We start from the raw sequence: 288,358 nt of genomic DNA on the forward strand, positions 1-288,358 counted from the left end.
AGTTTTGCCTTTGCAAAAGTATTCCCAGGGCAGCCCCACACTTTGGGCTGGCCGTCTTCAGGGGTGTTTTCTCAAGCTACCCCTCTCTCTGCTCTGCCAATTATGTGCCACTCTGCCTTGGTGCTCTGATTGCTTTCTTCTGAGAGGGAAATTCCTCTTTCATCAGTATGGATGCACTGTTTTCACACACTGCAAGTGCTGTGTTGCTGTGTCAGTCACCCTATTAGGGCCGGTTTCAGACGAGCAGGGCTGACGAACTGGCTGGGGATTGGCTGCCCAGGGCTGGGAGGGATTTGTCGGAAGGGAGGGCTGCAGCTTACGGCAACAGAGTTTAGACTGTCTTTGCTTCATCATCTGAAGGCAAAATTTTCCAGCCAAGGCAGGCGGCTCGCGCAGAGTACAATAAGCAGGGAACGAGAACTATTTACATGGAAATTTCTTCCTCACGATGCAGGGGAGAAGCCTGGGCCGCTTGATTCTGCCAGATGTTCCTGGGATTACTGTAAAAGGCAAGGAAAGGCAGAGCTAAACAAGGTAGGAGAATCACCCCCCCACACCCACCCTTCTTCTCCTTCTCCTCCTTCTTTTTTGGATGTTTAAAGAGTTTGCTGCAGTGCGCTGCATTCCATGTGTGTTGCTTGGGGAAGCCAGGGGAACTGGATGCCACTAATTCAGATGGAACACTTGCCGGGGATCCTGGACTTTTACGTAACATTTGGATTTGAGCAAAAGAAATGGCAAAGCTTGAATCTGTGCCGCCTGTTTGGGAGTGTGGCATCCAACGAGTTTTTATTCTGAGACTAGATCCATTTATGCTTTGACGAAAACAAATCGCGTTCTTGGGAGCATGCTTATTAGTTTGTTGTCGAGATAGGAAATGTTCATGCTGCCATAGTGAGCTCCTGAATAAATAAAGTTTACATGGATCCTATTATGTGAAAACAGACTTGTAATTAAGAAAAGCAAAACTTCGTGGTAAATAATCATCGATTGAATGTTTATGCCCAAATGTATTTTGGCATTAGGAATTAAGGACCTACCTAGCCTTATCATGCCGTGGCTTTCATGCAGGTTCAAAGGCACGTTTTTAACAAGCCAGCAAGAGGTAGCTTTCTGACAAGTTTTCGATACTGTAGTTCAATGTTTACATTTCTTTTTCCTGGCGTCTCTGAGCCTTTGTTTCCGGCTTGAAAGTGGAACCATTATATTCAAAAGTAAGGCTGGGTTAATAATGCTTACTGCAATTATCTGGTCTTTATGCATTTTTAATGAGAACACACAGCCAGCAGAATAATTTAATGAGGGCAGGCTAGCTTTTAAAGCTGTGTTTTCTCTATGCTGAGCCATATCAACTTTCTGGCCGAGAAGCTGTCCCGAGCAATGATGGAGAAGATTGATTTATAATGCACACTGGCCCGAGAGGAGGGAAGGATATATTTGTTAAAGAATCCTCTCTGCCCTTTCTCCGTTTAAAATCTCTGCCAGGCATGAGGAGACTGTGCTTTTTTGTTAGGCCTCGGAAGCATGTGTTTACAATAAATGTGTAACATTTTTAGAATAGTTAGCAAGCATTGAAGCGAAGAAAAAAAAATCTGACGAGCCTACCCACCACGGCCGTGAGTGTTCTTCAAGAAACACGACTATCCTTTTAAAAGACAAAGGTTAACTGGAAAGATATCTCAACTGAGTAGTATATGCATTTGGGGAGATAATAAAATAACAAAGAAAAGGAGGACATTCTTATAATCTTTCAATAAGATGAAGTTTCTTCGGTTATCCTTCCTGTTTTGGGAGAGAGAGTAGAAACACTCGTTCGAATGAGAGCAATGCCACGTAGATTCTTCTAGACCCACTGTTTTTACTTTCAAGGAGAAGTGCAGGACACTAGCCCAGAACTTCTGACGTCATCTCCCAACTATTTCTGCTGTGTGTTCTTTTATTCCGGCTCATGGAGAGTGTTTCTCTATGTCCTGGCCAGGAACGTTCTAATGCTCACTTGGCTTGAGTTATGTTTTCATATTTTAGCCCCTGCTTTCTAAACCTTCAGCCCGATCTCCCACAGAAATAGGACATCTCCCCCTACCTGCCTGGTCTCGGGCAGGTCAGAGCAGGTTCTCTGCAGGGTTCCGGCTGCGTGGGCCAAAGGCAGTGGGGAGGGTAGCACAGCCCAGCTCCCCCTCAGTGCAGCCCAGCACTGCCACCTGGATGGACAGTCCCCGTGGCCCCAATCCCACTCCCCACCGGGGCCACGATGGAGGAGCCAGGTTCTACCAGCAAGCTCAAGGCTGGTTGCGATGGTGGGAACAGCCGCTTTTATATAAAGACCACCACGTCCTAGGGCAGAAGGGGCCAAAGGAAGGGCAGTCTACTACCACAGGCCATTAATCCCGGGTCACAGGTGTCCGGCTGGGCCAGAGACCTCAGGGGAAGGCTCGTTTGTGATGAGGAGCCCTTTGAGGAAGCGTTTCCATTGGAACAGACCGGAGTTCTTGGGAGTTGCGGTTCTAGTTTGCCTGCTCTCCGGCACTGCTCTTCCAGCCCTGACCAAGCGCCCCTCTATTTTTCTGTCTCTTAATAGCATTAAACAGTACTTGCTGAACTTGGCCTCATAATTCTAGCATTCTGAGAGGCCTTGACTTTGTACCCCCCCTCCAAAAAAAGTTGTTTTTCTCTTGGCACAATGAGCTATTTAAAGTACAAAAGGATAAAACCTCGTATTAATGAAGCTGTTGGCAAATGTCTCAGGGCATCAAAACACATAGTCATGTGTACAAAACCCTTCCCTCTACTTTGTGTTCATGTGAATTTTCTAGGGATATTTATCCTTAGATCAACAGATAAAATTTCCAAGGAAATCAGAGCTTTGCTGTTTGCATTTTCTCCATCCATCTAACGTAATACCCCAGAAGCTCTGCAAACCAGACGGTTGCCGACACAGGCCTTGGAGCGACCCAGAGCATTTTGTGCTATTTTTCAGCTTTGACTTTTGCATTAAATTTGTGAAAATAGAGTGAGGAAGAGAGAAAATAAGAGGAAAGGAGAAAAATGCGCTTGCAAAATATACCGGTTGTGCAGCTTTCCTGGTTAACAGCCTGCCTTCTCTCTGCTAGTTGTTGTAATTTGCTGTTGCTATGGTGAAAACAAATCAATATCACATGGCTCCCAGCCAGTCCCACGCTCGGGGAGCGCCACAGAAATTCAAGATCAGGCACTCCAGACTCCAAGGAAGAATTGGGAGAAGAGGATTTGGATACTGAGCTTAGGAAAATCCCTTCTGATGGAATGACGAGGCTCAATTTCACATGCCTTTCCTCTTCTTCCTGCCCTTTCCTGCCGATAACAAGAGGAGATGGGAAGGAAGGCATACTGATTTGTTTACATTTTCCAAAACGACAAAACATATCATGAACGCAGAAGTGAGTTTGTAACATTGCGAGGGGAAAAGGATTCTGATTAATGAAAAGGTCAGTACAACCACTGGGTACGTGAGTTGTTGAAAACCTAGTGTGAGGCCCTTTGAGACCTCCAGGTACACAAGTACACCTGGCAGCGGTCAGGGTCAGAAACAGTTACTACTGTCTGGTCAGACGGAGAAACCTGGCAACTCTAAAATGCAGGCAGGTGGTGGAGGCAGAGGGCATTATGGGAAGTAGGCAGGTATAAGCCACCAGCCACAGCAAGTAGCAAAGTCAAGGGAAAGCTGTAGGTCCGGAGGCAGGCCAAGTGTGAACGTGGAATACCAGGGGTAGAGTGGGACAGAATAAAAGGTCACCTAGCTCATTTCCCAAAATTTACATGGCGTCCAACCTGAAGGCCCAGCAAGGAAAGTGAAGAAGTGGCTGCAAAGAGAAGGAAAAGTATTCTTTCCGGAATGGTCCCCTGAACCTGGTGGGCATAGCTGTTTGCTGCTGGGGGGGGGGGGCAAAAAACTTGGTGTCTCACGCTTTGTTTTCTCTGCGAAGGATGAGGCGGGAAGACTTAGGTGGGCCCTGTGGACTGGTCACCACACTGTTTTCCTGCTTTTTACTCCGCCCAGTTGTTTTTCATTGTGTGTTTGCTTTTGAATGTGTACAAACCGTTCACTGCAGCTGTGGGGGTCTCCACAGTAAGGGGTCCGTGGGTGGCATCAAGGCGGTGGCAGGGCTGGTCTGCACCTGGCGGGTGCCACCTACTGCTCAGCACTGTTTGGCTGAGGCCAGTCCCACCTCTGCAGCCAAGAGGCGGAGAGGGAAAATAGGTGCGAAGGGCGAAGGTCCTAAGGTTTCTCTTGTGAACCTGAGTCCTAGAGCTCATGGACGAGTTTCCAGCTGTCCTGCTTTCCTCAACATGGCAGAAGCTCTTGGTAAGAAAGGTGGACCCACTGATTCACCTTGGTGCTCTGACAAAGGGTGCATTGTCTGGGAAATCCTCGGTCGGTCGGAGTGTTCCATCCATCAGTCAACAAGTGTTTATTAAACACCTCTTGGGTTTTCTGGCTTCTGCTGTTTGGTTAGAACAAGTCAATCATCCACTACCTGACTGTGTGTGTGCGTGTGTGTGCGCAAAATAAAGGGCAGAAAGCAATGATGAAAAACTGTAAATTTCAAAGACTTTAATAATAACTTTACTGACTAATGTTAATTTAATGTTGATAAGGATCAGGCAGTAATTGTAGGCTTGAGACAGTTTTGGTGTTTGGGGGAGAACAGAAGGAATCTTGAGTTTTAAATGCCTACACGTACTTTCTTCACCTCCATTATATTTCTCAGCATAAATGCTGTTTAAATATCACATAAAGATGCAAGACGAGCAATAAACACGTGAGATTGATGTCCCCTCCCCAAAATCCAAAACATGAGGCTGCTGAGAGCAGTGCCCTTGTCTCAACAAGCTGTGAAATTCAGCCCCAAAGTAGTCAGTTGGGAAGGTGGACACATCATCTAAAAAGCCTTAACCCCCCAGACAACAAAGGAGGTCCCAGACCCTCTCCCGCACTTTGGGGGTGCCTCTGAAGGCCCTGATACAAATGAGCTCACCTTCCCCTCCCAGGGAGAACACCTGACTCCCGAGTCTGGAGGATTAAACGCCCCCCTCCCCCCAGCCTCTTTAATTTCTTAAAAGCAGAGCTACTTGTAAACATCTATGCCCCCCTTTCAACCCAAATTTTTGCCTTGTTTTGTTTATTCTAACATCAAAATGGGTGTGAAGTTTCTGGGTGTAGGCAAGTTGCAAGGGGAGGGACCTGGTTTGGGGAGAGCTGGGGGGTTGGTGCAGGGGTTGAAGGGTGTGACTGAAGGGATTCTTTTCGGCTCTGGCTCTGGGCAGACAGACGGGCTGCTTCTAAGGTTTTTGAGCATTTTGGACGAGCTGGTTGCTGTAGAAGAAGAGTTTCGGGGGTGGACAAAGGGAGAAGGCAGGAAACAAGGAAAATGGCCCAGGTCCCTGGTCCTAAGTGGTTCGCAATCCACAATCGCTGGGGAACAAGATACTTACAAACAAGATAAGAATAGGTCACCACACAAGTGTCCTCAGAAGAATAATTAACATATGTATAGTTCCTTCCTCTTCACAAAGGGCTTTCACAGACATTATCTCAATTAACAGTTCAAACAGAGGCTAAAAAACAAAACAAACAAAAACAAACAAACAGGGGCCTGGAATCAGAGCACTCTGGCCTTCGAGGAGAGGAATTATAAATTGGCTTTTAAAACTTTCATCTTTTTTTTCCCCCACTAATGAATTGACTTTAAACTTGAAGAACGTGAAAAATTTACAAACGTCCCTGGTATATGTCCGCATGACACTATCTCCTGTCCCCAAATGCTTTCTATTTCTTTAATCCTTACCTGAGGATATGTTTTATTGATCTGAGAAGAGAGGGAGGGAGACATCCGTATGAGAGAGAAACATCGATCGGTTGCCTGCCGTACCTGCCCTGATGGGGGACTGACTTGGCAACCTACCCAGCTGCTCTCTGGGACAACAAGTCCATTTCTGACTAGTATCGTAGGCAGCCTCGAGGCTGAGGCAGAGCAAGAAGAGAGGTCGGTTGGTTTCACTTTCTCAGCTCTGAGTGCTGAGAAGACATCAGGGGCCAAAACCTGTACAGGCTTCACACCTCAACCCAGCCACACAATAGTAGCAAGGTGAGCTTAGCTATGGATGGCAGGGAGGTGCTTCTAGAATATAAAACTCCTTAATGGTTGTAAATGGCCTGCAGGTTTGGAAAAAATCAAAGGCAACAATGGAACTAAAATGCAAAGTATTCTATTTGTCCATCGGAGCGTCTCTCTAAATTCTCCTAAGCCTGCTGAAGGGGGTGAGGTTACCGGGGAAAAGGAACATTTGAGTGGCATGTGTTGTAAACCAAGCGCCCTACACACATAGCTCATGTAATATGAACCTTCGAAGAACCCCATGGACTTCAGGTTATCCCCACACAGTTAATGTCAGCCAATGGGAGAAGAGAATTCCAAAAGGTTCTATAGCCCGCCCTGATCTCCCAGCTGATACTGGGCAGAACCAGGAAGTAAACGCAGGCCCAGTTATGCATCTGAGTTCAACAGAGATGACACTCTGTCATCAGCTGAGCCAGTGAAATGGGGAAAACAAAAAATAATTCACTTGCAGGGAGAAATAAATGCTGCAGAGGGGGTAGGAGGTCGACTGCTTTGGACATCTCAGAAGCACTTCATGCACTTCATGCACAACAATACAGAAATACCGGGCATGATAAGACCGGATTGTCTTACATCATGTATCATTTTCCTTTTTATGTTTGTCTTCTTTTTTCGTGGTCACAAGACCCTCTTCTTTTTGCCCCCGTTTTATAAATTAAATGAAAACGGAATTTCAGCGAGGTTAAACAATGTGTTAAAAATATCACTAGCCAAAAAGTGGAAAAGCTGGTCCTCCAAACTGCTTTTAAGTCAGATTACTCTGCAGTTTGACTTGGAATTTTCTTGCAGTGAATGTTGCAGTGTGGACTGGAGCCCAACCCAAGCAATTTTGGGGAAGACAGCAATGTTTTAATTAAGATATTGGATTATCTTTAAAATCTATAAATTTCTGGCATCTTAGATACAAGCTCCAATTAATCAACTAAAGAATATTGGTGAAGCATATATTGTATCCGTGGCTTGCTACTTGTAATTTTAAATGCTCTGGGGGTTCAAGAAAGTAGAGCTCTGGGTTAGATGCAGTATCAGATAAGGCCCCACGGAGGAAGAGGTACTTCCTGTACTTCTGAATGGGTCTATTTTGTGTAGAGGTCAGTGCTTCTGAAATGGGCTGTCTATACCCCAAGCCGAAGGCAAGATCATCTATATAAGGAAAAGAAATAGTTGAACTTACATCTTATATATTATTTAGCTCATCCTTTTTAAATGTCAATTTTCTTGTATGTTTGATGACATATGTAACATATTAGTATTGTTATGCAAGAATAACATTTATAAATAAGTAAATAGCCTGATAATGGCTATGCCTGCTCAGAAGTAATTTTTCTGATAGGGGCATATGATCAAAAAACTGTGTCAAGCACAGCAGTCAACATGCGAGACATGAAGTTCATCTCAAGGAGGAGCAGTGGCGCGATGTGGTATAGGGGCCAGTGTGGAACTTGACTTTGGAGAATAGGGATCATGTGCCGGGGAGCAGCAGGAAATAACGTTGGACAGATTGGGGGGGCTCAGACTGTGGAAGACGGGGGGAGCCGTGCGGAGGAGTTGGAATCCACCACCTGAACATGACATCTAAAGCCTCCTGAGGAATGAGATAAGACTTGTAAGATAAGGTTAGAGGTTAGAAAGTTTTTAATGAGAGAGGCCACTGGCCGTTACACTTTGGAAACATTACAGGCATAGGACGGGAAGGAGTCGGATTAGAACGGCAACATGAGGATGGGGAAGAAGGGCCAATACGTCTCGAAGGGAAAATAATAGAAGCTGGTGAGAGCTCAGGAGGGTCAAACGACACTGGAGTTTCCAGCAGGAGAAACAAAAATGGGACCCTAACAAAAATGCAGGGAGGTGATAGAAAAGGAGACCAGTCAGTGGGAACGGGGCCAGGGAAAGGAGGGAGAAGATGAGTCTTGAGGTTTGGTCAGGATGTTCTTAGCTAACGATGGGCTCATCCAAGCGGGGTGTCCCATAGACATTGAACAGTGTGGGGACAGAGAACAGCTTGGACACCAGGCTGCACGTGGGGACTGAGACACACCTGTGTCGAAGCCATGGATGCTCACTACTTCCCATTGGGGGGGAGCACAGATGGAGACAAGCAGATGACTAAGGGTGAGCCTCGGGGAAGACAGCTGGGACCCAGAAGAGAATAGGAGCTAGTGAAGACTCAGGACAGCAAATATCCGCGCAGGAGCAAAACACTCAGCTTCAAAGTGAGCAACCGAGGCTGTTAAGCACCATCTATTGGTTAGAGACACAGAATGTTGGATGGATAAGAACTTTGAAGCTGTATCTTTCTTATTTATAGTTGACTTATTTTATTTACTTATTTATTTATCTATCTACCCATTTATCTATCCTCACCCAAGCACATGTGTATCGATTTTAGAGGGGAAGGGAAGGGAGGTAGAGAGAAGCAGAAAAAAACGTCTGTGTGAGAGAAGCATTGATCAGTTGCCTCTCGAGCAAACCCTGATTGAAGGCCCAACCCGCAACCCGGGCACGTGCCCTGACCAGTGAGTGAACCTGCGACCTCTCAGTGTGTGGGACGATGCTCCAACTGACCGCGCCACACTGCCCAGGGCTGTATAGTTGACTTGTTAAACAATAAATCTTCACTAATAACCAAAAGAGAGCATTTGAAAACAGTGGTTAGGCCCTGGCCAGGTGGCTCAGTTATTTAGAGCATTGGTTGTGGGTTCAATCCCTTGGCTTATTTATAAATAAGCCAAGGTCGTGGGTTCAATCCCTGGTCAGGGCACATACATGTATGAACCAATAAACGCATAAATAAGTGGAACAACAAATCAATGCGCTCTCTCTCTCTTTCTCTCTAAAATCAATAAATTTTTAAAACGAAAGGTATAGAAACCATGGTTATCAAGATTTCTGCAGTTATATTTTAAAATATAGATTTTTGAGTGTTATTGGTTAGGGCAGTGATCCCAGAGGGACTGAGGACATGACTGGACACTGGCCGTCCTGTTCTCGCAGACCTGAGCGCTCATTTATTCCTGGATCTAGCAAGTCTCGATTGAACACAGCCTTAAGGGCTATTCCGAAAAAAACGAGAAGGTACACGAAGTGTGCACATGGTCGATGCCCTCCTGCCAGACACCTACAGCGAGCGTACCGAGCAGCACTTCTCACCCTCGTGCGCCTAGCAAATCAGGCGGGGGATCTGATTAAAAAATGTGGATTCCGATTCAGTAGGTCTGGAGGAGGGCAGAGATTTGGAACATGCTCCCAGCTAAGGAAGGTGTGGCTAGCCCACGGGGCTGCAGAACATGTGAACGCAGAGGGCAGCAGTACGCGTGTGTAACTGCAACAGACGGCTGCAGCCCTCCAGGTTTGAGATGGTGGTAAAGGGGTGTTCGTCAGGGCTGAAGGCCAGGACCGACCTTCTCAACGCTGTAGCTGCTTAGGCCCGGAGTGGAGCTAAGCCTGAGTTCACTTATCCCAGGAGCCTGGCACCAAGGCTGCTGTGGTCCAGGGTGCAAAGGGAGGGAGGGACTCCAGCAGTTTCCGGCAGCCTGTGGCGGCAAACAGCCAGTCTGTGGGTGTGTCCCTGTGCCTGCCATGGCTGTCTCGTCTGTGGACGCAGATTCTCACCAATTCCTCGGGAGACTGGCTTCCTGCTTCCAGAGGTAGCTAGTATGTCTGTTTACGTGTCTGTTTCATGGATATTTTTTTAAAGAAAGAAATGCATGTGTTCAAAATCAGCCCTCAATTTTTTTTTCTGGAGTCAGTGATCAGAACTGGAGCCTGGAAGTCTGACGTGCCTGTTGCAGTCGACACCCTCAATGCCTTAGTTCAGGGAACTCGGCCAAACTCATGTTTCCCTTAAGATGAGGATAACGCCATCCTCCCCTCCTTCCCTCCAAAGAGCATGAAGAGTGTGGAGGAAATGTTGTATGCAATTAAAATTACACTTGCATAAAAACACTACTTTTAGCGTCGTGCTGCGTGAAAGAAGCCATTATGGTATCTTCCATCTTGTTTTGTGTCCATCTGTCTTCCTGCCCTCGAAGGCTTCCCTTTTTCTCTAGGCCCCAGATGAGGGCCTGAGAGCCAGCAGTCTTACTAAACTGATGGAGAGGAAGTCTTCTCCGCCCAGATGCCCGCAGAGTCCACCCACAGAGGGCTGGTATTTTTATGCATTTTTAATTTACCAGTAGCCTTTCAGGAATGAAAGGGAACAAGTGTTTATTGGGTTTATTGAGTGTCTACTAGATGCCAAGCCCTCTGCTGAGAGCTTTATATACATCGACTGAGTTAAACCTTTTTACGAAGAAAATAAAGTCTGGGGAGGCTGAGTGACTTGCCAAGATCACACAGGTACAGGCCCTCAGAGCAAGGGGCGAAACCCCAGTCGGGGGTCTCTAAACTTGCAGACCTTTTCCAATCTTGCTTGCTTGGGGGCTGCAGCGAAAAAGGGATTTGCCTTAGGAAACCCTCTCCTGCCTTCCCGTGCGCCGTTGGCAGAATTCGCCGAACAGTTAAATAGAACCCAAACGAGCAACGCCTGGCATACAGTGCGGGCACGAGTTCAGTTTTAGCTGGGAGTTCCTCCTCACAAAGGGCCTTGGTAAAGCGCCAGCGACGGCTGGAGCATCGTGGCCTCCAGGGCTGCGTGGCCGTTCCTGACCCTCGGATCCCCTTCGAGTGCTCTGGAAGGAGCCTAAAGACCTCGCTGTTGAAAGTACCTTCGGAGACCTGAAACAGATGACATCCGCAGAAGCTCATTGTCAGCGGGGAGTCCTGTACGAAAGGGAGATGTCTGTGGTGTTGGGGCTTTGCCGCCCTCTGTGAAAATTCTTAGAAATCCCTTGTCTTCATTAGCAATCCCTCTGCAGGTGCGGTGCTGGGTGCTGGTCTCCCCACCCCACAGGTCACAAGTCACCTAATGCGTACCAAGTGCATGGACCAAGGGCACGGGCTCGCTCTCTGACCTGCATCTGCTGTGCGCTCTCCCTGCAGCCTCCCTTTCTCTCTTGCCCTGTGGCTCCTGAACTAAGCCAGGGTCTCTGTTCCCGGGTTCTGTCCTCTCTGCCAAGGCTGCACCTGGCATCCCTGCTGAAGGGCACACAGAGATAGCTGGCCTTCCTGGGGTTCCATCCATACCTGCCTGTTAGCCCATGGAAAGGATTATAGCTGCCCCCCAAGGAAGCCCACCATTTGAACCTGAAGCACCAGGCTTCCCTGCAGCCACCCGGAGAGCATCCCCTCAGGAAACAAAACAAACCCTATCCCTAGAGTTTTTCTGTTTCTTTCCTTTAAAGTTCCCCGGTGCAACGAGGCTGCAATTAAGAGGCAGGATCAAAGGGACTAACTGCCTCTGGGGCTGCTGGGACCTGCGAGAGCTTAGGTCTGTTTAACTCTTTCCTTCCCCGCGACCTGCCACTCCGATCCCTTCTCTGTTGCTCTGGGTGCTCAGGTGTCCGCAGGGTGCTGAGCTGTCAGGAGACACAGCAGAGCCAGCCAAGGAACACCTCCCGGGACACAGAGTCTGACCGCCCCTCCTTTGTGACACCCGCCAACCAACAACAACCACAAACATCCGAGGAAAATCAGAAGGGAATCCCAAGTTGGAAGGCGTCCGAGGGCTCGGCTAGCACAAGCCACAGTCGCCTTCCACTGTAGCCTCGGCAAGCAGTCCTAACCACCACCTGACCACCTCCGCTAGCCGGACAGTCGTGACCCGGAACACTTCGAACCATCACCTTTCATTGTAAAATCCTTGTGTGGAGATGAAACGTGACTCCCATGACCGGCCCTCCTTCAGGCCTGTGGAGTGACTCTCAGCAAGTCAAATGCCTCCCCAGCCGGTGAACCCCTCACCCGTCTGAAGGTAGCAATCACGCCTCCTCTGGTGGGGCGGTTGGCACCTTCCTCATTCAGGATGTAACGCTTCTATTATGCAACCCGACATGCTGAGGTTTTCTGGCCGTTTTGTCACCTTGCTGACCCATATTGCTATTATACCTGAACCTTGAACTAGCTGTGTTGGAGAAAAGGGTGAGTCTCCTCCTTTTCCCTCAGCTTTGTTTAGTTAGACCTGAGTGCAGTGGAAGGGCAGGGGGAGGCTGATTGGGGGAGGCGAGGTGGGGAGACAGAGCCCTTCCCCAACTGTGCGAGATGCTTTAAAATGGCCTTCACTCCCAACAAGAGGCTCTGGGCACCTCTGGGTGTTTTTGGCATGATTTTGGGCATTGACTTGGAAAACTACCCATGGGATGGTCAATAGGTACATACAAACACACATGCACACACGTAGAAAGCTATAGCTATAAGTTAATGTATACAGACATAGCTAGTCACTGATTTAGATTTAGGTATGGATGATTATAGATACAGATTCATCCTCATCTATACAAATAAAGGTGGAAATTTAGATTTGTATATACACACAGGTAGATAGCTATAAATATAGATTAGCTTCTATACAGATATAGATAGACACAGGTAGATAGACAGGTAGATAAATCATAGATAAATAAATGATCTTCACACAACTCGAAGGCCACACCAAGACAGTGTTTAGAAGTAAATTACACATTTTCGGTTTGTTTTGGTTTGGTTTGGGTTTGGGGCTCAACAAAACGGTGCTATCTGAGGGGTTGCCCTGCGTCCTGCGAAGTGTCTCTGTGGCTTCCAGCACAGTCCTCAGCAGCTTAGAGACACACTCCACCGTCTGTGTCTGCCAAGGTCACCGAAGGAACGCATTAATCCCAGCTCCCGTCCACAGCAGGCTGCGCTAACCTGTGCTCCTTCCTCTGAGAGGGAGAAGCTGGGAGGACTTGCTCCCTCAGCCCCTCCTGGGCCCACTCAGGGACACCCTGAGCAAACAAAGGAAGGGCGAGGAAGGGCCAGGGAACCATTTCCCGGCTAGCTGGCCAGAGCTTACTCTTGAGAAAGCCAGAGAAATCCTGTCCAAAGGCTGGCACACTTGACCCGAGACCAGCCCTCCAGGTTTTCTTAGGAAAATTCCCCGGTTGATATTTAACCTAAAGATGCCCAGGCCCTGACACTATTACAAACTCTGCCTCTCCCTCTCTTCACTACTAGTTTTACTAATGCCCTACACACCCTAGCCAACATTCCTCGACATTCTGAAAATTTGCCTTTCTAATTAAAACTACAAATTTTCTAGCTGGCTGCTAGGAAGTGTGATTTTTGTTTTTAATGCTCAGGGTAAACTTTGATGCTGTCGACGACCCTGGACCACACTCAATGATTGATCAAAGAGAGGAATGGGGAGGGGTGATTATTTGGGGGAGCGCTGGTGGTCGATAACCTGAGATGGGAAGTTGGAGGGCATTGCCGTCTGAAGCATCTGAGGTACTGGAGTTCCCGATAGTCCCCTCATCCTGATACAGGTTGTGTGCGGAGTTCATTGTTCCGCATCTGTGAGTTTGGATTGCATGTTCCGATCTCTTCCTTCCACCTTCATGATTTAGCGCAGGAAGTCACAGGAAAGCGCCGGGAAGGCCCTGGGGGCTTTGTCAGGCCAGCGGTGGGGTGGAGTCCCTCCCTCAGAGCTGTCAGCTCGGTTGCATTTTAGTCTGTGCCCCTCTGCAGCCCCCCGGGGGCCCCCGAAGCTGCTGGGGCGGGAGGGGCCGAGGCATGGGAGTTAGTTTCCAGTTACAATCTGGCAGAGCCCAGCAAACCCTGGAGTTAGCTCGTGACACTCTCCGTCTTGCTCGCCGCTTAAAAACAGAAAACGAAAAAATCAAAACCATATGTTCAATACAATATCAGGCTTCTAGTGCACACAGTACTAGGAAATAATAACCATCGCCCGATCCACATGTTTGGGGGCTCTGGACACAGGAGGCGGCCGGCTGTGGCTGAGCCGAGGCAGGTAGAGAAGGCAACTCTGTTCCCTTCTCAAAATGGCACGTCACTGGACCCCAGCCAGCTCCTAATGGGGGAAGCAGATCCAGACTGGGCTTACTGACTTATTTCCCTCCTTCACATCTTCCTTCTTCCCTGCACACTTTCAGGATTGGAAATTAGAAACACTTTTCTCCTACACACAAAATGACTCCCTCACACCCACTTCCCCCACCCCCCGACTTTGAAATGGCGATTGCTGCCAGAAGAGGCTTCTAGAAGAACACACACTTTCCCCGGCCAGAACAATCCAAGAGTGGGTTTCCAATGTAGCCAGCTAGTTAATGGTGGCAGCTAGTTAGGGGGAGGGGTCGCCCTTTGGAGAAAGGAGGGTTAGGACAGAAACAGAGTCCCCCCAGCCCTGTGGAAGTCTCCAGGGCCCTGGTACTAGGTTATTTCTCAGTCTGGGTGTGGGCTACACAGGTGAATTCACACCGCAAAGCTCCAGGGAGGTGGACACTTAGGATACGTTTGCTTTTCTGTCCTGAACGGAGTTTGTCAAGTATAGCTGGCTCCCCAGCACTGTCTACTGTCAGATAGAGGGAGACCCGGTTGGAAGTTCTTCCCGTATCCTTCCTCTGTTCTCATTTGCGCCTTCCCCACCCTGTCTGTTTCTCTCCTAACTCCTGGGCTCCAGTCCCGCAGGAGAGAACAGTGACACACCCTGACATCCTAATCGTGGGCCAATGGGAAGCTGATGCTTCCAATTCAAACTTGAGAAGAAAGGAAATCACTGCTGTTAACTTAAATAATGATAACGATGCTGATGATAATAGTGATCGATGCTACTTGGTGACGGTGTACGAAGCATCGCCTTTACTCTCCGTGTTTTCATGTTTCATAACCACACGAAAGTTCTGATTAAAGGGTTTAGGTTTGTTTTGTTTCGTGTTTTTCTCATCCTGTTTGGCAATCAAGACTCGTGGAAGGAAGGGACAACCTGGGGGCCACGGATGGTGGTGCCTTTTGCCCCTTCTTGCTCTGTAACCTGAGGTTCGTGGTAAAGTGTAGGTCAAGGGGGTGCAGGTCTCAAAAACCAAATAAGGGCGGTTAAGGATGACAAGAATCCAAAGCTTGCAGGTCATCAACATGGATCTGAATCCTGGGCTCCCCTAGCTAGGAAGAACTGAAGTTACCGAATCACCCGGGACTTTGAACTTCTGGCCGATACGAGTCTAGACGGTATGTCTGAGGACTTTTGTGATGATCTGGTGAAACATGTACCAGAAGTGCCCCCCACACAGGGAAAGCCCCCATGTCGTTGGAAGGGATTAATTGATGTTCACCTTTCCCTGCTCTGACAAAGCAAGTATGTTCTACTTAGTGACGTTTTCTTGGTGACAGAAAATGTTGCAGAAAAAAAAGGAATACCTTGTGAAAGGTCATTCCTTAGTACGTCTTAACTTTTCCTCATTTTCTTTCCTCTCGTGGAATGTATGCTTTAGTGTAACAAATAGATATTTAGTGTAAACAAATCACCATGCTGAGGATAATCCAGGCCACAAGAGAGTTATAAGGTACCCTGACAGTAGATTTCTGCTGTCTAGGTGAGGCAAGGAAGGCTTCCTGGAGGAGGCAGCCTCTGAGACGGCCCCTGGAGGAAGAGTAAGATGGCAATGCACCCTTGCCGTTTTCTCTGGTGCATGGGCTAGAGCCCAGGGAATACTTGTGGGGGCACAGCTAAACCGCTTGGCATAGACTCAGTGGTAGAGGACCCTGGATGCCAAACTATAGATTTACAACTTGATTCCAGAGCAGCAGAGTGCCAGCAAATGAGAATGAACGGACAATTGGTGGGGTGAGACGCTGCTTTAGGGAGATGAGAAATGCAGGCACCTGGGAAATCATGGGCACGTGGAGCTGGTCTAGTGACAATGAGGACCCAGCAGAAGTTGATGTGACGACACAGGAGCAACTTCCTAAGAGTGTGGACAGTGCTGTTGAAGCCAAGGGAAATGGAGGGAATTGAAGACAGCCTGGGGGCCATGAACTTGGGGAACAGAAACATGCAGGAAGATGGGAGAAGGTAATGCAATTGGCCGTGGCCATGACGAGTTCGAATGTCTGGAATGTCTCCACAGAACTGTAGGTCCAGACTTCTGTCGAGTGCACAGCGAGATGTGTATTTGGGTTCATCCACAGTGGACCAGTGTGTGAGATCATAAAGGAGCTGAGATAGTGCAGGAAGTCAGTGATCTGGAAGACGGTTGATGGCACCGCCTTGGGGCATCCTGCCGGGAGCGGGTTCCCCACGCCCACTTGTTCTGACACAGCAAACCAAAGGGGAAAAGCCCATCACAGTGGCCAGGTGTTCCTGGGCACAGGTGTGCGGGCCCCGCTCATCTCCCGATACCTTTGGATCTGTGAGAAGGGATCATGCTGTTCACTAGTTCCTAGAAATAGTACCGATCGGTGATAGCATCTGGACATGGATTAGATGCAGGGAGTTGGCATCTCCGGGCTACGCTGGAAGAAGAGTTGTCTTGGGCCACACATTAGATACATTGCAACACATAATTATAAAAAAAATCTCATAGTGTTTTAAGTAAATTCACGGTTTTGTGCTGGGCCACATTCACAGCCACCCTGAGCTGCACGTGGCCCGAGGGCTGCAGGTTGGACGCCTCTGTCAGGGTTTCCAAAAGCCAGGTGAGAAAGGGAAGTGAAGCCCGAGAGCTCAGTAAAGGCGAGGGCCGGGCCTGGTGCCACGACACGCGGAGGTTCCGACGGCAGCCCTGACCTCTGGGAGGCACTTTTGGAGAACGGTGACCGGGGAGTGCAATGGCAAAGCACCAGGAGAGTGGGAATGGAAAGCATTTAGGGAGTGTGGAATATTCAGAGCCATCCAAGGAGAGATGGAGGTGAGCGGAGAGGAAGTGGGTTCAGATAAGGCAGTGGAGCTTTGAAGGCAGGCGGGCTGGGCTGGCCACACTGAGGAGGCTGCAGGGGTCGAATGGCCTGAGGTGACCAGGGCGAAATGGTTTCTGAAAATGCGCAGAAAAATAACGCTGGTGTTGCTGTAATAGGGAGGGTGAGAAACATTAGCTAAACCTGAAGAAGGTGTAAGTTGATATTTAAATGCTCCTTCGGGACTTTGTCTTGAATCGGACCCTGTTTTATTCAAAATAACTGCAGGAGGAGGAGGCCAGCGCACTCCTGACTGAAAATGAGCATCGTGTCATTTCATGCTTTACTGAAATACAAGGACTGCTGCTTCCTTCTAAGGTGCCCCACTGGTGTTACTTGTTGTTCTCTAGTTACTTTCTCATTTCCCCTAGTTTTTTCCTCACCCTCACTGGGTTCAGCAAAAACGTACTTCACGTGCCTCGTAGCTTCTCCTAAGTAACAGTTTCTGCCAGTAGAGATAGCACAGGTGGAATACTGTTCATCTCCTCACTGTCATGATCCCCATGCGCTTTAGACTTGAGCCAATGTCTGGTGAGTAGTAGGTGCTCAATAATTGTGAAATGCAGTCAGATGATTGAAATGTCTTGTTCAGACACGCATTTCTATAGATGATCATTAGCTATGAGGCATACTTACAAAAATCCGTAGTCCATCATCCACCCAAATACACCCAGAAGTTTCTATTACAGATGAAGAGAGAATGCCCCCCCCAGAGACTGTACACAGGTCCACAATGTTGTCCTTCCAAACTGAGGAGAGGCCAGTTTCGCCCCAACGCCTTCAGCCACGGCTCCTTTTTGCACGTAACCTGCAGAGAAGAAGCTTGGCTGATAAAGGCGAGGGGCGGAGAGAGGCGAAGGGCAAGACGCCTAAGCCGGGGAGTAATCTGGAATGTTCTGACTTTTAAAGGAGCTCGAGTTACTTAATTGCTGTAGGACGGACACTACCGGCTGTGTTTGGCTGCACAAAATGTACAGCACATCTCACAGAATGGATTGACCTATTTATTTGCCTTTGAGGGCCACTTGAAAACTAAGTAAAAAAAAAAACCCACCAAGCCTGCCCACAGTCAAGGCCAGAAGGAGCTTTTATAGCCACTGGGACAATGTCGTATTTCTGTACTACATTCGGTCCCCCACTCAACTTCCAACCCCAGGAGAAGAAAGAAGTGGTGTGTGTGTTTTTTTCCCCCAGACCCATGTCAAAAGCCCTTACTCGTTCCTCCTAACGCTGGTTTTGTCAGCTGCGCAGACTCTTAGGAAAGTTGTGACAAAGGCAAATGACAGCTTCTCAGGCCTCAGCCCCTGAGATTCTGACTTGGGGTGTCTGGGTCAGGGACCCCGGAATCTACGTTTATTGCTGAAGCTCAGCGTGAATGGGGCACAAATGAGGGACAGGCCTCCTGGCGGAGGGATTCGGGCAGTTCAGACCCTGCGTTCAGATCCCAGCTCTGCCGAGAGCAGGTGCACAGCTTCAGGCAAGTCTTCAACTGTGTGTGAATATCAGTTTTCTCATCTCTAAAATGAGGGTATTGGTACATGCTTCTCTGGGTGATGATTAGGATTAAATGAGACCACCTCTGTAAAGAGAGTTCTACACTGCACAAAATAAACACTCAGTATATAATATTTGGATATATTTGTCTGGCTGAACACAGGTTTACTGAGGAATGATCCCAAACTAATGCTACAAACCCTCTAAACAATTCTAGAAAGAGTATGGACTTCCACATGACTATTTCTGCAATCTCTGAGAGTTTTGTTATTGCTCATACACACACAAAAATTACTGTTTTTGCAACAAAACAAAAAGATTTTATATTCTACGAAATAATTCCATGTCAGACTCTTGGGAATAGTTACCGTTGGTGGGGATTATGGGAAACACTGACACATGTTCCCCCAGACTAAAGGAAGACAGTTGCTGTTGAAAACGGGAGGTCCAGGCCACATCTGGGGAGTCTCGCACAGTGCACGTGTGAAAATGGCGCACTTGACCCAGCTCCACTGTGGCTTGAGCTGTTTTGGCACAGGTGGAATTGACTCTGGCCTCACTCGCGCCGTTTTTAGGTCATTCAAACATATGGTAACTGGCTCACATGGGGCCCAAACTTCTGAGCTTAAACTTCTAGGAACAAGTGAATGAACGGATACGTGAATGGGTGGATGCATTTCCTCTGGGGCCAAAAACACTCTGACATCTGCCAGTCCATCCTGGCCCTCCGCTCCCTGAAGAAAGCTTGGCCCTTTGTGGCTCAGGGAACAAACAAGCAAGCATTGCTCCAAGGTGTTTCCTGTGACCATGTGCTCCTTCCTTCCTGGCTTTAGTGACCCAGTTGTCTGTGTTGCAAGTCTCGGTGTCCTGTGTCCTTTTGTTCTTTTTTCCCCACTGAGAGACTGTCAACAGCTGAGGTATTTTCACAAGTTAGGCGCTTGTCGGTGGCCCAGGTCACGAGATTTGGGTCACATACACATCAGAGGAAAGGAGTGTGGTACGGAGCCCGTTTGATCAGCACACGGGGAGAAGGGAAGACAGAAACGTGGAGGGAAAAATCAAAAATAGAGGGAGCACAAAGAGAATTTTAGGATACCCTGGGACAGAGAAGTCTTAGGGTCAACTCGTAGTCAAGACAGATTTCCAAATGTTTCCAAATCACAGTGTATTTGTAAATCTTCAAATCCATAGTGAACCACTTTCCAAAGCTTCGTTCCCTGCGTTCAGAGAGTACTGATTAAAATCCAACTGTGTGCCCAGTACAATGATGCTATTTAAAGGCAGCAAAAACAGTTGTCTGGTAACCAGCAATTGCACTGAGGTGCATAAGATACACAGGTTCATACATACCTCTCTCTCTCTCTCTCTCTCTCTCTCTCACACACACACACACACACACACACACACACACACACACACACACAGATACAGGTACACCCTGCCAAAGCCAGTGAAGAACCCTGACACTAACCCTTTGTGGTTGAGGGACCCCAGACACTTAGTGCTTAATTTAAGGCAGGAGGGGATGGTGGGCCAGTTGGGCCTGACTCCAGTAGGGCGAATTCTGAGTGGAGGAGGATGCCTGGATTAGATAGTTGCAAATGAGAGCGGAAGGCAGCCCCTATCAAAGGAAGCCAGTCAAACAAAAGCCAATAGGAGGAAATGAGCCTTTATTGTGTGCACACATGGGGTTCCAGAGGAAGGAAGCTGCCTGATTCGGGACCGACCCTTCCAGTGCCTCCTGAAGCTACAAGGAAAGGCTGGGTCTGTGTGCCCATAACCCAGAGGACGTGTCTTCCTCAACCCCAGGTTGGCTGCAGGGCAACCGGGAGGATTTTAGTGAAACCACCCACTTTCCTAGACTTCCAGAAACTTGGGCTACAACACGTGCCCTTGGGAATGAAAAGGCAATTCCTTATGTTCTTCCTTGTGCGTTGAAGTGTTTGGATCTAAGGAAAACTGGGGAGTGGGCACTTGGTTCAGATACTTTGGTCTTTGTATGGGCAAAGCTCATTCATTTTCCAGGGCCCATCGGGCAGCCTTTGTGCGGCACGGCCCCCTTTCTGCAGGGTCTTTGCCAGCTCCTCAGGGTGCTTCTTGGCATAAGGACCCTGATCCACTAGACAGCAGTAGCATACAGCACTGTCGGCAGTCTTGCTACCTGCCATCATCTCTCCACAATGCAATCCCAAACACAAGCTTTTGATCTTGCTAGGTACAGCCCTGTGCTTGTCCTGGGCCCCCCGGGGAAACGAGGAATCGTGCATGGTGTTCCCAGTCCCCAGCGATTTTAGAGGGTCTGGAAGAGAAACATTCATTCCAGCAGACACAAGAAACAGGAATTTCCCTGGCCCCTGGAGCCCCCGGGGAGGCACGGTGGGGGCACCTGAGAGATGTTCAAGAAGCAGGGAATGAGCAGAACTTGCTATTCCTTTTCTCCTTTGTGTTACTTGATTGACAGTTTGAGTGCAGTTAAGCTTGATCTGTGGGGATGCTACTTACTGTAAGTGGTGTGTATTATGGAGTCATTTTTCCACTGACGTCACCCTCTGAAAGTGGTGCTGGTGGAGGAAACATGAAAGAAGATGAAGAAGGGCTGCATGCTCACAGCCCAGGCCGGGCCCCCACGCCCCCTCACCCAGCCCCACCCCCCGCTGGGGGATGTGCTCTTATCTTCCTCAGCCTGGACCCCAGAGGTTTGGCACAAGGTCAGAGGATTACAGCCCCAGGGTCCCCTCCTCCACCGTCCCCCAGCATCCGCCAGTGGCGGGCACGGACAGGAGACAGGAAAGAAAGCTGATCACGAGACAACGCTCCTTGATCACATCAACTTCTGCTACAGCTTGGGTAGATGCATTTTCAATTTATTGTGGAGGATGAGAAATTAAGTTTTAAGTTTTCTTAAGGACCCTAGGTGAGCACCCAGGTGCTGCGCTGGGTGCTGGTCTAGAAAGGTGGGTCATCCCTGCACCTGGGCTCAGCCGGCTCATGTTCTTAGCCATACACAACAGCAACGAGGTCATTTCAAGGACAAAGGACTGAAGTGCAGGAGAACATGGGGGTCAGGGAGGGGGACAGTGACTCTCTGAGGCAGTGTGAGTAGGGGACAGGATTGGCAATGGCTTTCTAAGAAGGGACATTTGAACTGGGCCTTGGAGGAAGCACCAAATGACAGCAAGGAAAGAAAGAAGCAAAGGGTGTCGCACTTCCCTCTAATTAGCCCACTCGTTCTAATTAGTGGCTTGTTGAGGCTTATCATCTCATCTATAAACTAAAACTAATAGGCAGCTAGATAGATTTTTTCTTCTTTCTCCCCTCCCCTTCAAGGGAGAAAACACATGAATTAAGAGTTAGTTAATCTGCAAACAAATAGCATAATGTGGATGCAAAGAAACGTGACTATTTTACTCAGCGTGGCCACGACTGGCTATTTAGGGAGATTTTTACCCTCCATCATCAGGTCTTGTTCTGTTGCAAGTCACCTGAAGCGCAGGCGAGAGGGTGGCGTGAGCCTTCTCTGCAGACTCCTGCTTGTTCTCCCTACACCTCCATTTCCTATGGCATCAAAAAAAAAAAAAAAACAAGAGAAAGAACTGCACCTTTCTTCTCCGGCCACAGGGTGAACACTTTGGCCCTCCCCGCTGGCTGAAAATGACGAAATGCAAAAACAATTCATCTCACATGACACTGGATAATGGTGGTTTCAAAATTCCTCTCAGTTTAAAGGCTAATTTCCAGTATTAGGTCATCGCAGTTGCTTGTAAAACTCCAGTGTGATCCTTCGGTCGTGTTTAGATTATTTCGAATATTACCACTGGCCCCAAGGAAAACCCCTCTCAGGAAAAAGGGAAGATATTTGCAGTGAATTTAAGTCACTTACGTTTCAAACGTTGGGACTTTTTTTTTTCAGCTGTCCTGAATAAACACATTCTGTAATTTTTAAAGCAGCCAATTGAGAAAGGCCAGTGCCAATAATACTGCTAAATACATCATGATTCCAGATAGCTATCGGGGGGGCAAGTTGTCTGGTAAGAAAAATAAGGAAACGCTTAGAGGCAAGTCAACTTATATTCAGGACGATGCCACAGCTCCTGAAGTTCACTGTGGACCACGCAACGTTGGCTCTTTCATGTATTAACAGCGCTTTTGTGCTCTTGTTTTCCAATGTAGACCAGCTGATAGTGTGCCTTGTTCGTCATTGACTTTGCAATCATTCTTCGCCACACATACAATGGCCTGTTTGTTTTTCCGCTGATGCGCCCCGGCCAAAGAATCGGACATTTGTTCCGCAGTGCTTGTGAAGAAATCAGTTCTGGGCACGTCTTTATACCACCCACAAAAACAGAGGCTTCTCTGGGTGGAAGACACCTCGGGTTTGTGCTGGGCAGACTCACACGTATCCACTACCATAGGAAGCGAACTTGGAACACACTGAGACTTCATTTCAGTCTAATCATCCAAGATCCTGATTCATAGACTATTCATAAAGATGTACACTTTTATTAATTATAACATCATGCAGCAATTTAAACGGGCCAAGAGTATTTTATCTCATAATGGCTCTTAAGAAGTTCTTATTAATGAAGAGATAAGAATGATTTATGAGGAGTATTACAGGTATTTATGTCTAAATGAATTGGAATGATATGCCTGAGAAGTTTGGTCTCCTAAGTAGGGTAAATATTCCCTGTAGAAATAGGTTAAGACGGTTAATTTATGCAGCAAGCATGTCCCCTCGGCCCCCTTTTCTCATAAGCGTTTAGTTCAAAGGTAACCTTTAGCCTGGGGGCAGAGGACGGGTTCAGTTCAGCAGGGACTCAGATCCGTGGTGGTGGCTGCCCGCCCGCACACTTGTTTGGAGAAATTTTTGAAAGCCGAGTCCACATACACAGGGACAGAGCACTGTGGCCTGATAGCCATGCCTGCCCCAGACAGGCAAGGTGAGCAGAGGGGACCTTGGTGACATCCATTTGCTGTCCTTGGCACAGGACTTTCCGAAGCGTTGCAAGCTTGAGACCCTTCTCAGCCATCTCTGGCATGGCCTGGAAAGGGATAGCCATGCCTGTGATGCTGGACACACAGTTCGAGGTGTCTCCAAAATTCAGCCACTGAAGGGTCTGTCTGTCCGTTCAGAAGTCATTGAACTCTCGCAAGGCACTTAATACCCCTAAGGAAGAAAGTCGAGTTTACTAAATGTAGCTGTGGAAAATGCATTTTTGTTTTCCTCAGATCAAGGTGCAAAATGACCCTCCCACTCTCTTTTCTCCTGAATGTGAGGTGAGGGGTCAGCATGGGAGGCTGGACCACGCCAAGAGGCCCTTGGAAATGGAATTGTGATCTTTTGTTTTAATGGGATGTGCAGTCCTTCTTATTGCAGTTTTCGAAAGAACGTGAACAAATACTTATTTCTCTCCACTAAACAAAAAATAATAATAATCTGAAATTCCGGGCAAGACCCACAGAGCAGCACAGTTTTCTTTCCTTTCTACATTAAAAAGCAGATCATAGTGAGGACAGAGGGAAGGTGCTATTATTTAAAGTGCCCGCTCTCTTCTAGGCACCCTGACAAGTACTTTCAAAATGCTAATTTCTCTTCCAATTTAATGCTCCCAGCTGCTCTGAAATATATAGAATATGGTCCCATTTTATAGATGAGGAAAGTGAGGTTTCGAAAGGCTAGTTCGGAATGGAGCCCCTCAGGCTGGCTGAAATTTCTGTTTGGCATTCTGCTCACTATAACTGTTGAACGGGACTTTTGCAGTGATGCTCTGTGTGTTGACTAATAAGAATTCCAGAACTTTAACATTTTCAGAGCCCTCGGTAAATGTTGGCTACTATTATTTCTCTCCCCCCTCCCCTCCTGTCTTTCTCAGTCTTTCTCCCTTCATATATCTGGATATTTATTGAACTTCAAATATTTATAGCAAACCACGTTGCCTTTTTATTTCAAAAAGAAACATGAATGCCTACTCTTTATGTTAGGACATTGTCTGAACCTAGAAAGGGGACGTTTTTTATAGGATAAAGACCGTAACGTACACAATAAAGTCAGCAGTGTGTGTAAGAAACCAGAATATTGTCTTGACATTTTATATAGTGTGTAAATTGCGGTTCTAATCCCAAGGAAGTCTGCTTTTAGTTGAGCACTCTGAATAAAGTGCTGTTTCTAAAATTCCCCATCTCTATCTTTTGGTGGGTGGGGGGCACGTAGGGTTGGCAGTAGAGAGAGGCTTTTTTTCCTCCCTCTGAGAAGGCTTTTTATTAATTTCTCTTGCTGAATTTTTGACCCTGCACAGGAAAAGAGACTGGACCCCCAGACTGGATGTGTGTGTCTTTCCCGCTGAAGGACACAGAGAGCCACTTCATGTACTGGTTACAGCAGCATCATCGCAAAGCCAGTAGATATTCTTAATATACGTCTTGCGCTCTGTAGACAGCAGGGGGGAGATCGTGAATCGGAATCACTTATGGGGTCAGAAGGAGGCTCATACTGGTAGTCTTGGAAAGAAGAGGCTGACTAGCCTAAATAATGGGGTTGGGCGTTGGACGCCTTCCTCACTGTGCCTGCTGACAGTGTCCCGAGCAGCCTTTGCGTACCTGTTGTCTACCTCCGAAATTTAAGGACACAGTACATCCTGGGATCACTTCAGTCACTGTATACTGCATTCTTTGTAAATGCAACTGATAATAGTAATGGTAATCATTGTATTAAAATTGTTTAACGAAGGCGTAAAGAGGGTGCTAAGATTATCTGCCGTGTTTCTTTTCAAAAATGATTCATTGCCCTGACCAGCATGGCTCAGTTGGTTGAAGCATCGTTCTGTACACCAAAAGGCTGGGGGTTTGGTTCCTGGTCAGGGCACATATCCAGGGTGAGGGTTCAATCCCAAGTCGGTACCTGTATCAGAGGCAACCAATCAACGTTTCTCTCTGCCATCTGTGTTTCTCTCCCTCTCTCTCTCCCTCCAAGATCGCTAAACTGCACTATTGCTTCATTGGTTTCTTTATGTGCGAGACTATTTGCCAGAAAAGGCACCTGGATCCTGGATCTATGTTAGTGATATAAAAATCTTCAGAAAACAAGCTGAGATTTTTTAAGATGGAGTGCCACTTTGATTTGTAAAATTCTGAATGTCTTTTGATTCTTTTTGAAGGAGTGGGAGTAGAAATGTATTCTAAGGTCTGGTATGGGAAACCACTAGCTTTTACTTCTAGAACATTCCTCTGGTTCTTCCAGAGCTCTCAGGGAAGGCGCCATCGCTCTCCCCTCCTGCCCGATGGATGACGTTAATGACACAATCTGGGACACGGCTCTGTGGATTCAGATGCAAAGTGTCATTGTTATTGAGGCAGGTGTTGCTTCTGTGAAAAGTGTTTAGGGCCCAGGATGTTTTCTTTCGTTTGCTCTTTGGTCAGAGCTGAAAAAAAAAAAAAAAACACAGAAACAAAACAACAAGCAGAATGGTTGGTTGATTAACTGTGGTACTGGCTCTGTGTTTTAATCATGTTTTGTTTCAGTGGCACCGTTTTTATTTTAAACAGTTCCTATTATAAGCAGCTCATATGATAAACAGTACATATTCGAACCGGCAGACCAAATATTCTACCTGTGGTTTTTACCCCCAAACTCAGGTGGACCCAAACCTGGACAACACCTAGTGCGGATCGAAACGTAGGTGGCGATCCTTCCCGAAGTTTCTGAGCTAAAAATAACCGATCCTCAGACAGTCTCTCCTTTCGTGTTTCTGTGTTGTGCTAGAAGTGATGTTCCCTGGCAAATATTCCGTCCCGTGTTTATTGCTCCTGGATTTCACATGCAATTATTTATTCTTTGCAGAACAGTGTACTTTTCATAGCTTATTGTCATGGTCGAGGCTCTGTCTTGCAGGTGGTTAACCAGCTGAGCCGATGAAGTGGAAGACAGTGATCATGGGTCTCTGATACCCCCGGTTCGAGCTTCCTCCCAGACCTTGGCCCTTAGCTGCCTGTTCTAAAGACACAGGCTGTGAGTCCCCAAAGGGACCGCCACCCCACAGCACAGTGTCTTAACCCATTTAAAATACAAAAGGAAATTCTATGTTCAGTATTGCTGTTAAGAATTAGAAGATTTTTGGTAACTTTCTTCTCTTAGACTCCCCCCTTATTCTAAAGTCCTGTGAAGTCAAAGGAGGTGAGGAGAAGGTAGAGTCGTACCCTAACATGTAACGTTAAAACAGGCTCACTTGGGGCTTCGGTGATTAATTTTATATTACTCATGTTTTATTATTAGAAATAATAATAAGCAGTTATAATTTAACATTTTATGCTGTTCTATAAAAAGCATTGTGCAAATTGTACTATTATTAGAAAGCTATTGTACAGCTTGCAAGCCATCATCACGCTGCTCATTATTTTATTTCATCTCGTTTTTAAAACATTGTCCAGCCCCTTTACCACCACCCACTCACTGTGAGTCTAAATGGGAATAATCCATGTGGTACCTGGTAACTTATTTTCAGCGACATTGTTTACCATTGTAATTTCCTGCTGAGCAACGTGTACAACAGGCTTCGATACACAACATACTTACAGCATTATCTCACTGAGCAAAGTCTACAGTAATAAAAGTGTGTCCAGACTGAGCACAACAATGTGACTTTCCCATCTGGCTACCTTCTCGTACTTTAGGGTGCTCAGTCTGGAAAGTGTATCTGCATTTTGTAAATGATTGTCCCTAGCTCTTCATAACATTTGACCTATTGTTCAATTTCATAGGAGGCAAAACATGGTTTATGTGCGTAAAAGCCCAGGGGGCATTTTTAGAATTTTTGCCTCAGAATGTTTTTGTTTTATTTTAATTCCTGATGGTAAAATATTTGCTTCCTGAAGAAACAAAAATAAAAGATTTGATACCACGTGGTAAGCATTTGGAGCCGACATATGACATCATTAGAAAACATGGTTTTATAGAGCTGCTTAATTTTCAGCACTGTGCAAATACTAGCATTTATTTCAGTATTTTCTGTTACATTGATTCTAATTGTTTATCCTCATAAATTATGCTGTGATTAATATCCTGATACATGGACATTTAATCCCAAGTCTGCTCTTTTCCTTCAGTATGTATTCCTCAAAGTAAGATTCTGGGAACTGCTACATTTTTAGATCTCTTGCATATTTGAGAATATTTTTCATTTTCATGTAGGAAGTATATTATGATTGAGTACATTATTTGGAGTAATAAGGTTTTGCCTCAAAATCCTATAGCCATTTGTCTATTGTCAGTGTTTTCTAGTTCAAAAGAAAAATCAGAAGCCAATCAATTCACTTGCGGTTAACTCTTTTGGGGGCAGAGAAGCTAAATACTGTATTTTGTCATGTATAATGCGTACTTTTTTGCCCAAATTTTTGAGGGAGAAATAAGAATGTGCATTATACATGGGTAGTACTAATTCTGTGTCTATAGAAATGTTTTTAATTCTTTTATTTATGCTTATGTGTTAAAAGTATAACTCTAGAAAGCAATAATGATATCAGGGCCTATCAAAAACAATACCCTGAAATACGATAATCAGTTTTGTTTCTAAATATAAATAAATAAATAATTGAATTTAAAAATTACGACGAAATGTTTTTTCCCTGAAAATTCTGGCCAAAAACATGGGCACATATTATACACAGCAAAATGCAAATTTCAGAACTCTCCCTCTGTCTTGGCTATCGCTAGGCTGTTGGTGGTTCTCAGAGTTTTCCGCTGGTTTTCCCCAGGGTGTCCAAGGGCACTAGTAACCCTCAGATTGCCGGGTCTTTTTCTGACCTCCATGTCTGTCAATAGCTCTCTGACCATTCCAGCCTCTTTTCCTTTTTTCTCTATGATATAGAGAAAAATGTCATTTCAACTCCGTAACAGTTAAGGAGTAGTTCCATTTGTTCAGTCCTAAAATGACATTCGGCCCTTTGGAGGCAACCACAAGGCTGATGTGGCCCCCGGTGAGAATGAGCGTAACACCCCGCTGTATATTGTGTAAATATGTCTCGAGTGTATTCCCCGCCTCACTGATTCCGTCTGATGCACTAAGAGTACTTTACTGCGTAAAATTCAGATTTTAATTTTGTTGCGGTGTTGGTTTCTTCACATTCCTTTCTGTGACTGCATCTTTTATTTGCAATTGTCCCCAGTCCCTTTTCTGTTCAGTCTATAGCCTCTTCTTCTCATCTTTTCTGTTTCACAGGTTCACAGAGAAAGGATGAACTTACTGAAAACACAAAGCGAGATGCGGTCTCAACATTTCTTCATCTTTTAAATGACTAACCTGTAGCTCTCCATCTTGACCCTCTTGTTAATTTGCAGAATCTTTTCTGTGCGTCTCATACTGGATCTTTGTAGCTCACCATTTGTTGTTAGGTTTCATTCATTCATTCATTCGTTGTAGGTGCAAAGACGTCTGTCCGGGTATGGTTCTTTTTCATACCAGACAGGGCAGAGAAATCTTTGTATAGCTCCTCACTTGATGCCTGTCAGTAGAACTCTCTTCAAATATTAAGCAGAAGATTCTTTGGTGTGAAATCGACCAAGCCCAAGGGTGCAGCAGCGTCGGCATGGTGCAGAGTGGGTTCAGGCCATGGGGCGTGCAGCAGGCATGTGCCATGGTCTCTGCTCAGTTTCTTGTCATAGAGATTATCCCCCTTTACTCAGCATTTCCTTTACCTGGCCTGGATGCCAAGGTTGCCACTCAGCGAAGCCACCTTGCTGTTGCTATTTGCTGTACACAAGGGAGATGAACCACTAACTGTTGGCTTTCAGTTTAATCTGGCTACTGGACAAAATTGGCTCTTTTTAGTATAACTTGTAGTAGCCCTGAGACTTCAAAACTGGTACATTTTCCTTGTTTCTAACACTGCTTAAAACTTTCTTTTTCCATATTTTTTAAATCAATCTTTAGTTGTATCACTGAGGCTTTGAGGCAGGGGTGGGGGCAGTTAGATACCTAATTGCTCTCATGTTGGCTTTTTCCAAGAAGTCAGAGTTTGAAGGTAACACATACTGAAGCCATTAAAAATACTTGACTTTTTTGTTCTTCATTTGAATTTTTAAAATTCTTAGTAAGATTTGCATGCCTGTTATCAATGAAAGGCTCATCATCGTGTATATTTTTTTGCCCTTTCTGAATTATCTTTTTAATCAAACCAGTAAGGAATTTACCTGAGGGAATAGTGAAAGTTGGGTTTGTAAATTAATTTCTTCTCTATTTTTCTAATTATTCTAAATAATACATATTGCGTAAGGCATCCTTTCTCTATTGTAATGCTTAACATCTGGGAGCCTAACTTATTAGGTGTTCTGGTATCTCTTTCAAAATATTTTTGGTCAGTTCCATTGATTTATCTGTCTCTTCCTTCAGCAGAAACAAACCATTTTAATTGTTTTAAATTCATGGTATATGTATTTATCTACTGAGACCAGTTCCATATATTGCAATTCTTTTCCAGAAATGTATGTTCTGGCCTCATCTATTTCTTCACAAATAAATTTCAAAATCATTTTTAAGTTCTTTCCCATACTCATAACAACCTCCTCCAAACAACAAAAACAATCATTTGGGCCTTTATTAAAATTATGTTGAATCTATGAATTAATTTAGTAAGAATTCATATAATAAGAAATAATATTTTTTAATGATAAGAATGCTAATGTAGAAATACCTCTCCATTTCATTCAAATATTACTTTCTGTCTCCAGGTAAAGTCTGTTAATTGCTAGGTCTGTCTGAATACATTTTCACTCAGCAGTATTCCCAGTTGTTTTATGTTTTATGTAGCTATTATGAATGATACATTTTTCTATTATATCTCTCCCTGATTCTTGCTAGAGAACAAGAAAGCTATGGGTTCCATTTAACTTGAATTAGTTATCTTATTTCTGGCAGCTTAACAGAACTCACTTTTTTCTTGTGAGAAATAAATTTAATTCTCTTGAATTTTCTGGGAACATAATTATATCATCTGATGATAATGATAACATTTTTCTCCTCTTTTCCAATAGTTATGCCATAGATTTCTGTTACATATTAATGTATTGGCGGCACCATTTCTTGACTTTTTGAAAATTTTGAACAGCTGATCATCTGAAAATTTTCAGAAATAAATGATTAGTGAAAGTGGTTTCTCTATATTTTATATCCTGCTATGAATGTGTTTCACCAGGGAATTTTAAAGTATTTATAGCAACCAGCGGTGGTTTCTTCGTCTTATTGGGAAATCTAAGACACTTGAGCATCTCATAAATATGAGTTTTTTGATATTAAAAACAAAATTTAAGCTGATTTTACATAAGTTTCCTGCTTCATAGAAAGTATGACTTTGATATATAAACTTAAAATAAAAAGAACCATCTATTTTTTTGTTTTTACTCAGCCCTACCCATCTGTCCATCCATTTATCGATTCAACAAATATTATTGAACCCTGTGCTTAAGGCGAAGAAATGTGAAGTCTAGTTCCAACCCTATAGCATCTCAGCCCAGACTTATTAAGGATGCATAGTTCTGTTCATGTACCCAAATACACTCATAGCTTGATTAAGTGATATCAAATGAAAAGTTATATACTCATTAGGTCCTTATTCCTTTCTATTTTATGCTAATGAGTTAAAACTTGATCTTCTGAAATAGACACATCTGGGACGCATGCGTGAAAACAAATGCCCCCTGTGGCTCCCACTCGTTCATTACCAAAGGCCTTCCCTGCCCACTTCTTCAGTTTCTTGTATTCTGATGGCGGTTGGTTTCTCCATTAAGGAAAGTTGGCAGCTATACAGATGAATGCAGGGAAATTGAATGTGTTTCAAGTTTATTAGTTTTTGCATCATTAAAAAAATCATCATTTCATCCTCTCAATAAAATAGTGATACACAAAAATTTTCTTTTTATACTAACACTACATATATTATAATACTAATTATCAAAATTATCATATAGCAGTGTTCTTTGGAAATTTACAACGTAGAAAAATGTGCTAGATTTTTCTTAGGCGGTTTCCCATTAACAATTTTCAAGCATCTAAAATTTTACCTGACAGATGTTGCTGAGTAAGAATCATTTCGATGTTAAGATTAGAATATAACACTAAATTACTTTAAATTTGTTAACATTTATTATTTCTCCTTGAAATATGAACTATAATTCATACCTAAAAATCTAAAAATATATATTAATTTCAGTCTTTGAAACACAATGGAGGATTTTGTTACATTATCATGAAAAGGATGGCATGTCTTCCAGGAGGAGCTCATGAAAAGTTTTGTTGTCAAAGTTTAAATTAAAACAAAAACCAATGGTATCGACTCGCTCAGACACTCTATCTTACCTCTAAAATGCCCTAGAAAGGGCATTTGCCTCTTTTAAAAATATTTTTTTCAATCTAAATATTTGAGTTTAATTTGCACTTTGACTTCTCTGGATCTTAAACCCAGTTTTCCCTTCTTCTACGTTTGAATCTTATGGTTGTGGGGATATAAGGTGACCTCCCATCCAAACCTGTATTTGCATTACCACATTATCCTCAGTCATAGTGTACATTCCTAAGAAAAGCAGTTGATTTGATGGGTTCCATAAAGCTGGTTGGACTCTCATCAAGTTTGAGCATAGCCAACCAAACACGGATGGATGCCGCTTCTCAGTGGCCATGAGAACTTGTCAGATGTTCTTGGCTGTCCCAGGTACCATGGTAAATAAATCGGTCTATGAGATTTCCCAGTCCCAGAGGTGACCCTGAATGCAGAGCGTACCCCCGTGATCATTTCAGGCATCTGAGTGGTCTGCAGAAGCACCATGGTCTTCTCTGAGGAAGGTGAGTGATTCTGATGAAATCTCGAGCTTCAGTCAACATCGTCTTTCTGCTGCGAGGTAACAGAGCAAACCCTGATGGACCACAGGTGTTTCCCTAAAGATCCCTCTCACACTAGGCAAGAAACACGACTCTTGGCATGTCCAACGGCCCTGGGGACCCTGCCGTTCAGTATTTCTCAAGTTTTTCTTTCCACCGAGGCATCCTGAGAGCAGAGGAGAGAGGATGGTCTCCCGAGGCTCAGAAGAACTGACAGTGGTCTCTTTGTTTATCTGAAGTCTTCTAAATCCTGCCCTCTACTTCGTTATGTATGCTTACTTTAAAATAAAAAATAAAATAAAATTACCTGCCCTTGCAGTGATTTGTCTTGCTCTTTCATCCCAACAATTTTTAAAGTAAAATCGATGCTTCCTGAAGCTGCACTGTGTTTACTTTGGGCATGTAGTCCCTCACAGCTGTGTCTGACAGCCAGAGCTTGGCCCAGCATGTTGGGTAAACTGAGGCCTGGAGAGGGATTGTGTCTCTCCCGGAACCTCCCGACTAGCCTGTGACCAGGCAAACACTAGCACTCAGCTCTTCAACTCCCAGCCCGACCCATTTCCTGACAAGTCAGCAATTCAGCTGCTTCCAACGGGCAGTCAGGGGCATTTCAGATGGCCTTTACTTTTTATGCCTTTACACTTTGGAAAAGAGGTGCTAGTTGCCCTTTCCTTCCAGAAACTGCCTGGGACGTAACGAGTTAAGTGTGTTTTTATGGAGGATGAGAAGAGCTGAGCCAATTACCTACTAAGTGCCCACAAGGTACCCGTGGATGTACACGTGCAAGCCGCCCATCCTCTCTCTCACCCTGGAAGACGACTGCTTCTCTTCCTGGAGGGGACCTCTGGGGAACCTAAAGCATCACCAAAGACAGATGAGCGGGAGCCCATAAAACACTGTCTTGGGGTCATGCATCTGTATTATCAGTGTTCTTAGAAAATATTGTAACTACCATTGGAGAAGCTGGATGAAACCTCACAGTGCCTGCCAGCAGAGTTGGCTGGGAACTGGTTGTAGCGACTAGAACAGTGGAAAACTCACAGCCAGGCTTAATGAATATTTGCTGCTGCTGAGTCATGCTGATTGGAAAAAGTGATGCAGACAGGATCATCTCCGCCAGGTGCAGCGGAGGTTATCAGAGTGGCCTTGAGCAAGATGTCCACCATCGGTGTTGCAGACTTCAGCAGAGACGCGGTAAGGCCCTCAGGAATGGAATGCTTTGCATTAGTGTTCTTCCAGAAGTCTTCCCAAGTCCTTCACGGACAGTATATCAGCGACAGCCCGGTGTAGGTGAAACTACAGGAGTTTCCAGTCATGTGGTTCAATGAAGATCATGGGCTTCTAGAAGTCACGCTCTCGACTTAGTGGTGTGGGATCGAGTAAGCCATCCATTCCTCATCCGAAGGCACGCCTTTGCTAAAACCGTAAGAAAGCCATTTTGGTCACCCCCAAGAAGATACATTCCAGTAAGTGAAACACCATTTACATCTATCTGGACATAGGGTGGTGTTGTAATCATAACAATGACTTGGCATTCCATCCCTCGTTAAAAAGAGACTGCATTCGCAGAATAATATTGTAGGTGTAAAAGTGTTCCCATGTGATCACGTTGCTTTTTCATACCTAGTGTCAAGGACAAAAGAACGTTTTTGGTTGCTGGACTCAGCAAAGAGGGCAAGCTGGGAGCCGTGTAGCAATTCGAATTCCAGAAAAGGTGTTCTTCAGACTACCTTGTTTCCTCTCTCATTGTATCTTGTCAGATTTCGTTTGGTTCAAAGCCATTGGTTCTCTCAGAGAAGGAGGTCAGAACAGTCTGAGGGATAAGCTGCATTAGAAGAGCAATTGAAGTATGCACACGGGAACGCAGGTGATCAAATCGTTATGGAAAATAATGAACAAGTAACTTGAGAGCGTGTTGTGAGGGTGGGATCACAGGTCATGCCAGGTTATTAATTTTCCGACTCAGCAGTGTGCCTCTTAAAAAACACTTAGAGGAAAATGGATATGTGTCTAGAAGAAATGCAATTGGTAGGGAAGAAATAAGGAATGGAGTGAAGTTCCCAGGAAAGCAAAACTACTTACATTTAAGTAAGAATTCTGTAGTTGAGAGGACATGCAAAGCAGGCAGCCCAGAGAGCGGTGGGTAGTGTGTTCAGCAGCTGCCTGGAGATTTCTCGGTTCCTGTGCATAATGCCAAAGCCCCCCACCCTCTCTGTTGTTCATTCGTTTGTCTTGCATTGGCCGCTGGTTGAAATGGTTCAGTCAACTTCTCGTCAACAAGGGGGCACAGCCCCCTGGGTAGGGTGCGATTGTCACCTCCCTTCCCTGGTCTGTTCCTCAGTTTCCCCTTCCACAAAATGGGAAGAAGTGCATCTGCCACCTCAGAAACTGCTCGTGACCAGGAGCAGCTCAGCCCCTGGCTGTTCCTTTTCCTCCCCCCAGTTTCCCTGTTGCACTCCTCCCACTGGTGACCCGCCGTTGCCATGGCGACACCGCACAGGGTAATGTTGCTCGGAAATAATGACAACTGGTGGCAGCGGGGAGGCAGAGCCGGCGTGGCGATTGGCCCCAGAGGAAAGCCCTGTCTGGGCAGCGAGGCAACAAAAGCCGTTCTGGGCACGAGGGCAGGAGCGTGGGGCCAGCCTGACTTATTTACGACATCGGGCAGGGAGGCTACCTGCGCCCAGCAATTAGCAGTCCTGTTACCTAATAACCCAGGGATCAGCGCCTTACATTTTTGTGGAATGTACGTTCTGTTGCCAGGTTTATCCTTTTTTATCACTCAGAGCTCTGGGTTCCAAGTCCAGTGAACACTTGTCGTCCGTTCCAGCCCCAGCAGTTAGCTCCGCTCCCTGAGAGATAAGAGGGACCCTGGGCTCCGGCTGGCTTCTGGAGCCTGCTTTGTGCTCGGGCCTGGGCTCGTTCCTTGTCCACGGCGATTTGAAAAGTATGGCAGGAAATTGATTTTTTTTAACTTCTAGGGTGACTGAGATGACAACAAAGTAAAAGCCTTGTGGGGATGCGCTGTCATGTCCCTGACCCTGCATTCCTAGGTCCTACCTTTCTGCTGGAACCCGAGGGTGGTCTGCAGGGGATTCTTTATCTTGTTAAGGATGAAGGAAGTGCCATCACCTCTACCTAACCGCATGTCTGCCCCCGTGGGTGTCCCTCTGGCAGTATTCAAACAAACAAGTGGACTTCTGCAACCTCCGGGGTCTTCCGAACCTTTGGAACATCCACTCTCTGTGCTTGTACCTGGCTCCCTGCTCAAATAATTGTGTTCTGCCAACTTAGGGGGTGCGGGTCTTCCCAGCAGAACCTCTCTGGGAGAGAGCCAACAGCTGATCACAAACCGTAAGAAGGAAGGGACCTAGCCACAGCCACTGCCTAGGGGACCATGGCAGCAGAAGACCTGCTCTTTCCAGACATAGGTCACATCCGCGCAGTAAGCGGTGGTGAAGGTGTGCGTGTCCATCCCTGGCTAGAGCACACCAGGGCCAGGGACGGGGCCTCTCTAGCTCAGGCTCACTGAGGAAGACACTCACACCCGCTTTTGGCCCACCGCTCTGCGGACTCCTTCGGTATTCAGAAAGTTCCAGGCCCAGGGACCACAGCCGCTCCCCCACCACACCATGAAGACGGGCTTCGGCGGGGCAGGGGGTGTCGCTGGTGAGCTCTGGGAGAACAGCAGCTTCTAGGCACCGTTCTAGTACAAAGGAAAGTGTAAAGAAAAAGGATTAACCCCCCGGGCTTCCAAGACCCCAGATCCGGTCCTCGTCCCAGCCTGGGACTTCAGTGGTCACCACCTTCCCCAGATGCTGCGTGCAGAACGCTGCCACCTCGCCCCCCCCCACCTGGATGCCCCTTCGGTTCTAGACTCGGGAGCAGGAACACAGGGGGCCCCCCAGCTGCCCCTCCACCCCCCGTACAGACGTGCTTCTGTCGGATCCCACTGCGCACACGACCTGCCGCAAATCTAGGCCAAACCCAGCCGAGCTGATAAGATTTCCAGAAGGGTTCCTAAAAATACACTTCTCCTCAGACCAGCCTTTCCGATCACCACAGTCACAGAAATGTAAGAGCAGAAGTGGCCTTAGACACTGTTGCGCCCCCTCTATTCTAAAGCTAAGAGATCAAAGACCCTGAGCACCGAGATAGTAGCAAGAACAGCAATGGCTGAGAGATAGCTCACAGCACATCATGAGAATGAAACAAAGCAAACCATGAACGCAGGCGAAACTCCGAGCTGTGTAGCACATTTATTCGTTTGTTTGCTCGTTCATTCATTTACTTGTTAAGCACATATTTCTTGAGTGCTTGCCATGTCCTAAGTTTGGGTGTCGTGCTGGGTGTCAGGTACGGACCCTGCCATCACAGGTATTACACTGTGGTTGGAGGAGAAAATGATAAGGAAATAAGTTTGTGGGTGTCGAGTAATGATAAAGACTTCGTAGGGAAATAAAGCAGGGTGGGCCAGAGTGAGGAGGCAGGACTGATGCAATATTCCATCGGGAAAGGCCCCCCCACAGGCTGTCCTCTGAGCCTGAGACTGTCGGGGAAAAGCGTATTCTAAGGAGAGGGGAAGTAAGGTCAGAGCCCTGCGGCCGGTGCACGTTCAGCTGCTGCAGAACCAGCCAAAGGCAAGGGTGGCTAACGGGGAATGAACAAGGAAAAGGAGGTCAGGAAGGGTGGGGTCCCGTCATGGAGTCAGTATGGTTTACGGTAGGACTCTCAGCCTTCCCACACAGGAGCTGGGAGACGTTGGAAGTACCTGGGCAGAGAAGAGACGAGATCGGATTACATTTCCAGAGGTTCTCAGTGTAACATGTTGGGACGGACTGCAGGGAGCAAGGGCAGATGCAGGAGAGACGGGCCCGGGGCTATGGCCCTGCCCTCGATGAGATCGTGGTGGTTGAGTGCAGATGGCAGCATCATAGGCAGTGAGAAGAGGCTGGATTCTGGATCTATCAGAAATGTAGAGCCAACGGAATTCCTAAAGGGTTAGTTAGATGTAGGCGACCAAAGAGAGGGAAGGAGGGATGAGGGAGGGGCAGGTGACCGAGACAGAGAAAGGATTGCGACTTGGGCAGAATCACTGTCTAGTGGGTTTGAAGCCGTGGAATGGGAGGCAAGGGTGGGGTGCCAGCAGCCCGGTGGACTCTCGTGTCCTGGCCCTCTCCTCCTGCTCCACAGTCCCCGTCCACAGGCAGGCTGGCCACCGGGCACAAACTCTGATCGCTCTCATCTTTATCGCCTTTCACCTCAAAACATGATGTCACTGGTTCTCAATCAGTGTTTGCTCTAAGCTGGAACCCGGCACTCATCTTGCCGTGAATGATGCTAAACCCAGGTTAGTCCTGTCATCCTGGGAACCTGTTCAACGGCTCTACACTCCTGGGACTGGGAATCAAACTGGCGACCTTTCACTTTGCAGGAGGATGCCCAGCCCACTGAGGCACACTGGCCAGGGCCTCCTTGTTACTTTAAATTCTCCTGTCTTTAAGACCTTGACCTTTGAGATTGGCAGCAGATTTCCCTGCCCCTGTCCTCAGCCTGTGAAGGGTACATGGGGACAGCAAGGACCCGTGGCTGCTCATTCCAGAATAACATCGTGAGACTCCCTGAGGTGGTGCCTCCTGGACCACTGGACATTCCCTAGTTTTCTCTTCTTCAGCTGCTACAAAAGACCATCCTCAGTGTGGGGAGTCCTCTGTCAGTCCCCACCCCATCACTGTCTGCCTTAGCAGGTGGAACATCTTATCCGGCTGAGCTAGCAGGAGCACAGGTCAAGAGCTGCCCCATTTCATATTCCTGCTCTCCTGAAAAGCAGGCTGTCTCCCTCACATCCCACCTTCTTTCGGCCCCACGTCTGAGGAATGAGCATTTTATTTCTCACCAAGGCCCAGTGAATAAGAAGAAAGGTCAGTGGTCTTGCCCCTCTTTCCCTTTCCTTCGGTCAGTTCCAGCTCACCGGGGCACCCGCCACCCTGCCATCCTCCCAAGCTCCCCCTGTGTTTCTCTCCCTTCATCAGAAAAGAGAGACGGGAAGTGTGATGGAGAAGCAAGTGCTCTCCTCTCTCCTAGATGCTTTGCTTACTACATCCATCCAATTCTGTGAGCAAACCTCACATCCGAAAGGGTGCCTTCTCCAGAATGCACGGGTAATCCACGCCCGTCGGACTGCAAGGTGCAACGAGTCACAACTCTCCTTGCTGTTCGATGCTGCCCTAGGAGCACCCAGCACCCCAGGAGCTCCAGACCCCCCTCCCTCCCCCCCACCCCACTGTGGGCCACAGAAACTGCCACCTGGAAAGTCAGCAGTGCCGTCCTGATTATGACGTCCAGCCCCCACTCACTGTCCACATGCCATTGGTCTCCTTGGGGCCATGGGCGTCTGCCCACTCCCTCCACCGTGGAACTCTGAGCTCTCCCAACGCCCTTGATGCTGCGACAGTCAGAGGATCTGTGGTCTGCCATTTTTCCTTGTGTTTCACTTGCTCCTCTTTCTATCTGTCACCTCTACATAGCCGAATGTAGTGTCCTTGACCCTGTTGAGTCTTTCTCTTTTTTTCTCCTAGATATATACACACAGATGTAGATATAGATATAAAATCTTAACACGTGTCTCTTTCTCTGCCACTCACTTTATCGTTCTGAGGTTTTAGCGGTGTGTCCATGACCACATCTCTGTGCCACAGCTCCACCGGCCTCTACTTCCTGACGCCCTTCCTCCTGAGCAGAGCAGCAGTGTCCTCCGGCCCCCCCAGGATCCGGACTTTGAAGTCTCTTCCCTGCTCTCCATATTCCCAGTCCCCAGAGATCATTTATTTTTAATCAGTTTATTTATTAACTAGAGATCTGGGGTTGCCTTTTTCCCACCACTGCAATATAATCTTCAGCCCAGATTATTCCTCTTCGCCTAGACCATTGCTATAATTTCTAACCAATTTCACCACCTGGGAGCTCTTCTGATTCTAGTGTGTCCTTGAGGATGCTACCAAAGAGAGCTTTCGCCAGTGGGGGTCTTGTCTAAACCTCTGTGGCGCTCCCCAACATCTCCTGCACTAGTGATCCCTATGTTTTATACCATCGACTTAGGCTACTTCTGTAGCCTAAGACCCTAAAGCAGCATTACCAATGCGAAAATATCATCCCTTAAAGAGAACTTTGGAAATTTAAGGGAGCATTTCCCCCCATTTCTCAAATGACTAGAAAGCATCTCTGGAATTCGACAACAGGCAGGAGTAAAGGATTTTGCTCTTGTGCAATGAATGTGGCCCCCTCCATGTTAAGAAGAGCTGGCTGGTGTTCCATGACCTTGGAGTGCCCTGCTGGGTGTTCTCATGGATAAAAACAGACAAGCGCACAAACAAACCTGTTCATCATGACGTGGGTCGAGACCTCACCTCTGTTTTACACGTTTGCACAAAGTGATTTTTTACATTTATTTTGTACTTTTTGGACAGTCTTAATAGAACTCAAGTTTGCACAAATACCACAACCATGTAAATGGAGGCAAAGCATTCTTTAACGTGTCAGGACCCTTACCAGAAACGGTTTGGCATTTCGAAAAGCTGCGCCCCTTGTCACACGTGTTGTCTGCGCTTGTGTCTGTCATATTCAAAATAAGCTGCACATGCCCGGGTGTGACTATTCAACCCTTCCATTCTGTCTTCTAACACACGTGTGCCTGCATGTTGACATTTTAAAATACATGAGTTATTAACTTCTTTTATAAGAAGTTACTTCCTTTGATATCTTAGTTATATTTCAGGTATGGCAATAGATTGAATTTTTTAATGAAATGTGTGCATGTTGTCTAGATTGATTGTCATGAAAGTTATGCTGTAAAAGTCTTGTCCAGAGAAGGGGTATCAGCATTAGCAGGTGTCCAGGCAGATGAAGTGTTTGGCTGGTGGCAGTGGAAGGGAGGGACAAGGAAAAAGCTCAGTGGCGAAGCAGCCTGTGCACCAGAGCCTGCGGCCGGGGGAGGAAATGCACGTTCTGACAAAGACTTCTCTGGGCTGCGGGGCCAGCCTGCAGCTCGGTGACCGCTCTCTGTGACTGCAGCCGTGAGGTCCTGGACGTCCGGGGACCCAGCAACTGCTGTCAGTCTTAAAGGGCATCTAATACGATTGCTTTTGTTCTAATAAGAACGGCTCCTAACAGAATTATAAAGGTTTAGATAGAAAACACAGATGCAGGGAAAAAAAACATAATATGAATACAAATATGTGTTTGAATCTATTGTAGCTGGCTGCCATTTCGGGAGTACGTTTAGAAATTTTTCTTCTTCTCATTGAAGATGGGGTTTCTTTCTCCGCTCATTCCTGGAAACAGTGAAGCAAATGGACTGGAGAATTCCATGGGTTAACAAGAACCCTGACTTTAGGAATTTGCTACTTGTACTTTAAGAGATAAGATACGAGGAAAAGAATTAGTTGAGAGTTCTTCCTTTTATTACTGTTATCGTGAGTTTATCTCGCGCTGTGACCTGGGGCATCCACATGTATTTTCTTCTCCGTGGGGAAATGTATTTGAAAATACGGCCACAAAAGCAAAGGGCCATGCAAAAGGAAGGCATTGTCATTAGCCATGCTTCTAACCTGGCTTAGAATGAACGTGGGTTTTGGGATCAAGTCTCAAAGGTTTCTCTAACTAATGCTTGAGGAAAAGTCTTCATGGTGTGTCCTTCACAGAAAGGACCCTTCTGCTTTCTTCTACTGACGCTTGCTTTACTTTACAGAAATTTGGAACTTTCAGACTTGCTGTGAGTAGAAGTTATTCCCACCTGTCTTGTGTGTGGGTGGACATGCACAGAGATGATAGATGTAAGAATGCCTCATTGAAGGTCAGCGAGGGTTAGAGAGCGTGCAGGGAGTGCTTGTAACACAGTCCTAAATATATTTTGGCTGCAGTGTATATATTAATGGTTTAGGAACTTTTAACCCCGTCTGTTCCACACAAAGAAACTGAAGCTCAGAGAGCTTATGTGACATTGCACAGCTATTCAGGGAAAGGAGCAACTAGAATCAGGGTAGAAAACTTGGTTCCTACCCGTACACCCTGCGGATGTTTCAAAACAGTATTTCATTTACATGTTCAATAAAGTTTAAAAAGGAACCCATTTAAAGGTGTTTAGGGGGGAAATCTCTTTAAGGACTATCCCTTTTGCTGCTCCCTTCATGCCTTTTTCTATCAAAAAGTCAATGAGGTTCTTGATTTCTTTCGCAGTGGGACCTGTCTTGTTTCTGTATTTTTATTAGTCCGTCAGGCCTCCCCAAGGGGTAAGACCCCTGAGAGACTTCTTCTCAGTGGCTGTGATTACAGGGCAGGATTGCACCCACTCTTGGAGGTCACGTGGCTCCAGCCGCAGCCCCTGCGGGTCCCTGTCCAGCCCAGGCATCTGCATCTGATAGGCTCAGGATGTGGCCGCGTCGTTCATTGATCCAGAGAAAGAGCACGTTGAGAGCTATTTTCATATAAGCTCCAGAAATAGAGGTGAGAGGCTCAAACACGAAACCACTCACAGGAAGGAAAGATCAGTTTTGAAGAACTATATTTTAAGAATTTTAAAAACCAAAGCTAGGAAACGCAACAATTCTCAGAATGAGAAAGAGGAAACTCGGGGAGACGTAGCTTCTTTGTTATCATTAGATTTATGCAAAATAAAATTAAAGGCATCCCATAAATTACTTAATGGATAATGAGCCCTTGACTGTCTGACTCAGAAATCAGTTTGTTTTGCAAGGATCCTTTAATCAGCTCCCTAGGAGGCCAAGGCCTGGCAGACAGCTAAAATTCCGTAGATGACCGAAAGTAAACTGGAGGTGGCTGTGTGCGGCAGAACTATTTTTCCTTAAGGCAGTCTTAAATTTTGAACAATCTCGGTCTCAAGATCGGGCATGATTGATGCTTTTCCCTTCAAAACGGTACAAACTCACTACAAAGCACTGGCAAGGCGAGGACACCTGGGGTCCACAGCCCAGGCTTGTCTGAGGCGTGTAGGAGGCAGGGAGCTGGCCTTTTCGGTTGTGAATGACAGGCCATGAACTCCCTGTGCCATATCACAGGGCGGCTGTAAAAGACCGTGGGCAGCAGATTCTTTTATGCCATCAAAGTCAGAGATTCCTGAAAAATCTAACACCGAGGCGAGTTCTGAATGTATTTGGAAAAATGAAATGTCATGTTAGTCAAGACCCTAAAAATAGCTTGGGATTAATTATTTTGTAAAGTAGAATGGTGGGTCCTTTGATATTTCGGGAAATACGAGAACCTTGTTTCTGCATCCTTGAACTTCAGGCTTGCCTTTCCTTTGAAGATGAGTTGCACAGTGAGTCCTGACATTGGTTAAAGCTGGAGCTGTCTGCAGAGGAGGGGTGCTACAAAACAGCCCCTCTGTAAAGACCTCCAGCAGAAAGGGACTGAGGACCACCAGGCCTCTAAGACAGTCCTCCCTTGGACAAAGGTCCTGTAAACAAAGTCCCATCCACCCCCACCCAAGGCCTGAATACCGTCTACAGATTATGAGTTAGCCTATTTTTTAATTCTATAGAAGGAGGTCTTTTCTGGGACAGATGTCTCAGGTGTTTTCTGTTTAGTCTAGTTTTGTTTTGTTTTGTTTGTTTTTGTTGATCAGACACATAGCCACTGGGGGAAGCCCCCAGCTAGCCTTCCTATAATTGTTTCTGTGAGAATCCGTGAACCCGAGACTGTGTCTTCAAATCAGGACAGACATCTTTGTTCCTTCATTGACCAGCAGGGTGCCTGGCATGCAGAAAGGTGGCAAGCAATGCTTACTGCAGCGGTTCTCAAACTTGAGCTAGCTTCAGAGTCTGCCCTGGAGAGCTTGTTAAAACAGATCACTGGGCCCCACCCCCAGGGTTTCTGATTCAGTCCCTTGAGCTGAGACCTGAGAATGTGCACTTCTAACAAGCTCCCTGGGCTACTACTGCTGCTGCTGCTGGCTGACCCAGAGACCACACCTCGAGAATTGCTGGGCTAAGGATTCTGGGTCTTGAAGTTCCCATTATTTTACCCCGGGAAAGCTCCTTATCCCTACCCCCAACCTACTTGGGAGCAACAGGGGGAGCCAGTCACACCTGCTGGAATTTTCCTACAGGACACTAGTGGAAGCCCCAATCTGAAGCCTGGTTCCTTTAGATTGGAATTTGGTCCCTATTGAAACGCACGTGCTCGTTGGAGGAGGGTCGGGAGCTCCTGTGACAATCATTTATTGGGCATATTCTATGAACCAGCCACTAAACCAAACTCTGGAGATTTGAAAATCAGTACTTAGAGCTCTTGCGAATTAGGGAAGGCTGGTATTTACTTAAAAGTAATTCCCAGACGGAAAGATGGACCATAGCATGGCCATCAAAGGGAGGTCAGGCAAGAACACCACTTCGGGGTGAAGTGGGGACCCAGCTGACCATTCAAGGCAAAGAGAAAGACCCTCCGTGTGAGGGGCTGAGCAAAGCAGCAGGGGGAGACCACAGGAGGCTGCTGAATGCTTGAAGAGGACGAGGAGAGTCGGTGCCGACGGAGAAGCCAGGACGGAGAAACGGCTGGGAACAGCCGCTTCGACATGCCGCCCAGGTTCTTCACTGCAAGGAGCTCTTTGGAGTGGGATTACTGGGATGTTGGCACTAAAACTGAAGCATGAGTCAAAAAAAAAAGTGAGAAAATGAAAACCAAGCATTGGGAGAAGCCTAGAAAAAAATAGAAAATACTGTGAGTAAGAGAGCCTGTTTCTCAGTACAGCCCAGAGACTTCTGGGCCAGGTAGATGGTGCCTTGCGTGGAATCAAGGCCAGTGCTGACATACAAGGAGCCTTCTTGGAAATTAGAAAAAGCTGCCCCCTCCATAGAGAGAGATTTTAATGGAGACTCCTGTGGGCAGATGCACTAGAAAACGCTACCCACGCTTCCCCACTCACCCAGAGTGTTTCCGTTGAAACACTCAACCCGAGAAGGCTCTCCGTCAATGCCACCAGCATATTCAGGCGACACATCACACCTGGGGTGACGGCCTGGGCCCTAAAAGGACTTCATTCATTTCTGGGTTAGTAGACACTTGGAGAAATAGAGCGGGTTCAGGCCTTTGTAGTAACACTGTTGGTTTTGTACTTGGAGAAAGTTCTCTGTGGGTTCCCTTCGGCCACAAACTACGACAGTCTGAGGAGTGAAGGATGCTCCAGATAAGTGAGCTCTTGTTGCTCCAAGGCACTGCCCCAGTTTCAGAATCGATGGCTGGAGCAGATCCACCCCAGGCACAACCCTGGTCACTGACATAGAACTACTGCAGAGAGAGAGAAGGCCTTAAGGTGGATTTTTTCAATAAATATGTGTATAGCAATCCCTCCCTTCATCCCCTTGCATTTGGATACCGCTGTACTGTTTACCAAGTACTTTTTGTGTTTCCTCTACAATCTGTCCTTCACGGCAGCCACCTTGTAAAGTAGGTAGGAATTGTTACCAACCCTTTACAAATGAAGAAACTGGATCCCAAAGAAATGGACTTACCCAAGGTCATGTGAAGGATGCCAGGCAAAATGAGGGCTAGACATGCTGGATCTTAGGTCTGGGTAATGTCCACCATTCCAGAGAATTCTATGTTGGCCAGTAGAAGAAATGCAAAAGCCACTAAAACAGTGCCATCAACAGAAATATGACAGGAGCTACACAGATAATTCTGAATTTTGAGGCGCTAAAAGGAAGAAAGTTTTACTTTAATAATAATAATAATATTTGTTCCAATGTGTTAAAAAAGACTTATCAATTCACCATGTAGTAATTATAAAATAATATTAATGAGATGTTTTCGTGGTATTCCTTTTATGCTAAGTCTTTGAAATTACTGTGTATTTCACACTTCTAAGTGTGAAATGCACATTGATTTTTATACGCCTCTCAACTTGGATTAGAAATACTTGATTTTTATTTGGATTTCATAAAATTTACAACTGAAAAGTAGATTCGTCTGCTCGAGTCGGTCCAAGAACACTCAAAAGTTTTCCAATAACTCAGGATCCGTTTCAAATTAAACTTACATTCCTTAAGAATAGATACTATTTTTAAATTCAGTTCCTCTGTGTCACTGGCTACATTTCAGGAGCTCAATGTCCACATGTGGCAAGTGGCTTCTGTTTTGGAGAGTAAAACCTGAGCATGTAATGCCCCACCCTGTGACCTCACAGTCTGGTAGAGTCAGCATGTCTTTTGGTTTATGTGTTTGCATGGTTTGATCTCGCCCTTTGATGACTGTGTTAAAAGTTGTTCCTCTCCATCCTCACCCATCATGGCCCATTTCTACTGGTGGCGTCTTTGATAACAGAAGCTGTGTCACTTTTAGGAAACAGACAACCATCTGGGAGAAAGAGTGGGTTTCTGGGAGGTGAAGGGAGCAATTGACTGAGGTGCAGTGTGTGAGGTCCCTCCCTGTCCTTCCGGAACCTCTTTGACACTCACGGGATGTTTCTCTGGCTCCGAGAAAGCTTGGCTCTTCTGCCTGTAAAAGCAAGTTCGTCTCGATAGAGTTTGGTCATCTAAATTCTGGTTGGATTTCCATAGGGACCAGAAGTGGTACTCTGTTTTCCCCCAAGAGAAAAACTGTCCTGCTATCTAAAAGCATGAGGAAAAGTGTACCACATTCACGGGGCTGGGCTGAGGGCATCGCTCCTGTTGCAGGAGCCCTGGAGTGTTCATGTGCGGTCCATGTATCAACACGTTGGCCTGTTTCTGCTCCTACACTCGAAGCCTCTGCAAAGACGATGTTGCAGGCTTCGAGAATGAGCATCTCCTGCATCCTTCTTGTCCTGTAGTTCCCCTGGGCCTCAGTCCATGGGATTCAGGGGCTCTATACGTATTTTTCAAATATAAATTTAATGTGTCCAAGCCAGCTTTTTAAACCTCCTAATTCGTAGTGCCTCACCCCCACGGAACACACAGGCAGAGATATTTCCTTGTCCCTGGCCTCCCTCATCCTTTGTCTTCCACTGGGGGTGGCAGTGGGGGTTGAGGTAATGCAGGTCCAGGCTGGTCTGTGAAACCTGACCCAGAGTACATTTGGTTATTAAACTCGTTGTCTTAAACGCCCTGAGTTAAGCTGGTTGATGTTAGCTGCTGGGAACACAGCGCTGCCTACCAGGCAAGCAGGAGCCTGCCTGTCCCCTCAAATATTTTACAATTGAAGTTAGGTATGTGTCATAGCTTTCAAGGTTTCCAGTGTCCTTAAATGCACAGCCAATTAAAACTCATTCAAACACATCTACTAAGAAGTCCAAAAAGTATGGGGATGAAGTAGCACTTCCTACTTGGTCCCAAGAAGTGTCCTGCTAGATAAATGTTTCATAACCACATAAGCTTAAGAGACCCATTGCTTCTCTTCCCCTATTAGAAACTCAGTCAAGGCCAGGGGATGGGGGAAGCCATGTTGCACGGAAGCCTATTCAGGTTGATTTACCTGGAGCTAACTAAACTTAATTGAGTGTGGGACCTACTTTTTCAGGGAGCACTTGCAAACCTCTTAAGACTTAGTGTTTTCTGAATTTATTTGGAATATCCTGATCTTAAATAATCTACTTCCAGTCTCCATTAAGTTCCTAGTTATAATTTTTTTAAAAAGGTAGCAAGACTAAGCATGTATTTAAGATTGCATGTGGCACATCTAGTTTATGAAAATGATCAGCTTCTGCTGGTTAGTCCTTTATTCATGCTTGACCCAATAATGTTAAATGGTTAAGGTTTTAATAATTTCACAACCCCTGAAAATAATAAAAGAAATGAAATAGGCTGGTTTTAGACATCTGAACTTACTAATTATATTTTTGTTGTAGATAGTTAATTCCAGCATTCCGCCAAATAGAGCATTTTTAGATGGTAACTCCATTAAAGTCTAAACTGAACCTAAAACTAACTAACTTGCTTTCATTTAGTCAGGGAGTCAATCATCAATCAGGTCTGTCAATAAATATTTTTTGAGGACTGAGTAGCTATAACCTAAGGCCTAAAGAATACAGAATTGAAAATCACAAACTGTCCTCATTCCCTGAGTGCTTACGGCATGGAGGGGGGACACGAACATTAAGGAAGTAATAATAGTAGACAGAAAAGTGTAGGAGATATGAGACCAAATATCAAGAAATCTCTACCTATTCATCTCTAAGTTCAAATCTCTGTAAACTAAAAAAGATATAAAAAATAAGGAGCCTACGCTTCATCTAGGAGGACAATATCCTTATTATATAGAAAAAACACATCCCAAATAATTGTTTATAGCATTTTCAACAATGAAATCAATGGCCCAAATGTGAAATTAATTGGAAGCTACAGTTCTGTTACACTATTTTGGCAATGGAGCACATTAGATTGAATAGATTCAGAACGCCTAATTATTGTGTCTGCCACACTCATCTTTTTGAGCCACTCCTAACTTTTGGACGGCTGCCTGGCTCATTTCTGCAATCCGGTTGCAGTTGCGTACTTTTTCTCTTCTCTCCCCCCACTTTTTTTTTAATGTATAACTTTCCTCACTATACTCAAAGCTCAAAGGTCTCAAATGCATTTTTGCAAATTCTTGATAAGGGCTGAAGAATTTGTTAAAGTGTTGATTTCATTGAGTTTGGGTGTAAGTTGATATTTTATCGATGTTTTGCAGGTTCATGATTTAAAAGTGCCTGTGTGAAGTCACTTTTGCTGGAAACTGCAGCCCAGGACCTCTTGTTGTGTTTTCAAAGTCTTGTTTTTGTGTCAAATTACCCTGACCTTAGGAGTGGATGAAGATACCTCAATTGTCTGATTTCGGAGCTTAACAAGGTGGAAGGAAAAGAGAAATCCTGCCAAGATCTGAACATCGAAGTGGCTTATTTTCCACCCTTGTCAGTAGCTGTAGTAAGCTTCAGAACTACACACATTCTCCCACGGAATGCCATGATATTGAAGCCACTTTGTTAAAAACAGTGGTGTCTGCAAAACAGTCAGGAGACTCAGACATTCACAGCCAGAGATGACACTGAGCATGCTCTTATTTCGGCCCACGGTCTTCAAGTGGGGCATACGGATGGATGAGTGACTGCCTGCCAATAAATCCTCTTCTTTCGCTATTTCTCGGATTGGACTTCATTGTGCAATTTATCACGTACCTTCAGACTTACATGTGGGGTTTTTTGCCACAATAGTTCTGGGTCCTTGGAACTTGCCTTGATTTCATCATTTAACAGGAACTAACAGGATCCAAAGTACTTTATCATCATGGCTTTGAATGTCGCCCCAGTCAGAGATACCAAATGGCTGACGTTAGAGGTCTGCAGACAGTTCCAAAGAGGAACCTGCTCGCGCTCTGATGAGGAATGCAAATTTGCTCACCCCCCAAAAAGCTGCCAGGTTGAAAATGGAAGAGTCATTGCCTGCTTTGATTCACTAAAGGTAAGAGAATGCGTTTTACATGTCACGTCTGTGCCACATTGGAATGAAATGTTTTTCCTTGTACTTTTACAGAAGTTTAACAACTGGTTCTGGATTCTGTTTTCTTCTTTGTGGTGACCACCAAGAAATTTTCACTTAATTTTGTTCATATCAGGCATATATAAATATTTTACAAATCCCTGTTGAAATTAAAAATACATGAGGCTGTCATATCGGGTCTAGCTTGAGACTCACATACTCAAGAGTTTTAAATCAAAGTCTGGCTTGTGAAAACTAAAGGTGAATATTTTATTAACATTTGATCTTCTCGAGGGTTTATAAAGGTGAAGGAATTGAATGTGTCATTTTTGTGTGCCAATTATCTGATTCAACTCTCGAAGCATTTTCTACTCTTGTGGTTTTCTTTTCTGGCCAAGGGCTTCCTAAAAAAATACATCTGAATGGGTTTTTCATTCTCTCGACAATGTGGCATGGCTAACAATGGTTAAGTACACCTCAGTACTCCTTGAGAACCTACTGTGCGAAAGTTAACACATAACACATCACAGATAGAATGGGATGCAAGATGGCATCCTTGATGAGCTCCCTGCCTGGGAGGGAAAATACAGCAGGTACAGAAGCAAAGCATTCAGGACAGAAAGGGGCACATGCTCCAAGCAGGGACCGGAGAGATGACTTCTCTGGGAGTTCATAGAACAAAGAGTGGGCTTCCAGATGACTGTTTCCAAAAAAATGGTTTCAGAGGCTGTGGCACCTCAGTTGTGTACCGAGTAGGTTGGAGTTTGGACTTGAAGAAATGGGAGAATCATAGTGAAAAATGTAATTGAAGGAAATGGGGAGACTTAGCACATAATTCTTTGTGGTTTATTTTTCCCTAAAATTATGATGCTATGAATCCCAGATTGTCTAGGACTGTGCTAACATTGTCATGATATTGTTTCCCATGGAGATAAGTAAGATAGATAGCTTAACAAGAGTTTAATATTTATATCTGCAAAAGTTTATTAAAATAAGCTTACTAAACAATAACAAAAAATGTTGATTCATACCTTTGATACATGATTTGGAAAATTCCTGCACTATGAGTTTACAAAAGAGTGACCGTAGCTTTTTTGGGGGTATTGAAGGGACTGGGTAAGTTCTGGAGGAAAAAATTTTATCTTAAAGTAAAAAATTATGTCTTGTAAGATGTGTGTGTCAAAACTGAAATATAAGACATTCGATCATATGTTTAAGTAAACCTTACAGGGGAAAATTTGTCTACACACTAACAACAGAAGAATACATTGATATTCCAACTTAAAGTTTGAAATTTTTAAGAACAGATATACTAGTTCCTTCACTTACTACCCTATTTTATTCCCTTTTTCTCATTAAAAAATATTAGTTAGACTTTAAAATTATGAATCAGTTTGTCTACACAGAAATGAATAGAGCAATAAATTATAATTCACATAAACTATAACAGTATAAACTATTTTTATATTACTTTTCATTTTACTTTTATAGTCAAAAAAGCAAAGTAACTATGTATTTGCTTCTGTGATTATTACCAATAGAAGCATTCACTATAAAAAGCAGTGTAGATTAAAAGTTAGATCTTAAAAAAATAAAATAAAAGTTAGATTTTTAAGAACATCCAAATACCAAAACAAGTCAAAGATGAGAAACTCATTTTTCAGAGCATCCCCAATTCCTACATTTTATTAATCCAAGCCTTCTCTGGTTGGATATGAAGTATTAAATAAACATTATTTATAAATAATGTTTATAATAAATAAACAAATAGCTTAATAAATAAACATTAAGCTAGTCTCTTAAAACTTTTAACTTTTTAAAACTAGTTAGAGCAGGAGACCTGACTTATAAAGTTGCGTGTTTCTTGGATGTCAACAGGACACAGATCCTTAGAACTCACGACCTCACTGTGGCTTCTCCGGGACCACAGTTGTTGGCGGAGTCCAACCCCCGAGACAGAGAGTAAGACCAATTATGTTTCCTGTAAAACCAGAAGCCAAGCCATGGGAATGTGAGCACTATTCCAATGGATAAGAGCTTTAGAACTTTATTTTTAGAAGTGTGTATCAGAACCACTTTTAAGTGTCGAAGCATACTTTTATATTTCCTCAAGTCATCAGCTCCATTTTTAAATTGGACGTTTTCAGCTTATTTAATTTGAGTGTGTGCTCTGTATTTTTTATGTTATCAAACTGTAAAGAATGTAAAAAGAGCCCACAGGCACACACTAAGACAGGCCGGAATCTAAATACCTGTTCGAGCACTTCCCAGCCTTGGGTGGGTCATGTATCACTCTTTATCGCTGCTGTCTCACCGGTAAAATGAGGATATCACCTGTGAAGTTGACTCACGTATGCACCGTGTCCAGCATGGTGCTGGCACAGTCACCCTGCAAGGTGGTTGCAAGGATTACAAGTTTTTCAACAGGGGCTGATAAATAAAAAACTCCCTCAAAAATTGCAGCTAGAAGAAGGGGATGGCAATGATGATAATTAAGCTATTTAATTTTACTTCCTTTACTATATTAAAAGAAGACAGTGTTGCCCAGCGGAACACGCCTGCAGTAAGGAGAAGGGCGGGAGCTTTGAAGTTAGACGTGCCAAGGCTTGCACGCACCTTGGCTGCGACTCAGCATTCTTCCACCTCCTTGACTTCGGTTTCCTCTGCTTTAAAATGGATATAATAACTCCTACTTCGTAAGATCACCTCGCAGGCGAACTGGCCTGAGATATGGCAGTTGCTCAGCACGGGGCTGGATGTGGTAGGGACTGGCCATGTTAGTTTCTTCCATTTCACAGGAAGGTATCGCGGTAGAGCCCTTGATTTGGGTGACTGGCTTCACAGGCAGAGGTATCCAACTGGTAATCGTAATGTGTCCAGACTCAGCCATCAACTGCGTGAGTGATCACACCTCAGGGACACAGATTACTCACCCCGTTCAAAGCAGTTCTGGTGGAGGAAGACCTCATTTTTGTAGTTATTTATACCAGATGTTATCTGCAAACATTGTGAGGTATTTTTATTCATAAAAATAGGTAAAAGGAATCTATGCTGGTCTATCAATATAGACGTAAGTCCTTTATGAGGCTGAGTTATTCCTTTCTTTGCTTTTTTTGTTATGGATTATTTGTATACAGGAGTCATCTTCCATAAATACATACTAAACAAATTTGTGGGTGCTTGAAAGAGAGATTTGCTGGGGTCTTTGAAAAGGGAGTTATACATCTATAAGAACTTTTATAAAAGATGTTTCAGAAAATATAGCAGAGTTCTTGCAGTGATATTTTTAACTTATTCGCAACTCTCTTACCTTGTTGCATTTTATGTGAAATTACCGAGCATGCAAAAAAAATGTGATTTTTTTTTAAGTTCCACTATTATTATAAAGAATGGAATTGTGTACATCTTTTCTGGATGGCCGGAACATTCTGGAACATTACCTTCCACAGTTAGGTGAACTTCACAAAATAGAACTTGCTTCATGATCAACCAACATCTCTAGCAAAGACCTTGACCTCCCACCTCCATGTGTTTATGTCCATAAAACAATTGCCCTCACACTTTGAGACTTTTTTTTTCAGGTTCTTCCTTCTGTAACTGATAGAAATGAATGTGGGTTTGTTTGTTGTTGTTGTTGTTTTGCAAGTTAAAACAGCCAGAGAGGAATAAATGAATTAATTTTAACACTTATGAGACTAAAAGTTTTGGCATTTATCACTTTAACCAAGTATTTAATATATTTGCCTCAACATCTGAATTTGAATTTGGCTTAAAAAAGAAAACACTGGCTAAAAAAAAGAAAAAAATTTTTCAGCTAAAACACTGGCTAAAAAACCAGTTTTTAAAAGTATGTTGCTAATTTTTGCCCAAAAAAAGAAATATCTAGAGTACTTGGGGACATTGGATCTTACATAACCCTTCCCAGTAAAAACTCATCCAAAGAGTGTGATCCTTTTCCTGCCTACATCAGAAGATGCCCATTCTGCAGTCAGGTTCCCATCTCACCCAGAGTAATCCTTCCAACAAACAGCTCTCCACAGCCTGGGAGACGGACTTCCCACCCTTGGCCACCTGACTTCAGACCTACCCCTGCACCCTCAGCCAATCCGCTCCGGCCATCCCTCCTCTTTGCTGTTCCCTGGATGTACCCACGAGGATGCTTTTCAAAGAATGACAACCAGGAGAAACGAAGATGAAAAGCCCCGGCCCCAGAATCTATATCCGACCCCTGGCTTTCCTGCATGTTAAATGTTAGATCATTCCATCTTGACGGGCTCCGTTCCTTTGTTTGGTTGTTCCTTTATTCCCTCATTCCCTCTCTAACAAACAGGAGGTACAAACCCAAGATCTGCAGGAATCAGCAAGTAATATGAATGAGTGACTCAGCACTTAGCTGTCGGCACGACTCAGGGCTCACTGGAGGCTGCAAACACTGAACAGAAGAGCACATAACCTGCAAAGAGTGGCAGCTGCCACCTGGGCCACGGGCAGCTGTTTCCTGCCTCCTGAGAATACTGGGGATCTTTTCAAAAGAAGCAGGGAGACAGATTTCGGTGTGAAGTTTCTCAATGTCTTTTTATTTTTCACTTAATCTTCATTAAGTTGGTTACTCACTTTAGTGAGATCACATTGGTCAGTAGCCTTACATGAGTTTCAGGTGTACAACATTATCGTTCAGTATCTGTGTGCGCTACGGCGTGCTCACCACCAACCCCCCAGCTGCCATCGCCACCATACCTGGGTCCTCCTTTACCCGTTCCTCTCTCCCCTGTCTGCCTCCCCTCCCCCTCTGACAATCCCCAGTTCATGACTGTATGGATGAGTTCGTTTTTGTTTGGTCTTATTTGTTTGTTTCTTTTTTGTTTTCCATTCTTTCCACGTATGAGTGACAGCATACGGTGGTTGTCTTTTTCTGTCTTACTTCACTGAGCATAATCCCCACAAAGTCCATCCACGCTGCTGAAAATGGCAATATTTCTTCTTTTTATGGCCAAGTAGTATTCCGTCATATATATGCACCAGATTTTCTTCATCTGTTCATCTGCTGATGGACACTTAGGTTGTTCTCATATCTTGGCTATTGTATATAACATTGCAATAAAATAAGAGTGCAGCTAGCATGTCTAATTAGTGCCTTTTCATATTCTTCAGATAAATACCCAGAAGTAGAATAGCTGGATTGTTTGATGATTCTTTTCTGGATTTTTTGAGAAGCCTCCGTACCGTTTCTCCTGCTGGCTGTACCTGTGTCCGGTCCTCCCAGCAGAAGGGCCCCCTTCCCTCCACGTCATTTCCAGCACATTCGTTCTCCTCTTCTTGACAATAGCTGTTCTAACGGGTGTGAGGTGATATCTCGTTGTGGTTTGGAAGTTTCCCAATTTCTAAATCTTGGCAACAAATTAAAATATTTTCAAACCCTGAAGTTCAAACAAAACGCATCTCTGGGATGGATTCAGCCTGTAGACTGCCGCGTTTAACCTGAAATAAACAAATATCGATCATGTGACAGGACTTCACTGGGAATAGAACAGCATACACAGCATCTTCCATCAGGAGAGATGATTGAGAGCAGAGGGAATTTACTCTGCTCTTAATCATCCTTGAGAGCCTTTATTTACATCGCTTTAGGGGTTCGCTCTCTGGTTTTCCCTCATTGGCAGCTGCTTCCCTCTCTCCCTTCCCGAATCTCCCTCCTCCTCTTGGCCTCTACATGCTGATGTCTCTCTGGGCTTGTCCTTGAACTTCTCTACATTTCCTTACCTCCACGGTGGACACCTTACTCTTCTTATAGTTCATCAAGCATGTTCTTGCCCCAAAGCCTTTGTACTTTCTGGACTATCTGCGAGAAAACTGGACTTCCTAATCGGATGACCTCATCGAATCTAATGGCCGTAAACATTTTGTATATGCTGAATATTTCGTAATGTCTGTGTCTATTCCTGACTTCTCCCCTGAACTCTAGACTCATGTATTCAATGGCCTGCCTCACACCTCTGCTTGGATATTCAAGTGACATCTCAACTTTAACATGTCCACTAGCAAGTCCTTGAGTCCTCCTCCAAGCTATTGTTCCCATTGTGTATATTCTCAAGAGATGGTGTGATGCATTCAGTTGATCAAATAAAACATTTTGGAACCCACCTTACATCTCTTATGGTTATAACCATATTCAATCCATCAGCAAGTCCCATTCTCTCCATCTTCAAAAGATATTGTAGATCCAAGCACTTTTCAACACTGCTTCCATGACCACCTTGCCCCAAACCACCATCATGTCTCAGACGGACCATTAGAATAGCCTAGAGTAGCTCTCACTTTTGCCACCCCCCACCCCGGAAGACAGAGTGACTCATAAATGTCATGTCATTCTCTTGCTCAAAATTTTCCAGTAGATGCTCATATCACTGAAGTCCCCGTATGACCTGTGGCATTTCTGGTGCCATAGGTAGATCGTGCTTCCCCTCCCACAGTCTCCCATCACGTGGGCCTTCTTGCTCCTCCGGGCCTTTGCAAGGACTGTTCTCTGTGTCTGGAATGCTCTTCCCCCAGATAACTGGAGAAAACTCAATTCTTTACTCAGGTCTTTGCTTAAATGTTACATATCTATCCAGAAGCACCTTCAGAACTTATCCCTAAGGGACGTCTTCTGTCTACTCTTGTCTTCCTTGCCTGTGTCCACTGCTAGAAGGTAAGAATATAAGGTAGGAAAGGAATCTCACTGTTCTGTCCATGTACCTGGCAGCCGCTGGGAGCTCAGTCATATTTGTAAGTGCATAAAAATAGCCTCAAATCCTACACTTTTACATATCACTGCTCCAATAAAATTCAAATCACTTTTCTGGTTATGTCTTGTTCAATCTTTAAAATTAATGTATAGGCAGAAAACAACCAGAGTTAAAGGTTTTGTACAAATAAGCTCTTTGGTTTCTATCCCCAAAGGTGGTCCTGGGTCATTTCATGATTTTGGCTGCCGTGACAGGCAGGTCACCTGGAGACTTGCCCACAGGTGTCGAAGAACTATTGAAACGCATGGAGTGGCTTGTTGGGCCCCTGTGGGCAACTCAGCAGCCCCAGGGCCAGACAGCAGACTGACGCTTGTGCTGGACGCCATTTTCACTAATCTGTTGTAGAATAAGGACACCGAAATACCTTTATACTTTGTCTTATTTTTTTTACTATTGTGGTAAGAGCACTTTACAGGACAGCTGCCCTCTTAACAATTTTCTAAGTGCACAATACACCATTGTTAATAAGAAGCCCTGTGTTGGAGAAGATTTCTAGAACTTACTCATCTTGCATAACTGAAATTGCATGAAGCACTTCTTTTTATGAAGGCAAATTCTTCAAATTTAAAGGTTGTTCTTTGTTCCAAGATTGTTTCTTCTTATTTTTTTAAATTATCATAATATTCCTTTCTTTTCTAAAATGATTGCCTTAATAGGTGAGTCTTTTTTGTTCTTTTTTTCCTTCATGTTCTTACTCAGTGAAAGAAAACGTGGGAACCGTATGGCAGTTTTCCATTGCTCTCAGAAATATTATTGCTCCATAAAATTCAAAGATAGGGCCCTACGTCTCCATACTATTTGGCCTGAAATCCCCACCATCAGACTTACTGCCTTGAGTCGCACACACAAGAAAGAATTTGTCATTAGAAAGTCTCTGTTGAGTCCACATGTTACCTGAGAGGACCCTAGAAGTCCCTCAATCCCTTTCTCTTTAGCAAATGACAACAGCTTGATCCATTGATTAAGCCAGTGATCTTTAACCAGTGTGGCACAAGAATTTGTAAAACATGAAATACCTGACTATTTAGTCAGGGGCATTGGCCTTTTTTCTCTTAGATTGTCAAATTTTAAAAAGTGACAACAGCCAACACAACAATAGCTGTCCGGCGTGAATGAATCAAAATTATACCTACTTTTTGTCAGATCAAAAAAGGTAATATATGTTTTGGTGTATGGCAGAATTTTAGTAAGGTTGAAAATCTCTGGACTAAGCTCATTTTAAGTTTTGGTGGGTGGGGGAGGAAGAGACCGACCAAGGACTTTGAGACTTAGGACATGGTCATTCCAGTGACAGGAGCAAGTCCCCAAGCCACAGCAGGGGACTCATTCACCCCTGACCGGGAAAACCAGGGCTGTTCTGGGGTAGCTCAACCATCGACAAACCTCACCCGCTTTACAATTTCCCATGGACTGACCTGCTAATACTAAATAGCATATTCTTTCCACTTGGTTTGGTTCAATTTCCTCTGGCTCGAAGATTACAGTCTAGTGTGTATTACTTTCTCAGCACAGTCAGGGCCAAGAAGAATAAAACTGATAGTTGGACAATAAATCCCCCCACCTCCACCGCCCAACACCCACCTTTGGATTTCAGGGAGTGAAATGGATGTTGACAACATTTATTTGTGATCAACCTTACCTCTCCATTTTGTCTAGCCAATCAGCATTTTGGAAATGATACTGATGAGGCTATTTTCTTATGACTGAGGTCTTACCCTTAATAAATCCTAAGCCCTGTAGAAGATGAGACATTGCCAGGAGAAAGAGAAAAGGAAAAAGCCTCAGGTGCTGTAACCTAGTTAAAACCAAACAAAATGACCAGATCCACCTTCGGGCATGTTTGTATTTCATTTATATTTCATCTCACTGGAGCCTTTCATATTCTTAAAAATTTATTGCTCAGAAATTTTTGACTGAATAAGTGATATGGATACAAGGTCCACTCGTAATCAGGATTAACATGGAAACTTGTTGAAAAGCAGAATACAGTATGTGTAAGTTTTTTCCAAATGCCCATCTGGTCCACATCTCCAGTCTCGCTCAGAAGAGTATTTCAAGTGCTCCCAGCCCTTAGTAAAATCATTAACAACGACACTAAAGATATCATTTCCACACCTGTCATGAAACTGAGCACTGACCCAGATGCTCACGATCTGAAATTAATCAGCAGCAGCCTCATTTGAGAAATTCAGTTCGCATCGCTTCTCTGGCATTCCCGTTGGGCACTCAGTTGTTAACGAGAGTGGTTGTATCTGGAGAATATTGGGGTAGCAGAATTCTTAATGAAGAATTCCTAGTAGGTCCAGATGTTCCGAGTGGTGATACAGCTGAGGAGAAAGAAATGTCATGTCCTAGGGAAGCTCGATCTCTTTATTCATTTTATTTATCCTACACATAGTCATTGGACCACCACTAAATGCCTAAACAAGACACCGGAACTTGATTTCCCTGGAAGTCAGAAGGAAGGAAACAACAAGAAAACAAACTAATCCAATAATCACACCTTATCAGGGCCGCTATTCATTCACAGGGTACTGAACACCCGCGAAGCAGCAGGCATTGGGCTGGGCCCTGGCCGTAGAACATGCCATAAAAGCAGATAGTTTTTCTGGACCTCCTGGGATTTGCATTCTAATGGGAGTGACAGAAAACAAATGGGTAGAAACAGAGCCCCCACCCTAAAAAAATTACTTATTTTCAAGCTGTAAGAAGTGCTAAGAGGTAAATTTAAAAGGTCCTTTCAAGGAAAACAACGCAGCAGGGAAGGATTTCAGCAGAAGGGTGGCGGGATGCCTGCTCCAAGGAGTTGCTTTCTGAGGAAAGAGCTGAGGGACTGGAAGAGACGGCCTGAGTGGGAGCTGCAGGAGGAGGCCGGGTCAGGAGCCGAGTTCAGGAGCTTTTCGTGGTCCATGTTACTGCCTGGTCCATATTCCTGGGGTGGCGGAGACAGAAAGAAAAAGGAGTGTGGGGACTTATTAAATTATATTTTGGAGGCAGAATTATTAGGAAAGGTGCATCATGACAGGTTGGTAAAAGAACCAGTTAATGTGCAACCTGGCCCTGTTTGTTCCTTACCCTTATGGTACCTAGAACTGATGTTTTGAAGGGGGGACTTAGCCTTGCCTCGTAAGACTGTTCCTCCTGGCCCTGCGTGCCCTGCTGGTTATTTGCTTCTTAACTTTTGTTCTTAGTGCTCTCTAAGATTAGCGTCTCTGTGGTTGCTCAGGAACCGGGTGCACAGCAGGGCTCCAGGGAGAACCTGGTTTATTGTCTGAGCAGACAGATAGATGTTCAGCTACCTAACATCAGACTGCTACTATAGAAAACGCTTCCAAATGTGTCTTGTGTAATTGATGCTCCTATCACTTTTTCATTTTTCTTAGTCAAGTCTTGAGAGTGGCTTGAATCTCACGAACTTTTTCTTAGATACCTTATTTTATTTTATTTTTTTACTTTCTTACTGCATTCATTGGGGGTGACATTGGTTAATAAAATGACACAGGTCTCAGGGGTACAATTCTCTATAACACAACCTCTGTAGATTGTATTTTGTGTTCACCACACCAAGTCAAATCTCCTTCATTCAGACATTTTATACAGAAAGTGCTATTGGCTAATTGGTTTCTCAGAGGTATTTTTTTACTTCTAGTCTCAATCATAAATTTAAAAACCTAAATTATTCTTACCTACTTCTTTAATTACACTGTAGAAAATCTCATCAAGAACCAATGGTGACCAAATCCACCTCTCAGAGAGCTGCACATCCCCCAAATTTCAAAAATCTGTAATTGAAGTAAAAATAACTTCTTGATAAGTGAGTGGTACAATTTCTTTTTTATCTGTTTATAGGTTTTCTTCTCATGAAGTTCTTCTGGATTTACATTTTTCTCAGTTAATTACTTATTTCACCAAAGTTTTCAATTTAATCGCTCAAAATAACTCATTTTAGTCTGTTATATGCCTCAATCTTCTAATTTTTAATAAATGTGCTTACATATTTATTTTAAAACTTTATAATTTTTCTATTTCTTCTCATTTTTCTTTCATTAGATTTACCAGATTTGCCAGAGATTTGTGTGTTTCGTTTGAAGAACATTTGCTTGTAGAACTGATTTGCTTAGCTATCAATTCTATAAAAGATTTCTTTTATCTCATTATCTTTTTTATTTTTTTATTTCTATCTTTAGTGTTTTCTTTCTCTCTAGCTTCCCTTAATTTCTTTTGTCTTTTTTTTATGAATTCCTATGTATGCTGTGTAGTTCTCTTTCTGCAATTCTTTTCTGTAGGCACTTAGGGCTGTGATTCTACTACATAAAACAGCTTTGGCTGCATCAGACTTGCTGCTCAATAATATTCTCACATGTGTTACCTTCCAGTTTGCTTAACTCAGCTGTTATTTATGTGACTATATCTAAATGTCCAAGTAGTTTGGGATTTTTGAACGTCTAGATATTAATTCTAGTAATATTTTATTATTAAAATAATGAAACTGCAATTTTTACTTTAGAAATACAATGAAATGTTTTAGGGCCCATGTTTATAAGTGGTACATGTGCTTGAGAAGATGCATCTCCTGTTCTTAAGGACAAAGTAATATCAATGCAGAGATATTTATTCAAACATTGAATAATTCATGTACTTTATGCCCTTAATTATTTATTTTTGTCTCCTTGACCTACCAGTTACAGTAATGCATGAAACTTTAATACGACTCATGTCTTTCCTTGAATTTCTAACAACTTCGGTTTTTTGTAGGCTGACACTGTTATTTCGTGCTAGTGCTTCATGACTTTCAGGGCTATTTTATGCTTTTACTCTGTATCAATATTCGATTAGCCTGTGGTCCAAGTTCATTATTTTTAATGTAAGTAAGTACATCACCCCAGCTGTTTTTCTTGATGCTTTCCAAACATATCTTTTATTTTCAATTGATTTGAAAGGCAGAGAGAGAGAGAGGCATCACTTTGTCATTCCACTGATTTATGCATTCGTTGGTTGATTCTTGTATGTGCCACAACCTTGGCATTTTGGGACCATGATCTGCCTAACTGAGCTAGCCAGCCAAGGCCATTCTTTTTTATTTGAACTGTATTATTTACTTTTATCTCATCTAGGGATCATTTTTTGAATTTGATTTTTAATTCAAATTAACTTTGAAACAGTCTGTGTCTTTGACAGTCAAAAAATTCTGTCTAACCCTTCATTCCTACTTTGGGACTTTTATCAGGGCCCTACAGGATCCACCCTCAAGATGTCATCAGATCATAGAATTGCACCAAAAGAGATAGAATTCATTGAACTCTTGTGCTCCAAAAGGGCTAGAAAGGCAGGAACTAATAACCTACTGGCCGCATTTATAAAGATCGAGTTTGACGGGGTAGGAGAAAGCAAGCATTCGCCGTGAACTCTATCACTTACACTGGTGGCTGGCCACAAACACAGTGCAGAAACTTCTTTCCAAAGCAAGGCTTCTTTAATCTCCCCAATCTTAAACTTTCCCAGCTGGACTCCCAGGTCTGTCTCCTGGTTGGCTCTAACTTCTTCTTCCAAAACCTGTCACTAATCATTTAACGGCTCTGTTCAATATTGTGCCATATTCCATGGACAGACATAGAAATGTGAGATTCAGTCTTGCTCTGAGGCATTTTATAAAATAAGTAAAAGACAAAAAGCCATGCAAAATGAACAATTAAGTACTAAAATATTCGATACTGATTATCAGTGGAAGAGGCTGGTTTAAAAAACAGAGAGAATTTTGGCTACAATGTGAGGGAGCTTTATAGGCTGGGTGGAACTCAGCGCAAGGGAATGAAGGATCTTCTGTTGTGTGCCCTGGCTTCGTGGCTTCCAAGTGCTCTTCCCTCGGGGACTTCTAAAGACACGTGTTCCATAAGTCTGGGTGTGGATCCCAGGAATCTGTATATTTAGAAAATATTACTTTAGATGATCCCATCACGCACTCTGAAAATGCTTGCTCTTATGCAGCATAAAATCTATTAAGCAGGCATCCCTGAAAAATCTTACTTAAAGTTTCTATTTGTCTTCCAGCTTTCCAGTAAGGCACAAAAACTGTTATTTCTAAGTCAGGACAGTTTTTCTAAGTCAGTAAAAAAAATGATCAGGCACGTGTCCCACACCATTTGACTCCTTCCTTCTGTGCCAGTTTTCATTGCAATATCCAGCAATACAACCACCCGGAAGTCACTGGCTTTATCTGTAAACTGTAAAACAACACAAATCAATCCCAGTTATTGTCCCCTTAAAATACATGGGGAAATCATGGGAATGAGTAAGTGAATGAATGAGTTGGCTATGTTCGCTCTAGAGGAAGAAAGATTTAGAGAAGACGTGATTGCCATCTCCAAATACTCAGAATTAGCATGCTGAAGAGGAAGTGAACTTGCTCTGTGTAATGAAGGCAGCCAGTGCATGAGGTCTATAAACAGATATTTGTTCAATATAAGAAGAAATATATAAACATGCCTGGAGGGTAAAAGTCCCCATCTCAGGAACTGCTCAAATAATGCAAACCTGGAATTTGCATTGTGTCCTTCAAAAGGTGCTTTTTATCCCAAATATACTAAGAGACAATTCCATCCAAAACTAATTACTGAAATGGCCAATCTTAGCTTAGCAAGAGAAATTTTCCCTGGTGTTAGTGTTGGAACATTGTGTCGCCTAGCAACCAGTAAACATCCATGACGCAATGGAAAATCACTAGTTTGTTGTCTGAGCTGATTGTACAAACACCACACTTGGTTCATTTCATTGATGATAAGTATTCCCATTATAGTTTGTTACAAAGCAAGAGGGTGTTGAGCTACAACTTGTGCAGTGCTAATCTTGATCAAACACTAGCCAGCTGCACAACTTAGCCACAGTGCACACCACAGAAACAGATGTTAGGTCCATGCAGGAGGGGTGGGAGGAGAGGGTGAAAACAGAATAGTTTGGAGACCTGTTACAGCTATGAGATGAAGTTAAATCTAGTCGAGTTCTTAGATGGAAGATACAAGTTTAGTCACACACTCTTCAACTTTGGAATTCTGTGGATTTTTAGTAAGTGACTAATAAGAGCATGTAAGGTATAGACAAAGTTTAAAGATGTAACACATTGTCATCGTAACTTTCTGTTCACAGTCTCCTATGAAACAGACAAAATATATCTGGATAGTCTAAAAGTTTGATTTCATTTACAAAGAGCTGCTTTACATTGTAAGAAGCAAAGAGCTGTTATTTGTCAAACTTCCCCATTAAACATCCGCCAAGATATCTTATTGTGTTTTCCTAGTAATAATGACTCAGCACATAAAACAAGCCACAGAGCCCGTCAGATTCTACACACACTAAATAATGGGATACTCATTTCCCCTCCTTGGTCTGATCTTTCAAACCCAAGTCATGATTTTCTAAAGTGATTGACTTTGATTAATTTTTCTCTTTCTCTGAAAGATTTAGAACTGCTCTAGGTAACTTTTTATTAGCCAGTCCAAGACATTTGTACAGCCATATAATTAATAGCATTTTTAATGAAAATGATGGCATATTAATTGGTAATTTTTGGACAAGTGTTCTTCCTAATTACTTATTAACCTTTAAATCAGATATACACAAGGGAATGGAACAAGATTCATATCTTTGAGTATCTGAAAGCTTTTCAAGCTGCTTTTTTATAAAAAGAATCTGGAGGCACTGTCTCCCCCCCCCGGAGGAAACTCAAAATTACATCAGGAGCTAACTATGGTGGGATGCTTAGCACATTAATATGCGCAAGAAGTTCTTAGTGCATCTATTCTTGGCACTTCAGTGAATCATCATTAATAGAAGTATGGTTTAATAGGATAGTAAAGATAATGCCATCAATTTTTCTTTATTATTTAAATGCGTAGTTAGTTGCAAAAGTTACTGAAAAGAAAAAAAAGCTATTATTAGTTGAGATGACTGTTATACATTCAAAATTCTACTTGAATATTTCAATATATATACTGGAAAATGAGGAAGGCTAGGCTCACAGAAGATTGCTAGATCTTTGGCCCCAAACCGCAAGTCTGACCTCATGGAGCTAAAAAGGCTTTACAGGGCAGCACGGTGAACCTGACTCATTGCCACTTAACCAGTGGGTCCATTTTCATGGTTAAAGATAAGCTAGATAGATAAGTGGCTCGCAGAGAGGCAGAGTCCAGTCTCATTTCCTCTGATGGGAAAGGGCATCCCACTGTAGGGTCTCCTCTGTGGCCCTGACTTTCTCTGAGTTTCCATCTGGCATTCTTGTCTGTCTAACATTGTCAAAGGGGAGTTACTTCTTGAAGGTCAAAGTTATTTTACATTCCTTCTAGCAATTCATTTTGTACCTGCCCCTGACCCTTAGGCTTCCACCCCTTTACCTTTTTTACTTTCTTCCTCCGTCTCTGCCGTAAATTCATTAATAAATGTGTTTGTTGAGATCCAATATACTCCCAGACCTCCGTTGGGCATAGAGGGTCCAGCATGAAGACAGCACACCTGCCTTCAAGTTGCTGAAAGTGTGGTGAGGGAGGGCCGTCGGAGATCAGAATAAGGCCACTGTCTCACAGTGTGAGAAGTACCGGAAGAGCATCTGTCGGCCCTAGGGCATGGGACTCCGGTATGCACTGGGGAAGCACATTTTGGGGTCGCCAACACAGACTGGGAACAGTCTCTCCCCACCAATGCAGGCTGGGAGCACCACCGAAAGCGGGTGGTGGATGAGAAGGCAGAACATGCTGTCCCTGGACCTTCCTTCTCTAATTCCATGAGGCCGCCGATTTTCTCAGTCACCCCATCTCTGTCCTTCTGCCCAGTTTCCTGAGTCTCTCCGTCTTCTATGTCTCCCTATTGGATCGATATCTGCTTAGAGTGGGCCCTGTGAGGCCCATCCATCAAACCATTACACAGCAATAAAATGTAAGAAAATAAGACACTGTTTCAAGGGCCTGCTGCAGACTGGAGAAGGCTGCAGGTTGAAAAAGGAGTCTGAATAGTCACCATCCTCCCCAGGGTGACAATTCCAAGAAGTCTGCACACAATTGCAGGCAGAGTTATAGCCGCGGCTGTGCTCGCCATTTGGAAGAGAAGAGAACTACCCACCATGGCAAGGTGCGAAGGGAAAACACAAAACTGTAGAAAGAGCAGCAACAAATGTATACGTGCATTTAGACATGCATCATTAAATGAATAAACAAAATGTTTCCCAAAAGAAGGAGACGAGATAAATGAAAGGAAATAGTAACAATCCCAGCGGCCATTTACTGAGCACGACCTTTACATCATTGGCTGTTCCAGCCATTCGCATGATATGATATGTGATTCTTAAAACAATCCTTGAAGCCAGATTCCTTTTTTTAAGTTACACAACGTTTTTATTTGTTTTTTTTATTTTAATTGTTGTTCAAGTACAGTTTTCTGCCCTTGACCCCCATCCCAGCCCATTCTCCCAACATCCCTACCTCCCTCTTATCTCCACCCCCATTGTTATTGTCCATATGTCCTTTATACTAGTTCTGAAGCAGACTTTTAAAACAAGTCCTGGAACATTCTCTGTCACCAAGTATGAGCTCAGTAGCTTCTTGTGGAGTAAATGAATCAATCAATATCTCTGTTTGCTTGATGTCTGTTCCTCTTCCCCCAACCCCTGGGACATAAGTGCCTGGAGAGCAGAAACGTCATTCTGCCTTTTCCTATAGACCAAGCACCTAGACTGAAGGTTGGCACATTGTAAGCACTCAATAAAATGCCTTTTTTAAAAGACAAGGAAACTGAGACTTAGTACAATTCAGTTTTCTACGCAAAATCACACCCAAACTGAGAGGATTTGGGACTTGATTCCAAGTCAAACTATGCTTTTCTTCCCTCCACACCACCCCAGTCTGGCCTTTCCTTCTCCATAATCATTCTCTAATTATCCCAAGCTTGTTCATATTCCAGTGATACTTTTCTGTCTGTAGTTCACCAATGTAGTTTTACTTAAAGGCTCAGCTCATTAGCATATATTGGTGCCTGAACATCGCAGAGGTTACAGGTCCCAACGCCCAGCACAGTGAAAGACCACGTATAACTTTTGATTCCCCCCAAATTTAATTAACAGCCTACTATCAACTGGAAGCCTTACGGATAACTTAAGGAGTTGATAAACTCTACCATATTTTGTATGGCATATGTATTATATACTGTATTCTCACAATAAAGTAAGGTAGGGAAAAGAAAATGTTCTTAAGAAAATAAGAAGGAAAATACATTTACAGTATTTATTGAAAAAAATCCATGTGTAAGTGGGCCTGTGCAGTTCACACTCATGTTGTTTAAGGGTCAACTATATTTAGCACGTACCTATTATAGCAGTAACTCTCAGATTTCCTAAAACAGAACTGGTGGGATGGGGGGAGGAGGTGGGCAGCGGGGAGAGATGGGAAATTTCATACTTCCAGCACCTGCTGCAGAGGCACTACGGGAACACGCAGGCAGAGTGGGTTGCCTGTCCGCCTCAGCCGCAGTGGGGCTTCCGCTGCTGGGATGAGGTATCCGAGTCTCCTCATCAGAATTTATTTACAGTACTAAAAGGTAAAGACAAATGCACACTCCGTGGTGCATTATGGCTCTTCCTCATAATTGGGAACGGTCATTAGGATAGCCTAGCACAAGGGGCAGACTGCAGTCTCGTAGTATAAGGACGCAGTGAGGCAGCCACCTCGTAGTGACCCTGGCTGAGCCGGGAGAGGCAGAAGGAAAGCGATGAAGGGTTAGGAATGACAGGATGGAGAGTGACAGCTGTTACCACCTTCAGAATAGTCGAAGTGGCTCAGAATGTCCCAAAGTATAATTATTGATGCTTTTGGCAGCTTGCCGTACTAGATTCCACTTACTTTCATCTTTCAGGTTCTAGATTTTTCTGAGTCTTTCTGTAATGATCTTTTCTCTTTTTTTTTTTTCCACTTGCAGGAAAAAAATTAAAGGTTGCTAATATTGACAGTGAGATAGGAAGTTAGGCGCTCTCGTGGGCTGTAGAACTACAGATTGGCTCAGACTTTCTGGAGGATGATTTGGACTTGTAAATTATATCTTTAAGTGTTCACAGTAGTCAACTCAGCAATTCCACTCTTAGGTATTCATACTAGAGAAATACTGAATGGGAACACAACAGCATGTAGTATATCAATAATAGTTCAAAATAAAGACAATTACAACACTAATCAGTAGGGTAATCTGGTAATAAGGTAAGGTGGCGGATTAGTTAACTATGGATCATTGATACTATGAAATTCATGTGACATTTCAAAAATGAGTTAGAATTACTACTCTGTCTATTTTTATATGGTCCATTTTAAGTGCAATTACATCTGACTAGGAAAAAACTCTAAGACATGGTATTATTTAGTACCATGAATAAAAAAGTTAGTTGCCATACTTTACACATTATTATCTATTTGTATTTAAAATACATTTCAAGAGATATATTACTACAGGTATATATATATAACATACCTATTATGCATGTATTATATATTATATTATATCATATTATATCATATTATACTATAATACCACACATTATAATACATCATGTCATAATGTTTATATAATATATCATAATATATATTATATGTACGTATATTTGTATATTTATACACACACATATATAAAATATAGCAAAAAGATTCTGAGTTTCCCTCCATATTATGCCTCTGCAATTCTTTAAGCCTTAGAGTCTTAGAATCTACGTGGTCAAGGTTGGCTCACTGCCATATCCAAGTTCGAACTGGCCTTAAGGGAAAGGGAATAATATGGGACATGCTCCCTCAACTATCTCAAGGGTCCCAACTTGGACATAGCACACAGCACTTCTACTGACAATCCGACGGTGAAAACTTGGCTACACGTCTACCAGGGAGGCTTGAAAATGCAGCCCTTGGCTAGATGACCACACCCCAGATTAGAATGGTGGAGGTAAAAGGGAAGACATCTTGGTGGACGGCTAGCTGACTCCTCCACTGTGTAAAAAACGTAAACACAAATAGAAAACAGAGAGGAACATGGAGTGTTGCTCTAAGGTGAGGATGGGGCAGCATATCAAAGGAAATCTTTACTTTATCGGTGTTTTTCAAGCTTTTTAATGTGAGTAGGGGAGGTTATGCCACCTCTGAGCTGGTAATGAGGTCGGTCGTTCCATCTCTGCTTTGATGCTCAGTGGGTGATCGATGCCCACAGCCCATCTGACCACCCCCTTTAACTGGCCTGTTGCAATACTTTTCTTTTCATGTTCCTCTCTACCTTCAGTATCTGTACCTCACTCTCCTTCCATGCTAACCCCCATAGAAATGCTTCAAAAATCCGCATGTGCAACACCTGTGGATTGCAGTTTTATTAAAAAGGCAGGTAGCCTGCCACCCGCCTTTTTCCTGGCCCTGAGATTGCCGCGTGCCCTCTGTAACTCACAACTCCGTGGGGCATTTCTAACCACACTACATACAGGAGGAAGTCGGGGAGACAAGACAGACTTTTCCCTGATGCCACCTTTTCTGCAGAAAGTCCCATCTCACTGGCCAAACAAGACATCAGTGTCTGAGTAAATGAGTGACAGTGGCAGTTGATGTGCCCAAGTCAGTGGCAAAGCCATAAAAATAAGAACAACTTCAGAATGGTAAATGATCACTGGGAAAGGGGGTCTAAGTGAAGATTCCTCAATGAAATGAGACAGGAAGTGGGCCCCTGGGCATGTGTGACATCTGTGTAGATGTGTTGAGAGCTTAGAGTGAACACTTATTTATTGTTTGATATATTTGCATTTATTCCTCCATTTGCCCTTACAACACATCATGATTTTACAGATAAGGAAACTGAGGCAAAGAGAGCCTATGTGAATGATTCCCGGAGCTGGTAGGTGGCAGCAGTAGGATCCATGTCCCTCCCCGTTTGTTTCCTGGGTAGATCTAGACCTGTCTGGTTTCGTTACTCGCTGTGCCTCTGAGCATTTCAGGAAGGAGAGAAAGCGGGGGCCACGAGACAGAATGAACATGTGTCTGGTGTGTTGAGGTGCCCAGAGGAGAGCAGGTTGAGCGGCAGGATGTCACTGCATTTGCACTGGGGTTGAGGTCACCCTGGCATCCAAGCTTGCTCCGATACAAGAGAATTGAGTTCCTTGTAGGAAGTGCTGTGTCATGCTTCACTTGGCATTGAGCTCTCCCCCAGCCGTGGGGGTAGGAAAGCTCTGTGAGTCACTCGAGCTCCACTGGCCTAGTTTACCAATTTAACCAGTTTAGAAAAGGGGGTTCTTAGCAGAAAACAACCCCAGCCTATATTAGCTCATCAAGAGCACACGGTGATGGGTCGTGTCTGGTTCCAGGTCATTCAGAGTCACTAGAAACAAGAGCAGGTGTGTCTCCCTGTTGACCCTCGTAGGGTCAGTCCCTATAAAGGTTTGAGAGCAGTCACCGCTACCTACTCCCGAGATTCCTTCTGCTGGGACCCCGCCTCAGGTCCTCAGGAGGCGACTCTGTTGCGGTGTTCCCTTAGAGACTGTGCCCTCAAACCTCTCCAGACACATCCTCAGCCTTGGAGACGGCTCAGCTCTTTGTCCCTGGGACTACAGCCATCTTCACTTCTCCTTCCTTGGGAAGTCCCTCTCACCTTGGAAGACTATGCAGTTCTCTTCCTTGGCTGTTTCCCCTTCTTTCCTTCTCTGACCCCAGCCAGAGACAATTTCCAAATGCTCTTTAAGGTGCTCTCCTCTCGAAGCACTTCACTCTGATCTGTCAAATGGGAGGAAAGAATCCCAGTCCATTGAAAAGCTAGGGCAGGAGCGTTGGTGCTCTAGACGGCCTACTGCCAAGTGGGGGGGTTCGTACGCCTCCTGAGGCAATGTGATCAGGTGGGGGAAAACCTGGAGTTCCTCAAGCCAGGTGTCATCTGGTAATAGCATGAAGACTAACTGCAAGTAAAATAGACTGCCTTACTACTATTACAGCACATTAATATATGCGCCGTGCAGTGCCCCGAAAGCATTCTTTCACTTAATCCTCACAACCAGCCCTATGAGGTTGGGCCCATTTTGTGGATGTGGCCACTGAAGCCTAGAGAGTTTTGTTCTTCCTGTGGCTAGTGCGTGACAGAGCTCAGTGTGATGCTGGTCATTTCGATCCCAACACCACAAGAGCAGACATGTCCCTGGAGCGAAGACAGAGCAACTTCCAGAGGCTGGTGTGGAGCCTGGACGTGGCTAGGGACCGGCCTCAGTTGGCTCCAGGAACAGAACCGGAAGGAAGCAGGACGGCTTCTATAGGAAAGGCTGGTGGATTGAGAGTAAAATGGAAAATGGGGAAGAGAGGGGAGGGGACGCCGGGTGAGCGCCCCGCCCATTTGTCAGTGGGTACGTCGTCCAGCTCCACAATAACTCTGGGAAAGATCTTCTGCCCATCTCGTGGTTGCAGAAACAGAGTCAGAGGTTTGAGCTCGATCCGCAGCTCCCACATGGCAGGCAGAGCTGGTGGAAGCCGGGCCCCGCGTGACTTCCAGTTTGGTGTCTCCTGCCCTCCATTACACTGCTTCAGAGATGGCTTCGGCTTGGGCCGAGGCCAGGGGAGGGACCACAGCATCATTCCCAGAAATAGGGATGTTTTCAGGGAGAAACACACGTGAGCAGGCATGGCGACAGCCAGTGTCTCGGGGGTGAGGTGTCAGAAGTCTACTCTGGCAGGAATTTCTTGAGTCTCTGGAGACTGGAGTTGGCAGCCCCAGTTTGGGCAGCTGACATCATGAGGCTGCAGCAGCTCAAGGGGAAACAAGAAGAGGCGGGCGAAGGGGGTTGGCCAGAGGGGTTGCCCATAGTGGGGCCCAGAGAAACCATGGAGGCCAGAGAAAGTCATGGAACAGCACCCAGGGAAGAACAAGAGGGCAGGATGGTCAGAGACTCTCCACCCAGAGCACGTGGGGAGAAAGTGTGGAGTCCAAGTGCATCTCAGCCAGCCAGCTGCCAGTTTTCCCCAACATGCCGGGGCTGCTACCGTGCTATTTTGAATCATGTCAAATTCATTACCACTCTATTATGTTCCATTACATTCTGTAGCCACGGAGGACAATGAAGAATTCACTCTCTCAGGAATCGCTGCTGTGGGTGGCAGAAGGCCCTGTTTTCTCTCTAACTGGTTATCGTTTTCCATGAAGCACTGGCTGAACATTAGCCTTACGTAAACAAACAGAAAAAGAATGGTGTATACTCCCTTAGAACATTATAGGGAAGTGTAGGCTTCCATTTAATGAGGTTTGGAAACAACAGAGCCATTCCGATGTCCTGTCAAGCTTGTTAAATTGCGATTCTACCAGAATTTTACGTTCTGCTGGAACCAGCACGTCCCAGGGTATAAGTTAGGCATAATTGGATATGCACCGGTTCTTTCAGGTCACTGGCATATAATTTAATGCTATAATTAAATAAATGAAACTGCCGCGGCCTGAAAAGTTCTCTCCCAAAACTTGTAACCTACTCTCGGGAAGTAACTGGGGAGGTCTTGTCCACTGTGTGATTGACGAGTGTTTTGCAAACCCAACGCCACGTCTGAAGAATGGCTCCCATCAGGCCTGAGGGTTTCTATTCTCAACTGAGGGGTCAGGGACGTACGTTCATAAAAAGTTCTCTGACTAGTGCTGATGGGAAGTCACATTCGGAAAACACTGTTTATGTTGTTTGGGGAGAATAGCTTTGTTACATATTTCATCCACCTAAACTTTGTCAAGATCGACCTAGTAGGATTAAGTAGGAAGGGGCTTATTTGATTGTTGACTATACCAACTATGAGTTAAAAATTAATGTTAAAAAATTATGTACCACTTTACATAGGTCAAAAATGTTAATAATAGACTTTTTTTACTTTTTGTTTTTTGACTTAATGATGTTTGTTATTATCCTTTGGTATGCTATGCAAATTCTCTAATACACCTGGCCTGGGCCAGGAATGTAATGATGTGAGAAGTGAAGGATTTTATAGTAGATCAAAATCCAAGATCTCTGAAAACCTACCTTTGGGTCCTATTGATCAGCTAACTGACCTTAAGCAAGTTATTTGTGAAGTAGCAATAATAATGCCAATATCTAGTCTGCCTAGCTCATAGAATTTTCATAAACATCCAATCATATGAGGAAAGTAACAGTGCTTTGCAAACTATTAAATGCTTATCAATAGCCTTGGTTGGTGTGGCTCAGTGGGTTGAGTATCAGCCTGTAGACCAAAGGGTTGCCAGTTCGATTCCCAGTCAGGGCACATGCCTGGGTTGCAAGCCCAGTCCCCTTAGGGAGAGCGCGAGAGGCAACCACTCACGGATGGTTTCCTCCCTCTCTTTGGTTCTCCCTTCCCCTCTCTAAAAAATAATAAAATCTTTAGAAAATATTAAACACTTACAAGTGAATGCACTACTATACAGAATGAAAGTTGTAAGCTCTGTGTTGTCACCTCCAGGATGGTCCCCAAGGAGAGAACAGAGGGAGGGATCCCGGCGCTGCTTAGAGAAACTGATTGGACTTTCCTGCTTTATATTTTTCTAAATATTGGTTTTCTACATCAGGTTGCATTGGAAGCCTGCTACTTTTTTTTTAAAAGGCTGAAAACCACTCTTCTATATTCTCTTGGGCTGTCTTCCCAAATTCTTTCTCCTTTACTTGCCAGCCCGCCCCCCTCCCTTAAGCAAGTAACTGCTCATTATTACCTTGCAGGCATTTTTAAGAGGTAAGATTCCACTTTGCTCCCTTCCTTGACTTCCTATCAGGAGTTCTGGTTAAATTCTTCCATTGAGTTGAAAACTAATGGTTAAAGTGTGCTTTTAGATGAATTACTATTATTCTCAAATTATAGTTTTACTACCCTTATGCAAATTAAGAAATTACTACAACAGAATTTCTTCTTAACTAATTCCAGTCTACTACTGGGAAATACCAGCGAAATCCTGGACTTATACATGTACCGGGCAAATCAGAAAACTGATCGGTCCCTCATGATCAGCTAATATTAAGTTGATGTAATTTTAGTAAATGGCTTAAAAGCCTAAATCATTCCTGCAAAATCTCAAATCATATATGTGCAGGCTTGTTATATTCTTTGTTCAGATTTTTAAGGTAGGTTTCTCGTGAAGAGTTCAAGACATTTTGACAGCAAGTTACCCAGCCCATCGTGAACATTTCTAAGAGCGACTGAATGGGAGAGGAGGTGGAGGAAGGCACGGGAAATAGGAAGGAATGGAACAAATGCATTCACACACACACACACACACACACACACACACACACACACACACGCTGTGCCTAAGAGCAAACAAAACAAAACAGAATCCCAGGGGGGCTGTCTGTACTCCAAGCACGGAGGAGTGGAGGAGTGGAGTGCTGACGTTGTTAGTGACCGGGCTGGGCAGCTTCCACAGCTGGTCTGTACGCGCCCCTCCATCTCCTACCCAGAGCTTAGCAGAGAAACAGAGAAATTGTCTGCAACCACTTCCCAGCCCTTGTTCACTGCACTCACTGCGGTGTGATTGTTGCTCCCGGCAATTCACCAAAACTGTCCTGCATGAGATCGCCCAGAGCTACTTAACTGCCTTATTCAGTGATCAGTTTTGCAGTTCTTCCTTTTGCTCAACCTCTCGGCAGTATTTGGTGATGCTGAGCGCTCTCGTGTTCTCACCAGGTCATTCCACTTTCTCCAAGTCTTACACATTTTACACATTTTAAGGAAAGAAGACCTGAATGTATTTTCCCCAGACTACACCAAAACCACATAGTTCTTCCAGAAATGTACGAATGGACGACAAATTGGCTACTCTGGAAGCTGACATGCCATTATATTAGATTTCAGAGAAGCCGAGTAATCCCATATCTCACAGGACTCCAGGTGAAAGAAAAAATATTTAGTCAGCAACAGGGAAGGGGAAAATAAATCCAAAAGCTCTGTTGTGCAGGTTTGTGTTATGAAATACGAACAACATGGCAAATGACATTAGTCAGGGCATATGAATCACTCTTTAGACGAAAGAATATTCATGACATTTTTGCTGTTTAGAGATAAAACAGTTCTCTTTCTTGAGCATGGAATCATACAATCTTGGATCTGAAAAGACTTGAGAGAATCCAATTATTTTCCACCCAATGCCAAGACAGAGACTCCCTGGGGGCAAGGATCGTGTTTCCTGCTACGTCTCCGAGAAGTCCACAGTGCTGGGTCAAGGGCTGCACACTCATGAGAGTCCCTTAACTAACAGTCGATGATGTGGGGGGTGTCCATCTGCAGCTGTAGGGATTGACAAGGCAAATCTCAACTTCCCTTTCCAGAACTGTCTTTCTCTTTGTCCGCCATCCATGTTGAGCCACAGAACTACAATGAAAATAGGGATTACATCTTTGGGATTTTTCCCTCTGTCACTCATTGAAATGTCACGCAAAGAGCTACACTGGTGCTTTTGTTGCCTGACAAGCATTGGCCGGTTGCCATAAGGCCCACAGGCCGCAGTTTATACAGAATCTGCACATGACCTTCTCATTCAAGTATCATGTCCAGGGCTTTACCTTTTACCACCACAGTCCAACCACTAACAATGACTCCAGATCAATATTCCTCTCCGAGTTTTCTCCGTCCTACCAGCTGTCACTTAAGGGTAATTAACACATCTTTCTCCATTATGCACGCTGGTGGAAGAATTTCAAACATTTGGCTGGATAGCAAATTCATCCCCTCTGTTAGAGAAAGGTCATTCCTCTGGCCATCTGGATATTTACTTTTCTTTAGAAATGAACTTCATGGAATTTTCTGTGGGGAGGGGAAAATGGTGAGGACAAAGGGAATTTCCTAGTAAAAGTAATTAGCTCCCATTCAACACATGCCCGCACACCAACAATCGTACGTGTTACAGCCAACCCTTATTTTATTTCAATGTTACAGCCAACTCTTATTTTACTTATTCCATGATTAATATACATCATGCTTAGTCCCTGTGACGTTATGACGAGCTATCTTAGATGACCCTGATGTGTTGTTATGGATCTTTCAGCAGAATATCTCTTTTAGCTTCTGTGTATTCATAAAAGGTGCCAGCAATCACTTAGCGGGGAGCTGGAAAAGAAATGGCTCTGAGAGATGTGCACGGGTGGGTAGTCCCGACTCTTGATGCAGGAGATCAGGAAGGAACGTGGAGTGCTTGTGATACAGCGCTCATAATCCTTAACTGCCTGCAAGGTACCAAAACAAAGCCCTGTGCAGCAGACACATCTGAGTGAAAGTAGGAAGCAGCGGAGAAGACCTCGGAGATGGGCCGCTGGTTCGGAGGAAGAAGGTAGTCTAGGCAGAAAGAGCTGCATGAGCCTGTGCTTGGAGGCAGGAAAGCGTGGGCTGTTTGGAATCCGAGAGTAATGCAGCTGGACTGCAGTGTGGAGAGATGGGGGCATGGAGGGCGAGGAAAGAACAAGGATCCATTACAACGGGGTTGTGGGAGAGCTTCAACACCACAGGGAGGAATTTGGACTCAATTTGGTAACTCAAGACAATGAAAGATTTTGAACAGGGAGATGAAAACTTGGAGAAATGACCTTGGTCACTGTTAGACATTGAATTGCCTCCCCTCCAAATTCATATGTTGAATTCCAAAGCATGCCTTTATTTGGAGATGGGGTCCTCACAGAGGTGATCAAGTCAAAGCAAGGTCTGTACATTAGGCCCTAATCCATGTGACCAGTATTCTTATTAAAAGGGGACACCTGGATGCAGAAATACACGGAGCAGGAAGATGGTGCAAAGAGACGGAGAGAGAAGATGGCCAAGAAGAAAGGCCTGGAGTAGATTCTCCCCCAGAGCCTTCCAAGGGGGTGTGGCCCTTCTGGTACCTCGATTTTGGATTTTTAGCCTCCAGAGCTGTGAGGCAATCAATACGTTTCTGTCAGTTTGGTCTGCCAGCCTGTGGTACTTTGTGAAGGCCGCCCTAGCAGACCAACAGAGCACTAGGGTTTGAGAAGGGGCAGAGTGGACAGAATCTGTGCTCTAGGAGTGAACCGCACATGCCTCGCCGAGGATGGTGGTGATGGGGGAGACAGATGCTGCATCACTGAGTCCCCAGCAGAAATACCACGGTGTCAGGCGAAGCAAATCATCGGCTCCTCATGCTGTGTTCAGGGTCTGGATTGGGCGAACAAAGGCCTGGGCGTTACTTGGTCTTGGTTCTGACGCCAAATCCTTCTGTGATTTCAGACAAGGCCCATTTCTCTCTCTAGTCTGGAGTCTCTATTGTAGAAGGAGGGGATAGCGCTAGGTCATTTTCTAGCTTCCAGATCCAAGAATTTGGATTTTATGATGCTACTTAGATGAAGTTTTGTGTTAGAGGCAATAAATAATACATCGGTATATGTGCTTGTGTGTGCACAGGAGTGAGCTTTAGTTTGTAATCCACCTGTTTTTACAAGAAATCTAGGGGAAACTGTCAAACCTCAGCATCTGGTCTTCAAAAAAGAACAACAAAGTGGAAAATCGATGGGAAGGAAACTAGAAACATACCACAGGTCACCTGAGATGAACTTATTACTGGATTTGAACTTTAGCTCTAAGTTTCCTGGCAGTTAAGGCAGAAAGAAATACTCGTGCTCATTGTCTGATAAAAATCAAGGTAATGTGATTAGTTCTGGAGAAAAACATCTCGATAGGCTGAGTGCTCGGGTAAGATTACACTTAAGAATATGCTGATTCAAGGTACCTTAAAAGCCACGCAAAAATCCATGCTCCTTAATCTAATAATTCCACTTATACTGAGGAAATAAAAATGGGAGGGGGGAGGCCAGGTTGTGAAAATGCTTGTCACAAAATCATTTGTGAAAGTGCAAAAGTGTGAAGCCCTAGAGGGGGAGCAATAGTTAACCTCCGCGTGGTCATCCATTCAGGGGGGTGGAACGCAAACACTCAAAACCAGACTCCGCAGCTGCTGAGGGGACCAGGTGATGATAAGCTCAATGAAAATAATTGGGAGATAAAATTATTTGTTGTCCAAGACTTTAACTGTATAAACTATGGAAAGTATCAAGGGGAGTCCTCAAACATAGTAATAATTGCAATAGGGTGGTACTCTTAAGAATGACCCCCCAAATATTTCCAAATTGGTAAATGGTTTACAATTAAATTTAAAAGAACAGGTCAACTCACATACTCCAGTTTTACTTTCCAGCTATGATTTATAGGATTGTGTTTTTTAGCTACAAGAGAAGAAAGTGACTTCAGAAAGGCTCTAACGGCAAACTGACATTGTGTAACATGGGGGGAAGCTTGAAATAATTTTTGTTTGTTAGAAAAATTTTTTAACATGTGGCTATTGGTGGCCATGCAGAAGCTCTAGTTGTTGGCTTCTGGGTAATTTAATGCTGAAGCCTGCAGATTTAAAAGTGCGATGACATGCTCTTCAGAGGTCAGTGACGGATTAGGGCCCAGATGCCCTCTGCCACAGTGCCTTCCCGGGCCTGCACACCTTGGTTAAATCTCTCCTAGTCAGCTCCCAGGCACCAATATTCCTCCTGGTGGGTATCCTGCACCATTGTGCATTCCAGACAGTTCCTCCCTGCGCCGTTCTTGTTATTTCTTAGTCTTGTTATTTTTTTGAAGGGAAAGAGCTTCTAACCCTGGTATGAATTCAAATGAAACTCGTGACTGGGAACTAACTCCCAGTGTTGAGTGGCAACATCGAAAAATTTTTAATTTTTAAATCCCCATGCTACATGAGACCAATCTAGAAATGAGCCAGACTAGGCAATAACGTCAAAAAGTTGGTTCAGAGGAGAAAGACATGGGTGCACCTGTCACAAGGCGGTCCAGCCTCTGACCAGTCACTTCCACACACGCAGGAAGCGGTCAGTGTAATTTATCACACTGATAGAACGGAGCGGGGGGAGCGGCATCGTTTCAAGGAGCTCAGGAAAAGCATCGGATCAAACTCAGCCACCTCTGCTGACAAGTAGAAGTCAGTTCGTCTTCTGCTCGCGACCCTTTTTCCTCTCTAGCTTTCTATTCTAGTTTTTTTCCTGGTTTTCCCTTTTTTTTCATGTCTGCTCTTTTCTTTCACCTGAGCAAAGTGTTAAATTACTTCAGAAAGAGTAGGAAAGATCCCCAAGAAAGGGCTCTATAATGTGGGGCTCAGACACCAGGACCCCCCCCCCAGAATGCTCCCCTCCCCAGCAGCCTCACTGACCAGTAGTCCTGCTGGAACAACAGCCATGGAGTTTGAAATTGAAATGTGAGTAGCCCGGGACGTAAACATGCGCATATCATTTCTCATTTACTACATATAGGTTTTTGAAAAAGGAAAATCCTTTTTTAACATTGAAAATTTTCCTTCGAGACCCTACACCACTCATTATGTTTCTATTACCTGTTGATTGAAAACACACCCTACCCAGGTGACTGTGAATTCAATGAACTGTCGTGAGCTTGCATCTGAGTTTTATCTGACAGCAGTGCTGGTAACTCTGGAGACTATAGTACCCGTATTTGCAAGACAGCCTGTGTTCAGTCTACCAGCAGCATTTCAGGAGCACGCACCCCCGTGTGCCCCTGGCAAAAAAACTCCCTCCTGAAGCAGCAGTGCTCTCTGGAGGTTGACACGCTGATCAGTTCAGAGTCAAATAAGTTCCAGAAAATTCTTAGAAGGAATTTCATGTATATATGCCAAAAAGAACTAAATGCCCCAGTGCCTTAGGGTCACAAACTTGAAAACGGAGGTACAGTTTCCGAGTACCAGTGGTACACCCTAAGTTCTAAAGTTCAATGGATCTTAGCATCCTCCCATTTGCCAGGCTAAACGTAAGTCCAGTGTGTTCACTTTAAATCCTGAAACTAGAAACTGGGGCTTCAGTTTGGTTATTCCGAGGCAAATTTCCAGGGCTTTTTCCTGCTTTCTCCTTCATTTCCACACATCCAGCTGCACACCAGCGCCCCCCCCCACCACACACACACATTAAGTCCTGCCCCTTCATGGAGGGCAAAGCAGGAGACTGGCAATCCCATTGGTCAGTGTTCTCATGGTGGGATGCTCTTCATATTAAAAAAAGTCTCATTGAACAGAGGGGTGAAACTAGGGGAAATGAGACTTGAGGATTACTTGGTAGTGTAAGGTGTAAATTGGGTGGCAGGCGGCAGACCAGGAGTTTTCTGTCATAAAGATCTTTCCTTCTCCTATCGCTGGTCTTTGAGCAGCATCTGCAGCCCTTGTTTAAACAGCCTTGGGTAGATGGCTTTCTCCCCGCAGCGCAGCTCCAGGAGGTGGTCCGAGAGGCAGCCTGGTCCTTTCCCAACTGTTTGAGTTTCAGGGCTGAGCTAGGGGCTGTGGGGGGAGCCATCCATCTTCTTTCCAGAAGGGAGCAGGGGGAAAGGTCTAGGGGCTGGCGTGCTAGAGATATGGTACCCCCCAACCCCCCTGCATCTGGGCCTATTGAATTTAAGCCGTTCTTGCTCTCTCCCAGCCTCTGGCCTGCCCCTGCTCACAAGGGCAGTGCTAAATGGAGATGTGTATGAGATCAGCAATATTTTGTGATCGGGAGTCTGACATAATGCACTTTCTCATAATTTATTAAAGTTGCTAATACATTTCAAAAATACATGAAGAACACAGAAACCTCTGGGTAAAACCATTCTGTGCATTAACCCTCCATTGATTTTGCCTCTCAATCAAAGTAAAAGCCTAAGTCCTCCTGATGACCCGGAAGATTCTCCATCCTCTGGCCACCTTGCTCTCCTCACGTCTTCCATCTTAGTTACAGCTCTCGCCCTGGCTCATGCCGCTCTAGCTGCACTGCCCTGGTTGCTATTCTAGAATACTCCCCACACACTCCTGCCTCAGGACCTTGGCACATCCTGTCTCCTCTAACCAGGCGGTTTTCCTGCCCCCTTCTCGGCAAGACCTCCTTTAGTGCCCTTAACAAAAATTACAAAGTCCTCACCCACACACTTCCTATCATCATTAGGTAGATTTTTCTCCCTGGCACTTAACATATTCGTGCCCACTATGTATTTTACTTACGGATCTTGTTGCAGGTCTGTCTTCCCCACTTAAAATGTGAGCCCCCTGAGGGAAGGGACTGTTGCCCATTTTGTTCGGAGGTCTGTCTTAGTGCTGACGGCACCAGCTGCTGCAGAGGAAGAGCTCATTAATAACATGCGCTGAGTGAATAATGACTGCAAACGGAAGTGGATTCTGTTCAAGGACAGGACTACTGGAAGCGCTTGGTCACTAATCTTTCCTCTGCTGAGACAGTCAGCAGCTAGGGCACTGAGATCAACCTCTAATAGAGAGTGTAGAGGGCTTCCAGGTGGAGGGAGGGACAGAGGCCAGGGGACGGGGCAAGGAATAGTGCCCTTGGCTTTCCAGAGAGCCAAGTTAGAATCCTGACTCGCCCAGCCACTGGCTCTGTGACCATCGTGGGTGAGTTACTTCTCTCAGTGCGCTCTGTGTGTAAAAGAAAGACAAGAATGCAAAATCCCAGGGTAGTCGTAAGAATCAGGGTCAATGCGGGTAAGACGTCTGGTGTAGAGCAAGCCCTCAGAAACATAAAAACTCTTTTCATACATGTAAATCATTCATGTTAATTTGTGGTTGTTTGCATTACTCGTAAAAGTAGGAATTCACACACTTGTTGGAATATTCATCTTAGGGAATGCATTGAGACTAGTTTAAATTTTTTAAATCTTTTTATTGATTTGAGAGAGAGAGAAAGAGAGACATCTGTTTGTTGTTCTGCTTACTAATGCATTCATTGGTTGTTTCTTGTACGTGTCCTGACCGGGGATCAAACCCGCAACCTTGGTGTAGCGGGACGATGCTCCAGACAACTGAGCTACCCAGCCAGGACCCCACTGAGACTATTTAAAAATTCCTTGCAATTTTCTTGTCTTTTTGTACTTATAGAAATTTCCTTGTGGGTTGTTGTTTTGTGTTTTTTTGTCCTCATAGAATATTTTCCAAAGCCTACTTCACACACTTTTATTAGATTCCACTATGTATTTGTACTATTTAGGGATCATTTAATGGGAAGAAATAGGCTCTCAAGCAGTGAAAACCGCCTTCAAGGTGTATTTGTTCACTGCCCAGATCTCCTCCTGCAAGGTTCACAGGGTCTTGCCTTGCAAACTCCGTGTCCTCCGAAGATTCGTGTGTTAGGCGAACATTGACAGCACATACGCTCTCTACCAGGCGCGGCGCTCTACGTTATTGGCCGTTTGGAGGTGAATGAGAGAGCAGCTAGTCAGGAGCGATTCACAGTGAAGCGGAGACCGAGTCCCGACAGCCCCTGTGATAAGAGCAGGCGTTAGGTTTCATGCGTCACCGAGAGGTACAGATTGCCGGAGAAGGCCCGATGGCAAACATGCTCTTTTAGGGGTGGACCGGGAGCGGTTGGAGAATGATTCACGTGGAGGAAGGTCTGTCACACTGGGCCTTGGCAGGGAAGGGGCATTTGGACAGTTTGAATTGGGGAAGAAGATGGCGGCATGAGTGGAACCAGCTGGAACGACGTCCTGGAGAAGGACGATGGAAGGCATCAGGCCTCAGGTTGTCCACTCCAGCTGCAGGGGAATCCAGGCCGAGGAGAGAATAGTGGGGTGAGACTAGAAAGGAAGGAAGCTCACTGTCTGATACCACGGGCGGCCCGGCTCATGGGTAAGAACGTCTGGACATGATCCAGGAAGGGAGGGAGCTTCTGGGAGGGAGAGGGGTGCACCCAGGGCCATAGTTGGACCAGTTTCTTCATGGCTGCCAATGCCTTTCACATGAGTGGGCCTTCCAAACATACAGCTCCAGGCCACACCTCTTTCTTGAACTTGAGATCCCCATCCCCAGTGACCTACTTGGCATCTACCCTGACATGTTATAGGCACCTCACACTCGTGTTCACAACCCTCCTCCTGCCATTTCCCCCAGACCCACGTGAACCGGGCCTTCTGCCCCCGCATGGATGTCGGTTGTGCCTTCCCAAAGCTCCACCGTCCGCCTTGACTGACCTCTCTCACCCCCCGTATCCAGTGCGTCAGGGCTCCTGTGGCGTCTACCCTCAAAACATCACCAGAACCTACTTCCTCCCACCATCCCCACTGCCACCAGCCCGTTCTGAGCCGCCATAGCCCCCCCCCCCCACTACTGCCCCAGCATAACTGGTCTCCCCACGCCCACTCTGGCCCCTGTTCTCTGTTCTCAATGGAGCAGCCAGGGCAAGTCTCCTAAAATGTCACTTGTGTGTTCAGAATCCCCATTTCCTTTCAAATTAAAAAGCCGTCCTTACAATGGCCTACATGGCCCTGTGTGCTCAAGCCTGTTACTTCTCTGACCTCCTTTTCCACTCTGCCCTGGCTCAAGGTGCCCAGGTCCGCTGGCCTGCGATATGCTGGGCATGCCTCCTCCTTGGGGTGTTGGTGCTGAGTGTTCTGTCCTCCTGGAACGTGCTTCCTCCAGATGCAGGCCATGCCTACCTCTCTCTACCTACCTACCACCATGCCTACCTCTCTACCTACCTACCACCATGCCCACCTCTCACCTACCTACCACCATGCCCACCTCTCTACCTACCTACCACCATGCCTACCTCTCACCTACCTACCACCATGCCTACCTCTCCAGCTGTGTCACACCTCTGCCCCAAAGTGACCTTGTCAGTAAGGGGGACTCCGCCTACAGTGCTCCCCAGTCCACTTATCTCACTCCTTCTTCCCCAGGGAGCTTGGCACATTCTGCCCTTGAACTGACTCATATACTTACTGCCCGTCTGCTCTAACCAGAAGCTAGGTTCCGTGACGACAGGGTACTTGTGAATTGTGTTACTGATATAACCCAGGTCTCTAGAACATTTCCTGGCACATAACAGATGTGCAACAAATGTCTGTTGAGTGAATGAAGGGCAGCGTGCTGCGGGCAGGGAGTCCAGTGAGGGGTCTATTGTCCGCCTCAGGCCGCACCCGTGGCTTGCACTGTCCTGACGGGGGCAGCAGGAATGAAAAGTGAGGGAAGGGGCCTCACGTGGAGTGGCTGTGTATCCAGGATGACTGCACACGGGAGACGTGGGGCTGTGTGAGAGGAAGCCCCAGGCCTAAGACCCGGTGCTCCGGAGACAGGGACTGCTTGCTTCACCTGGCCCCATCGTCCTTACGCGTCCCAGAAGCGACCGGCTAAAACTGAGTAGATAAGAATGAACAAAACACAGTTCTGCCAAGACGGCTCATCCCTGCGTGCCCTCCCAGTGAGTCCGACTGCGTGGCAGACACCAACACGCCCAGGACAGGCAGGTGTTCACGCTGGGGTTGTCTAAGGGAGGAAGAGGGTTGCCCACCCCCTCCCTGCTCTTCCCTAGGAAACTGAGGCTTTAGGGCTCTTCAGTGGGCAGAGCACAGATACACACCCCGCACGCACATCTGCATCGTTCGGAAGCTCTAGTTTGATAGATGTGTACCCCATTATGCCCCTGAAACCCTGGGGCCTCATGTACAGATTTGAAGGCTTACAGAGGAGTTTTGAGGGCTGTTTACAGTGCCTGCTTCTGCTCTGATACCTGGAGAGGAGCTGGGAGTGGCCTACTTTGGTTGTTCCCATCAATTATTAGTTTGATGTATCAACATTCCACCATATGTATAAGATGGACTCAATCACTTTAATTGGATTCATAAAACTGTATGATTAATGAAACTTTACATGGATCCTCTGGCTAATATTACACTTGACTTAAATATTACTTACTACTACGGTTTCTTTTCTTTCTTCCAGCCATCAGCATATACATTGCAGATCTATGTATCTGGGTTTCTCAAAGCTAGAAATGATTTATTTTTCATTGTTGTGTCCATTTGGGCCTAGCGTAGTACCAGACATATGGTAGCAATCAATAATTTATGTTCTCCGAGCGTGACAGTTTTGGCTAGGCCAGGCTGAGTAAATGAAATCTTGGATCTTCCCCTGCCAAGTTGTGTGACCTTGGGCAAGTTACTTAACCCATCTAAGCCTTGGTTTCCACATTGGGAAAATGGGGATAAAAATAAGACCTACCCTAGACGCTTATAACGAACACCAACATGATCATTCTCATAAAGCACATAGCATCATGTTTGGCAAGTCACAGCATTTAATAAATGACATTTTTACAGTTATAGGATCACGTGAAAAAAGCACAGCGATTAAAAGCAGTGGCTTAGGGGTCACATTGCCTGGGTTGAAATCCTGGTTCTACCTCTGTCTACTTACATGACCTGGGACGAGGTTGTTAATCTCCCCAGGTATCAGTTCTCCCATGTAGCCAGTGGAGGTATTCGTGGTGAGATGATGCCTGCAAAACACTTAGCACCATAGCTAGCACAAATATACTAATAAGGAGTCAATAATAATAATATCAATATTTATGGTACCCAATATATATTGCTAAGTATTATTATTATATATGTAATTCTCTCTTTTAAAAAATAGCAGAGTATATAGTCATGGATCGATTCAATTTACAAATAAATTTGACTAGCAGTTTCTGAGCTGTCAGGAGCTTGAATATCCAACCAGTGGAGATGAATGGAGAATATTCGGTGGTTGCCGAGGGAAAATACTTCTTCCACAGTTCATGGGGAGGTCCTAAGAGGCAGATGGAGTAATGTCATATCTCAGTGTTTAGCTGGATCTGACTAGAAGGGACCCCAGAGTCCTGAGTTAGTTCTGAAAACTGGACCCATGAGATGCCAAGCCTAAGAGGGCTATCTCCGTCTGTCCCTCCAAGGTTCATGTTGGAGAAATGTTCAACCACAGGAAGCCTAAGCAAGATCAGTGGGGTGTCTACTGAGAGTGGGTGACAGTGAGGGCAAATCCAGGAAGATGGTCCCTGGTGAGGCTGTGGGTGGGCAGCAGCTGTCCCGGGGCAGCGGGGTCCAGTGGGCAAGCTCTTCCGGATGAAGAAACCGAGCAGAGCTGTGATCTGGGAAGGAATCTGGAGGGTGGCAGAACCTCAGGCCTTGAACTTGGAGGTGAAACAACAAGCCCTGTGGTGCCCTAAAACATAAGAACTGAGACACCCAGTGGGTGAACAAGGTCAAGACAAAGGCTGAAGTTTGGAGCTTGGGTCAGAGCGGCCACCTGCATCAAACCCGGATGTACTGAGTCTGGATCAGCAGGTTCAGGGCTTGTCCAGGGAAAGAATGACTAGGTGAGGTAGTGGGAAGGGTGGAGTTATGGGCAGCCTGGCCGCAGGCCTCTTCTCTGTCCCCTCCTCTCCGCCCTTGTCCTTGATGCGTCACTGCCCATGAAGGTGGCTTCATGAGTGAGGCCACAGAAAGGCCGATCGACCTTCGTAAAAGCAACTTCAAACTGTGGGCCAAATTTACACATTTCCTTCGACTTCCTTCCCTCGTGTTTGACTAAATGGTTCCTGCCCTGGCACCGTGCAGTTTTAATACCAAGAACGATTTTTATCAAGTTTTTCTCTATAATCAGGATATAAAAATTATCCCAACATTTCTCTTTGAAAATAGATCTTCAGAGACTCAGTAGGCCTTTCTGCATTACTAATGAGTTCTTTAGCGAACCATTTTGTCTCTTGCTAAAATAAATCTCCCCCATTAAATCTTCCCTGTGAAAAATCGGATAGAATTTAAGCTGACTTGTCTCATTTGTAAAAAAATCTTTGTACTTGTTAAGGATTTAGGAGTCGTTATAGTTTGGTTTGGATCAGACAGAGGGAGCTTGTTAGCTGAGTTCATGAAAAAATTAGAACGTGCGTTCACAGAACCAAGTCTTTGTGTGAGAGACAGCCTGTGCTCTCATAGCCTCCAATTTCATGGGGGGGGGGGGGTGATTCGGGAGGAAAACACATTACCTAGCATTTTTGTGGGTGACTGTATTAGTTTCCGAGGGCTGCTATAACAAGTACTACAAGTTTTTCTAGTGACTTGGAACCATGGAAGTCTACCCTCACGCAGTCTGGGGGGCTGGAAGTCTGAAATCAAGGCGTCAGCAGGCTCAGTTCCCTTGGAGGGTCTTCGGTAGGATCTGTCCCGGGCTCTGGCTGAGGCAGGTGTTCCTTGGCTTAGACATGACCATCTTTTCTCTGTGTCTCTTCACACCATCATCCCTCTGTGCATGTCTGTCCGTGTGTCTGAATTTCTTCTTTTTACAAGGATGCCGGTCACACTGGAGTAGCATCTGCCCCAATGACCTCATCTTCAATTACTGACCTCTGTAAACATTCTATTTCCAAGTAAGGCCACATTCAAAGGAACTGGGGCTGAAGACATCAACACATCTTTCCAGAAAGACACAATTCAACCCCTAACACTGGCCATCCAGTGTCACCTCCCTCCCTAACATTCGCTGTCACATAAGGCTACCCATCTTTCACATGCCAGGATGAAAAGTCTGTTCCCCACAGCTTCTCCCACTGACCACTAGGGGCAGCATTGAGAGCACACTTTTCAGTGATGGAGAAGCATCCTTTAGCCTGGGTTGACTTTGACATCACGGCCTTGGGAAGTACCTTCAAATCCCTCAGAGCTTCATTTCCCTTACCTTTAAGTTGGGATAACATGTCATAAGAATGTTGTCAAGCTATAATAGGATACTGTATGTAAAGAATGTTTTTCAAGGTGTGATGCCAGCGTTCCACTGGATTTCAAGCTTCTCGATGACAACTCTGCTGAGGGCCGGGGCACAGGCTCTGCCTGCATTGGATGCCCAGCCCCGCCACTCACTGCCTGTGCGACTCTGGGAAGCTGCTTTCCCTCTCTGTGTCTCTCTTTTTCTCCCATTAAATGAGAATATTCACACTACCTCTGGTAAGATCTCGTACTGCAGGTTAGACTATGAGCTACGAAACGCACTTAGGAACTGCCTAGTACAGGACAGGTGCCCTATTCTAGGTCTTAGTTATTTTTATGGAAGGTAGGACCACGTCTCAGTGCCCCGTGTGCAATTCCATCCCAGCGTCTGGCCCAGAGCAGATGCTCTAAAAATGTGTGTTGACTGCAGGAAGGCAGGCTTGCAGCTCCTGCCCTCAGGAGAGACTCGTGGTTAAACCCCACACCTCCCCCACGTGATGCTGCTCAGCTAACCCTCCCCCAAGCAGCGCACAAATCCCCAGGCCCTGGGGCGAGGTGCCATGCCCAACACCTGCTCTCCCCGCACCCCCACCCCCGCTCCGGGCTGTTTTTTCCTGAACAAAGTGCAGCTTCCTCCTGCTGCAGCTCAGTTTGCAGGTCAGTCCCAAGCCACCAAGTGGTCAAACCAGCCTGAAAGGATTGTTCTTTTCTTAGGTTACTAAAAATGAATGCACTTTTTAAAAGATACTCTAGCTTTCCTTCTTCTTCCAGTTGCTTCTTCATCCAGTAGTCCTTGTTTTCCAGGTATTTTTCCCAATCTCCCTCCCCTTCTTGTTCACCTCTTCCCCATGCTCCAGTCCTACATCACCAACCCCTTCGCCCACCTCCTCCTGGAAGCCTTCCCAACTTGACACCAACAACCAGGGTACTCTGGGTTTGTCATAATCGTATTTGTAATCAGATGTAATATGCAAAACATTTTCATATAAATACCTCTCAGGTGGGCAGTAACCCATGGAATGCACCAGAGCTGGTGTGGTGGGGTGGTGCAGTGATCCCCTGCTATGCCAGATTTAACCCTTTGATTCCTGAGATCCAGGAGGGCAAAGTGGTCAGATCTGAAGGAAAGGGTTACAGTGACTAGAGAAGTAGGGAAAACACTGAGGCTTGACAGAGTTGGGACACTGGCTGTTTTAAAATGGGGACAGAAGTATTCCCATTATTTTGACAAATAGCACAGCTGTCTGGGAGCACAGCCACTAAATGTCAGACTTCAAGATGGATTGTCTGCTCCTGTCCGAATTCCGGGAAGCCCTGCGAGAGGGTAGGTGGTTGGCCACCTGGGTTTCAGACCAGACCGAAGAAGATTCTGCAATAACTGAAGATGCAGAGTGAGCTTTTGTTACTTTGGACAAACCTCACTTACTTAGAAAAAGAACAGCTTCTGGAATTACTAACAACTGACTGTCACAAAAAAAGAGGCCAACATTTCTCAGCATTTATTCCCAGCGTGCTTCCTGGCACTGCATCCGAAGGCCTAGAGGGTGTCAGGAATTTAACCTCCACGGGGTGGTTGTGAATGAGCCTGGCCGGGCTTCATTTTCCAAAGTGCTAACTCACTCCCTACCCACCGCCCTTTGCATGCACCCAACTAGATAATCTAATGAAAGTTTCTGTGTAAACGTGAACTGTCCCTTCCTCTGGAGTCACCCCTCACCCCTGCAATGTGTCCGTACAGCAGCCTGATTCCCCATCATCACATTGATTACTCTCTGTTTTAATTGTCTATTTAATATCACAGGGCTCGGTCCATGGAGGGGCTCAATGAGATTTGCTGGAGGATAGAAAGGGGAGCAAACATTTTCCAACTGCATTTAAGTGAGCACCACGAAAGGGTCCCTCTCCCGTGGGCTTTGAAAAGCATTGTAAGATGTAGGCTAGAAAGGCCCGCCTTCCCCCAGGAAAATTCCTGCTGCTGTGACATTCATATTTCACAGAGCTTCTGTTCCTCCCCTGGCCCTGGCGATGCTCACATTCATGAGTGTGATCTTGGGAAATCCAGACACTCTGGAGTCAAGTGGCCACTGGGCTGGTTTTGGGTTGTGTTGATGCATCATCAGGATGCACACCAACCGATGCACCCCTGTGTCCCAGAAGACACTTACTTCTAGTTAAAACAATTTTCAAAGGCACCCTCCAGCGTCCCCAAATTAGTTTCCTTAAATCTCTAGAGAATGGAAGGATTACTTCTGGTCTCACTGATTTCTCTTAAAGGACACATTTTTAGTAAACATATAAGGCTAACAGGATGGATAATCCTTCCCAGCGTAGACAGGGCTTAGCCCCTTAAGTTGACAAACAGCTCTTCCCAAACATAAGACACAAGTGGTACGAGAAACAAACTGCCCAAGCAACCGAAATCCATTAAAAAAAACAAAGATTTAAACATGCTTTGAAATGGCAAACTACAAACAACGGACCCTCTTAGCTTTTCCGCCCCATTTATTAATTTTATGTCTCACCTGTTTAAAGTGGTCACAAAATTAGGTCTGAACAGCAGAGGCCGGCCATGCTGCAAGCACCGGGGCAGTGGCACTGGGGCAGTGATGAATGAGTCCCGAAGCTATTCGCCCAGCGCTGTGGCTGGCCCCGAGGTTTTCCCGCCTCTCCTCTCCTGTGACAACTGGCCGCCCTACATGCAGACCTGGAGAGGGGAGGGCTCAGAAGCACATGCAGCTCCCTCTACAGAAGTCAAAAGCACCAGCACTTGGGGGGACAGCCCGGGGTGTCCCCACCCCAACCACATGTGGCAATGAATGGTAAATCGTGCCCATTCCTATGGTTTTCTGGGGAAGAAATGGAAACTCTACTCCAGTTTCTGTTCTGTTTTAGGCCATCTGTCTGCACGACTTGACCCCCATGTTGTCTCATCCTCCCCTAAACTCCTGCTTGTGCAAAGATGGGCGGTGGGTAAAGCTGGAGGGACTGTAACTGCCCGCCAGCCTGTGTGATTTTTCCTGCTGTTCCCATCCATCAGCTTCTCCAGTCTTCCTCCTATTTCCCTACGTGTTTCCTCTGACCCACAGAAATGACGGGGCAAAAGGAACATGCCCCAGAATGGAGATTGTAAATATTCCCTTTTTACATCTTCAATAGGCACGTTTTATGCTTTCAACAAAAGAGAATTGCACACAGGATGAAATGTTATATAGATTGAACTAAATTACTGATAAACAGAAAGGACTTATTATAAATTCGTAGATAATATTGATCAAATGGACAATTGTTCCATTTTGTGGAGGTTCTGGTTATCATTTATTTGCTGGTAGTGATTCTCTGAATCTACGGTTTCCTCTAATTCTCATGCCCTTATGGGGTTGAATTTTGTTTGCTATCTTATGTAGTTGAAACTAATAACACAAAGAGCTTACCTGGTTCAATTATTTCATTAAAATTCAAAAGAAGCCTAAAATCTAAACCCGCCACTTGCCTTAGAGTACAGCTATTTCAGTTCCTTAGTTAATGTTACAAATGAAGCCCTAATGCAAATAACCATTCCCTTTGCCTGCACTTTGCCTTGCCCATGTCCTTCTGCTGGAGAAGGAAGAGAAGGTTCAGGCCAAATTTTAAACTTGGCCTTTGACACCTGACTTAAACCCATGAAAATGACGAACCAAAATAAATCTGCTCACCTACTCAAATCAGGGCCTCCATTGCTTTTTCCTGCTTTCAAACGCCTTGAGAGAGTTCAGAACTGCAGAGCCACTGACACCATGAGTGTCTGAATCACCCAGAGTCACCCCACTAGTTCGGCCACTTAGAAAAGTCCACTCGGCAATGCACACACCCCCAGGACCCCACAAGTGGTCTGCGTGATTGAATTTCTCACGTTCGAGCTGTGTACACTGTATGCACTTAATACATCCTTGTAGACTTCATCAATTTTGACTTAACTGGCCACTTCTGCTCATGCACCTCCTCAGGCAGCCTTCCCACAATTCTCCCAGCCTGTCGGGACTGTTGCCAACATGGAACCGTGGAGGCACCTCTTACTGTAGCTGTCGGTTTACGTACACCTGGGATCAGGGGCGTCCACCCCGGGGCCAGTGGGCTGCTGTGGCCCAGGATGGCTGTGAATGCGACTCAACACAAAATCATAAATTCACTTAAAACAGTGTGAGATTTTGTGTGTGTGTTATTACATATTGCAATGCATTTATGTGTGGCCCAAGACAACTCTTCTTCTCCCAGTGTGGAGCAGAGATGCCAAATGGTTGCACAGCTTTGCTAGACCAGGTAGAGCAAATTGTTAGGTTTTTGTTTTTTGTTTGTTTGTTTGTTTTGTTTTGTTTTGCTTCAGAGCAACTTCCACTGTCTCTTGGGCTCTCACAACCATCAAAAGGAGTGGAGAAGTGGGAATATAATGACCCCCTTTGACAGATGAGACAATTGAGGCACTGCCTCTTATAAATTATTTGTAGAAGTTCACACGACCCTTTCGAAACAAAGCCGCCACCAGGATTCCAGGGTTTCCCCACTATAATCTATAGCTGCTTTAAAGTCTAGACAAGTCAGGCCATGTTCATCAGCCCTGGCGAGTGTCAGCAGGAAAGATATCAAAGAAAAACAGATCTGAGGCTCTTCTGAGGAGGGAAACGCGGTGCTGGCGCTGACGGGGAGAGCGAGTGAGGGACACAGACCTCAGCAAAGAGGCCAAAGGGCAGCACGGTGCTTGAATAACCAGCCTGGCTTTAGGGGGTTGTTTTTAATACCACGTCTTTTTCTCCACCATGCAGAGGAGGTGTGAACAATAATAGTACTAATGAGGAGGAGGAGGGCCGGGGACTGTTCCAGCACTTTCTGTGGGTTAACCCTCAGTCCTTACCGAAAGTCTATGAAGTAGGGATTATTGTTATCTTCCCCTTACAAATGGGGCAGCTGGAGGCCCCAGTCCCCCCCATCAGAGCCAGATTTGGGGCCAGGCAGCCCCGGGCCAGAGCTTGGGCCCTTTTCCCACGAGGTTAAACAGCTTCCCTAGGAGAGGATCCAAGGCAGCCGGGTTTCTGGATGGAACTCCAGGACCAGGGCATCTGCCATGACATCAGTGTGCCACCCAGTTGGCTTCATACCTGTGGAATGTTAGGGAACCGGAAAGGTTCTTCATGGCTTTTCCATGTCCCACTCAGGGTACAGAATGGCCCCTGGACTCAGTGTTCCTGCAGGCTATTTCCGAAACACGGACCACCTGCCCTGGACCGTCAGAGGCAGCGAGCGCACTGGAAACCACCATCATGTGCGGAGACCAGGAGGCAGCCGAGACCCAACCTGAAGAGTCAGAGTTCAGCGGGCCAGGCCGTGACCCTGGCCCTCAGCCAGAACTCTCACCTCCCCCAAGGGCCTTCTCAGAGTCTGCTGATCGATGGTGCGGCCCACACCAAGACCCTGGTCAAACTATTTCCAAGCACTCCATACAGCAGAGGCCCATTGACCATTCCAATTGTAGATCAGATGCAATCCGCTGCTTCTTCCCACAGAAAACGAATGGGACACGTTTGTCTATCGGCTGTTCCTATGAGCAAAAACTCCTGTTGTTAACCCCTTTAACAATCTCCTAATTAATGTTTTCTCTTTTCCTCCCATATTTTAATGGACTTTTTCAATTAGGAGTGTACTAGGAAAAGATTCTAAAAATTACTTGTTTTAAAAGAAGCAATTTAGAAAATCTCATGTTCCAATTACGCTTCCTGTGTCTGACACACCGACCCGATCCCGAAATCTTTTCTCAGCCGAAGCTGCATTTATTCTATCCCACGCTGCATAATGGCCGTGTAATTCTGAGAGCTCTGATCTGTTGTTCTGCCAAGTACATATTACAGCGATTTAGCATCTTTCTTCATCATGTTGAGAATCAACATGGGTACTCTGTATTAGAATTTTCCACGGTTGCTTATTTTAATAAACTTAATTCAGCTTTAAATTTTTCACTTGTTTCTAACCATCCTTTCTAATCTAAATATTCCTGGAATGAAGATTATCTTTGGAGGTAGAATAAATAGCACCGATACTATGTAAACTCCGAATTATATGATTTTTTAAATAAGAAAAAAAATGTAAACTATAGTAAAATTAGAGGTATAAAATCGAATAATCAGGGTAAAATTTTACCTGTGGCATAAAACATAAACCTGATCTTGATAGTCTCCTGCTTAGAAATGTACAAGGGCAATAAAACCCATAACTTTTTACTTCACTCTCAAAGTTACCCGGCATCCAGCTGGAGTCTATGCCTCTCTGTTGCATCCCGTATCATTCCCTCCACACCAACCCACACCTTCTCTGTCCGCCATCCTTGAGAAACACTGAGAAAGTCCCCAGATGGTACATTCTCTTTATCTTGTTCTCACTCTGTATTCTCCCCCTACACACACACACACACACACACACACACACACAGACACCTGCTGCCACTTACTACTTTGCCGAATTCATTCTCAGCCGTCAGGTCGCCGTTTAAACATCACCTCTTCAGAGCCTTTCCTTGACTCACCAAATCTCAGTTCGGACCCTCTCCCACCGTTCCCTCCCAGCATTCTCCTCCAGAGTCCATTTGTAAGTGTGCATGTCTCTGTCATTGTTCGGCTAACATCTGTCTGCACCGCTAGACTGCAGGACCGGAGGCACCGCCTCTTCTGTTTGCTCACCTTTGGTTAACTAGCACTAAACACAATGCCTGGCACATAGTAGGACTTCCACAACTATTGGGTGATGGAGTGCATAAATAAGACCCTTGCCTGGAGGTACTGTACATTGAGAACAGTGGCGAGTGTGATCAAAACCACTTGCTCTCTCCACACCCGGTGTGTCCCACCTGGCGTGAGCTAAGAGTTGGAGCTGGCCTAGGTGACTCTGGAGCTGCAGTCTGCACATTAGTCCCCAGGGGTGAGCCCACCTCCCTGGGCTTCCCCACCCTCCCCGCACCTCCCCGCTCTTACCTCCCAGTTCCGTCAGACTCTGCACAGGAGGCTGGAGCGGCCCGCCCCTCCCTCCCACAGAAGTTGTGTGGGTCCCCTTCTCTAAGGACTGGAGCCCACACCTCTCTTATCTCTCTGGAAACAGTGTTCAACCAAGAGCTACAAGGGAGGGAGTGTTCAAATAAAACAGAAAACAACCCTAGCAGCCACAGGAAGATGTTTCCAAGACATTTTTATCTTTCTGTCTCGGACCGAAATTGGGAGGCACTATTCTTGACACTTCTGTTTTGTCTCACCGTGATGTACAAAGATGCTTTACATTTCTGTGCTCTGCCCTCTCCCATTCAGTTATGACAACCTGCTTTGATAATCAACAGTTTCTGTGTGATGATGTGCATTCTGGCAAATCTCACACCTTCGCAGAAACTCCCTTACAAATTGTTTACTGTGTTAGATAGCTTGTTATATCCTGACAGAAGCTTCTCCTTCAGCAGCTTAGAATCCTATCAGATCCCTCACTGAAATTCCACTGCCTTGAGTTTCCCAGCGCTGGGATTAACATGCTCAGACACCGTGGTGCAGCGCACTTCAAAATATTACTGCTACATTGAACTAGGGTTCGGGGCTGTCTCTTTAAATATGGGCACTTGCAGAAATGCCCTGTAGAGATGAAAATTATATTAAATATGAGATACTTGTATAAGTATAATTAAGTAGTTTTTATTATGTTTCAAAGTAAAAGTTTATTTTATAAAGGAATCGAAAAGCCAATCAAAATACAGCTGAACTTGTTGTCTTGCCCTTACTGCAAACAAAATGTCTCGTACACATATTCTTCTTTCTCTGGTAATATTAACAACACTTACTTCGTGCCTACTATTTGCCAAGCGTTTTGTCCAAACCTTGCACATGTATTAACTCATGCAATCCCACAGCAGACCTCAGCGAGAAAACAATGATGATTTGCATTGTGCAGATGAAAAAAAACCGAGGCACAAGAAATTCACGGAATTGGCTCAGATTTAGAAATGGGCAGAGCCAAAGTGACGCGCCCAGACATCTGCCTCTGAGCCTGTGGATTTAACCACTCCTCTATCTTCCTATCAATGAATAGACCCAAGCAGGTGATCTTTTTTCATTCCCAAATCCTCGTATAGACTTTTTTATATTTTAGATTGTGTCGTGCCTTCTACTGTATTATGGAGAATCACGCTAGATTTCTATCCCCCTGGGATTGTAACTGTTGTTGCTAATAAACAACGTGGTACCACAATGGGAGTGAAGTAGACCTGGATTCAGAAGCCAGTTCCATCATTTACCATTTATATGATCTCAGGAAAGTTTCTTCGTCTTTCTGAACCCATTTTGCAAAATAAGGATCATTACAGCTACTTTCAGGAGAAAATGAGCTAGCCGCGTGTAAGTGGTATGTGGGCGATCGATAATATATACCTAACCCCAGGTATGTAAGTAAGAACACTAGGAAATTATATTAATTCTCATGGAAAAAAAACAAATCCACTAACAAATGACTAATTTGATATCGTAAATTATGTTCTATTGGCTGAAAACGGTTTGTACAGTTCCTTAAGAGTCCCAGTTGTTTCCAGAGATAACAGCATTTACAAGAAAAACATATTTTGCCTGGCCTAAATCTTCACACACAGCTACAAAGCCTTCATGCTAGAAGACAAGTGGTCAAACAGACAGTTCTCTGAGCAAAGCCGAATAGCCACACTGGTAGGGGTTTGGATGTTTCATGCACTCCGTCTCTGTTCTGCAAGGCTCTGCTTTCCCGGGTCCTCCCTTCAGGCCCCCTGTACCTTTGTGCACATTGGCCTCGGAGCAGACCTTGACCTCTCTGGGGTCAGCTTCCAAGGGAAGGGGTTGTGACTAAGGAGAGTTTGAAGAATCCTGGGGTGGCTTAGCCTCTGCAGGAGGAATGTCATTGTGTCTAATGCTCCCTGGCCCTGCCTCGTATGTCATGGCCATCTCCCATCACACGTATGTATTCGCGCACTGGACGCAAACGCAGCCAGTCCAAAAACGGGTCACACGCCTGTGTTGGAGGGGCAGGTACTGAATACTTTCTTGCAGGTCTGACTTTAGCAAACTGAGAGACGAAAGCATGTATAAGGCAAGGCAGAAAGGGAGATGAAAGGAGAGGTGTCCGAAGCAAGCTGGTAGGGTTACAGGGACCCTGGGGTGTCACCAAACAGGGAGCAAAGTACAGTTAGGATAAAAACTTTACCCCAGACCTTGCAGAGCAAAGTAGATGGAAAGAGAAAGATTCCTCGACTGCTCTGATGTAGACTCTTTAATTATGGTTCCACTTGACCTGTGTCTTGACAACAGACCTTTCAACTCTGGACCACAGAAGGCCGAATGAAACATCACAACTTACCCTTGAGACTAAGGAGACACGCTGGCTTTGCCCGTTGTTACAGAACTGCATTAGCAGGAACAGAGCCGGTTCCTTCTGATGGGCCCAGGACCCGCTTCTGTGTCCTCACTGCAGAGGGGGACACAGTCTCTAATGCCTGACAGCGGAACCCCAGGGCAAGGTCCACTGATGAGCACAGACCACCCGGACTGAGCCTGGGAGGCGTCCGTCCTCCTTCAGGGGGATTCTCACTTCAGAGGGAGCCCACGCTGCTGAAAGTGCCGCTCAGATTAGCGGGAAGTAGAGTGAGAACTCCAGATGTTTAGAATTAGGATGGCTATAAACAAATTTGTATCCCCAGATCCACCCAGCTTGCTTTTTAAAATTATTTTTGTATCTGGTAAACAAACCCATATTCTCTCTTTCTTGGTTGCAAACAGACTAATTCTTTAGGGAATGGTAATACTCATACTGGTAAACACAGTTAGCGATTCTTTCCCCAGAAATTGCAGAATTCACACATCAACATGATTCTCTCATCTGGTAGTTTTGAAAACTTGAGACTTCAGTATAAACACTACAGTTTGCAAAACTCTCCAAGACTGGTTTTATGCACGGGTGCCACCTAATTTTTTTTTTTTGCTTTGCCAACTTTAATGTCCAAATGTTACTTTTGCCATAAACATTCTTCACTATGTCGCATCATGACATTAAACTTGATACAACTGTCGTGGGGACGGGGCAAGGATGTGGGGTAGCGCCTTTTGCGCACCAAACCAATCTGTTGTGAGTGATTATCCAAGTTTATGTCTGGAAACTCCCCTGATGCATTCTGAGTAAGAAGAGTGACTCCCACGTTATCATCACCTCTTCCTCAGTAATTTGAACTAGGGGTGCGGTCAGCCAATCTGAAACACACATTTCAAGAGGTTCTTATTGTCGTTCCTGCTTCCTTGTCACCCTAGCATGCACAGACCAAGGCAGAGCGGGTCCAAGGCCTCCTGTTAAGAAGTCACGATAAACAGGCCCCTCCGATGGCCCTCCACGCTGCCTAGGAGGGAGGTCTGTCTGTACTCTAAGTAGTCACGCGTCTTCACAGTCCCCTGTCTGAGACACACTCCGTCAAAAGCAGCAACAACCAGTCTCAGGAAACTCCTCTCACTCAGCAGGTTTGGGCAAAGCTGGTAGTCAGTTCACGCCTGGTTCACTCCTTGTAGGTTTCAGTTCTGTTCTACATTCCAACACATGTGTGCACACACACAGGCACACACATGGGGTCCCCGCCTTTGTGTGTATAAAGTGATTGTGACGATAAAGTTGAAGGCTACTGATAACACCCCTAAACCACCATGTTCATTTTACAGGGCCGTTGTTCCAGAGAGAACTGCAAGTATCTTCACCCTCCTACCCACTTAAAAACGCAACTAGAAATTAATGGGAGGAACAATTTGATCCAGCAAAAAACTGCAGCGGCAATGCTCGCCCAGCAGATGCAGTTCATGTTTCCAGGAACCCCGCTCCATCCAGTGGTGAGTACGTCGCATCTAAGGACGGGCTCGGTGATGCAAGTGTCGGTACAGGCGACGCCATACTGACCCAAGGGGGCCTCCCTCGACTTTGTCTCTGGCTACAACTAAAGCAAATGGCTTTGAAGCTAAAGAGATGCTGAAAATAAGGGTTTTAAGATTAGTCACATGGAAAAATGTGTGTGGAGACAGTAGACAAAAACAATTTCTAATCAATATCTGGGAAATGGGTGTCACTCCTGCTCTTCCTCACCAGGAAGCGCTACATTTGCACGACCTTGAAATGGTAACTGTTCTACACGTTCATTTAGAGGACACAGTGATGGTCTTTGTTAATGAGAGGGTTTGATGCCTAGAGCTTTTTTTTAAAAAGCAAGGCAGGTGACAGATCATTTAGTTCAATGGCATCATTTTAAGAATGAGGAGAGTGAGAAATCAGAGAAGTGGAATGATTTGGCCAGTGGCGTGCAGCGAGTGAATGCTGGAGCTGGGACTGGGACTTGAACTTCCAGACCAGTGTGCTCGCCTGGAGCCTGACCCCAGCCCCAGAGCAGATTGCCTTATAGTCACCGACGCCTCCTGGCTCTCACAGGTCTGCTTGGGCTGAGGCTGCTGGGGCAGGGACAACGAGATTAAATGTGTTAAATTGTGTGATAGTTTCTCCCTGATTTCACAGTATTTCAAAGTCCTTCCTTAAAGGTCTGGAGACTGTTTTAGCCATGAGACCCTGGAGACAAGCGGTGCATTTGGCTTTAGCGGATTTCATTTATATTTGTGAATTATTTGTCCAAAACAAGCTAATTTTTTAAAAAAACAAAGCCAGTGAAGTGAGTGAAATTTGCTTTTTGGAAAAGAGCACATACACAAAAGACTATTGTTTAAAAATCAGCCTTGATTGTATGAAAATTCTACACTGTTGAAAGCTGCTAAATTACGGGGATAGCTACCCAGGAGTTCGGTTTCCTCACCGTGCATCTGTGAGAGGCCGTGCAGAGGGCAGGCGCAGCAGCAGCAGAACGGGGGGCACACGTGGGGAAGCGGTGAGGACACGTGCAGTGCACACCCAGTTGTGGCCCAAACTTTCGGGAAAAACAATCTTTTGTTTTTATTTTTAATTCCATTTCTCTTTATTCATATTATACTTGTTGTTTGTATTATAAAGGAATTTTAACATTTATTTTTTGAAACATTATGGTGCAAGACGTTTTCTGTAACACATAATTACAAAACAAGAACAGGTGCCAGGTAGTTCAGGCCCTGCCCATGTATGATGTGCACCCTTATTGCTCCCACAGAAATCGGGGCAAAAAAGTGAGCATTCTACGCAGCCAGATACGGGTAAAGCTGCTTCATCTCAAGGTCAAGAACGGTGGCACAAAGCAGCCAGAAGCCAGCTCTGCCCAGATTTTTAAGAAGTGCCCGGTGCAGGTTGGCTCCAAGGGAAACCGGATATGACAGTCTTTAGGGAACAGACAGATTCACAGAAAGGGCAAAATAAGATGCAAGCCCAGGGTGTTATGATTTTGGATGAGGCCCCGAATAAGTGAGGAGGATGAGTGGCAGGCAACCTAAATTTAAGGACAACACAAGTAGAGTTCTAAACACATCTAACACCAAAAATAGGCATTTGAGCAGATCTACTTAAAACCATACACGTGTAAGTTATGGTTCTCTTTACTGATGCATGGATAAATTATTTTATTAAATTACCTAGATGCTAAAGTAATTGAGTTCTATGGCATTAAATAACGTCTATGGGAATAAACTTAAAACCATCAGAGTCAGCACAGCAGTGCTCCACAGGGCGCTGCAGAGGGAAGGCCCTGTAATTGTGGTCGGTAGGGTAATAATATGGGTGTCATAACGTATAGTTTTAATGTTAATATTTTACCTGAAATTCCACGTGATGTGCTTGAGTGTGATATCATTATGTTACAGAATGACGTGCTTATCATTTTGTAGTAAAAGATTTTGTGCTTAAAAATGAGGGCATTATTTGTGCCGGACTCTGTGTATCTCACTCATCTTAATCAGTCAGTCACTTCGTATTTATTTAGAATATGTAAGGATTAACCCTGGTATCAATGCTGGCGATGTGAATGAAGAAAATTCCATCCCTGTTGTTAACCATGAGTTGAACTTTCTTTGCAAGTTCTGTCTCTGTATTATCTAAAATATTCATTAGAAGTTAATCATCATGATTATGAAAAAGGCACATTACATTTAAATATTTTAGTAGAGACTTATATATGACAAGAAGTATTAGAATAAAAAGCATGGTGAACTTAATTATCAACTCCACAAACAAGTAATTTCAGAGTCTCGGAGATAACTTGTGACTTAGCCCAGTGTGATAGGCCAAATAGTGGCCCTGAAGTGGTCCTGGCACCTGTAAATGTCACCTTAAAAGGAAACAGCCTCTTTGCAGGTGTGATTAAGTTAGGCATCTAGAGACGGGGAAATCCTCCTAAATGAAATGCAATCAGCCCCCTCTGTGTCTGTATCCCTCCCAGACCTAGCTCTTCCCCCAGGGAATCAGCAGCCCCCGGAGCAGCAGAACACAGTAGCCTGGACCTGACTAAAGGTCACAGGATCCGGGCTAAAGATAACATCTTGACTAAAGTGATATCTCATTTCCTGAGCCCTAAGGTGGAACCACCCCCTGGCTGCTTCCCCATGAAATAGAGCAGAGGTGACACGGAACAGATCTCAGGGCTGTCCTTAAGACCTGAAGAAACCGTTCATTACTCTAACCTCACCTCCAACCAATCCACTCCCCAGCAGAGCCCCCAAACCCTAACCCATGATGACTTATGACTTTGCCCTATAGAATAGGTTACCTACAAGCCATTGGAGAAAGAGTCCAGGCTTTTGAGGCTTAGATTCCCATTATCCTGCTTGGTACCATTCATAATAAAAAGCCAATATTTCCCTGATGCAAAAGTAAATAAATCAGTCAAAGTAAAAATGAACGCAATCACAACCTTAGGAGAGAGGAACAAAGAGTTGACACATTTGGAAGATGAGAAAGGCCGTGAGTCCCTAGAGGCCGTAACGGGAGCGATGTGGCCGCAAACCAAAGAGAGCCAGCCGCCACCAGCAGGTGGAAGACACCGGAAAGCATTCTCCTCCGCAGCCTCCAGAGCGCGTGTGTGCTTGCCAACACCTTGATTTTCACCCTGTTAAACTGATTTCGGATTTATGGCCTTCGAAACTAGACAAGGATAGAGACGTGTCGTCTGAAGCCCGCAAGTTTTATGGTAATTTGTTAGATCAGCCACAAGAAAACTAATACTCGTCGAAATTCCTCAAAACAAATAACTTGGTTAACATACGAGGAGCAAGTACCATTCCATTTTTAGGATTTCTTCTAAGTTAAATGTCTCTATAATTCTCCTCTCCCTCTTTCTCCCATCCACCCTGAAATCTCTCACCAGTGACCTTCCTATTTCTAAACTGATGGTTGCTTTCACCTTCATTGTATTCGTTTGACCCCTTAGCAATATTCAGCATGGGTAATCAATCGCTCCTTTATGGAGCACGCCTTCCTGTTTGATTACTCCTTCCTCTCCTGTCTCTATTATGTTTCTCTGCTATATGTTGAGTCTGCTATACGTCGAGGTCCCCAGCCGTGGACATCTCTCTCACACACCTTCTTCTTCCTGGTCTCGTCCATTCCCATGGCTGCCCACCATCTAGAGGCTAAGAACAATCCCAAATGTATGTTTCCAGCCTAAACTTCTCTGAGCCTTGGGCTCTTATATCCAACTTCCTACTGGACTCCCCCTTATTTAAATTTCTCACAGGAGCTCGACTTGTTAAAAAGCCAAGTTATTTATTCCACTACATTCCCATCTCAGTAAGTTTCAGCAGTTTCGGACCAAAACCAAGCAGACTCCGTCATGAGCACTTCCTCACATCCAGCTCATCGGTGAGTCCTGACCTATCTGCCTTCAAGACCATCTACTGCTCTCCCTCCCAGCACCCTTGTCTGAGCTACTATCAGTCTGTTTATCCAATTACTTTATGAGGATTTCCTTTCTAATCTCTCAGTTTTCACTCTTGCTTTATTCCAACATATTCTGCATATAGCAATCATATCATTCCCTTAGGTAAAATCTTTCAACACTTTCCCAGTTCACTAGAGACAAAGCCCAAACACGTAACCTTGACTATGATCTATAACATTGTCTGTGATCTGGTCCTCCCCCAGCTCCCCAGCTCATCACGACCCACTGTTCCTATACCCTCAGACCAAACCAAACCTTCGGTTCTGTGAACAGACAAAGTTCTTGCTCACTGCATGGAAGTTGCTCTTGCTGGAAGTTATCCTTTTACCCTTCAGATGTTAACTTCATCTCATCCTTATGGACTCCAGATCTATTCCCGTGATTCACCCCCAATGGCCATCACTGTCAGTGAAGCCTCCTCATTTCTACTTAGCCTCCAAAATGAATTGTAATTTTGTTTTTCTTACCCGTTAGAGCTGAAGTTCCATAAATGTACACACAGTGTTTAGGCACCATGCCCATATCAATAATAAAATGCAAATCATTCTTTCCTGTCATAACTGCTCTCTCTCAAATTCACTAGATTTGAAAATTCCCGTTCACTTTGTTCCTCCTAGCTCTTTTTCTCTCCCTCTCTGGTAGGCTATAACGGTAATTCTTTGTTTCTTTTCCTTCCCAGCACACTGCTCCCCGCCCCCACCACACACACACAACCTTCGTATTCTCACTCAATATAAAGAAGCAGATGGGTGGCCGTTCATAGGATAGTGGTTTAAGAGCCTATATTATATGGTCCTTGGAACAAGGTCTTGCATTGAGTACTCTGCCCTCCTGGGATGCTCCTGGGAGTAAAGGGAGGAGGCGTAAGGGATAACACGCTCCAAGCCCTTCAGTTTGAGTGCCAAATACCTACCCTTTGAAGTGAGAGCTTTCTAAACACATGAACTCTCACACTCTACTTTTAAAAAGTTAATTGATGAAACTTTAGAGCCATTAATATCCCAAGCCACTTAGTTATGACTGCTCAGTACTGCCCCTTCCTTGCCACTCACTACAAAATTCAAAGAACACATGGGTGTGTATGGGTGTGTGTGTGTGTGTGTTAAATCTTTGAACTGGGATCTACTGATGTAATGCACTGAGAAAAAAGAGTGGACAGTTCTGAGCAGAGAAACACAGAAACCTGGAGGGAAGTACGGAGGGAAGAAAACAGCGAGACCAGCACATCAGAAGCTATTTTCTTCTAGAACTTTCTGTGGCTCTTGTCCTCTGGCCTCCCCAGCTGCAGTTAGTGCTTCGAGATGACAAGGACCAAATGGATCACCTCTCAGACGGCCCGGCAACGGCCCTTCTGCAGAAACCACGGGCCAATTCTCCCAGGCTCTCGCGGGTGTGCTTTGCGGAGCAGAATCGTTTGGGGGCGCTGCCCTCTCTCTCTTTTCTCAGCTGCCAGCTAAGAACCGAATTCAGACACCAGGGTAGGCTGTCAGCCCAGAGTCTCCCTCCAGAAGGGTCATTTGAATCGGGGGTCAGAGAACCCCTTTCTGGAGGCAAAAGCCCAACCTCTCTCGCCGGTAGGAAGCCCTGGATGGTGGTGGGACACAGCTCCCCACCAACACAACCCCTCTTCTCTCCAAAAACATAAAGATAGCTGGTGGTTTTTTTCCCTTTCTTCTGTTTTAAGAAATTACTAACAAAATCGAGTGAGTGCAGAAGAATGGAAATAGCCGCAGACTGGGAGCCAGGAGTCCTGGGTACCTTGCCCTGACGCTGCTCCGCAGTAATGACCTTGGGTAATCCTGTTAGTCTCTGCACTAAATTGCTTTCGCCTGTGAGACTGCGCAGTTCTCGTTGCCATACTCGCTTCCTGCGGATATTGACAGGATTGAAGAAGACACTGTGTGAGAGAATGCCTTAGAACAGCCAAAACTTTCACAGATGTAAGATATTACTGTCACCGATCATAACAATTAGTAGTAATACTATAGTGCCCACCTCTGAAAATTACCATAATAGCTTTTTTTACTAATCAACTCCAACCAAAAATACTCTATATAAAAAATAAAGAAAATATCGAATGGAATCTGCCTTTATACGGCCTATGAACTTTTAAGTTTCAGTTCCACGTGAAAGAAAAAATATAATTCCCCAGCCCATATTTCAAAAAAGAGAAGCTATTTGCAATATTTAATAATATTTTAGGCCTCTATTATTGTTTTCGCTATGCCAATTACATTCCTGTTATAGAGTCCGTGGATCATTTTAGGGGAAAACTTTATTAATACTAATCTTTACACTGCTGTTGATAGCTTCTTTTTACTGAGTTTTGACCTTGGAAAGTGGGAGAGAACTAACACCCTGTTCAGCCTGACTCTAAGCTAAGTGGTTTTGCTTCCCTCCTGCAGATGGGGAAACTAAAGCTCAGAGCAGTTCATTTCCTACCCAGGATAAAAAGTACTAACGGGCAGGGTTTTGGATTTGAATTAGGGTCTCTCTTGGTCCAAAACCTGTGTTTTTACTGTTCAGTCTTACGCCCGATGCACCGTGTTCCAACTATCACCAGTAAACAAACTGAGACATCCATGTTACATCATTAAATTAGATGAGTGGGTAACATATTTTGGAAAGCAAGATTTGGCTCATTACAGTAGATTTGCTGGTGGTGTCCACAGAGGTTTCAGGAAATGGGTGTGGAGATTCTGCTCTCCTGTCGACAGTCAGGGCGCCCCCTGTACCTGGGCCGCCAAACTGACCCCGGCTTCTGTGATGCCCAGGAGACAGAGCTGGAAATCAGCTTCTACAGAAAGTCAGAAATGGAGGGGTCCGGGTGGGGGGCTCTTCCCTCTCAATGTTCGCTTTGATCAATCGTCTTTGGGTTAAATCACACATTTAGTAAAAGTCTTTTTTAATACGTCTTTTCCCTCTTTATCTATGACAATGGCCCCCAAACTGGGCCACACATCAGGTCATGTAGTAAATGTTTTTAATGCAAATGTCAACCTCTTGAGTCAGAACTTGTGATATGTCTGTTAGTGAAATTGCCCCCCAAGGTATTTCTGATGTAGCTGGTTCTTTGAATCACTGATCTGTTGTGATTTATGACCTTTCAGAACTGATTTTTTTAAAATCCTAACATTATATAGCAGTCCTTATACCATCTAAATCACTTGGCTTTGTTTCAATGGCACTAAATTATAAAAGCCATAGTTCCTGAAAACCACAGCTTTCTATAATTACGACTCAAATGGGTTGAAAATGGAAAACATACACATATAAAATTTTGTAGAAAGTCAAGGAAAAAAAACCCCTGCCAGCTATTTCTCATGTTACAACTTTCTTCCAAGGTGATTTTTATGTCTGATCCATAAAAACCCGAGAGCCGCCTGTCGGGGGTGCCGGGCCCAGGCAGCCTCTGCCACCGTTAGAATCCCCTCGTTCAGCCCCCAGCCACTTCAGGCGAGGCTTCCAGCCTCTCTCCAAGAACTCCCTGCACAAACTCTCAATACTTCACTGTTTTCTAACACGATCACGTGTAAGAGATATTTTTCGGTTATTGCCGTCAACGAACAAGTTTGTTTAATAAACAAGGATTGTTATTTTTCCCCATATGCTCAACACCTCATACAGAGCCTTGAAAACAGACAGACAGAACATTACCCACAAACGTGTAAATCGAGAAGAGGCATGGCAGGCTGACAGTCCAGTTCTACGGTAGAAAATTGCATTAACTTATCATCGCACACACTGAAAAATAACAAGGTTAAAAGTCACCCAATAATGAAAAAAATAAACAAACCAACCAAGAAAAACTATTCAGGTCTAATTCTGTGTGAAATTTAGTCTAAGGAACATCTTGATCTAGCATCTTAAATTTTCAACATTGGTTTTTTAAAAAGTGAAACAAAGTTTGTTGTTCTCGTCAATGGACATCATTTCCTTTCTGAAAGGCGTGTCTTTCGGTGGAGCCTGAAAAAATAATCATCCCATCAAACCCCTAGTGTATTTCTGCTTGTCCCTGGATAACAAGGATGGCGGTAGAGAAGGAGCTTAATAGCTACTCTAGGCCTTTATCGCGGCTGCTCTGGTCCTGCGGCCCAGGAAACCAAACCAAAACTTGAACAGCCAGTTCAAAATTCAAGCTTTTCCATCCAGTCTTTCAAGAAGGGAAGGTTAGTTCAAGACACACCTACTTGAGCTAGAGGAAGATACAGAATGTTGGTATTAAAACTGCAGATGAATTTTGGAAATAATCATGCTAGTGAATATGGAAACATACCGGTGAGTCTGAGAAAAATACATTTCCAAAGTAATACGCACTTTTTGACCACGTATAAACTTGGTCAAGCAATAACCAAGGTGTTTTTTTAAATTCCTCTCCCTTTTAGAAACATGTAGGAGGAAACAAAGATTATGAATCAGTATTTCATAGGCTTTACTACATGAGTGTTCTACATTTACTAGATCGGAATCATGAGCAATTAGAGAGAATATTATGAGCTCAAGGACACTTTCACAGAAATAAAAGTTTAACCTGTTCTCTGTAATTAGGTTTCTATGGTGATCTCTCATATTTTTGTATGGCTTGCGAAAGAGAGGATCTGTATGGATTTAATTTTCATCAAGCAAAAACAATCAGGGAAGTTTAATGAACTTTCATATTTCAGAATTGATTTGCGCAACTAACATAGTCTTGTATATGATCAATTAATTTTGCTCAAATGATATTTGTCAGTGACTTTTTAAAGTTTTATTCTAAAGATATCTTAATCCTGTGTTGTCTTTCTCTAACAGCCCACTTTTCCTGTAGGTCCCGCAATAGGGACAAACACGGCGATTAGCTTTGCTCCTTACCTAGCACCTGTCACCCCTGGAGTCGGGTTAGTCCCCACGGAAATTCTACCCACCACACCTGTCATTGTTCCTGGAAGCCCACCCGTCACTGTCCCGGGCTCAACCACGACTCAAAAACTTCTCAGGACTGACAAGCTGGAGGTACTTCGATTTTACTTGTGGTTTGAAATGCATTGGTAGTAGAAGTGCACGTCTTGGAAGAGGAGGCCTGTCAGATATTACACACACATTCACCTAAAAGCCATGCAATCAGGATTCTTTGGTTTGAATTTAAGGCCAAGTGTAAAGGAAATTAGTCTGTGGGAAAAGAATATGTTTCATAAAAAAAATCAGCTGTTTGGGGGGCAAAAGACTAACAATCAATGGATCATTGAATCAATAACTATACAAGCCACAACTGTGTCTCTTGAAGGCGTTTGGCTGTGCTAGGCATTATTAACCTTGGCTGGACTCTGGATAGGTCATAGAAAGGGCAAGTCAGAAGCCCAGAAGCCATGGCAATGATGGCACTCAGGAATGAGGGCGGGAGTAAGTATGATATGACTATTGACCATTGGTGTGATGGTATTTCAATATTTTAAGAACTGTTACATCTGCACTGCCATGTTCAGACTATCAGCCCTGGTTGTTTGGTAACAAAGGGGAATTGGACGTTGGGAAAATTTGCCATTTGAGATAGTTTCTTTAACTTAAATTTAAGTGGGCTATAAAAGTCAAGAAAACAAGCACATATATTTAGAAAATATAATTCTTAGATCATGAGTCAAGCCAACCTGTCTATACTTTACTCGGTAGAATTTCTCTTTCATCAGAAAAGAGAATTCATCTATTTATCTTAACTACTATGTCCCATGGTATTTAATAGAGCATTTTACATGGGTGTGTGCAGATTTTAATAGGTCTTTCAAAGAGCTCCTTTAACTCCACTGCCAAGTAAAGTTGTTAGATGATACATGTATGGTTAGGATGTGTACTGAGGTTTATGTTGAATCCTCTGAGAATGTTCTTTCAAATGTGCCTTTGTTTAAATAGTGACCCGGTAAATCTTGAGGACCATACAATGTTGCTGTCCAATATCAGCTTCTATCCACAGTACATGGATCTCAAAATGAAAAGACTATAAATTCTAATCGCTGCTGTTTTGATGTAGCATCTCCCTGTGAATGTCGAACAGACCTTGCAAGGGACTAGAAAAGTGTGTTGAGCTCCACCTGCTGGTCCCATGGAGACTTAGGGTTCAGTGACTGTGCGGTTTCGAAAACAAATTAAATCAGCTGAGCAGGGAACAAGCTGTCCTTCCCAACAGGACTGGTGGACAAAGATATATGAAAAAAAATGATTCACGATGACTTCAGCAGAGCATCTCTCAGTTTGTGTCAAACCCAGAATGAGGTCGGCCACACGCAGAGACCCCCGGCAAATGCTTGATGGCGGGTCTGCACCTCTGAGGCCGTCTCAGGCTGAAGTCCTTCTGTTTCCAGAAGGAGGCTGACTCAGAGTCTGTGGGAACATCTTAGTCATCTTTATCTTGTCCATTTCATGAGCTAAAGATGGAGGGTTGGCTAATATTCAAAGCAGGAAGAAGCAATTGACAATTCTGTGATCTATCTGTTTACTCTTCAAACCTGCTCGGCCGCTGGGCAGTGAAATAATCTCCCAAGTATGTTCGACTTTCACAGGATTGAATGTCATGCCCGTGAACCTTCATATAACATCACCAATGATCCAGATGGGAACCACAGCTGAAATACCCTTATATCCGCTTTGTGGTGGGAACCTAAAAAGAAAATAACGTAAAATGTCACTAGTAATTCTTCCCTGCTAACGATATTTGCAAATATAAGTTTTATGCATTTGTGTTAGTCATGTTATTTCTTCTTACCAATATCCAGGGCAAAAATTAAGAATATTCTCCAAATTCTAATGCAGACTTTCTTTGTACAATAAACCCTTGATTCACCAGAATTTTCAGAGCATGAAGCATTCCAGTTACTTGAGAATTCGGGATTAAGGAATTTAAAAACATAATAACAACAACACACCCACACTTCAAACTGTATTCTACTTCCCTTCATGTATTTCTTTTCCTTTATCTTTTCCCGTACTTCTCTTTTTATCTTTCTTAAATATGTTTTTTTCCTGTGCTATCAAAGCTTCAGTGAAAAGTTTTGGTGTCTTAGATATTGTAGTTCTTCTGATTTATGATTATAAGTGTGAGGTATGTTTGCAGAGCAGGGGAGACCTAGGGGAAAACAGGAGTGTTCAGACCAACCCCAATCTCTTTCCCAACCTCAGGGAGGAGGGACAAGCTTGTCACTCCCCCTGGTTCTTTTTCGAGTTGTACCACTATGACCTGGTAGCCTAAGCTATGGTGAAATTACCCCTCCTTGCAAAAGCCCTATGGCACCCTGGAACTGTCGGAGTAGGAGAATATTTGCATATATATATATGCAAATGTCCGGATTATTTATTTATGTACATGGGCTTATATTATATATAAAACGTGTATCTATCCCACAGACAATGGAGGCCCTCCCTGTCAATTTTTCTTTGTTGTTTTAGCTAAACTGCAGATTCTGCCTTATTTTTCTCAATATCAAATCTCAACCCAGAAAAGAGGGTGATGCAAAACTCAGAAGAGTGTTTATTAGGAATTCTGGCGACTTGAGTTCTGGATAATCAAGTGTTTATTGTACATGGCACCCAAGCCACCATCAAAAGAAAGAAAAAGAATTAATTGAAATTAAAACGACAACGGAAACACCACCTTGCTGAGGCGGTGCTTAGGCGGCCACCAGGCCTTCTTCTGCATTGTCTGCTCTTGTCCCCCGTGTGTCCCAGGTCTGCAGGGAGTTCCAGCGAGGAAACTGTGCCCGCGGAGAGACCGACTGCCGCTTTGCACACCCCGCGGACAGCACGATGATCGACACGAACGACAACACCGTAACCGTTTGTATGGATTACATAAAGGGGCGTTGCATGAGGGAGAAATGCAAATATTTTCACCCTCCTGCACACTTGCAGGCCAAAATCAAAGCTGCGCAGCACCAAGCCAACCAAGCCGCAGTGGCCGCCCAGGCAGCCGCGGCGGCGGCCACGGTCATGGTAAGTGGGGCGCTCCCGCCCTCCCCTTCCTTCTGCGCGAGCCCGGGAGGCGCGCACCGCGGACTTAGGCGCTCTCGGAAACGGTTGGGAAATAGGGAAGGCTGCTCTTCCTGCTGCTCCGCTGCCTAAGTTCTGTGGTTGTTTTCCCCGTTTTGTTTCGTTTCCTTTTGTTTTCCCCTCCTTCCCCTCTTCAGCACAATAAGTAAATTCCTGGGGCGCAGGGAAGCAAAGGCGAGGGGCCAGCGCCCTCCCCACGTCCAGGGGGACCAAGAGGCGCTTGGGCTCTTCCCCAGCGCGGGGCTCAGGGGCCTAGTCCCGAACGGGAAGGTGGGCTCCAGTTTAAGGGAGTGGAAAATGGAGCTGGAGCGCTGCGGCTGAGCAAAGGACCGCAGTCCTTCCCAGGGCAACACCTGAGACGCTAGTAGGACCTGTCGCTGTCAGCGAGGAACTTTTCCCAAGCCCTGGTTTTCTCCTCTTCCTTCACTCACTGCAAGGACGATGCCCCAAACTTTCTCTCCTTGTAAGAAATTGCATGCAGAATATCAAGTCATGAGACAGATGAAGATGGAGCTGGACTGAGTGATGCTTAAAAAAAAAAAAGCAAGCCCTGTAACGCAGTCTGGAGAACTTGGGCCCCTGTACTGCCTCTAGAGACCAGCCGCAGGCTCCTCATGGCAGCGTGAGGGCCAGTTGTAGTAGCTTCAGCCCCCCAGGCCCTACCGCAGACCTTTGGGATCAGAATTCAAGTTTTAAATTAACCCCAGGTGTTTTGTACCACTTCACCTTTGAACAGCACTTGCCCAGAGAGAACACTGATCCTCAAACTCAGCTGTATTTTGAAATTATCCGAAGGCGTCTTGGAAGGTTCAGACACGAGTCCCTTCTGCCAGAGTTGTTTACTTAACTGGTTTGGATGTGGCCTGGGCTGTGGCCTTGTTTTGGAAGCTGCTTCCAACATGTGGCCAAGTTGGAGAACCCCTGTGCTAGGTTTTAGAAGTTTCTAATAATTCGTTATAATACGAGACCTCTGGCTTATCAGCAGTCTATGTGAATATACGTGAGGCACTGTGCATTCACCATTTGATGAGACCTGCCGCGTTGCTGGGCAGAATAAATCAGTTAGGCAGACAGGACGGAAATGCGTAACGGGGTCCACTGGGGTGTGGACTACTCAGTGACCAGTCCTTCCTTGGGAAAGACGGAGAACCCTTTCAGGATGAAAGGTAGAGTTTACAGCACACCGTTCTAACTAGCAACTGCCACCTCGGACATCATTAACTGACCAAAATGCAAGAGTAGTCGTTATACAAATAAGTCCATTCTATTCAACATTCTTTCCGCTGATGTTTATGAGGGACTGGCTCCATGATGAGCAACAGGGGTGCGGGGATGAAGGCACAGAGCTGCCCTGTGTGACCGCCACTCAGCGTGGCATGTGTGGTCACAGAGGCCTTTCCCATCCGAGGCTCATTTCCAAGGATCTTGAGGACCAGGTCCTTCATCGCTCATTATTTCTTCTCAGAATCCCTGTCCACTCGGTGCTGTCTCCTCCTGTCCTTTTCCTCCTGATGTCACGGGACACAACGGTGATTTTTCAGAATGCGTGACTTCTCCATATCTTCGGATGTATGCATCCAATATAAGAGAGTCAGCACAATACAGAGAAACTCTCCCCGCATCTTTTTGTTGTTGTTGTTCTAGTAAAAGAGTGGTTTTCAAAACCAGTTCTAGTTAGGACTGGAGATGCTGAGAAGTGACAGTAATTTGGTTACTTAATGCTGGGAAAACGAAATTCCTGTAGAGAGCCAGTGAGGTCTTTTATTCACTCCACCAGTGCGGACTCCATCTTTCCATCCACTGGGTGAAGATCTCCTCCTGTGAGAAGCTAATCTTTTCATCATAACCATTCTCCGAGCCAGCGCCCATGTGTGCTAACTGGGCTGTTGATTGCTGGCACAAAGAACACATTTTTCCGTTGAGTTGGCATTATAAATTATCTCTAGGTGTCAAAGATATCCCCATCTTGAGGATGCCAGCTGCCAGGGACAAAAACCCAACTTCAGTTGCTTAAATGAGGAGCTGAACTGTGCTAGACCCTGTAGTGTCCTCCGAAGAGCAAGGCGATGACATAGGGCTCAGGGGTGCCTCGCCCCAAAGACTGGAAAACCAGTAGATACCCCGTGTTCCCTTTCCTGTTTCTCTCGGCATAGCAGCTCCGTTCTCTAAGATCAGTGTGTCCATGCCGAGCTGACTATGGCTTTGCACACCTTATGTCTTTGAAGGAACAGTGAGCCCACTCTGTGTAAAGAGTGGACAGTCTGGGTTGAAGCGGGAAAGAGAAGAAATGCCATTTACCCAAGCAGGCCGTTCTCCAGTCTGTGATCTTTAAATCAAGACCATACTCTCCCAGGCGGCTTTCTGCTTGTTCTCACATCACACTCAACAAGCTGCCCGCAGGTTACTGCAGTGGGTGTCCGTATATCTAGTTACCATAGTTTCCCGGATTGCTACACCGTGCCCAAATTTGGGCTTCCAACATTGCGGGGAATCTGGCAGCATCATCAAAGATGCCCCAAAGGAACGCAGGTTAGAACAAAAGCCAGCTTCTTCCTGACGGTGACATGCCAATTACTGAGCCTGTCTTGTCTTTGCGGTGACGTGAGAGTCTCGTTGGAAACCAGCCTAGGTGCATTGGGTAAAGTCGAAGTGTTCTTACTCCAGAAGCCAGATTACTCAGCACACTGAAAAAAAAAACCCTATTATTTTATTTCCTTATTTAAAAGAGCAAATGGAGGAATGGTTGCAGTCAGGAGATATCAATATTCCATTCACCCGAGTTCCATATCAGGACACACAGAATTTCTGCAGTGCAATTTTTATTACTGTAAACCCCATCTTTTCATTAATTGGACCCTGAAGATGAATTTAAAGCTTTGATTCCAGGAAAAGAGACATTTATTTCCATTAGAGCTTTTTTTTTTTACAATGCCTCTTAAACACATGAGCATCAACTTCGCCAGAATTTTTAAAATGTGAAAATAAGGCAGACAGAGCTTCTCTTCGGTGACTGTCCCCCACGGGGTGTCCGATCTTCGAGCAAGCCGTCTTTCTTCCCACACCCAACAGTGGGGCTCCTCAAGGAGACCCTGTTCTGTAGCACACGAACGAGAGTTCTGAATTCCGTCCTGCCTGCCCGCATCCTTTCATTCGGTGTTACAGAGGCGGCTCTGATGATTGCTGCCAGGGTGTCCTGAGTCCTCAGCTTTGGTCTTTGCCTGTCATGCCTGGCTCGGGTCCTTCGTCCATTGCCTCAGCCCACAGCTGGGCGGTTCCTTGGCCCAGAAAAAAGAATTTGGCTGCTTGTACACAAGCTGGAGGAGGCCCAGAGGGGGCAGAGGATAAAATATACACGTATATATTGGTAAAGCCAGCAAGAATGAATGCACATAATAGAAGCTCAACTAAAGACAACCTCTTTCTAGGCACAGATGCCTAAGGAAGCTCCCAGGAGGCACTGGATTTGGTGATCTCTCTAGTGTGTTCTAAGCCTGAAGATCCGGCAATATAACTAAATAACACCAGTCACATAGCACCCTCTCAATCAGAGCATCTGTACTACAGCACCGCATGGTGACACAATTACTCATCCATGCAGATTTCTTAACACTGTCTACTCATGTGCCTCAGAGTACGAGGTATGTCAGGTAGTGATAGGTATGCTTGCTCCTCCCAGATCCCAGGGTTTCTTTCAAAAGACAAGATATTGGCGTGTAGGAAAGGTAACTGTGGAGGGTAGGGAAGGAGGCGCTTCATTGTGCAACCCTGGTCAGAGCGCCGAGTGTCTTTACATTCCCAGGTTATTATGACGTCTACGAAAACTAAGTTTCAGAAAACGAAGATCAGAAGAAAAAGAAAACGTTAACCTTCCAGGTGATTATCCGAAGGAGAACTATTTCCTGTTTCCTTCTCTACATGGAGACGTCATCAAATGCTCCCTTTGTTAAGTCAGAATTTTGTTTATAAACGTCAGCCTTTGGAGACATAGTGGCTCTTCTAGTCAGCACATCAGAAAAGATCACGCCAGGAGCGGATGTGTTCTGCGGCTGGCGAGGACTGAACACGAGAAGGGGAGCATCGAGGCGGACACAACTTGGGCTCTCACCATCCGGTTCATGTTCTCAGTGTCTTCACTGAGAGCAGGCTATGTTCCCTCACACCATTGGCACCCGCTAACTCAAGCCAAAGAAAAGGCATTACTTAGCAATACAAATCTACACAGGAATGAAAGATGTCAAAAAAAAAAGGGGGCATCATGGGAGTTACATGATGGAGCCCTAATATCTGGGGAAAGAATATTTAGTATAAAGAAGCTCTCTTGCCGTGGAGTTTGTCGGTTTATAACAATGTTCACAGTTCTACTTCTGAAACCATGGTTTCGTAATATTTGATGGTCTTCACTGGCCACTCTACCCTTCTCAACGTACAGTCCTTTCCACTTTCTTTCAAGCCCCCACGCCCTGCCAACCATTGCTCTTCTATGAAATGATTTCCATCATTTTTATACTTCTGATCCTGAATCATCAAATGAGGATTGACAACCCATTATTTTCCAAGGAAAATATCATTGACTGTTTCCCATTTTGAGGGTTTAGTACTATTCCATTTTATCTCAAATGCCATAGTTCTAATTAAGAGTTTTAGAATATAACATTTGTATTTACTATACAAACCTTAGGGATTTACTTATTGTGCTAAATGTAAAAAAGGGGTATTTCATTTTTTTATTTGCATTGGAGCTATTCTTTCAAATTTCTTTATTTTCACAGAATTTTCATCACAGAATTTTTAGGTTTCTTACAATTATCCAGGAATAGGAAAATTTTTCAGTGTGGTCTCAATCAATCAATATTTGTCATTATTTCAGCTGTCTAAATGAAACTATTTGCCCAAAAGTATGGTTATAAATTAAAGATATTATTTTATTTCTATTATTTCAAGCAGTACTTTGCCATTTTTCAGCTGTTTTTATTTTTAGTTACTGTACTTGTTCTAGACAAGAGTTCCACATCTCATTTACTGGGTTGGTCACTGATTGTAGCTAAAAGTACAAATAGGATTATTAAATATAAAATATTTTGATATCTGAGGACACTAAATACCTTTTTAAAGGGTATTTTATTAGCATGATCCGGTAAGTTGTTTGAAGTAAATTGAATTCTAATTTCAAATGTAGTGGAAAACCTAGAATGGATGATAAGTTAGTCATTAGTAACAATATAACGGAATAAAAGTAGACAATTTGAGAACCTTCTGTTCCAATTCAAACCTGGCTAAGTTTGGAGCCTTACTCCACATTGCCAAATCCAAGCTAGCAGAGTGAAGAGAAGAACTGAGACAATTATCCACATGATTCAGACAAAAAATGAAGATCCAAACCCAAACAGTTTTGCCTAAATAATCTTGTGTTTGAATATTTTTTGCCTGAATTTTTTTGTCTCAGTTTGCCACTTCATTTTGTTAGGCTATAGATCTTCATTAAAAATTAATAAAATTTAAGATATTCTCTTTTTTCCAACTTGGATCTTATGTACTCAGCACACTGACTATTTTATATTTGAAAACTAACTTATCAGAAGTTCTCCAATTCTATGGCCCTTAAGAGTTTTGCATTTTTTCTGAAGCAATATAAAAAATGCTTATGGTGTGTATGCAAGCTGCTGTTTTGATTAACTTTCCTGAATTTCAAACATCTATATTTTACTCTTTTATATGCTTTTAACTAAGGTATAGTAGATGCATTTTTGCTTCAATACTAATTTAAGGTGTAATATTCATTTCTTTAGAGAACATTTTTGTTGTTGTGCATGCCTAGTGTTTTGTACGTTGTATATTGCATTCAGAATATTTTTTTCCTTCTCACCTATCCACAATGCAATGCCGTTCCCATGATGCACCTCTGCTTGCTGTTTACCTGTATGTTAATTCGCTTGAATCCCATTGGCCCACTGCCATCATGTGCTCGCTGCCTGTTATTAAAAGACTCAGTCGACTGCCAAAGCAATGAAGCGACCTCTCGAAGCATCTGTAGACCTGGTACTTTGACCTTTCACCTTTCGCTTTGCATGTAGCTTTTCAGAGACCCATCAGAGATTTGTATTACTTGTAAAATACTGGTTGGAAAATATCATTATTAAGTAATGAAAAAATCCAATAAGGTGTTTAGCCATCTCATTTTCATATGTAATATGTAAAATAAATTAATCCTAACAAATTTTAATACCTTTTCCAAAAGAGTGAAGCAAATTTAAATTACTTGGCTCAGAAAATGCTCATTATAAATTTTATTAACATTTAAATTTGAGACATTATCGTTTCGTTAAAGAAAAGGATAGGTATTAATAATAACACAAATGCTTCTTTCCCTCCTTAGACTAGTGTAACTCATTTTAAAAGCTGAAGCCATTTTTTTGTTGTTGTTGTTGCTTGATAGTTTTTCTTTTCCTTAGTTGAGATGCTACTGTCTGGGTGACAGAAATCATGCTTTCGCTCTCAATAACAAATTCGCCCTCACTCAACATTGCCGCTGTTTAAGTTCAGGTGCATGGCAGGGGCGTCTCCTTAGCTGTTGTTTTTAAAAAGAATGTTGCAATTGATGATCTCTTGGACACTGAAGATGGATCTACATGGAGTTATACACACCTTATCCACTTCTTCACCTGCAGGCCTTTCCTCCCGGTGCTCTCCACCCTTTACCAAAGAGACAAGCACTTGACAAAAGCAGCGGTGCCAGCGCGGTCTTCAGCCCCAGCGTCTTGCACTACCAGCAGGCTCTGACCAGCGCGCAGCTACAGCAGCACACGGGCTTCATCCCCACAGGTACGGCCCTGGCCCTTCCGAGTCCTGTGTCCATGTGCCCTTCCGGTCATGTGCTTTCTTCTCATTCCTCTAAGCTGTTTGGTGGCCTCTAGTTTGCTTTGAAAGGTACAATAAATAAAACCTGAAACTCATCATTGTCCTAGCTAGCTAGATGTATTTACCTTGGCTCGGAATGATAGCTAAAGACTGGTAGGAGATTCTAAAGCCAAATATTTTATCCGGTGAAGTGACAGAATAAACCCAGGAGAAGCACTTTAGGCCTTTTAGTTTCTCGTGTTTACAGACACCGTGTACAATTGTTTATGTAAATAAGACCTTTTATGTATGACAATCGAAATTTGTCATTAACCCTGAATGACCTAAAGAACGCAATTCCTGTAAATACTAACCTTTTCTTTTCTATTCCTATTCAGAGCACTAAAACAAAATGAGGCTATTCAAATTAAAGCAACCCTCTCCTCCTATTTTTACATCCATTCTATGTCTCACCGTTCTTCTCAACTTCCACTGAGTTTACAAGTACAGAGAGCACTTTTCCTTGGCTCCTAAGCCAATGCCTGATAATATAGATGCTAAGATGCATTAACTCTATCATTCCACTAAAAAATGAATTCTATGAATCACAGAATCTTGACGTTTAATGAATCTCAAAGATTCTTCGTGATCTCCTCATCCAGTTGATTGTTTTACAGATGAGAAAACTGAGGCCCCCCCAAATGTGAAGTGACTCCCCAGGTTGGCACAGCTAATGAGAAAATACTTGGAACCTAGTTTTCCTCTGACCAGTCCAATACGAAGGGCACGACCCCCTGGTCCTCCCTCTGTCTGTGGGGCCCACAGAGTCTTCCTTTAAAGCTTTTCATAAAACATAAGATCAAAGGGAAGAAACAAAAGTACGAGGCGTGTCTGCCCTCCTCCGCTCCTTTCCCAGCTCCCGGACCTCAGACTTATATCCACCACATACAAGCACAAGAGGTCACCAGAAATTGACCGTGGTTTTCACCTTTTAATGAAGCAGGGATAATAGTCTCATAATATTTTCCGGAGTGTCAAGAAATAAGAAAGAAAGGAAGAACCAGAGAGTGACATAGACCTTAGTGAGAAGACTATCTATTGGGCCCTGGGTTTCAAAGTCAAAACTTTCCCCTGATAGTAACTTAAAGGTAAATACAGATGAATAACATTTTGATCAAAAAGGACCTGTTGATCCTCAGCTACAGGGTTGGGTTTTTCGGGTTTATTATCCATGTTTTAAAAATTTCATAGCCTATCAAGGGTTAACATAGGAGGGAATTGAATAAATATCTTTATGGTATTCTTTGAATAAAATCTATACTTTGAAATGCATTATTAACCTGTTAGCAATATATATTATAGTGAAAACTATAAATTACAAGTAAAATGGTTCTTAGTACTTAGTTTTCTTATGTTAGTTCTGCCCTACTCTTCAAAACACTCATACACCTGTAGTAGCCTCTAACTCAGTACTTAGCAGGGCTTCACTTTTGTCCTGTGCAACCTTAATTAGTGACAGTCAGTGCAGTTATAGCACAGAGGCATATCAAATGGACTACCTTCCATCTGATAAACTAGAAGGTAAGCTTTACCTCGAGGTCCTGTGTGATTTCTCCAAGTGCCTTCTTTTCTAGACCTCGTCACTAGATAATTTAGAGGAAAAAAATCAGGGAAGGTTGTACTGAGGAGAAAAACATAAAGGGACAAGCCTGTTTTGGAATCCTGGGTGACGATGTCACTGCCATTCCTGGGGTTGTCTGTGAAATCCTAGCGCTAAGCCATGCAAGAGACCAAAGGCCTTGAACTCATGTCGGACCCTTCAATCCAATAGTGATGGAGCTGTTAAACCACTGAAAGAATCCTCATTTTCAAATAGTTCACTAGGAAACCACTTCAAGGCTTCCAAAGCAAGGACGAACATTCTTTGCTCAGCGACTTGATTATTGTTGACCAAAGGCATTGATTGTGCTGAGGGCCAGTTGGCTGAGCTCGCTGCCGATGGTTGTGCACTTCTGCCCTCTGCTGGATTACATAAGAACTGTTCAAGTGTGTCCAGCAACGCACAACTGAGTGGGCTTTGAGAGCCACGAAAGTGGGTGGTAGCTCACTTAATTATGCGAACCACAAGTGTTTCCTGCTATAACATGCTATAAATACTACAGTGAACAAACATGTGGATCTCGTGTGCTGAAATGGTATATCAGAGTTTTCACATGTTTCTCCTGAAGGAGGGAACAAAGACGACAATTTCATTAAAAGGAATTGCCACACTCTTCCCCCCACTTAAACCTACAGCATAAATTTCAGTGTTTATCTCGGCTCCAGTGGTTGTTTCAGGCTTTCTTTCTCACCAATCACATTTTCAGCCTCATATAAAATGATAACGACGATAATCATTCATCGTTAGTCCTTATTGTTTTAAACCTCGGCAAATTAAGTGATGGTGTTCAAAACTATTTTTTTTGGAACTTAGTAGATGGTGGACCCATTATTTTTAAACTGACAGATTTTGACTTTTCTATAAATACTTTAACAATTGCCATAAATATGAAACAAAGAGCATTTCATATTCCTCCAGAGGTTACCCTTTATGGACAGGTCTTTCAGAGTGAAGTTTTTGATGTGCTACAAAAAGTCTCCCATTGACACAACATGAATTTGGATTTTGGAAATTCTGCCTTCAGGCTGCAGAGATATTAACATTAAATATTATGCAGACAATGGGATTGTTGTCCCAAACCATGCTAAAATAATTATCATCTTGGTTGTGCCCTAGCACATTGGCAGTGGGTGGGAGTTTTCTTTATTTTTTCCTTTTTTGATAGAGATTATTTTAACCTAGTAGTTATACTTTTTCTTTGCTATGTTAGCAAAGCAGCAAAAGCCACACACACTTACAAAAGTAGCAGCACAGTAGGTCTTGGCATTTCTCTGACAGGTTGATTCCGAGTTACTGTAACTGTTCTTATAGCCATTCTCACATTATTCTTCAAAACAGTTCTGCCAGTGGCAGGCACAATTATTTGCATTTTGCAGATGGAAAAACTGAGGCTATGTTTATGTTGCCAAGAGGGATATATAATTAAGGGAATTGTCCAGATAATGCTGATCCACTGACTCTGGAGTTGAAATAATTTGTGCAGCTGAAGCGGAAAACATTTGAGAAGGCTTTGTCGATAAGAATTAGTGCCTTAGTGAGCTGCTTCAGCCAGTAAGAACAAAGATGGCCCACTGACTCCCTCCTCGATTTATGTTATTACATTGGAAATGTGGAATGAGTTAGGACAGGGGGAAGTGCTAGAACAAATATTGCCTAGTGATCAGAAACTATAATGTTACCTAAGGTGATCATACATCTTCATGAAAGATGCATCAGTATTTAGCGGAAACTATGTTTATATAAAACCATAACAAGATTTATGTATTCCGTTCGATCTGACGTACAGTTCTCGAACCTGTAGTATGTTCTGGGTTCCAGAGCCAGTAAAGGGAATACAGAGAAGTTCAGACTTAGGCGAAAACCAAATATAAGGCATAGCATGAAGGGCTACACTAAGGAGGAGCGGAGCTATTTGAGAGGGGAGGAGAAAGAGGCAGTATATTCAGCCATCAGCATGTGCAGTGACTGGTCAACATGGAGAAAGAAAGACTCCCCATAGAAGGAGAACTTCGCTTAGCACTTTGTAAGGAAGATTTTACCAGTGAGGGGAAAGCATCCCTGGTAGGGGAACCGCACGGGCTGGGAAGAGTGTATGGAGGAAGAGCAAGTTGTCCATGGGAGCTATAAAGTACTTACAGGCCTGGGGGGTGGAGGTGGGGAGATCGGAGTGGGATGAAAAGTCAGAGATGAGGCTTGAAAGCAAGATCAGACCCAGAATCTGCCATTAAGTCAGACAACTATGCATAACAAAAGCTATGTGTTTGCACGATTTATATCATTTTTAGGCCACGTACAGACCAGGGCTCATCAAATTAATATAGTGGAGCATTTCAGCCACATCCTGAACGGAAGCCAGTGTGACGGGTCCAATCCTAGTCCAGAATGGCTGCAGGAGCTGCTGTCCATGCTTTGCAACCCAGCGACATTCACATTCACGACACAGGAAAGCCCTCCAAGGAAGTCCCTCTATACGGGGATGCAAAAGAATGGCATGTAATTTTTAGAGGGATAACTTTGAATCCAGCTGTGGTTGACTTTAAAGTGAAGTCATTCACAGACTGGGTACTTCAGTCACTTTCAGGAACAAATGGCTTTCAAGACACTTTCACTAATGGCTGAGAACATTCATTCAACCAATTGGTCATCTACTCTGTGTCCCAGGACACACATAAATAAACCCTGCTCTCCCAAAGGACACAGCAGAGAAGGCACACGTGCATTCAATAAACACCCGCTCAGCATCCCCCAAGGCGGAGCAACATTCTGTGGGAAAGACCAATGTTCGAACATGTAACATTCGGGACCCTGGTCGGGCGTCCAGGTGGAAAGGCCTGATGAACAGGTAGATGGAAAGACCTGGCGCTTCAAGGAAAGAACTGGGCAGGCTGCATAATTCTGGTGGCCTGGAGCTCATAGATAGTTTGTAGATCCTGAACGGACTGATGAATGATCCAGCAGGGAAAGGTACAGAGTGAAAGGTGGAAAAGAACCAGAACGGAGTCCTAAGAAAAGAACTGTGCATGTTATGAGAAAATGTGAGGAAAGACTGGTTTCCTAGGGAGGGTGTGGCCAAGTGCTAAGTGTTACTGAGACTGGGGAACTGAGGTGCAGGTGCAAGGGCTCCCACTATTCTTTGGTGACGTGAGAGTGGAGAGGTAACAATGAAAGCCAAATTGGAGAGGATGGAAGAATACGGGGGGGCCAGGAAATGAAAATGTATGTGTAGGTAGCTTCCAGGAAGTAGGATTGTGAAGAAGATTTGAAGGGGTAGGGCTGGAGAAAATTAGAGCGTCAGGAACAGGATTTGGAGGTGTTGCTGTGTATGTTCTATGTTGGATGCATTAGCTTGTTTGCTAAACAATCCAGCAGTAGCCCCGTGAAAGAGCCCCTTTTTCTGACTGGTTAATGTTCGCCTGATTTAAATGTAGATCAGGCAACAAGTCTCCCTCGGGCGCGACCCATTCAGCAGAGAGACTGGAGAGTGCCAGACTCCAGATTCTTCATCTGGTATCTCAGACCGCAGTTCTGAAGCCTAAGTGGGTGCCCCTACGTGATGCCCGATCTTTAGTTATCTAAACCTTTACATTACTTTTTCATCCTCAGGAACTGAACCAAAAAGTAGAGAGCATTTTTAATACAGTTTTTTTTCCAGCCCTCCATAATACAGATTAGTATTTACAGTCAGAATTTTTTGATTTGAGGACAGTAATACGACCACCCACAGGCAAGGTGGCCATTCCCAAGGAAGAGCTAAAGTCCTCCCTCCCCTCCTCCCACTTACCTGCTTAGATATCAGCTTCAGATTTCCTGGGGATTTTGCCGAAGGTCCCCCTCTGGGATCCCCTCATAGCAAGCTGCGACAACACCCAACCCTGGTCCTCCCCCAGCACCAGTTCTGGCCTGTTTTCCTTCCACAGTGTCTAGATTTTACTGCTGGGGGCCACTCCTTCCTCGTGATGTGTCTGGGAGCAGAAAGTAGATCACAGATGCATCCAGGTCATTCTGTCCCTGGAACCTCCGTCTTTCTGCATTGCAGGGCTTTCCAGCAGTATTCTAGAATCCACCTGCTTTGGAGGATCCAGAGTCTTAATTACTGTTTTCGTTATCGTATTGCTATCAACACAAAACCTTTTATCACCAAACAAGCAAACTGCAATGCAATAAGGTCCGTGTAATTCGGCGAACACAAAACCTGACCTGGATTTAGGAATAGAACTCTATTTCTAGCCTTACCCTTGACGCACAGCACACATGACCTTGGAGTAGTTACTACGCCTCAGATTTTTCATCTGTAAAATACCCACTTCCTACCTTGGAGGATTAACTTGATAATATCTGGAAAATACTTTGAGGTCTTTGAGGAAGGACCCTGCTGCATGATCACACATCATGCTTACTAGGATCATGTCCCTGTATCTGAATAGAAACTTGAAGAGCAGTCCAAGGAGTGAGTTTTGAATGATATTGGCTTGAAATAAGTCAGACCTATTCGTGCCAGGACTGAACCTGTGAATGACCCTCAAAGACTGTGTTAACTAACCCTCCTTATTTCTGGTTGTGCTTCAATCTCACCTTGAATGTTAACTCTAAACCGCTAACCTGTTTCTTTCCCTTTGTTCACTTTTTTCCCACCTGCCATTGCATGACACGCAGGGTCAGTTTTGTGCATGACACCCGCTACCAGTATTGGTAGGTTTCAACCTTTTTTTTATTTGTCTTATATATTATGTATGGTACCTTCACTTGCTTGAAATTTATTTCAGAGATGGTAGAAATGTTCCAGGAAATGGTAGATCAGAAGGCTTATTTGGCTTTAGAGTTAACATAGAGGTTTGTTACATGTACATGTTATTTAAGAAAATGACCGTTTTAGCGTGGCTAGGATTACCACGGTGCTAGAACAACAGCTACAAAACATAAAACCACAAGCATGAGACTGCTTTTTTAAATTATCTGGTTTTGGTTTCTCATTAGAGTTGATAATGTTTTAGCAGAAGAAAAAGAGCTTACTTGATCAGAGAGGCAGGCTAATTTCATCAATCAATGTTTTTAAAGTTTCATAGTGGTGTGCCTTTATCTCCTCTTTGCTGTGTGTTAGAATTATCAGAGTTTCCCAGAAGTATTTATTTTTTAAAAAATATAAATGGATGTATTTTGAAAACAAATATCTGACCTGCCTTGCTTATTATTCTTTTTAATTTTGCATTGATTTATTTGCAATGATTATTTGTTCCATAGCGTTCCCGTAGATACTAACCTCGAACAGCGTATGGTCAGCCCCCCCAGGTCCGTATGTGTTGGTACAAAATCCTGTCTTTAGGACATACGAATTAGCTCCATTCAGAGTAAAGAAAAGCAAGCATTGGCAAAATTTACCTGGCTATTTCACCATAACTCTGCTAGAATTTACATCAAGGCTATGATTTTCACTCCACAATTATGAATGCAAATAAACCACAACCCCCAGTAATGTCAGTTCAAAAAAGCACCCCCAAATTGACAAAAAAAAAACTCAACCACAATAAATTCAAAAGAGAAAAATCCTATCCTAAATTATGGCCACGTATTGAACCTCTGAAATGTTAGAAGTATGACTAACAGTGAATCTGATGTACTCTTACTTAACTGGATATTGCACTTCACGTTTTTAGAAGCAAAGGTTACTCCAGGGACTGTAGACTGTGAATTGGGAATGATCTATTGCTAGAAGTAAAATGTTTGTAAATACATCAACCAAAGTCATCTGCTTTGGCCTTTCTGGGAATCACTGATTATGTTTTAAAACTTCCTTTAATTGTACTTGTAATAAGCTATTTTCCCTTTTTTATTTCTCTCCCATGCTTCCTTGCTTTGCATTGTGATTGCATGCCATCTGCTGGTTTAACCCATGATGGCTTGCCGCTCTGATATTCACCATGCCAAAATACCACTTCTATTACCATAATGCTACACCCTCCTGTTCATTGCTCCCATGGTTCCCCTCCTGAAAGTACCCATGATGCACAGCGCTACGTCAGCCACTGTCTCTGCAGCAACAACTCCTGCAACAAGTGTCCCCTTCGCAGCAACAGCCACAGCCAATCAGGTTTGCTCCTTTTAAAGCTTTCTTTCACAAATCCCAAACTCTAAATGAGTGCTGATATTTAAAAAAAAAAATTCTCGGTGAGAATTTTTTTTTCATGTTTATCCATCAAATTTTATTTTTTTTAATTAGTTTATAGCAAGCATTTGTGGACAGGTTGCACTTATTTAGAGTTAACATTTACTGCAAATAATGATGTAGCTATGTTTTGTGTTGCACTGTTTGTTTTTGTACCTAATATTGTGTAATTAACCTGACAGGCTTACATTCCTTTTAGCGCAGCCGTTGTGTCTCCAGTGGTTTGTGAATTGCCACAGAGAAACACAAAAGCTCTCCTGCAGGTGCTTCAAAAATGGCTCATTTCGTTTAAGTTCATTCGGACCCTATCCGTCTGTTGTGGAGGAAAAAAAACATATTCTCCTCATAGCAAAGTCTCCCCTTTTTCCTTAGCACCAAATTTGAGGTCTGAATGAGTCATGTTAACATTTCACCTTGGTCGGGCCTGCTCCCAAACCCACGTGGATCCCACTTTACCATCTGTTCCGATTCTGGCGGGAGAGCCAGATCGTGCCGGAAGAAGAATACCTAGGCACTGAGTTCACAAAGGCTGGATGTAACTGTTTAGGGATGTTTAACTCTGTTGGTTTAATGCATGTGCCAATGAGACTGTGGATGTACTGTTCCTCCGTGAAGGACAGTGGGCTATTTGCCACTCTGTGGTCACAGGTGGCCCCTAATCCTAACCCCGGCTGACCAATTTGCAAACGTGTGCTTTCCGGTTTGGAGATGAGGATGAGTCAGCAGTAATTCTCCCCTGGCCTAGAAAAACACGGCACCGTGCATGCCCGCCCTGCAGAGAAGAGCAATTCTGGTTTTGTTTTTAGCTTAGCTTTGGGACCTTTTTTGTTTGTGTGTGTGCTTGTTTGCTTGTTTGTTTTAGATAAAATCAAGGTCCTGACAAAAGAGGAAAAGAGATCTAGGAGTAGGCTGGAGGGGAGGTCCCAGCTAATGAGAACAACTGCAAACACCTGTGTCAGGGCACGCCTGTCGGATGTGAAACTGCCTGCCTGCTCTAGGTGGGGCGGGGGGTGGGGGCTCATTCGCACGCTTTTCCCTGTTCAAGTGAGTAGCCATTCCAGTGCTACGAGTTGTGTCACTAAGAAGATAGGTGTGAAGGCACTTGAGTGAGGGAATAAAAATGAAATCCCACAACACCCCTCCCTGAGTCCTCTGAATGGTGATGTGCAGGAGAGACTGAGGGGCGGAGCTGAGGCCACCTGGGCTCCCAGGCTGATACAGACGGTTCACAGCTCTTCCTGTCCCTGCTTCCCTCCTCACAAACGCCAACTTACCTCTGAACGAGCTCAGCTTCCAAACAGACCTCACAAAGAGCAGCAGATAAGTTTCTTAGGGGCAATTTTTGTTGAATGGTGGGATGGGAGAAGGGAGGGACAGAGTGCACCCTTCCATTATTCGGTTCAAAGCACCCCTTTTCACTCACTCGTTCTTAATCGGAAAGCTGGGTATCTGTTTCTTGTACACGTTAGTCCTGCCTTCCTGAACCATGTTTTTGCCAGAATTTCTGTTACAAAGTCCCTTCATAAGAAAACAAGTTGGAGTATAATGGAGTAGTACTGGTTACAGTGGAATTTTGCCCATACTATATGGCAGGCTAAGCACTTCTAATACAGACAGATCTTTTCTAGGAATGGAAAGGAAGTCAAGATAAAGAAATAATTTGGAGTTTCAGGGAAAATTAGTTTATTATGATAAGTGCTTGATCGTGTATCATAAATATGTTTCCAGCCAAGTGATTTTTTTTTTTTTTGCTCCTTTGGTAGACAGAACTTTGAGAGATTATATACCTACATGTAGGTTTATATATGTGTGTAGTGAGGCAGGAGTAGAAAATATGAACTACTCAAAAGCTAAAATATATCATCTTATGGCAGAGTGTAATTGGTAAAGAAACTAACAAGTTTAACTTCAGTGAAATCCAAAGCAATATAAGTAAAAGAGCACCTGACGGTAGATTCGAGAATCTGAGAGTCTGGGTTTTGCAGTGTTGACTGGGACAGTTGCTGGATTGCACTTTGATGGGAAAACCTTTAGCAGCTCTTGATGAAGATTTGCTCACACAGGAAAACCACAGAAAAAAGAATTAGCAGTTCACATAAACGTTCAGACGTGGCATCCTTTATGTACTTTCAACCAGTTCCAAAGTGCCGAGCAGCTACCAAAGACCTTGGAAAGTCTTCTCAGTGCCAGTGAGTCCAGAATTCGGAGACTGTGGATGAATGTAAAATGGCAAGCTCGTCAGTTTAAGATTTCACCCCTTAAGCCCTAATTGAATTGTATTCATGTGAACTATGTCATTTGAATGTAATAAATCTCAGTTTCCTCCTCCGGGAGAGGAAGACTGGAATAGACTCCTTGAACCCCCTCCCAGCTCTAAGACTCCAGAAACCCAATTTCCTTAGCTGTTGTTATGCTGGACTGGAGTAGGAGATCGTCAAGGTAAACCAGCGAGTTCAGAGGTCAGTCAATGACGGCATCCTGCCTGCTTTTCCTCCACTGGGAGAGCTGTCTTGACACAGTGTGTGGTAGGATTTTGACAGTTTCTCAGTTCATTTGATCCATTTAGGCTGTCAGTTCCGATCGTTCAAATCTCATAGGTATCTGTAATTAGATACAAGCCATTCACAGAAGAAAGACAATAGACAAAGCATCCCAGGACAGATTGTCCAACTCAGCCTTTCTTTATGTGTTAACCCCCCGCTGAGCCGAGTCAAAAGGCAACAGATCCATCAACTCGATCCTCGGGGCTTAATCAGAATGTCAGCTATGAAAGTTTTAACTGAACGTGGGCTGGTAGTTTGAAATTACATGAAAACAAAACCCAAACACTTGTGGGAGATATAAAATACTTTTTTGGTTATTTAGCTCTGGAAGTGGATGTGTAAACAAAAAGACAATAAACACATTTCCAAACAACTGTTTTCTGTTTCAGTTAAGGTCTTTGGGCCTTCATATAAAAATTATATCTACTGTGATTATTATTTACAAACTACTTATGCACCAGATGCTCTTCTAAATGTTTTCTCTCCCATATATTATATACTAAATGTCATATCATATATTTTCTGTTATATGATAGAGCATACATGCCTCGTATGCATAGATACACACAGTTCTTACAACAGTCTTTTAAGTATGTCTATCATCCCCATTGTATGCACAGTAAAGCTGAAACAGTTTTACCACCTTAGGCAAAGAGAAACAGCCAACAAATGGTCTTGCTGGAATTTAATCCCTGGCGGTTTGAGTCCAGAGGCCTTGCCCTTAACTGCTACACTGCCTTTCTCTATAATTACAAATGCACAAAAGTCACTTCTTCTACAGACGTAACTCTCTTTTGAATGAGACCCGAAAGCAGCAAACTCTGTTGCTAATGCAGCTCCAACAGCGATGAATCCTAAGCAGGGAGATGAACTGAATGTGTGCACAGCTTCGAGCTGCTTCTGGAACAGCCATGTCCTGCTTACAAACCCTATAGCAGATACATGTTAGTTATCATATGTAACCACATGATCATAGCCTCTGTATCACTATAGCCAGTGAGTAGACTGAAAATTGTGAGTAATTTCTATGCAAGTAAGATAAGTAAAAAGTATGACATATACAAAGTAAAAAAGAAATTAGTCACTTATCTCCGTGAAACCAAGTTCATGGGCATATTTTGTGAATCGCTGTCCTAGACTTCTAGCTTCTGCCAGTCATCGCACAAATAGCTTGGTCACGAGCAAAGACAGACTCGAAAATGAGAATGCCATCTCAGGCGGCCAGTGTAAGCCTCCTCACGGATGGTCAGAATGGCCATGTCTATAGATGCCGATGTGGAGACAAATTCCGTGACAGAGGTTGTGGGAAACAGCTTAGTGTCTGGATCACCTAGTAGTTTTCCATACTAAGAGAAATTTTATTGAATAAGATGAGAGTGCAGATTCGAATTCCTACAACGTGAATTATTACGGTATTGCTGTCATCGCTTTAGTATTTTTTATTTCAAAGCTGCATTCTATTTCTAAAGGGGAAAAATAATTTCTAAATAAGTATATTTTAAGTCCTAGTCTTTTTTCATTTATGCACAGAGATTATTCAGTTTACCTAATCACATCCTCGAAGGCCCAGTTAAAATACAGTTTATACTCTGGGTCTTTCCCTAACCCCCCACAGAATGACATACTTTTCTCTCTCCTCTGAATTTGTCAAGGACTTTATCTGCACATTCCTTACAGCATCCTCACCAGAGAGAAAGAACGACAAGCACGAATATACAAAGGTGGGGAGGTATGAAGTTTAGCAGAGAAGAACTAGCAGTAGGTCGGTCCGAGCTTCTGTTGGCAGGAGTGGCCACAACCAAGGCTTGATTCAGGTTGTGCAGGGTCTTGAATGCCACGTGAAGGGCTGCAGCCCTTGTTTGGCCTCTGGAGAGTTTTCAAACTAGACAGAAGTCTGGGAAGAGTGAGCAGCTGCATTCCAGGCGGGCGAGTCTGCTGAGGCCACCGGCGAGACGTTTGACCAACAGCCTAAACTGCAACAGTGGCAGCTGGCAAGCAGCCTGCTTTTCTTTGCCTTTTCCCATGACATAAGGAGCGTTACTTTTAGCCAAAGAGAAACATGACGACTATTTGATACTAGGGCAAAACATGCTCAAACAATGCCTCGTGGCAGAAAAAGAAATTTGGGTGGACGTGAAAGGTTAACCGCAGGAAGTCACCTCTGTAGGATCTGAACTGAATGCCTTTGAGAACAGCGGTTGGGTGGCCAGCGGAGTCACATGTCTCCAGGGTCTTGCTCCGAGGGTGCAGCTTCCCACTTCCTCCCCAAACACACCTGCAGAGCCACAGGTCAAAGACCTCCAGGCCTTTGCTCCAGAGAGAGACAGTCCCTTCAGATTTGGTGTAAATACACATCACCCGCGTCTCCACGGTGAGAGCTGTGTGGGCGGTGGGGGCAACTGTTTGTCTCGTTCATTCTGGGTCAAGAGTCCCTGCGACGAAGAAAAATTCTTACTTGTTGGAAGTTGGGATTTTACATTTTTTATGCAGCATTCCCTCAGTACCATCACTACCTTTAAAACTGGTGAGATCAAACTATATTTCCAGCCCATACATTAAGCAACCGTCACATTTTCAAAAAGGGGTAATTCATCTTTAAAATCGTGACCTCGAAGTCACATCTTCTGAACCCTCTCCCAAAGATTAAATCCATTCAGGAGAAAGTTGGCCTTAGGAAGAGCTTATTAAAAAATTGTTGGGCCTTTTTTAATCACTAGAGGACATGTTTATTGGTTTTGAGGGAGAGGGAGGGAGGGAGAGAAAGAGAGAGAGGAAAAAATCGATGTGAGAGAAACAGCACCTGTACGTGCCCCGACTGGGGATTGAACCCACAACCTTTTGGTGCACAGGACAAAACTCCAACCAACTGACCCACCTGGCTAGGGCTGAAAATTTGTTATTAATGTATCATATACACACAACCCTTTATTTACTGGAATATTGATAAGTGAGAAAATCCCACTTCCCAGACATGCCATCTGATATAAGTTTACTATAGATAATCAGTTTCAACAATATCTTATCAGCAATGTGAAATAATTTCATGTAACCAGATGTATAGATTGTGTTTTGTCCGGCCTGCTACAAATTACTAGAGAGGAAAGAGAAAAGCAAATCATGAGATTCTACCTATCCTCACGTATCAGTGTGAATACAACTTCGAAGCCATTTGTAGACGGAGTCTTAGATTTATAAGTTAGCCTGTACCAACCAAGAAATCTAGAAAGGCAAGGTCACGTTTTACTCAAACGCTTGTCTCAAAGAGTTGTGTGAAACATCCATTATTCAAAGCCATCTGCCAGGACTATATTCAGGAGAGTGTAGGCGGCATTTAACGTTCCCGCCACTTGACCGTTTGGAGCCTGTGCCTGCGCAAGAAAACTCTCGGCTCTGAGAGTCCTGTCACGTACCTCTCCTGCAATACACAGGAAAGCGCTGGCTTCCAGGGCTGGTCCCACTGTGAAGAGACTCCTTTCCTGTGGTTTGCTGGTTCCAGGGGGCAGATTATAGTCAGCAGCTGGGCCCCAGGGGTGTTATGCTCGAGAAGGGGGAGGTGACAAGTGTCAGAATCGAACCCTTAAGAACCGGACTCAGGCTGTCACCCATCTCCACGTTGCACCGAGACAGTTGTCCAGCCCCCTGTAGCTGTCTGCAGACAGTCTCCCTGTGGGAGGGGTCGCCCTTCAGTGACGGACCTTGTTGCTTCAGTGAGGCAGCATTGTCCACATTTTGTGGGCAGAGGTCACAGCGAGTGAGTGTGTGCGTGCAGAAGGAGGGGTTAGGGAGAGAGAGGGAGGAGACTGGAGCCTGCTGTATCTATCCAAGTTAAAAAAAACTATAAAAGTTACAGTATCTTCATTCAGTTTATGCTATTAGTTAAAGCTTCTGGCAATTTTAGTCTAAATTCCATGGCACAAGGCCGCTAGGCCATTGGAATGCAGGCTTGCTAGTGTGGTCAGACTGGTTTTAGAAGGGAGGTGGGTGGGCTCCTCTGTCTTAAGGGGACTCGATTCTGCAAGAGCCACATAGAGGCACATTATTTTTTCTCTTCAAGAAAGCAGCAAATAAGAAGAAAATAGACCTTTTCCTTTCCTGCCTCAGAAGTTGCTGCCTTGCCTTGCAGGACTACCATGAGGTTTAATGAATAATTGTATTTGCAGACTTTCTGTAAGAAAGGCTGAGTTATATAAGTGTCATAATCCAGTACATTTTCATTTTCCATGAATAATTTACACCTCGTGGTGAGAAACTTGGGTGGAATTCTTTTGTGTATAACACCTGAAGACCTGATATCAGTTCCAGTTCTGTGCAGTGGAAGACAAAACGTCAAGGTTCCTGGGTAGAACTTGACCTCCTGGTGGATTGTCCTACTTAGTAGACGTCAAATTCCATCCTCTTTCCCATTCTGATGGAATTTGGGGGAATTTTTTTTAGATTGAAAAGTCACGTTCCCCACAGTATTTTGACTTTTGTTACCATAATAAAATCATGCTCCATTTTTCTAATATGAAGGCTCCTCTTTTGAGCAGAAGGAATACATGGTTCATTCTATATGTATGTTTATTTCCAGCTCTCAATTTGTAAGGAAAGACTAGCTGCAATGCAGGAATTCAGATCCATTGCCAAGAGCTGCAAGGTGAAAGGGGTCTCATTTCAATAAAAGTTGCCCAAACAGAGGGAAATTTTGATTCAATAGGCATTTATCTTCCCCAGTGTATCCACAACCGCCTGCTTTCTCACATTTGCACCTGCATGTTTGGGGGGTTGCCAGTCTTCCTGAGTGAGTGTTGGAGAGGAGAGGGCTGTGCTGATTCCCCATAAGCTAACCCGGCTGTCACTCCCACTGCACCCGATAGGACAGCCGCCACGTGTCAAAGGCAAAGTGGCATTAGGTCCGGCCTCTCGGCCCCTCCTGGCATTCCCTCTGAGCAGTGGCTTCCGAGGGATGAGTCTGCTGATCATTCCAGAAGCTACCAGTGTGGGGAGGTGCTAAAGATACCTAGGAGTTCACTGTCTAGTCCAAGAGAGTGAAGAAATTAGATAATGTCGCACAATGCAATAATCATGTGCTCAAACATTACTACCTGGGAAGCAGGGCCCACAGGAGGGCCTTGTGCCTAACGTGGGGAGGTAAGTCTTGAGGGGTGTAAAGGAATTAGACAGGTAATGAACAGGTGAGATCGTTCCTGAATAGTGTTTGAAAGTTAAGGGGTGAACATGAGGTTAGGGGAAGGGAAAAGGGGCACTGAGGTTATAAACGCACAGCATTATGCTTTACAGGTGCTCACCTGTAACCCCATCAGGTGGGTCCTGTTCTTTATCTTGTGCACGTGACAAAGTCAAGGCTCAGATTTGGCCACAGCTCAAATCCATAGTCAAGCCTGCACTTGACCTCAAACCTATCTGACCCTGAACTCAGTGCTTCCCCCTTAGCCCACACTGTTCCCCAATAGCCTGTGAGATTCAGACAGGAGCAGCAGGATCAGTCTTGGATGTTCCCATAACAGAGACCGATGGGGCAGCGATTAATACATCAGCTCTAAAGAAGGGGCACTCTAGCTCACGTGGCCAATGTGGCATGTTCCAGGCCACACTGCAGTGAGTGGGAAAGTCACGGGGCGGATGCGTGTGGGCAGTGCTAGAAAGTCCAGTTGAGGAGACGAGGAGAGGTGAGGCTATGCGGGGCCTTGAATGGCAGGACGAGAGCAGGACAGAAATGTTAAATGAGAGACTCAGAAACACTGATCTGCAAGAAGCAAGTGGGGAGCTAGAAACTGGGGTGCACCGACTCCGTACACCAGAGCAACTGGCGAGGAAGCCACTTCATTGATGAGTGTTGAAACTGGGGGAGAAAAGAGAAAACAAGGGAAGGATGAACGATCAAGAATCAGGGAAATTCAGGGAGGCATTTGGATCCTTAGCTCTCCCACTGGGTTTTCTCCAAGCTCTGTGCGTCTGTGGATTTCACCGGCTCCTCCCCCTGCCACATCAACCGACTGCAAGGCAGGTCTCCCGGAGACCTACAGAAAAAGAGCGGTTCTTATCGACACATCTTCACTTTTATCTGCTCTGGGAAGGACAATTGGTTGTCCTTCACACAAGGACAAGATACAAGAAGACACAAGACTGGTATCTTCTGACATTGGTTTATGAAAAAAGCTAGATTTTTTAGCATTTAGAATCCATCATCCTTCAGCCTTAGGTATAATAGGCTAGAGTTTTGGTCTGTTTTACTTTAGGTGATCAAATTACCTCATCCTTGTGATCACTTTACTTACTCTGAAGTTTTCAAAGATCTCAAGAGTTTTTGTTGGTGAGCTTCCCATAATCAAACACAGGCCCTCTTCACTGTGTACCACAAACGCATTTCTGGAAGGAGCATCATTAACCTAGTCATTGTCAAACGTCACCCATTTCCCCCTAGCCACAGTTACATCAGGCCTTGTCGGTGTGACCCAAGACCTGTGTCAACTACACAGTTATGAAGCGCATAAGTCAAAGGGCAAATTTACCACACTCATACTGTATTTCTACAGTAACACAGACACACCCACACAAAGGAAAATGATGATGCAGGTTACGTTCTAAATTGGAACAGGAGCCCGGATCAGCAAGGTTGCTCACGCAAATCGCATAGACAGTAAGAGAACCAAGACTAGCCCCCAGTGGTCTGTGTGCTGCCTAGAGTAGTGCTTTCCCCTTAGACCACACTGCCTTCCCGAGTGAGGGCTTTAACGGGTCATCCACGGGGCCCAGAGTGCTCTAGGGATGTAGAGGTAGCTCAAGAGCTCTCCTGTATAAGCACTTACCAAGGACATTGTGCTAAGCCTATTATATGAGTTATCTTGCTAAAATGCAAAACAGCTCTGTAAGAGACTACTCTTATCCCCAATATATATGTGTAGATGAGAAAACTGCAATTTCAAGGAGCTGAGGAACTTGCCCAGGATCATTTATTAGGTGGCAAAACCACATTGAGAACTTTCTCCCAAGCTCCTAACCTTTCCTTTTACAATGAGTAGAAGGGCCTGGGATGGTTAAATGATTCTCTCAAGGTGACATTAAGAGTTAATAAGAGGTAAAGACTCGTCTCCTAATGGCACACTTAGTCCTCCTTCCACCGTCAAACCACAATCCAGCATGAATATGCAACTATCCACTTTTTTGAACAATTGATAGCTTGTTTCCTCCTCAGAATTTAGAAAGATTTTCGAAGAATCAGAAAAAGACCCCGGGATGCTAAACTCGATTTCTTCTTGTTCTCCAAGTACTTTTTCCAGTAATGATTTTATGGGTCTTCATCAGTCATTCCTTCAATATTTGTCATTGTTATACTGAAATATTCGAAAGGGCCAGAGAACCACTTTGGTTATGAGGATTTAGGAGAAAAGGAATTGCTTAAATCAATTCCAGTTATTCGTCTTCTTTTCTTTGCTCTTCCCTGACTCCTGCAACATATAGGGGTGACTTTGAGCAAGGAAAGCAGTTAAAATAGGGAAATCTAAGGAGTGTATAAAGGATGAGAAGAAAACTTCCTTGTGTTCCTTTACCTTGGAAAAAGGTGTTTAAGAGTTGCTTTTAAAAAAAAAATATCAACTCATAAGTTCCCTCATTCTTTCTGCTATGTGAAAAGAGGCGAAGGTTTAAAAATTGAAGTATGGTTGTCTATTAGACAAGACTGGGTGTGCAGAGTGTCCAGAAATAGTGGTTTGCTCGAAGCACAGCGACCTAAGGGTTATTACTAATTGCTGCACCTTGTCAGAACATTCATGTTTGGTGGCTCAGCCTAGGCAATTGAAATAGGTGAAACGAAATATTTCCATATGATAACAGTAGCATCATGTGCTTGCTCCCACCAGGCTTTCGTTAACTACATTATCCGATCACAGCAACTCATGAGTTAGGGACAGTGTGTAATTCCTGTGATGCAGATGAGGAACACCAAGAATCATTTACCTACAGTAACACATCCGTTAGGCCCAGAAGCTGGCTTTGCATTGGGTCCAGCTTTAAAGAACTGGGGATCCCGCCTCTCGGGAGATGTTATCTGTCTATTCCTTGACATTGATCATCATATGCTACTGGCTGGTAATGTTTTTATAGAAAAGATCTTAGTTTGAAATGACTAATATGAATGGCAGTTGGGACTTTCATAAATAAATAGAGAAATTCAGCCTATATTAAGCTGTTGGTGACAGATCAGGATGTACATATACAGAAACTGAAGTCAATGTACTTGACATTTTAAAAAATCTTTGTCTCATCAAAAATCAGGTTTATTGCCAACAGAGATGGAGTTCCATCCAGATCATATAATATTTAAATGTACACTATCATTATTTGAATGCCCATTTAAATAGAAGTTGAAACCAAATTTTATTTAAGGTTACGAATCTTAAATAGACTAAGGAAAGGAAACCAACACTCATCAAAAACTGCTATTACACATCAGAGACTTTACATACATTCTTCCATTCAGTGCTCAGCAAAACACTATGAAGTGTCTTACCCATTTTCCAGAGGAGAGGAAATCTGAAAACATAATTTACTTAAGATCAAAGAAGTGGGAAGTGTCTGTACAGTGTGAGAAGTAAGATTTGTCTGGCTCCAAATCCTATTCTCTTATGCGTCCACCATACTTGAATCAGAGATTATCATGTCTAAGGCAGGATTGGGACTAATCTCTTTATATGGTTTCCTTAAAAACTTCTGACTACTGAGTTGTGACTACTAATTGTAGAAGTTTTAACAATTGAAGAAGAAAGTTCTGATAGAACTGTTAACATCTGAATGTAATAGCAGAAACAGTCTGAAAACATTGTTGGTTGATGAGACCAACAGCGAAATTAAAGTTTCAGTCCAGGAAACAAGAGCTGGAGAGGGCAGGGGACAAGGGCACCATCTGTGGGTGGTGAACTGTCAAGTGACTTCAGGCAGAAAAGAGTCCACCGAGAGGAGTCCTCTCATCCAAAACATTCATTTCTCAGACAACAACAACTTAAAAATTGAGAGACTATTTTTCCCACTCTTCCACAGAGCCTTACCTATCAGTCAAGCTCAGGTTAATTAAACATTGCTAGTTGAGAATGAATGTGTTGCGCAGCCTGGACTAGGCACCTGTGCAAGGAGCAACTAGAAAGCTCATTTAGTTGTGAGTGAAGCCTCAGAGCTAAATTAGAGAGCATGCCAAGGAATTCAACCACAATTCAGGTGAGCACACAGGGAGGAAGAGCCAGGGATCCCATTTTGAAGCCAAAACACGGGAAGGATGCAAAGAAAGACAGAAGAAGGGAGGAAGAAGGAATTAGATATTGGCAAGAAAGGGGAATGGACACTGACTGTTTAGTGGTTACAGAGTTACAGGTTGGAACGATGGGAAATTCTGCAAATGGAGAGAGGCAGTGGTTCTGCAACTGTGTGAGTGAACTGTTCACTTAAAAATGGTTAAAATGGCAAATTGTATGCTATGCCTATTTTGCCTCCAAGAAGAGAGGATTGAGATTGCAAAGAAGGATGTCTCACTGTACTTGTTTTATCAGCTCCACAGTATAAAATTATTCTTTTCCCATTAAAATTTCTTAATCACTGCCATGTTCTCCTGTGACCGTTCTGTGTTCACAAAGCAGGTCACTGACTGCAGACACAGGCTCTTCCTCAGCGAACCATGTCTGTTAGAGGCAGGGGTGAGGTTGAGGTGCCATACCACACCAATGTCCACTGTCTCCTCAGTGGTGACACATCGTCACACCTCTTTTTTTTCAGAGGGTTGGCAGAGCCAGCTGCTTTTTTGGAGGAGGGGAGAAAAAAACACTTGATTTGGCCTTTAGTCAGGGGCACAGGTAAGAAAGAGGCGGTGCCCCAGGCAGTAAGTGCCCGCCCCCAAGGTGAGCTGAGTCCTGGGGCTGTGCCTTTCTGGGTGGATGTTTACTAAGAATCCAGTGTCCTGTGACATTCACAATTCTGGGAGTACAGTACTGAACAGAACAGTCCCTGGTCTCATAGGTTTTACACAGTCAGGGGGACAGCAACAAACCTACGTGCAAATAAGTACTGTCAAATTATTGGGTCGGCCAAAAACTTCATTTGTGTTTTTTTTTTCCATATAATGGCTCTAGTGCTTAGTTGTCTTTAACTTCATTCGAAACAATTTTGTTAGATTGTATTATGACAGCTATCATATCAGCGTGTGTTACAAAAAACTTATCGTGAATTTTTGTGTAGCCATTTTAATATCGAAGATGGAAGAAGACACACAACATTTTTGGTGTATTGTGCTATATTATTTCAAGGGGAAAATGTAACAAAAAAAAAAAGATTCGTGCGGTGTATGGAGAAGGTGCTGTGACTAACTGATCAAATGTGTCAAGAGTGGTTTGCGAAGTTTCTTGGTCCTACTGGCATTTTGGCCAAATGATTCTCTGCTGTGGGGCTGTCTGATGCATTGGAAGGTGTTTAGCAGCAGCCCTGACCTGTATCCACTAGAAGCCAATAGTGTTGAGATAGCCAATATATACACAAAATACCCAAATCCATAAAGTTATTGGTGAAAATGAAAACTGTCTTTTATTTTATGGGAAAAAATAAACTGACTTTTTGGCCAACCCAATAATCATCATATAATACAGACCCTCTCAAAAAGTGGAGATGCTGGAAAAAAGGGCCTGAGCCCTGAGCCCCAAGCCCCAGGAAGAGCCATTAGTAATAAAGACGTAAAAGGAAATGTGGAAGCTCTCATCCTTTATGTGTTTTCTTCCTTTGGCTTCCATTTCACTATCTATTATACCCGGATATTTTGGCACTTTCTGGGGAGTTGTTAAGGGGGACAGATGGCAACCTGGTTTAATTACCCACCACACTGCAGAGTGAAAAACTAAGGCTCCAAAGGGTCACAAAGCAGGTCGGTGGCACAGAGAAGCCTCTAAAAATTTTACTCCGGAATCCCTTTTGACTTCTCCCTTGCACACAAGTGAGTGATTTTGTTAATCTCTCTCTCTCTCTCTCTCTGATACACATACAAAAAGAACTGAAAACAAAACATGCAAGATGATTAGCAGACATACTTCATGTCCTGTACACAATATTAATCTTACTGTTCTTTTTACTGCATCTTCGCACTTTGCTTTCCTGCCTTTAGTATCTTAAAAGCCAGTTCTTTGCAGGCTGAATTATACATTCTGCCCCGCTGTTAAAATGAACACTGGAGCCAAAATGTGCCCGGGATTCTAAGTCTAACATAATGGCAGTGGCCACAAAGGCAGGGCATTGAGCTGCCCCAGGGGCTTTATGTTGAATCCAACGGGATCTTCTTTCTGGGATTTTTCTTGACCTGAATCTTCAGTTTATTATTAGGGGCAAAACCACATATTGAAAAGAGCAGGTAAAAATGAATGCTTTAGAAAGTTCTTTTCAATTGCTACATAAACCACTTTTTTTAAGCATAAGAAAGAGTTTTTCTTAGATTGTACCTCCGTATCTAAAGGTCTCCTTCCACGAAAGGGCCTCAGACGTGGGCAGCCTGTTGAATCCCAGATAGCGTTGCTCACTGTAAATCTTTCTATAAATCACCCCGCTGCACATATTCTAAAGAGAATATTTTTAGTGAAATATTTTGTATCTACTATTATGTTTTAGAGTATTTTTAAATAGTGAGGCCCCAGTATTACATATTGTTTTTTGATTTAGTAAAAGAATATAGTCTTTCATACACAGTCTCTAATTTAAAACATGTTTGTTCAAAATTCCCTTTGTCGCTTGGTGTTAATTTCCCCTTAGAGACTGATGGACTTTGATGGTTGGGTGTCTAGACCGTCTGCAATTGTGTAACTCACGGCACTGCTCAGAGATAATGCCGTGACGACAGTATGGAACTGGCCAAAGGCCATGTTCACAGGTGTTTCAGTGTCCTTGAGATTCAAGCTACCAAAAGCACGTGGGTACCTCAAGCTCCAGGCAGCCGTGTGACAAGAAAGACCTTCCCCCTCGCCCCCTGCACGCAGTCTAGTCCATTACAACGTGGTGAATTCCATGATTGAAATGTTCACTGGGGAGGGTTTGTGGAGTGCCAGTGAGAGCGTGAAGTCAGAAATGTCAGGGGATGAACAAGGAGGTAAAAGCTGGGACCCGCTTGTGGACGGCCACCCGCAGCATTCATTCCGCCCTCCTCCTCCTTTCCCTTGGATGCCATGGTTCGACCTGCCGCTTCTTTCTTCCTGGCTGTCATGTGGCCCTTCCAGTCTCGGGCTTGGTTTTGTCTTGACCTCTGGCCACTGCGGCCCAAACATAGTCTCCACGGCTCCTCTCTTTCTGAACAACATCACAACTCTCCTGAATATGTTTTTGTTTTAAACGCCTTGTAGCATCAGGAAAAAGTCACCCCTCACACACCTTTGTCTTCTTCCTCATTTATGTCCTATCAGTGAAAACATCACCTGTGAATAATGCACAGGTGTTTAGAGGGTCTGGGGACTAGATCCCCGTGTCACCAGGAAAGCAACAGCAGCCGTCCTCAGAATCCTCACAGGGGACTGAGAGGAGCAGGGACTGCGGTAGAGGACTAGGGTCATGATCAAAGCCTCACTGAAATACTCAGAGTCTAGCTCTGTCCACACATGGAATGGGCTCATGGGAGGAGCGAGATGCCATTCAAATCCAGGATTCCTAGATAAGTACTCTGTCCAGGTGACGTCAGTGTGGGCCCTGGTCGGTAATCTTCAGTGAGGCCACTATATTGCCCTCCACGCACAAAATCAGTGATTAATATTGTAAATGATCATTTGTATGTGTTAGAAAGTCTTTCTGAAGTGTTCATTGTGTTTAGAGATCACAAAATGGAAAATATTAGATAGAAATGAGTCACCAACAGATCAATATGGCATTTAAAACAGGAACTAGAGCTTTGACTGGACACCTTCTAGTAATGGCAGAAGCTGAAACAGTAACCCTGACCAAATGCTCTTTAGGGTTTGCTGCAGGTGCAGGGAATTCCAAACAACCTGAGGATGCTCTTCTCAAGGGCAAAACTGATTGTCATATTTAATTATTTTATGCCCTTTCTATATAAGTGAAAATCCCTTTATGAAAACAAGTCAAATGTGGCATGAAACACTACCATCCCTCAAACAATATCCCCCCAAATAATAAATATGAGCATTTTTCAAAGTGTCTTTTTATATACTACTAATGATCTTTGAATTTTTTAATTATATAATTAAAGTTTATGAATAGTCTTGAAATTGGCCAAAGTTCTTGAAATTGTCCACTCATTAACACGTATCAGTGGAATTGCTCTGATAATTGTGTATCAAGAGACCAAAGACATTGGCATTTGACTTTAGTAACCAGTACTATGACTAAGTACAGATTTATTTTGCAGCCCAAAATGTACAAACATCCCTCTGCCCTTGTACAGTTTGCTGCAATCAAAATACTTCACAGGGTTTGCCTATTGGACAAAATCGGGAAATTTCAGACAGTCGTGGTCGCCATGGCGAAGCCGCGTATGGTACTGGGGGAAGGATGGAGAGAACAGGAAACAAGGAGACTGAGGAGGGAGGAGTACCAGTGGGGGGCAGTGAAGAGGCACCGGCCACAGAACAAGGGAACTGGAGGAATGAAAAGATACTGGGACGGTGCACCACAGGCAAACTTCCTTAGCTGGGCCATATTTTTAGGCATTCCATTGTTTTCTATTTTTAAATCAGTAATACATTTTGTTGATAAAGACACTGAAACATCCTTTCTTTAATTGCTTCCTGAGGGAACAGGACCTTGTCACCGTGGAAAAAGATTTCTAAGAAATCAACCAAGTCTAGAAGTTTCCTTCAGGTGGCCTTTTTTATTTATCTGCCGCGTTCCCATCCTCTGTGCGCGATTCTGCCCCCCTGCCCAGAGTACTTTTCCTTTTATCTGTACATAACGGGTGGAGGAATGGGGAGGAGGGTGTTTCTATGGATGTTGTCGGAAGGGCTCTTTTCCTGCCTCCATTGCTACACCTCTCGTGAGTCCATTGGTTTTCTGTTCATGCCGACACTGTGGCGTTGCAGCCTCGGAAACTCCTTATTTATTCAGTCATTTGTGCAACCAGCAGTCGCTAAGTGCCTCCCACGTGCCCGGCCCTGCCCTGGACACTAGAGATTTAAAGGTCAGTGGGCCACTGCCCTGTGCTTACAAACCGCAGTCTGGATGTAGACCTAATGACTGCTGCAGCCCTGCGTGGAATTGCCTGGTTGAGTGCCCACACTAGTGATCCCTTTAGACTTCAGCAGGGCCATGCAAGCATTTTATAAGGTATATCTTATTTACTTCTTCAAGCTCAACATTACAGAGACATCATTGGATAGCTTTTCCCAAGAGGATTGAACTAAAACATCCATGATCCCCTTTCCTAACCATGTTGTGGTTGGCATCCGTAGGGACAGTTGGTCTTTTCACCGAAATGTTTGCTCCTATCAGTGAAGCCAAGCAGTAAGGGTTCTTACTGAATTTGATACCGAGCTAACATTTTAAAAGGTAACCCATTCCATGTCCCTGCATCTTGGCAATGAGCAAGCTTACAGGTGTCACTGTATTTCTAGATGTCACCTAGAAGTTCCCAACCTCCAAAATTATTCATACATTCAGTTCTTGGAGATCAACCACAGGCCGAAAACTCAGACAGTATGCGTGTCGGTGCCTCTGAAGCACCGAGGAAAGACTGTGTTGATCTGTCCCCTTTTGCACCTGAGAGCCAGTTAGTTCACCTGTTGAGTGTCTACTGCTGGTGTGCTCTGTCCAGGTCAGCGTTCCAGCCTCTGCACACAATCGTGCTTCCAACCAAGAGCATTTCCCACGCTGGTCAGTTTTTTTTTCCAAGTGTCTACCAAGGGCAAAGGCACATGATGGCTCAGCCTAGATTCACCATCAGCTTGGAAGAGACAGGTGACAGGCCTGTTTCATTCCTGGTGAACCAGTCAAGGGGAGAACAGAATTTCCTTCTTAGTTACAGAGTATCTCTCAGTCCAGTGCCCTACCTACCCCTTTGGGTAAAAGCCAAATGCCTGAAAATGGCAGAATGAACTTCCTATCACTCGGCTCTCCTGATCCTGCCCGCAGGGGTGACTGCCGCCTCCCTGTAGGTCACCTGCAGCCTTGGCCGATGCCTGGCTCCGGAAGCTAGTGACCCAGGCTGAGAGCATATTCCCTCCAAGAAAGTGAGGCTCAAAAAGGCCACAGACCCACCGCACATAGCTGCATTCAACTCAAAACAGAGTTATTTTCTATAATATGAATTCATTGCCGAATTTCCAGTTTGTTTGTTTGTTTGTTTTTTAATGAAAAGGTCAAGCCATGGAGAGCCCAGGTATCTGCAGGTAGCAAGGGGCTGGAGCTGAGATGCTGCTGCTCCGCTCTTCCTGGACACAGGCCCTTCCCCCTGCCACACTCTGTGCCTGACCCACTCATTTACGTGCCTTTCCTGCCCAGTCCCAGAGGCTTACTATCTAGGCACCACCTCGCCCAGTCTTCGTTTAACAAGCTTGACCGCCGTTGCACTGGGAGTCGATGGCAGGCACCTCACTGAGGGTACAGGGATCGCTGAGTGGCTGCCCACAACACAGTTGAGGGGGAACAACCCATTCGATGCTCTCTGGGGCCATTCATGCTTCGTCTTCAGTAAATAGATATGAGACTAAGTGTGCATTGGGCCATAGGGGAGTCATGTAAGCCTGTGCATTAAACGGAATGAATCATCAGAGCCTTAACTCCAACCACCTGGAGGAGATGCTCATTGATGAGTGGACTCCATCACAGCCAACTGACATTTTGGCATCACAGACACTCCCGTTACAGCCATCCAGCGGGTCCACTAACGGTGTGTGCAGGCACTTACGATTGGGGTCCGGGGAGGCTCTGGTTTAGAAACAGAATCGCCGGGTTTGTGGGCACCAGCTCTCCCAGTTCCCTGCGCTCTCCTTTCCACAGAAAGGGAATCGAAAACAAGGCTTTTGAGTCAAGGCTTTGATTTACCTCATTAGATTGGCTCATCCTCTTCAGTACTCTAATTCCCTTCTTTGTCACGATTCTGTTTTACAAAATAACAGCTTTTGAGGGGCTAGTCTCTCTGGGAGGTAGACGGGCAGAAATCAACACAAGCAGCAGGCCCACAGGAGGAGGCCTGGAGTACGACGTGCTCGGCCACCCAGGCGAGGACGCCCTGGGCAGGGGCCTAGCAGCCCGACAGGTCACCCAGCTTGCTCCTCCGGACAGTTAGCCCCACCCTGCGCTCCTTTGCTCTAAGCCTCACACCATTGCCTACCATTTTCTTGATCCCCAAGCTCCCAGGGGAGGTGTGAGCACCCTGAGAGGCAAGGACATGTTCTTTGGAGTCACTGATTCCACTGGTCCCATCGCATACTTGTCACTCTGCCCTGGAGGGGACTCCCGTGCAGGTGTGCAGTGTGAGCTAACCTCGCTAAGCTCGTGCTGGCTTGTGCGGGCACTTGCAGACCACAGAAGCTGAGTAAAGCTGTCTGTACTCTCATTTCCTAGTCTGGGAATTATGGCTGCAACTTTGGCCTAGCTCTTGAGGCTCTGGAAACAATCTCTCAGCCTCCTGGAGAATCAGTCTGTTGCAGTTAGAAGTGACATTAATGATGCTTAAGAGAGGGGACTCAGTGCGCCCTGGGGGGTGGCTATTGCTCTGACGTGTACATAGTCTGGCACACCCCAAACGAGTTTTTTAATCGCCCCTCCCTAGAAAACATGGGCTGGGGCACCTGCAGGTGGAGGAAAGGACTTTGAATATCGTCGCCAACTTCGACGAGTACAGGGCAGGGGCGAGGGGGTGCTGGGGCAGCTGGACTAACAAGGTCACTCTGGTGAGCTGTGGTTTAATTAACCTTTTTTTTTATGGACAAGCTCAGGATTAGAGGTCAATGACAGACTCGGAGCCCATGTTCCTGAGCCATTTATAAACCTGTTCTTTTAGGAATCAATTATCTTTTGTATCTATATTGAAATATTCAGGCACCTTCTGACACTGTTGCTTCCCCTGACCATTAAAATTGCAGTGGAGACTAAAGAAGTTTTTCTATATGAAGAATATATTTTTGTGTCCGTAGAAACCTAGGATTGGAAGAAAATCTCTGAGGAGGAGCAACAGGAAACACGCAAAATGTACCTGCTCAGCTTACTTCACATGATGTTTCTTCGGTGTGATTTTAAAAGATACCCTGACTAAATAAAAGCCATATTAAAAACTAGGCAGATGACCTCTCTTTCCCTCAGAATGGCTTCTGCGCACCCTCCCCCTCAACAGGCACACTGGGCTCTTCCTTCCAGAGCTGCGCTTCCGGCTGGGGACAGTCCCCTCCTCCCGTGGGCCTCGGTGCCTACCGCGCCCTATGTCTGCTCGTACCAGAAGCAGCCACCAAATGGGCAGTAGGTGGATCAGAGTCACTCAGCTGGTAACGGTTCCGCATCGGGACTCCTGTCTGTGTTTTCAGAATACGCTTCACCCCAAATACCCCGTTCAGACTGTACCAGCAAGCTGCATTTCTCAGGAAAAAATTAATAATCAAATTATATTTTCAAGAAAAGTGCTGCCACCAAAAATAATTAAATACTCAAACTTTTCCTACCTTCTAAAATCAAACCTCTTGAACTTCTTGAAGCTCACGGCTGCTAGGAGCTTGCTTCGTTTTTTATATGCCACACACACAGCTCACAAGATAGTGAAAGACATAGGCCAGGGTATGGTTAGTGTTTTCTGGCCAAGAGGAGAGGTGGTAGTAACAGCTGAGAGTTCAGTAGTACCAACAGTGACGTTTATTTACATCTTTGCCCACATAATAAATGGATCCTGTGTAGGCTGGGGCTGAGGTGGAGAGCATTCTGGGTGATCCATTAATGCTTTTAGCTAACTTCAAAGCTGATTCACAGTTCAGTTCAACTGGGGTGACCATACATGTCTATTAGTGTATAGGTACACTAATATATACATACTAGGCACAATTATATATATATATGCACTATTAGTGTATAGGTACAGTAATATTTATAAAATAAATTTGCTCATTGCTGGGCTCTCTATAGAATAGTCATTTTTCCCAGATGGTTAGAAATTTCATTCTCTATGGAATTTTAGTTTCAATTAATAAGCAAAAATGTGAATATAGTCTATATTATGAAATACCTATTTAAGGGACTACAGACTTTTTTCCCTACATATTTTAGAGAGACTCTTGCTAGAGTAAAAAGAAAGATGACATGATTTGCTACCTTGAAGCACATTCTTATTTGGAAACCTTACAGGCTTCGTTGAACCTAGGAGATGAAATAGGATGATTCTTATTTAATAAACAAATATCTAAGTCTAATAATGACATTGTAATGTAACCATCTAAAGAACTTGAATATTAGCTATTTGTAATGTCCATTCAAAAATACTGTGATACTTACATGTAGTATCACTCATATCACTATTTTTATTTGTCTTTCACTATATAAGACACGAAATGCTACTTTTCTCCATTAATTTTAAATTCCTAGAATTTTTTAAAAACAAAGAATTTAGTATGAATATTTATACTAATTCCATTTAGTCTAAATACGAATTCCATTTCATATAAATATTTAGTACAAATAAGTTCTACTTCTATCAATTCCTCGCACATCTCTATGTTCCAATAAAATAAATGACACTTATTTCATGAAAGGAACTGTTGGAGTGTTTACACTGAAACGGTTTTATATAAACTGTAGGAGCACCCAGTGAAAGGGAAAATATCCAGATGTATGAATTCCCACATAACAGGACACTGAATTATACTTGTAGAAATGAGGCTTTTTTTAGCAGTTGGGTTCCACTGTGCAGAAATACTAGCTGACCTTGTCCATAAAGCATTTTCACTGGTTATTTCCTAAACAAAGACTCTTGGCTGTTGAATAAGCAAACATTTTGTTTATTTATTGTACAGAGTTTGGTCAGAGCATTGCACAAAGAATAAATATTTTGGTTAGAATGTGTTGAAAGCTTAGCTTTTAGGCTCAGCACTGATGGACTGGGTCACACCAGGTGAGCTCCCTGCCCTCTGCAAAGGTGTGGAGCTGGGAATGAACTTGGGGGTCAAACTCCAGAGGCCACAGTTTGCACTTAATAGTTTAGCTTTAGCTGTGCTTTTGGATCATTAAGAATATTTTAACAGCTTTATTAGAATATTTTCCTTTTTCTCTTTATTATGGGATATGTAAACATTCCCTGAATTTGAAATGTGTTGTTGTTGTCTCTTGGGAACAAAATTACTTGCGATGGGAGCACATCTTTGAATTACAAATGTAACTTAACAAATAAACAATACAATGTAGCATACATTTTTAAATATTTATATTTAACGTTTACAAATAATTTCTCCCATACAAGCGAATTCCCTCATTAGACCTTGGTCGCCTTACCAAATATACATTGAAGGGTAATATGACACATGAAAAAGAAACATGAAGCAAAGACAAAAAAAGGACATTAGGACGTACAAGCACTGCATGTCCACAGACACACTGCCACGGTTTTACAGAAAACACTGTGCATTGGAATCATCCTTCCTTCCAGTGGCCGCGTGGCCCAAGTGCTTATTAAGTCTACCTCGGCTCAGCATGAAGGGTGGGGAGTGTGCGAAATTGTAATTGCATCGGAAGTATGAAAAGTTGGAGAACGTGCCTATTTTCAAATGTCTGTGTTCAAAGGGTAGAACTTAAACTCGTGACTTTCCCCTCCCAGGAGATTGTCTAAAATCACGCGTATCTTTTCCTTTAACAGATAATTCTGAAGTAATCAGCAGAAGTGGAATGGAATGCCAAGAATCCGCATTGAGAATAACGAAACATTGCTACTGTACATACTATCCTGTTTCCTCCTCAATAGAATTGCCACAAACTGCATGCTAAATACAGATTTAGTTCTTCTGGACAGACCACAACTCTAAGAAGCTAGTGCTGCTATATCATATATGAGTATTAAATATGGTATGCTTAGTATATTCCAACCTAAGATAGTTAACTACCTGAGACCAGCTGTGATGTTTAAAGACATAAAGGATAAAGTTTACTTTTAAAGGGTTTCTCAACATAGTTTCTGTCCTAGGAATATTGTCTTATCTCCATAACTATAGCTCATGCAGAAAGCCCAACCAATTCCGACTCTGAATATTTCAAAGTTAGCAATAAACAAATAGCATTAGGTTATAAACACCTATTCCACGGGGCAGGTTCAAGTCCAGCTCCAATTACTGTCCTTTCATTTTCCCACTGGATCAAAGGGTATGTTTCACTTCTTGACATGAATGCTGCAGCAGAGATGAGAAGTGAAGTAAAAAACTGACACCTGCCCTGCAGGTCTAAAATCTGAATGGAAATGCAAGCACAAGGACTGGGGGACCCGTCCAAGCACGGTATTCGGTTTGCCTGGAGATGCCGTCTTGAATCACGTGATTCTAGAATAACGCTAACTAGATGGAAAAAAAAAAAAAAAAACTTTGCACGGTATGAGCTTCATACCCCACCAAACAAAGTCTTGAAGGTATTATTTTACGAGTATATTTTTAAAGTTGTTTTATAAGAGAGACTTTGTAGAAGTGCCTAGATTTTGCCAGACTTCACCCAGCTTGACAAGAGCGTGCGGCCCATGCCAACAGCCGAACCTGAGGGATTAGTCTTTCAAACTCACCACCCGCTGGCCCATCACTGAATAACCCTTCTGAACTAGAACCCTAGTTGAATGAGGAAGCTGTAGGCAAGGAGATCTGTATAATATTCTAACTTAAGTAAGTTTGAGTTTAGTCACTGAAAATCTGACTGTGACTTTAATCTAAATTACTCTGTCAACAAAAAAGTAGATAGTCTCACTTTATAAAAAATCCACTACTGTTTTGCATTTCAAAAAGTTGGATTAAACGGTTGTAACTGACTACAGCATGGAAAAAATAGTTCTTTTAATTCTTTCACCTTAAAGCATATTTTATGTCTCAAAAGTATAAAAAACTTTAATACAAGTACATACATATTATATATACACATACATATATATACTATATATGGATGAAACATATTTTAATGTTGTTTACTTTTTTAAATACTTGGTTGATCTTCAAGGTAATGGCGATACAATTAAATTTTGTTCAGAAAGTTTGTTTTAAAGTTTATTTTAAGCACTATCGTACCAAATATTTCATATTTCACATTTTATATGTTGCACATAGCTATACAGTACCTACATAGTTTTTAAATTATTGTTAAAAAAACAAAACAGCTGTTATAAATGAATATTACGTGTAATTGTTTAAACCATCCATTTTCTTTGTGAACATATTAGTGATTGAAGTATTTTGACTTTTGAGATTGAATGTAAAATATTTTAAATTTTGGCATCACCGCCTGTTCTGAAAATTATATGCACCAACCATATCATTTTTGTTAGAAGAAAGAAATTCACCACTTTAATTAATGTTAGTCAAAGTCTAATGACTATCTTATATCATAGATTTGATAACCCCATCAAAAGAAATCACATTCTAAGTGTAATCTTACATAGCGCTTGTATCGTTCCATTTGTTTTCATTTGTGGGAAAGTATTGTATCTAACTTGTATTTTTTGGTAGTTTCATCTTTATGTATTATTGATGTTTGTAATTTTCTCAATTATAACAATGTAGTTATGCTACAACTTGCCTAAGACATTCAAACTTATGTTCTTTTTTTCTCTTTTTTTCCTTTGTTAATTCACTTAAACTCATTGAATGCATAGTATACATTACTAAAGGGTAAATTATGTGAATCACTGAAATATTTTTGTAGACTAATTGTTGTAACATTGTCTCTATTTTTTCTTTTGTCTCATGATTTTGATGTTAAAAATTATTAGCACACAACTATTTTCAGCCCTTTAATAATGGAGCATCAAAAACATCAGCTGTATCCCCAAGCAAATAGAGAGGACTGTATTTTTACTACGATATCCATTTTCCAGAATTGTGATTATAATATGCAGAGTCATAAATATGCCATTTACGATAAGGAGGAGGCAAGGCAGATGCATAGATGTACAAATATATGTACAACAGATTTTGCTTTTTATTTATTTATAATGTAATTTTATAGAATAATTCTGGGATTTGAGAGGATCTAAAACTATTTTTCTGTATAAATATTATTTGCCAAAAGTTTGTTTATATTCAGAAGTCTGACTATGATGAATAAATCTTAAATGCTTTGTTTAATTACAAAAAACAAAATCACCAATATCCAAGACATGAAGCTAACAATTCAACAAACACTACAGTTAAGAGATGAACTCGTCACTTATATGGGAACTACATTTCACTCTCAGTTTTTCCGGTATAATAGCACTTCACCAAAATATTCTTTCAGCCATACCACTGGTAACATTTCTACTAAACCTTTCTGTAACACTTAAAGAATTCCCTCATTCATTACCTTACAGTGTAAACAGGAGTCTAATTTGTATCAATTATATGTTTTGGTTGTAATATTCAGTTCACTCACCCAATGTACAACCAATGAAATAAAAGAAGCATTTAAAAGGATTTCTAGTCTTCCTCCTTTTTGTGTTGAGACAGATGGATCACCAGCCAAACAGAAATGGTTTTTATTTTCACAAAGACAACATTGGGAAACTGCAAAGGGGAGCCAGCTCTGGTGATCAAATGGGAGGTGGACAGTTTCTTCTTTTGATAGTGGCTTTTTACAAGTGAGAAAGTCGATGTAAAAGAGTCATTTTAGAAGCATTCTTAGCCTTCTTTGAAATCAAAAGTAGGAATGAATCCCACCACCCAGCCCTCTTCTTCAGGATTCGACGTGAACAATAATAACCGAGTGGGAAACAAAACACAAGCTTCATAACCAGACAAGAAAGTGTCTTGTCTGGTTATGTAATCCACAAGACGGGCTTCCAGTAAGAGCCTGATGGGGCAATACGGCTTAGACCTGAGGCCGCAGAAGGAGCCAGAATGGTGAGTCCTGCTCTGTGTGCACACCCAGGACAGGTGAACCAAGGAGACAGCAAGAACCGGGCATCACACCTGAGGGCAGGAGTTCAGCAGAGAGGATGTGCCTTCCTGGACTTCCTTCCTCGGCCCTGTGAGGCCAGTGGCATTTCTCAAGAAAGGTAGTGGTAGCTTTGGGGTAAGACCACTCCTGGTCCTGCAAGGATGGGCAGGAGCCGCCTCCTCTGTGGGGGAGAGAAGGTTTTCTCCATGTGACAGGTTTACGGCCTTCTGGGTGGTTATGGTGTCCCGAATGAGGGTAGAAAACACGAATGTTCAACAGAGCAGGCCTATTCAAACACAGAAATAGAGGCACTCGTATTTTTAAGCTATGTCATCAGGGATTTCCAAGGCTAAAAATACCTTTGCGCATTTGTGGATATTTAAAAGACTGGCTGTATGTTTGCGCGAGCAGTTTTTTCACTGTAATCAGAAGACATGATCCTGTCAGTTGCTCCTCACAAGAAGACATCCTCTGTTAATTGTTCAGTTCAAGCTGCCAACTTTGAAGAATAAGTAGTAAAAAAATCTAAGACAGGCTGTACTTAAAATTTTTCACACCTGGTTTCATGAAGTGTAGTTTTCATCAGTAAACTGAGTTTTAATGGAACACCACCACAATCAGAAGTGAAACTTAGGGGGACTTCCAGTCAAGATGGCAGTGAGGTAAATGCAACACTTGCATCCTCCCAAACCACATCAAAATTACAACTAAACTACAGAGCAACCATCATTCAGAACCATCTGAAACCTAGCTGAACGCAAGTCCTACAACTGGGGGTTTAGAGAAGAAGCCACATCGAGACTGGTAAGAGAGGCCAAGAAACAAAACAGGATGGTCCCACTTCCCACCTGTGGCAGATAAAAATCAGGAGGGATATCCAGCTGTGGAGGTCCCCCCCCGAGGAGTGAAGGGTCTCAGCCCCACACCAGACCCCCCAGCCCAGGGTTCCAGTGCCAGGAAGAGAAGTTTCCATAACCTCTGGCTGCAAAAACCAGAGGGGATTGAGTTGGTGAAGGAGGCTACTGGAGCCTCTGAATATTGACTCTCTCTTGTCAATAAACATATCCTCGGGTGAGGATTTAAAAAAAAATAGCCCAACAGCTTAGGAAAATCTGGCTCATGAGTTCTAACTGTGTCTCAGCAAATTGATTAGATACATACAAAACCAACAAATACACTACAGAATAAATATATATGCAACACTCCTGTACATATCTCTATACAGAGAGCCAACTAAACACATTATCATCCATGAACAGAAACTTAGCGATGTTTTGGTTCTGCAGAAAGGGGAGATCAGTGTCTGCACTTCACCGTCACCCAGAGGTTAGGAGCTGAGTTCCTAAAATAAGGTCTCATTCTCAAAGGAACACAATTCAACCCACAACCAGTAATCGCAGACTAAATGAAGATTGGTTTCTATAGGTCTCAAATTTTTAGTGAGAGGGTTTCTATTGCCTTTTCGTGACTTGGTCCTCTTTCATTTGTTTGTTTTGTTTTTGTTTGTGAAATAAAGAAGTTGTACTACAAGAGCTCTAACTTACTAGATGCAACAACCTCTGATTTAATTAGCAAACCATCAAGTTCTTGATTGGTCTCTATTTTCTACTTACCATTTATGCTACTTATTCCCTGTATATTGTCCTCCATCCCACCCTCCCTTTCCCCTCTGATAACCCTCCATGTGATCTCCATTTCTGTGATTCTGTTACTGTTCTAGTTTGCTTAGTTCATTTTTGTTTTGTTTTTTTAGATTTGGTTGTTCATAGTTGTAAGTTTGTTGTCATTTTATTGTTTATATTTTTGATCTTCTTCTTTTTCTTAGATAAGTCCCTTTAACACTTCATACAATAAGGGCTTGGTGATGATGAACTTCTTTAACTTGACCTTATCTGGGAAGCACTTTATCTGCCCTTCCATTCTAAATGATAACTTTGCTGGATAGAGTCATCTTGGATGTAGATCCTTGCCTTTCATGACTTCAAACACCTCCTTCCAGGCCCTTCTTGCCTGCACAATTTCTTTCAAGAAATCAGCTGACAGTCTTATACAGTCTTATGGGAACTCCTTTGTAGGTAACTGTCTCCTTTTCTGTTGCTGCTTTTAAGATTCTATCCTTATCTTCAATCTTGGGTAATGTAATGATGATGTGCCTTGGTGTGTGCTTCCTTGGGTCCAACTTCTATGGGACTCTCTGAGCTTCTGGGACTTTCTGGAAGTCTATTTTCTTGGCCAGATTGGGGAAGTTTTCCTTTATTATTTGTTCAAATAAGTTTTCAATTTCTTGCTCTTCTCCTTCTGGCACCTCTGTGATTCAGATGTTGGAACATTTAAAGTTGTCCCAGGGGTTCCTAAGCCTCTCCTCATTTTTTTGAATTCTTGTTTCTTCATTCTATTCTGGTTGAATGTTTTTTCTTCATTCTGCTCCAAATTATTGATCTGATTCCAGTTTCCTTCCCATCACTGTTGGTTCCCTGTACATTTTCCTTTATTTCACTTGTCATAGCCTTTACCTTTTCCTCTATTTTACGACCATACTCAACCAATTCTGTGAGCACCCTGATTACCAGTGTTTTGCACTGTGCATCTAATAGATTGACTATCTCTTCCTCACTTAGTTGTATTTTTCTGGAGCTTTTATCTGTTCTTCCATTTAGGCCATATTTTTTTTGTCTCAGAGCACCTGTTATGTAGTAAGGGGCGGAGCCTCAGGTGTTCTCCAGAGCAGGGCAACCCACGTTGCTGGGTTGTGGTGCTGCCTGTGGGGGAGGGTCTGAGAGGGAACAGTGCCAATTGCTCTGCTCTCTGCCTGCTTTCAGTCACTTCCCCCATTACCCACAAGCTAATTGGGCCCTTCTGGTGCTGATTCCAAGGTGGGTGGTTTGTGTACATTTTAGGACCCCGTGGGTCTCTCCAGCTAACTCTCCTGTGAGTCTGGGAGTTTCTCCCACTGCCTCAACCCCCACAGGTTTTTTTCAGTCAGAGTCTTAGAGGCTTTATTTCCCCAAACTGGAACCCTGCATTGTGTAGTCCGTCTTGCTCCCCAGTTGTTCCTCCCAATTTATCTGCAGGCAGATGTGGGACCACCTGCTCCTCCAGCCACCACTTTCCCGTGGGTCCTCTCTGCCTGGCTGCCCATCTCCACACCTCCTACTGGTCTGGATAAATGTTTCCTTTTTAACTCCTTGGTTGTCAGACTTCCATACAATTCAATTTTCTGTCAGTTCCAGTTGTTTTTTGTTTTTAAATTTGTTGTTGTCCTCCTTTTGGTTGTGTGAGAAAGTGAAGGGTATCTACCTTTGTCGCCATCTTGACCAGAAGTACTTTACTTGGTAATTTTGATTTCTATATATATTTCATTGTTTATAAGTTTTTATTAACTGCACTAATTTTACTCAGACCATACTACAGAGACAGGCTTTATATTACCTTCTAGATTCATGAAAAAACTTTAGTAATCATTCACAAGGAGTCTTAGTAAAGCTTGGCTAGGAAGGTTAAATGTTGGAAGTGCAAAAAAGAAGTGATTTCTAGCATTTTGTGTCCTTACACTGTGATAACCTCTTAGAAAGAATCATCCCACTTAATCTTCACAATAACACTTCATGGTGCTATTAGCACCCCCATATAACACCTGTTAGCATCCCCATTTATAGATGAGAAAAATGAGGATGGAAAAGATTGGATAAATAACCAAAGTCAGAAAGTTGGCAGTACAATGGGCATTGAAACCCAGGCAGTGTGACCCTGGGTCCTCGGTGCTTTACCACCTCACTGCCCCAAACGACCTGCTGCAAGAACACCAGGAGATTTGTTAAAAATGCAGAAGCCTAGGCCCCCCACAGACCTAGGGGGTCTGTCTGCATGTTAAACAGTGTCTGTCTGCACGTTAACCAGACCCTTAGGCGATTCCCATGCACACAGAGTCTGAGTGGACCGTGCACCCAGGACCAGCCCCTCTTCCTGGGCTCTGAGGGCTCGAGAAAGCAGTGAAGGAAGGAGGCCAATGCCAATGCTTGACCAGTTTGTCATCCCTCTTCAAAAACTAAACTCAAAAACATTGTGATGGATGGGATACAAACTGTGGTCTCTGTGATTTTACTCTTGTCCTTTTAGATCCATTCTTTATAAGACTGAAATCATATCACAACACCATCCCAATCAGAGTTGGGTCCACTTCAGGCTTTGTCGGGTCTAAAGGTTATAAAATTTGGGGGAGAGGTCTCAACAAAAAGGAATCCAAAAATAAACATAGAATTAAATATAAAAATAAATACACAGTAAAAAAACATGTAATGTTTATGATTTAACCATTTGACACACTTCTATGTTTTGTTTAAATTTTTGACTATATCCTTTTGATTACATCCTCATATGATAAAATTTTTGTAATATTTTCTATATAGGGAACAGAAAGGTAATTCAATCTTCTAGCATAGCTGGTTAAAAACCTTTTTACTATCAGTGTTTTTATATCAATAATTTAACATGTAGCTTCATACACATACATACATGCACACACACACATGGCCTATTGTACTCTTACAGGTTTGTGCTCTCTAAACATAACAATTTTAATAAGTTCTATTTTTACATTATTCTATTCTAAAAGGAAGAAATATATTTAAGCATTTACAATCATCCTGACAGATAAGCATCAATAAAGATCAGATTCTCTGCTTAGAATTTCATGCATCTGAAGTCTAGCATTTCCAACAGGCCAGCCTCTACCACTTATCATTCAAATATTTCTCCCTATTCTACTACCTGCTCATTTCTAGGGCCAGGTATTGTAGGATGCACTCTGCACAGAAACCTCCTGCCCTGCACTTCCACGCCACTGTACCACGTGAGCTGGTGCTTATCCTGAGATGACTAAAAAAGGTGAAACTGTACACAGAAATGACCACAGAAATGACCACAGGAATGGTCATAGAATTACCTTTCACAAAGCCCAAGCTGAAAGTAGTCCCACTCTACTGTTTCAGAACCAGATGCCAAAAGTAACCACAGCCTCTCTGACGTCACTCACAAGAGGCAGCGTGACAGCAGGGAGGTCAGGGGGGAAAGGGACAGTGGTCTTCAACAACTGCAGCATTGACATGTGGACACATTGCTGGGGCTCTGCCCTCATCCTAGAAAGGACTCGTGGAAGCCAGGGGTCCTAAAGTATAAACTTCATTTGCTTCTGCCTCTGCCCCCTATTGTGAAAAGCAGAACAAAACAAATTCCAATATTCACTGGCTTTCCACTGCTTTTATAATAAAATCCATACTCTCTCCCCTGGCCAACAGCATCACCAGCCTAATCTGATATCACATTCCACTGTGCCAACTGCTGTCCAAACCCTTGAACCTCTTTTTTTTTTTTTTTTTTTTGCTCAGATACACAGAGTCCACACCGCCTGCTGAATTCCTCTCCTTTTTGCCTTAAATGCTCATCTTCTCCCTCTGGGCATGGCAGAATCATTTTCTTCTAAAGAAAATAGCACGCCGTCCTAGATGATGCCACTTCACCACTACGTTTATCACCTTCATAACACCTGTCACGCTGCGTAGTTACGTTGCTCAATGGATTTTACTTGCAATATCTGTTCTCTCAGCAGAGTGTAAGCTCTGCAATGGCCCCTTGTCTTGCTCAGCACCTCCACTGTGAATAATGTCTCAGAACATTATAAGGGTTCGATGAGTATTTGTTGAAGGAACAACTAATAAAACTGTGGTGTCAGAAGGACAGACATAAAAGAAAATATAAAACTAGGAAATTCAAATAGTTTCTCAAAACCTTTGCCTCCACCCATGCTGCATTCTTGGCTAATAAACTAAACAGACTAGAGATCTGCTCACTGAACAAATATTTTTGTCCTACAAAATGCTCGAAAACAGGAACAGCACAGGGCATCCATTCTCATTAGGTGGTAAACAATCTGAAATCATCACAGTCTAGTTACTGTCTAGCTAGAGAAAGAAAAATCATACGGAGGAGAACAAATATATGTATGGAAGTGTTTCATGATAAATTCCCAATTATCAAACCATCAGCGAGCGCCACGGGAGGTTAGTGAGGGCTGGAGATGCCACTGAATGCTCTCCAGGAGGAGGAGTTTCTTGAGATAGACCCTAAGGAGTAGTAAAGTCAGTATTTGGCAAAGCAAGAAGCATGAGGAGCAACAAGAATGAAGATAAAGTGGTCTTTGATTAGAATGGATGCTTGAAAGAATGAGAGGCAGGCAAAAACAGAAGGGCACACCCCCATTTTTAAGACAGGCACACTCAAAAAAGGGTGATGTAACACAGTGGCCGATGTACTTATCCCCCAGAGTCTGGGGCGCTACAGCCATGGGTCCTCAGTTGTCAGTGTTCTTCTGGAATCCCACTGACTAAGGAGAGTCAGACTGACCTTGTCGAAGGTCACGCTCTCACCCAGCACACCCTTGTCCTGTGGGTTGACAGAGAAGTGTTAAGGCCCACAGCTTTGCCCCACGGAAGGCGACTTCCAAGGGCCATCCCCGGCTCCCCGTTGGAGTGTCACTGACACTGCATCCCAGCACAAACTCTCCTCCTGCCCAGCAACGCCTCCTTCCCTTCCACTGGGCCAGGACTCTCCACCTCAGAGCTTGCAAGTCCCAGGGAATCCGAACTGCAACAGAGAGGCAGATTGGCCACTTATTAGCTCATTATTCAAGCATTTGATTTCCTTTCAAACTGATGCAAGAAATATATTTAAAGTCTCAAGTTGATTCTTTTTGACAAAATGATTTGCTTATCACAGTGTCTTGCCTGGGAGAGCACTAAATTAGTCACAGAAGAAAAAGGAGAATAGAAGAAGAAGAAAAATAAATCTATGGTATTTTTTATTTTGGATTCCAAAAATGGCAAGTTTTCATGTACTTAAAGGGAAAATGGGGCTTTTATTTCTAAAAGGCACTAACAAGTCAGTTTTACTTCGTTCAAATCTTTTCTAAGCCTTTTATGTTCCTGAGCCCTAAGTCAATACTTCTTTGAAGAGAAACTAAAAAAAAAAAATTTTATTGGTTCTCATAAAGGCCAAGTGTCCTCATATAAGGTTAAAACAAAATTCATTAAGTGAATGTGTTTGGTATATGCAATCCTGGGGCCAGATTTGGCTGCAGAAGACGAGGAGTCTAAAACTCCAGCGTGTAGCCATATCAATGCATCAACGTCATTTTGAAGGTAACTGGAGAGGTTCTTCTTATCATTCATACATAGCATTTGCGAGTTGAAGTGAGTTACTCTTGGGGATTGATGCCGTTTATGTGCAGTATTGATAAAAGCCTCCATTAAGACAGCAAGGAGTAATTAAGAAAACATACAAGTAATCAATGTGGAGATTCTTCCAACTCCTCCAAGAGTCATCAATATGTTTTGAGTGAAAACCACATATTGAGTGGTTTTGCTCTGGTAAAAATCTTTACGGAGATCAATTAACATACTTAGTGCATGAATTGATGACAAGCTGGGACCCAGGCTATAACTTTCACATATTCTACCCACAGGAGCCACTGCAGAAGGTGGGAAACCACCGGGCCCTTTGCTGCTCACTGGTCTGGCCCGACACCAGCCTCGCTTCATTCTGCACCAGTAAAGGACAGTATTGCATAGTGGTTAGACTGTGGCACTGGCAGCCAAGCTAGCTGTGTTCAACTCCTGGCTCCCTGCTTTCCATGTGGCCATAGACAAGACAGTGAACTTCTGGGCCTGTGGCCCTTTTCTGTAAAACAGAGCTGAGGATAACAGTACCCACTACCTAGGGTTGTGAGAATTCAGTGAGTTAACATTCACAAAACTGTTAGGACTGTGCCTAGAATATAGGGGCATTGGCGGTCTTTGGAAAATGAATCAAACTTTCAAATGTTTGCCATTGGAAAGAATTTTCTTTATGTGTTTCATTTCTCCAGTGAGACAGCCTCTCAGCACTGCCCCTGGAAAGGTGAACTGGAATAGGGAACAGACCGCTTGGCTCAGACACTGGCTGAGCTCAGCAGACAACTCATCTTTCTGCATCTCGCAGTAATGAGCCTTCCAGGCTTCCACTTCTGGGGGCACAATAGAATAAATGCGATGAATGAGTCTCTGGAGGAAAATAACAAACACAGCTGGATAAAATATTTAAAAACATCTCTTTAAATGCACTGTGGAGCTATCAGGAAAGTAAGTAACACACAGAAGCCAAATAAAAAAGAGGAATACTTTCCCAGGAGCTAGCACCAAATCCCCCTTCTGCCTGGTGGCCTGTGCCCGACTCCAGAACACTGAAGTCTCCACGTGGCACGCAGAAGCAAGGCTGGACCAGCGCAGGCAGAGAGTGGGCCGGGACAGGGGCACCGGAGGCCCACAACGTCCACAGGAAGAGGTCGGTGTTCACTCACCTGCCTCAGGCACCAAAAAACCCAGGAATTAAGATCAACAATATTGTTAATGCAGTATTTTAAAAATCAAAACGAACAGGAAAACGTCCATGATGAGCAAAGTGTCAAAACTGGGAACAAAGGCTGGCTGCTGCTGTTTGTTTGACTTGCCATTCTGTGTCACTGCACAACAGGAACTGTCCCCTCCCATTGGCTCCTGTGTCCCTGGCAGGATGGGCTTATGAGCGTAGACACTGGCCTGCATCAGATTGGGCCACATGGGGGTTATATATATGTCCCATACCTTATATATAGGTATGTTTTTCATTGTTAAACTTCTATTAACTTTTTTTACTTGGTCACAATATAAAAAGATATCTTAAAAAGTGTATATATTTTGTATATCAGAGGTTATTTTGAAAAATAAACCCCTTTTTTTCTTCTCCTTCAGATTCTAATTAAGATTTACAAGGACCTGCTATCTGGGCATATTTGAATGATTAAAATTACAACCAGTAGGCTAAAAGAGGCAATGGTAATAATAGCAAGAGTAATTATTAATAGTAATAGTAAACTTATTAATAGTAATAATAAGTCTTGTCTTGTGTGTATATATATCATGAAAACAGTATTTTCCATAATTAGACATTTACTATTCCCTTCTATGTGATTTTTTTAAGTCTAAGTCAGTACCCACAGAGTTGATTTCACAAACCCCGAACTGAAAGACACTGCTGTAAACTCACTACTACAGGGAACCATGGAGAATATACCTCACATCTGGAAAAAAGGGGAAAAAAACTAATCCAAAAGAAGGAGGAAAGAGGAAAATAAAAAGAGAGAAGCTGAAAAACATAAAATAAAATACTCAGAAATCATAAAGATAAGAGAGTACAAAGAAATGCAAACATCATTCATGACAATAAATATAAATAGATTGAACTCTCTAATATGTTATTTCCAGAGTGAATTTTTTGAAATCTAGATATGTATAATGTTTATAATAAACATTATCAAAAACATAAATTCACAGAAAGCTAAAAAGTCAGAGCATTAAAGAGGATAAATTAGGAAAACTTACCATAAAAAAGCTGGCATAATTACATTAACATCAAATAACATAGCAATTTTAAAGTCAAGAATGATACTATGACATTTTTAAAGGCCACTCTCTATGATCAAATAGCCTAGCACCAGGAAACTCAATTGAATACTGGTAGGCACATAATAACATAAATGCAATAGATATGAGCAAGAAAATGAATATAACCAAAAAATGATAGAACTATGAGACATTCTTGCCATAGTAGGAAATTTAAAATGTCTGCCTAGTAACTATCAAGAAAGATCAAGTACATGAGGAAATATCTGAAATATTTCAAGAACACAGTCCACAACAAGAACACAATCAACATACATGACCTAATGAACATAGAATTCAAAGGTTAACAGGCAACATTTTCTTGCCCAAAGGAAACATTAACAAAAAGTCACTCTGTGCCAGGCCATTAATGCAGGTCTCAATAACAAATTGTAAACACTTCGTGCCCAGTCACGTTCTTTTCTGCTAAAAAAATGTAATTGTTAAAAATTAATGGTCAAATAACTAGAGACCCCACCTGTCTACTAATTTTAAGACTTCTGAATGAAAGCATAGTGAAATTTAGAAAATATTGAACTGAACCTTAATGAAATATATATAATTTCAAAGGTACCAGTAAAGTGATAAAGGACAATGCATAACCTTCAGCATTTACATTACAAAAGAAAGGCTCAAAATGAACAAGTCAACATCCAAATTAAGGTAGAAATGAAGCAGTGTAGGTCTCAATAAAAGTACAAAGAAGAGAATAATAAATGCAAGAGAATTTTTCCATAAATTAGAAAATATGTAGAGAATTCAGAAAGTGAAATGCAGTTACTGGAAATTATTCAACAGACAAAGTTTTGACAAGACTAATCAGGCATACAAAGAAGGTATAAATTAAAAATCTAATGAATGTGAAATAACATAACTAAAGGTACAGCGCAGATTAAAAGAATAGAAAAGTGGTACTATGCACAGCAGATGCCAGCATAATCTCAAGAAAGCATGTTACCAAAACTTCTCCTAAAGTACAAAAACATTATGGGGACGTATAGGCCAGCTGAGGGAATACAGTCAGCAATATTGTGGTAACTATGCATAATTCAGGTGGGAGCTGACTTATGGGGGGAAATGGCTTTGTAAGTTGTACAAAGGACTAACCATTATGCTGCACAGCTAAAAGTAATAAAATATTGAATGTCAACTGCAGTGGAAATTTTTTTAATTTTTTAAAAAATAAATATAAAACAAAAGCAGATTCTACTAATCAGTCAAACTAATTGTCTCAAGGTTAAAATCAATCACTTATGTACACACACACACAGGCACAGCCAACTTTGTAAGTCATTTGTACCAAATGGTCAAGGAACAGAGAATCCAACTGCATACAAATTATTTTAGGTGGTAGGAAAACAGATGTAATCCCTAAGTTATGTTACTACTAAAGTGATAACAAAATCAGGAAAGGACAACAACAACAAAAAAAACTAAGATTGTGGGGAATGTCACTCATGCAAATAGATAGTTCAGCACGTTATCAGTTTAATGGAGAAAAAATATGATCCCAAAGATGCAACTATATCAGTAAATAAGATATCCATTTATGATTTTAAAATCTCTTGCCAAATTCATGATGGGAAACAATTTCAATATCCTGACACAGGACATACACAACATTACACTAGACAGAGCAATGAATGGCAGGATGTTAACAGAACAGCCTTTACTCTCGAGCAAGGCAATTTGCAAATGGCCGTAACTCTTTTATTCAACATTGTACAGTAGGTCTTAGCTACTACTGTAATACAAGAAAAAGAAATAAAATCCATTTTAAAAAAGGAGGAAGAAAACAAGCAAAGCTCATTATTTTCAAATGATGTGACTTTATGCAGAAAACACTAAATCAACAGGTAAGTACTTAGATTAATAAATATGCTTATCTAGTTGCTGAAATTAGAATTAATACGCTTTAATTAAGATAATCTTGTTTGTTGTAATAGATAACATCTCATTGCATTAGCAAAATTATAACATGTTTCTCATCGTGTAGAGCTAATTTCATGGGAACAGGTGAGACACGGGGCTCCACCCCACCCAGTCACCTGGGGATGCAGCTGAGGGAGGCGGCACCCTATTCAATGTGCGGCTTCCAGAGTCTTCCTGGCATCAACATCCAGTAACTTACCGGGAATAGGGTTGGGAGGCTGTAGAGGGGTCTTGACGAGGTACATCGCAGCTGCCCACATTCCATCTGTCAGAGTTCAGTCACTTGGCCACACCTAATTGGTGTGAATGCCAAAAAGAAATATTTAGGTGCAGGAAGACAGGATATATCTTTAATGAAAAACGAGGTTGTCTCTGCCACATGACAAATAAAAACTCTACAATTACACTCAACAGCAGTTTAAAAACTAGCCTTTATGGGGGAGTGGGCTGGGATGGGAGTAAAAGTCAGAAAACTGTACTTGAACAATAACTAAATTTTAAAAATGCTTAAAAAAAACTAGCCTTTAAACAAGATACCAGAGATGATAGCAACCAAAGTATAAAGTACCCAGGAAGTGATTTAACAAAAGACACACAAAGCCTTTTTGAGAAAAAAAAAATCAACTTTTTTGAAAAACCTTAATAAACAGATATCCTGTGTACACAAAGGGAAATAAAACAATATAACTAAGATGTCACTTCTTCCCACATCAATCAATAGCTTTCATGTAGTGCACTCGAAATACTAAGCATGTGTTTCCGGTACCTGACAAACTGTTCCAACATATACATGAAAAAGCAAAGGACTAACAATGTCACAACACACCCGAAAAAGAATATTGTAAAGTATTTCCCCGTCAACATCAGAACTAATAAAACTGTAGTAACTAAGTGTAGAACCGATATAGTCTGAGACAAGGTAGACCAATGGAATAAAATAGAGAAGATCAGAAACAGTCCAATTTATAAGAAAACTTGATGCATGACAGAGTGACAGAGAAACATGGAAAATCTCTGGGAGCAGGGAAATCATGCAATAAATGGTACCTGGACATTTGGCCATCCAATTTTTTAAAAGTGAATTGGACTGCTACTTCCCACCATACATGAAAACTATCAATTCTGATTAAATTTATAAGGGCTTACACATGAAAGACCAAAACTATAAATTTTTGAGAAGATAATATATAAGAATATCTTTACCATCTTGGGAAGTAGGTCAAGAAACCTTAAACATTTTACAAAAGCTCAAAATCATAATGGGAAAAGATTGATAAATTTAACTCCTTTAAAATTAAGAGTTTACTATATTAAGAGGATCAGTGACAAGATACAAACTAAGAGAAGGTATTGGATACACATATAAGAGGTAAAAACTAATATCTAGAATATGACTCCTTGAGAAAGGACTCCTACAAATCTATATGAAAAAAGACAAACAACCCAACATAAAAATGGGCAAAAGACAGGAACAGACATTTCATAGAAAAGGAAATATTATAAATGGCCCCAGAACCTCAGTGGAAAAATTCTCCACTGCATTAACAATCAGAGAAGTGTAATTTAAAACCACAATAAGATATCATTTCACACCTATCGCATCAGCAAAAAAACTGAACATAGAACAAAAGGTATTCTGATCCAATGATATTGAGAGTTAAATTGACATCCTTCTTTTAGGAAACTATTTGGCATTGTAGGTGTATGGTAAAGGGCTGGGGGTAACGAGCTAATACCAGTGATCACAGCAGCCCAGGGTGATAATAGAAACTGTGATAAAATCTGCCTATGTCAGTGACTCGAGCCAATGCCCTGCTTTAGTGCCTGGTTTAGGCAAGTAATGTACCATGGCTATTAAGCGAAGAGAGTTGAGGTCAGATTGCCTGGGTTTAAAGCTTGACTCTGACCACTTATTAACTGTGCGACTTTGCAAGGCCCAGAACCTCCTTGTGCTTCAGTGTTACCATCTCTAACTGGGGACAGTAAGATGGAACATTTAGTGAGCACTACTATGATTACCAGTTCTTTTCAAGTGTCACCGGAGATGGGAATGAAAGTGTAAGGGGTTGGGGGATGGCCCAAGTTGTGGCAGCTCCTGTGCAGATACTTCAGTGTTTAGTTATCTTCTGGGTTTACTGTCTCCTCGAGACTATTCTGCCAGAACTATCTGAAGCGATGTTTGGTGTGTCTTTAAGTTTCTTAGCTAAAGTACGGCATGTTCCTAACAATCCTGCGCAAGTCTGAAAAACACCCTCCAATTTCATGTCCGGCTTCCAAGAATAAATGAAGAAAATAAATTCGCTGCTATTTTAAAAGCTAATTGCTAGTGAAATACTCTCAGATTCACATTTCCTGTGAAATAAAATTCTGCCTTTCAAATAAAGGTCTCTGGCAGAGCTATTCGGCAAAACCTCTGTTCCAAGCCGGGCTTTCTGTTAGTACAGAACACCTTGTTCCTTACTCAGAAAATGACTGATCCAGTTTTAAATCACTGGAGAGAAATGGGTGTTGATGGGGAGTGCCTTCATTTTTAAAAGTTCTACTGTGAATAAATAAAATAAAACAGGTTCAGGTACCTAGTTAAGTGTCTGGATTACTATTTGAAAATAGTAAGCAAAGGAGTTTCATCACAAACCAACTATATTCGGACTGTAAGTTTTAAAGGATCTTCAGGTCAGCAAATTTCAGCTTCTTTGGAGGAATGTTCCCCCTAAATATTTTCAGAAATTCAGCATTTTCCATTTTTCTCATCTTTGTATGTGTATACTATTAATTCTTTTCAAAAAGCTACCTTAGAGAATAGGAAAGAATTTAAAGAAAAATCATTTAGAGGTCTTTGCTTCCCAAGGATTTAGTTCAACCTAATTCCAACTTGTGGACATAACAGTTTAGACCCTACACCTGGTACCGTGTGAATCATAAAAACTACTTCCCAAAGTTGAATGTATTGAGCTCACAATTATGCCTTCGACATGCAGTTTCACATGTCAGTACACCCACAAAACTGCCCAGACTTTTGAATTCCTCCATATCGCTTGGTATCAGGAAACTGAACACATTCTCTTTGCTTCTGCCCTTTTCCAGTTAAAAACAAAAGGGTGGAAAGGGTGGCCCCACTTGCCAGCTCCATTCCCTTATCTCTGATTTACTCCTTTCATTTTAAAAAAGGACTCTGCAATATTGAAGACATTAAAAAAAGTATATAGACTAAAACAACAAATGGCCATCTACTGTCTCCCAGCTTCATAAATAACATGTTTACCACACAGACAAACCCTCCTAGATCACATGACCTTCCTAAATTTGAACTAAATAACGTTCTCATGCATCTCCATCATTTTATCATGTATATACCGTTAAACCACATGTAATATCATTTTGAATATTCCAAGTTTATGCAAATGATGTCATAGAGAATGTATTCTTCTGCAACTTGCTTTATTCATTTATCATATGTGAGAATTATGCATGCATACATATACATAGTTTATATTAACTCATTTCCACTGCTATATAGCATTCCACTGTATAAATATCCTACAATTTATGTCCTGAGTTAGTGAACACTATAAATATTCATTTACTACTGTAATGGAACATTAGTCATCTCCACTTTTCTATGCCAAGTCCCCCACAGCTTTGGATATTGTCACGGTACATTTTTTTGTCGGTCTGCTTCTGGTTGTGTTCTGACTTGCATTTCTCCCCTCCCTAGTCCAGTTACGCCCCTTTCTTATAGTTAACCCCCTTTCTGGCCACTTGAGATTTCTGAAAATTGTCCTATATACCAATCTTTGTTTGGGGAATGGGGAATTTTTTTCATTTTTAATACAGTCAAATATATCAAGCCTTTTCTTTATGGTTTAATAAATTCCTCCTTACCCTACAGCCATAAAGATACCTTCTTATATTTCCTTCTTTAATAATTTTTCCTTTCAAATTATTCCACTGAGAATTGATTTTTCCATATACAGTGTGGCAGAGACCCAATTTCATTTTGTTTCCCTCTTGAGAAGAATGGAGTGCCCCTACGCCATTTATTGAGTTGTACATCTTTTTCCCATTGGTCTGCAAGGCTCACTCAGACATAAATCAATTTTCTATATACGTGCGAGCTTCGCACTCCCTCATTCTCGGTTTAGTTTTTCTTTTTCAGTTGAAATGAACTCCTTAGCAGTTCCTGCCAGAAGAAGTTGATGGGTAGTAATCTCCTTGGAAATGTATACAAATATTTGCCTTTTCTTGAATAACATGGAATTGGATAAGCAATGTAATGACCCCCACGTACTTTGAAGATACTCCATTGTTTTCTGTGGTCACGGAGATCATACCTGAGAAGTCAACTGTCAATTTCATTTGTTCCTTTACACACACTCTCATAGCTTTATATTTTTCCTTTTTATCTTTGATGGTCTATAATGCTAATATGATGTTGCCAGGTGCAGATTTGTTGTATTTATCTTGCTTGGTGTCTGCATACCTTTTCAAACTTCGGGTTCTTTTTTATTTAACTCTGAAACTGTTTTAGTAATTCTTTTTAATACTGCTTCTCCACCCTGCTCCTTAATTCCTCCTTCTGGAACTTCTATTACCTGGATATTGAAGCTCCTTGTTTTTATCCTTCTTGTCTCTTTATCTCTTTTTTCATATTTCCTATCTCTTTGTCTATTCTGCATCCTCTGTGGTTTCATTTGGTATATTTGACAATTCACTCATTTTGTCTTCATCTGAATCCATTCCATTGTTTAATCTAGCTACTGATCTTTATTTCCATGACAATGTCTTTCATTGCTTAAAATGTCTGCTTCTTTTGTCAAGCCTGCATACTCTTTTCCCCCCAGAATGTCCAGTTCTTGAAGTAGGAACCCTGTTCCTTCCTTTATCCCTTTGGGCAGTTTAAGCTTCTATTTCAAAGTCTCTGAGAGATTACATCATTTTGTTTTAGAGGGTTGTTCCCTTACCCTCAAGTCTCCTCAATGTTTTGCCTTTTTTCCTCTGAGCCCGTCCACTCCTTCTGGAGCTGTCTCTGTGTTATTTTACATTCAGGAGATTCTTTTTCTTCCCAGCATCCAAGCTTTCTCAGGATGCCAATGAGTGAGTTATTCAGGGCCTCCAACCAGATCATACCTTTATTGGGTTCTGGCTCCTTCTAGACAAGGGGATCGTGCACTGGTCTCAGCACTAGGTAGAGACCCTGATTGCTAACCCTGATCACCGGGGTATGTTTCCTGTTCTGGAAGCCAAATGGGTGGCTTGTGACATCTTTGACCTTCTCATATTCATATTCTCCATGCTGACCCTTGGGAAATTTGCTCACTTCCTTGGGATAAATACCACTGCTAATATGTCAACTTCTGTTCACTACTTTAGTGGAGTTCCTTCCTGGCAGGCAGAAAGTACCCCTTAGAGATCTGCTAGATAGTTAGTAGAATTTGAATCTCAGCCCCCATTTCCATGTGTCTAGACAGAAGATGGGTATTTCTGAATCAAGCTCCATCAGCCATTCCTAAACAGAAACTCTGCTTCCCCCTCCTCGGCTTCCCCAGTCTGCAGATGTCCCCTCTCTGCACCCACAATGTTTCCTTCTGATTCTGGGTCTCTGCTCCTCTTCTGCTCACACCACAAATGATGGTTTTTAAAATAATGGACTTGCAACTTAAAAAAAAAAAAGCTCCTGACTTTAACCCTCTTATCTTCATATTTTATGTGTTTGCCTTTGGGAAATTATGTTGAATTCCTTGGTATGAAAAAGCAGTATATTAGTGACCATTATTCTAGGCCACATATATCTCCTGATTTCTGATCCCCTGGGTTTTCCTCCCACTCCTTACATATGCACCCCAAAACTTCGAAGGCACTTCAACCTCAACATATCCAAAACAAACACACGATTGGTCTCTTAAAACCTTTACTTACTCTCACATTCCCCATCTTTGTAAGTGGCATTTTCATCTGTCTGCTCAGTCTCTGAAGCCAGAAACATGGGTAATACTGCGAATTTGCCCTTTCTCTCAGCCCACGCAGCCTATCCACAATAACCGCTACATGCTCTGCCCCTTGGGCAAATCTCACGTCCATCCTCTCTTCATCTCCACCAGGAAAGGCTGCGTTCTGGCCCTGAGTCCCCCCCACCACACCCCCACATTCCACAACAGTGGCCTAGGTGGTCTTCCAACCCCATTTCCCTGCCTTTGGTCTTGACGAATTTTTGTACATAATCACAGAAAACTACATCATAATATCTGCTTCTTATTCCTTTTATTGTTGAACCACAAAATCACTAAAAGGAACTCCCAAATATCACGCGCTTATATTTGGTCTAAGATACTTCTGGGTAGCGGCCTAAGATACAGCCTTTCTCAACTTTACACTTAAATATGGGGGGAAGGACTGAAAACAGACTGTCAGGCATCCTGTTGCCAGACTATGGGAGGAAATCCCAGTAACAAAATCTATGGAGCTAAACTGCATATTGAAATGTATGGGCAACACTGAGTCACACTTTGAGTCTTGAGAAAGAGCACATGCCGGTCTGTAAGGCAGCAGAGAGAGGCCTTGCTCCTCCCCCATCACCCTCCTGGGGGCTCAAGGACCCAGACATTACTAACCAGGACACCGGGGAGCCCACCTCTTGTTGCAAATGACACATTGTGATGCACCCTGAGTGTAACCTGAGCTATTTACTGCCCCTTCCACCCACCAAAGCCCATGTACCCCCTTCCTAAGCAGATTAAAGCCCCAAACCTCTAAAGAGCAACAGGCCAAAATGGACAAAATGGACACTAGACAGAAATGGCCACTAGAAACTGGGCTACGTCCCCTGTGTATCTGTCGGTATCTCATGAGAATAGAATCCTAGCTATCTTAAGCAAACCATGTTAAACCAAACTTACTACGGCCTTTCCTGAACAGACCCAATCTACGAAATAAGTCCAGCTGCCTTGTATAGCATTCAAGGTTTATTCTACAGATTCAACCTACATTTATTATCTTATTTCTCATTAAATTGCCAAACACTGGGAACCCCAGCTCCACAGAGCTACTGTATTTTTAAGAGCATTCACTGTGCTTTTCTCCCTCCTTCTCTAGTTCCCTTGTTCCTTCTGCCTAGAAGACCCTCTTCTTTATCTTTAAGCTCACGGTAGTTTCCACCACTATGAAATATACACCTTCAAGGTCCAAATCCTCCATAAAGTCTTTCAAAACCCCTAAACTGAAATTAATCTCTCCTTCCCCTGTGTTCCCATAGCATTTTGTTTGGACTCTCCTTTTAATACTATCTGCCTTAGATTGCTAGCTACAGCTTTGCTTCTCTCGTTGGACTGTAAATCCTGTTCATGCTAGCTGACATATGTCACAATGCCTTCCGTATCAAAGATATGTGACAAACATGTATTGAGTTCATTGAAGATGAGACAAAATAGAACCGTAGAGAGCTGCTCACCCTGATCTCGTTTTTACTACTCAGCTTTTAAATTTATCTTTAAAACAATAGCTGGGTTCTTGTCACTAAGCCAAGCAGCAAGCTGGAAAGGAACTGAACCTTGAACTTCCTTTGCAGTTGTGAAGTGGGTGTCCACAGGTGACACCTTCCCTGGCAGCGGAAGGAGGAAATAAAGCCACAAAGGGGTGGGGGAGGGAGGTGGTTGGGGTCACGCAGCAAAAGGAAGTTCCATTTTTTAATCCCCACTAAAAAGAACAGTCAAGTTGCTAATCTCTCCTGTTGCATTAGAGCAATAAAGTGTCTTAGAAGATCAGATGTTACAGTGACAGAAAGAGCGAGAATGACATGTTCAAAGGTGCTCAGTGGTTCCATCTCCGTTTTCTCTTCCCTTCCTCTTCTAACCAAAGGATAGACAATTATTCCTAATGCTAAAGCTGGTAATCTATTTGCTCCACAATAATGAATCAAGCACCCAAATATCTCCCCTCATTGGGTCCCAACCACTCACACAGCCTTCTCATGAAGTTGCTCTTCATGTCACTTCCACGGTCACCCTTGAGCTAAAGTCCTATGAAGAACGTGTCCCTTCAAATTGCGCATGATGACACTGATCCCATAATGGTTTTAAAAGCACAGGAATTATGTTTCACATTCCTTTTCTCAGGAATTCAAAAGAAAAATAGCTCTTGCTTTTCAGTCATTTGTCCAATGAACATTAATCAAGTTCGTGCTCTGCTCCAAGCACTATGCTAAGAACTGGAGGCCAGATGACGAGAAATAGCAGTCTTGCCCCTGATCTCACGGAGCTTACTTTCCCTTAATAGGGACAGAGACCAACAACATAATCTCATGACCAATGTAAATGTTACTGCTAGGAAAAGGTCTTGTGAAAAGTACATGGGCCTCCATACCAAAGGAACCTGAGTTAGTCTGGAGAACAAAGTTTCTCTGGAAAGGATTCTACCCTGAGAGTTGAAGGTTGGATAGGAGGAGTTCAATAGGAAGGAGGAAGAAAGAGTGTTCTAGGCAGAGCGAAGTCGTACACACGAAGGCCTTGCTGCCTGAAAAAAGAGGTTTATGAACATTGAGGACGAAACAGCTTTAAAAGCCGACCTTTGTGACTACGATACACCCTCCTGTCTCTGTCTGCGATCCTGGTTGGTGGCCGGGTTCCTGGGGTTCCAAGTAACATTCCGTTTAATAACAGTGAGTGACTTAGCAGTTCGGGGAGCTCGAAGCTGTAGCCCGTTCTAAGAAGTTGGGTGATGAGCATAAGTTATAATATGGAATAGAGGGAAAACAAGATGTGAATACCCGAGTGTGTCTTGAAATTCTGAATTCGGTTTTCTGATGTTTGTTTGTTTCTTTATTTCTTTGTTTGTTTTGGAGAGGGAGACCCAACCTCCTTTCTCCTCCCGCTGCCCGAGCTCAGATGCATGGTCACGGTCAAAATCTTCTCTGACTTTATTCTGCACTTTTCCTTACACATGAAAGGCAGCCATACAGAAACCAACTCGGGATTTCATTACCTGTTTTTCCGGGCAGTCTGTCATTGGACTCACTGACTAAACTAACAGGACATTCTGAGAGCTTTTGCTTGAGGATTCTGGGAGAGAAACTAACATTATTTTTTAAAGTTACCAGGCAAGAGGAAGCTGGTATGCATGCCTGAAAGTTCACTTCTTAAAATTTCTGAAGTTCATTTCGCTGACTCAGAATGACCTTTGGAGCCATTATGTCTGTCACTCAGCGATTTTACCGACTGGCCAGCCTGTTCTGATTTCTGCCTCGGCAGAAGCCACACATTAATCTCCTCCCTCGGTCCTGACATGCAAGATGGCCGGAGCATTTATTAATTCACCTTTCACTTAAATTGGTTTTCTTTTTGCTTTCACTGCATCCAACATCTTGGACCGACTATTCTAGGTTTTTAGCATAATGTAAAATGGGGCCAAACCTCTACTTCTTAAGTTGGGTTTAATAAATAAAACTAATAGCTGAGATTGATTACCCTTTTAGACAGCCAACTACAAAACCTAAGATGGATTGTATAATTTGCAGCTCTATGGCATGTATTAAATTTCCAGACACAAGATAAATAATTCATGTAAATAACTAAGAAAAGATACCCAAGAATGAAGTTGTGTGGTTATCCTTTTATAGTGGGGAAAACAAATGATGAATTTTATTAGCTCTTGAACTGGGATGGCCTATAAATGCATGTTAACGAACCACTGCCTAATTGACACTGGTGTATATACCAGGGAAATTCTTTATCTGTCCTTATCTAGAGTCTTGCTTAATTACATAACTAGACTCTTCAAGAAGTGAGCTCTATGCTTACAGTTTTCTTCATTTCTCTAAAGTCTACCTGCTACCTTGTGATTTAAGAAATTAAAGTCCCTGGGATAACTGGGAGGGGGGTAGAACAAGCATAAAGGATATAGGTGTTAAATTCTTCTTCGGTGCCAAGAAATAGAACCCATTGGATAAAATACAGAGTAAGTCTTGGATTTTGTTTATATTTCCCATGCTTATATTGATAAGCTTAACATAATCACTTAACCCTTCAGGTTTCATAACTTGCAAGATAGGGATAAAAAAATCCATTTCATAAGGCGGTTTCATTGTTTAATTAGATTTGCAGAAGCCAAGATAATCCGGATATCCTCCCTGGGAAATGTAGAAATAAGAGCTGGCTTTTCAGGGCTTTTACTGAGAAACCGTGCCCACTGGCCCTGAGGCTGGGACATTCAGGCCTGCGGTTCCAGGGAGTGGCTGGAGCGCTAAACCACCAAGGACCAGATCTGTGGCTGGGCGTGTGGACCCAGGGATGCAAAGATGAGTCCCTCCAGGCCCTCCGCAGCTCCGCAAGCACCGGAGAGCGGGAGCAGGGCTGGGGGTTGCTCTGCATCGAATGCTGCACTGGCCTGTGAAGTCCTCCTTGAGGGTCTACAAGGTCAAGATTAGATTTTTCCGAAATATTCTCAAGATGTCCCTGTTTTCCAAAAGTGTACAGGGGGATGTTTATAATGTGAGCCATGAGCAACTTTTTTCTCCATCTTTAGGAGAATCTTTATGATGACTTTCATCATGTCCGTTTTACACACGAGAAAACAGAGAAGAGTTCCGTTATTGGTCCAGGGCCACACAGAGGGGCACAAATGAGATTCAAGCTCCAGCCTTTACCTCACTCTCTACCCTGTTGTTCATGCTCCTGCGGTCCTCTCCTGTGTTAAACTTCATTCTTCACACAGGATTAAAAGTTAACTAACCTTTACCAGGGATGACAGTTTGAATGACAGGATTTCCTGGGTTTGGGTTCTAGGTTAAAAGTGCTGGAATTCGAGTGGGTCTGGGTGTACATTCTTCCCAGGAAGCATTTCGGTTCTGGATTCAATTACTCGGGCCGCCGGGCCTCTAGAAGCCTGGAAGCTGATGTGGCTGAAACAGGCATATGCTCCCCCACTTGAACCACCTTCCGGTGTGTATTTATGTACAATGTACCCTGACACTTCGTAAACGCCAACGAGAAAAGAGTGTTGGTAGTCTGTTCCAGGCGCCATCCGGCCCCATCACAGCGCACAGGCGCTGGGCACTGTCACGGAGCCCCAGGGATCCAGCCGCCCAAACCCGCAGGGAAAACCGAACTGGGAAAACCCTGCAGGCACGTGTTTAAAGAAACAGAAGGTTGTTTCACCAACTTACATTTTGTTGCGTGACACAGCTGAGGTATCACGTACTGTAATTAAGGTCACCAAATAAAAGCCTTGCTTAAAGACTTTTGGAACCTGGAAAATTATCTAGAACAGTGTGACTTGGTGGTAGGAACCCTGATGATAGGAGATTTTGCATCTCTATCCTGACTGGACTCTGTTCTGAGTGGGTTGCACTGATGAAGGAGTGACTTCTCCGGGCGATCACCCCATTCCCTCTCAGAAGGGAACACTTCACAATCACGACCTTGAACGTGCCACAAATACTACCTGACCTCCTGTGCCTGTCTGCAGTCCAACAAGTAAACCCAGTCACTCCCCGAAGTTTAAAATGTGCCGTCTCACTGCCATCAGACCCTATGACTTTCATTTCAGATATTGAATATCTAAGGGTGGGAGACTATTTTGTTTTCCCAAACAACCTTCCGTATTGTGATGGGCTCAGAGACCTTAGGTCCTGGCTCTAGTTTTCTCGTGCCAATGCAGTTCGTGACAAATATTGGATGTGGCATTCTTGGAGATTTGAAGATCAGGAGAAGTCAAATCCTCATTTATAATCAAATCTGGAGACTCAGTCGATGGGCTCTCGGTCCCATGCCAAACTTTTCTATCTAAAAAGGTTGGGTAAACTATATAAATATAATTATATTGAAACCAAAACTGGAAAATGGAATGAGAAATCACTGGATACAAAAAGAGAAGAAATTCGAAGCTGAGTGGAAAACAGGAGTTGATCCACGGGGCCATCAGACCCCGATATAATCCCAGGCCCTGGGTAGGGGAGGCGGGTTGGGGCTTTAACAACATGTGGTTCCTGTATTCCAACCTCAGGCAGGCAGAGAGTTAAGATAGAGCCAAATACTTTAAGGAACTGCCAAATCCACAAACAGAGGACTAGAAATTGGCAAAAAATCTACTATATTTACGTCCTTCTCAAACACAATTTACACTCAGTTGGAAAAGGCCCAAGCAAAGGGTCTCTTGGCACCAGAAGACTCAGCATCTTTACTAAGTAATGGTATTTCTGACCCTCGCCTAAATCATGCATTCTTTTAAAGTGAGGATTAAGACAACGCAGGTGAAGTCAAGTTTTCACTTCTGTTTCTGCTACACATGAGGTGTGACTCATCATCCACGGTATCTGTCCTTGGTTTCCCGGTTACGATTCTCTGACCGTGATCATAAATACTCCAGATCTCTCATCAAGAAATCATAGGGGCGGGGTTCCCCCAAATAATGTTTACAAGGGGAATCCATAGGGCTCAGGCAAAAACGGTTTGTTAGTAATCAAACTGTTTTGCTTCGACTATAAAATAATTAAGAACAGGCTCAGCACTATTTGCAGAGTTCGTCAATCCAAGCTTTTGATTTCACCGTCAGGAGTCCTATGTGGGGAAATAAAGCTGCAACCGTATTGTCAATCTGAAGCTTTCGAGGGTTCTTGGAAGACCTAACATTGTGTCCATCCATGACAGATGACTCAATAATGACCAAGAAGGAGGTTCTTCGCATTCTCGGTGGGAACGGCTTAGTGCTGACCAAGCATCTGTGGATGTGTGGCCTCCATCACCACCCTTCACTTACAGACACTTCTGTAGTCTACAGGTACTATACAAGGTTGCTGTGGAAACATCTCTGCTCCCCATTTTCAATGAAGACCTTGATTTCTGTTTCCCAATATTATCTTAACGAGAAAAATAGTCGTGATAGTGAGTATTACTGACTCTAGGCTAGGACTTGTGATCATGTGATTCATGTACTTCACTCATTCATTATTTGCAGATCAGAAAACAAAGACTCTCTGAGCCTAAGTAACCTTTCCAAGGTCGTGCATTAAGAAGATTAGAGAAGGTATGAGAGCCCAGGTGTGTTTGACTCAGATAAGGCATTGGTTTTATCTCATGTAACCTCTGCCTCTAACAGTAGAAGTCGGTGTTGGGAATAGAGGAGCCCATGGAAGCCCACATTCATGATATAAATACTCCACAGTGATGCTAACATTCTAATAGGGAAAAGACTGCATTTGTTGATTGTATCCATCTATAAATGTGGTCTATAGTGGACACTTTAACAGTATACATCATTCAATACTCACAATATCCTAAAAACTAGCTTATTATTCCCATAGCTAACTGTTCCCATTTTACAGTCCTTGGTCCCATCTTACTGTTAAAGGCATTCAGGCTCAGGATAATTAAGTGATTTTTCATAAATTCATGGAGAAAATAAGTAGCTGGGTTCTAGTCCAGATGCTTGATGCTAAATCGTGCTGCCACCTTATAAATGCATCCTGAAGGTTACTTTCATACTAAGTCTATGTACACAAAACATGTTCATATTCTTTCATGGACATGCGCAATCTGTATTTTGTATTATGGAGTGGCCTGAATCAAAATAATAAAAACATCTCCCAAAAAAGTAAAATTCATTTATTTATGCATATAAATATATGTTACTATTTATTTATAATTATATAAATATTATATATATACATATATATATATATATATCACTAATCATAGACTGTTAAAAGCTAAAAGGGATTTAGGCTCATAAAATACAATCTGCTTAACCTTGAAGTGAGGAGCCTGGTGCCCCAGGGCCTCCCCAGTTTACACAGCAAGTGATTCGTGTGGGATTGTGGGCAAGTCTCCGAAGTGGCAGCTAAGAATTTGATTTGTTCAAAAACCATGCCAATTGTGAAGATGAAGTCAATAAAACAAATAGCACTATGTCTGTCGTGTTCCAGTGTTGGCTGGATGAGGATCATGATGAGGATTAGCAGCTTTGTTCCAACAGGACTATATTGAAATTAGGAGATTGGATCTCATGGTCTTTTATACTGGATCCCTTCTTGTAGCCACACACATGGTCTCTGTGTGCATTGTACAACAATGACATTCTCCACCAATTGTTTGTCTGGCCACAATCACCATTTATTCACATACCGTACAAGTTCTTGTCTGGTTTCAACTGAGCACACAATGAGAATGTCTTATAATTTTTTTTTAAAAGAAAGCCAAGCACTTTGGGCTTCTCAATACAGATGTCGCCAGAAATGGCATGCAAAGCCGGAGAGTGGCATGATGACCACCCAGTTCTCCTGCGGGAGCCCCAGATTATGCACGGTGTCCTATCTTTATTACAAACAGCACCCTTTTTAACTCCTAAAAATGCCTAAATCTAGAAAATGAAGTGTGCGATCTGAGTTTCATTTCCAAATTGGCTTCAAAGTTAAGCAGAAAGCTACTTTCAAGATGTTGGCAAGGTTATGAATGTGACCTAGGCTACAATCCAGAAGTTGTCACTTCACTGCAGGTGGGACAATAAGGAATTTCCTGTACTCAAGGGGGAGGCTAGATAGTTTTCTGGGTAAGCCAGGTGACGACTTATAGGGGAACCAGCTGATTACATACTACATTTTAGTATGCAACAACAAATTGTAAATAGATGCAAAACACTTCCCTCTTTATGAATGGATGCAAGAAACATGCAAATCCTCCTGCACTATTCACTCATGGAAGGCTGCCCCCTGGCTCCGTGCTTGGGTCTCTGAGCAGCTGCATCCCAAGCCTCCTGCTGCATGACCTGGCTATTACCTGCAGCTTTTACATTGCATGTTGTTACTAACACAGACAATAGCATGCGTGAGAGACAACATTATTATCGCTGCAGAAACACGCTGTCTCCTCCAGGGCACAGAGCAGGACCCCCTCTAACTAACCATCACGACGCAGCTCCGAATGTCACTGTCACAAGTTATGTGCACCTAGGCTCTCCACAATGCTTGGACCATAACATACAATTAACGCTAACAACTCGGCAGCAGAATACTGTTCACTTCCAATGTAAACGTAACGGGGGCTTAAGGGAACACATCCTAACGCAATAACCTTATCTTTGTCAGGAATATTTTCTGATTATAATAGAAACCTACTGACATTTACTTAGAGTCATGGAAAATGTAGTGTAAGGTCGTGATGGGAGAGGCATCCCACAGGGCAGTGGTAGAACATGCTGTTAGGTCTCTTATCTGATGGGCTCAGATAAGAAACAGAGCGCCGGAGTTTGGAAAATTCTTATGATCACTTGAAAATAAGAGAGTATTTGAACAAATTTAAAAATCTAGTCACTGTGAAGGCTGGTATTGTCCTGGTATAGCATGTGCAGTATAAGTAATTAACCTTATCATTAAAAAAATTAGTGTATGACATAAGATACAATGTATTCCCAGGGCCTACTCAGGCTCACTCTGGGCACACACTCTCTCCATGACTTACGCCTGAAACTGAAGTACTGACTATATTCAACATGAAGTAACCTTGTCATCTTAGAATTTAGGGTGCTGCCAGGGAGACAGATGGGACAAGCAGAGGCATCCAGCCGCCTCACTAATCCTGGTGACAGTCCTTTACAGAAACCGTTGTCATAAGACTTGATGCTGTGTATGTCCCACCTTCCCTTCTCCATTTCCTGAAAGCTAAGATTGTAAGGGCTGGGTCAGGCACAAGCTCATTCTGCCTGGCGTTTACTGCTCTTGCCCTTATGCGAGTACCTTCTCACTCCTGAGAAAACTATAGAAGGAGCTACCCGGTCACTGGCAGGAAAAGTATAGAGAAAAAAAAAGAAAAATCCTAGACAAAGTAAAGGCAGGGAAACTGACGATCAGCAAAATTTTTTTAAAAAGAAAAGAAAAAAAAAAAGCTTAAAAACACTCTGCCTTTGTGTTCTGAGTTGACCCAGAAAGGAACGAGGATCGACTGATGTCGGTTGTTTACGGAGCAGTCAATCCGAGATGTTATCCTCACCCGTGCTTTTCAGGTAAAGAAACCTGACTCAGCGAGGTGAACTAAGTCACACCGCTGTTTTCCTTTCACTTCCTCAAGGTGGTTTTTCTCGACCGGGCTTCGTGTAGGAGTGTTCGGCAAATGGTGTTAGGTAATCTGGAGGTTTGAGGAACATGCTGCTTACTAACAAGAGCCAGTTAGAGGAAAACGTAATTAAGGGAAGCTGGTCACACAAATCCCTAGCAGTACAGCTGTGGGGGGTGGGGGAGGGAAGCACCTAATCTTTCATATGAACACATCAGGCGTGGATAGTTTACAGCAGCAATGAGATCCCAAAGCCTTCCTTGTGCAGCGTCTAAGAACACTTGCTCTGGTCTTTACTAAATCAGCGACAGCTTAGGAATTGTTGCGGATCGATCCTTTATTTGGTGCCTGGGGGAGGGGTTCCGGCGGCCTTTGGGGCGCCCTGTCGCAGTCGTTGCCGGCCTCGGATTAAGCACTCGGTGTACCACTGCTCCAGCTGCAGCTGCCGCTTCCGGTTCTGCAGGCGCCTGCGGGTGGCCTGCGCCTCCCGGCACTGCCGGGCCTGCTGCATTAGACCGTCCAGCAAGCGCTGGTTCTCTGTGTGGAGGTCGTGGCAACACTCCACAGCGAGCCTCTCCGCCACGGCCTGCAAGGCCTGGGCCTTACTTTTCGGCCCCTTTCTTTTTGTCTTTCCCAACAGGCCCCCGTCTGGCTGGCTCAGCTGCTTCTCCAGCAGCGCTTTCTCCTGGACGTAGTCAGCGTAGGCCTTGGCCTTCAGCTCACCCCGGGGTTTCTTTAGCTCTTCCTGCAACATCTGTATTTCTCTGTCCTGCTTCTCCTTCACTAGCGAAATGTCTCTCACGGCTCGTAACTGCCGCTTCAGATCAAATTCCTTCTTCTCCTTCTCCAAGAGCTGTTTCTGAAGTTCTGACGTTTGCTTCGCGTACTTGGAGGCTGACTCTTCTCTCCTTTGTTGGATTTCCCCACTTTCCTGTGCATACTTATCCCACAGCTTGCTCATTTCCCTTCTGTACTCTTCGGTTTTGTTGGTCAGGTGATCCAGCATGAATTTAGTGTCAGCCTCGACATGGAACTTTTCACGGAGTAGCTGCCTGGTTTCTTCCAATACTGTTCTCTGCTGGGCTTGAGCTTCTTTGACTTGCTTGTCCAGCTTCATCACCTCCACAGTCTTTTCCATAAGCCGCATGGCTGCCTTTGTTGGCTCCTCCGGTTTCAAAAAATTACTTATCAGACTCAGATATGGTGTAAAGGTAATACTGGAGGGCGCTGTGAATCTGCGCCCGGGGTCCGGGCCTTCCTCCCGCAGGTCGCTGAGAGCCACCGAGGCCCAGGAGGTGTTTTCGGAGACCTGCAGCTCCCGCTGAATGCTGCAGCGTGAGGAACGCCCGTGCGATTTCTGGGCTCTGGGCTCAGCCCGCGGGTCACCGCGCCGCCGGGTCCCGGCCGAGGAGGACTTGAGCGGCACCCCACTCTCCTCAGGGCCCTTGAGCGCCACCGCCGGCGTGGACGGTGCTCCCGGCCTCTCGGTTAACTCGGTTAACTCGGTCCGGGATGGTCCTGGGGTCCCCGCTGGCTCGGCGGTCCTGGTCGGTGCGGCCCCGGCACTCTGGTTGCTGGCGGCGCTGCTCCCTGCCCCCGGGGCGCCGCAAGTGCTTTTTCTCTGGAGGTGGAGGCAACACGCCAGGGAATTTCTGTGGCCAGACAGGCCGGTGGGCCGGGGCCCCTGCGCCTGCAGCGCCTTTCCGACCACGCAGAGCTGGCCCTCCCCCGGCCACCTGCAGCCCCGCTCCCACTGCCGCGCGCTCCCCTCCATCGCGCTGAGGGCGCTCCGGGGCGGGGTTGCACTGGGAGTTGTCGCTTCGCCCTCCCCTCTCCCGCGAGCTAAAGTTCGGTGGAGCCTGAGCCGGTTCTACTGTCTTTCACAATCTGGAATGTGGAACTGGAACCGTTGGTGGCGCCCCAGGCACGTTTCCATGGTGACCAGGCAAAGGGGCAGAGCCAGCTGAGTGCGGGCGGGGGGCGGGGGCGTCGAGGCCCGGCCCCAGTGTCTGTTGGACTTCGGAATATTTTTTTTGGGGGGGGGGAATCTGAAGTTCTTATGAGGGGGGGATTGGTAGCCCTCTGCTGCTTCTCGGTGTCTTAGTTTCTTGATAGTTTTTCTGTCCCTGGGATGAGGGGGCGTCAATGGTGTATTTGCTCTGAGGCCCCCCTCTTGTATTTGCCAGCAGGCCGTCAATTATCCCTGGGTTTCGGGGGGTCTATTTCGGTTGCCACAGCTTTTCTGGGGACAACGGCAGCTGCACCAAATCTCGCGTCTGAGCAAGACTTGGTGCATTCCTGGGTTCTTCTCTTGGCCATCACAGACTATAGCCTCTTGGCTTCAAAGCCCCCGCCCGGGACGCTGCGGTCTTTGTGCCGTCTCCAGGCCGCGTGGGACTCCAGGAGCTGGATGGTCTGGCTCTGCGGCTGGGCGGGAGCAAAGCCCAAGGCCAGGGGCTTGAAGGAAGGCACCGTAACAGGGCTGGGACTCTGGGCCCCGAGGAACCAGAGAAGAAAGGCGCCAGCGCGCAGCAGCCAGCGCCCGGGCTGTCTCCAGGAGGGGTCCGGTGGCCTGGCGAACTGCGCCCCTGAGGGCCTCTGGCCCTCACAGGTTGCCCTTCGGGGGCCGGGGGATGCGGCTCGGAGCCGAGGCTCCTTCTGCGAATTCCAGCAGGGTTCACGTGGGTGAGCAGGTGCGAGCTCTGCTGAAAAGATTCGTCTATGGCGAGGTTTCAAAGGGTGTTCTAGGGAAAGCTTTTTAAATTACACTATTTACCAAAAAGACTATCTTTATGTATTACTGGCCTATTGAAATTTTTCTTTTCAATCAAATTCCATTCATTTCTATATAATGCATGTAACAGCTACCATGCAAATATAACCATAACCAAACATTGTCCTCATTTTTGCTACTCCTCCTATTTCTTCCTACTTCTATTTGTGAAAGTTTGAATCCCTCCTTGATGCCCGCAGGTCCATAATTATCATTGTTTCATGACACCCACACTATAAATTGTTCATTATTTTGAGTAATGCCTTAATTTCAAATATACCCATGTATGCTTTCTGCTTTTTCTTCTGTATTTTTCCCCTATGTTGGCTCAAAGACTTCTGGCGTCTGATTTTTCCCCGATAGTGTCCCGAGGCCGGCAGTGCTGCAGGGGGTTAATGCACCAAGCGCATCCGCACTTCCTCCATTCCACTCTTACTTCGGTCCTGTTCTCTCCCTTTGTTCTCCTGTTTCCCTGCATCTGGATGGTCCCTTCCGCCCCGTCTGGTCTGTTCTTCGACCGCTTCCTGCAAAATGGGGCTCCCCCTTAATTTCCTCCCGACAGCTTTACTTGACTAAACCCATTGCCGTTTACCCCGAGTCGTTCTTCTGTACATGTAGAAGACCTCTACATAGTCTTCTGTAAATAATACATTATAGTATCATGTGCTTGGTATTTGTTCTCGTAATTTCTGTTCAGTTATTTAGTTACGTACTTTGGGATAGTTTACTATACACCCCTGTCATCTCTGAATTTTCCTTCTTATTAGCATTAATTAGAGCCGTTATATAATGTAAATGTGTACTCAGTTGCTTAATGCCTGTCTCCTCTGTTCGCAACTGTCTGTCTCCTCTTAGAATGCAAGCACTTTCACCTCATTGCACTTGGGTGGACCTTCAGAGCCTAGAATAATACAAGGGCTGTCCGGAAAGTATCCATCCGTGTACTGTGAAAAATAGAGACATTTATTGAAGGAATACAAGTTACGAGAAACGTGGTACACAGGACGATGACACCTCAGTCCCCTTCAACGTAGGCACCACGGGACCTCATGCAGTTCTCCCAACTGCAGCACAATGTTCCTTCTGCTCTGGTAGCAGAAGCTACGGAATGAATTTTGCCACGACACGTTTCATGCCGAGATCCTGTGTGAAAATCTCAGACACAGTAGTTTTTTGGAATCCCTGTTTCAGCTACTAGTTCTCACACTGTCAGTCACCAGTCTTTGCTGATGGCAGCCCGGACATGTTCCACATTCTCAGGTGTCTTGCTTGTCACAGGCCTTCCAGAATGTGGGTCACTTTCAACAATTCTCGGCCATCTCCAAAGTGTTTGTGCCACACTTTTCCTTGTGCTGCACTCATTGCATCGTCCCCGAAAGCCTTCTGAATCAACCAAATAGTTTCTGCAGAGAAATGCTCAAGCTTAATGGAAAATTTGACGCAGATTCACTGCTCTACTCGCTCAGTCATTGTGACAGCCGCACAGTACACATGCTCACTTAACAGTGTCTACCGCCCCCACTGACTAGTACAGTGAAGTCGTCACTGTTCACGCATGCGCATTCCAGCCCCCTCTCCTTGGCTGCCAGGTTGCACCATTGTTGTGAAAATCATTCTCCTTATACTAACAATGGCTGGGCTTTTTCTGGACAGACCGTTGTATACGTAGTAAGTGCTGAGTAAATATTATGTCTTTGAAATACCATTCAGGATATTAGTAGAATGGAACTGCTTACAAATGCTTGCTGATTTTTTAAACACCATTTTGTCTCCACTCCCTCACACTTTCTGCATCAGTTGGGAAGTAATTAATTGCAAGATGCAGAAAACCTAATGGAGTAAAACTAATGGACTTAAAAGACTCAAATAAAAATAAACTAGTTACAAAGGTGGGCATTTCTAGTATCTGTTTGACAGTTCCATGTTGTCACCCAGGACCTACGTTCTTCCCACCCTCTCCTTCTCCATCCAAAGCTTGTCAGTTTTCAGTCGCACTCATGAAATGTTACAGCCCAAAGATGGTGACCACATTCTCATGCTTCAAAGTACAGAGCATATGGCAAGGGAAATAATGTCAAAAAGATCAACTCACTCTTGCCCTGACTGCTGTGGCTCAATTGGTTGGATGTCATCCTGCAAAACAAAAGGTCCCCCATGCAATTCCCAGTCGGGACACATGCCTGGGTTACAGGTTCAGTCCCTGGACCCGGCACATACAAGAGGCAACAGATCAGCATTTCTCTCTTGCATGGACAGTTCTCTCCCTCGTTTTCTCCTTCCCTTCCCCTCTCTCTAAAAAATAAATATATATATTTTAAAATCTACTCAATCTTGTCAGAATCCCAGCCCCAGCAGCCTTTTTCTGGTTCCAGTGGCAAGAACTGAGTCATGTGACTACTTTTGGACTCACCGTGAGCAGAGGAAAAGCACTGCCATTAATGATCCATCCTGATTCATCCCATTTTCTTTTTCAGCAAAAGGAATGGAAAACTGCTGGTTATGGAAGCAACATTGTGCGCACTTTTCTGTTATGTTACATGAACCACATTAAAGTTCTCTTTACTTCAGAACCTTCAAGCTCTTCAGCACATTTTCCTCCTGATTCTTTTCATCATTCTTTTCCTTCGGAAAAATTTCTTCTTAAAATTGCCTAATGAAACACTTACTTTCTCAAGCAAAATACTTCTTCCATTTATTTTTTTACATACTCAAGTTCTATATTCTAATTCTTTTTCTTTGTAAACATGCAGAGACATACCACATTCTCTTTTTAGAAAGATTTTGTTTATTTAGTTTTAGAGAGAAGGAAAGGGAGGGAAAAAGAAAGGGAGGGAATCATTGACGTGAGAGAGAAACATCCATCAGTTGCCTCTCGCACGCCCCCAACCTGGGACCTGGTCTGCAACCCAGGCCCCAGTGGAGAATCACACCAGGAACCTTTCAGTTTGCCAGAGGACACCCAACCCATTGAGCCACACCCGTCAGGGCAAGACATCACAGTTTCTAAAGAGACATATATCATTTTGTCCCTCCCTTTCCATTCTTCATATTCATGTCTGTTTCTGAACTGTATTAGAAATCTCAGAGACCAAGAAAATGTCTTCTGCTCTCTTTATAATGGCCGGCAGCATTTCGTAGGTGCTAAATATAGTTGACTTGTCCTTTCCCTTTACGGTTAATCAGAGATATATAGGCTTTCACAGGAAGCAAAAGGAATCAGACCTTTATAGTCCAGAAGCACTGGCCACATTACAAACACCCTCTACTAACTCGTTTATATTAACCTCTTTGCATGCTTGCTTGTTGCTGTCATCAGAACATCACAGAACACAGTGTATTTCATTCCACCTTCCCACCATCTTTCACAGAGGCAAAAAAAAAAAAAAAAGGAGCTGGGTTTCCATGGTAACACAAGTGTGATAGGGGTATCTGGGCATAAGTGAGACAATACTCAGATTCCGTGGGGAGAGGAGAAATAAAGTTTTTCTTTTTCTTTTTTTCTCCCAGCCATGACTTTCAGAAGCTAGAGAGACCCTGAGGTGTCACTGTACAGTGTCAACTCCTCACTGTCACACAGGTTTATGGCTCTTGGAGGAAATGTAATGTAACTTTACCTCATTTTTACTTTGTCTTTCTCATAAACAAATGAATGGAGACATCGTAAGTTCTTATTTCTAAAGTCACTGTCAGACTAGAAAGTTCCCACTGGGAATGATGAAAGGATCAGGAGACAGACGCACCCAAACCTTCAGAATTCTCCACACACCCTGACACCCTTTCTTAGAGCAGCCAATCCAGGGGCCACATCAGCCTTGCAGTTGCCTTCAAAGGGCCACAGTAATTTTAGGACTGTGTAAATGCAACGACTCCTTAACTGCTAAGGAGATGAAACTTCATTTGGCCCCTGAAGGCAACCAGGAGGCTGCTGTGCCCCCCCCCCGCCCCCGCTGGAAATGAGTTTAACACTCCCCTGCTAATCCTTCAGCCAGCTTTTCACATACAGCCTCGAATCAATATGAGAAAATACGCTCTTCCTTATGTTTCTTTTGCCTGTCAGAGATCAAAAATCTACTTTCATGGCGGCATTGCTAATGAAAACTGAGGAGGCCTATCAGTATGAGACTCAGGAGGGGCGACTATCCTAAGACCTGCAGTCTCTCCACTTCTTATCAAGAAAGTCGGCATTGGTGAAAGGTCAGGGAAAACAACCTGAGAAATGTCTACAATTCTCTGACTCAATATTTGTGAGTGTGTGTGTGTGTGTGTGTGTGTGACGACTTCTACCAGATGCAGTACAATCCTGAGCTTCTAGGAACCTAGAAATGAAATGAGTTGCTAAGGTTACATTCTGGACCCAGAATCCCAGTGCAAATTTCTAAAATTAAAAAAAAAAAAAAGCCAATGGACCTTTATTCCTTGCAAAGTGAATGGTTTTTCAGCTGCACGGGTACTAAACAGAGAAAAAGTTTTGATGCTTCTGGACTCTCTCACTGGGCCCCCAACAAGCCTAGAAATTCTTACCACAGCAATACACAATTTGAATCTTAAAAGAGACAGTCGCTTTCTTTTTCTGAAAGAAGCTTAGCTGTTACTAAGCTAAAATAACCACAAAATAAGCAGACAAGTTTAACCCAAAAAGCCCACACGTGAAACTTCATTTCAGATCTATGTGAGCTCTTTTCATTTTAATTCACTTATTCATATTACTAGCTTAGAATGAGATATCAGATCCTTTTTGGTTTCAATTATCTTAAAATATTCCTGATTCTTAGTTCTCTTGCAAATTGCCTTTACTGCTAATTCTAGCAGCTCAAATATAACCTCTCATAGTCTGATGATTTGCAATCAAGAAATAATGACTGAGTTCTGTTTTACTACACACAGTGACAGGGCACTCGCCTCCATTATTTCAAACAAAAATTTGGTGTGTGTTGCACTATAGCAAGACAATGCAAGTGTAAATTATCCATTCTAACATAATGGAGCCACAGCGCTGTAGGCCGCTGCCAAATCTGAGTACATCTTTGAAGTAGTTTGGTAACTACAGAAACGTGAGCAAAGAACACCTGGTCTGTCCAGGAACTCGGACCAAAATCCCCTCTATAATGACCTTCTGAGGAAGAAGAGTGAGTTGGTGTGCCGTGATCAAACGCGAGAACTACGCAAACTTATTATTCCCGAGAAATATGAGCTAGCAGTGGATGAACGTAGACGAGTTCAAGAAGGACACAGTTTAAAGGAAGGTAAATTCAATAACCGGTTACTACAAAATATAACCCAGAAATATTTGAAGATGTACCTTCTCCTAAATTTGACGTTATGGGTGGGAGAGTGTGCGTTGTAACTAAGATTTAATGCTGCAAAGGCACAGAACGGTACGTTTTAAAACTGCGTTGTTAACAATGTTTTAGGAGGTACGCACGGAGGACCCGTGCAACTGCTGCAATACGTCTCCCTAAGCAGTGGAAAATGTCTCACACTAAAGACAGAAGTCCCTGTTTCCTCGATTCTTCCCACGATTCAGTTCATCTCCCTCAGCACTATATTCATGCCCATCATTTAGGCAGAATATCACGGAGACGAAGTTAAAAGCGGAATTCTTCACTCTCGCCTGAAACGTCTTATTCCTTTGCCACAAGAGAGCGCAGCGACTGGCCACTAAGTCCCTGACCCCTCCCGAACCTCACCAGCCCTGGAGATGTCTCCGTGCTACCTGCCGTTGGTGGCTAGGGAATTGCGCGTTCTGGTTGGCTCAGCTCAAGCCTTCGTCACTTGTCAGCTCAACTACGATTGGCTGTCAGAGCATGCACAGGGGCAAAAGACCAGCCAGGCCAGGGAATGGGAGGTGGCTTGGCTGATCCAACGACTAGAGTTTTCCCCATTGGCTGATGGGTTGGCGTCACGTGTTTCTGCAGCGACTCTCTATTGGTGGACAGTGGAATCATGGGGTCCAGAGACGTGAACTGGTTGGCTGGAATGAATTCCAGCTTCCCTAGGTATCCCAGCGGTTTGTTGCTATGAGGTGTCCCTGGGTACTTTACTGCGGTTCGCGGCTCCGCTCTCCCGGTTTTCCAAGCGCCCGTAGCTGACAGGGCGTGGGAAGAACACCATTTCAGTGGAGCAGTGAAGAAGGGCGGGGCTGGGAGGAAGGTGGCGAGACTCCCCGCGACGTCCCCTGAAGTGGGCCCGGCTGCTAGTTTTTGGCCTTCGCTCCGGGCAGTGGGCTGCAGTGACCGGTCACCTCTGTCACCTCTAAATGTCTTGATGCTTAAAGCTTCTTTTTGTTGTGTTTATATTCGACCCCTTAAAAAAGCTTCTCGTTCTGTTTATACAAGATAAAAATCAAAACTCAGGAATGGTGACAAAATGAGTGGTGTCTGGCAAGACCCTCATGCCAAGACCTCCTTTTTGGACTTGTCCGTCTCTTTTCACTTCCCTTCTCAGCGATTGCTGAGACTGCCCTAGTCCCTCTAACATCTTGTCTCCGCCAAATTCTGAGCGTGGGATTCTCAGGTTGACGCGGTTCCCGTGTCCGGCGGACGAACTGCGCATGCTCATTACATTGGCCCCGGATTTCGCCTTGGAGTGCGAGTGAGGGTACTGTTGGGTGTCCAAGGTGGTTGTTTGTCTAAAGGCAGGCGGAGGGTACCGGGCTACGCAGAGCATCCCGGGAGCGCGCGCTGCCGGTCGCCTAGGCGACGGGGTGCAGGGGCGGGGCTGAGCCTCCGGGGCCCCGCCCCTGGCCTCCGGTCCCGCCCCCGGCAGTGCTGCGGCTGGAGCTTAGGCTCGGGCGCGCGCTTCGGCGCCTGGGTGAGCGGCGGCGGTGGCGGCGGCGAGGCGGGGAGCTGGGCGTGGAGGCGCGAGGGGCGGGGCAGGGCGGGCAGCACTGCGGGCCCGCGGCTCGGGCGGCTCCGGCGGCTCCGGCGGCTCTCACTCGCTGTTCGATCTGAGTGTCTGCCCGCGCTAGCGGGGCCGCATTGCCGCTTGGCTTGGCCCATGCCCGCTGCTCCCTCCTCCAGCGCCCGGGGGCTGCAGAGGTTGTGAGGTGGGGGAGGCCGCATAAGGCGGCGAGATCGGCCGCCGGGGCAGGGTCCGGGGACGCAGCGCGGCGGGCGTAGGTCTATGTCGCGGGCGGTGGCGGCGGCGACGGCCGCGGAGGGACGATGCGCGAGTACAAAGTGGTGGTGCTGGGCTCGGGCGGGGTCGGCAAATCCGCCCTGACTGTGCAGTTCGTGACCGGCACCTTCATCGAGAAATACGACCCTACTATCGAGGACTTCTACCGCAAGGAGATCGAGGTGGACTCCTCGCCGTCGGTGCTGGAGATCCTGGACACCGCGGGCACTGAGCAGTTCGCGTCCATGCGGGACCTGTACATCAAGAACGGCCAGGGCTTCATCCTTGTCTACAGCCTCGTCAACCAGCAGAGCTTCCAGGACATCAAGCCCATGCGGGACCAGATCATCCGAGTGAAGCGGTGAGAGGGCTCGGGGCACGGGCTGGGGGCTTCGCTGTGCAGCTGGGCAGCCGCGGTCCCGGAGCAGCTCACCCTCTTCCTCTCTGTGCTCCGGGGTGGCTCTGTGCTCCGGGGTGGCCCGCGGGGCAGGCTGTCTAGGGAGATGTCTCTGGGGTCTTATGCTTTATACTATTTTTTCATTTTGCATCACCATCATCATCATCTTGAATCTCAAATTTGATGCTTTGTTTCACAACTCAAATTTGGCATCCTGTGAACCCAGAGCACAGCTCTTTGTCTCTTCGGTATTACTAGTAGCGCTTGTGTAGAACCCCAAAGGAAACAAAGTTTAAAACTTGCAGGGGGTGGAAGGGTGAGTTCGTTTGTGGTGGGAAGAGGGCAGCTCTTCCCATCACAAGTGTAGTGGAGACATTTTCGGGCTGAACAACAAGAAGAAATCTACTTTTGCAGTATTTGACAGCAAAAGCTGCTCACACATATAGTGTACTAGTAAAAATGTCAAGTCGAGGGGGAAGAGACCTTGTGCTCACCTCCAAAAATTGATTGGTGCCAAGGCGTTTTTAAAATTGAACTCTTCAGTTAAGACGAAACTTTAAAGACAGATTATCAAATTACTCGAGGACATCTTAACAGCTTGGTGGGGCTGAAAGAATATTAACTTAAAAAAAAAAATCTAGCTGTCTTACTCTCCCCCCTCAGAAGAAAAAGAAAAAAAGGCATTGCTAGAAACAAAACAGAAGTTTCTTCAAAGCCATAACTTAAGTATATTACCAAATTCTTTGGGTTTTTAAAAAGTATTTATCTAAAGTTAATGCAGCTAACCTCTTTCATTATATAAACTCTTTTCTAAAGTGTGTACTTTGGAAATATGGCCATATTTAAATAGCTTCAAGTGTTTGTTTTCTCTAAATGGACTTAGTGTTTATTTCCTTATTTCAGGCATTAGAAGTATAATATCTCAGTTCAAAGTTTTAGCAGAAATTTTAAATTACTGTTTAATTGCACATCAATTCTTATAATTAGTTAGTAATTGCTGATAATTTTGGTGTGTCACTATTTTTCCCCACATAATTCTCCTCAAAATTGGAAGACATTTACAGAAAGATAGTTGTAGGTGTAGACAAAGTCACATCACGAGTCAGTTTGAGTCTGTTCATTGAGAAAGAGCAAGGACCAAGTCCTGTGAACTCAGGGGGTGCTCAGAAACACATTACCAGCAGTTGATTTTTAACTGGAGGGATGAGATCAAAGGGGAAATCCTCTCCCTGAGATCAGCCCCCCTACCCCCGCCATTAGCTCATTGACTGTACACTGTAATAGCTAAACTAAAATTTTGCATATTATTTCTTATGTTAAATTTCAAACTGGAATAAAGTGGATATTTCTATGGCCTCTGCTGCTGTCCTAAAGTAGAAATCTGGTAGCTCTCTACTTCTCCATTCTTACTTAATTTTGCAAATTATTTACTTTAGTGTATCTAAAGTATTATCATTCAACATGTAAGCAATATTCAAAAATTATTGTTGTGTTTTACTTTTTCATACTAAGTTTTCAAAATCAAGTGTATAACTTATACCCACAGGCCATATTTTAGACTAGCCACGTTGTAAGTGCTCAGTCAGTCGCCACGTGTGGCTGCTGGCCACCATATTGGGCAACGCAGGTCTAAGGTGAATGTATCTGGGAAGATGCTTGCATCTCTAAGCTTCAGTTTCCTTGTCTGTTAAACTGAGGATAACATACATCCTCAGAGTCTTTCTTAGAATTAAATGAGGTATATTTTAAGGTGCCCATCACAATACCTTGAACAAAGAAATGCCAAAATTCCAGTTGTTCTTTTTATTAATGATAACCTTGTCACCCTACCTCCTTTAAATTTTATTCTTAATATAAATGTTATAGGAAATAAATCCACGATTGCATTTTGAAATTCATTACGGAGTGTAGACAAGAAGAGGCTAAAAAGCAATAAGGTTAAAGTAATCCTTAAAAAGATTTGCTGATGGTCTCGGCAAATATTTTTCCCTATTGAAGTCGAATGGCCCTGGCTGGGTGGCTCACTTGGTTGAGAGTGTTGTTCCAATACATCGAGATTGTGGTTCATTTTCTTCCCACCCCCCACTTCCTCTCTGGCTAAAATCAATAAATAATTTTTTTTAAAAAAACCTTATGGGCAGAAGAATGAACATTTAATTTCAACTCTGGCGCTAATGCTCCAAACAGTGAAAGGGAGCTTTTCGTTGAATTGTTATTTTACAGAAGGTTTTGCTTTTGTTTTTAATATATATTATTGATTATGCCATTACAGTTGTTCTATTCCCCCCTTCATTCCCCTCCACCCTGCACACCCCCTCCCCCACCATTCCCCCCTTTAGTTTATGACCACGTGTCTCAAGTTCTTTAGATTCTATATTTCCCCTACTAATCTTGCCCTCCTCCCTATCTATTTTCTACCTCCGTCTATGCTACTTATTTTCTGTACCTTCTCCCCCCTTCTCCTACGGAAGGTTTTGCTTTTTAAAAACATAAAACAAGCCAATACTTCCTTAGATATTTTCAGGTGCATAGATGCATCCATATATAGACAGCCTTTTGTCAAAGCCAAGTGGACCAACTGAAAATTACTATATTTATAAATTGATACGCTTCCTCTTTTTTAACTTGACTTTGGATGAGATTGCACAAGGAAGAGTGATAGGATTACAGAAAATGTTTCAAGTGAAATAAAACGAGAATTCTTTTCCATTTCATGATTGCTTTTCTCATTTCGACCAGGGTAAGCCATGGTCCTCCCTTGAAGTATCATGGAACAAGGCATGTTCTTCTTAGAGTAAAGCCCAGGAATCTTCAACATGCCTTTCCCAGGCAGGCGGAGTGTGCTGTTGCCGAACCCCACCCCCACCCCCTTTGCAGCATCCTCTTGCAACACTCCCCTTCGTTTGGGTTTGGATACTGGGACCTATTAGTCTCTTCAAAGTGTCCATCTCTGAGCTTTCTTTCTACCTGTGGAAATCTGCCTTTTGCAGAGTTCACTCCCCTTGCTTAAAAGACTTCTTCCTCCCCAATTGAATTAACTCCTTCCCATTTTCCCACTTGAGATTAACTTCTTGCCTGGCTCTTCTCTCACCCAGAGAGGCTTCAGACTTCAATTGCAACCCACACTTCCCACCTGTAGCTCTCATGAAAGCTTACTTCTTGTGTAATGATTTACACACAGTTGGTCATTGAACTTGAATTCCATGAGGCTAGCCCAGCAACAGGTACATAGGAAACAATAAAAAAAAAATATGTTGAAAAAAAGCTAGTGTTCAGAAGGAAAAGTATTTTTACTGTCCTTTAACGTCAGTTTTCCTAAACATCTTCATTTTATAGATGAAGGAAATGATTCTTTAAAGCTCGTTTTGCAAATGGAGTAGATGGTCTTCCTTCAGCACGAACGTTCTATGAGAGTTCCTCTATCTAGTTAGGGCAACGGGGGAAGAGGTGAAGTTCAATATGAACCTTAAAAAATCAGGAGCACAATGTCAGGAGTTGGGAAATGCACAGAATATGTTTGTTAGCTGTTAAATCAACCAGATTAGCTAAACTAGGAATTTATGTAGAAGTGTGAGAGGACATAAGGCTTAAAAATGTAAACCTAAATGATAGAAAGTTGAGGACTTTGGACTTGATCTTAGTAGTCAAGGCCCAGGATCCTAACTGTTATAGAAATAATAATATAGTGGTGGTATGATACATGGCTTAGTGGCAGTAGACCACAATTAAGAGGAAGAGTTGTGAAATATTGTGATAACCTAGTTTCTGTATGAAGTATAAAGATTCTAAATTAGCATGGTGTCTGTAGAAACAGAAAGAATGGACGTAAATAATGTCGTTAAGAATGAATGAATTAAACTGAATGGGAGAGGAAGAGGGAAAGGTCAAGAGTAACCTTGACTTTTGAGAATGAGTGAATAGAATTACGGAGGAGCAGCAGAGGGAGATTACATCGAGCTTTGGTGATGCTACTCATCCAGGTAGATGCACCTAATAAGAATAAGAATATTTGAGTCAAGCCTGAAATGTCAATTTATGTGTGAATCTGAAGACTTAGGATGAGGCATGCGGTTCAGATTTGTAGAGTAGGTGAAGTTAGTTGGGTAGAGCATAGAGAGACAGAAATGAGTAAATGCGGCCAGAAATAGAAATTAGGGATGAATGTAGCCAAGGATAGAACTTGAGAGTTGTAAACTATATAGAGACTTCATACTTTGTACTAGGCTGGAAGGCATTTTAAGATTGGGGGAAAGATTGAAAAAGGGTGGTATGCACTCCCCAAAGTAAATGTTACTGTTCTTTTATTAGTATTTCTATATCATTTAAGTGATCATACTTTCAGACAACAGAAATGATTGTTTGCACTTTTTCTCTTGACATTCCTTTCTCCAGACACCTCCTTTGCCAGTGTGGTACCTCCAATAACCAAATTGGAATTGGAATCTGGGCTTCCAAGCCCTGGGTCCCACACACCACAAGGTTGTGGGTTAGCTTTCCAGTCGGGGCACACACTGGGGTTGCGGGATCGGTCCCCGGTTAGAGTACGTACAGGAGGCAATGGACCGTTCACTGTTTTTCTCCCTCCCACCCTTTCTGAAATCAGTAAGCATATCTGGAGTAAAGATTTTTTTAAAAATCTGGTCCTCCAGGGTACAGAGCCCAATATCCACGGGTCACTTTTTATAGCCCAGAGTAATGTTTTACGTAAATTTATGATTTTGTGTTGGGCTGAATTCATAGCCATCCTGGGCTGCATGTGGCCCGCAGGCCACTGGTTAGACACCCCTGCGTGCCCCCCCCAGCTCGAACATTCTATGAGTACTTCTGTCCAGGTGGTTCAATGAGGAAGAGAGATCAAGTTGAATATGAACCTTAAAGAACCAGCCTGTAATCTGCAAATCTTGTCTCATTAAGATTTGGTAATTATATCAATAAAATCTATAATCAGAGGAATCATTACAATGATTTTTTTTTTTAATGGAGAGGGGACAAAAGTAGTTTCAGCACTCAGCCAGCTGTTCCACTGTACACCGGCAAAAGATATCAACCGTCCCTGCCCATTGAGGAATCCTCCGCAAGGACAGCTGAGTGATTTGAGAGGCCGTGGGCCTGACCACTGAATGAGAAATATTCAGGCCACTAGGCAGTGGATAACACTGACTTGCCAGCTCTCCTTTAGGAAAAAGTTGGATAATTAATTAACTGATAAACATTAAGGAGGAGATCGAGGAACTGATAAAATGTTTTTAGAGGATTCAACCAAAGGAAGGGCCAGCAAAGCTGGAAGGTTTATCAGTACACTTGAGAAAATTAATTTCTATATGCTCTCTTCTATGAAACTATATATGGCACACTGAAATGCATAAATTAGACATTTTTACCCATTTCTAAGCCATGATCTTTACATAAAAACCATGTGTACCATACTTAATGTAAGAATTTTTTTTTAAAGGATAATCTTTATTTTCTGCAATTTTCCTCTTAGCCACTGTCTTCAGAACCCAGGTCTCTGGGAAGGTTCTGTGACTCTACTCCAGGGTTTCCTTTGCTTCTGTTTCAGCTTTGCCCTGTTATCCATTTCTCTCCACCTGTTCTTAACCTGGTGTTTTCGAATGTACTCATATTTTTTTCACCTATTGTATAAAAAGAGCTGTAAGTTCTTTCAATTTTGGGAAAATATTTGTGTGTATGAGGAGACTTCCAAATGAGATCAAACTGATGGACACAGGTTAGTTATAAAAGTAAAAATTACAGATAGTATTTCTGCAGGAAATGTATCTTGAAATGTTAATGATGTACAGAAATACACCGTGTATATTTCCTTTTTTTCTTTGTTACTTTTGAGAGTAGTGGTTCGTTGTATTAAAAATTATTCTCAGCCTCACAGGAAAAAGTTTCTTAAACATTCCTTCATGCTTTACCAAATCAAATTGAATTTTTTAGTAGAGTAATATCAATAATGATAATGTTGTGATTATAGACACCTGCATTTTAGTAAAATGCATAAGTAAAATATACATGTATTTGGTAAATTTTAAGGTTATAAAGTACTTAAAAATAGCTTACTTCTAGTTGCTAAGATTTTATCGTGGTATATACTGAACATAATATTTGAACAGATTTAACCTTAGACTTCTAAAAGATTGAAACCTTTTTTAAAATACCAGCCCTAATGTAGTAGTTCAACTATTTTGCTGCTTATTCTTGTGGGAAAACTCTAATATACTGTATTACCCTGACTTTTAATAAATTTCCGTTTTAATAAAGGGTCACTGCTATGAAATAAGATTTTTTAGTGAAAATGCTGATGTCATCAGTGGCAAAATGGGATAGGTGATTGTTTTTGTTTTCTCTACTGTTTTTAAATACTTTTCGTTTTGCTGTGTTTAACACATTTGAGATTTGAAAACATACCAAGATTGATATTTTAAGGAGAAATATAGCGACTTACCACTTCTGTACGTTTTTGAAATTCATTTATTGGTATTGAAATATAATTGGCATGTAGCATTGTATTGGTTTTAGGTTTTTCCCTTAGTAAAATTACCCAAGAGTAACATTGTAACCCTTTACTTAAAACATTTCCACGTGTTATTTCTCATAAAACATGATTTTATGAATGTATATACTGAGAAATGATTACCAAAGTAAGTTTAGTTGACATCCATCTTCGTGCATAGTTCAAATATTTTGTGTGTGATGAGAATTTTGATGGTCTACTGTCTTGGCAGCTTTCAGATGTACAATTCAGTATGGTTAACTATAGTTACCATGGTTTCTATTTTATCCCCAGTACTTACTTATCTCAAAACTGGAAGTTTGTACTCTCGGACCACATTCAGCCATCTCTTCTTTCTCGCTCTCCCTTCCCCACCCCCGTCCACCAGCCCAGCCTCTGGCAGCCACCAGTCTCCTCTGTCTGTCTGTCTGTAAGTTCAGTGCTGTTTTGTTGTTTCAGATTCCACGCATAAGTGAGATCACTCAGTATTTTTTTGTCTTTCTCTGTCTGACTTATTTCATGTAGCATATTGCCTTCCAGGTCCATCCTTGGTGTCACACATAGCAGGATTTTCTTATTTTTTTTCTTATGGCTGAATAATACTCCATTGTGTATATATAGTACTTATTCTTTTAGCTATTTATAGGTAAGTGGATGCTGAGGCTATTTCCATGTCTTGACTATTATAAATAACCCCACATTGAACCTGGGGCTGAAGATGTCTTTTTGAGACAGTGCTTTTGTTTTCTTTGGATGAATACCCAGAAGGGGAATTGCTAGATCATGTGGCAGTTCTATTTTTAATTTTTTGTGGGACCTCCATACTGTTTTCTATGGTGACTGCAACAATTACATTCCCACAAACAATGCCCAATGATTCCCTTTTCTTTACATTCTTGCCAACACGTGTTATTCTTTGCCTTTGTGATAATAGCCATTTGAACAGGTGTGAGGTGAAATCTCATTGTTACTTTGATTTGCATTTCCCTGATGATCATGGTGTTGAGTACCTTTTTGTGTGCCTATTGACCACTTGTATGTCTTCTGTGAAAAAAAGGTATATTCAGATTCTCTGCCCATTTTTTAATCAAATTGTTTGTGTTCTTACTGAGTTTTATGTTTTTATATAGTTTGGATATTAACCCCTTATCAGATTCATGATTTGTGAATATTATCCCCCCGCCATATGTTGCCTTTTCATTTTGTTGATGGTTTCCTTTGTTTTACAGACACATTTTGGTTTGATGTAGTTCCACTTGTTTAATTTTGCTTTTTGTTGCCTTTGCCTTTGCCTTTGATGTCAAATCCAAAACAATCAAGACTGATGTCAAGGTGCTTACCCCTGTATCTTCTTTTAGGAGTTTTCTGGTTTCAGGTCTTGCATTTAGGTCTTTAACCCTTTTTGAGCTGATGTCTGTGCGTGTGTAAGACTGGTCCTGTTTCATTTTCTTGAACGTCGCTATCTAGTTGTCCCAGCACCATTTACTGAAGAGACCCTTCTTTCCCCATTGTATCTTTTGGCTCCTTTATCATAAAAAAGTTGGTTATATATTCATAGGCTTACTTCCATGTTCTTTATTTTGTTCCATTGATCTGTGTATCTGTTTTTATGTCAATAGCATACTGTTTTGATTATTCTAGCTTTGCAATATAGTTTGAAATCAGAGTACATGGTGTCTCCAGCTTTGTTCGTTTTTCTCAAGACAACTTTCGCTATTCACTGTCTTTTGTAGTTTCATACAAATTTTAGGACTGATTGTTCTATTTCTGTGAAAATGCCATTGCAATTTTTATGGGGATTGCAAGAAATCTATTGATTGTCTTGTTGTAGGCATTTTAACTACATTAATTCCTCTAATCCATAAGCATAGAATTATCTTTCCATTTATTTGAGTCTTCAGTTTCTTTCAGTATTTATAATTTTTCCTTTTTAATCGTTATTTGTAAAAATAATCAGTAAAATGACACATTTCTGTCTACTTCTTTGCATTCACTCAGCAGTGACGTTCACCTTGTCTTCATCACGCACGGCCCTCAGTAAGAAATGCGTTTCACGTGGCCACACAGTGCAGACAGGCATCAATACACAACTGAAGCCAGAGTTTCGTGAAATGGTGGTTACACTTCCTGTGTTGCTTCTATTGTACTTTCTGTTTTTGATTTCATCTTTAGTGTATTTTTTCCATTACCAGTAGACTTTCCATTTTATTTCATTGTTTTTAAAATGCTCCCCTTGAGCCACTAAATCAATCTCATCACACACAATTTGAAAACTGTTATCCTAAAACATTTAACTCTAAGAAAAATAAATGGAACTTTCTCGTTAGTGTTTTGAAACAACTCTTATCCTCTCTTCCTGCTTTCTTTGTTTTCCACAATGCTGTATGAAGTCTGTGACCATGAAATACTTCCCAACGTGAATTAGTCTGTGCGGCCTCTGTGACTAAGATAACATTTAGTCCCTGGGAAAAACAACACCCATGAAGTGTGTCTTTTGAGGAAGTTTTTATGACTGTTGTACATATTAGAAATCTAAGGACATGCCTCTAATTTTGTGCATTCTGATAAGGAAGGCTAGCCCCTGCCTTGTAAAAATTCGGGGCACAGGAAGGGCTGTCTGTGGTAGTCGGATTCAGACTAGTGTGTGATGGCAAGTGCGATTCTCCATTACTGCCTCAGGCTGCTGAGGAGGCTTGGGAAACTGATCTTTTTAAGAGGTTTTTCTGCCACAGTCCAGGAAAATATTGATTCATCGCTCCCTGGAAGACAGTGAAAATACATGAGGATAACTACACTTACAGATATCTTAAAATCAATTAGTAAAATTACCCAGGAGAAGCACTGTCAACCTTTACTTAAAACATTCAGGAGCTTTATTTCTCATGCTTTCCTAGGACTAGCCCCTTAGAAATTAATAATTCAAATGTGGAAATCCTACATCATATGAATAATTCAGTCCATATTAGTATTTTCTTCTTTAGTAGGTGTCTTTCCAGCTCTCCATAAATGAAATCTTAGAGTGTTTTTCTCTGTTTGTGGATGGAGAATTGTGTCCTGCATTAATCCATCCTTAGGTTTCCAGTGAACATAACAAACAGTATAAATATTATAATTGCTGTAATTCAGTATTTAATTGTGCATACTGATGTAATCCTACTTCTGAACACAGTTGAGTGTTACTCTCACTAAAGCCGAGCTCCAGGACACATTAGTTATATAATGACGGTCAAGTTAACATTAACTTCTTCTCCATTTCCTCATCTGCAATATGGGTATAATGTAATAAATAATGAGATAGTGAGTGTAAAGTGTTTCTTTACATAGTACCCCCAAAAGATCAATAATAATGTTTCACCAGACTTGACAAACAGGAATGAAACCCAGGCATTTATCTGACCTTTCATAAGGTCATTTGTCTGACCTTATTGAAATTGTGTGCTGCCTGGCGATTTCTTTATGTATTTCCTAAGAAATACATAAACCATACGTACATAAACTATGTAGCCAGTTTAGTATTCCACCTCCGTGTCTCCCTTTGCTTTCCCCTCTGCATCTGAAAAGCTGGAACAGTGTTTCTGAACTTAGGGCTCAGACCGAGTGCTCTGAGTCTTTCTCTTCTCCCGGTGCCCGTGCTGGCTTTACATGGGGACAGTGTGTTTTTGTGACTCGCAGAAAATGGTGATGCTGTTTTAATACATACAGTTGAAATGTAAAAAATACTTTATAAAAAGCAATCAGGCATATAATTTTAAATACTTGCTAAATGACTTTTTTCTTTTTAAAAAAGTGAATAATAGACCTTTTTATAAATACCCCAAACTGCACAGGATGAAGATAATTTTAACAGTCTGTATGGATGGATACATATTTATAGTAATGTGTCGACAGTTTTTAATAAACTGGTTCCAGAAGTTTTGTCTGACTCCAGATAAAAGTCGTCCCTGTCAACATGAAATGCCCCGTTTAAGCCACTTCATTGTCATTACATTGCCTGGGCATCCTGCAGAGTCAGTGCAGGCGAACTGTCTGCCACGGTGGACTATACAGAAGTATACATTCGACAGTGGTAATTATGTATACAGAATAGAGACAGATACATATTTTTTAAGCTTTTATTTATTTTTTAGAGAGGGGAGGAGAGGGAGAAAGAGAAAGATCGAATGTGTGAGAGAAACGTCAATGGGCTGCCTCTCCTGCACCCCCAACCGAGGGCCTGGCCTGCAACCCAGGCCTGTGCTCTGACGGGGAATTCAACCAATGACCTTCTGGTTTTCAGGACGACATCCAACCCGCTGGCCCACACCAGTCTGGGAGAGATGTATATTTAAAAATAATTTGACTTCTTAAGTTTCAGGTTTTTTTCCACCGAGGACTTTGCTTTTTACCAGGCCACCTTTTCTAAGGATTTTTTCGGGCATTCTACACCATTACAGAAGTTCAGAAGTTTTCTAGGAGACAAACGCTCACAACAGGTGCAGACAATCCCTGACTTCCAATGGTTGGACTTAAGATTGTTGGACTTGATGATGGAGAAAAAGCCATGCTCATTCCACGGAGACCACACCTCCGAAATTCCACCACGGAGGAATTTCGATCTTCCTCCGGACTAGAAATGGATGATGTGCCACTCTGCCGTGGTGCCAGGCACAGCAGTGAGCCGCCCATCAGCCACGCGGTCATGGTGAGGGCCAACAGCCGGGCCTCACCGTGCGCGGGTTGTGTGTGACGGTTGCTCCCCGACTGCAGGCCAGTGGGAGTGCCCTGAGTGCGTTTGAGGTCACCTAGGCAAAGCTGTGGTGTTCGGTAGGTCAGGTGTATTAAATGCATTTTCAATTTACAGTACTTTCAATTGACAATGGATTTATTGCGAGAAAGTGAAGGAGCCCCTGTATTCATTGTTATATGTAGTAATTCGATCCTCCTTGGAAATGAAATCTTACTTTCTATTTGTATTTAGTGATAGGATGGTTTGAGCAGAATAATTATTTTAGAAAGTGGTAGAAAAGTAAACTGATGTATGGAAAATTGGGAGAAAACAATGCATTAGCTGGTGCCCAGGAGGAATGGGTGGGGTAGTTTTTTTACACAGCAATAGTTGTCTGGAAAAATGAAATGTTTTAAAAATTATTTATTGAAAGCAAATGATGAGTGAATGAATGACTGTATCTTAACTCTCAAAAGGCGGCACGTCGATGCAGGCGCCTGCCAGCTGCCCCCTTAACGTGTCTGTCCTGTGGCGTTGCACATTCCTGCCCACACATGACTAGCGGCACCTTGAGGACCACGTTTTATTAAGACTATAACATTAAAGTTCAGGTTTGAGAGAAGAATCTTACTGATGTATACTTATACAAGGTCTGTGCAGAAGGTGTCCAGCCATGTGATATGAAAAATAGAGGCATTTATAGAAGAAGATACAAGAAACATTGTACATAGGACAGTGACCCCTCAGTCCCCTTCCAAGTATGCACCTTGGGACCTCACACAGTTTTCCCAGTCACCATTAGCTACCCCATCGTATTTTCCTGAATCTCACCGATGGTCTGAAATCTCTCCCCTTTCAAAGGTGATTATAGTTTTGGGGAAAGCCAGAAGTCACAGGGCACCAAATGTGGACTGCAGGGGGGTGCTGAGTCACCTGGGTGGTTTGATGTTTCACCAAAAAACTCTGCATAAGATGTGATGCATACATGAGTGGGCATATTATGATAAAGTTGCCAAACACTAGCTGCCCATAGCTGCTGCCTTCTGAATCATTTGAATAGTTTTCATGGAGGAATGTTCAAGCTTAACACAAAATCTGATGTAATTCATTGCTCTATTCGCTCAGTCATTTTGAATGCAGTGGCCACACAGAAATCATGCGCACTCAACAGCACGGACCACCCCCACCGACTAGTACAGTGAAGGCGTCATTGTTCACACGTGCACATTTCAGTCCACTCTCTGTGGCTGCCAGATTACATCGCTGTCACACAAACCATTTTCGGCACGTTAACAGTGCCTGGACTTTTTCTACACAGGCCTTCGTGCGCGTGTGTGCATACCAGTCGTCCACATTGCCTCCACCCCCTTCTCCCTACCCATGGTGTATATTGTTTGTAAATGTAGTTGACATATATTACCTGACTTATGTTAACAAAAAAAATTGCCATGTATTTGGTGGTAATCGGCTTTATTTTGACACCCAGCAGCTGGTACATAAAAAGCACTCAGTAAATGTTTGTTGAATCCATGGATAAAGGTCCCTTCAGGTCATTACCTCCTGAATTTTGACCATTTTCTCCCAAATCTCTGGAGACACCTTATGCTGCCGACCAGTTTCAGCATTTCAGTATCTAATGTAAGGCATGATAAAGATTCAAAAACAAAAACAAAAAATACTGCGGACAGTTTGCTTCCAAAAATGCTTTTTGGCCTGGTGACCATGGATGTTTGCATTGTTTCTGTGACGTTTTCCTATGGGCTGCATGCAAAGACTGTCATCTTGGAAGACCATCATTTCATTAACTCATTCCATTTTGTGGGCCTGCAAATGTCAAGAATTGACTGCAGCCCTGGAGATGCAGCGGCAGAGAAAACACATGTGGCCCATTCCTTCCTGAGCTCCCAGATGTAACTTCAAAGGCAGCCCAGCTGCCTCAAAGGTAGCCCGAGGGCAGAAACAAGAGTGTATATAAGGAGTCCTAGTTTTACTGAGTTTTGTTCTCTTTTTCCTTTTTCCTTTTTAATTACCCTCCAGTGTCTTACTAGGGCTTCAGCGCCATGGTTCACGTCTAGAGACTTAGCTTAGCAATGTTTGGAGTGAGAAGATGGGTAGAATAAAACTATTTCTGTTTAAATAAGATGGTAAGTGGTCAGCCTCTGATCAGAGAGAATACATATCTACTTGTTCCCCTCACATCTTTTCCACAAGGGTTAGTGGTCTTCCAGCTAAGCAGTCAGACTGGGCCATCTGGCCAGGGAATGGGGCCCGAGAAAGGGGATGAGTAAGATACTAAGTAAAACTTCATACTCTCACGGATAGATCACCACAGTCAAGATTCTAGAACTGCTTACTAGCAGGTGGTTTGAGAGACCTTAGAAAAGAGTAATTAGCATTTAGTGTCCATAATACTTGCAACCGCAAATCGCAGTATCCGGCACTGACTAAGCCCTCTACTTACTGATGCTGCCTATTCTCGGTAGAGTCATCCCCATCATCCTCCTTAACAACATACCTAGGTACCATTAATAGTTTTACAAATGAGGAATCTCAGAAAGGTCACATGACGTATTTACGGGCTCAAACAAAGCTGGTGCTTATGCCTAGGTCCTCCAAATCTAAATCCAGTTCCCTCCCCCTTGTAATGCATTTCATCTTGATTTTGCCAGTGACTCAGCTGTGGTTGGCCGTGACCGTGAACTTTATCTAGCGGCCGTGGAGTCAGCACATGTTTTTATGAGGTAGTGGATTAGGGAGGTTGGGAGAGGACTGTGAAGCAGTGTGTCAAGGTTGTGCAGTGACCTGTAAGGTGGCTTGGCGGGGTGAGACACTGGGAGGACCAGGTAGGGGACGGTTGCATAGCTCAGGCGTGAGTCACTTTGGAAGGGAACAGGGTTGGGTGGCGGGAATGAAAGTACAGGTACAGACGTTCTCACACCCAGCGAACCCTCACTCTGCCCGCCTCCCGTAGCCCTGGCTGTGCTGGGTTGTCCAGCTTCTCAGCCCAGTCCCATCACTGCTGCGACTGGAGAAGATGGTCTGCTTTCCGCCCCTTCTCCATTGTTCCCACTGTGATGGCTCATTAACCGTTTCTACTTTCTTCTGCTTCGGCGTTGGCGAATCCTGGGGAAGTGTCTGTAGCTCCGCATTGGCCATTGGCTGCCACTGGGCACCATCCTCCCTGCCAGTAATGCTAGTTCCTGGCTCCTTTATTGTGTGTTTGTTTTGTTTTGCTTTTTCCATCTGTCACCTGTTAGTTCTCCTGGTTCAAATGAAAAACCTTTTTGATAGACATCACCAGTCAATCTTACGGCAGTTGGACCAACCAGGTCCGTGTCATATATAATTGATGTCTTCCTCCCCGGAGCAGTTTATTGTTAGAGAATAGAAATGCTAATTCTATGAGTCCGATAACCTGAGCTTTCTAGAAAGCTGGTAGGTTTTTCTTTTGTGAGTTTTTCTTTTTTTAACTTATATAAACAGTGCTGTTTATACTTACTGATTAGGAAATGTTTATTTTAAGATCTTACTGTTAAGATAGAAACACTTCCCAAGATAAGTACTCTTGTATTGATAATTTTTTAAACTTCCCTCAAGCAGGCTGAAAGGCAAAGCCCCCCCCCCCCCAAACCAAAAAAAAAAAACCCAAAAAAACCAGCCACCCCACAAACCCCCAAAAAGTCTTAGTTCTTCAGAGCTTTGATGCACCCTTAAATCTTCTCTATTCAAAGATATCTTTTAAAAAGCATTTGTAACTGCACTTTGTGTACCAAATACATATGCATTTTTATTCATAAACATTTCTGCTAAGAATTCTTAAATGAAACTGTGCTGAGAAGAGGTATCTTTTTAATGTTTTTCAGATATAAACTTAGATAATTCTAATAACTTTTATACTCTTGGATAGTTGGCTCAATTTAGTCTTTTCAAGTGTAATAGGTGGACTTATTTCTCAATACGCAGGTATCGGATTTCAGCTCTCATAAAAGTTACGTCTGAACTTCACTGTGTCTGAACTGTGTCGCTCCTTTAACAGACTGAAACCTGTGCTTTCTTCAGATGTGTTCAGGCTTGAACATTTCCTGCTCTTCAACTTACGTTAGAAGAACCGTACTTTGTTGACAGATTGGCATACGACATATTTTTGCTTTGGTGACTGGATGTACATTAAAACACAGATTAAAATTTGGCTACACATTCCAAGTGCCAAATATAGATCAACAACTTTTTTCTCTACCTATTCTGGTGTCTTGGATATTTTGCTTAAAAAAAAAAAAGACAGTCAGTGGGTTTATTTAGACAGTTTTTGCATTTGGTTCTTAAATGGCAAGGTTTTAGGCTTATAGTTGAAAACACTCCCTCACTATCAATACGTTACTTGGGTGGAGAATCTCCACTTGTAATTTTAAAAAGCCAGATTAAATATATTCATCATTATGTTTTTTTTCTTTAATGGGGATATTTGAAGTACTGTGTTATCCTGATGTGCCTGAAACAGATTGTGGTCAGATGGATACAATTTATAGATCTGATCATGAAGAAAATGTTGAGAATTGTTATGGCTTTTTATTTCCAATAACACATACTTTAGTATTAGCATTTATTACACTTTTAGTCTTTAGCCCTTTTCGAGTCTAAATTAAAAGCATAGCGCTTGGACAGAAATTTAAAATTGATTTTTTTTAATTTTATTTAGTTATTTTTCAAGTACAGTTTTTTGTCTATTTCTCCCATCCCAGCCCCCCGCCCCGTGCTCCCCCCCTCCCTCCCATTTCCACCCCCCTTAGTTCTCATCCCTGTGTCCTTCCTATTTGTTCCTCTAAATCCCTCCCCTTTTTTCCCCTTAAATTCCCTTCCCTCTCCCCTCTGGTCACTGTCCCCTTGTTCTCTATTTCAGTGTCTTTATTTTTATTCTGCTTGCTTGTTTGTTTTGTTGTTTAGCTTCCTGTTAAAGGTGAGATCATATGGAATTTGTCTTTCAACACCTGGCTTATTTTACTCAGCATAATGCTTTCCAGTTCCATCCATGTTGTTGCAAAGGGTAGTAGCTCCTTCTTTCTCTCTGCTGCATAGAATTCCATTGTGTAAAATTGATTAATAGTGCGTAGCTGAATAGTAAACTGACTGATCACCTTAATCGTGCACTTTAGGTGACTTCAACCCCGTAATCGATACTCATGTTTACTCGGTTTGCCTCAAAGATTATTTTACTCTCCCTATATTAATGAGGAAAACTTTTAAATAATTATCTTTATTGGTATTTTTGTTTTAATTTTTTAATTGAGGTGTGTACAAGTAACATAACCAAATCCCAGACGAAGACGCAGCACCGACACTTCGAGCAACACAGCAGGCCACTCGTGCCCCATCCTTGACATTGCCGTGTGCAGAGACCGACCGGCACGGCCGACTTCGCCCGCTGTCGAGCTCCCGGCTCCGCGGGGTTCTCCCCTGCAGCAGTTCACTGAGTGGTCCCCTGTGTGCACGCACTGCGATGTCATGTTCCGTCGACGGGCCTTTGGACAGTTTCTGGATGGGGCGGTCATGTGTAATGCTGCTGTGAACGTTCTGGTGCGCATCTTTTGCTCATGTACCTACATACAGTCTCTCCTAGTGTATACCCAGCAGTGGGACTCTTGGGTCACGAGTGCACGTGTTCGACGAGCGTGAATACTGCCACATCGTTTTCCCAAGCACTTGTTCCAGTGGTTCCTCTTCTCCCAGTCAGAGTTCCAGATGTTTCACATCCTGACCAATGTCGATATTGTCAGGCTTTTTAATTTTAGCTAATCTAGTAACTTTCTAATGGTGCCTGATTGTGGTCTTAGTTTTTGTTTCCCTGGTGCATAATGATTTTAAGCACCTTTTTGTATGTGTGTTTATTGACTGTTTGGGTATCATTAAACACTTAAGTGTTTTGTCCATTAAAGCATTGTACGGTCTTCTTTTTATGTTTCATATGAATTCTTTTCACATTCTGGATAGGAGTCCTCTCTTCCTTGAGCAGTTATGAGAATGACTGCTATAAACACCTGGGGGCAGGCTTTCTTCTGGGCGACTGCCAAGGGTTGCTGGACTGTGTGGGAAGAGTGTGTGTAGTTTTGTAAAAACCCATCAAACTGTTTCGAGGGCCCGTGACAACCGATAAGAGTTCCCGTTGCTCCGCCGCCGCCTTCTGAGGGCAGGTGCTCTCGGCGTCCTGGGCACTGGCCAGTCTCATCGGCGTGAGCTGCTGTCTCGTTTTGATTTGCGTTTCCTTGATGACAGGATGTGGAGCATCTTTTCACATGCTTTTTCACCATCTTTGTATCTTTTTTGGTGACGTGTGTTTTTGGACCAGTTAAAGTTTTCTTACTGTTGAGTTTTAAGACTTTGTATATTTTGCATAAAAATCCTTTATCGGATGTTTATTTTGCAGTGTCTTCTCCCTCGGTGCTGTGTGTGTGTTCCCATGAAACATCCTGATGCGGGCAGGTGTCCACATCTGTCCCAGGGACAGCAGTTTGCTGACCCTGCTCTAGGTCATGATCCTCCTCCACATGGTCAGAGTCAGGTTGTTGGGACTTACTCCAGGTTCTAGAAAAGAAGAGGAAGGGGCAGACGTCCAGGGCAATGGATTTTAATCCCACTTTTCTTTTAATCCAGAATCCTACAGTCATCCCCACTCAGATTTTGTGGGTAGAACTTAGTCCCATGGTCCTGCCTCACTGCGAGGAAAGCTGGGCTGGGAAACGTAGTTTCTGGGTGAGCTGTCACGTGGCCAGGAAGAAGGGGCGGATGGCATGGCAGGACAGCTGGACACTTGGCATTGGGTACTTCTGGCACCAGAGTCCACTGTGGTTTGCACTAGACGGACTATGGGAGGAGCACGGTCTGCATGAGCAGGTCAGGTGTCTGCGATCTCATGTTTTTCAAAGGGTAAGATCTTGACCCATGATTGAGCCATGAAATCGGTTCAATGGGTTGTGACCAGTCACTTTTTTCTTAAATGGAAAAATATGGAAAGGAGCAGAGTACAATAAAAAAGTTAAAGTATATTTATTACATCAGTAACTTGCATGTTATAAAGGTAAACTAGTTTATGAATATTTTTATCTGTGTCCTGGTTATGATATAAAATGCATTACTTACTTTAGGTCACAGTTTCAAAAAGTCTTTTCCCATTTCCTTTCTTTCTGGATTAATATTCTTTCTAATCTTCACTGGGTCTTCCAAGTACTTCTTCACTGAGTGTTCAAACTCTTCGGTCCACCTCAGGTTCATGGGAAAGTAAAAGACAGCTTGCCGGGTCAGTAAAGAAGTGCTTAGAAGTTAGAGAGATAGTGGGTGATGTCTAGAGAGGAAATCGGTGGGTTTGTTTCCTAGTCTTTTTTTTTTGAAGTTTTTATTTTTCAATTATAGTTGACGTACAATATATTAGTTTCAGGTATACCAATGTAATTAGACATTTCTATAAATTACAAAGTGATCACCCCAATAAATCTAGTACCCATCTGATACCATACATAGTTATTGGAATATCATTGCCTATATTTCCTGTGCTGTACTTTACATCCTCATGACTGTTCTGTTACTACCAATTTGTACTGAGTCCCTTCACCTTTTCACCTAGTCCCCTAACCCCCCGCCAACCCCCACCCCCATCTGGCAACTATCAAGATGTCCTCGGTATTTTAAGTGTGTCTCTGTTCTACTTGTTCATTCGTTCGTTTATTTAATATATTCTACATATAAGTAAAATCATCTGGCATTTGTCTTCTCTGTCTGACTTAGCTCGGTCAGCACAACACCCTCTAGGCCCGTCTAGATCCATCCATACTGTCACGGATGGCAAGATCGCATTCCCTTCTGTGGCTGAGAGCTCGTTCTGTTGTATACGTGCGCCGCTTCTCTTTCATTCCTCTGCTGATGGACACTTAGGCTGCTTCCGTATCTTGGCTATTGCAGATAATGCTGCAGTGAACGTATGGATGCATGTGTCTTTTCTATCTATTTAGCGTTTTGGGTTCCTTCAGATAAGTACCCAGAAGTGGAATTGTCGGTTCGGTCCTTCTTTTTGTCTCTTGTTATAGATTTGGTTTTAAAGTCTGTTCAGTCTGGTATAAGTATTGCTACCCCAGATTTTGTTTGTTTGCTTGTTTCCATTTCTGTGAAATCTCTTTCTCCATCCCTTTTATTCTCTGAGTGTCTTTTGATATCTATAATGAGTCTGTTACACACAGCACATGTAAGGTCTTGTTTGTTAATCTCTTCAGCCACCATACTTTTTTTGATTGGCACATGTAACCCATTTTCATTTAAGGTGATTATTGATAGACATGTAGTTATGGCCATTTTATTATTCATAATACTTATCTTTTTACCCTTTTACATTTCTTGTAATACTGGTTTGCTGATGATGAACTCTAGCCTTTTCTTGTCTGGGAAGCGCTTTATCTGTCCTGCGCTTTATCTATCCTTTATCTAAATGATAGCTGTGCTGGGCAGAGTCATCTTGGTTTTAGGTCCTTGCTTTTTATCACTTGGAATATTTTGTGCCCATCCTTCTGGCCTGCACATTTCTGTGAAGCCAGCTGGTCTTCAAAATATGGAACGCCTCACAAATTTGCGTGTCATTCCTGCGCAGGGCCCTCACTGATCTTCATATCGTCCCAGTTGCCGTGTGCGCACCACCGAGGCGCGTGCCCTCGGTGACCGATTCAAACAGCGTTTAATCACCTGAGTTGCACACAGGACCTGTCGGCCCCTCACAGTCATGCTGTTAGGAGTTCATTCTTCCCATCAGAGGTCCATTCTTAACTTCTGTGAGAGCAGATTATTTTTATTTACATTGGAATGAAATATCCTGATAGCTTTGAATGTTTTTTTTAGTATCATTACTCTCCTTACTTCATTTTTACATTACATTTACAGTTTCTCTCTGTTCTTCTTCAGTATGTTTTCTGAAACCAAGAGAAAGTCAGAGCAAAAGACTGTGACTTCCTTTCATTATTCAAGCTAAATTACCAGAAATGCCCTTTAAGATAAAATATTTAGTCACTTCCAAACAAGTCAGTGTAGAGGAAGGGGCAGCCTTATTTCACTCGTGTTTCCCTCGCAGGAAGTGGTGCCATCTCGCAGCAGCGCACTGTGCTGGGGCCTCGGCTCCCCGCCCCAAGCAGCCCTTCCCGCAGAACTGCCACCACACTCCACAGAAAAACTGAAAATACCGGTCCCGCGGCGGGGAAATGGGCACCCTTGTCTGCACCACTGGTGGATTCAGTAGACACCTCTGGGTGTCCGTGGAGACCGTGTGCATGCACGGCGATCGGACAGACTGGCCTCAAAGTGAGATTTTTCCTGTTCAAAGCGTGTGTCAGACACACACATACTGTGCGTACCTTTGAGACAAAAATCACACATCCAGTGTCATTCGTCAGATCCTCGTTTATGTCAGTGAAGAAAATGAGGGGATGGCCACCGTTTATATGCATTGATGGGGAGGAGAAATTATGTCCCAGTACAGCTGTGGCCTAGACTCTACAAAATGAACACAGTGTGTGTCGTATATTGAAATGGAAAGCTCCGTGATAGTAAATGAATGTTGAAACTAGTAAATACAATAGGTATGATGCTTTGTAAAAATGTCTGTGTTTATATAGATAGATAGGTATATAAAATAGTCTGAAGGGTTATACACCAAAGTAGTTATAGTAATTATTCCAATGGAGGTGAGAAGTTTTTTTTATTTTCATCTCTACCTATTTATCAAGTTCCAGAGACTTTTTAAAAATTATCAAGTATTACTTACTCAATTTGAAAAGGGAGAATAGAAAGAAACTCTTGTTTTCATTTTGGAGAAAAGAAAAGATTTCTGTATTCTAAAGGATGAAAGCACTAGCACCTGGAAGAAAGGGCAGGCTGTCAGATTTCAGCTCATTCATTAGGCATGAGCTGAAATGAATGGGGTGCACCCTTTAGCACCAGCGTTTAACAGAACTGGCAGAAGAGACAAACGCACAGCCCGAAGTGTGAGTGCTGCATCACTATAGATGCTCAGACCATTTGGGAAGGTTGCCATGGAGGTGATCGACACACCAATTGTTTGGTCGCCTTGAAACTCCTGGTAGGTGAGCTTTTTAACATCGGGTGGAGGATTGAACAAGGGGACCTATAAAAATCTTTCTGATTCTCATTTCTGAATTCAAAGACAATTGTATTTCAAGCTGCTTTCGGAAAAGTAACTAAGACAAACAGGAAGATAAACTTCATGCGAAGGATGGCCTTGTAATGGGGTGGTACCACAACACCCTCAACCGGGAGTTAAAGACCCACCCGGAAGTCCTGGGGTCTGTCTACAACTTCTCCTTGGTGGATAAATGAAAGGAAGAAGGAACCGATCCTGGGTTCACGGTATAATAAGCAGGAGCCAGGTCCCTACCCATCTAGTGGGTGTCACAGAGCAGTAGGTTAGGCCAGTGATTCCTATGAAGCCCTACAGACCCTGCTGGACCCTGAAGTCCACCCTGCTGGACTTCACAGGTGGTCTGTAGTGCTTCTGGGTGTCGATATACACCTTTTGTCTTGGGTCCTGATCCCACAAGTTCAGCCTCAGTAGCTGGAATAGGACCTGGATATCCGTATAGATTTTTTTTAAATCAAGTTATTTTGATGACCAGCCAAGTTTAGACACACAACCGAAATAAAATACACATGCACACACACATAACAAATATACACATATTGGGACAGTTACAAAAAGTAGAGAAAACATAAGGTTGATGGATAAGTACATCAAATTCTTTTAACTATTCCTGTTTTCCAAGCTGCGTCACTGAGAGTCCACCGACATTCACAGCTAAGTTACCTCAGTGCACTGAGCAGAGCTCCTGCAGAGGACTAGTTTGATGTGTTATTAACCCAGAACATAATCACGCTCATACCTATTCTCGGGAGAAGAATGAAATGCAGTTGTATCTTTGCAAGTGGAACAGATTTGGAGCTGGTGGTCGTCCTGACGTGCCTGGCAGGGCGGCTCCGGCCGAAGCTTCTCTGTGCGGCGGGCCAGGCGGCCTGTGTGCGAGGGGCCGACGTGCAGGGTCTGTAGTGCAGCCTCAGTCTCATTGCCATGGATTTGCCCCGAGGCCGAGGGGGACGCGATCGATTCCGTGGAACAGGGAAGGAAGGGCCAGGGTAGGAGAAGCAACAGGAGTGGGGTGGGGCCGCTGTGACTTCCTGGAAGGTCAGAGACGAGGGGCCTTGGAGACATGCTCAGGGGGTCATCCTGGGACAAGCTGCCTCGGCCCCCTGCTCCCCTGGTCACAAGTCTTCTGGGGATTCGGATGCTCAACTGAGAGGGGAGAAAGGTGTGGGCGTGCTCCCTGGAGGGAGAACGTGCCTTAAAGGATGTATAATTGGTTGATTAAAAACTTCATTTTGGAAAACTCACTCGGCATCCACTATGGGAGCTTCTGAGTGCCCCCAGGTAGACGTCAAGCCAGTGGGGCAACGTGATTTTGCACGCAACCACAGGGAATGTCTGTCGTAAAAACAGTGGAAAAGAGAAAGCGCCTTTACCTGTTGAACTCCGTACTAACTTTCAGAACATGTGTGTGTTTTGTCCGTTCTGTCGCAGGTATGAGAAGGTGCCGGTCATCCTGGTCGGGAACAAGGTGGACCTGGAGAGTGAGAGAGAAGTGTCGTCCAACGAAGGCAGAGCCCTGGCCGAGGAGTGGGGCTGCCCCTTCATGGAGACCTCCGCCAAGAGTAAAACAATGGTGGATGAGCTCTTTGCAGAAATCGTGAGGCAGATGAACTACGCCGCGCAGCCTGACAAAGACGACCCGTGCTGTTCTGCGTGTAACATCCAATAGCACTGGGAACAGGCTCCCGCAAGGGATCCGCCCCACGTCGCGGGCGGCACAAACCCGTCTGCTCCACCGTGGAGTCGGCAGGCTGTGCGGCACGAGTCTGCCGTGAAACAGCAGCCCTCACCCCAGGACTCGGCGCTGATCATCCATCGACGTCCCCGAGTAACCTTTGGGCTCCGTAACTACAGTTTTCGCCGTTGTCCTCAGTCTCCTGGACGCAACTGCAACTTCCAGGCACAGCGGATCCATCTGCAGGGCGGTCGCCTGTGAATGGCGTTGTTGCCGAGCTGACCGAAGCAACTCTTGTGTAAATTTAAAAATAACCGTGAGAGAGAGACCAGAAGAATTCCTATGACCACTACAATTAAAATATTTTATCTTCTTTAAAAAAATAAGTAAAGGAGAAATATTTTCCTACGAGAGTACTGACTTTCAGGAGTGGAGATGGCGCTTCTCCCCGCTGTAGTCCATCGAGCACGACAACAGCGGACCTGCCCAATTGTAGATGTTGCCCTGATCCGTGACACTGAACCGACTCCTGCATCCATCCTCGGTAGAGCAGAAGTCAAAACAGGCTGTGTACAAATACAGCCTGGCTTTAGAATGTGTAAAATTACCTGCTTTGCCACACAAAACGGAGGCCCTCGCTAGGGTTCGATCCGAATTCAGACCCCAAGCCCACCCTCTCTGTTAACCAGGCGGGGTGGTCGTTAGTACATCGCTGAACGGGAAGGAAGCGCCCGGGAGGCGGAGCTGGCCCAGCCGCACCGACAAGACGCGTTCTAGTCGTGGGCTCACTAGCGCCACCACGTAAGGAAGACGAAGCCATGTCGCGCCCACAGGTCCCCGTGTGCAGAGACCTCGCAGGACGGTACAAACAAACACCTTGCGTGTTTCCATTTGTTAAAGCAGCAAAATCCTTTCTTGCCTCTAAGGGCTATGGTTGTGGTGTGATGCTTGGTTCACCTGCTTCAGAGTCAGATTTGCTGTAGCAGAGCTTTACTGCAGGCATTTAAAAAGATTGAATAACCATGTGAAATCATTTGGGCTTAAAAGTAGAACATAAATTATAGAGTGGAAGGTAAGGGACAAAAAAAATCTTTTATCTTTAATTTTCCTGGAGAAGTACATAAAGATTTTCTTGTACCAATTTTGCCCTGATTACTGAAGTGGCAAATAAAGCTAGAGAATATTTTGTTTTGAAAAGGTGCTCAAGCTCTGAAATTTCCGGTTTCCATAGCTGCAGGGTATTTGTCATTTGCATGACTGACGGCCCAGGAGGAACCTATGCATAAGTTTTACAATCAAGCATAGAAGGGTTTTTAACTAACTCCAGAGTTCCAAATGCTAAAGAGAATAGTACCTGGAGCCGATTCTCTGGAGATAAACTTGGCCTTCAGAACTGCAATATCCCTGAGCCTGGGGCCTACATGCCGCGCCCACATGCTGTTGGCTTCATACTCTTGTGCAAGTAGCCTCTGGTCTTACGTGTGTAACTGAGAGAATAGTGTGTTTGTGTGTGCATGTGTGTATTGTTCCTAAGAACTTGGCACAAGTCAGAAATAATTGCCTATCCTGAGAATCTGTGTTGCAGAATATAGTGTATCAAAAGCATCTTTTTGTTTTAAATTATTTGTTATACATCATTGAAATCATTGGTAGCCTCTCCTCCCCGGGACCCCAAGTGTTTTGTAAACTGGTGTTACGCTTAAAGGTGGATGGGAACTTCTCATAGATGAGAAAACAGGTGTGTGGGTACAACCAGGCCATGGTGGTCAGAAGTCTTTGAATTGTGAATATTTGCATTCTTCTGTGTAAGTTTTTTTAAGCCCAATTATGAAGCTCCTTGTTTATAGAACAAAAACTTCTAACCAGTTTGACTGAAACAGATTTCGTTGTGTACAAGTTGATTTGACTCAATGTGTAGAGCTATCAAAGGTTCAGAAAGTATGACTTACCTCCTGAAATAGAAAACTTTGTTAGTGAGTTGGTTGAATTTTGAAGCCTCTCACTTCTCAGAATGATTCTGTTTTTTAGAATGCCGTACTTAATAGCAATTTATGACAACTAAGATTACATATTACAAACATCTACTAAACTCTAGTCTCATAATGGATTGCTATGCAGACGAGAAAAATAAGTTTAACAATAGGAAAGGTATGGCAAGATGTGAGGTTGACGAGATCCTCTGAAAATTGGGGTTTTAGTTAGACGCGTTGGTCAGACTGAAGGTGGGCGTTTCCTGCAAAGATGTTCCAACAACAGACTGGGCCGCCTGATCAGTGTTTCCCACACATTTAGCGACAAGACATCCAAGACACCCAGACCCGGGGAAATGCTAGTGTGCTCCTACTGTTGGTATTTCGCCCAGTATGACTAGAACTCAGTGTGAATGAGTGTGTCTGTGGAGATGTTAATAAAAAGCTTAAAAACCGGAAGATTACATTTGTTGGCACATGAAGTAATAGCGGCTACAGAGAAAAGCCAGTGACTTTGTGCCGCTGTTTATTTTATGCCCTGATCAGACTAGCAACTAGATATGTGGAAGTTTTTCTGACATGCCTTAAAAAATTATGGTTTGATCCAAAGACCCGCTTTTTTTTTAGCTATTATGATAAGGTTTTTTGTTTTGTTTTACTTTTATACAAAGGTGGCATTTGTTAGAGTTTGTTTTTTTCTTTTATGTTGCAACTTTTTAGGGTTCTTTTAAGCTGTGATAGCGGTGGGAACTGATGCTTTTCACTTTGTTCAACGTGCACAAAACAAGCCAGCATCTGGTCAAAAGTATTACATATAGTCTTTCTCACACTGTTGAAAGGTGCTTTGATGACTTTCTCCCGGGGTTTGCAGCATCAGGACTGAACTTGACTCTCATCAGGACAGTTGCCATCACCCTTCTGTGGTAAAACTACTGAGACTTGCTTTTCTTTATTAAAAATGTTGCCTTGGTGTCCGTCCACCCTTTTGTTTTCAAGAGCCGTCCAGTGCGAATGTCGCCGGTTCATGTGTGAATGTGAAAGTGCTTGTTTTGTTTGTTTCGATTTTTAGGTTTTCGTTCTGCTCAGTCGTCTTGCATTAGCACTGGGTAAGCTTTACTTGTCTCCTTAGCCAATCAGACGGTAAAGCCCACGGGGTCTTTTTCTTTTTTTAATTAACGTGTCGTTGTGCATCTGTTAAATCTTGATCAGGGTTTTCAGGAATGACTGCAGTGGGTTTTGGAAACAGACTTGTCATTGATTTGGGGTTTCCCAGAGAAAACTATAGTTCACAGTTAATTGTTGAGCTCTAATACAACTGACCGTTTCAAATCGAACAACACTGTATTGTTTTGTAACAATGTCAGTTGTTAAACCTTGACATTTCAATTAAAACATGAATTGTAGTAATAACTCAATGCAAACTCAACAGTTGTATTTGGAGTTAAATTATTTTAACAAATAAATTTATTTAATGAAATTTCCTCTGGATTTTATTTGGTTTTGTGCATGTTCACGATTGAAATGTTTTTAATGTATACAAGAACTAGCAGTTGCCACCAGATGAATTTAACTCTCCATACAGCAGTAGCCAAGCTGAATAGAAATTGAGGCTTCATCCTATAAAAAGGGAGGGTAGCAGAACATTTTCATACCCTTTATAAAGAAAAATGATACAAAGATTTAAAAATCAGTAATCACAAATATAAACTTATAAAGTGTCTTATGTTATTTAATCCTAGCTGGCTAATTTGAAGTCTCAATGCCAATGTTAGCAGCATTTTTCTGGATAACATTAATTAGCATTTGTGGTCCTGGTATCACTAAAACGTATCATTGTTTTTCTAGTGCTGTATGGGAGCTGTCTTTCTGTGCAGTTCTTGTGTAGCATGAGGTGCCAGGAGCCGGGGGGTTGCGGCTCTGTAGGGGCCGTAGGACCTGCCTGTCCCATACGAGGCCTGTGAATGACGGCAGATGCTGTTAATTACATACAGCTTCAGCTGCGCCGATAAGGAGCCCATTCATCCCCTGAGCCAATTTAAACTATGCCTTTTGGTCATGTTGCCTTCGAACTGTGTTGAAATCCCCTGGCAGCATTCCACCAGTTTAGAAGCCCCTTTGTTTTCGAATATAAGAATAATCTGAATGAGCATAACAGAGGCACTGTACACAGAAACTCAACTATTTAAATTAGGGAACTGTGCCTGTGTTTTAGTAGAGCAGCTAAATATCTGCTGGTTAGATTCCCATTGATCAAGTTCTAGTTTCAATGGGGAGAATTTCTTCGTGACTAAAAAACAGTATTTGGGCGTTCTCCCAAGTTTCATGGCTGGCAGAGGTCCACAGATGGACTCACAAATGGTTGAATACAGAGCCCCCAGTTTGGAGCCCATCTGACCTCTGGGACCTGTGAGGCTGAGCAGATTGTTACCAACTCCCAAAAAAGGCTGCTGACCTCTTATTTGCCTCTTAATTTCGATCATCCATGTGTCCATGGAAATACTAAATGAAACATCGTGGCGCTTCGTTTGTTAAATGGCTGATTTGAACTGGTTTTACATTTTTCAATATTAACTAATTTTTTCTTTACTTTTAGTCTCCTTTCTTTTTTCTTTGAAATACAAGGTTTTTTAAATAAAGATTTTATTTATTTTTAGAGAGAGGGGAAGGGAGAAAGAGAGGGAGAGAAACAGCAATGTGTGGTTGCCTCTCACTCGCCCCCTACTGGACACCTTGCCCGTAACCCAGGCTTGTGCCCTGACTGGGAATCAAACCGGCAACCCTTTGCGTCTCAGCCTGGCATTCAATCCACTGAGCCACAACAGCCGAGGCTGAAATGTAAGGTTTTTAAAAGATCTTTTCTTCCAGGTAAGGTAATGTGTTATTTCTTTTGATATTTTCTTAGAAGAGTGCTCCTCATGTTACTAAGGATTTCTCCAAGACTTACTAGTAGAGAAGAAGGTAGATTATCTACTTGAAAGATTAAACACAAAGACCTTTATAATAAGTGCAAGCAAATTAGGGAAAAAGAAACTGAAGAAATGATTTAGGAGAATTTCTAAATCAGATTCTCCCATTTCTAAAGCTCAGAAGTTAAATATTTCATTGTTTTGCATACAATTACAATTACAATGACAATATTAAACTTACATTTTTACCTTTAAAAATTAGATATTAGTGATAACTACAAAGAATAAAAGGAAAAGCCACCCAATTCCCCAGTCAGCCATGTTAACATTTGTAAATTCTTCTAAAACATCTTCCTGTGCAGATACACACAGACAAGTAGAAGGATGAATAACTCCATGTCACTCATGAGAAACTGCCTTTACGTACTAAAAAAAAAGTCACCCAAGGGCACTCAGCTAATCAAGTGCACAGTTAAAGAGCAGACCCAGCCTTCTAACTTCAAATCACTTTTTCCCCACTGTTCATTCTTCGAGTGAAATGTCCACTCATTGCAGGCTCACTCAGCTGTCACTCTGAGAGTTACTCCCACCCCTGGCACGGCACAGCAATACACAAATAGGCACGTCTGCACAACCCCTGAATCAAAAACACCTTCGCCTCTTCTGGCTGCTGTAACAAAATACCGTGGAACCGTGGACTGGATGGATCATAAGACAAACATTCGCTTCTGGCCCTTCTGGAGGCTGAGAAGCCTGTGATTAGGACCCTGGTAACTTCTCATCACCTCACTTGGTGAAAAGGGAAAAGGCAGGGGTCTCTTTAATGACCACACCCATTCCATCTTGAGGGGCTCCTCCCTCCGGACCTTATCAACCTCTTCGTTTCCCAAAAGGCACACCTACCTCATTTGCATCTTGGGGGAAGGGGAAAAGCAAGGAGACAGGGCTAGTGCTATAGACTGAAGTGAATCCTTCCCCTTCCCCTTCCCCTTCCCCTTCCTCTCAAGCAGGCATGAAGGAGTCTACTGGCGAGGAAGAACTGTGTGCATCCTGCTTTTGCACCTTTTCTATTTTGCACGCCAATAACTGGTAACAGGTTGGGCCAAAGTGCTGGGGGCCGCCCACGAAGGCCGCCTCCGGCTCTCTGGCTCAGTTCTCTGCCAAGCCAGTAGGACCGGCCTGAGCCCTTCCTTTCCGGGAATGCGAGGCATCTGTACAATGAGTGGGGGTGGGTGGCAACACCACAGAGCTCCAGGGCACCGCTGCTGTAGGGCAGGTCTACTTCCTAAGGAAGAGTTCGGGCCCTCAACAGGATCTGCAGGGGGCTGGCCCCTGGAGGGTGGCGATGGGGCTCTGAGCTAGTCCGGGGACAGAGCAAAGCTGAGGGGGTCAGAGGGATCTATCTGTCAGACAACACGCTGAAGACTGCATCCTAGGTCCATGCCTGCAGTTCAATAGACATGTTTGGGTTTTAGTGTGATTTTTTGTTTAAAATGTCAGGATTGGAAAGCATTTTCTGAGATGCTCCTACAGAATGAGGGGTGATTCACATCACTTAGAGCAACAGAAATAAATTGCTGTTTAGCAGGGAACTACTAGCACCAAAAAATTGTGTAGTGTTCATGGAAGAAAAATAGAATTTCTGCGAAGAGAATCAGGAAATCTGAGTAAGACAGCAAGTAAGAGAGTGTGAACCAACATGGCTGGGCCGTCGTTTATTTAGCCCTCCATCCTGTCTCCCTGGTAAGCAAGCGAGAAGGCCACAGCCTACGGTCTGGGAGCCCAGCTTCCAGACTGACGTCTGCCCGTGGGATGTTCCCGCATGTGGCCATGATTTATTTCATTGCATGAGTTTTACCCCAAGTGTGTTCTGAAGAAGTCTTACGGCATGAGATGTTTTGCAGGAAACGATTCTGGAGTCAAATAAGTTTGGGAAACTCGGCATAATGCATCTCACATCTTGGAAAAGGTCCTGAGAAATTCCGCTGATGTTTCCAAAACGCCCCAGGGCCCTTTCTTCATACAGCACATAGGAGCGTGCTCTGGAGCAAAAGTTTAGAAATGTTGCTGTTGGATATTTGCCCTCCAAACCCTGCTGAGGGGACTCTGTCCAGATGTGGGGTTGGGGTGCAGGGGTGAGTCATTCATGAACCTGAGAACACCGGTGAGAGAGACATCAAGGGGCCGGGGGAGCACCGGATGGAGCACCCGAGAGTCTTTATCCACTTTCCTCAGGTCCATACTTACCTTGGCCCTCAGAGACTACTTTTTTTGAGAAAGATTAAGAAGAGGAAGAAGGAAAGATAAAACCAAGAAAAACGTCCAATCTAAGATAATGACTGTTTTCTTCTTAAAACCAGTATTGGCCAGTCTATATTTCTGATCCTAGGCCGACTCACAAGAGGGGGTCTTTGCCCAGCAGACAGCAGCCTGAACCTCACTCCCCACACCTAGGACCCACCCCATTGCACTGTGACTCACCGGTGTCCTTGACCTCGGCCCACATTGGGAAAGGGTGAGTTGGGGTGCCAAGAAGAAAACATTGGCTGACATACCGAGGAATCCGTGAGCCTTATCATTGATCCTCCCGACGCCATCCCTGAGGAAGGTGAAAGCTCTTGTGTGCTCCTTCAAAAGGAGTAGGTCCATTTATACAGTCCTAAAGTTACATATGGCCCTTTCAAGGCAACCTCGAGGCTGATGTGGCCCCCAGTGAGAATGAGTTCAATACCCCTGGTCTGGCCCGTCCGTCAGCGGGTTCTGATCAGAGCCTGGGAGGAGGCCACACAGGCCCTGGATGCTCCGGGGCGGGGGGGGGGGGGGGGCACTGCCTCCAGCCTCAGCTCACTGCCTGCTGGAGAAGAGCAGTGAGTGGAGAAACCTTGGCCTCTGCCCTGGAGGAGGCCTCTGCGCAGCCCATGCCTCTGGCCAAGGGGTCTCATCCCCTCACCCTCCAACAGCAGACCTTGCTCTTGAGAGTGAGATAAAGAGAGAAAAGGGGGAAGACAAATCAGGCGGGAGACAGCGTTTCCTCCACCAGAGTCCAACAACCCCTTTCTCACGCGTAGAGTGTAAACGCCTTTTTCCCTTGATTTATTTTATATGTTTGCATCCTCACTGCCTTTTCATTCATTACACACCCTGTATTCATTATCTACTGCTGTGTAGCGAGTGACCCCAGAACTTAGTGTCTGAAAGCAGGAAACATGTACTATTTCACACTTTCTGTGGGTCAGGAAGCCAGGCCACCCACAGGCTGGAGTCCCCTGACGGCTGGGCTGGGAGGCGGATGCACTCCAAGCTCCCTCAGTGGTTGTTGGCAGGATTCACCTTCTGCAGGGCAGTTAGACCGAGGACCTTGCGGTCTTGCCATCTGGGGGCTGACGCTGCCCCCAGGGCCCTCACCACACAGCAGCTCAGAGTGGCCGCTGGCTTCATCCTTACTGAGCAAGTGAGAGAGCAAGAGAGGCGTGGCGTGAGACTGAAGTCACAGTCTCGTGTTCTGGTCTCAGAAGTACTTCACCATGTCTGCACTGTCTTCAGAGTTAAAACCGAGTCACTGGCTAGGTTCAGCCCCACACTCAAGAGGAGTAGAATATCCCCGAGTCCCATCGTGGTTAATTTTATGTGCCAACTGGACTGGGCCACGGGGCACCCAGATATTTGATCAAGTGTCACTCTGAGTGTTTCTCTGAGTATTTTTGGAAGAGATAAACATTTAAATCAATCAAGTAAAATAAGATTCCCCTTCCTGATGTGCGTGGGCCTCCACCAATCCACTGAAGTCCTGAGTGGTACAGAAAGGCTGACCCTCCAGGTAAGAGTGACCTCTGCCTGCCTAACAGCCTTCAAACAAGGGCGCTGGCTTTTCCCTACACTCAGACTCACACAGAAACAGTAGCTCTTCTTGCACCTCAAGTCTGCCAGCCTTGAACTGGAACGATATGCTCCTGGCTCTCCTGGTCCTCAGGCCTGCAGACAGGCACTGCAAGACCGGCTCTTCCAGGGCTCCCCTTGCTGACTCACCCTGAAGGTCTTGGCGCTTGCCAGCCTCCATAAGCACATGAGCCAATTCCTTATAACAGATCTTTTAATATTTAGACAGATGATAGGTAGAAAAGGAGGAAGGAAAGAAGGGAGGGAGAGGGAAGGAAGGAAGGAAGGAAGGAAGGAAGGAAGGAAGGAAGGAAGGAAGGAAGGAAGGAAGGGAGGGAGGGAGGGAGGGAGGGAGGGAGGAAGGAAGAAAGGGAGGGAGAGAGGGAGGGAGGAAGGAAGGAAGGGAGGAAGAAGGGAGGGAGGGAATGGGAAGGAAGGGAGGAAGGATAAATGCATCCTGCCGGTCAGTTACTCCACAGCACCCTGGCTGACATGGGAGTGAGCGCCAGAAGGCAGAGACCAGCAGGCACCCACCCTACACTGTTATAAATTTTATACCACACTGTCTCTCCCCTCAGAGAACGATGATCTACAATCTGATTTCACTGCACACTTTTTTTTTTTTTCATTATCTTGATGTCAATGTCTCCTCTACTGTCGTCGCACTGGCGTATTTAGAAAATGTGTTCAGTGCTCCACAGACATGCAGGAAATCCTCATCAAGTACAGTGCTAACTATTCTAGTTAGGCAGGAACTGATTATGTTTAATTACTGAATATCAAATAAGCACATGTTAATTTTTTCCTCAGTAAAGCAAAACAATTTCCCAAATATTCATCTGCTGTACCAGTACAGAGCTCAGAGGAAATGAATTGGCCTTTATTAAACAATCAACCAGATTTCCAACAATCTTCTTTCATCAGTGGACCCTGGGAGTTATTCCCATATTTGCAGAGGGTTGTGGTGGAAGGGCTGAGTATGAATGATAGGGGACTCGGGAGTTGGAAAATTTCAGTTTAAGTAGTGGCTCCTAAGCTTCGTAATCAATGCCTGTAAAAGCTTTTGTTCCAGGAACTGAAGGTGTGACCCACCCTGACTCCAGGAGACCATAAGCAGTTCCACCTGCGTTGGAGCCTGGGAGCAACTCAGGATGATATCTGAGCCATTGTCCTCCAGGGTGAGATGAGCACCGCCCAGGACACAGCTGAAGACCATCGCCTGGGGCACAGCTTGAGGCCACTGCTCAAGGCCAGAACGCTGAATCCAATTAACTTTTCCCTGAATTCCAAACCCCTTACCTAAGCTTTGTTCTCCTCATAAAAAGGGCCATTTAAAAGTGGAATTTAAAATGGTCTGTTAGGGTATAAACCTGCCATCTTCATCAGGTTTGGTAATGACAGGCAGCCCAAACTCCGGTGTCTTCACTGGTTTCATTACCTTGTTATTTTGTTACCAGACCAAAGGGTTCACCTGCGGGCATCAAAGCCCAATCAAATGCAAACGAGAGGTTGTGGGAAGAAAGTAGAGGCTTGTTAGTTGTGGACGGCGCCAAGTCTGGAGTCACAGGGGAGCCGGTGCTAAAAAATCTGGCTCTCTAATGGCATCTAGGAGATGGATTATAGAGGGAAAAAATAATTAATCTCGGGGAGCAGTGGACCACTGTATCAGGTGCTGGTCAGCCGTGGAAATTGCTTTCAGGTTCCGTGACGGCGTAGTCAGTGGCATCTTGCTCCCTGGGGCCTGGGGCTGAAACACAGCTGAAGTCAAGAGGTCATCCTTAGCGGGAGCCCAACTCTGTTTCCGGGGTCACCAGACCTGGGGCTTTGTTCTTCAGACAGGTTGAGCCTGATCGGAATCCAATGTCCTGAGGGCTTAATGGTTAAGGGAGGAGGTGAAGGCACAGAAAGGAGGAAGAGTCACGGTAGAGACAGGACTTTCTGAGCTGTTACAATCTGTAATTTCTCCAGGTCAAGGTTAGGACAAATTAATAAAATGAATTTGAAAAATATTTAGAATCTGATTCCTTTTTTTTGTTGTAAAGCAGGTTCATAATTGTCAGTAACAAAGCAGCTTGAATCTCAGGTGGCAATTGATTTATCGTCAATGTCCTGGATTGATCTCGTTGCCCAATACCTGTTCTGGTTTAGGGATTATTTTAACTGGCCCAGGAAATGAGATTATCTTTCTTCCCAGAGATATTCTCCCGGAGAGCCTGGGTAATAAAAGAGCAGCTGATAAGATCTAGTGGTAGATATCTGACTGCCAGGAGCTGTGCTGAGAAGCAGGAAACCTGAAATGTCTTCCCCCTGCCCCACCGGACCACCCAATCCAAAAGACTGGTTCTTTCTGCCAGGAGCTAGTCAGAGAACTGCGCAGGAGCACCAGTGACCAGGCCCACCCCCACCTCACTATTCCTGGACCGTGACCCCAGGTTGCTGTAACACCTTTGCCAGATCTAGTCCACACACCAGTTAATCTGCAACGGCTTAATAAAGAATTTACTAGTTTGAGTTTGTCTAACTGACTCACAACATACCTACAGTAAGATGCCCGAAACTTAGGGTGTACTTCAATGACATTTTACGTATGTAACCACCAAGCACCTCAAGACACAGAACAGTTCTGACACCCAGAAGGCTCCTTCATGCTCCTTCTCGGTCAGTCCGCACACCCCGGTGGGAACATGGTTCTCACCTCCACCACATGGCCTAGTTTTGCCAATTCGTGAACTTCATATAAATTACATTCACAGTATGTTCTCTTTTGTGTCTAGATTCTTTTGTTCCGCATTATGTCTATTAGATATGGCAGCAGTTTGATCTTCCTTATCTCTGTATAGTATTCTGGTGTATACGCATACTTATTTATCTATGCAATCTATAATTGATGGGTATTTGGGTTGTTTCTGGTTTGGGTTTAATGTGACTAAAGCTGCTCTGAACACTCTTATAGATGACTTTTGGCAGACAGACACCATGTTCATCTCTCCTAGATAAATACCTAGGCATGGAATTGCTAAGTTGCCATAGACAATTTTCTCAAGCAGTTGGACCCATTTACACAGTGATGAGCCCTGCGCAAGAAAGAACTTGGTGGTTGTACCACGTCACAGCATGGACTCTCCAGGAAGCAGGCCGTGCAACAGAGCTTCGTGTTCCAGGTGTTTATGACACAGCGCCCTTGGGACCACCTCCTGCAGAAGGGACCCGCAGGGAGTAAGGCTGGACAGAGGAAGACGGGGAGCTGCGTGCAGGCTGACCACCTGGGCGTGGGGTGGGGAGTTAGAACGGCCCCTCAGAACCGTTCCACGTTGGGCCGAGTTGGCTGGTCCTTTGTGCCTTCCACCCATCTATCACTGTGACCTTGAGTAAGATGCAGCCCAGACAATCACTGCAGGATTGGAGGTGGAAGCTGTCAGAACTCTTGGCAGCGGGGAGAACAACTACCTTGTTGAAGGAGCTTCAGGCAACACTTCACACTGTCTACCAGCTCCACAAGCCCACACACGGCCCCGGTGCTGTGGGTCGTTTCGCTTTAGTCATCCTGGTGGGTGCAGAGTGGTTTGTCACATTGTATTTCTCTAAGGGCAGTGATATCCGTACACTTATTGGCCATCGGTTATCCTCTTTTGTGAAGTGTCTGTCTTTCGTCCATTGTTTAAATGGGTTGTTTGTCTTCTCCTTGTATACTGGTAGGAATTCTTTTTTTAATTTTATTTTTCGATTACAGTTAACATTTAACACTTTTTTGTATTAGTTTCAGATGCACAGCACAGCTGATAGAGACATCCGTTTGGTTATAAAATCTTCCCTCTGGTAACTCAGGTGCCTGCCTGGCACCAGGGGTAGTTATTACGATATTATGGACTATATTCCCTGTACTTTGCCTTACGTCCCCAGGGCTATTTTGTGACTGAATTTGTACTTCTCAGCCCCTTCTTGTTCTGTTACCCTGCCCCCCAGCCCCCCTCCCCTCTGGTTTCCATCAGTTTGGTCTCTGTATCTATAAGTCTGTTTCTATTTTCTTTGTTTATTTTGTTCTTTAGATTCCTGTATAAGTGATATTATATGATATTTGTCTTTGTCTGGCTTGTTTCACTTAGCACAATACCTTCTCAGTCCATCCGTGCTGTCACAAATGGTGAGGTTCCATTCCTTTTTATGACCAGTGGTAGGATTTCTTTATATTTTCTAGAGATATGTGTATGTAAATATACCATCCCAATCTGAAGTTTGCCTTTTCCCACTCTTGTTAGAGTCTCTTCCTAAACAGGAGTCCTTAATTTTAATGAAGTCAATGTACCAATCTTTTCTTTTATGATTAGTTATTTTGTATTCTTCTAAAGAAATCTTTCCTTTCTTCAGGGTTGTTCTTGACCTCTAACGCCCCAGAGGTATGTTGACTTGACCTTATGCATAGAATAGAATAATTGTATAATAATTATTGTAATCATACAAGTTTCTATTTTGAAAGATTTTATTTATTTTTACAGCGAGGGGAAGGGAGGGAGAAAGAGGGAGTGAAACATCAATGTGTGGTTGCCTCTTGCACACGCCCTACTGGGGACCTGGCCTGCAACCCAGGCATGTGCCCTGACTGGGAATTGAACTGGCGACCCTTTGTTTCACAGGGAGGTGCTCAATCCCCTGAGCCACATCAGCCAGGGTTAAAGCTTAATTTTCTTAGTCATGATGTTACTTACCTTAGATGGACATGTGCTTACCTAGATGGGCATTTCTTTCATGAACAGGTAGTTGCTCTGGTTTTTTCTAGCAATCAATCATCTCACTTCAGCAACGCCTTGTGTTTACATTCACCATCAGGGACACATGATTTGCAGCTAAAACAAAACAAAACAGAACAGGCAAACAAAATCTCTTCTCACTCACTCACACCACTAGTATTCATTGTATAAATACTTTTTATTTTTTAATTGAATGTATTAGGGTAACACTGGTTAGTAACATACAGGCTTTAGGTATACAAGTCTATAATACATCATCTGTCTATTATATTGTGTGCTCACCACCCCACAGTGTAATTTTTTTTTAATGAGAAACATTTTTTCCACAGCTATCACATACAACAAAATTGATTTCTGGGCACTGACCCGACACCAGGACAACGGTGATTGTTAATGTTTGTCCCAGTGTCTGTCAGAACTCCTCTCTGAGAATCACCCAAAGCTGCCCAGCGCCCTGGCCACAGCTGGGCGGGGAAGGCACACAGAAGCCCAGGACACAGGGGCAGGACTGGCTGGGATACCAGAACCTGATAGGGAGTCAGGGCCGGTGTATCCTGGGACTGAAGGCAGAGTGTTTAAAGGGCAGGTGCTGGCAGGAGCACCCAATGGGGAAAGGCGATACTAAAAAGTGGAAGCCCTCAGAGAGAGGCCTTCTCATCCCCCCGAGTGGGATTACAACCCACCGAGGTGAAAGGATACATCTTTTCTTCTTGTTTCATCCTGTCTGCGCAATTCCTAATGTTGCCTCAAGAAGTTTGTGTCCTCTTTTCCTTCTTCTTACAATGACTTGTCAGCCTCAGTCCTGAAAAAACACTGCCAGACATATTAGCACATCCGTGGCTTAGAAAAATAGAGTCAAACGTACAACATATTAGAAGTAAAGGATGTAAGATAGCTTAGCCACTTACTTTTAATTACATTTGGATGGATTCTTTGTTGCCATAGTAACTCTATCCTTAGGAAGTTTTGGAGGCAGGGATCTCCTCCAAGTTTCGCAGTTCCGTATCTTAAAGAAATTTCTTGTTCTATTTATGTGTAGAAGTTATGCTGCAACTTTCCAAAGGGATAACATGCAAACTTAGCTGTTGTCAGTTGCTCAGAACAGTTAATATAAAAGGCATTGTTTTTTCATTGTTACAAAATGTTACAAATTCCATTGTTATAAAATTGTTACAAAGTCTTTCTATATGGAACTATTGTCTATAAGTTGGTTGATTTGTTTAACTTCTATGTTTAATACGGTAGCCATATCTGAATGTACCTATTTCAAGTTATGTGAACTAAATTAAATAAAGTTAAGACTTCCAGCCAACATGGAGACGTAGGCAGACACACTGTGCCTCCTCGCACAACCAAAAGAAGGACAAAAAATTTAAAAACAAAAAATAACCAGAACTGCCAGAAAATCAAACCGTATGGAAGTCGAACAACCAAAAGGACTTCATCATCACCAAGCCCTTATTATATGAAATGTTAAAGGGACTTACTAAGGAAAAGAAGAAGATCAAAAACTATGAACAGTGAAATGACAACAAACTCACAACGATCAACAACTGAACCTTAAAAAAACAAAAACAAACTAAGCAAACAACTAGAACAGGAACGGAATCACAGAAATGGAAATCACCTGGAGGGTAATCAGTGGCAGGGAGGGGGGATGGGAGAAAAGGTACAGGGAATAAAAAGCATAGATAGTAGGTACAAAATAGACAGGGGGGGTTAGGAACAGTATAGGAAATGTAGAAGCCAAAGAACTTATATGTACGACCCATGGACATGAACCAAGGAAGGGGAATTTGGGTGGGAGAGGGGTGCAGTGTGGTGGGGAATAAAGGGAAGAAAAAAAGTGGGACAACTGTAATAGCATAACCAGTAAAATATATTTAAAAATAAATAAAGTTACAATACACCCCCTCAGTAGCACTGTTCAAGTCACACTAGCCCCATTCTAAGTGCTCCAGAGCTGTAGGTCGTTAGTGGCTGTGGATTGACTGAGAGCACAGGTGCAGACCATCATTCCCATCATCACAGAAAGTTCTGGGGAATGGCTCTTCATTAGAATAAAACTCACTTGTATCGGACCTGTTCCATTGTCTTTGCTCATAATTCTAAGAGATTAAAAATATACACTCAAGGTTAGTTTTATGGGTGTGCAACCTGTACAGTTGTACATAGCCTTGCATCTAAAAAGGACCCTATGTTTGGTTTCATGCTGTTGCCACAAACTTAAAATTCTTAATAATTTTGGACACAGGACTCCACCTTTATGTGCTGGACTCCTCGTCCATGGCCAGTCCTGCACATATGAGATGGAGCTGGGATCCTTGCCTCCCTCCCCTCGTAATTGTTTTGTTTTTTTTTTTCTTCTCCTTTCTTATCATCTTCAGAGAGTAAGAAAGGGAAGTTGGCCCATAGGATACAATTCAGGTGCCTGGAATCCTGCAAACCATCTCATCAGAGATCCTCATTAGGGATTCAGATCTTACTAATGTGTATTCCCAAGAATTTTAGAAGCCTAAAGCCATGCATTGGCACCTCCAATATTAAGGAAGAGTTGAGTTTGCTTTCTATTTTTTAAGATTTTTTTTTCAGAGCAAGGAGAAGGAGAGAAACATTGATTAGTTGCCTCTCACATGCCCCCAACTGGGGACCTGGCCCACAACCCAGGCATGTGCCCTGACTGGGAATGAAACAGGCAACCCTTTGGTTCATAGGCTGACACTCAATCCACTGAGCCACACCAGCCAGGGTAGGTTTTCTTGTGAACAGGTGTTTTCTAACCTGGATTCTGAGTTGCCCACAGTGGGTTCCTTTCCCTTAAACAGTCTTGCTAGACACAGCTCATGTTTAAGTTTTAGCCTGATTAGTTTTATTCTTTATGCACTCCTTTATTCACACATTCATTCATTAAATGTGATGCATCTGTTATACACAAGACACTGTTACAGGTCTGAAGAAAAAATTATATGACTCACCTACGGTTGCCATCTGGTAAATTACACGCTGCAATTAACTCAACATTAACAACAGATACAGGAGGGGAAAAATCAAATGCAGCTGAGTATCATCAAAGATTTATTCATTACTCACCATGTTTTCATGGTCAAATTAAAACAAAAACAATAAAAACAGGATGACTGTAGCACCAATTCTGAGTCATTCAGGTACAATGTTATGAAGGAGAAAGTTTTCTTCCAGCCAAATTTTGGGTATAATTTTAAAAAATATATATGTACCTGCCAGAAAAATAAAAACCAGCACAGATAATAATAGTGTCAGTAATAACACAATAAATGCCCAAGTCATGTTCACCTACATTGGGAACTCAGTGCATGAGGTCCTTTTCTGAGAAATGTGATCCCTCATTATGTGTGAGTTACTCTAACATTTGCATCCGTGTTGCAGACGTGTTGCTGGACCCAGGTGGGCACCAAATGGCAGGGGAAGTGGCATGAAACTGGCCAGGACAGATTCGCAAAGCCAGAGACACCCACACTGAGACCTGAAAGCTCATTTTCAGAAGTATTTATTTCTCCTCTCAATATCTTAGGTGCTGGCAGAAAAGCATATCACATAAATAGACTAGGAAATAGTGCAAGAGGAATAGAAAATAGAAAAATGAGAAAATAAACAAGAAAGCCAGGGGAAATAGTGTTCACAACCCAGGCCAAATGGACCGTACTTATGAGAGCAGACCTCTTCATACTGGATCCTGAGAGCGCTGGCAGCCAGGGTCCAGAGGGAAACAGGACTATGTGATTCCGAATGCGCTTCTGATAAAGATAATTCTGGAAGTTTGTTCCAGAGGTTGCCATGGATTCCCATGAAGGAGCACTCGGTATGACGCAGCAAAGGATCCCATCCACTACAGAGCGGGTGCTGTTCTGTTAGTCTTGTGACCCCTGTCACTCACTGACTCTTTTCAATGCTTCGTGTTTATCGAATAATTTTGTGGATTTCCAGCAAAGGGGCAGGTCTTGAAATATTCTACTTAGAGTATTACAGAAAGAGGTGGGGTTTTGTTGTTTTCAGATTTCAGGCGCAGTGATAATGCCAATCAATGGTAAGTAAACTAACTTTTAAAAATGAAGTGGATGAGAAAAGGATGCTCGTGAGCTAACTTAGAGTTTAGGGGTCAAAGTCATTTTGCAGAAGGACCCTTCTCAGGTGCCCCATCATAGGGAGAATGATGGGGGTTGAAAGTGCAGGAATAAAAGAAGAAACAAAAGGAGAAAGGGACAGGAGAACAGACTCGGATGCACAGAGCAGCCGAGACATTAGCCCTGTTGAATTTGGCATCCCACACGGTAGCCCTGGAGATGCTCCGTGGGAAGATGCTGGACGTTCAACAGCAGCAGAAATGGAGCCCATGGGATCTCTGGGCATGACATCACAGTAACATTGGGGGGCCATTCAGCTTATATATTGGTGTGTATGTGGATTTTTTATTTTCTTTTTTATTATTTAGATATAATGACACATAACATCACGTACATGTTGTGTATTATGTAATAGACCATTTTTAGGGCAGTTTCAGGTTCACAGAAAAAAATGAGCAGTACAGAGAGTTGCCATATACCTCCAGCCCGGCACATACACAGCCTGTTCCAGTATTGACCCTCCACACCAGGGTGGCACATTGGTTACAGTCAATGAACTTCACTGACAAGTCATCACCACCCAAAGTCCATAGTTTACAGTAGGGTTTGCTCTTGGTATTTATACATTGTATGGATTTTGACAAGTATAAAATTACATGGATCCCCCACTCTAAGCTCATATGTTTTTAATAGATGCATAATTGACATTATATTAGCTTTAGGTGTACAATATAAAGATTCCATGTTTGTACGTGATACAAAACGATCTTCACAAAAAGTCTGACATTCGTAACCATACATGGTTAACAAACTGTTTCCTTCTGATGAAAACTTTTAAGATCTATCCACTCTCTTAGCAACTTTGAAATATACAATAGACTACTATTAACTACAGTTGCATTCTTGTGACTGACTTATTTTGGAAGTTTGTGCGTTTTAACCGTCTTCGCCCATTTCATCCACTGCCACTCCCACCTCTGGCAACCACCAACCTGTTCTCTGTGTCTCTGAGCTTGTTTTACATTTTTGGTTTCTGATTCCACACATAAGCAAGATCATACAGTGTTGGTCTCTGTCTGTCTGACGTATTCACTGAGCGCAATTCTCTCCAGATCCATATATACTGTCAGAAATGGCAAGATTTCATTCTTATTATGGCTGAATAATAATATATATGTGTATATATTATTATGTGTGTGTGCATATATACATAATCTCACATTTTCATTATCCATTTATCCATCCATAAACAAGCTCATACATATTTTCACCCTCGGGAAATCCAAGTTCCTTGTACTCCTGTGGCTAGACTTGACCATGAGATTATCAAGAGCTCAGGCTATGAGAAGGGCCAGAACTGAGTTCTCCCATTCTACAGTGGGAATCAATGGGTGCCAGGGCACTGGAGTGGGGTAGACAGCGGACTTTCAGCTCAAGAGCTTTTATCTTATTAGCTTCAAGTTTGATGTTGTCCAGTCTTGGTCTAGAAAACTATACATTCTAGTGGGAGGTAGAAATCGCATGCATGTTGGAAAATAATAGAGTGTGAGATAAATCTAATTAGGAAAGGCCAATTATAATTTTACCTCAGAGGACTGAGATGCTTAGGGAAATCAATTGAATTTTAAAGTTAATTAGGCAATAAAATATTGTACTATTTGCTGAAAATCTTTCTAAAATGTATGTGTTCATTTCAGCTAATTGTAGCAGCAAATTTGGGGGGTCACGTAAGTGTTTCCACTAAATTGCCATGAAAATACTGAAAAGTAAAAACTGACAAACTGGCAAAGTCAAGGTCACTTTCCCACTAACTGCATCATTCCTATTTTCTACCACAATTTTAACACACACATTCACTTACAGGTAAAAATACCAGAAATCATCTCAGTACAGGAAAGGACAAAAAAGAGATATTCCTTATATTTGCCATCTATCAATGTTTAACACCATGTGAGACGTTGCACCCAATTCAATAAAATAAGAAAAAAATAGAGATAAGAAAAGAAGAAAAAATTGTACACACACAGTGGTATGTATATTTGGGAACCTTAAGAAATCAAACAGTAAACTATTATAACGAAGAAGAAACACAGAGAGATATGCACTGATCAGTTGCAACTGCTTCAGTTAAAATATAATAAAGATCCCACTCACTAGGATAAAAGCAGAAAAAAGCAAACACATTTTTAAAAAATGCCTTAACAAGCGAGGTGAAGAGGCTACGTTGAAGGAAACCACAGAACTAACTAAGGCACCCAAGGAACAGCTTGACATTGCTGAAGGATCCAATCCTATTAAGATGTTAATTCTCTAGAATGGAATGTACTCCCTTAATGCAGCAATAGTCAAAACGCCAATTCAGAGAGAATTGATGAAATGATTATGCAGTGCATCTGGAAGATTGGAAAGAAGACACCAGACATTTTAACAATGTAGGGAAATATCAGGGAGATATTGGGTCTTCAGTGCCTGGTCTTAAAGGATCTGATGAAAAATAAATAATAAAATTTATATATGTTTCAGAGTTGGACATGGCTGAAACCGTACCAACTCTTACCTGTGCTATTAGGGCAAGTGGTTAAACTTGTCTAAGGAAATGTTTTCACTTAGAAAATTGTATATTATAAAGCATGGTTAGAATTAAGAGATTATTTTATCTCTTAACATAAGATCTGTCACATATTTCTGGCTATTACATTAGGCAACAGAACCTTTAGGGAAACATGTTCTGTGAGTCAAAAGAAGGTCATTTTCCAAAACTGCAAAAGCAAATCATTGACAATAGAACCACCTTATAAATTTTTACAGGGACAATAATACCCTTTGCTGGTAATGATGTGGTGAGGTAGGCCCTGGAGGGGAAAACTGGTACAGAATTACCGGAGAATGATTTAACAACATTTATCAAGAGCCTCAGACATGCTTCCACCTTTGATGTAATAATTACTAGGAATCTCATCTAGGGGAGCAAATGGATAAGGGCAAATATAATTGCTGTGTTACATATAACAACTCAAATATGCAACCCAGAAATATTAAGTAGAGTATGCTCTACCCTCATGAGAATATTTTATGCTATGTATATTTATGCAAATAAGAAACTATAAATGACATGAGGAAATGCTCACAGCAGAATAAAGAATGTATATACTGTATAATCTCAGTTTTATAAGTTAAAATCATGTAGATATCTATTTTTGTATATAACAGAAAAAAAATAACATCTCTAGACTGTGGAATTTCTTTGTTTTTCTGTACTTTCTAAATGTTCTACAATAAGCAATTACTTGTTTTATAAGAGAAAATATAGGTAATTTAAAATCACATTATATTTTGAGAAAAGTTAGTCCACTATAAAGGAGATATTAAAGAAAAAAGTTTAAAATGTAAACATTTTTTACAATAAAATAAAGTATACAAAACTATTTTCCCGTATTAGTATTGTTTAATTAAATTTAGTATTTTGACATTGATTTGAATTTTTTAAAGTCCTGGGGTTATTTCTGAAAATATTAATTGTTCTATAATATTTACAAGATTAAACAATGGAATGTTACATGTAATGTGTTTTAGGGGAGTGGCAGAATAGTTTCTGGAATTGTATGTGTATATATTCATGTTTTAACTACTGTTAATAGAGTTACCATTCTTGTAATTTATTTTTCTCTTTAAAAAATTCCACTAAAATAACTGACAGTCCAGTTACTTGGATTCTTGTCATCGGAGATCCTTCTATCTAATACAAATTAGAGAGCACCTATATATGCTGATTTGTTGGAACTTTGAAGAAAACGAGCATGGGACTTGAACATGTCAAATCTTTGTGGAAATTCTAATTTACTCTCTTGCTAACTTCTCTGACTTTGCCCAAATAATTTTACGTCTTCAAACCCCAGTTATTTCAACTAAGCAATGGGGACAAATTTAAGAGTTGTTTTTCACCTGTGGCAAAAGTTGGAAAAACCAAGCTTTGCCCCAGAGAACTGAATTTAGGGGTCAAATTTTTAAACAAAAACAGAAAACAACGTGCAATTTAAGTGTTGTTTTTGCAAAGTAAGAGCATGTTCTTATAGAATCACGGAAAGAAAAAAAGCCTAACTTTAGGACAGAGGTAGCAAAAATAAATGTGTAAAATTGAAATAAGAGACCACAGGGTATGTTTGAAGCTAAATTTGCTCATTTGGCTTCTTCAAGGCTTTCCCTCCCCCAACCCCTCTTCCTCAAGTCCACCCCGTCTGTCTATCCAGGATAGTAAGAAATTGAGTTTTCCGGTAAATTGAATATTCTGATTACCCCATATTACCATAAATACAAAGGCAGCTTACATATTCCCAAATAACTAAAATCTTTTCACAAAAGGCACTTCATCTGAAACTGCTCTGACCGCAATTATAGACTGTGAATCACAGATTGTATGTGAATATCTGTAGATTCAAACATTAGCTCAAGATTTTACAGTGCCCCAGCCTGTCAATTTAAACACCCTTTGCAGAACACAGTAAATAAAAGCCTGGTTATTTTCATGTTATGTCTTTCTGTGTACTTTTTAAGTAGGAGTTGGTGACATCAAATGGTATACTTATAGCTACTGAAAAAAAAAAAAAAAGATAAATGACAATCCATTGAGAATCTCCTGTATTGGACCAGAAACAAATCGAGGCAGATTTTGCTGAATCCAGTGATGGTTCAGGTCGACAAAGAGGACTCAGATGGTTGAAATGACTCTGCTTTGGACAGTTGCCTTGAAAAGTGAATAAAAATCAAATACTGTGGCATTTTTATTTTGGTTGTTTGTGTTGTCAACGTATAAATTGATCTTTTGAAAGTCAGAAATCTCCAGGGCCCAGGCAAGTAAATTGAACCTTGCAGAACATATTTCATATGCGTACCCATTGTCTTTAAGTTATTTGGAAAGGTTAAAAGCCACTGGAGTGAGAACTCGCAGGAAAAAAAATACTTAAGGTAAATAAAATATTCAGAAGTCTATAAAGAAATTAATTTTAAGAAGGAGAATCAATATAAAAAGCACAGTACTATCTGGCACTGATTGTCTCCCTCTTGGCCCTGAGCAGAGGGACAATGTTGACAGAGGAGGAGTTAAACATTGACTGCTGGCACGGGGATGTCTGTCTCGGTCCAAGGCCGTGCGAGTTCATTGTGTAGGGGGAGAAAGGAGACAGCATCGGGTTTTGGCAGAAAGAGCTGTAGAGTTTGCACAGCAGTGGGACTCAGCAACGTAAGCCTTGGCTCAGTGGTAGAAGATGGAGACTATTAACCCAAACCATTTCAGGGTTGAAAGAGATCCGAGCAATCCTCTGGTTTATCCATTAGAGGTGAATGCTAATTAATCAACCCACCGCTGTGGCTTGCCCTGGTAGAAGGGGTTCTTAGGAGTCATTCTCAACCCCTCTTAGAAACCAGCTGTAAAGATTAAAAGAAAAACTGAGGTTTTGTACCCTGGGCAAGAAGCTTGAGAACTATCTGCTAAAGGTAAATCTATTTGAATTCACTTTAATTTCAATGTAAATGGTGCATACTACCCTGAAGAAGGAAACACAACACCAAACATTTAGAAAATCCAACTCCCAGTAGCCTTCTGGCTGATGACAAAGCACTGCTACATTTTAAAACCATAATTAAACCTTGGTAAATCCTACTCTTCTTCACTCTTTTTAAAAAATATTTTACTATTTATTTATTTATTTTTAGAGAATGGAGAAGGGAGAGAGAAAGAGAAGAGAAACCAATGAGTTGCCTCTTGCACACCCACAACTGGGGAACTGGCCAGAAACCCAGGCATGCGCCCTGATGGGAAACCAACCAGTGACCTTTCAGTTCGCAGGCTGGTGCTCAATCCACTAAACCACACCAGCCAGGGCCTTCATTCTTTTTCATTTTACTTAGTATCATAGAACTCGAAGGCAACCTGAAGATCACCTCTTTCAAACCCTCAGTTTTATCCACAAGGACACTAAGTCCCAGAAGTTTACAACTGCACAAGACTCATAGAGGCACCACAGAGCCACAACACTTCACGTCCCAACCTGAGCTCATTGTGGTACAGCAAATTCATTCGTTTTCCTATGCCCTGTGTTTCAAATAAAAGTGGAACTATTCTCTTAGTTACCTTAACTCTTTTTCTTAACCTCGAATTCTATCACCTTCATTTATTCCTCCTTCTATCTATCCATCCATTCATCCATCTACCTATTTATTTATCAACCATTTATTTGGCATTGACAGCATACAAAGACGCCATACTTGAATCGTTGGACATTAAGATTAAGTGGAATAAGTCTCTCTCTCCAGACTTTGGCCAAGAAGAAAAGGGTGGTCCAGGAAATCCTGGTGAATAGAGCATGACCCACCACCAATCCCTTTGGTAGAGGTGGAAGCTTTCTCTTCTGCTAGAAAACAAAGCGGAAGAAAAATGGACCCCGTCGAGTTAGATTGCAAGCATTGACTTCTGCTTTCTATGAGGCATTCCTAAACCAAGCAAGAGACAAGATATGGTATCATGCAATTTTTACTTCATTTCCTGCAGGTCATATGGTTTTACATAAGAACAAGAGTATTTCTGCCAGCACCTTTAACTTTCTTGGGGATCATCTCATGTACCCCATGCCCATGCAGTCTTCAACAGTCTGCCCTTCATTCTGGGGTTACCAATTCCCAGCTGAACATTAAAAAAGAAGCGTGGACATCGAAGGACGTCCCCACTTACTCTTGGACACATTATTCAACTGTGATTAGTGTTAATCTATGGTGTGATGTGCTTCACCAGAATTTAATAAGGATATGCCAGCCATTGCAACTGAAAATGTTTTTAAAGTTAAAAAACTATCTTTAGTTTCCACTACAAAAACAGTCGTGTTCATTGTAGAAAAAAGTCAAAAGCCTTTTTCTACTTCTTCCAAGCACTTTAAATTGAAATCCGTCTGTGCTGCCAGAAAACTCTTTCAGAGCAGAGGTGCTAAGGACCTGTGATATTCTGTTTACTCTCCTGTCAAAGAAAGAAATCTACGGAAAGAACAGGAGTCTTGATGTGAAAAAGTCTGAATAAGTCACAGCTCGATTTGCAGCTAGCTGCCCTGTGCTCAGAGATGAGAGCCGGCCAAGCTTACAGCTGAATTTTCTCAAGTGGCCTGATTTTAAATTAAACGTAGTTGTGGAGACACCCAGCTCCCAGCGAGAGCTGTTATCTTTCTGTAGCACTTTCATGAGCGTGGGGACTGGGATCCTCTCGTTCACTGCTGTCTTCTGTCGTATGTAGCATGAGACAAGACACACAGCGAGCATGAGCATGGAGGGTTGAGTTAAACAGTTATGACCCTGTATAAAAATCTCTGCAAAGCATACCGGGTCGTTGTCCTTTATGATGGGTCTATCTATCTATCTATCTATCTATTTATTTAAAAGTGTGTTTGGCCTGAGGGCTGGTTCTTCTGGTAGTAAGCAGGCAGATTCAGGCACAGGAGAGGGTGAGAGTTTCTCCCTCCACAGCAGTAATAGCTTAGCCAATGATACTGTACACACTAGGTACCAGGCACTGTTCTACAAATTTTATAAATATTACCCAATTGAATTCTCAGAGAAGCTGCTATGTTTTCACTTCTATTTTTTAATGAGGTGTTATTGATTATGCTGTTACAGTTGTCCCGGTGTATCCCCCTCCGTCCCCCTCCGCTGCCTCAGACAATCCCCCCACCATTGTTCGTGTCCATGGGTCATGCATCTAAGGTCCTTGGCTACTCCACTTCTGATACTGTACTTTACATCCCCGGGGCTATTCTGAAACTACCTGTTTGTACTTCTTAATTCCCTCACCTGTCCACCCTTTCTCCCCCTCCCCCCACCCACCTGGCAACTTTCTGTAACTAACTTTTTTTCTCTTGCTTTTAAGAGTCTCTCTTTCTCTTTAACCTTTGGCCTTTTAATGATGACTTGTCTTGGAGTGGGCTTCTTTGCATCCATCATAATCGGGACTCTCTGAGGAGAAGCTGCTATTTCGAAGATGAGGAAACAGAGGTCTGCAGCGGTCAAGCCATTCTGCTGAAGGTCACATCACCAGGGTGCTCTGAAGGTCATATCGCACAGAACTGGGATAGAACGCGGCTGGCTCCAGACTCCGTCCTCATTCAGCACATAAGCCACCTCTTCCAAGGGTACTTACTGCTAAGTTCCAGTGAATCGAAACTCTGGAGGCCGTTTCCGGAAACTGTTGCAGGGTTTGCCTTCTCCCGCGACTGGGCTCTACAAAGCTGTGTGAGGGGCATGCTTGGCTCTCAGAGTCAGTGTCATTGAGTTGGTAAGGCTCCTGACTTGTGCCCGTGAGGAGGACTCCTGGGACTCCTGGGTTCGCAGTCACACTCACAGCCCCAGCCCCCGGCTAGGCTACTGAGTCACACCCTGCAGATCTGAGTGACATCTAGCTTGAGGCTCATCTGGAAGGGAGAACACTGCATTCAGGGAAGTTCAACATTTAGCTGGCTGAACAACTGGAGAGGCTGTCTTGGAGGGAGCTTTTGCAAGAAGCTTCTAGAAGTCTCTCCACAGCCTTTCTGCTTTCTGCCAGAGGGCATAGTACTGATGCAGCCAAGAGCACAAACCTGTGGCAACATTCAGGCCCCCCCACAGGGACAGATGGTACCACCACATCAGCATAATCAAGAGAGGGTTCATTCACAAAGTGACTAAGGTACAGAGGTGTGGCTGGGGTGCGTGGAAGCACAGGGATCTTGCAGGAGCCTGAGCCACTACTGTGTGGTGGCGCCAGCCCCTAGACCCAAGGGGATGAGCACAGGGAGTGGCTGCAGCATCTAGAAGAAGGCTCAAGGCAATTGATTGTTTAGACAAAAGCAATGACCTTCACCCAAGGGATACAGCCAGCCTGAAGTGACCTTACAGGAAAAGAATCAGAGGAAGAAATACCCTATCCTCACACTCTTCCTTCCTTCAGACATCTGGCCAGGAATCCTCCTTGGCTGGACCCAAAAGGAAGCAAGGGAGATGGAGACGCCTTTGATACAGTGCATACGAGTCAGCCTTCTGGGGCAGAGAACAGTAGGAGAAGAGGGAGAGTGGATGTGGAGGAGGAAATGAAAAATATCCAACCCAGGAGCCAACTAGACTATTTATCGACTGAATCTGAGGTGGAGCCCACACCAGCTACAGAAGGTAAAAAAGAGATTCAGTAGAAAATGGAGGTGTCCGAACAATGACCCATGAACAATGCACCACGATAAGGCAGCCTTGGTCTCTTTATGCCAAAATAGCTGTAAGCTGAGGATGGTGAGATAGCCATGCAATCTCAAGTTATAAAAACAGCCTGTGGCTAGGGGTCACTGGGTCACGCTGTTCTCTGAGTATCACACTAGATGATGTGTAGGAAACATCTGGAGACAATGCAAAGCCTTCTGCACTGAGGCCCTGGGATAACCAGGCAGAGTGGACAGCTATGGTCACAGAGGCAAACTTCCAGGATAACTTGAATTCCCCCCCCCCATTTTCTTTATTTAATTATTTTTCAAGTACAGTTTTCTGTCTTTTACTCCCATCCCAGCCCACCCACCATTTCCACCCCTCCCTCCCATTTCCACCCCTCTTAGCTGTTGTCCATGAGTCCTTTATACTAGTTCCTCTAAATCCCTCCCCTTTTTTCCCTTTAAATTCCCTTCCCTCTCCCCTCTGGTCACTGTCCCCTTGTTCTCTATTTCAGTGTCCTTGTTTTTATTTTGCTTGCTTGTTTGTTTTGTTGTTAAGCTTCCTGTTAAAGGTGAAATCATATGGTATTTGTCTTTCAACACCTGGCTTATTTCACTAAGCATAATGCTTTCCAATTCCATCCATGTTGTTGCAAAGGGTAGGAGCTCCTTCTTTCTGCTGCATAGAATTCCATTGTGTATATGTACCACAATTTTTTTATCCATTCATTTACTGATGGGCACCTAGGTTGCTTCCAACTCTTGGATATTGTAAATTGTGCTGCTATGAACATTGGGGTGCATAGGTTCTTTTGGATTGGTGTTTTAGGGTTCTTAGGATACAATCCCAGCAGTGGAATTGCTGGGTCAAAATAACCTACATTCTTCATCCCAACAAAAATGCTGCTCAAGAGCTGCGGGTGGCCAGTGAGTATTAGATAAACCTACGTTTTCTTTTTAGCAAATATGTCTTGTTCATAGCTTCATCCAATTCACAGAACAGGGCTGAGGACAGAATGGGTGCCCGACTCATGTTTGCTGAGCGAAGGAATGAACTAACGCTCCTCATGGCAGAATATGCATGCATTTATGGAAAAAGTTAGACTCAGCACCTTCTCCAGAGCAACTTTCCTTTAAAGAGATATAACACATATACCTATCACAGAGTTCTACTGCATTTGTCTATAACTGGCTTTGTTTGAGATTTTGTTCTTAATCATCCTCCTTTATTTGAAAATTCTGATTTGAACTGTTTGTGGAAGAGAAGGAAAAGGGCCATTGGCAGTTCTGCATGGAGTGAGTGGGGTTTCTCATCCGCCTCTGTTCTCTGGTTGTGTTTCCTGTGTGTGTCTGGAATGTTGATTTGGTCCCATGAAGACGAACCCAGAGTTGCCCAGAAGGTATCTCTGCGGTTCCGACCTACATGCTGGACACTGTCCCTGGGCTGTTTGCCATGTCTTCCTTCAACTTTGCTATAAAAATGGTGAATTCTCACTGCAGTTAAATGATCTAGCCTCCAGATATACAGCTTGAGAAAAAAAGGTCAAAATACTTCCTTCAAAAAAAAGTCTGTCTTCTGACATTCATTCATTCATTCATTCATTCATTCATTAAACAAATACTTATTAACTGCCAATTCTGTGACAAGCATTTTTCCAGGTTCAGAATATGTAACAGTGAACCAAAGAGACAAAAATAAAATAAATTCTTGTCCTTATGTATATTCTGGTTTGTGTGCATGCAAGACAGAGGGAGAGACAAAATTTTTTGTTCACAGTAAGTAAAATATACAGCATGTCAGACAGTGAGTTCAGTGGAGGAAAAAGCAGGGAAAGGTGGTAGAGGGAGCTCGGTTGCAAATGGGGGAGATTTGCAACCCCTCAAACAGTGTGCGTGTGACCCTGCCCGAGTGGGTCGTTTGGGCCACATCTGCTCTGCCTGGGAACAGTAACAACTCCAGCCTTCTTCTGGTACTTGTGCCAGGCTGTACTGTGTTTAAGAAGGGATGAAATTCCCCATGGCATTTTCTTTCTGATGGTTTAAATATTTGCTTATTTTTCCCACAGGAAACTTTACAGTCAGTGTGCGCTCCCAAATCCATCATTATGTTCCCGCATTGCCCTCTTTCGCATGTCCTTGGGTGGCCCACTGCGGACATTTCCCTAATTCGATATCTCCTAGCAGCGCAAGACAAGGTTCGATCGATGGTGGCCGGTTTCTCGATTTGCTCAGTACCTTTCAGCTATTGCCCGGTTCAGGACTACTCATCACACATGACAAGCATCTCCCAAATCCAACTGGACTCCATTTATTTTTAAATCTTCTCTACACTCAGACTCGTCATTTTCTCTTGGCACCAGCTCCAAGAGATCCTCTCAGGGCTGGCCATGTAATGCAAGCCCCCCCCCCCCAACCCCAAACTCTGAAAGACACTGACAGTTGGGCCAGACTGTGTTTCTTAGTAACACGTGAAGCAAAGCAACAAAAGGAAATAGGGGCTCAGTGAAGATAAAGGAGACGTGGCTGACGCCCGCAGAACAGAGTTGTAGTTAGAAGTCTCCGGGGGATCGTTTTATAGTGTTTACTCTTTTTTTTCCCTGGGGGGAGGGGTGGGGAGGAGAGGACCAGTCAGGAAATAGAATCAACGACTTTATATCTGCTCTGTCAGCCGTCAGAATCAGCCAGCGGAACATCCTCTGCGGGAATTCTCAGCTTTCACGCTGTGGCCCCAGGAGGTCCTGTGAGCTGGAGAATGGTGCAGAATGGTTGACCCAGCTGAGGATGACTGCAGGGAGGCTCATTGTTTTGGGGAGCCTGTGGGGGCGTCAGAAAGAGCCACCCCAAGATGTGCTTCTGTAGTATGCTGATCACTTTGAGCTAAAGGCAATACTAGCTTCAGGTTCAAGAGAAACTTCTGCCCCTCCCTTTAACTACCTAGAACTTGAATCGGAACCTTTCTCCCAATAAGAGATGATCAGAGGTAACTTCCTTTGACCCATCTCTGGGACAGAGCAAACTTCTATGTACTAAATATCTGTTCTTCTTGCCTTGTGATGACCCTTCGAGACCTGCAAGGTGTGTTCCCCTCGTCCCTCGCTCAGAATGGCTTGTGTACCATTCTGCCTCTGAGCCTCTCCCCCTGTGGGGTCTCTGACTCTGGTGCATACAGAGTTCTTGCACGTATGTGTCTTTTACGTTTGTATTTTCTTATGCGAATCTGTCTCGTGTTTATGTGATGATTAGACTAGCCAGGGGAATCTTGAGGGTGGAGGAAAGTTTGTTCCTCCCCCACATGCCTAAGGCCCAGGGGCTACCCTCAACTCTTGGAGGGATTGTTGGCAGATTTTTTTTTATGATCCAGGTTGACCTAGTGGAGATGTTGTAGTGAGCTTCGATTCCCCATGAATGTCTGGCTCCATTTCAGGTCAGAGCGGAACTGCAGGTGAGAAGGAGGGAGATTTTAGTGCTTCAGAAGCACTTTAGGGCCAGATCTGAATTGAGACTCAGCTGAATTCTATGATTACTTGTCAGGATCCACCTTGTAGGCCACTGTGCTCCTGAGGAAGCCATTCACGACCTGGTCTGTATGCAGGGCCGAGTCAGGACCGAGCTGTCCCCAGTCTGCACAGCCATGGACGGTGACCACCATGCTCCATGCTGCACGTGTTTCAGTCTGAGGAAGACTCTCCCTGCCCACCACGAGCTCATAGCCAGGGGCAGAAAAGATTGCAACCGAAGCAACAATAATATAAGACAAAGCAAGCTCTGTAGCCCAACGGAAGGGAGCAGCCAAAAATGACCTCAGAGTTACTCGAGATGTGAAGAGTAGGCTAAGGAAGGGCACCAGAAGGGCGAAGAGGCAGCTGGACTGTTTTGTGAGAGCCTCCTGTGCACGGTCTTAAAGTGACATGTCATCGAGAATTGGGCTTTATAGGAAGATAACACCAACAAGAAAAAGTGGCAAATTTTTCAGCAGACTGGAAGCTGGGTAGAAAGACATTTCAAAAAATCTAGGCAAAATGTAAGGGGGCCAACCTAGCAAGCTAACTAACAGTCCAATGGGAGAAAGATGAGACGTTCTGAAGTTCATAAACATTTATTCTGACTAACCATAAAGATAAAAATGAGAACATGAGTAAGAGACAAGGTACTTGTGAACCCCAATTTTAATGACAAGAAACAATATAGTTAAATATATTCAAGTGACCAATAAGAAACTGCCATTTTTGCAGATTAAAAAAAATGGTTGACTAGCTGTAGTCTTATGAAATTCAGGCTTACTTTACAGGAATGCCCCTGTGTAGAAAAGTAGAACCCCAAGCACAATCCCATTAAAAGAAACAAAAGTTAAGCATAAAGACAAGAGAAGCAGGAAATCATTTACTCGCAGCGGGACCAGCGAGGGCATGTTTTCCAGTCTAAAGGAGGACCTCCCAGGGGCTTTAAGGCCAAGGCAACCTTCTACAGAGTAGAGGTTAGGTTTGTGAATGCCCAGTCCTTGTTTGGGAATTAAAGACATTGCAACCTACTTCCATTTACAACTCCCTATACATCTCCCTCTGGAGGTTTCTTAACAGATTTGTTCCCAAGTTGCTAGCAAAGATTAAAAACTCCTCCAATCAGATTTTCCCTGAGTCCACTTTCTACCCAAATTCGCTTCCTTCGCGACAATACACACTGAAAACAGAGTTCAGCAGCAAATAGAGAAAACTGATCAAGAAAACTTAAATATGTTCAGCAAAACCTTAAGCAAATCTTCCAGGGGATGAGGGTGTCATTCGGTCACCTAGTTAATGTTAATGAATAGCCAAGAGTGAACTCTGGGAGTTCCATTCAGAAGGATGCAAGCTGTGAAACCCTCCTGATTTTTACTCCCAAATTCTGAGCCATTTCAATGTGCTTCCCAGCCTTTGTTTCCACTGCTTCCTTTTCCTAGAAAGTTCTCTCCCCTCCACTATTCCTCCCTGCCTCTGAATGCCAATTCACCATTCAACTCCCGACCTTGACCCCCCTCCCTAGGAACTTATAAACACATAGCTCATGCTTTTGTTTTCATTGTGTTGAATTGGGCTGTCTGCCAATCTAAGTTCAGTTTTCACTCGTAGATTCGATCAAGAAAGGTAGGTACAAAGACGCATGGTCTTGTGTTGACCAGTGAAACAAAGAAAAATACATTTCAAGGTTGGGTGCTGATTATATGCGACCCTTGTGTCATAACACACACACAAAAAAAACATGCAGAAGAGTTATGTAAACATTACCATTTGTGTACAAAAATATACATGAGTTATGGATGATAAAAAATGTTTGCAGAGGTGCAGAAAACATTGGAAGGGAACTCCATTGTTTTCCCCCAGGAAATATAACTGATGGGAAGATTAGAAATGTTCACAATATTATTTAGTTATTCCTTCAATGATGCATTTTATTTTTTTAATCATTTCATTAAAGTTAAATTAAAAAGTCTTCCCTATTGGAGCTCAGAGAACTGTGGTTCATTCAATACCAGCACCGCAGGGAGTACACCCCAGGAGCCCACAGCACCCACCCCCCAAAGGGGACCTGGCTTCGGGAGTGCCGCCCACTGCTTTCCACTAGAAAGTGTCTGGCATGCTATCGGGTGACTTCTTTGGGGCCAAACACATACTTCGGGGTAAATGAGGCAGCTTTTAGATGTTTTGTAGTAACAGAAAAGGATTATTGTCCAAGAAAAACATAGGACTGGCCGAAATTTTATATTGCAGTGTCTGACATGAGTGTACGAAGAATGAAGGTGCTATGGCCCAGACTAGGTTATTCTTCACTGGGCACATAGGCCTCACTGCAGTCTCCTTGCCTCTCGCTTCTTCCAACATCTCTCTTGCATTTTCTAGTTACCAGTCTTTACCCAACTCCTATTTCTTTGTTACATTAAACTTTCTATCTCCTCAAAGTAGGCTTTAGATTAACGAAGGACCCAGTGCCCAGGGTCTTTTTCTGCAGCAACCAACAAATAACCAGTTGAATCAGCAGCTGACTCCTAGGCAGGGCTCCTAACCAGACCAATCAGAGCCCATTCAGAGTGGAATGGAGGGAAAGATTTTCCTAAAACAACAATGTAACCATGAACTACAGGACTAGATGCGGGACTTGAGGCATCTTTCCCAGAATACCTCATTTAGTCTTCACAACATGCCTACAAGGTTGTAATAGAAAAAAAATTGTCCCGAACTTGGTCTGTGTGATGTAATTTATGGCCTCCTTTGGAAAAGAAATTAGGATTTTACCAATCAAATGTTTAAGCAGTTTGTTGATTAGCTCTAATGCGATTAAGTCTGGCTCTGGGAAATCATCCACAGCTGACTAATCAGTCAAGAGCCAAATGACTGCTTCTAATGACTTACGTTTCTTTGAATAATCCATCCAAGAAGGATAATCTACTTACTATGCTCTTCTGTGAAACATCTTTACCAAAAGTGAATCTTCCTTAGCCTATAAGAGGATTTTCCCCCCTTATTGCGAGATTTTCATGACATTTGGACACACACTTATAACCAAACACCCTAAATTTTCTTTTTATTAAGTAGATACTACTGTTTTCCTTTTTAGCACATAACACACAGCCATTGAGCCATAGAGTAAAGGTCAGTCTGTTTGACCTTGAAACCCAGGCTTTTAACTACTCTATTTTACCTCCTCACCAAGTAAATTGGCTCCTCACCTCCTTCAGTTGTCACACCACAGAGTGTGTGACTGCCAGTCCCACTCAGCCACTAAGTCTCATAGGTCAGGATGTCAAGCAAGCCCTTGATAAAGCCAAACTCCAATTTTCCAATTTTGACTCTGGTGATAAACTCTCTAAATGGTGAGAAAGCTGGATCTGCAGCCTGCTCTGTGTCCTCGGTGGGTTACCCTTTCCCTGGAGGTTCTCTTTGACCCCAAGGCTTTTCCTACTACGATTGCATTGGCCTCAGATGGGTACATTCCCCACCCCACCCCCCACCCCCGCCGTAATGTCCTTGGTTCACTAGAGACCAAGAGTCTTGTGCCCTTATCACAGCTGCGAGCTGGCCCTGAACATGTAAAGTAGGCTTTGCTCCACGCTGCGAGAGGATGAGGCAAACACAGGGAGGAAGATGTGGGTAGATGATATGCCGTGTAAGTTACAGGAGCTTAAAATTTAGGGTCATTTGTGAGTGACTGTACTCATCAGGGCCTCCTGCAGGGCCACCGACAGAGGTCATATGTAATCTACCATCCAGAAGTATCCTTAGATATGTCCAGAATCCTTAAATTAGAGACCCAGTGGGTTGGGTCACAAGGCCTCATCTGCCTGCCTAAGAACTGCCTTCGGAGCCCCACTTCCTGTTTCCCCTGTAGAAGAAAGGACTATGCAGTCACCACCCAGAGGAGCACTTCAGGTTACACGCCAAGAAAATACCAGAGGTTTCCTGAAACATGTTTCTTCTTGCCTGTTAGGAAATGTCTGATCCCTGAGTATTCAGTCACTCATGCATTCACTCAACCAGCAAACCCACTGTGCTCCGTCTCATCTCTGCCTCTGATCTTGCTGGTCTTCCTCCTGGGACTTTTACCTTCCACACCCCGCTTGGTCTGCGTGACTCCTTCTCATCATTTAGGTCTCGGCCTGAATGTTCCTTCCTCCAGGAAGCCCTTTCAGATACCTCATAATAACGACTTATACTTCCCCTGCTGTAGTTCTTAAACTTTGTTTTAATCCTCTCTTTATTTGTTCTTTGTTACCAGACTCATACTAAGCTCCACAAACTGCAGAATAGGGTCCACTTCAGCCATCACCCAGTTCCTGGTTTAAATAAAGTATTAGGTAAATATTTGTTGAATAGATGAATTGTGTAGCATAATGCATCGCATACGGAAGGATTTTGGTTAGGTTAAACAAAGTGCTCAGCTGGATTGTTGCTATTTGAAGTTGTGACATCTTCAGATAGAAAGAGCTTCAACTTATATAACAGATATATATGCGTATATATACATATATATAATTATATAACTATGTAATAGATTTAAAGCCAGTTTCCTGTATTTTGTACTAAAAAGAAGGAATCTGGAATGTGCTGATTTACTTCCCCTACCCTGATTATGCCATCTTTCTACAAGATTATTTATTTTGTTAAATCGAGGATGTTAATTAGTGAATGGGATGGTGAAACGGGTGATAAGACCCTACATTTTCCTTCTGACTCCACCACAACCTCAGGCAAACCGGTCAGCAGCCTTCCGAGAGTGACCACGAAGTGGGATGTCAAACGATCGGCAATGCTTATGAATGCTCAGGTGGTGACTGGCGTTGTCAAAGGCACTTACTGTTCTCATTTCAGTCGCTGTTACACAAGAGAGAGGTACCCAACTTTATCAAAATGCCATTTTGAAAAGCACTGTTGGCTATGAATTGAACATCAGACCACTTCTGTGCATCTTTGACACTAAAGCATGAAGTGCTAACATCAAGCTCAAGATCAATTAAAAAAAAAAACTCTTATGAGGAACATTAAAGTGTTAAGTTGTCCTGCATGTGGGTCAAGTTCTGATCAGCTTAGCATTTGAGCTTAACTGTAACTTCAATAACACAACAGCTGCGGCACTTCTTCTACTGGGGAGCAGTTGAGTGAGGCTACTTATCACCTCCCACGGGATTCTATTAGCTCAGAGTGGAATGTGGGAAGGAACTGTGGACTACCTATTGTAAACAGATCTATTCTGGTCTACAAGTATCAGCTCCCTTTGGACAAAACAAGCCCATCAGTTAAGGGCATTTTTTTTTTAAGAAGCCACATAGCCATTACCCCTACACTGAAAAACAAGTGCACTGTCTTTTTTCTCTACATTTGCCCCTTATCACATACTTCTAACCTACTAATGTTACAGGACTTACTGAGTACTGTTTTAACTAACCAAGAGATTCTCAACTTTTTTTTAAGGGAAAAAATAAATCAACTTAAGTGCCATAACTCCTGTAGGAAGGAACTTCAGAATGACGAATCTGGTGACATAAAAGTCTCCAGGATGAGCAGCTCCGGAGAACTTGCATGTGTCAGGCAACAACTGTGGTAGAAGATAGTCCCTCCCAACTTTGGGGTGTTTAACAAGGTCACGCTGGTCATCTGAACTGGTCAGGGTGTGCTGTAGATGCGCTCAAATGCTAAGCAGGAAGTGGTTCTTGTCGCCCAAAGGAATTGAATGCCCCCTTCCCGTGGACTCAGTGCAGGATGCCAATCCCAAAGACGGTACGACTGGTGGTGCGATGTAAGGGAGCACTGGCACTCTGCGGAGCACTCGGGAGGGAAGTAAGGACTCCAGGACGACCGCATTCAGCGTGGGTCTTCTTCTGTGTGGGCTACGACCGAAGATCATCTACAAATCGTAACGGTATTTGGCAGTCCCATCACCCTAATGCAGAATGGCATGAAATAAGACATCTGTGTTGTATGTCAATTCAATAATGATTTTTAAATTAAAAACTAATGAACTGAAATGCTTTATTTTACGGGCACCTGAAAGAGAATTGGTGGAACTCGGACAATGCCAAAGAGACAGGGTGCCAGGTCACACCGGAGTAAAGACCTCTCCCCAAAACACACTGGTTCAGGCTTCTCCTTAGATTCTTCCTAAGAACTGAAAGCTTATGTAATAATCCAACATTCTTACATAAATGCAGTCTTACATAAACTTATTCTTATATAAATGTTATATTAATAATATTCAACGATATATGTTTATATATGTATATCGCACACATGTGTATATGTGTGTGTGAACATGTCTAGTTATAAAGCAATTCTCATTCCAACCATGCTTTCAAAAATACCCCGATGTTTTCCTGCAGGGCTGAGTTTAGAAACTTCCTCTGGGTGCTGTGTGTTGGCATTAGGCAGCTGGAAGTCCACCTGCTTATTACACTCAGGATTTCAGTGTCCAGAGTGGGTTAAACAAATGGACGGCAAGCTCTTTGCCCATCGTAATCTGTAATTAAGTGTAATCTGATTAATTCAGTAATCTCAAATCTATGGAAAACTGAGCTTCCCCCCAAATTAAGACCCATCATATGGGGCTTCCAGGGAAACCAGCCTTCTGACCCTTCGATTTCATGATCAGTGACTGGGTCTGGGCTCTGGCAGTGTCCTGGCCCCTAGATCCAGCGAGCGTCTAGGGCAAACCAGGCAACCTCTGTCTAACTGGGGAATTTTAGAAGATGCTTTTAAGTAGAAGAGAAATGCATTCTTTCTAAACAATTGAATAAATAAATAAACAAGGTGTCCTGTGGGAAATGCACTAGCAATAGAGGCCTTTAACATTGCTTCTTCCTATTGCTTCTGGGCAAATAATCAAACCTCTATGAACCCCAGCATTTATTTTTCTAATCTCCAATTTCCCCACTCACTTAAGAGGATATTATGAGGATCATAATAATCCCAACAGACTTTGGGTGTTTACCCTTCATTACCAACATTGTATATCAGAGACTGTCTTAATTGCTTCAAGCTATCATAACAAAATATCATTGACTCGGTAGTTTCAACAATAGAAATGTATTTTCTCACAGTTCTGAAGACTAGGAAGTCCAAGATCAAGGTGCCAACTGATTCAATTCCTGTGAACCTCTCTCCTTGGGCTGCAGATGGTCATTTTCTCATTATGTATCGATATTGCCTTCCCTCAGCTCGTGTGAAGGGGGAGAAAGCAGGACATCTCTCTCTCTTCCCCTTTGCACAGGTCCACTGCTTCCATCATGGGGGCCCCACCCTCATGAGTTACCCCTAATTGTCTCACAAAGACTATCACACTGCAGGGGTAGAGCTTCAACATAGAAGTACTATCAACTTAAAGTAGAGACATAACTTCATTTGTTACTATCATATATATATATATATGATAGTATATATATATATATGATAGTATATATATGAATGACATATATATATCATTCTTTTTTGTGGGTTTTGGACTGAGGTCAGCCCAGTTATGCTGAACACCCTTCCCCTTCTATTGAGAAGAACCCATTTTCAGTATAAAAGTAGGCCTGAAATGTTGGTAACACAGAGTCAGCGCGATCTAATTTCAATATTTGACACCCGAAAATATGAGCTAATGGTAATGACCAAACAGCTGAATCTAGGACCCTTTCCAATGGGCCCTGTCTCTCCACAGCACAGGTGGCAAACACAAGGCCCTCGGGCAGAATCCGGACCTCCACTTTGTTTTATCCAGCCCGGCACCTTGCTTCTACCCGGCAGCAGTGTGGAACTCCTTGCCCCTAGTTAAGGAGTGGTTACACTTACACAGTCCTAAAATTACATTCAGCCCTTTGAAGGTCACCCTGAGGCTGATGTGGCCCCTGGTGGAAATGAGTTTGACACCCCTGACACACAGAGTCTGTAAAAGGCTTGGTCTGGTTGCTCTCTGTGACTCGCCGGATGACCCCTGTTGAGACCAGTGAATCTCGTATTGCTTGGTTCAAGTGTTGCAACTTCCTTGAAACACCTGAGCAGAAGGCAGGCTGATCCATCACTGAGTATATAAATATGGGCTCCAGAGTCCGTATTTATAAATATGGGCAGCCCGCAGCATCTCTGGTGGGGCTACTTAGTCTGCAGCCCCAAACACATGGCCGAGAGGTCTGTGGGGCCGGGCAGGGAGAAGGACACTCAAGCAAACACCTAGTGTTGGATCAGCAGCATCTTTAAGCACAAGAGACATACTAATTGAACAAAGAGATCCAAATCAATAGTCCCAAACCTGGGTGGGAGCAGGTGTTTTTTGCCCCATCAATATTACTCCTTATGTCTCTCAACATTCTAACATTATCACGAGTGACAAGAGCTAACTCCTCCCATAACAAATGACCAAACAAAGAGATATTGGCTTTTCTAATTGGTTCAAGATACCCTGCCATTCTAGTGACAATGAAATTAGTCAAAAGTAGTCTTTTTGCTTTATCAATACATTACACTATAAACTTTACCACCCATTATTAACAACCAATATTACTTGCTGGAATAACTGGGGAGGGAAGAACAAAGATTTAAATGTTTAAAATTCTCAGACCCTATATTTGGCCCTTTCCATCTGTCTGCCTGGCAGCTCGCACTGTCTGTCCAGAGCCCTCTCAATTTTCTCTTTAATTTTCTTTTTAAGGCCTGTAAGATTTTGAACCCCTGCTCTGAGGCAATAATCTTAGTGAAGGAAAATGCTGAACACAGAGAGCCGTTGCCATGCCCCCAGCCAGCTGGCGTTTTCAGATGTGTACGTGTTTCAGATGTGCCGCCTGAAGGTGGGAGGCGCAATTTGCACAACCATTACACAAATGTAAGTTTTAATTATGCAATAACTTTGAAAACCACCTGGATAATGCATGTTGAAGTCTCAAATTATTATACACTTTTTTGCCAAATAACTCTACTTTTTAGACTCAAACCTGTATGTAAATAAGCTGAAACCATAGAAACAAACTTAGTCACCAAGATTTTTATCACAGCATTATTTATAATAGTAAACAAAAACCCCTAAGTGTCTAAAAATAAGAGAATGACTAAGTCAATTATAGTAAAAAAAAAACTAGCCATATAAATGATGTAAGATTATGAAGCATAACCAATTACATTTCAGGTCAGTCTATCCAACAAACATTTACTGATAGCGCCTGATCTCCAGTTCCATTCCAGCAGCACATACTCTAGTGGACAGGCAGATGCAATATAAAAGAATATTTCAATAGAGCGGGGTAAGTGCCACAAAAGTGCGGAGGAGGCTGGACCACTCCAGGAGGGGAGGGTGGGTGGAAGGTGAGGAGAACCAGGGAACACTTGGTTTAACTGCTGGTAGTGTCCTAATATGATTATTTTGTTACAGTAAGTAGTTTATTAGGGAGAAATTCAACGTGCATTTGACTCTTGGAAGAATGATTTAGATGAGACCTAAGGGATGCAGACAAGTTAGCAATAGAACAGTGGAAAAGTGTTCGCGATAGAAGAACTTCCCTGTGCAAAGGCACAGAAGTGGGAGAAGAAAGAAAGTATCGGGGGTGCCCTTATTAACCAACATGACTAGAGTCTGGAGTATCAGGGTCAGGAGAGGTGGACCCACTCATGAGGTGGGCCCACTCCTACCTGGAGAGGTGGGCCCACAGGGCCTAGAAAAGCATAAGGAATCTGGGTTTCATTCTGAGGGTGATGGGAAAGCACTGGACGTATTTGTAAGCAGATTTAGAGGAAAGGGTGATGATTGTGGTATGTTGAGTACAGTCCACCAGGCAGTGAGCTACAGAAAACCCTAGGTACCAGTGTTCAGACCATAACTGAGGCCAAGGTAGTGGATAACACTGGGAGTGGACAGTGAGTGTAAAGTGCTGAAAGAGGGGTGGGCAGAGGAATGTCAGTTTTCAAAGGATGTCGAGAGGGGGTGGCCAGGACAGTGGGAGACAGACAAGAAGAGTGTCGTGTCACAAAATACAAGGAAGAAGGATGTTTCAATAGGTGGATGCATGTGTCAAAAGCTGCTGAGAATCAAGTTAGAGAAGGACTTGAAATACCCTAAGGAAGTAGCAGCAAGAGCATCCGTGACCCAAGCAAGAGCCAACAATAGAGGAGTGTTGAAAACAGGAGCCACCTAGCAGAGCACAGCAGGGTGTGAGGGTGGCAGGGAAGCAGTGACACCCCTTTCATGAAGTTTGGCTGGGAGAAGGGACGAGCATTAAAGGGGCAGCTGCAAAGCTGCAAAGAATTGTACTCTCCGGGGGCAATTTTGTCTTCTGTCCTTTAAAACAGAAGACAATCCATATTCCATGATTGGATGCTGATGGGAATAATCTGTTAAGGAGAGCAGAGGTGTAAGGATAAAGGTAAGAGAAGGCATGATCAATATAGCAAGGTTCTTTTGGGGAGGTAGTTTGGAATGCAATACAGAAACCTGGACTGGGGAAAGCATACCTACTTTTATTGTCTTTTTATTCCAAGAGCAAAGAGATGGGATGGAGGTAGGACCGTCTGTAGGTCTGGAATTTGAGAAGGAGATTTGTCTGACAGATTCCATTTTCAGTAGGAAGAAGACGCAGGCCCCTGAGGAGGGTGGCTGAGGAGCAGGAAAGGGGGTTGCAGGCAAAACAAGCCCCTGGCAGCTGCAGCGGAAATGGGGAGGATCGATTAGGACAGAGGAGAAGGCAGGGTGGCCTGGAAGATGGCATTGACCAGCGTAACTGTGTGATTTCTTTTCAGCAGAGTCAACAAACACATTTCTGATTTTTTTTTTTTACCTCAAGAGACTTTGCACTGAAGCAAATTCAGCTAACTTCATTCCAACTACCCAAATGCAGCCGCAGTGGGATTTACCGCAGGGACATCTAAGGTAGCCACGAGCTTCCTCCTCGTCTTCCCAGATGTCTGGAGAGGGTCTGGCCATAAAGCACAGCACAGGGAGTCTAACCTATCATCGTAATGACTTCGTGTGGTGGCAGATGGGTGCTAGATTTATCGGGGTGGTCACCTCATAAGGCATATAAATATCTAATCACTATATTGTACACCTGAAATTAATAAAACACATGTGAATTGTAGTTGGAAAATAAATTTGAAGAAGAAAAAATGTCCAGTCAACATGTACTCATATACATAGCAATCTGTTGATAAAACTTAAACATTGCATGGTGGTTTTTCAGTTAAAAAGGGATTTTCAAATATAGTACTTGGCCTCTTTCTCCCAATAGTTGCTCAACATCACAGAGCACGCGAGATCGTGTTGAGACCAGCGCAGGGTTTCTGAACTCAGAATGCTTCTCTTTCCAGTGTACCCGGCGCCTTTCTGACCCCAGCAGGGTGGTGCTGAAGTAACATTTATAAAAAGAACCGCAGCATCTGAACCAAGTATATGCCGCCTCTGCCTCTACAGTGAGGGTCCAGCAACTTTTCTCACCGATGCTCCGGGGCCCATTCTAAACACGCACACAACGCACTGTTGCGTTCAACAACTGCTAACAACGAGCAGTGCAATGCCATTGCCTTGCAGACTCCATTGACTGCCTGACTCCGTGTCAGGAGGAGAAATGAAGTGGGTTCCTGACTTCTCTGGACTAAGTGGTTTCTTGACCTAAAACAGAATAGTAACAAGAAACTTCTTCACAAAGAGCATTTGCCCAATTCAACAAGAAGTGCCTTGCCACTCGCTAATAGCTGGTATGAGTCCCTTGTACCTGTTTATTCTCTCATTCTCTCTCTCTCTCTCCTCTTTCTGCTCACATACCCTTGGGCTAAATGCCCTGGAGAGAAAGCCGCAGGATTCTTTACTCCTTCCTATATTCAAGGATTTTCTCTTAGTTTTCCTCTACTACAAGCCTTCGACTCCCCTTTATGAGAGGGTAACAGCCTTACTTATCACTGTCCCTTCTAGATTTTATCACAAAATACCCATTTTTGTCAAGTCATTGTGGTTTCTTGTGCTAACATGTGGAACTTGGGGCTTCCAGAGCCAGATGAGCTCATCGGTTGATTGTCGTCTTGTTTTCTCTTGACTTTGTCTTTGTCATTGTCCTCAAATTCTTTCCCACAATTACTTCCCATATGCAGAAGCTATAGCAAAGCAAAATCTCTATCTTGCATGGAGAAAAACAGAACATTAAATATACCTGAACTTCACAAGCATTTAACATTTGGCAACTCTGTGGAGGAGACCCAAATGTAAATCCTTGTTCCACTCAAAAATGAATCGACCAGTCTGAAGTGGGCCCCAGTTTTAGATCCGGCCAGTTGTCGAGCTGAATTCTGACTCAGTAACTTACCGGCGTGTGTGAACATGGTCGCTTGCCCTGTTTGAACTCAGCGTCCCTTGTACCCTGGGAGGACCAAATCGCACCCAGGATATTCAGACACTGGTCTCCCTGCCCTCCCCTTGCTTCCCAGAACTGTAAGCAGTCTTCCACAAAATATTACCTAAAAAATTAAAATATTGGGCAAAAAATAACTTTGCAGGTGCCAGTGCTATTTTTATTCTGCTCTGTGAAGACATGACAGGCCCAGACAGTCTCTCCCCACAGCCTCATTAGAGTTTTTCCATGACTGTGTTTCTGTTTGTTTTTGCTTCTTTTGTTCAGGTTAGGTTTTTAGGCGACCAAAATGAAACGTTCCCCGAAGAGTCATCCTTTGTAGCGAGATGACACAAATTACATTGTTCTCCGGGGTTTAAAACTACCAGTCCTTACGTTTAACTGTGTGAGCTTGGCAAATCTTTTCAAAAACAAAGCAGCTGTTTCCCTTTTGTTCATTTTTTTAAAGCTTTGCTCAGTGGCTTAAAGATGTACACACTCCTATTGTCGACCCAGGGAAATACTGTGAAGTAGGCAAGAGCACTTACCAGCGGGAAGGCTCGCAGCCATTAAAAGAGAATGAGGTGCTGAATTTTATCGTGAAGCAGGTGGGGATTTTCTATTTGTTAAGCAACATAATGCTCGTGGTGGGGCAGGCACTCATCCAGGCCTTCGTGCATAACAAGTGGTTTAACCATCATAAGGTAAGTGCCACTAGATCCCCACAGTGCAGATGGGAAGAGGGCAGTGAAGAACAATTTGTTGAGACCAGGCAGCACTGACCGGCGGAGCTGGGGCCCCGCACTCAGCCGGCCTGGCTTCCTCGTCCACAGGTTTTAACCAGGTTCTGCCACCTCTCATTTACAGTTTATTCCTTTCATTCCTCAGCACTTATGTGAAGTCCCGTCAACGCTCCTTACAGAAAGTCCTTATTTTCATTGTCCTCTGCTGACTACCCCCTACTCCAGCAAAGGTGGCATCCCCCACCCGCTGGTCACTACCGTGGGAGCTACGCCCAGCCGTGCCTCTCCGTGGGGTACGGCGCCTGTAGACAACTTAGCTCTGCTGAGTCATTCAGACGATGACACGCAGCTCAGATGATGGGCTGGGAGAGGCTAGGCAGAGAGACACCGCAGACACTGGGCCAGTTCGTGCTGCCCACAGTGATCTGCTGAGGCCCCGGGGCCACGTCCTTCCTGCCGGTAACATTCTCAGCTCCCATCTGTTTGGTGTAAACATGACTGTGGCATTATGTCACTACAGTCACTGGCCTTGCAGGGCCTTTTGGTGCATTAGAGAGAGGCGCTCCCCCCTGACCCCCCCACCAGGCAGAGCACAGGTGTGGTCTGCAGGCAAACAGTATGCTCACTTTGAGTGATGGATAATCAGAAATCAACTGCTGCGGCCCTGGCCCAGGCCTGGGTTCCTTGAAGAGCAACAGTTCAATCCAACCAAACATTGCCCGAGCATCTGCTGAGGACTGAGAACAGCCCTCAGTGAAGGAGAGACAAAGAGAACTATGGCAGGCTCCCTGCCCCCTGTGGTCAATGTCAACAGCAAAGGTCAACGTGGCATTATACATCAATGATAGCATTATGCCTGGGGCTTTAGAGAGCAGAGAGGAGAGCCACGCATCCTGGTGGCAGTCAGAGATGGTGCCCAGGCACAGTGCTGGGCATATAGTAAACTACACAGAGAATGAATGACTAAGTAAATGCAAGAACAAAAGCATGCATGCATGTCTTAAACAAAGAGTAGGTATTAACAAGACAAAAAAAGGAGAAGTAGATCCCAGGCAAAGAAAACAGCTCAGGAAAAGGGCAGAGACTGGAAAGCCTGTGTGTCTGGGGAAGTTCAGCTTAAATCCCAAGGAGGGGAGTGGCAGGAATTGAAGTAAGAGAGTCAGGAGCAAGATCTTATTCCATGGTGAGAAGTGGGAGCCTGACCCAGTAGATCAGAGCCTCTCAGACTTGAGTGTGTATTCAGATCACGTGGAGATCTGGTTCTGACTCGGGAGGCCCGGGCTGGGGACTGAGATCCTCCGGTTCTAACAGCCTCCTGGGTGATGCCGCTGCTGGTTCACAGCCTGCACTGTGAGCAGAAAGGCCTTGGGAGGTGGTAGGAAGCCTCAGTGGGTTCGAAGGAGAATGCCAAGTGATCAGACCCGGGTAGGTATTCAGTAAATGCTAAATGATTACGAATATTAAAGTACATCGGTATATGAACAGCGATTAATTGAAGTTTACTTCGCAAAGGTAATGGAACAAGCATTTATTGAGTACCCTTTAATTAGTAGCCACGGCACTGGCTCCCAGCCTGGCTGACTTACCAGTTCCTCCTAAGGTGTTTACGTGGGGAAAGAGGTCTACAGGGGGGAGGGGGTGGAGCAGAGGAAGTAAAAACTGAGCCGAAAGCAGAAGTGCACGTGGAGAGGTCAGACACAGCGGTGCTGACTCATTTCTGTTGAAACTGTACCTTTCCCCAGAAGGATCGGGAGGCTTTAGACACAGGCCTGCGGCTCTTCTGGGATGCGGGCGCCCTTAGGCTGCTGTGCGCAGTAGGTCAGAGAGAAGTTCACAGAGAGTGGGAGGAAGGGGAGAGCAGATGCTTGGGTATCAGATCGACGAGGGTTCAGATCTCAGAGTTGTCACCCAGGCACATGCCTTGGCATGTCACTCTACATAGGGGACCTCTTTTTTCCCTTTTAAAAACAGAAGAATATTAGAGAAGACACCTTTGATCTTGGCCTTGGTAGCCTCCCTTCATTGCTTCTTTCAGTAACAAGCACCCCTGGTGTCCTTGGGTGGAGTAAAACCTACTGCACTCTGTCACTCCGAGTACAGTCAGGCCAGAACTACCAGACCTTTCCCGCAAACACCCCCCACTACCACCACCATCGTTCACAGGATGAGAGCCGGGCCCCCAAACCACTGGAGGCTGCCTGCACAAACAACTCATTAGCTTCTGCTCCTGAGTGCCCCAAACTACCCTGGGTTTTGTTCTTCCTGTTTAGCTGTTCCTGTGGTTCCGTGAGCCTAACAAATTCTTTTTCAATTAGATTAACCAGGGTTGGTTTCGGTTTCTCACCACAGGGAGCTTTAAATGATGCAAATATTTACCTCTTAGGGCTGCTGTGAAGATTAGCAATAATACCTGCAGTTCTAGGTTTAAAGCCTCAACGGCTGGTCCAAAGAATTAATATCTGTAAATAACTTAAGGTTACATCACAAGCAATCACTCCTAGGAAGATTCATGAAGCTAACAAGCCTATACCCTGTGTGTCAAGCAACAGGAGTGCCCCTTTGGCTGTTCTTTCTACGTTTTAATTAACTGAGAGACACAGAAGATTTCCCAGATCAAAAGCAGCTTACGCTCCTAGCTTGCCATCCCTCCTGATATCCCCACCATTTGTGTTATGTGTCAGGTTTTATCATAAAGAAACACCTGCTTAAAGCACTTAAACATGGTGACTTCTTGAACTGGAGGTATGCCATTAGTATATATATATAATAAATATGTATGTGTCATTTCTAAATGCAGGGGACAGATGTCTGACCAATTTGGAGAGAAGCTGAAACTCACTATGTCTAGTATGTCATTTGTGATCAAGGTTAGGAGCTATAAACATTTACTTCGCTGAGAAATTCTGAGTGTTTGTGTGTTTCTTAAAGACTTGATTTTTCAGAGCAGTTTGAGGTTCACAGCAAAATTAACTAGAAAGTATAGACAGTTTATGTGTGTTTAAAAATATTTTATCATGACTTCAGTTTTTCCTTTATGATAAAATATAATGGTGCAGCTCTATAAAACTTTTAATTCAATACATTCGCTTGAACAGAGGAGGAAATAACAGGATACTTTCTTGATAAAACACAGTGCTTTGCTCAACATTTAGGAATCTCTAACCGGTCCCTGCAAGTCTTGCCATGCTTCCTCCGAGTGAAGTCTGGAGTTTGGGGCCTCTCGCTCCAAACACTGCCTATTTAGTATGTACTTGTTAGATCTCAAAGGCACACACCCTCTGCAGACTCAAGGCCATGTGCAGAGGACTTTCATCCTAGTAAGAAACACCCTTCTAACTTTACAATAGCCCAAACAGCCCTGTCGAGGGCAGCAGGAAAGCAGGAGGGAGAGGAAAACCGTTGGAAGTGCGTCTGGCTGTTCTCTCTGGATGCTCCTGGGCAGAGCACCAGAGCGGCCCGCGATTCAAGGAGGAGGCCTTTATGTTTTCCTTCTATGGGGGAAATAGAAAATGATTTTATCCAGAAATCAGAAAAAAATAGCACAGAACATAAAGCTGCATTTTTAGGCTCCTGTTCACAATTACAGGTAATTGGAGAGCAGGTACTTCATAAATACGGTGTTTCCGTAACAACACCAAGCTCTGCTACTATTTGAGTGTGTAACGTCTGCCAGGTTTGCCAGTGCTTTCCGTTGCCCTCTACAGTGAGGTCAATCCTGTTATTATTCCCATTTTGCAGCTGAAGAAACAGAGGCTCAGAGACTCATCTGGTGACTGGTAGAGCTACTACTTGACCATTGGAGTCTGTGCCCTGTCATTCTGACACACTGCCTTCCTTGTGTGTTTATTCACTGTCTAAGCAGGCGAAGTTCAAGGACAGAACAAGGCCGCAGGGGAAAGCATTATGACCATTCACCAAAGCTGCTTCTGCTCAAATAGTAACAGCAGAAGAAAAGCTCCAGAAACATACTAGCGGAGTGTGTAAAGCAAGAGCAGGGCGCAGCTGCAAAGCCGTCATGTCTGCATTTGGACCCTGTGGGGCAGCTTCCTGGATGGGCCGCATAGTAACACCCCCTGGTCACACGTGACCCCTCCCCTTGATGAGTACGGGCTGGACCTAGTGACTCCCTTCTAGTGGAGAGAACACGGGAAAAGTGAGGGTGTAACCCTTTCAAAAAGGTTAAAAAAGACAGTGGCTTCCAACCTGGGCACCATCTTTTATACCTGCTCACTCCAAGGGAGGCCATCTGCCCTATTGTGAGCTCTCCAGTGACAAAGAATTGACGTCTCCGGTCACCAGCCAGAGAGGGCCTGACACCTGCCAAACCCACGCGGGTGAGCTTGGCAGCACATCTCTGTGATGGTTAATTGTATGGGTCGACCCGCGTGGGCCCCAGAGCCCAGATATTTGGTCAAACGTTCTGATTGTTCCTGTGAGGATGTTTTGGGGTGAGAGGAACATTTAAATTGCTAGGCTTTGAATAAAGCAGATTGTCCTCCATAACACGGACGGGTCTCATCCAGCTGGCGGAGAAGTAAGACAGATTCACCTCTGAGCAAGAAGGAACTCTGCCAGCAGACGGCCCTGCGGCTTCCCCTGTAACATAAGCCCTCCCCCGGGTTCCTGGCCTGCCAGCCCAGTCGCAGATTTTGAGGTTGCCAGGCTCCACAATCCCAGAAGCCAATTCCTTAAAATAAATAAATCTCTATTAGAATTACTTATAGATAAACTATATGTCAGATGTGATACATAATGTGTAACATTCTATATTATGTATTATGTATCGCTGTATACTACGTGGATATGTCCTATTGGCTCTGCCTCTCTGAAGAACCCCGACTGATGGATACATTTTCCCGAGCAATTCCTCAGCTGAACGCAGCCCGGCCAACATCTTGATGCAGCCTCATGAGTTCTTCAGAGCTAGAGGCCCCCAGTAAACCATACCCAGTTTGAGTGTGCGTGTGCGTGTGCAAGAGAGAGAGAGAGAGAAGGGAAGAGAGTGCGATTATTTCAGTGAATTGGCTGATGAGATGGCAGGGCCTGCTGTTCCGAAAACTCGAGGACAGGCAAACAAGCCGGGCGGCTCCGGCAGGAGTCGATGTGACAAAGGCGAGTCTGAAGACGCCTGGAAGTAGAATTCTTTCCTCTGCAAGGAGCCTCGGTCTTTTCTTTAAGGACTTCAACTCCTGGAGAGGCCCATCACCGTGGAGGAGGGTCAGCTGCTTGCCTTAAAATCTGCTGACTTAAATTAAACATGAACTGTACTGCGATGAACACTTTTCACAGGAAGATCGGAATCTGTTTGACCAAACAACACAGCAGCACAGCCTAGTCGAGCTGACATACGAAATGAACTACCAGAAGCATGTACACATGTGTTCTACTAGTTCTTTTCCAGCTGAACACTGATCAATAAGATAGGGGTGCTCATCTTATTTTTAAATTCTGCAAAGCTTCTATGTCAGCACCTTTGATCCTTCTATTCTTCACCCCATTGATCAGCACCCGACAGCTGAGAAAAACTCCGGGGTTTGTGTTAACTGCCCTGACGGGTCTGGGCCCATCCAGTCAAGACCAGACGCAAACTGCCCCAGGTTTATACAGATAGAGCAGTGGTCCTCAAACTTCTGTGAGCTCCAGAATACCTACAGGGCTTGCTAAAACACAGATTTCCAGGTCACCCCCACCTGCCACCACTAGAACTTCTAATTCTGTAGACCCAGGATAAGGCCTGAGATTTTGCATTTTCTTACCAAATTTCAGGCTACAGCAATGCTGCTGGCCCTGGCCCAATACTGAGGGCCATTGCTCTGAAATACCTCTAAGCCGGGTCAGGTAACCTTCAGCATCACTGTCAAAATGCTAAGAAATTAAACCTCAGGTGAAAGGCATCTTAAATTATGTTCAACCTTAATTTGGAAATAATTTTAACTTCATGTCGGGAGCTGCTCTGCCTGGATCCAGGGGCTATACCCCCCCCTGCCCCCCCCCCCCGCCCTGTGGCTAGGGCTGAGTGAGCGACCTTCAGACCATAAGCCACTAAGCAGACAAAGCTTATCTCCCTGGCAGGAGCACAGCTTCTGCTCCTTTTTCCATAACTGGCCCCCAGTGCTTGATCAGTTAGCCAATGACAGGTAAGATTCCCCAAGGGGGGAGCCACCTAAGACAGGCATGATCACGTGGAGGCCCCAGGGAAGGACTTGGGGGGCTACAGCTAAAGGGGGAGATGGACCCTAGCCCCTCAGCTTTGAGGAAGCCTGAGCCCTCATACTGTCTGAGAGAAGTCTCCTAAATTCCTTGGCCATCTTGCCTCCTCTGCCTGACGTAAGCCTGAAACAATTCAGCCCTGTGCTGGAAAGGGCGGGCTCCCCTTGTGATCAGGCCTGAGAAAGGATATGTAAAATCCTGTGAAACCTGCTTTGCTAAGAATGCTCTTAATTAAATGATAAAGGTCCAAGCAGGAAGTGAGTTTGTAACCTTTTAGCTAATAGACTCTGATTCAGAAGAAGATCCTTACTGCCTGACAATGATTAATGAGCTGTACCTATATTCCTGTGCAAATTAAACCCAGTAAAAGCCTGTCTAGGCAAGGGTGCACACTCTCTCCCCTCGAGAAAGTGTCCTGTCCCTTTCCCTCTACAGGACTCAGTAGTCCCTGTGAATTTGTCCCGTATCTCATCCGCAACACCATGGACACTGCGGGCCTCTGGACGCGTCAACTTCAAGTCTGAAAAGATATATTTTATAAATATCCTAGGTACATACCCAAGAAAAATGAGTATGCCCGTCCATTGAAATCCATGTATAATACAAAAATGTATGTACAAGAACTTTCACAGTACCCCCACACTGCAAACAACACAGATGCCCATTAACAAGAAAACAGATGTGTGTGGTGTGGTATATTCACACAGGGGAATGAAATCCAGAAATAAAAAGAATGACCTTGTGGTTTACGTAACTACATGGATAAGAATCTCAGTTACTGCGTGGAACAACATAAGCCAGACACAGTAGTACATACAAGTGTGTGATTCCACGTAAGAAAGCCACAAAAAGGCAAAACGAATTGATGTGGCAGAGGCAGGGCTGACTGGGATGGGGCACTGGTGCCAGGCCTTTGAAATCTGCCCCCCCTCCCCCGTTTCTGCCTATTAGTTCACTTATTTCACCTCCCTGTGCTTCAATGGGTACAACGCGAAATGAGCGTCATTAACAACACCACCCCTAAGATCGTGAGGATTAAAAGAGTTAATACTAGAAAATCCCTTAGAACAGTGCCTGGCCCTGGATGTGTATAAATGTATTATTTTTCAAAATTATCATTATTTTATGATGCCTTCCTTTAGTTCCCTCTCTCTAAATGGAGGCCTGGATTTAGTAACTTGCTTTGAAGGAACCCAACCCTTGCTCTGATCTTCCTTTAAGTTGCCATATCACACAAATGTTTTATTAGTTCTGTGGGGTTCGGATGTCAATTAAAAACTCTCTGTCCCCAAGGACACAAATCCTGTTCTAATAACACTGAAGATTAAACAGACTTTGAAGCTAAAGTACAGTTGGTTTGTATAATTGAAAATAGCCTGAGAGAATATGGATGCATTTTTTTTTAAAGATCTAAGCGCATTTTCATTGAAAGGTTATTTTTTGCTTGGAGAAGAACAACAAAAAAAAATCACTGTTATACCATAGCAACCAGACTGGTAGGTGATACAGAACAGGCTCAACCGATAAGCATATCTGTGAAAATGTCCAGATTGATGAAATATTCTAAAAATAAGTTTCGCAAAATAGTGAACAAAGTAAAGTAGGCCTAATTTTCCAGCCATGCCATCTCATGTTTCATCTTTTTTGGAGGCTAAAATATTCACTTTGCAAATGATTTTAACATAGCCATCTGGTAAAATGGGGGAAAAAGAAAAGAAAGTGAAAAGCCCTAGATTTTAGACAATAGAAAGATATATTTGTGGAACTAAGAAGTAAAACTTTACCATTCTAAGAAAAAAAATTACATACATAGCCCAAAGTTAAGAGTTTATATTTCTCCATGCTAAGTCTTCAGAGTACTGTCTTTTAAAATACCAACATGCTTTATTGTAACTTATTTTTCCCATTTTTATATATTTTTCTTTTCAGGATTTTAAAGTAGATGAGTACTCTGGCTTTGCCAGCTTTAACAGAGAACAGAATTTTCAATTATGAGTGCTAAGATTAAACGAGTGAAACACTAGCCCACTCTAACAAGGAAGCTGAGGGCCTCGAAATAGCAGTGTTTTAAGAGAGGAATGCGAGCATTGGTTAGAATAGACTTAGAAGGAAACTTGCTTCAGATCTGCAGTTCATCCAGGGTTCTTTGTGTCTCCAGACCAGGCCGACACCATTAAGAAATGAACTGGAAAACTGAGCCACTCCAAAAAATATTTGGGTATTTTTGTATTTTTCTATGAATCGGAGGGGCAAAGCCGTGAGCTACTTTCTATAGGGCCTTGTGCTCTACTATTGCAAGGATATTGCAGCGAATGCTTTCTGAAAGGCATCTTCATTCATTCCGTTCAGACAGCAAACATTAATTAAGTTGGACAGATGAGACATGTGTCCAGCCTGGTGCTAAGTTCTGGATAGGTGAGAATAGGTAATATAGAGTTCTTGTACATAGGGCTTAGAGTTTTAGGGAAGAAATTTGAACATGAAAGCAAATACATTTTTTTAAAGGAACTTCAGATATAAATACGCAAGTAATCTTAGGGGTTCAATAAAAAAAATGGTTGATTCTTCCTGGAAGAGTCAAGAAAGCATGAAATGGCTCTGGATGAAATGGGGGATACAATGATAGGTTTTGAGGGGCCGAGAGAGGGGACCAGGTTGTAAAGGTAGGTGAGGGGCCTCATCGTGTAGAGTTTAGTGTGACATGCGAAGGAGTGTAGATCTTATCTGATACAGAAAACAAAAAAGAACACCATTCAAGAGGTTTAAGCCAAGGAATGATGTGTTCAAACTTGTCTTGGCATTTATGGAGATTGAACCCAACTGGAAAGCATGTAGTAAAAGCATTAAGGAGTCTACTGCAGTATTTCAGTTGGCAGGTGAAAAGGGTATGAAAGAAGGCACTGGCAATAGAAATTAGGAGGAGGTACAGGTCAGAATTGGCAGGATTTAAAGGCCATACTTTTACTAGGATGAAGATATAGGAAGGGAGGGGATTTAGACATGTTGAACCACCTAGACTATATGACCCTTGAGGGCAGTGCCACATCTGTGTGCCATCTGATACACATCACCTAGGACAACGGCTGGAATACAGTCCTTTTTGATAAATAACAAATGGATGATGAGAAAACAAGTGAAAAGGAACCATGCCTGTGGGTCATCTGGTAAACCACTGACCAGTTAGGTTAGACGCAGAACCAAGAAACTAAAGTAGGTGAGAAGCAGGCCAAGAATAAAACTAGAGATGTGCCAGAATAAAAAGGATGACTAGAGAAGAGAGACAGTAGAGGAGTCTAAAAATTGACAAGTTCAAGAATGAGAAAATTTTCTGTATCTTTGCATTCCTCTGTGAATATACATTGTATATATAGATTTGGTTGATCCCTATTTTATGCTTTTACCGATCTTGGAAGGTATATCTAATATCAAAGCATAGGTTTCGAGGTCCCAAATAACAAATTTTCAGTCTTATCACTGCTTCTTTCTAGTTGAGACTTTGAAAAGTATTTAATCTCTGAATATCAGTTGCCTCATCAATAAGGTGCAGGTAATAATGATTCCTAACTTATAGAGTTCTTTTAGAGATTAAAGCAAATACAGTATGTTAATATATATATAACTGGTAATAAGTGTTCAATAAATATTGGTCCCTTTACTCTTTCAAAATAGAATTTATGCAATATCGCCTCGGAGTATCTGGATTTAACAGGCATGCTTTCAACTTTTTCTAAAGATCTCAGAATGCCCAAGGCCTGCTGTGGTAGCCTGTCTTCTAGCCAAGACACCAAGTTGAATGCAGACATTAGGAAGTAATGTGGGAACCAATCTTCCAACATTCAAATATTAAACTTTTTATGTTTTCTATTCGTCTGGACATCTTTGTTTACTCTTGTCAGATACTGTAGTGGCATTTAAAAATTGAGTATTTGCAAATATTTTGGGCTTTATCAAGAGCCTACTGTACAACAAATAAATAATTTCATGGACAGAACCTCTAAGTTAGGTATCACACTGCAAAACAGACACAGATGATGTGCACTAAAATCACTGAAAGGAAAGAATAGCATAGACTCATTTAGATTTATTACTATTGCTTAATAAGTTATGAATGACTATTGCCACTTGAATCCCATATCTTTCACAGATTCAATTTCTTTCTTGCTGCAAAACATCTCTTTTCATGATTCCTTCTTCAGATCTTAGACTGGTGAAATCCCCTCAGGCTTGGCTTGTCTCAAAATGTCTTTATTTTGCCCTCAGTTTTGAATAACAGATTATCTAGATATTGAGTTCCCCTGTGATAGTCACTTTTTGTCAACACTCCGAAGGTGTTCTTCTACTATCTCTGTCATTGATTGTTCCTGATGAGAACATCTTTGCCAGGCTAATTGTTCTTCTGTATGGACTTTTTTCCTCAGGTGGATTTTAAGGGGTTTTTTTCCTATGATATTTTGAAATTCCACTGTGATGTGTCTAGATGATTATTATGTATTTAGCGCTATGTAACTCACACAGAACTTAGATTTTTGTAGGTACAGGTTAGGTTCTCTGAAAACAGATACTGAGGTGGAGTACAAAAGCTACCATGTTTGTAAGAATGCCAACATCTGACCTCCATGTTGGTGGGTACCATCATCCAACCAAGTTCTCTGACAGCCTCTCTCACTGTCAGCCCTGGGCTGCTGGTAACCACTATGGAGGTTTCTGTGATGCTGATACCCCTCCCAGCCACACACGCTGTGTAGCTTAGGTAAATAGTGTGCTGCCTAGGTCTTCCTATAGAGCATAACCATCAAGCCAGGCATCTAGCCATATGCAGAATACCTATTCCTTTCATCCCTGGCAATATCTGCTTTGGCAATTCTAGCCTTTCAACTCCACTGGGCATGGGCTGCAACTATTCCATGCTTCTAGGATTCTTCCTAAGAGCAAATTTGAGTCATTTCTCGGGGCGTTTGCCAGGGTTAAACTTACCTGTTCTTTACCTCAGCAGAGCACTCCCAAGTAAATAAACTTATGGATCCAATTTTATGTTTTGATATCTTGATCTGGTACCTTGAGAATCCAGTCCCACACAAATTCTCTGGCTCCTGCCAGGAGTTGCTGACTACGCCTCGCAACACCTTTGGGTTATAGTTTGTTTACTCCCTTATCACACCCAGCACATCACAAAGCTGGTTTATCCTGCTTCTCAACCCTACTTGTTGACCTAAGACTTAAGAGGAGATAGGGAGGAGATCTTGAAAGACAGAGTCCTCGGCACTCATCCAGGGCAGTGGGGGAGGGGTGTAGAGAGTGGGGATGCTTACTCCTGTGGGGAAGATGAGCAGTCTGCAGGTGCAGGAGGTTGGAGTCATCTTCAGAAGTCAAAATTTCCAAAGGCATCCACCTGGATGTCCTCGTGTCATCCCAGACTGTATCTACTCGGCATGATAGACCCACCCTATTTGGGCATCTGACAGTCTTTGAAGTTCGGCCATTATATTCTTAAGTTCTGGGTTTAGTCCTTATTTTTCTCTACTCTCCTGCTAAAGGAGATGAGACCTTCTTTGTACACAATTAAATAAGAGCCCCTGGATTTCTGGCCTGGTTTTCAGATGCCTCTAAGTCATCCTCAGTTGCTCTTCACATTTCCATAAAGCATCAGCATTGCTTAGCAAAAGATGCCCACTTTGAATAGCTACCTTTTTGTTCACAGTCTTAAATGGCTGAAACATCCAACCCCATAGAGCTCTCTTCCCCATGAGGTACCCTCTTGCTTTATCACTACAGTCCCTGACATGCCACCAGGGGCTACAGAAGCTAAGGACAGCAGAGCCAGTTCTGACCCTTGCTGGCTGTGGCACATCTGGGACACTCTGCTGACATCTCTTTAATAAGCAATGACTGTTGACATTATGGCCTTTCCCAAGAAACAATCATTAAAATTATTTCTTTACCCTTAAATGTATTTATGTTAAGAAAATATTTTTCATTTTCTAAAGCTGATATAGAGAGTTAGTTTAAGAGAGCCTTGCAACAATTTATACACATCATACCTTTGCCGACAATGATCCCATGTCCCTTCACAATGAAAAAAATTGGTGTTAAGATGTGTTTTATCATCATTTGCACTGTGCATTATAAATTGCTAACTAAGTACTTATTAAAACACAGAAAAATGAACAAAAATAAAAATATCCTTTTAAATGTAAGTCTTTTGACCATAAACAACTTAAAGAAATGCAAATCTTAAGCCATAATAACATCAGAAAAGGAAGTGATTGTTTAAGTTAAATTATCTCTCAGATAAAGGTGAGTGCCTCACCATAAGGAAGAGCTTTTGAACAATGGCACTAGGAATTCCGTTCTCTGCTGCACCAAAGAGTACTGTGCCCCTCCATGAAGGTAGACAGAGCAGCTGCAAGGTCATTTCAAGGCCTTGAGTGAGACCACACAGGTGCAACCAATAGTAGCTGAGTATATGGCAGGTAATCCAGACCTGTCCCCAAAGGGAGATTCCAAGTAGGGCGCATTTTCAATTACCTACTGTCTGTTCAAACTTTGCAAAGAACTTAGTTGCAGCAGACAGAGAATTTAAGAGGAATGATTAATGATGTAATAGATTGGTAACAATCAATAGCCAAGGCATTAATGCACTAGTTGAACCATGGTGCTTTTGGAGAATAGTATCTGTGTTCCTGGAACAAAAAAAAAGTTCTAATTATAATTTTTCAGCATTCAACACTCTGGAGTTCTTAAGAATGATTACATTATTTTACAGAGAGGATAAATGATAACAGTCTCATAACTGGATGTTAGCAAATGTTGAGAGCAGGGGAAATCAGTAGCTTGACTGCTCTGCTCCTTTTGACTGGTATTAACACAGCCCTTGCACTAGATTAACTCTCTGATTGGTCTATAAAGCTCATTTTTCCTTCTGCCTGTAGATCTAGAGTCAAAACAATGACCCAAGTATGTTCCCAACTGAGGAATGGACTACCAATAAACCATTTAGTTTTCTCTCTTGGTTTCCTTATGTAGGGGAATATTGATTGCAATGCTAAATTTTCAACACAGAAGATCCTATGTTGTCTACCTGGAAATGTGAAAGCGCAACATCAATTCACTGTTGGTTTAAGGGAGGGTAGATTATAGTGTTATCGTATGTAAATTAAGATTCATCCATAGGACAGGAAGTATATCATAGCAAAGAAAAATTTCCTCAGTAATTAAATGTCACCGAGTAATAAATTATCACATTATATGTAAATTAACATGTCTTCTCCCACATTCTGACATAGTTTTCAAGATTACTCTTTGACTATGTATGGTGCCAGGTAGGTACTAGAAATATCAGGGGAACACTTTGTAAAGTGTATGGTTGTCTAACCACTATGCTGTACACCTGAAACTAATACAAACATAATATTAAATGTAAACTGTAATTTGAAAATAAAATTTAAAAAATATCACTCTTTGAGTGTCTCTTAATGTATATATATTCTGAGTGACAAGATAAGAATAACAATTAAAAATTTCTTTCCACTGACATTCTTTATTATTTTCCCTTTTATAAGCTGTTCCATGCCAATACACTATCAAGCTACAAGCCATAGGTAATATTGTACCCAAACTTCCCCAACTTTTTAAACCTGCCTCGATAATTTAAGGTCAGACTTTGAATGACTAAGTGAGTTTAGAGGAAAGAGAAGAGTGAGACCAAGGAGAAGGTGGGATAGGAAAAAGAAAACCAGGAGACAACCTTTGTCAGGGTGATGTGTGTGTGGGGAGGGATGCAAATGAGATGCAAATAGTAGAAAGGAAGGGAGGAGTGAGGACAGACACTAAGTGTTGAGCAAACTGAACTTTTCGTTCCTGGCCTGCGGGTTGAAAGTTTTACAGCTTTTCATCACTGTCCTTTGTCCTTCAAAACCTTCACTGGTTGATAAGCTGTTTACAATTCTTCACCTGGTCTCTGTCCTTCACACATCTCTGTGAATGTGAGAATGATTAGGCTCCAGGAGAGAAGCAAGTTCAGGCTCTCCCTCACCTTCCCTAAACTCACCCATTCACCTTACAGATGAATGAGAGAGGAACCAGGGAGATAAACCAAAACCAACCCCAATGCTGAAGGACACAGACTGCGGAATCCAATAGCCTGGAAGGAGGCGTTGTCTTTGCCACCTGCCAGTTCTATGATCTTGACTGGACAAGTCTCTTAGCTCCTTCGAGCTATAGTGTCTAAATTTGTAAAATGGGGCTGTGATTCTTACTCCCCAGGATGAAATGGGACACGGTATATGAAATGCCTGGAATTACATTTGAACTCATGTGTTCAACACAGCGTGGCCGTGACTATGATTTTCCCTGGGCCTCTGTCTGTTGCTCTTTCCAATCCACTATTTAATTTATAAATCATAAACCAAACAAATTCTCAGCTTCTAAAAGAAATTGCTCCAGGATTATTTAAAGAGTGATGCTCCCCAATTATGTTGAAAGTTCTATTTATAGTCTACTGAGTACTTGAGAGAGATTTGAGAGAAAATTAGAAAAGGAAAAGGTCAAGTTGTTTGAGCCACCACCAAGTAAATGTTCATTTGAAAGTAAAGGAAAATAGCCCTGAAAGGTCATGAGAAAATAGAGAACTATAAGCATGTACAACGTATCAGGAACACATTTATTATATAATAAGGTACATGTATGTGTTAGTTCCCAACGGCTGCCATAACAAATTACCACAAGCTGGCTGGTTTCACACAATGCAAATTCATTGTCATGTAGTTCTGGAAGCTAGAAGTGTGAAATTAAGGTGTTCATACTCCCTGCAGAGGGTCTAGCAGGATCTGTTCCTTGCCTCTTCTAGCCTCTGGTGGTTGCCAGCAATTGTTGACATTTTTTGGCTTATAGCTTTATCCCTTCAATTTTGCTTCTGTCTCCATATGGTGTATAAGTGTTCAAATCTCCCTCTACTTTCACTTATAAAAACCCCAGTCATTAGACTTAAGGTTCATACTATTCCAAGATAACCTCACCTTAACTCGATTACTTCGGTAAAGATGACATTTCCAAAGAAGGTCGCATTCAGAGGTACTGGAGGATAGGATTTGAACACATCTTTTTGGAGAATACCACTCAGCCCACCTCACTGTATAAAATAAAATATTCGTTTATAAGGTAACAAGGCCAATTTTGTCCGAGGGCTAGTAAAATCCATCTTGCATCGTTATAATCAATGATAAGGATGAAATATGTTTGAAGTATAATAACATTAAAAATATCTTTAAAAACATTGCTCTTATAAACATTTATTTTGTTGCTGAAACCATCTACTGAACTATCTCAACTCCATTACCCAGGGAGAGAGAGCGAAGACCGTGAACCCGGGTTAGTGTTCTAGGTCTACTGCTTACTACAGAACCTCAGTAAATCACGTTACAATTTCTTGGACCCTTGTAGGGCCTCACGCGTTGTACTAGGCACTTTGCAGACAAGATATTTAATCTCACTGCAACAACTAGGACATTCTAGAACAGAGATCTGAGTCCTGATCTGTCAGAGTCTGGTTCCCTTGCATTTAACCACGATGTTCTTTTCACTTGATGCAACATTTTTACGTAGCCTGTCTGAGCGTTCATTTCCTCCCAAGCAATCTGGGCTTCTTAGGCTCCTTCAGCCACTAACTCCGCCCTCTCGGTGTGCCTTCCTATAAAGCCTTGGCTGGAAAGACAAACACTTCTTTCTACAGATACTCTGGCAGGTAGCGTATCATTTAGATGTCCTCCCGCAGACCTTGCAGGCCAATGTGAAGCAGAAGGCATCTGCCTGCCATGCTGGCTGCTTTTCTGCTAGCAAATATGGCTGTAGGAAGCAAGATTTAGGGGTGGTAGCTTTCTAGCTTCTATCCTCCAGGTCCTTGGGTGTTAACAAAGAAGCAATGGGGAAGGCAGTGGATGCACGCCACGTTCCAGAGGACAGTCAACAGCTCTGTGGGTGCTGAGAGCAGGGACAGAAGGCAAACTCCCTGCCATAGCTTCTTGATCCTTGGCTTGCAGCCATGGTGCTGTGTTCTTGATCACAAAATTTCCAGGTGCAGCCTCAGAGATAGCAGCTTCCTTGATGCTCAGTTCCAAGTTATTTGGGGTATTATTCTTGAAGGCTAAGTCTAGAACCCATTCCCCGAGCCCTTTCAGTTTAGTATCCAATAACCTTAAGTGGTTTTCCATAGAAACTTTCTAGAATGGATCCTATTTTGTTATACCACCCTCCTGATTGACATATGAATCAAGATGAGTCAAAGAACATATATGCATGACCCCTAGACGCAGACAGCAGTGTGGAGATGGCAGAGAGGGGGACACGGGGATGGGCAAAGGGGGGAAGTGGGGACATCTGTAATAGTGTCAACAATAAAAATAAAGTTAGAAAGGATTAATAATTCTTATTCACAGGGCTTTAGATTTTAGAAAACTGAATAGAAACAATGTATATAAAGATAGTTTCTGTTTGTGAGTGTCTTTGTGCACTTCCCTTCCCTGCTCTTCTCATAATTAATCCAAAAGAGTCAACATTGTCAGCCTGTGTGACTATACTCAGCATTTTCCCACAGACACATACACCATAGAAATGAAGAGGGTATGAACTGAAGAGTCAGACTATTTCTGACCAATTTTTTCCATTCTACTCTCTGCTTTTCTCTTCGTCTCCTCTCTTCATTTGCTCAACATGTGGAGAGAGCTTGTTATATGCCAAGCATTATGTTGTATTTATTTATATAGTAAAACAAGTTTCTTGCCAAAATGAAGACATTTCCTACGAGACTCAATTCCCGCTGGACAGGAACCTCAGGCTAATGAATGAATTCTTGACAACCAGAAGGATTCTGAGACCGTGACACCGTGGTCACCTCGTGACCCGATCCCAGCAAAGGCCTTCTCTGAGAAGTTGGCTTTGCTGAGAAATGTTGCTCCTCAGGCATTTTGCTATGATGACAGTGAGTGGCCAAGGGCCTCCTTACTTCAGTAAGGACTGTGCCCTAGTCCAGCTTGAAAATGGGTTTTTAGCCAGTTCTCAGCATCCTGGCCCACTCTGTGGGCTCACCACCAACCCCAAACCCCATCTGTCCTTCAAAGACCGGTTACATTGGGTTGGCCAAAAAGTTCCCTTGTTTTTTTCCATATGGTGGCTCTAGTAGCACTTAGTTGTCTTAACCTTCATTTCCAACAATTTTGTTAGATTGCCTTGTGGCAGCTGTCATATCAGTGTGCATTAAAAAAAACATTAAAACTGGCAAATTTTTGTGCAGCCACTTTAATACTGAAGACGGAAGACAATATGCATATTTTTGGCATATTATGCTTTATTATTTCAAAAAAGGTCAAAATGCAGCTGATATGCAAAAAAGATTTGTGCAGTATATGGAGAAGGTGGTGTGACTGATCGAATGTGTCAAAAGTCGTCTGTGAAGTTTCTTGGTACTATTGACATTTTGGTCAAATAATTCTTTGTTGTGGAGTGTCTTATGCACTAGAAGATGTTGAGGAGCACCCCTGGCCTCTACCCATCAGAAGCCAATAGGAGGAGATAGCCAACATACTCAGAATATCCAAATCAATAAAGCTATTGGTGAAAAATGAATACTGTGTCCTTTATTTTTTGGAAAAAACTAAACGGACTTTTTGGCCAACCCAATATCATAGAAATAGGGAGAGGCAGAACACAAAAGGGAAACATTTTCCCAAATTAAAAACTTCCTAGGACAGCAAATGTTTCCCAGGTTCACCAAAGACCCAAGCATTCGATAACCTCCATAAAAAAAGTTTGGTGTCTCTCTTTCCCTTGTTGAAATGAGGTCTGAAGCCCAGAGTTATTAAGGTGCCCTTCCCAGGCTGTGACTAGCAGGATCTCGAGGCTCAAGCAACAGTCTAAGAAGCCCCCTCCCCGCTTCCACTTTTCCCTAGTGAGGGCTGGGACAGTTGGAGAATCTATAGATAGGTTCTTCCCCACCCCCACCCCCAACCCCACCCCCCATCCCCCTAGCCCCATGCATCATTTACATCACACAGGCTCACTCTTCTGAAAAGACGCAAATATTATCAGACAACAAGAGTCTGATGACCTATTTCTAGTGATTAAGAGCAACATTAAATCCTCAAAATCCTCAAATGTAACGTGCCCCCTGCATACACACACTCTGTGATTTTTGTAAAAATGTGATTCAGGGAATGCTGAATTGTGTTTATTTGCTGAATAAAGGCTGCTCCCTGATTACCTGTGTGATGGGCGTAATTTGCAACACCCTCCAAGACTGCACATGCTCCTTCCTTGCCTTCCACTTGCAAGAGAAAGGACAGGCCCCACCCTGCTTTCGCGTCCTCTCTGGCTGCTACCTAACACACGGAGCTGTACATCCTGAACTTCCGCCTCCTTGGATGCAAGGTTTGCAACTAGTCAAAGCCCTGTCAGGCACTCGTAGGGAGGGAGACCGAGATGAAAGCAGTTTTACAGAAAGGCTGGTGTTCTTACTCGAATGAAGAATTTGAAGATCAGGCTAGCTGCCAATAACCAAGCTACTGGTGATGGTTAGGTTAGGCAGTCCAGATCCTAGGAGAAGTGACTATGGTCACGTGACTCCCCAGGGGCCTTGGCAAACTTTTCAAAAGGCACAGCCACCTCTGATGCCTCCACACAACCTTCCTTCCCCCTTTCTCATCGGGGTCCAAATCGCATGTGAACCGATGCTCTCCCAGCCTCTTCCAGAATTCTTTCCATTCTCTCCCACACGGGAGTGTCCCCTGGCAAAGTGCTTGCATGTTTAATCTTATCTTGGCACCTGCTTCCGGTAGAAACAAGGCTCTCACTCAGAATTCAGTATCAGAGCTGATATCCCACAAAACCATCTAAGTCTGTTGACAAAACAAGAATTACACTGTACTCAGACCCAAGTCCAGAGCAGGAGAGACAACATTCTTCAGCAGCTAAAACTATTCACTACCCCCTTGGAAGCTAAGGAACTAAACTATTTTTTACTAAAAGAAAGGCCGGGGTTTACATTTAAAATAATGTCTGAGAGGAGAATGTTTAACTCTGGAAACAACTACATTTCACTGAAATAGTCAACAGGAACTGGAATTGCTACATCCACCTGTGGTCGGGAAGGAAAGCTTTGTTCCCGATTTTTTTTTTTTTTTTTAAAAGAATACAATGGGTAATGGGAAGACTGAGTTCACTGCAGCACTCAAATCCCAAGGCAGCCAGAGAGCCACAGATCTCACTCTACCTCCCATCTGACTCGCTGATCGCTCTCCTTTGGCCATTATGCCTCATATAATGCATTCTAATGGCCTGAAATGACAGCGTTTTGTTTACGAAATGGCTCCATTCCTGGGGAAACCCCAGAGGCTGCACACCATATAACAGGGCTATTGATAGGACATAAAATTCACAGCGAGACAGAAGCTGGTCCCCTATATTCCTGCCCTGTCATTCCATTTTAGGGTCACATTGGCCAATTTATCAGCTCAGAAGAAAGGCCGAAGGGGCTGAGCCTAATAGAACCTAAAAGAATCAAGGAAGGTACGCAGTCAAGGTGAAATGAAGTGCGATGCTGTGTGCAGATACCAGGGAAAGGATTTGACCCAAGTGTTCACCAAATACTCTGACCTCAAGAGGCAAGTCTTGTGACCCTGTGGATGTGTGATGTCAGCGGAACACTAAAATGACGGCCTGTCTTAGACAAGCCCATTATTAGCACAGGGCTCAGTTGCCTCTCTCCTTCATGCTTTTAATGAGGAAAAAATGCAAACCATAGATATTGTCTAAAACCCACGGGAGGGCCCGCTTTCTGTAACAGGTAGAACTTACAGCCTAAAAATATATATCTAAATTATTAAATGTCATGTTCTTAGCCCGCTTTGATCTTCTATGAGCAAAGAGTTTTGCAAGAGAGGGTCTTAAGAAATTTTTTTAAATAGACCCCAAAATAAGGGTTTATTTTAAGGTGATGCATCTTTGTCACTCGAACATATTGCTCCAATGGTCCATTCTGCCTTGGATTATAGAGGTATCCCCACTTTGAGAACTACGAAGGAAGTGGCAATATCTTAATCATTTTTAGCAGTCAGTCACATAGTAGGCAACTTTAAGAAAGAAGGAAGAAAAAGGAAGAAAGGAGGGATGGAAGGGAGGAAGGGAGGGAAGGAGGAAGGAAGGAAGAAGAAGAGAGAGGATGGAAGGAAGAAAAAGGCTATATTCTCTTTTAGGGTTAAAACAATGGATTTTTAAATTTTATATCTAACTAAGCCTTTTGAATATTAAAATTCCTAACTGGCCATACAATGGAATATTATTCAGCCTTAAATAGGAAGAAAATTCCAACACATGCTACACCACGACTGACATTTGAGGACATTATGCTAAGAGAAATAGTCACAGTATAAATACGGCTTGAGTCCATGTACACAGGTGTCTAGAACAGTCAAAGCCGTGGGAAAAGTAGAATGGTGGTTGCCGGGGGCTGGGGAGAGGGGGAAATGGGCAATTGTTTAATGGACACAGGGTTTCCATTTTACAGGATGAAAAAGTCTGGTGATTAGTGCATAAAAATACAAACATACTCAGCATTACTGAACTCCACACTTAGACGTGGCTAAGATGATAAATTTTGTGTTATTTCGCCACAATTTTAAAGATTTCTGAAGGCATTAAAGGGTTTATGAGAGATGGCACCTTCCTTCAGGAACTCCTAGCAATACAACAAACACTGAAACCACAACTGATACTCTCACGGCCTGGGGATTGCCGTCGGTCCTATTCAGTGGAAAAAAATCTCAGCAAGAACTGACTTGACCCGAGACGTTCCCATGACTAATTCCAAGGGTTCTGAGTCAGGTGAAGAACTGCTGACAAAGGAAATGTTAGGAAGATGCCAGCCAGCATTCTCCAGAGCAATTTTTTTACTGGGCATTTCCCTGATTGCGTTTTCAATGAGCCCCCCTGCCATGCCAAGTGTCCTGTTGAGGTCCAAAACAGATGTTGAAAAGGGACAATCCCGAACGAGCCCCGGATAAAGTTAGGTTGACCAGGAACTAAAGTTAGGCTGACCAGGAGCAGGGAAATTTTTACTTCCTAAAAGGGCTAACCGCCAATTTCCCTAATAAGCCAATGGCAATCAGCTGTTTAGAGCTAGCCAATAGCTAACAGCCACATCCCTAATAAGCCAATGGCAATCAGCTATTTAGAGCTAGCCAATAGCTAACAGCCACATCCCTAATAAGCCAATGGCAATCAGCTATTTAGAGCTAGCCAATAGCTAACAGCCACATCCCTAATAAGCCAATGGCAATCAGCTGTTTAGAGCTAGCCAATAGCTAACAGCCACATCTGCTTCTGTTCAAAGCTTGCTTGCATACCCCTATATAAGGACATAGCTGTAAGCGCCGGGCGCGGCTCTCATCTGCAGCTCTCCTGAGCATAGTGTCCTCGGACACTCAGAGAGCTCGCCCCTGCGCAGGTAAAACTTGGCCAATAAAGTAACATCTTGAAAATTCTGAAAGTCTCCGAACCTCTGTTTCTCGTGATGGCTGATGCAACACTTCCACTAGATCATCGTGAGAAACCAAAGATTTCCTTCTCTTCTCTCTTCACCAACTGGTCTCCTGATGGGCTGACAGTACCCATATTTGCAGCACATAATAATAATACATGTTTCCTTGGCTAAAAAAGATTAGTACCAGACATCATGAACAAAAAAGACCACATTAGGAGTTCATGGAGAATTGGTTAATCACTACATGAAAGGAAAGACATTAATTTCAGGGTTAATTGGAGGCTTAATATCCCAAAACTACTAAATTATTCATTAAAGGAGTATGGGACCCTTTTACACATCATACATAGTGAGTCTTATAAGCATTATGGTTACGGTGTGGATGTCGGTCCCTTACCAGTTCTGGGGGCTCCTGCCTTGGAAGCTACAGTGATCAATAATCGGCCATGGCCAATATCAAAATTGCAAAGAAGATGGGGAGTAAGAGGGAGAAAAGAATAAAAATGGTATCAAATATGTTTTTAAAGTCTACAGAAGTTTGAGAAAGTAGAAAGTTCTTTTTCTTTCATTCATTTCACTGACTCCTTTACATATAAAAGAGATACATTTTTATGAGAAGTCAAGAACAAGGGAGCCATACAAAAGTTAATCTTCTCCACACCTCTAACCCCAGCATCCAGAGATAACCAATATTAATGGTTTTAATAAGTATCCTCCCACAATTTTCTTTATGTTTATGGAAATAAATATGTCATAGATACATATAATTGTGGTATACAGGTTAGAGGATTTTAACAAAACTACTGCCATCATAACTCAGAATGTTACATTATTTCATCTAATAAGATTATGGATTTCCCTATAGATGTAATGCAATCCTTTTAAACAGCTGCACAATCGTTGGCAGTATGAAGGACCCATAATTCATTCACCCATTTAGATATTTTCCAGATAATTATTTTTCCATTACAAACCATATTGGAATAGCATGCCTATACATATCCTTACTTACTGGTGCCTTGATTTCTGTAGACTAGATTCCCCCAAAATAGAATTTCTGATCCTAGGCACATGTCTGTGCCTATTAAATTTTAATAGATACTACTAGAGTACTTTCCAAGAAGATTATAACAATTTAAAGCTCTATCAGCAACGAGGAACATGCCATTTCCCACTGCCCTGGCCAACAGTAGATGCTATAAATCTTCTTAATGTTTGCCAATCTGATAGGCAGAAATTGAAATCTCTATCATTTGATTTCCATTTATCTGACTACTCAGGAGTTTGAGCATCTTTTCATATTTTATTGACTGCTTATATTTCCTTTTTGGTGAATTGCCTGTTCATAACTTTATCTAATCTATCAGTTTGTTTGTTTTTTCAAATCAGAGTGTAGGCACTTCATTTATTAGAGAAATAACTCTCTGTCTGTCTTATGGTTGGCAAATAATTCCCCTAAAAGATTGTTGTTGTCTTTTTTCACTCTGCATATGGCATTTTGGGTAATCCAGGAATCTTTATTCTTATGTAGTCAAACCTGCAAATCTTTTTTTATTATGGCTTCTGAATTTTTTTTTCAAATGAACTTTATAACCAGCTTAATAACTTCCCTTTAAATAAGTCCTTTTGACCTGCTGATTGGAATTAAATTGAAATCGTGGATTAATTAAGGAGAAATAACCTATTCACACTAATGACTGTGCTCACCCCCAGGAGACGAATGATTATATCTATGTTTACATTTTATTTTCTAGCCTTCAATAATGTTTAGTAGTTTCCTTCATTCAGGTCTCAGGTGTATCTTGTTTGGCTTATTCCAGGGCACTTAGGATTTGTCTAAAATTATGAATATCACTTTTCCACTCCAGTTTCTCATGTAGGAGACTCGACTGCTGGGAGGCAGCAGAGCCCAGAGGTAAAAGTCAAGGGCTTAGGACCCAGTTTCCCGGATTCAAAGCCTGGACCTTCCACTCACCGGCTCTGTGCATGCAGGAAAGCTAACTCCTCCTGAGCACATGTCTTCATCTGTGAAATGGGCACGCTAGTGTGTTGTGAATATTAAATAAAATAATAACATCACATCTTTCGCACTGACTCTAAAACAGAGTTGTTGTTAAATGACAACAAAGATGACGTAAACCTTTTTCCCATACACTTTAACTCTCATTGGTTTTGCCTTTCTTGGCTTTTCTAGGTAGAAAATTATATACTCTTCTAATAGTGATGACCTATCTTTATTTTTCCAGTGTTTGCATATTTATTTCTTCTACTGCCTCATTGCACTGGCTGGCACTTTCCTCTGTCCCATGGTGAATTAGAGCGGTGGGGGCTGGCACCGCAGTCTTGGTCCTCACCGTCATTGTAAATGCTCCTTCCCTGTCCGATAGTTAGTGTGTGTTTCTGGTAAGTGGTCATCATACCTTAGAAGCATAAAGATATTTATAATATATGCTTACTATTTTATTTCTGTTCTGCCAATAGCTCCGTTGTCTTTTTCATTTATAATATTAGTTACAGATTCTACCATATCGACAGCGTTTTTTTGTATTCTAATAATCTCTTTGAGAAGCCTCTTTTACTTTAGATGGTCACCCTGTTGTATATAGGTTTTCTGTTCTTATTTTTTTAATTTCCTTCTTTCTACTTTCTTTGGGTTTGTTCTTTTCTCACTTCTAAGGTAGAACCTTAGCTCACTAATTTAAGTATAGGGGTGCGAGAAGCAACCACACATTGACGTTTCACTCCCTCTCTTTCTCCTTCCCTTCCCCTCGCTCTATAAATAAATAAATAAATAAATAAATAAATATTTTTAAAAATAGTTCTACTTAGCTTAAACATACATAATTCAGGGTGTTTCATCTGAATCCCTTGAGAGTCTAAGTCTGCAATGTTTTTCTTGTATTAGCCACTCACTTTTTTCCCTCCTGTGTTTTGTTATACTAGGTGAGAACTATCAAATAATCACAGCCAAAAAGTCAACATTAAAAAATGGTCATATTTGGGTTGTACCTCTGGGGTCCCTGGCAAAATAGATACCAGGAAAGATGCTCTATGTTTGGGGCGTAAAGAATTGCCACAGATGAAGCATCTCACCCTTGACTCCGTTCTTTTTCTCATCTCTTAATCCTTACCAACGCCTGAGGGACCACTGCAACCACCTCTGTAACTTGTCTCCCTGCTTCTACTCTGATCCTTCTCAAAAGCATTCATTCACCCATTTAGACAATTAGAGTGTTTTAAAACTGTGAACCACAACATGTAACTTCCTAGATCTAAATGGTGATCTCCCGCTGCTCTTAATACAAAATTCAAACTTTTTTGCTGGGTGTACCGCCTCCTGCCCATCTTCCACTGACTTCTTCTCCCATAGGTCTCCCTGTTTATCACAAAGTTATAGACTCACTGACCCCTTCATCTTCCATGAAACCAACAAACATGAAGGGGATCCGCTTAGGATGAAGCAACAGGGAGGAAGGGAGAAGGGAGAGCTATCTCACTGACATCATCAAGACAACGAAGCAAATCTTGCCTGAAGTCCATTTATCTCTGGACCTTGGAATAATGTTTCATTTTGTTTCCCTTTCCACTCCTTCCTTTCCACCAACCGCCCTCACACCCAGCCATTTTTTGGTAAATCAGGGTCTTGGTTGGTAAGGAACTGCCATGTCACTTTGCCATCTCCCAGAGAAATATTTTAGCCAAAAGTTTACACTACGTTTAAGCTGACTTTAAAGAGAACTTAATTCCATTCCAGGGCACTGAGAAAGTTGAAGAGGAAGAGTGACTCTTCATCTATCCTTAGAGAATTCATATTTCCCAGTGTTCAAGAAACAATCAAATATGATGTCTCTGGAATTGAAGGGGGCAATAGTTCTCTCATTCTGATAGGCTGCGCACAGTTTTCTACTTCACCAAACTTGGATATTCACTTTTAATTAATTCAGTGAAATTTAACAAACATGGAACACTCACCGTTCAGACTTCCTTTTAACATTAATCCATATAACTACTCCTCTGGCCAAAACAATTGATAAGACCTTCTTTTCCCCATGACCTACCAAACATTCTGACAAATTCTAAATACTTAACACATTCTCTTAATTCAAAACATAGCAAAACATATCAGAAAGAAAGGATGAAGTTTGTCACAGTTCAGAATAAAGATCTTCTGGTTTAAAAAATTGCTTGAACACATTATTGCATTAAACTCTAATAATAGTGCTGCATTCTTGAAATGCATGTATTATGAAGATTATCTTGGTTCTATAGCTGATGAGATGAAAATGAGAGAAAGGAAACAAACATCTAGTGAGCAAATTCATGTCACATACGAAGCTTAAATATGTCATCTGCTCTGATCATCTCAAAAAGGTGTCTTCACCAGATCATAGAGTCAGCGCCAGAAGCAGGATATAAGCCTTATCTACAGAGCTCTCTGCTGTAACTTGCTTCAATTCAACATCCGTGGAAGCTTCTGCCTTACACAAGGCTCTGGGCTGAAAGTGACTTATTCTCAGGAGCTCATTACTGCCTTTCTTTTTTTATAGCTGACCACTGGCTTCTCTGACTTGTGTCTTTGACTTAATATGATTGGTACTGAATGTCACATTTCATTATTTTCAAATGACGGAACAATCAACTCTTCAGAGCGTATAGTTTGGACAAAGTAAGCAGTACTTAAAATTAAATTACTTATTAATAATAGATCTTCCCATTAGAACTCTCTAATAATGTAGCCATGGGCAGAGATCTGATTTTAGTTACATATTCTGTAAGATAGAAGTATTTTTCTCATGATGCTAATACTGTACCTGTGTCAAACCAAAACATCTCTTTAGGGACAGAGAAGCTTGTTTAACATGAGAGCATCATCTAGGAGTCTTAGAATGGAGTTTGAGATCCAAAGTGAGTTTTATTTAAAAATGCAAAACACTCATAGAGTACTTATTTGAAAGCACAATATGCTTTACAAATATTAAGTGATTTATTTTTATCATTTTTAAATTTTCAATTACAGTTGATATACATTATTGAATTAATGTTAGGTTATACCCTTGTGATTAAACATTACATAACTTAATAAGGGATCATCCCAATAAATCTCACATGCATCTGACACCACACATAGTTATGTTAGAATATTATTGACTCTATTCCCTATGCCGTACTTTACATCCCCATGGCTATTCTGCAACAACCAATTTTTACTTCTTAAGCCCTTCACCTTTTTCACTCATCCTCCCAAACCCCTCCCAGCTGGCAACCATCAAAAGATACATAGATTCTCTGTATCTATGATTCTGTTTCTGTTCTGCGTGTTTGTTTACTTTGTTTGTTTTTTAGATTCAGTTGTTGATAGGTATATATTTATTTTCACTTTATTGTTCATATTTTTTGTCTTCTTCTTAAGGAATACCCTTTAACATTTTATATAATACTGGTTTGGTGGTGATGAATCCTTTGGCTTTTTCTTGTCTGGGAAGCTTTCCACATGTCCTTCCATTCTAAATGATAGCTTTGCTGGGTAGAGTAATCTTGCTTGTAGGTCCTTCCTTTTCATCACTTTGAGTATTTCTTGCCAGTCCCTTCTGGCCTACAGAGTTTCTTTTGAGAAATCAGCCAACAATCTCATGGGAGCTCCCTTGTAGGTAACTAACTGCTTTTCTCTTGCTGCTTTTAAGATTGTCTCTTTATCTATAACCTTTGGCATTTTAATTAGGATGTGTCTTGGTGTGGGCTTCTTTGGGTTCATCTTTTTTAGGACTCTCTGTGCTTCCTGGACTTCTGTGTTTATTTCCTTCAACAGGTTAGGGAAGTTTTCTGTCATTATATTTTCAAGTCAACGGGAGGGATTCACCCAGGCTGGTCAGAGGCAAGGACTGAACACCAACCTCTGACCACAGTGGAGGACCAGGAACACAGGGGCCCACGCCCCAGAGTAGAACTTGCTTCAGCAGGATTCTGGGCCTTTGAGTATGTCTCCTGTGGAGGTGGTTGGGTGGTGGTATTTCAATGTGGTCCAAAGCTGTCTACTGGGTGTGCTGGCTCTGGGGCCTCCTGGGAAGTGCTGGTCAAGGCCAACTACTGCCTACGGTCTGTCCAGGGCCACCCAGCATAAGCTAGAAAGTGATCTGCAGATGGCTGCTACTCACACTAGGCTTAGAGGTGCCCAGGCAACACCAACCTGTGAACCAAGGCCAACTGCAAGTGGCACCTAGCCTGGGACCACTTAATGAGAGGCACAGGGCTCACTGAGGTCAGATGATTCTTGTTTGAGAGATTCTAGGAAAATCTGAAGTATGAGCCAAGACACACCATTTGTATGAAAAAGCCACTGTAAACAGCTTGGGTAGGCCCAAAGTTGAGTGGCAGGTCTTCATGGTGTCACCAGGGTGGGGCTACAGTGTTAGCCAGGTTGATGAAGTCTCAGATATGGCACCCACCTGCTGGCTCTGTGGGGGAAGGGCTACTCAGAAGAACAATGGCCTCTGCCAGCATGTCTGTCTGGGAGAAAGCTGCCCTCCAGCTCTCGCCCTGATGCCAAATATTTCAGTTCCTCCCTGTGTGTCTCTGGTGTCTTTCAAGCTGCTGCCCCATGCTGGAGCTCAGAGGGTGTGAGTCAGAGTAAGTCCATGCCTAGGCTTTTTAAAAGGAATTGCCTGGGACTCCGGAAGCTCCAGTCTTTCTTAGCCATAATCCCCACCGGTTTTTTCAGCCAAAAGTTATGGGGACCTCTCTTCCTGGCACTGGAATCCTGGAGTGGGGTCCTGGGGTAGGACTGGGACCCTTCGCTCCTCAGGGGCTACCTCCACAGGTGAAACATCCCTTCCAATTTTTATCTGCCACACATGGCTGTGGGACCAGCCTGTTCTGCATCTCTGCCCTCCTATCAGTCTCCATGTGGTTTCTTCTTTAATTCCATATTTGCAGGACTTCCATTCAGCTCAATATCAGGAGGTCCTGAATGACAGTTATTGTTCTGTAGTTTAGTTGTAATTTAGTTGTAGTTGTGGGAGGAGGTGAGTATCGTGTTTACCTATGCTGCCATCTTGACCAGAAGTTGTGGGTGATTTATATCATTAAAATTCCCATTAAGAAACATCATCTCAATTGGTATACTTAGTTGCAAACAACAAAGGCAATGCTGTAATGAATGAGCTTATTAAAGAAATATTGAGTGTTCACCGCTGTGTTGGGAGGGCTGGCGAGCTAGACTGAAGGTTAAGCATCCTAGGAGGTGCCCAAAGACATACCAACAACTGGCCGATAGAGGCCACTGCCACTGATGCTTCCCCCTTCATCTCCTTGGGTCTGCACCCTGGCCCATCAGGGCATCACCCACACCAGGACCTCAGTTCTGCAGCCACTAGAAAAATCACCACAGCCACACTGTTGCCACCTCCTGGGAGAGGCTGAAGTGAGTAACACAGAAGTCTCTCTGCAGACTTTGGCCAAAGGGTTCAGTTGATTGGAGCATCGTCCCATACACCAAAAGGTTGTGGGTTTGATTCCCAGTTAGGGCACATACCTGGGTTGTGGATTCGGTCCCTGGTAAGGGCATGTTCAGTAGGCAACTTATGGATGTTTCTCATGCTGATATTTCTCTCTCTCACTCTCTCTGTCTCTGTCTCCAACCCCCTTCCTCTCTCTCTAAAACCAATAAACATATCCTCAGGCGAGGGTTTTTAAAAATAAATAAAATAAAAATAAATTTAAAAATAAAAAATAAATACCTCTCTGCAGAGCCTATTCCCTGACATGGCTCACCACCCAAAGTATCAAGCAGGCCCGTGCCCGTAAGAGCGGCAGCTCCTGGTCATAGGCTGTGTCTCCGCAGCCAAGCAAGCTAAGAACCGAGGTTCCGTTTTCTAAGCTTGGGAGTGCCCCACCGCCACCCCCGACCCTGCACCAAGAAGCAGGGCTTCTCCAATGCGTCGTCACGACGACTGAGTGAGAGCTGCACTTCACCTGATTCCCAGGAGGCAGTGTTTCGGAGCCGTGCGCCATGGCGGCAGGCTTTAATTTGTAACATCAATTAATTAAACAGTGTTTAATCTTACCCTATTTGGATCATTTTTTGGAGTACCTCTAAACTCCGAAGGGCCCCAGATTTCTCTTTTTCATCCATATTCAATTCCCAGGAGATCATAAGCAGTCTCATGGATTTAAATATCATCTTTATACAAATGACTCATAGTTCCTAACTCCAGCCCCTCCTCTCCCTGCGGCCTCCTATCTGCAACTGTCCACGCTGAGGTCTAAAAGCATATCAAACTCAAAAAGCCCAACACCAAACTAATGATCCTTCCCCTCCAAGTCAGTTTGCCTCAGTCTTTCCCTCTCTGAAAATGGCACCTTCTCCCTTCCAGATCTCCAAGCCCAGAGCCTTGCAGGCAGACTCGGCTTGACTCCTTGTTTCCTTCCCCACATCCGTCCGACAGGAAAGTCTATCCCAGACTCTCGCCCTCTCCCCACATCCCCTGCTGTCACCCTGGTCCAAGTCACCACCTTCTCCCGCCAGCTTCCTGCAACTGCCTCCTGCCTGCTCTTCCCACCAGGCCTCCTTCACTGGTCTGTGACCAGCACAGGGGCATGGGGGGCGGCAAGGGGACTCCATGTGCAGAGTTTACTGCTCTGTGGGGCTGGCCTTGAAATTCTCAATAAGTTTGTCTTGAATGTGTGTTCCCTAAGTGAAGCAACGGGGCAAGGGAACATGCACTTGGGGTTTGGAGCTTCACGGGTGGCCCCAGGTCTTGCTGTCTCATGGCACAGATTTTTGGCTATCCCCTCTCTTGACCAAGGCCCCCCAGCAACTACAGCCCCCCTGCACCCCCAGCAGGGCCCCAGAGCACTGTGGGTGTCTACACCCTCCCCAGAGCACCCTCAGGTCTAACTGAACACAACACAGCAAACACAGGGCCAGGCCAAGAGAAACACCCCCCAAAAAGGAAAAGCTTTCTCCTGCTGTTTGAATCAGTACTCTGCATCTGCGTCTCACGTGGGCCCCACACACTGTACGGCTGCTCCTGCTTTCTGCTTCTTTCTTTGCTCCATACTTCAGGTATTCTCAGCCAGAGTGGTGTTTTTTCTTTAGTCCTCACCAAAATACATGTTTATTGATTATTTTTTTGTAAAGAGAGGAAGGGAGAGAGAGAGAAACATCGATCAGTTGCCTTTCATATACGCCCCAACCAGGGATCAAACCTACAACCTAGGAATGTGCCCTGACCAGATATAAAACCCGAAGCCTTTTGGTGCACAGGATGGTGCTCCAGCCAACTCGGCACCTGGACAGGGGCAGGGATTCTTTTAAAATGTAAGTCTCTTCCCATCATTTATCTGCTCAGAACCCCTGAATACCACAGGCATCACCACATCCGCAAAAACATTTCTACTAACAGACTCCTGGGCACGCCTGCCGCGTACTTTCCCCTGTGTTTTTGTCCACGTAGACTTTGGCCACCTCTTCATGTCAAACACTTTGTAAGATCCCTTTCTACACAGAGAATAGGAAAATAGCAATTTCCCCTCTGCCGCTATTGATGGAGTTTAGTTTAGAAAAATTTCTTTCAACTTTGAAACTCCTTTTTGGTCACGTCATGTAAACGTTTAGGATTGTTGTCAGATTTGTGAAAATATCAAGTTCTGATACAGTGACTAACTTTATATAACTCTAAATGGAAGACTGCCCTTACTCATTTTGTCATTCCTGTCTCACGGGAATGAGTAGCATGGATTTTTGCTGTCTCCGTCTGGGTCAATATTTCATGTCGAATGAGTAAGAACTGGTGTGGACAGGGTTGAGCCATGCATTTCAGAAGCAAACATGTGCACGGCCGTGAAGCCCTTTTCACATGGTGTGTAAGAAGGACAATGGGGTGGGATGAGAGGTCAAGGGAAGTGTTTTAGTGATAGAAAGGAAGGTAGGATTGTCATCATATGCTAGGGAGAGTGTGGGGGAGAGGGTGCCTAAGTTAAAGAACCCACGTCCAGTTAACTGGCCACCAAGAAAATGAAAAGTCTTTGGGTATCGTGTTCGTATTATTAGCAATGGAGTTGAACCTCAGCTTGGCCACCTGCCCTGTCGTGAAACCCATCATGATAACAATAACTTAGCTGCACAGAAACACGTGTCCCACTACACTGAAACAAAATGTGTCCCCAACTCAACTTCCTCCTGGGAGGCCTCAGAATTCTCCCAGGCTCAGCGAACCCGAGAGGAAGTGGTGTGGCAAAGGGGAACATCAGAGCAGAAGGCAATAGGCCACTTTACCGTGGTTAACCACCAGTAGTGGTTTAAATGTGTTACTTCTGCAGATTTTACAAAATGACGTGAGTGTGTGAAGGTATTGCCGGGACCGCTCCCAGGGACTTGGAAGGAGGCAGGTGGTGAGGGGCCCTGCCGCTCAAGCACCTTCAGCTTCCTGGTGAATAGGACTTTGTAGAGCCTTAATAAACACTAGTTAAATGAATGAGTAAATGCATATTCGAGTCTGAGTATTAAACAATGAATGCACGCCGAGAGTACTTCTGACTTACACAGATAACCTTTCAAACAAGCCAAGGAAGGACAGAGCTTAGCATCAGAACACTGATAAAAAGTGTGAAAAATCAAGGTAAAAATAAAACCTTCCAGGGTGAGATATTAAAGAATGTGACTGAACGCTGGACACCAAGGTCCTTGGAGCTGTGCGAGGGAAATTCAGTTTCCCCAGAATCAAAAGGGTGTGCTCACATATGTCTTTGAAAACAAAAAACTAATTCATTAAAACCTTTTATTCAGCACATGGTACATAGATGTTGCATGACTAAATTAAGGCTCCCGGTCTGCCCTGGTCGGAGGCTGCTGGCCTGGGGAAGAGGGAGGCAGCTAACCAGCAGTCAGGTGTCCTATGCCATTGGCTGGTGGTGCACATCTGGCTTTCTCTGATTGGGCCTAAGTTGGAAGCTGTCAGTTATTTGTGGCGTGTTGTCGTAGGGGTTACTGTCTGGCTTCCTGGGTTGTTGCTAGAGATAGCAGTCTGACTTCCTACCAGTCTGCCACATAGCAGGCTAGGTTCCAGGGCTGTTTATTAAAGACAGGGCTCAGCCCTGGCTGGTGTGGCTCAGTGGACTGAGCACTGGCCTGCAAACTGAAAGGTTACTGGTTTGATTCCCTATCAGGACACATGCCTGGGTTGTGGGCTAGGTGCCCAGTTGGGGGTGTATGAGAGGCCACCCACTGACGTTTCTCTGCCTCTTCTTTTCCCTCCCTCCCCTTCTCTCTAAAAAGAAATAAATAAAATCTGTAAAAACCTAAAATAAAAATAACGGCAGGGGCTTGGTTTCCTAGGCAGGCTGCCGCAGGACACTTGTCAGAGTGTCAGACACTGACACTCTGCTCTGGCCATGTCCACTCCTATGCTGAGTCTCTCGCACCGCGTTTGGCATCAGAAGCAGCTTCCCGGAGGGGCAGATGGTCTCGAGCGCAGAAAAATGCAGGAGGGCGTGTACAGAGTACTGGTTGTTTTTCTTAGGAAACAACCGTGAATAGCTTCATGAGAGAGAACTGATTAAGTTAAAGAGTAAATAGAAGAGCAGGGGCCAAGCTGCATGAATCTAATCAACAGTGATGGGAGGCCTAAGGTTAAGTGCCCACATAGCATGCTGGAAATTGCCCCTTAAATATTTTGAAAATTAAAAAGCATGAAGAGAACTTAGCTCACACTGAGCCTCCTCAGCCTGCCCCCATCTCGTTCCCTCAGGTAAGGGAAAAAAAAATGAGTCTGTTACTGCAATAAGGCCTGAGGGGTCATTATGCTGAGCTTGGCTTCCTAATGATAACCAGGTAACAACCCAGAAGTGGCTCTAGGTTATTGCTTGCAAAGGAGTGCTCTCGTTTTTTTTCTACGGGAGCCAATTACTTAAGGCAAAACTATCTTTCACATTAAAAACCCATGGGCAGCTTGTAAGCATTGAATAACTTGCACACAGGGTCCATTTTCAGCCTCTGTTATAGGAACCTGCCAACATGACTTGCTGGCTAGTTACAGAGGAAAAAACTGTTGGCCTGATTCTACATTTCACACACAAACAACCGATGCTAAAAAGTATTCTTAGAATGCAGTCTCGCCTTTCCAGTCATTGCAGCCTCCATGGGCTCTGTGAAACGGAGTGGGGGTGTGGTACTAAATTAGCCCCAGACACTAACAGAATCAGTGTCTCCCTGAACTGGGCAAGGCGAGCGAGGAGGAAAGACCATTTCAGCAGCAGCGATGGTCTATTTTCTCTCCTTGCAGAGATGGCCAACTGATCAAGCTCAATCCTTGGCTCCCCAGGGAAGAGCAGCGGGTACAAGTGAAGATTGGGCTTGAAGGGGACAGGACCCCTTGGCTGACCAGATCCAGAGAACTGAAGCAAAGGAAAACAGCTCCCTTCAGCTTCACTGCTTCCAGCTCAAAACTGCATGAGCACAGGCCGTTATGGCAGTGACTCATGCTCAAATCCCCCGTCACAAGGCGGTGGGTAGGTCCTTGATTTCTTAATTTGCTTTTAAATATCTGAACTTCTGCTTCACACGGCAACTGCTGCCAGAGAAGAAAAAATAACAACAGACAAACCAGAGCCAGGGGTATTATTTCCCAGCTTCCTTCACCTGCCCATATTGTATGTGTGGGTGTGTTTTACTGGGAGGCAGGAATGTCCTGTTGAGTCTACATGTCTTTCATTTTTGGACGCGGTCAGAGCTCTGAACCGGCTGCCCCTGCTGCAGGGCTGGGAAACTCGATCCAGGGATTGTGTTCATCTAGTCCTGGATGTTGTGCTTGTTGATTCTGGAAAATACCACCCCCCCAAAAAAAAGACATAGAAGCTACTTACCAAAACCCAAGAATTCACATGTAACTAAGGATTTTTAAAAAGTCTCTGTGAAATATAGTAATTTATTCAGTTTTCTCAATAGTTATTGAATACCATTATGTACCAGGCACTGAGGTTTCAGAATGCAAAAGTCATTGTACCTGCCCTCAAATAGGGCTAGCAATTAAGTACCCAATTCACATGCGGTCCATCCCCAATCTTTTCCATTTTACCTTATAATTTATTTCTCAAAATCGCCTATGAAGATACCAACACCTCACTCATCTTGCTAGGAAGGCAGAGGACAAAAGTCAGTATTGATTCCCACTTCAAGGATCTTCACTTAACCAACTCCCTCCAAGTTGGACAGACTGGCTGA

The 288,358-nt window shown here is 43.5% G+C and overlaps 3 protein-coding genes across 8 annotated transcripts; 2 read left to right on the forward strand and 1 right to left on the reverse strand.

Annotated features, from left to right (window-relative positions):
• Positions 1 to 313: 313 nt before the first annotated feature.
• Positions 314 to 148,772, forward strand: MBNL2 (muscleblind like splicing regulator 2). Of its 6 annotated transcripts, XM_037132451.2 has the most exons (10): positions 314 to 534; positions 47,978 to 48,744; positions 96,820 to 96,984; positions 105,783 to 105,983; positions 108,684 to 108,947; positions 114,987 to 115,040; positions 115,670 to 115,823; positions 122,152 to 122,187; positions 123,489 to 123,583; positions 145,991 to 146,099. In XM_037132451.2, the coding sequence occupies exons 2-10, from the start codon at positions 48,571 to 48,573 to the stop codon at positions 146,003 to 146,005; spliced, it is 1,158 nt and encodes a 385-aa protein (XP_036988346.1). In that variant the 5' UTR covers positions 314 to 534; positions 47,978 to 48,570; the 3' UTR covers positions 146,006 to 146,099. The 6 variants fall into 6 exon arrangements, with proteins under 6 accessions (XP_036988346.1, XP_036988348.1, XP_036988349.1 ...); XM_037132453.2 differs by lacking the exon at positions 122,152 to 122,187; XM_037132454.2 differs by lacking the exon at positions 114,987 to 115,040 and having other exon boundaries at positions 315 to 534.
• A 27,849-nt stretch (positions 148,773 to 176,621) lies between these two features.
• Positions 176,622 to 178,500, reverse strand: CCDC121 (coiled-coil domain containing 121). The gene has a single exon (XM_037132489.2). It carries the CDS (start codon positions 178,479 to 178,481, stop codon positions 177,045 to 177,047), a length of 1,437 nt encoding a protein of 478 aa, XP_036988384.2. The 5' UTR covers positions 178,482 to 178,500; the 3' UTR covers positions 176,622 to 177,044.
• Positions 178,501 to 186,362: 7,862 nt separating this feature from the next.
• On the forward strand, positions 186,363 to 213,085 carry RAP2A (RAP2A, member of RAS oncogene family). Its single transcript, XM_037132463.2, has 2 exons — positions 186,363 to 186,957; positions 209,812 to 213,085. The coding sequence occupies exons 1-2, from the start codon at positions 186,644 to 186,646 to the stop codon at positions 210,047 to 210,049; spliced, it is 552 nt and encodes a 183-aa protein (XP_036988358.1). The 5' UTR covers positions 186,363 to 186,643; the 3' UTR covers positions 210,050 to 213,085.
• Positions 213,086 to 288,358: the final 75,273 nt, after the last annotated feature.

The sequence above is a fragment of the Artibeus jamaicensis genome, unplaced genomic scaffold (genome assembly GCF_021234435.1).
Source record: "Artibeus jamaicensis isolate MK-2021 breed Jamaican fruit bat unplaced genomic scaffold, CSHL_Jam_final contig_415, whole genome shotgun sequence".
Taxonomy (NCBI): Eukaryota; Metazoa; Chordata; class Mammalia; order Chiroptera; family Phyllostomidae; genus Artibeus; species Artibeus jamaicensis.

Coding starts and splice junctions, on each gene's coding strand:
- MBNL2 (XM_037132451.2), top strand. CDS start 48,571: ATGGCTTTGAATGTCGCCCCAGTCAGAGATACCAAATGGCTGACGTTA. Junction 115,041..115,669: donor TCGAAGCATCTGTAGACCTG/GTACTTTGACCT, acceptor CTTCACCTGCAG/GCCTTTCCTCCCGGTGCTCT. Junction 122,188..123,488: donor GACACCCGCTACCAGTATTG/GTAGGTTTCAAC, acceptor CCCTCCTGAAAG/TACCCATGATGCACAGCGCT.
- CCDC121 (XM_037132489.2), bottom strand. CDS start 178,481: ATGGAGGGGAGCGCGCGGCAGTGGGAGCGGGGCTGCAGGTGGCCGGGG.
- RAP2A (XM_037132463.2), top strand. CDS start 186,644: ATGCGCGAGTACAAAGTGGTGGTGCTGGGCTCGGGCGGGGTCGGCAAA. Junction 186,958..209,811: donor CAGATCATCCGAGTGAAGCG/GTGAGAGGGCTC, acceptor GTTCTGTCGCAG/GTATGAGAAGGTGCCGGTCA.